The 281654-nt window shown below is 43.6% G+C and overlaps 5 protein-coding genes across 20 annotated transcripts; all 5 read right to left on the reverse strand.

The window, feature by feature from the left end:
- Window positions 1-7331: 7331 nt before the first annotated feature.
- Window positions 7332-55719, reverse strand: LOC104638896 (cytosolic phospholipase A2 beta-like). Its single transcript, XM_075754436.1, has 22 exons — window positions 55585-55719; window positions 53135-53226; window positions 34079-34151; window positions 32841-33017; window positions 32051-32187; window positions 31231-31362; window positions 29967-30025; window positions 28280-28322; window positions 27024-27087; window positions 26499-26626; window positions 26263-26373; window positions 25157-25194; window positions 24092-24227; window positions 22973-23109; window positions 22487-22709; window positions 21767-21884; window positions 19898-20035; window positions 18605-18709; window positions 17822-18007; window positions 14635-14801; window positions 13566-13752; window positions 7332-10219 (listed from the first exon to the last, which is right to left on the reverse strand). The coding sequence occupies exons 2-22, from the start codon at window positions 53165-53167 to the stop codon at window positions 9978-9980; spliced, it is 2634 nt and encodes an 877-aa protein (XP_075610551.1). The 5' UTR covers window positions 53168-53226; window positions 55585-55719; the 3' UTR covers window positions 7332-9977.
- A 6705-nt stretch (window positions 55720-62424) lies between these two features.
- LOC104638893 (acyl-coenzyme A thioesterase 1-like) lies at window positions 62425-74318 on the reverse strand. 2 transcript variants are annotated; one of them, XM_075754441.1, is made up of 4 exons: window positions 72791-74318; window positions 71223-71425; window positions 69366-69995; window positions 62425-62469 (listed from the first exon to the last, which is right to left on the reverse strand). In XM_075754441.1, exons 1-3 carry the CDS (start codon window positions 73242-73244, stop codon window positions 69393-69395), a joined length of 1260 nt encoding a protein of 419 aa, XP_075610556.1. In that variant the 5' UTR covers window positions 73245-74318; the 3' UTR covers window positions 62425-62469; window positions 69366-69392. The 2 variants fall into 2 exon arrangements, with proteins under 2 accessions (XP_075610556.1, XP_010305110.2); XM_010306808.2 differs by lacking the exon at window positions 62425-62469 and having other exon boundaries at window positions 68701-69995; window positions 72791-73461.
- Window positions 74319-74464: 146 nt separating this feature from the next.
- Window positions 74465-85332, reverse strand: JMJD7 (jumonji domain containing 7). 2 transcript variants are annotated; one of them, XM_075754443.1, is made up of 8 exons: window positions 85209-85332; window positions 84378-84531; window positions 83177-83430; window positions 82300-82356; window positions 81791-81886; window positions 78032-78108; window positions 76838-76931; window positions 74465-75100 (listed from the first exon to the last, which is right to left on the reverse strand). In XM_075754443.1, exons 1-8 carry the CDS (start codon window positions 85273-85275, stop codon window positions 75012-75014), a joined length of 888 nt encoding a protein of 295 aa, XP_075610558.1. In that variant the 5' UTR covers window positions 85276-85332; the 3' UTR covers window positions 74465-75011. The 2 variants fall into 2 exon arrangements, with proteins under 2 accessions (XP_075610558.1, XP_075610557.1); XM_075754442.1 differs by having other exon boundaries at window positions 76772-76931.
- An 822-nt stretch (window positions 85333-86154) lies between these two features.
- Window positions 86155-187842, reverse strand: MAPKBP1 (mitogen-activated protein kinase binding protein 1). 4 transcript variants are annotated; one of them, XM_075754433.1, is made up of 32 exons: window positions 187512-187842; window positions 186327-186665; window positions 156504-156595; window positions 133904-133966; window positions 133252-133309; window positions 129989-130159; window positions 126936-127073; window positions 125914-126096; window positions 125310-125327; window positions 124605-124765; window positions 122135-122324; window positions 120964-121110; window positions 119860-120044; window positions 119657-119748; window positions 119150-119275; window positions 117820-117890; window positions 117270-117391; window positions 116122-116197; window positions 114214-114325; window positions 113565-113628; window positions 110488-110613; window positions 104959-105107; window positions 104251-104300; window positions 103502-103738; window positions 102391-102560; window positions 100622-100767; window positions 99444-99614; window positions 98494-98572; window positions 96656-96966; window positions 94949-95860; window positions 91419-91504; window positions 86155-90472 (listed from the first exon to the last, which is right to left on the reverse strand). In XM_075754433.1, exons 2-32 carry the CDS (start codon window positions 186441-186443, stop codon window positions 90179-90181), a joined length of 4917 nt encoding a protein of 1638 aa, XP_075610548.1. In that variant the 5' UTR covers window positions 186444-186665; window positions 187512-187842; the 3' UTR covers window positions 86155-90178. The 4 variants fall into 4 exon arrangements, with proteins under 4 accessions (XP_075610548.1, XP_075610547.1, XP_075610549.1 ...); XM_075754432.1 differs by having other exon boundaries at window positions 186327-186670; XM_075754434.1 differs by lacking the exon at window positions 125310-125327 and having other exon boundaries at window positions 186327-186670; window positions 187512-187841.
- A 15896-nt stretch (window positions 187843-203738) lies between these two features.
- MGA (MAX dimerization protein MGA) lies at window positions 203739-269390 on the reverse strand. 11 transcript variants are annotated; one of them, XM_075754422.1, is made up of 25 exons: window positions 269058-269390; window positions 255410-256551; window positions 248319-249249; window positions 247883-247970; window positions 247647-247742; window positions 241842-241970; window positions 240368-240466; window positions 238934-239583; window positions 237960-238317; window positions 236750-236973; window positions 235697-235837; window positions 235204-235276; window positions 233298-233821; window positions 231527-231824; window positions 229185-229820; window positions 228285-228584; window positions 225183-226867; window positions 217123-217247; window positions 215688-215739; window positions 213810-213995; window positions 212997-213108; window positions 211199-211432; window positions 209954-210130; window positions 209363-209515; window positions 203739-208350 (listed from the first exon to the last, which is right to left on the reverse strand). In XM_075754422.1, exons 2-25 carry the CDS (start codon window positions 256471-256473, stop codon window positions 207050-207052), a joined length of 9636 nt encoding a protein of 3211 aa, XP_075610537.1. In that variant the 5' UTR covers window positions 256474-256551; window positions 269058-269390; the 3' UTR covers window positions 203739-207049. The 11 variants fall into 11 exon arrangements, 10 of the variants coding, with proteins under 10 accessions (XP_075610537.1, XP_075610539.1, XP_075610541.1 ...); XM_075754424.1 differs by lacking the exon at window positions 269058-269390 and adding an exon at window positions 267449-267468; XM_075754426.1 differs by lacking the exon at window positions 269058-269390 and adding an exon at window positions 259895-260008 and having other exon boundaries at window positions 236858-236973.
- Between the last annotated feature and the right edge of the window lie 12264 nt (window positions 269391-281654).

Raw genomic sequence — 281654 nt, forward strand, 5'->3', positions numbered from 1 at the left:
AATGTTCTGGATTATCACTTTGTCGTTCATGTGCTTGGAATGAAGTCCAGGAGGACTTGCTGCATGATCTCACCAGTGGCTGTGGTGAGGCTGATTGGCCTTGTATATAGTTTACCAGATCCTTTCTTACGTTAGACTGCATTCCATCATGACAGACCTCCTCCAGACACCATAATGCTTCACAGAGCAGCAGTCTCAGAGTCACCAGAGCCTGCTAGTACAGCACTTCACTGAACATCTAGCTTCTCTGAGTAGACCCTGATTTGTTGCTTCCCCAGTGTTGGATCTCCCAACTCCTTCCCTAACCATGCTGGTATGCAGAGTCCTGGGACCAGGCTTTACCTATGAGTACTGAGAATAAAAAAGAAAAAAAAGTATGGAATACTTCAGTCTTTTCCATACTGTCCATCACTATGTTTTTCTCCTCCATTTGTCTCCCTAGTGGCCCCACAGTTACTCTGAGCTTCTGTGTCATTGGTATCTATATGGTTGAAGAGCAAAGAGGAGCTAAATGAACTTTAGAAATTCCTGCAGCATCACAAATCTGGGCTCTGGACAGGGAGCAAAGGGTTCAGGAAAAAAGGTCTGGCCAGCTGTCTGGTGCCTCTGTCCCACGCAGGAGGCAATCTCCTGCCACTAATGCTCTTTGATTCCTCTTCATATGTCAGATAAGAAACTGGAATCTAAGTAGTGACCACTCTGAGGCTTTGTAGACTTGTACTGTGAGGTTCCCTTTTCGTTTTCCTGTTGGCCAGGCTGTTAGCCCCCAGGCTGCCTCAGCACAGCTCCCGGCAGTCAAAGCAGAGATAAGGAATTGGAACAAATTAGACAGAAAACTTGGGCAATAATGCTATGAAACTGCTGGATTAAGTGGCTAGGTATGTTGAACTGGATCTTTTCCTACAAGGGACTAGACAGAACCTTCTTGGATGGACGGATGTGTGCGCGCCCCTGCACATGACTGCAGACGTGTACTTGTGTGAGGAGACACTCATGTCCCAAACTCGCCATCTCAACATCCATGCTGTACTACTAGCTCCTTTTCAGTGGCTAAGACTGAGGACCAGCGTGTAAAGATGAGGCCTCCCCCACTAGGTCAGTGACCCCAGTTAAAGACGTCATAGAGCCTGATAGAATGGTGGAGAAACAAATGAAATAAAATGTCGTTAAAAACTTTTTTGCTGTGCAATAAGAACATGGCCTGCAGGAATTTTTCTGGACAAAATGGTCTCATTCCTTTCACAACACTTTGTTGCGTTGGAAACCAGATGGCAAATTAAAAGTATATACTGGGAGAGAGGAATGATCATCTAATCACAACGGAAGCAATTTGCAGAAAAGAATTTTCACCATTTTCAGAAACTGAGCTGTAACAATCCATGTGGCCAGAGCTGCAGGCCTGTGAAAGACGTCAGTATTTAAATTGTTTGAGCTTGATACTGACAAATGAGAGGCATTAGATGCTGTTAGGTCTGTACCTCGCTCCCAGGGCTCGGCAGTCACGCCAAACTGCATTACTGTGGTCTCAGATGAGATCAGACTAAGAATAACTGCAACCTGATCCCCAATCCCCACAGATGAAAGATAATTGCACCTAACGCTTTGTCTTGTCTTATGTTTTCATGCTCTGTTTTTGCCTTGAGGTGCTGATGTAAAGGGCCCATTGAATTGGCTGTGCGCAGTTAGGGCAGCTTTAGCGTGACAGTTTTGTTTGTAATGCTCTGAATGGCTCTCTGCAAAGTCACAGCAACTGAACGTAAGCAGTAACCTCACCCTATGATCCAATAAAAATCCCTCGGCAACCACCTGAACATCACTCCTGGGAAGAAGGCAAATAAGAGAGCAGTTATTTCCTAATAAAATGAACTTTTCAGGGTTTGCCAGATTCTTGCAGGGAAGATATTTAACCTTTCAAAAGTGATTCACACATTAAAAATGTGAAATGCCATGGGATTAAACTAGTGAGTGTCAGCTTGGCTTTCTGCACCTGCCAATGTATCAGTGCACTTTATGCTATTCCCCTGTAAATCATTTTCAACAATAGATAAAATAATAGAAATGATCATCAGCTGTGGGTGGGCTGTAATTTGGGTGGTTAGAAAGCATGACTTTACTAAGAAAAAGGTCACATTTGCAAAATTATTTTTGCTAAGCTACAAATAGACAATTTTCAAAGGTAGTTTCTGGAATTGTTTCAGAGGGGTTGCATCTACCACTATAATGGGCAAATAAGGAGGTAAACGTCTTTTTTTTGCCATTTGCCAGAGGGATGGGAGGGGGAGGGCTTGAAAAAAGTAGCTCATGAGATGGAAACCTGTCATTATTACATGTACGCGTTTATTGCACTGTTGCAAATGTTAATTGAAGAATGAGCGGCCTTTGGGTTTCCAGGCATCCGCACCCACAGGTAAGCTGGGGCTCACTAGTAATTATAGGGGCAATGCCTTAAAGCATTTTATATTGTAGTGTAGGTCTCTCAATGATTTTCCTAATAGGAGAGACGTAGTGGCCTGCTGATCCCAGCAGCAGGATTGCCCGGTCCTCATTGCTTTTACCAAGTCTGGCCTCCCAAAGCAGAAGCCTCATGTGCCGTGTGATCCCAAACGAGGACTCCATCCGCCTCCACACAGCTCGTGTTTCCTTATCCCCGTACACCCACATTTCGAGTCCCGTGTCCTCACCTGCACTGTGCAGTGCACTGAGGAGGCAGCTTAGGCGGCTCAAGCCATTGCTTCCCGCGAGGCATGAGCTGCCGTTGCTCAATAAGACTCTAATAACTGCCAGCAGTAACTGTTGAAAGTGTGGCTGTTAAGCTGGGATGCATGTGAGACATTTCGACATTGTTTATCCCAGAGAAGCTTTCCCAGCAGAAACCCCAAAGAGGCTGAGAGGAGATGCACACCGTGCTGCACAGCAGCAGCAGGAGGACCTCTGAAGAGCATAGTGTGCCCAAAGATAAAATTACCAGACTTATTTTGACCATATATCTTCTGACAGTGCTGGCTGCCAGGAATCAGCTAGGAACAAACTGAAGCAATGTCACATAGTTCTGTCTCAGGCACTGAGGTCAGTTTGGCTTTCCAGTCTTAACCTGATTGTGCTATGTGCTTGGATACTTAATTCGCTCCTTGTCCCTCCTGCAAATAACTCTTTTACCTTCAAGAACTGGTTTATATCATGCGAATGTAGATTCTATTTTCTGTTAACAATGTCATTACCATTATTAAAACTGCTGCTTCCATATGCCCATGGCTCTTCTAAGGCTCTGCCTGGATTTGTCACACTGCCATAGATGCTGGTCAGTAGTTTATCATGACATACGGTTACAGTTTTATGCTACTTGTAGTTCTCCTAGCAATTTAGTTGTGAATGCTTGAAGCAGAAAGCTAAAATCCTTGCCCAAAGTATCTTGCTGCCTGAAGAGAATATATTGGCTTTAGCATTAAGAAACTCAGTCACATGGGATGATACCTAAACTCTTCCACAGCAGGCCTATAATATGAAGCTGTGTGCTGTTTCTGGGAGGGAGGACCCTCGCCTACTCCATCTCTCTTCTGGTACCGAACAGTAAATTGTTCTAAGGTGTTGGGAAAACCCTTGCACCCTTAAATATGGGGCATCGTAGAGGTGCAATGGGTTAAATGTTTATAACACATTTCCAGAAGGGAACCAGTCCTGGGTTCCCACAAAAAGAAAATTCATGTTAACTGTTGTTCCAGGGAGGTAAAAGTCAGGAGATGCAGCTTTTCTTCTTCCAAGGACTCTGAGCAAGAGAAATGAAGAAGGAGATGCCAAGCAAGCATGTGTGTGTCCCCATAACCCCAAACAAAACCCTATCTGTCTGTCTGGCTGTCTACCTATATCTATCTATCTATCTATCTATCTATGTAATATAATTCAGTCTTTATGAATATCATGGTTTTCCCCAGAACATCTTTAAATGTCTTAAGCTTTACTGCTTCCCAAGGGAAGATGTGCAACCAGAGCAGCGAGCTCTGCTGACCACCCCGACACCCTGATTCCTGCCCAGGCCCAGCCCATGCGTGTCCCTGGAGGACTCCACCTGGCACAGGTCGGTCCTGGGGCACGTTACCAGCATTAGTCACTGCACAGCACCCAAACCAATTAAAAATGCTGATAGGGACAATTTAGCAGGATTGTTTGTACGCTGTAGGTTAGACAGGTTTGGTTGTTTTGGAAAGTGGAGGTTTTGACCTGAAATGAGTGTTATTCTTTCCTTACTTTTTGCCACCAGTTTGCCTATACACCAGAGCTGCTCAAGGTAATTTTTTCTTAAGATGTCCTGCCTGAATTTTGTTGGTGGCATGCTATGCCTGGAAATTGTTAGCAGTAAATTCCTCCTTTCTCTTCAAGAGGAGAAAAACGTAGTAATTAGTGTGGCTTTAGAACTGCAGCTCCTCCCCACAAGCAGAGGCGTGACTGCCAGGGCTTTCCGTGGGACAAGTCCAGGGCGGGAAGAACAGCACAGGGCACAGGGCTGCTGGTGGCTTTGTGTTTTCTTTTACTGTGCCTCAGCCTGGATATGTGAGAGGGTTCAGCTGGGATTCTCATCTCCATGCACTTTAAATCTTTATGCCTAAGAGGTATAATAATATAGGAAAGTGGCAGGCATGCAATTACAGCTGGGCATGCGGGGTTTTTTGTCCAGCGACCAAGCGCTCTCACATCTGGAGGTGCACCCCCTGCCATCGGCTTGTTTCAGTGAACAAGTTTCAGCCATGATTCTGAATTCGCTTGTTTTCACCAGTCAGGATGAAGCAGAGCAGAGCCAAAAGGGAAAGAAAGACATTCCTGGTGCACCTCAAAATAACATGCCGACGAGACTGTTCACCCGAGATACAGACTCAAGTCCTGCCATGCAGAACTTAGCCCAGGCTCCTGAGGCTAACGAAGGAGTGATCAGATGAACACTCCACCACGGGGTAGGGTCTGTTTCACCCCTTTTGGCTTAAATACCTAGCTCCTGGTGCAAGCATTTGGACTTTAGACTCCACTTGTTAAGATATGGTGCAACCATGAGGAAGAATATCTTTTTTTTCCCCTACTTATCTCTGTTTCTGAGCCAAAGAAAAGTTACGTAGCATGAAGTTGGGGAGAAAAGGCATTTTTTTTTCACCCAGACAGTGTAGTGGCTGGGGCTCTTCCCTGAGAAATGGAAGCTAAAGCTTCAAGTCCTTAACTCCTCTGGCAAGAACTTCAGCCTCAGTCCATTTTTTAGCCAGCCTGAAGCATGGTTCTTGCTCTTTGCTTGCAGTCTTCTGGTCTGCCTTGACTAATTTTCCAGTGGGAGGGAAGGAGGGTGCATAACACCAGGTTTATGTAAATACTTTATGGGTACATGCAACAGCTAGAGTTTACATTTGTGTTCTGACTGATTCGGGTCAGTCGCATCCAACAAGGTGATCTAATTTTTTTTTTTTTTTTTTTTTTTTTTGCTAGTCCAGGTCTCTCATCTGCTGTACCTCTGCTGGAGCCACTGCCTGTCACTAAAAATACAGCAAATGAAAGTCATGGAAAACTGGTGCATTTTCCTTTATTGCTGATAATTTTTAACTGTTTTTATGAAAAAAAAAAAAAACAACCACACCAAAACTTTCCCTTTTTTTTTAACTTAGGTATTTTAAACTCACCATTTAATTGATAACAGTAAACTTTGGTGAAAGGCACTTACATCAAATCACCAAGAGGCAAAACACAGCTGTGCCTTGGCTGTGGCTCAGTACAGCTGCCTTCCCACCCTGCCTTGTGCCATTCCACTGGAGAGGGTTTTACCACAGGAGGTAGATTTTCTTCTGCTTTTTTCTAGGCTATCAATGCCTTTGTAAACCAGAACATCTTCTTTCTGATTTTTTCCACCCAATCTTGAAACCAGTAAATGCCCTACAAAGTGCTCAGCAGGCATCTAGCATAAGTAGTGCTAATACAAATGGGAAAAATGTAGTCTTGTGTTTAGGCACATAAAGACTTTCATGGGTCTGGTGATCCTTTGCAATATTTTATTTTTAATTAATATATTATTAAATGGTTAAAAGACACAAGCAAGAAATTTCTATAAAGAGTAGCTAACAGTTATAAGAACAAACTTTTGTTTCTTTTGTGTTTGGCAGCAGACAGCAAGCTCTGTATTTGTGGGGGTTTTCCAGCAAAATGTTCACCTGAGAGCAGTGATCTGGGGTGCATTTCAGATGAGGTTTTTGCACGCATGCCTTCATCTTCAGTAGTTAAGCAAGCATAATGCCAGGACAGCAAGGCTCAGTTTATAAGCATGCCACGTGCCTTTTCACACGCACTTTTTCACAGTGAGACGAGAGAGACAGCTTTCTCCTCACAGCGCCTGCCTTGGTTTTCACGCGCTCCGCTCCCACAGCTGTGTGGCAGCATGTGGCACGAGGCCAGGCAAGACTGGGCACAAGGAACAAACATACAACCTTTGGGGAACAAACACACGACGTGTCAGCGGTCCATTCCCTTAGGCTCCATGTACACCCTAAAGGAAACCAGGACCAAGGAGCAGACCTGAGGGCAGGTCACTGATCAGCCGTACGTCCCTGCAGCTATGCTCTATTGTTTTCTGGGTTTCGCGCTGTGCAAATTAGCATGCTCTGATGCTTTGGGGGGGGGGGGAACAGCGTGTGCCAGCCACCGCTTCCCAACAAGCTGCATGGATAAGACTGTGCCAGGTGTGGGTCCCTCCACCCTGCGGAGTCCTCCAGCAGCCTTTGCCCTCGCAAATGCCCTCCAGGTCCTCCTGCCACACCGTCAGGCCAGCAACATACTCCCTCAATGTCATGCTACAAAAATAATCAAAACAAACAAACAAAATCCACTCTGATGGGCAGTGATACAGCCCTCACATAATTTCAAGCTCTGAAATGCAAAAATATATTTAAAAAACCCATTATTGTTTAAGGGGTACCACATGGGGCCTCAAGGAGATCAAGGAGCACAGGCTTGTCTGTGCCTCTGGGCTGCAAGATTAAACAGCAGTCCCCGGCCCCACTTTAAGTGTCGGCACAACCTTGAGTGACAGTTCCCCTGGCAAAGGGAGAGTCACACCGCCTTCCCAACTCTTTCCCTACCCACAGCCACCTCCTGCACTGAGGATATAACAGTCCCTCAGAAAAGTTATTTGCTGCTGACTGTGGGTTACCTGAAAACCCTGTGGGTTTTTTTTGGCTCTTCCACATTTTAGTGGGCATTTCTGTTTGCATTAGCAGCACTATGAATGCACCAAACAGGCCCCAGTTACCCATCTGTGGCGCATTTAGAGAGAGAGAAAGATGCGATTTTCTCAGCGTGGCTGAGCTGCCAAGGTTTGTGAGGGTTATGGATCACTCACTGTAGCCCATGAACGAAACAGGGACATCTTTTTGCAGCAGCAAAGTGTAAAAAATAGGTAGATGAGGTAAAACAGTGTTCCTATTTATGATTTGGATAAGTAAATGAAAGGCGATTACATAACATCATTGGTTGTCTTATTCCTGACGAATCTGCTGTATCTCAGCAGGGCTGCCAAGTCTTCCAGCTTCAGTTAGATACTGGTTTAGTGTTAAAAGAAATCCCAGTCTGTGGCGGAGAACACCAGTGTCCCTCACTGAACTGAGTCCTTTAACCTCTGCAGCAGAAAAGCTGCTATCTGCTGCTATTATTGGGACTCCCCACAACCTGTTCAGCCCCCAGCCCTCTCCTCCAGCTCAGCCCTTTGCACCTCCTGTGTAACAGCATAATGCTGGAAGATGTAAGCAATAATTTGACACCCCAAGGGCACCAATGCAGTGAGGGCACAGAGATGGGCAGCGCGATGGCGTCACTCACTCCTTGGCCATCCTTTCGGCTCCTGCTGCCCAGCCAGGGCGAGCAGGGGGTCAGACACCAACTGGCTGTGGGGCCAAGTGCCGGAGCCCAGGTGAATCAGGGTGAACCCAGCCATGGGACGTGGGAGCACGCAGCCTCTTCGCAGTCACGCTGGAATCAGTTCCTGTTCTGTGCAAGTGGGTTATAGGAGGGGTTTCTTTATAGGACCAGCCAGAGGAGCAGGAAAACAGTGCACGTGCGTGCACACAGCCACGTGTGCTTGTATGTGCATATACCTGCACCATGGCATACTGTGCCACGATGGGGTCTCCTATGCAAAGGTCACAGATCCTGCTGGTGGGACTCTCCCTTCTGAGATAACCCCTGCTGCCATCTCACCTTTCAACTCAAAATGGCTCTTTATTTTTTCTTGCAGACGGTATCCGATTAGTTCTTATCTTCTCATTGTCTGAATTCAGTTGCACAGTTGCATTCCAGCTGTTAAGACTCCTCAGGTTTTGCATGGGCTTCCTTAGCTCAGTAAACAAGCATTGTATAAGGAATATTGCTGAGGCTCATTCCTTGCTGTTCCTTGCAGCAGAAGCAGCATTTAGCAGATGCAGGGTTCAGGCAATGAAGCCTCTTGTAAATGCTCTCCCTCTGAGCTTGAACACTGTCTGGGTATACCAAAAAGGCAGATCTCTGTTTCTCTTTGTCATATTTTGGATTTCAAGTAAAACTAAGTCTAGATATCAAGTAAATTTCCAACACAGAAGAAATGTATAAGATTTTCCTTGGGGGACCCGATGAATGTGCTGTGTTTGAATTAAATAAGCCAGAAGCAAGTCCAAATCCTTCAGTGCTATGAAGTCTGGAAATTTCTCTGACTTCTGTGGAGCTCTGTTTTATATTGCTCACCATCTTTTCCTACCATCTTTTTAATAGAGTGGAGGGCTATAAAGATGTTCCAAGCCCCTAGTTCAAGGCAATGTCTTTCACTGCACTCCAAAGCAAATGAAAACCAGGTGTCATTTTTCCAAATATTTTCCGCTAGCAAGGAGGTGTGATAAAGAATTTCCTTTTTTTCATTTGTGCTCTATTTTAGTGTAGCACCTATTAAAAATACCTTACCTGTGATGTTAGGGATAGAAGACTGTGAAGGGAAAAAAAAAAAAAATTCCTCTGGGTGTGAAAATACAATGGCTATACACTCCATTAGTGAGTTATGTTATCTTACATTCAGTTTGCATACATAAGGAGCACCAGCTTATGTCTTGGTCATGATTATTAAATTAAATGTACTTGAGTCTATGGTAATTATTCCCCTCAAGTTTCTGGTATCAAAAGCTTGTTTCAGGCTCTTGACATTTTAATGCATAAAGGCACTACCCGTATAAATCAATATAATCACTCATGCCTTATGCAGAATTTTTCCTCCAGCCAATGCTCAAAAGAACCATACTCACTCCCTGAAGCTAATGTCCTCTCTCCTTGAAGTGTAACTGCCCTCCACATGGCAGTCTGGAGCAGTGTTTCTGTGCCAAACTCTTGCAGGGGAATGGAAAAAAGGAATAATTTCTAAATCAGCAAGGGGAACTGGCCAGACAGAGTGCAATTGTCCATGCTGCAGTTTGGCCGTTGTTCACAGATATATATGACTCTTTGGCCTGACGTCAAAGCTGAGCCCACCAATTCAGTGCAAATTCTAGTTGCTCAGCCTATCTGAAAATCTGGACATTACTGAATGCAAATGGCCAGGACTTGGTTTGTAACAAAGCATTGAAAAGACACTGACAATGGGCTCAGAATTGAGGGGACAAGCGCATACAAAGAACTATCACTCTCACCACCACCATATTCTATAACATCGGGGAGATCCTGGAAGGTTTCTGCTAACCAGGACCCTAATTTCTTAACGAGTAAGACCACAGTGTGAGGCTCTCGTGGTCTGAAAACTTGGGGGAAGGAGATTAAATAAACCCTCTTGAAAGCTAGGAACTTGAATAAGGCAAGATAAGAAATGTACAGGTTTCCTGAGTTTCCTGCAAATAATGAACACTGTGATGCGTTGTGATGTGATCGTGACATGTTACAATGTGACTGTGATGTGTTGTAAAGTGACTTGTCATAGCCTTCAGTGGGGAACAGTGCAAAAACCCAGCCTAGGCGTATCCAGCTCCAGAGTGGCTGGGGAGATTCCCAGTCCTGCTGCTTCTCCGTTCTACGGCACTCCGGATTGCCTGGAGGAGCAGGTCTTTGTTATTGAGGATGTTGTATTTGCTCAGGTTCACGAGTTTGTCAAAATTTTCAGAGGAGTAGATTAGCCTAATGAGGTAATAGGGTGAGCAGTTGTTCTCCAGATTTACTTTGCCTTCTTCCATCTCTGAGAGACAGCGCTTTACCCCTGCAGAGAAAGACAAAAGCCACCACAGTGAGCTGAATCTGGAGCACAAAACACAAGATGTTGGAGGGGACTGACCTACTTGCCAGAACCAGCTGTTAAAAACAGCCTCCAAGAAAGGCTGCACACATACCCCCCATGCCTTGAAAGAGCCATTCCTGGTCAGCTTTCCCAGCTGCTTCTCTGTCCCCCTCCTGCTAAAGCTCAGACCTGGAAATCCCATAGCAGAGGTGGCAGGAATCATTACCTTCCCCCTTGTCCTGCCCCTGCAGACAGTCATTCCTGGGCAGCATGCCTCTGGGTCCACATCCTTTCCCAAACCCTGTATGGCTGACTCTCAGACAAGCCACATGCCTGGAACACCTTCCAAACTCCATGATCAGACCTCGATTAGCATTGGCAAGAGCATATCTGCCAGCTAGAGCAAGTGGACAACCTAGTACATCCAAGGAGGCCCTGTGATGCTAACCAGGCAGGATTGCCTCTTGCAGAGTACAGAGGTGTGGAGGGAACAGGGCACCTCACATCACCCTCCCACCCTTCAGCTCCACTTCTCAGCCTCGGGTTAACCCAACCCCTTGGAGTTGCCAACATCCATCCTCCTCGTTAGGTCAATCTTTTTGCTTAAAAGGATACCCTAATTACCTCCACAAAAGACTTCAGCAGCATCATATTTATGCATCTACAAAATGTTTAGAGTTACACTTTTTCTCTATTTTTTTACCTGTCTCCTTGCAGTCTGAACCAAATACGCCCAAATCACAAATATATTGTAAGAAGATGACTGTCAGTGGGGCTGCAAACAGATGGCTGAGATATTCCCTATGATGTCTACCAGAACTGCATGAAAAAGACACAGGAACTTCACTTGAGACATATCAGGGTTTAGTCTAACCTAGTGGTTTCTGGACAGTGTGATCTCAGGGTGCTGGGCCCAGGCCGTCACTAGAAGTGGCTGGGTTAAAAATGCCCAAGTTTTGCTTCATTGAGCCTCCCAATATTCAGAGAGGCATACAATCTGTGCTATCCACATCCAGGTACAGCTGTGTATGTCTCAGGTACGCAAAAGCACAATCTGTGGTTGTATTGTAAATGAGCACTTCACAAGCCGATTCTCTCTTTTCCTGAATTTAAATAGTTAAAAGCAGGAAAAATAAATACCTACATTCCACAAGGTGTCTCTCAGCCATCTAGAAATTAAAAGCTCAACTGTTAAACTTGAAATCCACACAAGCAGGTTGCCAAGGACCCTTCTACCTCAACCACCCACATCAGTTGCTGGGTGTCAGCTTGATTGATGAATCACCGGCTGCTTGGAGACATGCAGGTGAGCGTCACGGCTCACAAATTTGTGCCTGGAGCACTGAGAAGGTGCAGCAGCTGCTTTGCTCTGCATAATCTCATCTATCTTTCAATCAGAGAGACTCTAAAACACCCACCTGTTTTACCTGTTAGCCACTGCTCAATGGCCGTATCTCACTGCACATTGCCATTTGGACTATCTCCAGTTTCCGCCTAGCAAGCCTAGTTCCCTCTACTGGGTACCTCCTATCTTCATCCGTAGAGTTTCTAAATGTGATTTTGATGGTGTAGCTGTTACTGCACATATTCTCTGAGCATTGGTGAACATCATAGCAGAAGAGGAGCTTCACTTAACTTGTTTTGTTACTGTTCATAACCTTCTCCAAATGTTCCCTCAGAGACATGCATTTTGCTGTGGTCCCAGAACCACAACATAATTTTGGGTAAAGGAATGCTCTGCCTGCTGTGTTGAGCAGGAGCAAGGGAGAGCAGAAGTTCCCCGTGGCCTGATAACTCAAAAAGTGGAAGTGCGAAATACTTCAGGGTTCATTGCTGTAAGAGCTCCAGCACAGAGGAAGGGCTGAGGCTGAGGAAGTCAGACAGCAGAGGCACCAACAAGGCACTGCCTATCTGATCATTGCAGAGTATCCCACAAGCTATTGAGAAGACCTAGTCAATACCGAGGCTCTCTTCTGCTAATGTGGCCTTTGCCACTTCACGCCTGCATTCACAGACAGCACCTGAGGGCAGACCCCACTGCCCAGGGCCTGCTGGGCCTCCACACAGAACAACCCAACTGCTCATGTCCCCACAGCGAAGCCATGTCTGTTGTTGATTTCCCTGGAGAAAGGGAGGAAGGATATGAGCTGTGTTACCTGGGAAACTTAGGGTCCTGCTCTCTGTTAATTATGTGCCCAGGGCTGCCAAACTTCTATGCAAAGCTCTTTAGCAGGTACAGGACAAGGCCGTTCTCTGTGCATAATACAGGCTTTCCCTTGTGCACACCACAGACTAGCGCAGCTGTTCTGGCAGCTCTTTCTGTTCATTGTCTTTTAGTAAAGGAAGTAACCTCCTTCTCACATAATGCTTGTACCAACACCATATAATGGCTAGGCCAAGGTAGGACCATCAGTAACTTTTATGCTTCTTACCCTTATGCCGACTAAACATTGCATCCCCTCCACCTCCTACTATTTATTTTTCTGAACATGCTCACAACAGAATTACTTGACCCAGCTGTTGGCGGCCATGTGCCTGTTGCTTCTGCTCTGACTCTAGGGCCACAAACATCGTTATTACTGCTGGAGACACTTGCTAAGTCTCCCCATCTAGATGGTGGTTGGCACAAAGGCATGAGAGCATAGGAGAAGCAACCACTGCCCAGCCTGCTTGCTTACTGCTAGGTCTTAAATTGACAGGGAGAAGGTGAGAGAAGAAGCAGTTGGCAGGTGTTCTTGGCTTCTTCCAGATCAAAGAAGCTTCTTTTCCCCACACCTTACCATTGCAAGTGCTGCCTTCTACAGTATGCCTTGCAGCGTGAGTTGTGGCTGAAAGCTTTGTTCCGTCCCATGTCTTGCCCAACATCGCTGAGTCTGCCGTGGTTTGCTAACCACAGTATGTGGAGGCTAATCCATGAGATCCATGAGACATGGATCTGCCTCAGCTACCTCTGCCGCATCATGGCTTACTGGATGAGAGATACAGTTGCACTGTGCACGTGGGGAACATAAACCCAGATTTGGTGAGAAGGTTAACATAACTAGGTTAACAGGAAAAGAGTTAACACCTCCTTCTTCCTCTGCCATGGTGGAAACTCATGTGATCTGAGCTGAATGCAGTTTCTTAAACCTGCATCTGCGTTCATAGCCCAATGGAAGAGGCAAATATACGTGTATGACCATGATGAGTAGGAGACAGAATGGTCTCACTCACACAAAAGCTGTGCCCGCACTTAAAATTATTGCTACAGAGGACAAATAACATCTGCTGTGGAAAGACAAATGGCCCGAACTCAACTAAAAAGTATAGTTTTGTTGACTGAACTTACCAGGCTCCTTGAATTCCTTAAAGGTGTCATTCACCAGAGGAAAATGGATTACTATGGGTGCTCTGGGGTCCTCTGCATCTGAAAACACGTAACATTCCTTTGGGTTCTTCTCTTCTTCTTTACTCAGCTCCACTTTGGGGAATGGAATTTTTTGTATCTTGCAATATTTGTATGTCATCTCTAATTGCTGTGGACACAGATTGTCATTGCTTTAAGGCACTAAGACAAGAATCAGGTTTTCTGAGGTATCATAGAAATACTGTGGCAACTTAATTCAGTCCCTAGAATCACTTTGCAATCAATGTGTACTCCAAAACAGCCACAGAGTAACTCTACTTTCTGCCACCACTCACCACAAGTCAAAAGATGCTTGTTACCACTCTACAATGCTTTTACAGCTAGAGGGAATGACCAAAAGCCACACTTAGAATTTTTCATGAGGACAGAGCAGAAGATACCAAGGTCACGTCTCCATCAACCAATTGTTACTGCAATTCCCTGAGGATCCTGGGAAGTGTATGCTGCATTCCACTACAGTGAAAAGAGCCTAACAGTTTCTATAGTTCTGGTCTTGAGGGAAGTGTCTTTCCTCCTCCAAGATATGGTGACTGGTTTGCTCTTGATTATATGGTCAAGACTTGGACAGCTGCTTACTTGGAAGCTTTAATAATACAAGTATCTGCATACTCTGTCCTGTTGATCAATCCCCATCCCTCCTCACCACAAAAAAACAAATAAAGGGAAGGGGGAATAATTTTCCTGAACACCCAGATGGACCTGCAGAAGCCCTGGAAGATGTGTTTAAAACTACATAAGTGTAGTACCTACAATACACTGATCAAGCCTCACTCAGTCCTCTCCTTCAGAATGCCAACAAACTCCACTGCTCACCTCACAAGCTAACCTTCCTAATGTGAGAATCACTTCCACACCTTTACCAATTAGTCATTTTTGGAGCAACTGGTCATTGTGTGATTTGAGCACCAGATATGAATTTGGCTATTAAACCTCACAGCTTCACAAGAAGATTTTTACCAGGGCTGCAAGGAGCAGAGCATGTTAATCTCACCTTGAACACATTCCCCAAACCATAATCCAGTGAGATAATGACATCAACATTCCTCTCTGGCTTGAAAAGTGCTGCACCACTGGTGTTGATGAAATAGCCAACATCTATCAGGCAAAGATATTTCTCCAGTGGTGTCAGATTGTTAGGGAAAGAGTCCAGCACAGTGTCTGAAAAACATTTTGAATATCATTAGTGGTGCACTGGTAGGAAAGGAGGAATCAGTAATTCTGTCTGTGCTACATGTTAAGGGCAGCTCCTTGGTTCCCCTCAAGACCAGGCTCACCTCCCTCCATAATGCGAGTCCACAAATGTGGCCTCAGGAGCACACCCTCCAAACTGAGCACATCTGGCCTGTTACCACACTCCCCCAGGCAAACTCACAAAGGCAGGCTGTGAGGCAGTCAGGCAGAGGACAAGTGAGACACAGACTCCACTGGCCTCACAGCTGCTCTGGGGATTGACTTTTCACAGAATACAGACTTTAGCCGATTTTTTTTTCCCCTAAGAAATGGGAAAAATGCAAACAACAGAAACAATTTCACAGTGTAGCAACAAATCTAACAAATGCATTGCTCTTTTTGTGCTATTGCATTTTTAGGATTAGCCTCTTCTCCTAGGGTGAAAAATCTGATTTCAACCTGCTTTCAGTGATCTCTTATATAAATTATCTTAGTCATGCTGAAAAAAAAAAAAAAAACAAAACCATGTCATGCACACAGCATCCCCTACCAACAGCTTAAAATACTGCTTGAATTAATTAAACCTCACATTAAGTCCAGAAGCAGCCAAAAGTGGATTACACCAACTGGCAAGTTGAGATCTAAAGCCAGCTTCTGGCAGCTAGACTCTTCTTTCTCTGCTACCAATCCCACCAGCCTGCCTTGTAGACTGTTGTTCCCCTGGTACCATTTCTAGACCCATGGAATAAGAAAGCTTTTGCCATGGTTTCAAATATCAAAATAGCATTTAAGAGAGTTCCTCAAGTTCACACAATGAGGTAGCAAAGCCCAGAGCAGACCCCTCGAGCCTTGAATCATTTGTGCTTAGGTACTTTAAGAAACTGTTGATCACAGAAATACTGCAGGTAAACTCCAATATTTCACTTCTTTCAATCTTCCCACCTCCTTGCCCTCATTCTGTAGCATTGATTTAAACTGTGCAGAATAACTCCAGCTTGTTCCATAGCCTGGAATGTTTGACAGCAGCTTGAAGTAATAACTCATGTTTTTTCCATTCCCTCACTGTCAGGGCTTTACAAAATTATTTGCTTATTTTAGCATTCATGGCTGTTGGGAATTCACGGATTCTGCTGTAATGAGAGACATTCACTTGCAGTCCCTCACAGAAGAAACAGTGTACTTTTTAGTTTTATTTGGCCTGGTGAATATTTTTAGTTGAAAGTCTGTTACGCTCATTTTCTTGTCACGGAGATGGAACTGTGCAGCATTTATTCATAGCTGAATACGTGAATTAGAAGTAGGCGTTTCCTTGGGAGAGTTTCTTCTTCCATCCCACACTCAAAAAGGGACTTTAAAGAAGCTCTGCCTCGGGAATTCCCTCAAAAGCATGAACTCTACTGTAAATGTTTTACACTAATTCCAGGCTATGAGTTCTCAAATTTCTCACCATGAAAATTAGGCTTTTCACATGGTATTTAAAGTCTTGTTTTAATGTGTCAGATAACTTGAGCTGCAGGGAAGCCTGTAAAACACAGCTATATTCTGGAGACTTCACCTACCACAAGACTATTGTTTCTGCTCACAGAGCTGCCATCTCCTCTTGCTCCTATTCTAGAGATGGCTCCAGACCCAGGTTTAGCTTGGTCTCATGCAGGCAGACAAAAGAGGATACAAAATCTGCTATTTCTTCCCACTTCAGACTTTCAGTTTCCCCTTTCCCACTCCAGACTTATTTTACTTTATTTGTAGAATATCTACGCTGACGTAATCTTTAGTGTCCCTATGCTCTCTTCCTCCAAGTCCTTCTTAAAATCTGCTTCTACCCATTTGTCTTTACAAAACTGCTAGTCAGAATATGTAAGGATTTTTTTTTTTTCCTTTTAACATTTACTGACTGACAATTTTATCCTTCATCCGCCTTCTTAAGTTAATCACTTGCTCCTCTCACCCACCCTTCTTATGCTACTTGCTTTCTCCTTCTCTCAGTTGTTTTCTTAGAGCAGACTTTTATGACATGGACCTTTTGCTTACTGAACGTTTTGAAAGCACTTAGCTCACTGTGAGCTCTGCCTTAATCCACAAAAAAATTCCACTGTCTCTTGCCATTGTCAGCAGACTTCATGTAGCAATGGCAGCAAGACAAAAAGTGTTGTAACTTGCATGAAACGGGAGAGAAAACACAAGTTGCCAAAGAGAAGGACTCAGAGGTGGCAGAGCACACTTGTTTTCTTGCTGAAGTCAGATTAACCTTAATAATGTGGGGTCCTCCCACTCTGCTACCTGCTCATGGAATAAATGAGGATGCTGGGATTTCAGGAAGGTTTGTGATGCACAAAACCTCAGCTCCATCACCTTGCTATCATTTCACAGATTGTTTCATAGATTTTGAGGTAAAATTGTTATGACTGTTTACTTTGGCTGCCTGCAGAGCACAGGCCCTACTAAACTGCTGTTCAATTTATACATCAAGTCTATGCATTCTGTTTGTTTAATATCTACAGTCTAAACCTATGTGGTTCTAATTTTCTGTTGTTGGATCTTGGTATTTCTGTTTCTGAGGGGTTAAAAAGAGGTTTCTGGGTGGATATATCATCAGGCAGAAATGCCACACATATGGACTGCCACGTGTTTGCAGCCAGTCCTTTCCTTCATCTGATCCACATAATAACCTGCTATTTTATGCTTCCGCCGTTACCTTTGTTTCTTGACCTCAAAAGAGTCTATGCTTTCTGAATCTTTAGACTACTGTACCTATGCAGAGTGACAAACTTCCTGTAGAAGAGCACGCTTTGACCCAAAATACAGATATCTTCAGGAGGTGAAAGAGTGGCTTATGGACTAGTTCATTTTAACCTGTTACCTAAAGAAACAGACACCATGAACATAGTTCCATCTCAGAAGATTTCCAAACCCTGAGAAAATATCTCTAAGTATGGTATTTCCAAAGTCTAAAAAAAAAAATCTGAGATGTTACCTGCACACTGCAGTTAACTCTTTGTTGCAGTTACCTTTCCATTCAATAAATTTTTTTTGATGGATATAATCCTCATGAAATTCTAAGCCTCTCAGGAAGTTATGAGACTTTCCCAGAAGTGGACGCTTGGTCATAATGTCCTGAAACATTTCATACAACTTCCCTGACAAACAAGATGGAGGCTCGATGGTAGTGACATCCTCCTCAGGGGAATGTTTTTCTGAAATAGAGAAGGAACTGTGAGAAAAAAACATCAGCAATCTGTTCTGCCAGGCACCTTCACTGGCTAGCTGCCCTTGCTGTCTTCCTGTGGGTCCCTCCCCTCCCTGTTGCCTTCAGTCTGCTTGAAAACATATGCACATGACCAATCCCATTTAAACAAAGAGATATTTGGTTTTGTTTAAAGCAAGCACAGCTTTTGCCTTTTACTCTTTCAAATGACACACTGGCTTTGTACTTTTGTCTACACCCAGGAGTCATTTAACAGGCCATGAGCAAATTTTAAATGAAAAACATTTGTAGCTAGCATCAAGTGTGCCTCTGGGTATAAAATAAAATAAAATAAAATAAAATAAAATAAAATAAAATAAAATAAAATAAAATAAAATAAAATAAAAAATCATCACATAGTGATCATTCTGATACAGGTGAAAATCATGCTGGGAGATCCACAGTGAGGCAACACAACATGCAGCAATTTAGGGAGAACATGTGAGAGATTATTCACAAACAGTAGCAAAAGTGTATCTTTTTTAATCCTCTCCTGAACAGGAAGCACTGTCTGGTCAAAAAAAAATACTGATTTTGAAACTCTTACCTATATCTACCATATCTTTGGCCCACCGTTCCCAGAATTCATTTGAATTTGAGGACCAGTACAAGCCATCCAGCAAATTCCTAGTAAAGATGTTTGTCCAAAGGCCTGCAAGTCAAACCACATAGGAAAAATCCTGCACCATCACATGTAACCACTGACAAATATACATGCTACATATTATTGGCTCAGGTGAACTGACCCTGTCATGACACAGGTTAAGCAGTAGGTCTCACAGAGTTCAACCATAATGGTGTCAGCACTTCAGTGCTCTTTCTTAAGAGATAACTACACACAGACCATTCATTGTAAGAGTACAGAGTAACAAAATCAGAGGTATCAGTCACCCAGACTATGGTTTTGAGTGTTTACTCTGTGCAGTTGTGAAAGAAAACAGGCTTTGGAAGCATGGTGAAGCCATATAAGCATAAGACCCTTCTTTCAACTGATTTATTCTTTAAATTGATCTAAGACACTTTTTTTTTTTCCTTTCAGGCATGCTTTGTTTCTATGGAGTTCAACTGGTCCAAGATTAAAATAGAATTGGCTCCATATGTGAGTCTGCTTTTGGAAAAGAAAGAACTATCCTTTGTCATAAGCCCCATGCCAGGTATTCACATGAGGAACAAATTCAATCTGTAGCAGACTTCACAGTGAGACAAATAGGATTTTTGTCTCCACTGGACCCTTGTTTTTGGTATCAAAAGCTGAAATTATGATAAGGATTTAAAATCTGCCTGGGGCAGATTTTTTTCTGATTAGCTGCTTTGCCCCTTTTCTTTGTCTTCAGAGGCAGACCAGCCAGTCAAAGCAGTTGTTGGAGGTTAAAAGGGCTTCCCTCCTTACGGACAGGGAAGATTAGTGACACCATTCTCAGCCCACAAAGCTCAGACGGTTCTGGCCTTTATGGGTTGCTCTAGATGAGTTATATTTTATTTTCAGCTCCTTCCAATTCTACCCCAGCAATGCATTGCCTAGAAAAATAGTTGATGAAGAGTTGATGACTGAAGATGAAGTTGACGAAGACGGGCTTATTATTTCCTCAACTTGCCTTCTCCACCTTCTTGTTTGGTTCAGAAAATGGGAAGGGGAATAATGCTGCAACTCTCCAAAATCTGCCTAGGTTAAAAGGGAGACCAGGAGGAAAGAAGCTTTACAAGGAGCAGACACGTACAAAAGGGGTAAAAAGCCCATTGAATCAACACCTACAGACCTGCTGCCAAGGTGTTGTACCAGTGGCTAGCTAGGCATGCTTTCTACCATGTTGTGCTTAACTACATGGCACAGCTAGGTCACCTTCCAGATAGCAGATCCGAGATTCTGGCAGCTTCTTCACTCGCCTTCCCATGAAGAACTCACTGTCAAAATATTCTGAACGAATGGAGGCTCCATATTTTGGTATCGTCACCTCATAAGGAGAGAACTCCGCCCACTCTGCAAAAGAATTGACACATGGCATATTTACCGTAATAAAAATAAGAAAACAAAACCTTTCCCTGAGGTAAAGCTATCCACAAGCTCCGTGGATCTTGCTTGTCTCACCAGGTCTGAGTAGCTTTGTACTGCAAACTACACTGTCTAGTTCCATACAAACTGAGATATAGTTTGCATAGAAAAGGAACGAGTTTTTTCACCTCAGAAAGAGTCTAGATTTATATTTCTATATAAAGATTCTGGGATCCCACTTGCCTCTCTAAATCAAAAGCATCCAATGTACAACATGCAAGTGTGATCCAACCTGCAAGGGATGACTGGCATGAAACCTCTACTAACTCAAACCTGTCAGTCTCCATGATATAGCAAAGCAGCCTGAAAACACATCAGCTCCAAACTAAAAAGGATCACAGTGTGGGCATGGCCATGCAGTTTCCTGTCTCAAGATGCCCTGTACATAGTGCAGTAGAACAGTAGCTGTAAACCTAACCAAATATAAGTATTAACTGGGTTTTCTTCTGGTTTCTGCTCATTTTAATACCTTTTGTTGAATGTAGCCTGTGTCTATTTAAAGGGTGTCATATCACAACCATCACAGCAATCATACTCCCCACTCCATTTTCATACCCTCATCAGTGTAGTATTTAGGGAAGTGACAATTACATTTCACAGCACCTCTACAAACTAAGGAACCATCGAAGCCATTTTATGGGTGTGGAACTGAGGCAGAAAAAGATCACATGATTTGTCCACACTCACTCACCATGTCTGTGGCAAAACTAGAACTTCAGCCCAGAACTTCAGAAATGCCTGAGGATGTTATCCAGCAGATCTGCTCTTTCTAGTCAACAGCCAGCAGTTCACAAAAAACCCAAGCATTTTGTTGAAAAGATGAATACTGAGTCAGGGCAGGCAACAGATGTATTCCCCTTTTATTCTACACACACACACACACACACACACTCCCTCCAAATTCTCTTTAGTCCTTACTCTTAAGAGCAGCCCTGAGGAGAAGGACTTGGGAGTGTTGGTTGATGAAAAGTTCAACATGAGCTGGCAATGCACACTTGCAGCCCAGAAAGCCAACCATGTCCTGCGCTGCATCAAAAATAGCGTGGCCAGCAGGCCAAAGGAGGTGATTCTGCCCCTCTACCCCACCTGGAGTACTGCGTCCAGCTCTGGGGTTCCCCGTACAAGAAAGACATAGACCTGTTGGAGCAAGTCCAGAGGAGGGCCATGAATATGATCAGAGGACTGGAGGACCTCTCCTCTCAAGACAGGCTGAGAGAGTTGGGATGGTTCAGCCTGGAGAAGAAAAGGCTCTGGGGAGACCTTACAGCAGCGTTCCAGTACCTGAAGGGGCCTACAGGAAAGCTGGAGAGGGACTGGTTGCAAGGGCATAGAGAGATAGGACAAGGGGTAATGGCCTTAAGCTGAAGGAGGGGAGATTTAGAGTAGATATTAGGAAGAAATTCTTTACTGTGAGGGTGGTGAGGCACTGGAACAGGATGCCCAGAGAAGCTGTGGATGCCCCCTCCCTGGAAGTGTCCAAGGCCAGGTTGGATGGGGTTTTGGGCAACGTGGTCTAGTGGAGGGTGTCCCTGGCCATGGCAGGGGGGTTGGAACTAGATGATCTTAAAGGTCCCTTCCAACCCAAGCCATTCTATGATTCTATGATTCTAAAATTCTATTATTCTAGTCAGAGTCAGAAGAAACTCCAGGAATACTTACCTCTAAATTTGAAAGTACTGAACTTTTCCTCTTTCACATTGAGGACTGCATAGAAAGGCAATGGGTTTTGTCCATGCTCCAATGCCTTGCGCTGGTCGGTGAGTTTGTACTTTCTTGGCTAATCAAAGAGATAAAAAAGTCACAGTAAACCTCTGGAAGAGCATAAGGCAAAACCACTGCGACAATCTACCTGAGTAGGGATAGACGACAGATGTTTTACAAGCCAGAGAAATCTGTGAGTCACATTTTCATAAGAGACCTCTTCTTTCACGTTCCTGCACTTTCCTTCCTGGTTGCCTTTCTGATACCTAGTAACTTCTTCATTAACATGTAAGTGCCTTGATTACCTGCATCCCACAGATCTTTACTAAGGCTGAGACTAATGTTCACATGAGGACGGATTACTCTAGCTCTTAAGTGTTCAACGAGAAACAGACTTTGAAAGACCTGATTTTTCAAGCGGTATTGCTCAGTTCTTTCTGAAAGTTTGCCTGCTGAAGTTGCTAGCTGTTGGGCACCCTAATACACAGGCACCTTCAAACCATTTAGCTACCCTGGAAAATCCTGGCTACAGGATCCTCTGTCATTGTTTACAAATCACACTGGGATGCCTCGGTCACTTTGGATTTGTTCCACACATTATGTCATGCCCTCAAAGAGTAGAGGTCTAAAGAAAAGGAGTGGATGTTTCCCAAATGTGTGGCAGGACCATATACATACCCGTTCATGTAAGAACATTTCCTGAACAAGTGACCACAGAGTTGTAAAAGATGAGACATGTCCTGCTTTTGCCCTTTCAGTGAGTTCCTTGTGATAATACTTCAGATGATCTATAGACATAAGGTTGAGCTTGCATTTTGTCACTTGTTCTTTTACTGCCTTAAGTGGCCCCTCCAGAGTCTTCTGTGACCAGTCGGCATGCTCATACAGGTCTGCTAGGGTCCTAAAGAACATAAATGTGAGAAAATCATCCATTTATTTGGATGATTTTGGAAAATTACTATATTTACCCAGCCACTTGCACCAAAGAAGAGAATCAACAAGCCTAAACTGAAGCTATGATCAAGAGCCAACAGTAATAGCTTTACCAGGGAATTACATTCACTTATTAACAATGTAAGACTTTGAAAGAGATGCATCTCTCTCACTGTGTGGAAATGTACTGTCACAACAATTCCAAATACAAATCTCATTTTCTATACGCACCATGTCGAGCCAGAAGCCCCGGTGAGATAGGTAACACAGTCCAACAGATTTAGCTTCTGAAGAGCTAAGAGGTGGCCAAACATAGCTGACATTGCTCTGAGACCTCCTCCTGTTGCCATAACAGCTATCACTGGGACCTGTTCAAAACATAAGTATTTTCTTCAAAAAGTTACTCACTTGCCTACTTGGAAAAGTCAAATTACATCTCTTATAATTTCCTCAGGAGACTTCATTGGAGGACAATGAAATTAAACCAACATTCAGCCAGTTTTTACCAGTACCTTCTTTAAATTAACCTCCAGATATTCAGTGGGTTCCCTTAACCCCAAAGTTTGGATGAGTTTGAATATGCAGTGATTTTAACCTTCCTTCCTCTCCTTGTTTTTTCTAATTGGAATTGCAATGATTACTAACAGATAATGAAATGATTTTATTATAAGTAACAAAAATTGTGATAAATGTAATTAAGAATGGATTCAAGGAAGTCCTGTGCAGAATTCAGAAAAAGAATATTAAACAAACAAAATTATTCTTTGGACAGCATCCATTCAACAGATATAATTCCAGCAAGAAAATAAATGTTCACTGAAAAACTCATGCTGGATCTTGGCAACAAGACATACTTCAGTTAGAGCTTGTTATAAAATGATCTTTCTCCACCCTAAAGGATTTTGACTTTTTTTGTGAAAAGTGTTCTGAAAATGAAAAAACATTACACTGGGACATTACAATGATTTCATAAATATGTGTGTGAGATGAATTTCAAATACTCGTGTTTTCCTACTTGTTTTTGGTTGTCTGTCTAGTCTGGTCTAACACAATGTATCAATGCCTCATACCTTGCTGACCCGCTGCATCACACTGTTGAAACAATAGCTTTGAAGAGTGGTATATTATGTCCTCAGGCATTTGACCCATTGAAAAGAATGGAGGCATGAATAGCTGAGCTGAAATTTTAGATGAGTATGGGGTATGTCACACTGAGAACTTCTGTTCTGCTGCCATTCAAATCAATGGGTTTGTCATCAACACACAAAAACTACTAGAAATTTTGTGGGGAGTTCTGCCAATCCTAATTCAATAGACCCACACCCCATGCTTGGATTCCAACTCACAGACCTCGTGTCCATGTAGTTCTCTTTCCAGATGAAGAACCCTTTTCAGGGCACTGGCAACCACTCTCTTCCTTTTTTGCAAGAATTCTTGCTCTTCTCGGCACAGATCATACCCTAAGCGCACATCTAGTTTATCTGTGCTGAAACAAACAAATCCAGAGGCACAGGATTGGTGTTTAAAATGTATATGGATCTATTTTCAGCAACTGTGGTCTACTAAATATCATAAAAAATCATGATTCTCTGTTCACATTTAGAGACAAAAGTGCAGCTTCCAGTTTCAAAGAAATCAGCTGCTTTGCTTCTATGTGTCTTTTTAATTTCTGTTGCAGTGTAAGATTTACAGCCAGCTAAGGACAGCAAATATGAAAAAAGAAAGGCTGCTTTGTGACTTTCAGTAGCTTTGTAAGCTGAATCCTTTCTATTTCTGCTTCATATAATTTCTGAGCAAAGGGTGACTTGAACCTAACAAGTTCTGTGATGGGGATTTGTACCACAGATTTATACAGAAACAGTACAATGAAAAAGATATTAAAATAATTTTGGTTTATTTGTTGTCTGTCTCATTATTTTACAGTGTAACATTTCATCTTCCCTAGCTTGTGCTTCTTTCTATTGATATCACCAGAGCCACAGATATATTTTCTTAAGAATATCTGCGTGGTTTGAGTAATGTATGGACTTTGGATGTTTTGCTTTTTGAAGTTCCCTTTTCCCTCTGTCTTCTTCCCACTTCTGTGTCCCTTTTGAAGCAGCCTCCAATCTCAGACTTTGGTTCTTTGACGCAAAGAACACTCAGTCACTGAGTTCCTCACTGTTTGAAACTCTCACAATTGTTTTTTTTTTGGTTGGTTGGTTTGGGTTTTTTGCATCTTGGCATGACTCCTTTGCCCCAAGGATATTTAACTTTGATCTATTGTGGTGACTCTTTAATGGTGACTTACTTAACTGTTGTTATATTTCACCCCTAATCTTGTGCATTCCTTGCATCTAAATAAAGGATACTCTGTTCTAGAATTCATAGTTCAAAGAGCAATAAAACCTTTAGAGAAAAAAACAGTCCTCTTACCAATCATTTAGTTGGAGGTACAACTGCAGTGGCACATTCTGTAAACAAAGAAATGAGAGCAGGAATATGAATGACTGCAAAAACCAGAAGTTTTGAAATCCAGATTTTCAGTGCCTCCTGGAATGCCCCACCACTACCACCCTGCATATAGTTTTTTGGAAAACTGTAGCAGGAAAGAGAAGGAAAGCAACTGAACACCAAACATATTCTACAGAGAAGGAAAAGATGCAGGAGGAGTCAAAATGGCTAGATGAGCGGGCTGTGAAACAGGATTTCTTCCTCACTGAATATGCCTCCATGAACCATCCTAACCCAGCAGCAGTATCATATTGCCACCCTCCTGTTCCTGAGGATGAACAACAGCAGCCAGGTAAAGACAGTGATAGAAGAGGAAATACAAGTCACCACATCCTTCCAAAAAGCTACCGGAGGTAAAAGAGAGTGCAAACAGAGGGGTGGGGAATCTCTAATGGTGAAACAGATACTCATTCTGCTTTCTCTTTATGGGAAAGGCTGCTGAGAAGTTCTCCTCTTCCTATTTTTGCCTCTCATTTGCTGCAAGGTCTGGGAAAGGATGTCTGGCTATTGTTAGCAGATTCATCTGGCCACACAGCAACTGCTTACCACTGCATTTAAAGCAGCTTAAGAGTTGTATCTCTCCACCAGTTACCATCATGACGGTACACATAGAAGAATGTGCCAGAATTGTTGTCTGAGGGTAAGATTCAGCTCATCTAACTTTAGCCATCTAAAATTTATGTATATAGATTGAAGTAACCACTCGGGCTTGATAAAGAGCGGTGGGGCATCCCAAAGCCTTGCAAGTGGGATTGATTATTGTCCTTTAACTGTGTAAGGACAGCAGAGGTTGGTCTGAAATGCATCTAAAACTGGCCAGGATGAACTCCCAATTATTGATTTTATTGATAGAAAATTGATATTTCTCTGAGAAATCTAACCTTTTTCACAGAAAACTTGTACTTGCACAAAATTCTCACTGAGACTTACTAATTTTTTTTGTTTTTTTTTTAAATGTTATGGTGTTAAATACTGAGGGTTACTCTACTCTTCTCTCCAAAAGATCATAGAAATGGTGAAGCACTTACATGTCTTACAGGAAGGGTTACTTTCACTTTATGTCCAACAGGGAGAAATTTCAGTGGTACTGTTAAGGTGTCACTTAAATTGTTATTGTCATCTTCCTTATCAGAAACTTTCTACAGAGAACAAAAAGCATGGTTTGATTTTTTTTTTATTCACAGAATAGAAATGATCAAGTTCTTTACTGTTTTGGCGCCACAAGCAAGCAGTATGAAGAGTGGTATTGTATAGTGCCCATTACCTGCAGCCTGACTTTTAGAACTGGCTCCCAAGCCTTCACGCAATGGAAGTAGAACGTATCTGTGTCCTCTGTAGTTTTCTGTGTTCTCTCATGAGATGCAAGCACCGTAAGCACAAGATTTTTACCCTCTAGTGAAAACAGATTTGTTTAGAGAATAATAATGCTGTTTGGGTAAAATAGCTAACAAAGCTGGCAAACTTTCTGCTGGAGTCATTCTCTGTGGTAACTCCTCCTACAGGAGACGTACTCTTGCCTTTACTCCATAGTTTGGAGTGCTCCCAGAGTCAGCACTCTCATAATTCCACCAGCAAAGTTTACTGTGTCCAAACTTGATAGCTTCAAGGAAAAGACACAGAGACCAGCGTTACAACTGGAGGCAGTTCAGGGACTTTCACTCACTACGTTTTATTGTCTTTAGAACATCCTAGTCGTCTCTGTATCCTAAAGTGCCTCCATCTGGGTCTGAATGGCTATGATATAGAGTTGATTTGGTCATGTCCTCTCTTCACAGAGAAATCGGCATACCTTTCAAATATTTCTTGCTTTCATTAATGTCCACTTGCACTTCCAAGCAGCAAACTTCACGGGACTGTAAAAGACAAGAGTGAAAAAGTATGACGATAGCAAATGCCACATCTTCAATAAATAATGAAACATCATGCAGACAGCCACTAGCTATAATATAGAGCCAACTAAACTGGTCTCAGTGCTGGAAGCAATCCAGCTGCACAAGAGCAAATTCAGAGCTCATTGCCCCAGGACAGTAGCCCAGTTACACTGCTTCAGAACTAACTTGTCCACACAGAGGTACGTTGCCATAGGTTGTTATACCCATTCAAGTTATCCCAAAATCAGGAATATCTGTAAAACACACTGTTGCCCAAACACAGCTACACATATATCTGATAATTATTTAGGAAGGGTGGGGGAAAACACGTGATGATGAGTTTCTGTGTATTGTGGCAATGATTAGTCTACAAGGCATCTTCTTGCTGGTCCTGATGTAGAGAGATCATGGATTTATTCCACCCTACCCTCTACCTGAGTCATTCCAGTTCACCTTTAATAACTCATGCCAGGACAGTTTTCCAAGCCATTTCAAGAACAACACATGCCAATCATTACAGCTCTTATGCCTCACACAGAAAATGAGGGGGAAAGAACAGAATATGTGTTATTCTGCCTCAGGGGTATTAAAGGCTAGCATCTGGAAATCATGCACAGGCTTGGAGTGGTTGGCATGAAGTACTTTGTACTCCTTAGCTGCTGGGCCAGCCCAAGGAGACAGGTAATGTACCACATGCTGACTAATACCAAAAGAGGACTCTATGTTTCAATGACTAAAATAACTCTTTATTAAAAGCCTCATTTCCCCAAAAGCTGTTACATTAGATAACCTTCCAGTCATGAGGACATTGAATACTTACTGTTGCCTTCTGCAGACTCATCCCTTCTATAACCTCTATTTTTCCTGCCGCACAAGTAGTTTTTACTTTGAACATCAACAAATATGGGGCAACACTAACAAACCACAGCTGGGCAAAATATTGACATCTGTAATACTGGAGGACTTCAAAAAACACAGCTTCTATTTTTGTATGGAGAGGGCAACAGTTAAGCCATAATGAATGGGAATCATCCCACATATTTCACTTTATAATGCTCTGATCTATCATGGTAGCTTCTTTTCCCTATATAAAATGTCAGATGTTTGGGGGGGAAGAGGAGAGAATCAAATGAAGGAAAAGTGACTCCAAGCTAAATTCGCATATGAACCTTACCACTAGGACATCATTGGTAATCAGGTGCTCCAGAGGGCCAGGACTGAAAAGATAGAATCAAAAAACCAAACAAAAGCTGTGTGAGTATCTGGTATTTTTTAAAAATAGTAGTTTTATGACCTTTCCTCCTTAAAATTGAATATAGTTATGTTAGTATCATAATTTGTTTTCTTAAAGGCACAATACATGATCACCTGCTAAGCATATGAACCAAAATGTAGTAGACAAACAAGAAGAAAGGCAGGAGAGCCCATAAAAATACCAATGCTTAAAACTATATGCTAAGATACAGCAGAACAAAGACATGTTGGTCTATGTGGAATCATGTCCTGCTATTAACAAATGACCGTATAACTTGGGGAAAGCAAAGGGTACTATTAATGTATTCTGCAAATACTTATTAGGAAAGACATTTCTGACTGTTCCAGATCATAATTTACAACTGATCACCAATGAACAACAAATAAGAATGAGCTCCCATCGTGCTATATGTATGGCTGGAAAATACAGAGGTAAGTCATAGAAAGTCTTTGTCCCAGACATTTTACCTTGTAAGACCTAGGTCTGTCACTGCATGGATGTAGTTATTTAATACCATGAGTAACCGACAGAGTCTACTAACAGCATCTCTCATTAAGGCCAATACTTCAATGGCACTATGTTATGCACATTCATAAGTGCTTTCATATACCTGAAAGGACCATTAAAGTTATGCAGTATGTAATCTTTGCCTTTCTGCAAAGTCCAGGTTATTGTACCAAGCACCACTTCCAGCCTTAAAACTTCTGTTTCAGCTGTAGAATGTATTTAAATGTAAATAACTAGGTTTGAGTTCCAAGGATGGAGAATCCCCCACATGTCTTGTAACTTGAACGGTGAAAAATGTTCCGCTTATTTCTAGCTGAATCTAGCCAGTCCAGTTTCCAAGCACTGCATCTCATTTTATCCTTTTTATATATCTGGCTGTGATTGCATGCCTAGAATAAGAAGCCCTATTTACAGTTCCTTCTTCTAATAGTGTAATTAGTCAGTTTTGACTAGACTGTATTCCTTTTTTTTTTTTTTTTTTTTGGGTAATGCTAAGCTCAAATATGCCAGAAAATATAGTTTAGGGTTTGTTTTTTCAACCAAACCTGTGATAGCGTTTAAAAGAGAGATCAAGTTTATCTTATGGGATTTGTTTTTCCTCCAGCCAGTGTTGATTACCACTTTGAGTGGGATGGTCTTAATTTTAGTATTTGTTGATTGTATGTTTTCTTGGTTTAACTAAGCTATCACCTAATGGGTGACTTTTCTAATATTGTCTACGTAACTCTATGTATACATCGTGATAATGATACAAGTTTTCTGATCTTTTAGAAACACCACAGTGATCTAGGCATTGTTCAATTAATACTAACAACTTGAAGAGCACCTCTGTTAAGTTTTACATGCATCTTGTGTGCAAGCTATCACATCGTGCCAATGTTAATACATTTCCACAATTGGGACATACCTGTCAAATAGAAGGTAAGATTTGTATAAAATACACTAAAAGACAGAATTAGCTGGGGAAGGTAAGGTAAAAAAAGTTTGAAACAGTAATATCTCAGCTCACTGCTGGGAGGAAGAGCTGGAAGAAGTTCTTCTCTGAGATATTATTACTCCCTGGCAGATCTATACCTTTCAGGGTTGGAATTTTACTCACATTCTTTCCATCCAGAATTCCACTTCCAAACTTTCCCATTTCTTAGTGCACCTCTCTTTCTAAAAAGAAAAGGGTAAAATAAATATGTATTATTGGTGGCTGCAAGAATTTGGCAGTATAGGCACATCTGAAAAGCACTTTACTTCCACAGCTGACATCTTTTCTGCTAATATTAGCAAAAAGCTATGTATTGCCTCTTTCCAATGCTGAGATTGCAATGGAAACCACAGGCTTGGGAAAGGCACGTAAGACTAATATTGTCCCATTGTGGGATGTGTAGAATTATACGTATTCCCAGAGATACAATCAGAGAGGGAAAGCTTGACTGAAACAGAAATGTAATGGCTTTCTGCAAAGATGGTGTGCAGGGTGGAAAGGCATTGAAGCCCAGGAACAAATGTGACTAACACCAGTGTCATTTCCATATACAAACCATTTAAATCACATTCGCACCGAATCCAGCAGGGATGAAGTAGGCAAGAGTACTCTGGTGGTTATTGAATCATTATATTTGCCAGAGACTCACCCACTGGCTGAGAAGTGCATGGAACCAGCCTGCAGAGTCGCTAGGAAGATCCATGTTAACAGCTTTCAGCATTTGGGAAGTAGCTGTTCTTTTGGGTATGGACTGTCTCCTTCCTGCAATGAGCATGTAGCAATACCTCAGCCACAGCTCAGACAAGTCCAGGAACTGTCACAGACCTACCCCAGCTTTGTTCTCTGGACAATTTTCATGGGCTCCTTAACAGAATACCAAAGATGTTAGCAGAACAGGCATGCCTTTACTATGGGCTAGAGAAATCTGAATCACTAAGAAGGAAACCCAGCGTGAACACCAACAGGAGAAGCCTGAAAGAGTCATTTAATTCAAGTGTCATGAAGACGTAAGTGGACTGTCTTGATGTTTTTAATAAGTTGCTATTTAAGAGGAAATATCCTCTAAGTGTGGCAAAAGTGGAATAAAGTCAAAAGTTAAGGAAGTTATTTATTTGGGTTATAAAAGATAAAAATTACTATTTACAGATGCTCCCTATTAACATATTTTGCCCCCACAGAGATGGTGGGCATGAGAGAGAGGCGGCTTCAGTTTCTGAATCTGTGAAAAGAGACGAATGAAATGACAAAAATCCAGCATAATGATATCTATTTTGATGAGATATTGATAATGATATATAAGGATATCTGTTTATGCAGACCACTTGACATGGAAGCCAATGTGGACAACGAGGTCTTGCCGATCTCTCCCTGTATGTTCAGTCCTTACCTCTGATTTCAAAGCAAACGTCTCACGGAGTATCTCCCCAGGTCTGATTCTACCAACATTAAAAAGAACTGTGAACTGCATGTCATCTTTGGTGAGTGGATCTTCATCACACACTGCCAATTCTAAAATGTTCTGGTAGTAGAAGAGAATAAATAAGAACTCTTACTGAGCTGCTATTACAGAAACAAAAAAATGTTTATAGACTTTTGCAGCTGCTTGACTAGCACAGTGGTAAGAATAAAGAAACATGTGCTTTCCTTTAGGAGTTTGCTAATGTGGAACACCATCATTAAACCCAACCTTGGGAAACTTATTATGAAACAGAAGACAAATACCTATAACAGAGTGCTCCCACTGTCCTGAGACAGAGAAGATGTCAGTGCTCTGCACCACACTGATAACCCACCTAACGAATATACTTACTCAGTTTCTTCATCCCCAAAGTTCTCTTAACGACACAGCTTAGGATAGGATTAAATTCACTGTCTATACCACAGCAACTCCTCTATCCTTCCCTTACAACCAGTGGAGGGAAAGCTCTTTCTAAATTAACAATCCAAAATAGCCCAGATGAAGCATGCTACAGCAGCACTTATTTCTCTCAGATGACAACAAAGGGAATCTGGACTAGCTCCGATGTAGGCATTTATATCACCGATGTCTATAACTAGCTGAGTAGAATACCACTCCATATCTCTGCTGTTTTGTGCTAACCTGTCAGTTGCAAATTTTCTTAAGTTATTTAGCACAGTTAATTGACAGGTTGTCAACTGAGGATTCCCAGCTATGCAAAATGATGAAATTTCTATTTTTTCACTACCTCAATTTCTCTCTGGATCCTAAAGTAGAAAGTCTCATTCCAGACAGGGTTGTCAGAATTCTTGATGGTTTTGGTCTGAAGCTTTCCATTTGAAGCAGATGGCAGCCACAAGCGCACATAGCAGTCTGATGCAGTCACTGCAGCAGAAAAAAAAAAAAAAAATCAAAAACTTGATGCCAATATTATAGATGAAAAGTAGGGCAAGGCCATGATTCTGGGGACCAATAAATAAAAGCACTTTTTAAAAAATAAGTAAAGAACCTATTAGTTGGAAGCAACCAAGGAAAATCATCTTGGTATAATATCTAATTCCTGGGTAAGTACAAATTGCAAATGTACACATGCATACACAAAGTACACTAAGAACCGTGTTTCCCATGTGAAGAGAAAGGTATAAAAGATCCCACCGACCATTCATCGGGTATATTCCCTACAATTTCAGGCAACTATGTTAAAAAAGTTTAACTGAAACTAGAGCTAGTTCTAAAAAGGGCTGTTAGGATGATTACAGGAAAGGAGAATGCATACTACAGAGAAGATCAGAGGAGACTGGCTTGCTCAGTCTAGCAACACAAACATGCGGAAGGGACGTGATGGCTCTCTAGAAGGGTTAGGTACTAGAGAAGATCTGTTGCAGCTAAAGGCCAGTGTGGGCCCAAGAACACGAGGGCATGAAGAAGTCGGAAATCTTCATCTCACTTCCAGCCTACATCTACTCCTTAGGGTTAGTGCAGTCAGTGCCTTGAGCAGCCGTCCTTTGGGAAGAGCCGGGGTGGGAAAGCGCATTTACTTTGTGAAGCTTGACAACGGTGTGAAAGGAAATCTCCAAGGTGATGTCTTTCAGAGCTGGAGTCTGGACTTGACTGAAGATGTCTACTGCAGCCCGAGATGCCTAAATACTTCAGACTGGTATCAAGCAGTGAATAACATTGCCCCACAAGGTTTTGGCAGGAAAGTGGAACTGTCCCTTCAATAGAGTAGATAGATAGAAGAGATCATTGAAACTCAGAAATACAGGCCTCGTCACACTACCACCTTTCTAGTGTCCACCTCTGGGTGTTGCTACGTGGCATTTGCCACAGGAGTACAGGAAGCCCTTCGACAGGCAGTTACTCAACCAACAGAGGATTCGCTCCCTCTGGTCTCCCTTGCATCCTTGGCCAAGGCTGTGCTCAGTCCTGCATGGTGTGATGAGAGTGGTCTCAGCTGTAACTCACTGAAAAGTGATACTTTTTTGGCTGAACATGTCTTTTTTCACTACAGGAATACACAGGCCAGAGGTTTCTAGAGTGCGAGAGAAGGCAGCTCAAGGTCTCTGTCCTGTCTGAGGAACCCAAGGGAGACATCTGTACAAATGGCAGCTGAATGGCTGGTCCATAGTACACCTTGACAAGGAGCCATAGGACGCTGTGAGGGTGAGACAATGAGTTAAAGAAACTTGAATACAGAAGTACACAGAAATGTCTGTTTTGTCTGCATGTTCAGCATGTGCTCAGGGCTGGATCTGCAGAGGCCCTCTTTAACCAGAAACTATCAATACAATGTAACGTGACTGGTCATCTGAGGACAGTAAATATGCCGAATGATACTGTATCTTAGAAGGCTTGAAATTCTCTAATTTACCTTTGATAATTGTGAATAATTGATACATTTCAATAAAAGGTCCCTAAATACGCGGACTGTGCAGCAAAATTCCAGTCCATTATATGATTTATACCAATTATGAACATCAAACCCAAACAACTCCGAGCAGATTTACAGGTTGCAGTGTCCTCACAAGCTCTACCTTCCTTTGTTGGCCTAGGAAATTCATCTGGGAGTCTCGGTTTTTATCAGTTCCCTGAAATGCAACAAGATATGTCCTCGAATCTAATGATACCTCAGGTAGTTGATTTAATTATAGCCCTGGTATTAGTACTTCTGTTGCTGTGCTTTATGTACGTTGCTCGTATACCTTTAGAACTTAGGAACATTGCTCACTGTGTAAACTCTGGAGGTGACTAAAACCACAATCAAAGCACAACTCACACAGGTCTCTTGACTTGATGTTCTTAGCTTGTATGATTCTTACAGAAAGCATGTGGATGGGGCAAAACTTCATCTGCAGAGAAAACAAATGCAATTAATTTTATCAGCTCAGAATACAAAAACACTGTATTTTGAACAGCACAAGGGGACAGCCTGTCCTTCTGTTTGTTTGAAGTGAGGAGACCACCCTGCAGTGGAAGTATACCAGGCTAAGATGAAACACCACACTGAAATACTGTATCTATTTGTCTAAATGAGAGCATCCTATTACACTGTAACAAATAATTTGACAATTTTATTTTGAAAGTTAGTACCATGATTAATATTCCTGACACTGAAATGATTAACTCGGGAGATACAAACAGCTGGGGAAGGAGGAACTTCTCTATAGGAGTCACTCACTATAGTTAATCTGAAATTCTTTTAAATGGGGTGGGAACTATTGGACATGTTTATTAGAGATGAGAACAGCCTTCATTCAGTTTCATTCGGTCTTCTTTAGAGGTAAATTACATTACATCAAATGGCTTCCATTTGAACTGTGAATTAGCAGCTTCAAATACAGACTTAATATTAAATTTTATGATGTCACTTTTAAAGTTACATCCTTTTTAAATTCAGATTAATATTCGAGTCACCCTGAGCTGAGAAACCCTGTTGTTAAACCTACAAAATCACAGATTACTCTGTCTCTTGGCCTCTTAATAATACACTTTCTGTATAAAAATGCAAGACACATTTGTTCTTGTGTGACAAGAACCATTTCTATTATTACACGACACTTGATCTTAGCCAAAAGGCTGAGAGGTGGCCTTCTTTTCCTCCAATTTCAAACTGACATATTTAAAACCTTCTTAGTTTAATGCATTATGGACATTACAGGTTCCAGTTGGGCCACTTCCATATTATTTCAGATGCCAACTGAAAGAATTTTACTTTAATTTTCCTGTGCAAATAGTTATTTAACATAGAAGTACCAACTGGAACACTCAGTCAGCATTCCTAGTGGGTTTCATTAACATGAAATATTGGATTATGCAGCCAATTACAGAGCTGACTGTTTTTAATTAATATGTTAATTCTGTGTTATTTTGTAATCAACTTCTCCCTTGCTCAACAGAAGCCCAAACCATTCTCAGAGTCTGCCTTCACTGGAGAAATGGATGTTGGTATACAATTTGCTTTGAACCTTTTGTGATGAAAATTTCCTAATTGCTTATAAAAACAGTGCATCTGCAGTTCATGATCAGAGTACTCTTATTTGTGATAGGTGTCATGTTTTCATTCTCTCCCACTAGAGCCAGAGAGCCTCACTCCTCCTCCCTTCCCCTTTCAACAGCAATCACTCCCCTTAAACATGTCAACATCTGCCTGCTGATGGAAACATCATCAAAGATGACTGTTCATTACTTCTGACTTGGTGCAGCTTAGTCCTTGTGTTGTTGCAGGGTAAAAGGTAAACAGGTTCAGATGGGTAAATGTGGCCATAATTAACCCTGTGTGTGGGCTGTGCAAATCCCCATGGAAAGCCAGAAGTCATCCCGCTCCCAAGACTGCAGTTACTCCAGCCTGTGATAACCATTCAGAATTGGGTTCATTCTTTCATCAGAAAAAGGCAGAGATTATTTTCTTCTACAATGGTCCAGAGCAGACTATTAGGGTCTGATTTGGGTGGTCTAAAATAACATCCTTGCCCAAAAGTGGTGGCACTCCAGAACACTCTTCTAGAAAAAATAATTATGGTTAAAGATACCATTTGCTATTTTCATAACATGAAATGCAACGTGTAATTTCATGATTACTGCAAATTGATAAGCACAGACACCATATGCAGGTCTTGCTCTTTTTAGTTCACTTCCTTGGGAGAACAATTATTTCCTGCATGGGCACACAGAGAGTAACAAAACCCCTCTGTAAATATCCAGAGTCAAAGGTAGCTTTCCCAGAAGCACATAATTCTATTTTTGGTGGAAAATTAGTAGTGCCACATTGAGGCCAATGACAGAGTGCAGGATTCAGCTACCTGTGTATATTTGCGTCCTAGACAATAAAAGTCAAGACCAATAAATAATAGCATGTCCAGAGTCCCAAAGAGTAGGGTAAAAAATGGAGAGGAAAACACCACCACCACCACAACTTCTTTTCACGTGATAGCATTTAGCACTAAGCTACATTTCTGTACTCTTAAAGCAAGTTTTGGGGGAGCCATTTCAGGACTAAAATACAGAAAAGTCAATAAACAGGAGATGAAACTAGCATGGCAGAATTTCCATAGCTGTGTCAAACCTTAACAAACTGAAAATTCACATCTGTTGCCAACATCTCATTGATTGTAATAATACACATTTGCTGACCTACTGTCTGGTTCCAGAGAATAGTCATATGCCAGTCAGCTTCAGGAGGACACATAATTCTGTTTACAGGCGGTTAGTCACTTCGAGGTTCATCCCAAAAAGACAACTTCGAGAGAACGAAATATTCACAAAGCTCATTAATAATGAGGAGCCGACCAAGATGGTCTTTGGATGGCAGTGAAAGAAGAAAAACCTACCAACAGCTCTTATTTTTTATTTCACTCCTTATTGCTCCTCCATGCTGCTCCTAGAACAAGATCTCATGGCTACCTTCACTAGAAAGTTATTCTTCTAGGGGATAGTTCCTATAAAGCCTGGCAATCTGGGAACCTCCTACCATCACCATCTTTCTTCTCTTCTCTTCTCTTCTCTTCTCTTCTCTTCTCTTCTCTTCTCTTCTCTTCTCTTCTCTTCTCTTCTCTTCTCTTCTCTTCTCTTCTCTTCTCTTCTCTTCTCTTCTCTTCTCTTCTCTTCTCTTCTCTTCTCTTCTCTTTTCTCTTTAAAAAAGTACTTCTTTTTTACATGTTGGAAGGCTGATTGGAATCTCAGCATTTCATTCCCCCTGCACCAAACCTAAGCAGTTCTCTGAGCAGTTATTACCACGGGATAACACCAAGTTATATGAAGTTTTATATGAGGAGCTTGCTCTCTGTCTTCTGTAAATAGCTGTAGGATTTATCACTCAGCTTTATCAATATCTTTCAGACATGAATAATTACTTCCTTTCACAGACTACTTTGTCTTTCTCCAGTGGTGTACTAGAAGCAGTACAATATCTTGTGTACAAGATCTCACACCAAATGTAATCATTGGGCATATTCTTACTATTTATTTTATCTTAGATACTGAAGATTTGGTTCAACTAAACTTGGCAATTTATCACATTAAGGTTAAAGCTATAAACTTATAAACTATAAAAAAGCTTCACGACAAGCCCAGTTCCAAAGCACTCTCTCCCACATAGATTCTTTAATATCTAATATGGGCTGAATTGATTGGCCCCTCCATCAGAGGAAATACTGCTAGCAATTTGCCTTTCCAAACAGCTGCCTATTTTCATTAAAATTAGAGGAATGCAAAGTTCTGGTGGGAAAAGTGACTGACAGACTGAAGAAACATGCAAAGCCAGGAGAGGGGATAGAAGGAGAGAGCATGACCATGCAAGCCTCATTTTTCTTGGGAATCACAGTCATCCGAAATCTTATCATTGAAAGTTGAACAGTTAGTGAGAAAATCTAATTTGCCTTACAAGCATTTACTGTAATTTTGTGTTATCACTGATGGATCGTTTCAAGAGTCATTGTGGATTTGGAATATTCTTATTCTATCAGTCACCTCTTCACATGTATGAGTGAGTCCCTCGGGGCTCTGTATTGACAGAATTTCTAAGCATTTTACCACATAAAAATTATTCGCAGTTCACACAATAAGACTGCTAAAGAGTGATTATTCTTGTCTGAGCAGAAGAAAAGACCCTGTTATGAATATCAAAAGCATTCCCAGCAAGTTGTAAATTAATATTGTCCATCACTTCTATGCCAATTTGGTAGCCTTCTTACACAGCAAGAAATTGACTGGGAGACTTTTAGTCGGTCTTCCTAGATAGTTCAAAGTATCCACACTCCACAAGTTTCTAAACAACTTTTGGATTTTTTTTAATATAAAAGAAAGAAGGAAAAAAAAAACCACAAATACAAAACAGAAAACCACTCTACTCTCATTTCCGTCTCTATTTACCAATTTACATGTACTGAAAAATGCATTTGCCTGACAGAATGGCAGAGCTACCTGAGATATTGAATGAATCTCCTTCCTTGGGAATAGAAGCTTTCTGACCTGGAGCCATGCTTGTACTCTAACCTTTTGCCTGTGTTGCCTGTTAACCAGGAGTATGTCTATACTCGTGGAATAGCAGTTGCAGCATTAGGATAAAATGCAAGAACTTTTGCTGTATTTGAGACCTTCTAGATAAAATTATACCTAAGCTATCTACTCATCTATCAGATTCAGAATTATCTTATTAAATACAACATTGATATTTAAAATTGATAGATAATATTTATATCTAAGATAAATAGATAGCTCTGGATCTAACAGGTAGATAGATCGGATACAAATTTTATCCAGAAAGTACATTAAATTTACAATCTATATTCTTTGTCCTAGGCACCCAATGTTTGAAAATTTTTAATCTATCATCTGAACTGCCTATTCAAGCTACTTATATTTTCCTGAATCTTTAACTTCACCTGTAAATATTACCATGGCACAAGTATAGTAAGTATTCTTTATTCTTAATGATTAATGATTTTCTATAAGCCATAATATGTAACATTGTTTCTCACTGTATTTAAAACCCATGAACGTCCATGTTTCTTTTATTTGCTGCAAAATTTTACATAGGGTTTGATACATAAAGAACGGTTAGCCTGTAAATAATTCACATCTTGCATTTCAGACACCGCGTCCATTACTTTTTAAAGATATATACGAGAAAATAACTCTCAGTGAAGAACTCTGTTGATTTATACTAAAAACTATCAGTTAAAATCTCTGAATGAAACTTACTATTAGAAAACTCGAGTCTGGACATGAAATACTTCTACTAGAATTGCAGATGCTGTAAACATTACATTGAAGATAGCTAAATCAGCCAAATAGCTCATTAGAACTCTCCCCTGCAGCTAAAGTAATATAAAGTATGCTTTGTTGCTAGAAAAAGCTGTTGGGTATTTTTTTTAGCTGGGGCAAGCAACGAACATGTGCTATCCTGAGAAAAGCATGCAGTAGGGCTAAAGCACTTTCATTTTACAGTGAGGTAAACTCAAGGCCAGCCCTCTCGTCCTTCCTGGTGTTCACTCCAGCATGTCATGATAAAAGAAAAGGGCCACGTTTTCCCCGTGTTTTCACTGAAGCTCGCTTACATATAAGTTACTGTGAGGTAAAAGGGGAAAACAGTAAATTTGCAAAGTTCAGGATGACCCTGCCGTATCGCACCAGCAGCAGTTTGTCCCTGCACCTCAGCAGATGCAAAGAGGAGGGAGCTTGCTCACGAGAACCGGAGCAGGGGGGTCCCAACGGCAAGGTGCCGGGCCACAGCAAAGCGCAGAGCTGCAATTCTCTTACCTTGGCGGGTGGGCTCCCCATGACACACAAGATGGCGACAGCAACAGAAAACCCAATTTGGGTAACAGACCTGTCAGCTGACAAACACGCTCACAGCTTGTTGTTGCTGCTGAAATAACCTGAAGGACACATATAATTTATACGGGCGCTGAGCTCCACCCTCTGCCTCCTCTGTGTGGAGAAGAGTCTGCCTATGTCTGAGAGGGAAAGATCTGCACTGTCAGGGGTGAGAGGAAAGTGGCACTTACCACATCTTTGCCTGTCACTTTAGTACCTCTCACAATTTGCTATTGCCCAAATATTGTCCTGCCAGGTTTTTTGGGTGGATTCTGCCGTGTTCAGAAAGCGTTCCTTCACTATCTTCCATCTATCTAGTCAGTAGCTGAATTTTCAGTAGCTTTTAAGTTCTTCCACAAAATAATCCAGAAGAAAAATCAAGGGAGGGGATAGCCAAATCTCACCTATTAAAATTTCTGGTGGGAGACCAACCCACTTCTGAATGGTCTTTTCAACTCTTCCTACAACAGGGGCTTGTTTTAATATATTATTGGGAATCTTCCTGCCAACCAGTAAATCAAGTCTCCTTACTTTGAAGTGCCTACTGGATGATTACCTGGCCAATGCAGAGATGCTGGTGAAGTTGAGATAAATATTGGTAGGGAAAGGGAAAGCTGCATACCTTCTGGGCTTTTTCCCTCTACACACTTCTTATAAGAAGAACATGACAACGTGACATCTCCCAATTGCCCGCCACCAAGCTTCACCACACAACCAGTGGACACCTTACACTGATGGAAACAGAGAGTGCCAAGAGTTAATTTTCATCAAATGGTAGTTATGAGTTTGAATTTTGGCCAGCGAAGGGAAAAAAATGAAATGTAACCACAACAATTGTTTAGGAAAATAGATTTACCTGAAACCTTTGGCTTTAGATTTTTCCTGAAACTCAAATGCACACTGTGGATCACCTTTAAACCACTTTTTAAAGCATTTTCCACCAAAAAAAAACCCAAAAAACCTGTCACCAATTCAAAAATCAGTCCTAGTCAGATGTTCCTGGGCTTATGCAAGTAACAACCAACAGCTCAAATTGACATTTCACAAAGACTGTGCTGTGGCTGGCAATGCAGCCACCACGCTGGACGCAGGCTTACCCAAGCAGCAGCATGAGAACTTAAGTGCTTAGTTAGGTTGCCATCTATGAAATACTAAAAAGAAAGATATCTCAAATAAAGGCCTGCTGTGTATGTGCAGCAAATCAAAGGGCAGTTACAAAACTCCCAGAAAAATAAACCAAACTCATTAGAAAGCAATCTGGAATTCAGAGCAATTAACCATGCAGGTCTTGCGCTCCTGCAGTAACATTGTTTTGACAGCCTCACTTGGGCATTTTTATAGGAGCAGCCAAGACTGCAGTGCAAGCATTCTTCTCCATGCCTCCTTGGACACAGCAAGGAGGCATGGAGCTGTAGCTTCCCATTTCCAGATATAAGAAAAAAATCAGAGAAAAGGGGAAAAAAGATCTTATTCAGAGTGGAGCTTTAGTTTTCCTCCTCTATATTGCTGTTGCAGCTTTGATCACAGTTTCTGCTGCTGTAGTGAACTGAGAGACCAAAATAGTAGGCTGACAAATTTACCTCCTGAAGGGAAGGCAAATGGAAAAACAGCCACAGAAAAATGAACTCCACTCAAAGAGGGGTATGTCTGCCTGGAAACGGAGCAACACATTAAAAACAGACCAGCTGCAGCAGGGAGACCCAGGTCTTAATGGAACAGGAAAGAAGAAAAAAAGCTCCCAGAATGTCTTCAAATCAAGGTGCAAAAGTTATTTTGGAGAGCTATGGAACTAATTTTTCCAATAGCCCCTCCAAGAAGTTAATGTTTCCAGTAAATCAGCATGGCCAAAATACATAAAACATTTTGTGTTGCTTGTCAACAAGCACACTGACAAGTACCACATCCATTTCCTCCTGGACATGAGGGAGATGGGCTACGTGATGTCAGGCCTTACTACAGACACGAAAAACGTACAGCATGGGGAAAGTAAGTCAAAGAAAGTCAACTGCATAAAGAAGGTAGGATAAAACTAAAAGGTTAAATCTGAAGCAAAGAGGGCACAGCACAATGCATTAGTGAACTAGCTAAATAGTAGGCAATATCTTCAAGGGGGTAAAGAAAGTCCTCCCCCTCCCCTTTTTAGAGGGAGGACATAGTCATGCCAGGCTTATACTAGTGGAGTTAGATTCAGAAAATATAACGCTGTATCTGCAGTTTCAGGTTGTAAAAGGCTGTTCAGGAGACAAAGGGAAGAGGGATCCTAGAAAGATTTTATGGGTTAATTAAGCTGGTCTCATTCCATTTATGACTGAATCTTATTTCTTTTCTGAATTAATGTTAAGAAAGTACTTGGAAATAAGTTATGAGGGAGGGGAAAAAGAGATAAAAAGACATATCGAATTACACTGAAGTTAAATTGCTTCATACGCTACCTGTTGGCATTCAGATAATGCACACAAGGGACTACGTGAAGCAGAATCAGAATGGAAGGAATGCAAGCCCATGCTGCTCCCAGTATGCAAGAAATAAAAATTAATTAATACAGTGTTCGGCTTCATGCAACTTACCCAGTGGGCTGCTCACTAACAGCCCCTTGCAAGAAGCTATTCATTTAGTGGAGTTCATTATTTACCCCAGCAATGACAACAGCACAGAAAAATTTCATACAAATGTATCTCAGCTTTGGTGTACAAAGAACTGCCCTCAGTGAAGCACTGTCTTCATAGCCCTTCCATGCTTGATCCTAACAGCTTCACAAGCAAAGATGGCAATTACTATAAATATAAATCTCCTCTGATTTTGTTTGAGAACATTTGTTTATTCATCTCACGAAAGCTGTGAAGTAGAGATAAGTGATGGATCTTCCTAGGGCTAGATGGAGGCACACCGCCAAGGAGATGGAGGTGGAAGACTCTGCAGCTTTGCGGAGACTTCTTGTTGTGCCAGACAATGACAATGGGACATGACAGTCACTTTCTCTTTGCCTCATAAATCAGTTCATGCCTTGTTCAGCTCAGTGGCTAGGTTAGAAAAATTATAGTAACCTGAGACAATAATTGTCTATAGTCAAATTCAAACCAAAAATTTTCAAAATGTTCTCAGAAATTGGGAAATAAGTAATTTTTTCCCTAGCTCATCCCCAAACCATTTTTTTTCATATTTGGGTTATTTAACCACTGTAAAAAATAATCCAAACAAAAAAAAATATTAAAATATATCTCCATTTTTCAATTCAACATTGCCATGTGAAACTAGAAGCTAGAAAGGTCAGATTTGGGGACCTTTCAAAACTGAAACATTTAATTTTGAAATAAGAGCTTTCTAATTTTTCACTGTTTCCCCTTGGCCCATTCTTTCTGAGCAAAACAACAGGGCTAATTTAAAATTATTTTACATCTCTGAATGCTTTCCAAACAACCATTTTCAGTACACCTGATATTAATCAGAACAAAATACCACGTTGTCTGTCTGAGCAGCAGTCAGGTGATAGCAGCATTTGTAAATGAACCATCCTTCTGGCTATCAAGATCTAAACCTGTTTCAGAAAAGTAAAAGGTGCTACACCCTCTTACCTATCTCCTGAGCCACTGCAGTCTTAAATAAAGATATCATACAGTAAAGCCAGTATCACTGGCTCTTTTTCCTGGCCAGACTAAGAGAGCTACTAATTTCCTTAGATACTTTGCAGGTGTGGTTGTAAATATGGCAAGATAGTGATCTTTGCAGCTTCAGGATGGGAGGAAGCTGCTTATTACTTATCCAGGGTATCTGAGGACTGGAGTGCCATCTTTCCAAGACACGTCAATGTAAAGCCACACGTTGAAACCCACTGTGTTTATGTTCAGAAATTGTTCTTTTATTTTAAACCAAGTGATTGCAGAGCATCTAATTGAAATAATTGAGTAAGATATTTCAATGTCATTCCACTCAAGCCAGTTTCTGAGACCTTTATCTTCAGATCTTATTCAAATAGTCTGACACTGATGTCAGTATGAAATTGCTTGAGTAAAGACCTCAGAAGAGTTAGGTAAGTATTACACTTCACCACTTGGCTGACAGGAAGACTTGACTTATGGTTATGGTATTTAGCTTCAAATTATCAAGAGAAGGGTTTCTTTCTCAGTTGCCACCAACCTCTTGTATTTGTTTTAGTAGTCACTTTTTTTAGAATCAAGACAGAAACTCTTGTTTTCTCCTATTGGTTTTCACTCTCTGTGATTGTAAGTTCTTTGGGGCAAGACCTACTAAGGAATTGTTTGCTACTGAATGTTATTATACTGGGTGAGAGTAATTAAAAAACAAAGGTTACTGTGATTGTATGACACACATAGCAGCATTTCCTTTCTAACCCTGTTGCTGCGTCAAATCCTCTTTCAGCCCTGTATGTGATTTTATCCAAGGTTCTACCTTTACCTGAGCACAGATGTTGGCTCAGAAAGGGAAAAAAGATATACAAGGATTTATTTCAAATAATATGCAAGTCATTAAGGTTCGATTCATTCATTTCTGGAAGTAACTTATCCTCTACATAGCCCTCCAAAATTAACAAGACTAAAGACAGTAGTGGCAGGTATCCTCACTGGGTTATTCTGCAGGTTAGTATAGTTAATGGGTAGGCTTTTTAAGTAAAGCTAACATCAGCCAACCTATGTCCTAGCTTAAGTAATCTGGAAGACTTTAGTGACGTGTAAATGTAAGAAAACCACTCATCTGAGCATAGAGACAGGGCAAAGAGACAGCCAATTCAGGGTGAACTGAATACATCCAAGTATATCACCAGTAGATTTGGAAACACCTGCAAAGTATGCATTTGCAGCAGGCATACTGATCACAAAGTGAATAGTGGCACAGAATCCTTGGTCTTAAAAATATCTGAGGGTGAAGTTCCATATTGCAGCAAAACTCACCTAAGAGCTAGTTGTCACTAAAAGAGGAGGTCTTGCTCCCATCCCGGTCCCAAACTTAGAGAGTTCTGCCCCCACCCCACAGTACTGGCTCTGGCACTCTTCTGGCCAAATGCTAAGGTCATGTGAGGAGCTGAAGCAATAGAAAATGACTCTCTTTCTGAGGAATTTCCAGGACTGGAATTCCTTCTTTAGTGGCATGTAGTTGTCACCTCAGCCTACAGAACACACAAACTCCCCTTGAGCTTGGTAGTGGGAATCTGACCATGGGTAAATAGCATTGTCCTTAAAAGCTGCTTAAAGCATCAAAATTCATAGGGCAATGAATATTAGAGGTGGAAAAGACATAAGACAATTCAGTGCACATCCCTGTGAGTGGATCATTACAATTCATTGACCCCAGTACCAGAAAGTCATGGGGCTTTTCACTACTTCTTTACTGGTTCTTCTAAGGTTACTGCAAGGTTGAATTTTTCCATTCATTCACTAATGGTCAACACTGTATTTTTTTTTTATTATTATTTATTTATTTTTACATACAAAATCTCTAGACATCAACCACGCTATGGGAACAATTTAAAACAGAATAACCAGAGTTTGAGTTAGCCATTAGAGCTATTATGAGTTACGAGCCTTGCAAGCTTATTTAGAGCAATTAAGAACCGTGTGACTCACTCCTGGTAGATTATGACTTGTGACAGCAGAAGACAACTTCAGGGGCTCTACAGAGTCATGAGGGTACAAAAGGTCCTTCTGCATTGATACTTACAGAACAAAATTCTGCTGAGAAAATTTTCTTGTTTGTGTCTGTTCTTTTAGTCCATTTGTACCATTCCTGTGACAAAAAGAAGTCAGAAAGTTTTCCTAATAGTGCAACTGGGAATTCACCTTGCTGAGAGCACTCTCAGCTTTATTCCAGCAGTATGAAAGCAGCTTTCTGTCACCTGCTCCCCTGAACCGAGTGTAGAAGGCAGACAAGTGTGCGCAGAGAGCCTGGCACTTGAAACACACTGAGCGTTTCAGCTGGTCTCAGGAAAGCTACTCTAACCTGTGCCAAGGCAGAGTCATCCATGGAGCCTGATCCTATCTCTGAATGTCTCCATGCATATTCGGTCTGGTTTAATTCTTCTGTTTCAGTAGAACATAAAACATAACACTTGACTGCAAATTTAAATGCTTTCATTCTAGAAGAAAACTGATTTTTCACAGGCTCAGATCTTTTTTTAACCTCTTAATTCATGTAATACCTAGGGACTTCTGAAGCTCCTACAATTTTTGTACAATGCTTCTTGAAACCTGAGAACCCAGAATAGAAACTCATACCAAAGCTAATAGAAATTTATAGCCTTCAGCATCTCAATGAACTAGGGTGGTTTTAACCTTAGGCCTCCAACATTCATGGTTTATGTGGCACGTGAGACATGATATGGCCAACAAGCCAGAAAATTTTTGTGTAGGTCATGAGAGGCATTGAGTATGTTCGGAGTGGAGCATTAAAATAAGTTATCTAATCTACACTGTCTCCTTTGACAGAGGATCCAGATCTATATGCCAAAGGTCCAAAATTAGGTCTCCCGGGCCTAGCCAGGGAGAGTCCGGGCTGGAGGAGATGCACTCAGTCAGAGCCTCTAGCTTCCAGGGGTAGAGATCTGATGGAAGACTAGATTTCAGATGGTGACCTCTCCCGTAAATACCTACAGGAATCAGGCCTCACCCACAGCCTGCCAATGCAGCGGAGCACAAACCAGTAATGGTGCCTTCTCTGCAACATGTGCAATTTGTACTCTGCAATCTCTCCCCATGCAATAGATATGTTGCAAAGTGGCAGAGACCCTTGTCTTGTATGATTCAAATCCACTAATTGTTGGTCTTCCCTACTGTATACTCACACACATACTGAATGCATTTGTCAGCCAAGTACTAGCAAGCAAGCTGTGAACCACAAAAAGGTAAAATGTCCTGTGACTTGCTCACACCAGTGCTGGGAACTGGAATGTTCATCCCACAGAGGAAATCACATTGGCACACCTCCCCTCACCCTTGCCAAAAAGGTTTCACTCACATCTATAAGGAAGATTGTGAAACATTTCTGGGCTGATGTTCACATGCCAGGACCCTGCCTACATAGCTGTTTTGCTACCACATGGGAGGGTAGTCAGTCCCCTGGGCAGGTGAGCAGCTTCAAAGCTAAGAGATCTAGGAAGCTGGAAGCAAAGGAATTGGCCAACAGCTGAAGGACATCTAATGGGCAACTCATTCAACTGCTGACCAGCCCAGGGGGTAGCCCCGGGTAACTGGGAGCAGCCAGCAGTGTCATGGCATCACAGAATGGTGGGTAGCCAGTGGAACAGGCCAGGTGGGTCCACAAGGTTTATGACAGCATGACAACTTTCCAAGCAGGTTTCCATGAAGCTGGAGAACCAGCCAACCCAGCAATACAGAATCCAATCGACATTTTCAAAAGGAGAAGTGTTGCATCAGAAAACTTATGATCGGGTCTATTCATCAGACATCACTTCCTCACATACGCTAAAACTGTGAATGGGAAGTACCTGACTGCTGTAAACACACCTCATATTTCTTCCTCCTCCTCAGACTTGATACACAAACAGCTGACAACATGGACAGATATGTGGAGCACGGAATGCCTTGTGCAACAACTGCATGCTCTTGCTTGCAGGAAAAAGAGGAGAGAGGAAATGAGAATTAAAATGGTAATGTACCCCCTCCTCCATTTGAATACTCCTTGGCTCTGTCATAAATTCTCTGCACGTCTTAGGCAAGTTAGCGAACAATTTGTAGTGTGAAAGGAAAGCAGCAACAGCCAGTTCACCTGAGATCAGGGAAACTGGAGCAACTCAGAAGAAAGACAAACTAGAAATGAAAAGAAAAATTATCATGATTCTGTTGTTATAGAATATCACTGGCCCTTCCTCCAAATAATAACCATTTGAAAAGATCCCTTTTAGACACCTTCCATTTATGAACCCAAACACTGTATACTGACACTGTCAATGTTCAGAGAAATTTAGTGTATTCCCCACTACGTGTCTGTATCATGGGAGACGACATTTTACACATGGTCCAGAAAGCATCAAAATATCCAGCAGCCATAGCATGGGTCAGAAATGTGTCTCACCCTCTGAATTCATACTTGAAGATGCTTCTGGTTCCACATAGGACATTGTCTAACCTTATGTGGCTCTGAATCAAATTAAATGAATGGTTGTATTACATTATTACAGATGCAGCTAAATGCTGTTCACTAGTCCCCATCAAACATCCTTCAACTCTGTGTGGAACAAGCTGGGAGTCAGAAAGTTAATTAATAGTTTCACTCAGCACCAGGGACAGTCTGTAAGAAGTAGTGAGCAGGGCAGCTTAATTTTCATTCAATATACTCATATATTAGGAAGTCCATATTAATAACTTCAACAGAATATATTAAGGTATCCATTGCAAAACCAAGAAACAAAGATACTGTAAAGCTATTTGATGGTTTCCTAAATGAGAACAGATCTTAATAGCTGTCTACTAACAATCCCTTTTATACCTAACATTTTGAAAGAACGGTACAGATGCACCCATGCCAATCCATTTCAGCCTCTAGAGACAGGAACAGCTATTTGATTTCTTAATTCTAGTTCTGGTTGTGAACATTCGAGCTTCACTTCCTTCCTTCTGACACATGCAGTCATCACCATTACGCAGTCTGTCTGTGTCAGGACAGTGTCTAACACAAAACATACTGACAACAGAGCATCTTGGGGGGGTCTTACCGCTACCTGCATAGTGCCGAGCACGAGTAAAATCCTCATCTCTTACACTACTCCTCTCGTCCCTCACCACTCCAGATTACTGAGGGGAGCTAGTAAAAATTCAGCCAGTCAAAAACCAACCCACAGGAAAAATTCTGAAAGTTCAAGGTTGTCTGTTTGCTGTTGGAAAAAAGATGTGCTGAAAAGATTCAGAGACATCTTCCTGATCTGCAGCTACTGGTAATTCATTTGCAGGTTTTGTGGTTAGACAATACCAGCTTTTCTGCTATTCATTCACATGCATTTAAAAAGCCGAAAGCTTTGATCCTCTCAGACACTTGCACATGTTCCTCTCGGGAACAGCCTAACTGATACTAATAGGATAATTCACAGTTAAAGTGCCACCTCAGGTGCGCAAGTGTTTGATGAATTGGAGCACAACCAAACAACAGACAAAGGAATATGAACAAAACCTTAGCCTGGTCCCCCCTCTCTGCTCCCCATGAAAACCAAACATATCACATTTTATTCATAGGTTAATTATTGTTTAACTCCTGTCCTTTTACTTCTATTTTCTCATTTGTGTTGGTGTTTGCGTTGGTGTTCATGTAATCTATTTAGATTGCAGGTTTTTTCCTGAGCAAGGTCTACAGCTTATCTGGGAACTTTATCACTTTTAGCAAAATGGGGCTCACTTCTCTGTTGACTTTTTGCAGTGCCACACTAGCATAAATGACAATACATTCTATTTCTAATCCTTGAATCCTGTGTTATAGCTAAAATATGTATTTTCCCACCTACACCTTCCTTTCACATTGTGACCCCTAACTTTCCTCAGCCTCCACACATTTCCCTCCCACATGATAGCTAAATTTAAATCAAGACTGGATGATTGTCTTTTATGTGTAGCTCGATCAGACATTAGGAACTTGATTCAAGAATTGCTGAGAAAAAAATGCATGCGTTGTGAAGTTCAGACTAAATAACCATAGCTGGCCTTAACTTGAAAAAAAAAAATCTCTTTTTCTTCCATGCATCAAGTTTTTCTTTACATCTCAAACATATATTAGGAACCTGTAGTTATGTTAGTATGGATGTTGACTAATATCCATAGGCAGTGATGGTCTACGTGCTTCATAAAAAAGGTTCACAATGAAGAGACAAGCTGTTCCCATTACTTCAAGGAGACTCGCTCTGTAGTCTAATAGTGTTAGAAACTAAACGCCCTTGGCACTGATATATAGTGTACCTCTTCCAACAAATATGGAGTAACAGAGCTTCCCAGAAAATAATTGCACAGGACAATATATAAAAACTTTCTCAGAAGGAGCCTTGGTTCCAGGGCCTGGGGTTCATAAAACCACAAGGGGAAGAAACACACCCTTCCCCTTCTTCACACCTTTCTTCCCTGAGCAAACACTCTGAAGGCAGTTCCTGGAGACAAATCTTGAGGGATTTCCTCAGCCAGTTTCCATTTCTTATTTGTATTCCTATAGTAGATGTACCAGGTCTTCATTTGCATCTCACCTGTGTCAGTGGGTTTAAGCATTTCCTGTTTATAGTTTATATAACATCAAGGCAGCAGTGCCATTAGGATAATTATAGTTATGATAGAACTCTCTTGCACACTACCAAGAGACATTTTGTGTCTAGATAATGAGGTCAGCGATTTCCAAGATTTGCGGAACAAGGACAAATTGTTTTGGCAAGGTGGCTGATTTACTCCCAAGTTCGCCTGTACCACCTTCTCCTACTGCAGACTCCATCTGCTTTTCTGCATTATTGTTCAACACTACTTTCTGCTTCAGGCTCTTCTTCCCCCAGGATGAACCGTATCATGTTTTATCCTCTGTCACCACTAGCACAGAGCCCAATGGAGAATTCTTCCAGTTAAGGTAATTACAGAAGCAATGGTGAGAGGGAAAGGGGAGGAATCATAGGCCAAAATAATATTCAAGTAAGTGCTCCTAAATAAACACCACTGAACATATTCTAAGCTGTTGTTACATTGCAAGTAACAAGAGAAAACACAACTTAATCTGCTACTCACAAATGTGTTCTGGTCTTCCAAACCCACCCTGGATGCTGTTGCTGTCTCTTCAAGGGAGTCACATACTCCAAGGGCATCCCTGCTCTACTCTAGCCTGTGAGATCTGACAGTCCAGGTTTTATTTAGCACTTAGTCTCATGTCACATTCAAGGCCAGACTAACACAGCCATTGTTGATAAACCACTGCACCATACTGAGGCACCAGAATTTTCACAGAGCCATGCTTTGTATTTAACTCTAAATATGACTTGACCATGCACTTAAATTGAAGATGTGGCCATCAAAGCAGGTATATTACAAGTGAACTCCTGGCCCAAACAAAATCAGTAGCAAAACTCTCAGTAAGAAATGTGCATCCTAAAGCAGCTCTATCACTCTCAGCAGCTATGCAAAGAGTAAGCTTCGTAGAAAGCAGAGCGGCTAACAGGAAAAGCATTGCAACTACCTAATGTCCTAGCAATCAAAACAAAGCACCTTGCACTCTACGTGGTTGGTAAGTCATTGCCAGACATTTATCCTTTCTATAAAATCTTAATCTAACCTACGCAGACTATCAGGATGTTAGCATAAGGCCTGCTACTCCAGGCTCCCTTACCATTTCCCAGAAGACACAGTGCACACCAACACTTATTACTGCATGAGATTTTGCAGTCTCTTAATATGCCTTAAGCCAAATATCATCTTCTTGGCTAAGGTTCCTACTGCATCTGTACACAACTGTTTCTCTCAGTGTTGCTATAGCTGTACATTATGACACTCCTTAAACACCCAATACATCAGCTTTTGGCACAGCTCTCTTGAGCAGGTGTGCTGTGCAAAGCATTCTTCAGGACTAGCAGGGATTAAATGGCATTTTGTGGGTCCCAGGAGCTGCAATGTATATTGCTCTGAGCTCCGTAAGGCCAAGGCCAAGTTTCCTCTGCTCAGCAGACCCAAAGGATGTTGCGCATTCGGATATACAAAGATAGAAGGAGAAGAGAAGAAGGACTATGACTAAAGCGTAGGATGAGTCCAGCACCACCGAATTTTTAAATGGCTGACTCGCAACTATTTAAGATAAAGCTTTCCACATAAGCACGCTCCCAAACGCAGACATCTGGAAAACAAGCGCTTCTGAGCTAAAAACATTTCTGAGGTATTCCAAGAAGGTACAAGAAGCTGGGAAACAGATGCTTTGTATAAAATATCTTCCTAAAACACTCCTACAGCGAAGCTTCTGTGACCTTGCCATTTTTGCTGAAGCTTCTCCTTAGATAATATCACATGGCCGGGATACTTTGAAAACTTGGAATTGCTAAAGGCTTTATGGCTAGGGGTTTTGCTGCCCTTAAGACACAGTGACACCATGTGGCCAATTGGTTAGCCCGGAAACGACATGCTAATGCAAAGGGCAGCGTACGATTTTCTCATTTTTCTTTTGCTGTATTAAATTTTGCTTAGGGATGCTCAGATGCAACTATATTGACTGGTAAGAGTAAACTTGGATAGAACAATTGTCATCTGAGCAGGTAGATAAAACTAAAGCCAATGACCATTTGGGATTTCAGCACATGTTCAACAGTCTGACATTTGCAAAAGTGTCCTCTGAAAACACAGCTGTAAGTTCAGCAAGTAAATACCCATAAGCACAGTTTGCACATGTGCCAAAACGTCATATTCATTTGGTAGAAGCAAGCAACTGGTAGAACTATGATTCTGTGTTATTCTCAAAAAAAAGCGCACCTGGAATGTGAAATTTTGAAAATGGATAGATTTTTGCCTTGCTCTCATGGCTTGTTTTCCTTCCACGTATATGCAGATACCTCCATTTATTTTTACAGACATTCTTGAGGAAAGTATTTAAATTCGCAAGTGGGAATATTGCTGCTAGAAATGTTGTCAGTAGTTGTTACCACTCTGCGTTATAGAATATGGTGATTGATGTGATGAATCACCTCTCCCCAGCACAGCGCTTTTTTTTCCAAATCAAGTACTGCACATTCAAAAGGTACAGCCTATGAAGAATAGTAAGAATGGGCAGATTTCTTTGAATGACAGCCACAGAGACAGGCAGGCAAACAGGCAGATGAAAACTGAATACAGATTACTTATATATCCCTCAAACAGAAAGGGAATAATGCATTAAATAAGCTCTTCACAGAGAATATATTCAGTACTACTATATACTCAGTATTACTATAAAAAAATTAATGTTCAGTAAGAAATGTGTATTTTGAGGTAGGGTTCAGAATATCTTGCTCTCAAGAGCAGAATAGAAGGGAAAATATAACAAACGTGACTCTCAGTTGCATAGGCTTTGCAGAGTCAATGTTCCATAAATGTTGGGGGGTTTTATTGATTAGTTAGGTAACATGCTGGTGTAATTTTTTGTTCAGTATTGAACTCCGGGTGAGCAATTTATTTCAATGCTGTCACAATGCATCTGAACTTAAATAGGTTAGTTTTTGAGAAGTGATATAACAGGATTTTCACTTACATACATAATAGTTTCACCTATACACACTGGAGTTTAGCACTTGGGAAGCACCAGCTAGTTAGACACAGGTCTTCGTGATTGTTCAAAATAGGAGTTTGAGTTGAGGAAGATTAATGACCTGATCCTGCAAATTTTGTCACCCTGACTAGTGAGATTATGCTGCCATCTTGTGACCTGTAAATTTTACTTTGCTACAGTGACATCAATTTTCCCTCTAGACTTGGAGGACATTGTACATGTCTCCCTGGGATACCGGTGCAATGACCGTGCTTTGAACAGCTGAGCTGCCTTTTATATTCAGACCCATGTTTTCTCTCCTTAGCTTTCTTACCTGTGACTCACAGGCTGCACCCTTCAATGTCATTGTCGTTGCTAATGGAAGTGCTGTTCATGGACCAGCCTGGGTAGGGACTGGAGGCAGCCCTGGGGGGGGGGGTGTGTGTGTGTGAATCCCATAGTTTAAAGGAGTAGGGTTTTGTAATAAAGGCTACAGAATGTCCCCCTGTCTGACGGAATCATCCATACGGGAAAGCAAAACACACACTTAGCCAGCATTTGAATATGACACTATACACTGAAAAAAGACATATTCTTTACAGCTGGGAAAGAGAGTGATTATAAATGATCATACAGTTTTGCACATTGATGATAAAATTTTCCTCTCCATCTTCACAAGTGTAAAGCTTGTATATTTATGGTACAATTTTTCTTGCTTGAAAAAAACCCTGTGTTATGATTGGCTGTATTCTGAATCTAAACCAGGTTGCTCCATCTGGTCAAATTAAATAAAACAGCTGTATGTCAAACTGATTATGCTGTTCCCTTGAAACAATACAGACTTCGGTTGCAGTGACTGCTTGCCTATCATTTTAGAATACTTGGAAAAAGCTTAGTACGGCTACAATCACACACACCCCAGCCCTCCGTTCCTTCCTTATACTGTATGGGCTGCCATCAGTGTTCACTCCCAAGGCACTTCAGAAGAGAGGACATAGAATCAAACCTTGAAATGCCGACAATCTGAAATGCACGTGCAAGGAAGGAAGAGGGACATACCAGGTACAAGCAGGCTTGAGAGCTCTGAGCTAACAAGGCAGCTGCTCTGAGCTCAGATACATGTTTGGGAGAGCCCACAGAAGGCATGCATAGCTAAAAGGTTCCCTCAACACACCCGACTGGAGACAAATCATCAGTCCTTCTTCACTACCAAAGCCCCAACCACCATTACACACCCAAATTATTTAAGTAGTTTCTCTCTAATCTTTTTATGCCAAAGTAAACCAAAGCATCCTGCATTTAGACACTGATTAGAGTTTCCAGGACATAGTGTGTTTTCTTCAGGATATGGCACAGCAGAATGAGGGATCCCAGCTAGCAACTGAAGGTTATGTTTGCCTGTTCCCTGGTTTTGAGGAGGCTAATTGCATTGCATTGATTCTATAAATGGAACCTCAAATCTTGTGACAGTGGAGACTTTATACTTTCTTAGAATACGAAAATATTCAGGGAAATACACAGCCAGCTGAATCATCTCTGTGAGACTTAGCAGTATATTTCAACAATCACAATAATAACTATTACTGCTGTGGCAGTGCAAAGCTCCGGGCAGATTTACAGCTAATCCATTTGCAAAGTTAAGTCAAGAAAAAAAAAAAGAAGAGTGTGAAGTCATGTGGTTACAGTCCCTCAGTGAGTCTGTGATGATAGGCATAGACCTTCCTTACAATCAATATTTGTTCCTTCAGAGGACAAGGAAGACGTCTCAACTTTCTTTCTTTCTTTCCAGCATTCCTGACAGCGAAGCAATTCGTCAAGGGAGATATTTGTATAGGCACATCAGGAGGAGAGTCCTTGACACTGTGCTGCAAGTTAGCAGTGACCCATCTGACGTGGCACGGCCAGGTGCAGGAGAGACGCCACAGCTTGCACAGTTGATGTGCCTGAGATCCAGGAGAATGTAAGGGTAAGGGGCAATTGCAAAAGTCTAAACCTACTGTGTGAGGTCCAGCTGGGGCAGCTGGGTCTGCTGAAAAGGCTCAGAAAGGACGTGTTCCTGCAACTGTAAATGCTTTTTACTCTGGAGAGCCACTTTCTGATCCTCTCCTCAGAGCTGGAAGTGAATTCCAGTTCTCACAACTAACTGCTACACCTCCTTTGCAAAAACATAATACTCTATTTGAGCAAGCAGTAGAATAAATAAATCATCTCTTACCAAAGCTTGTCTTTAATATGCTGTATCCCAGTGAAAGAATGGAGTTCATTCTTTTCCCCTCCTTTCCAGCAAGCACCAACTCATATAATGAAATACGCAGCATCAACTGGACATTATTTCAAGAAGCTAAAAGCAGATCTTGATGACTATCAGGGGAACAAATATTCCTTTCAGCTGCACATACCCGGAGCTGATATACTCCTATATATATAAGTATAAATATGCTTCTACTGCTCTTTGCCTGTCCCCTTATCTTTCATTACTGTCTCTTACAGCCAACTTCTTCCACAGCCAAGAAAGTATTTAATCTTTCTGCTGGGTTTGGATGATGTGTGTTCTTGTGCAAAAGGTCAGCTGAAGACAATGTACCAGTGAAACTCCAGAGCAGCCTTCAGACTACAACCAGAATAGAGTTTCAATGGCAAACATTCATTACACCTAATCTCTGCACAGAGAAATGCTCTAGGCCCAGTCCTTAAGCCCCCACTGCTCTATTACTGACTTCATAACTACCCAGTAAATCATGATTCTAGAAAATGGAAAGAGGAAAAATGAATCTCTATACGCACTCAGCATTCATTTCTGTAAGATGCTGATCACTCTGGAACCAATCTAATATTTGTGGATATGTAAAATCCCATTGATTTCAGTTGGAAGCCTTTCAGGATGTGTGACATCTGATCTCATTAGTCTCATGGTCAAAAATCCTGGAGACAGTGTTCAGGACTCCACCTGGTAAGCTGAAACAAGAAGTCTTTAGAGCAGACAGATACTACTACAGAGACCCTTCCTTTCACTTTTGAAAGCTGAAGGTATTCTGTTGTCAGAAAACCTTTATGAATCCAGACTCATGTTCAGGGATTGCTGCTGTTTTTAGTGTGATGGTAGTTAGCCAAGGATACATTGGACATCCATAATTGGCAAGGACACATCCTCTCTCTCAGGCAAACTTAATCCACATATGAAAATACAGTCACATGTTAATGATAAAGGTAAGAAAGGGTCCTATTTTCCTGCAGGAATCCTTGCAATGGCAGCGTTGGCATATCCATATTCTTAAAGCACAGCTCCAGACTTACAGATATTTTATTTTTAGGTAAAACCCACCTCCACAACAAGAGTTTGAGCCGGGCCTACCATTTCTTCCTCATTTCACAAGGTACCATAAGCACTAAGTGAGCCCTCTGCCATGAAGCAAATATCATCTTTAAATCTTTCTAATATATAATCTCCTCTCTGTTACAGTAACACACCAGGCTCTTCCTTCTCTGATACAGTCTGCCTCCAGAATGTATTCAGGTTGCAGCAGCAATCCAAACTCACCAAGACCTAAAGTCGTTACTCTTCAGTGTTAACTGAAGTAGTTTGAGAGCCTGCTAATTGGACTAAAGCGGGAGTGGTGATAATACCCTTCCTTTCAACCTACTTCATCACAATAATCTAATCATCTGTATTATAATAAGAGATAGAGAACTCATTTTACAAACTTTGTCAACAATGAGAGCTTAAAATAAAGCTGGCATTCTTCTTGTGAGAGACATGAGGAAAGAAAGAAAAGCAGAATTCAGAAAACCTAGCAGAGTGAAACAGGCTAAAGTAGGAGGAGAATAAAACAAAGGACCAAGGACAAAGGAGCGATAAACAGCAGATGCTCAGACCTCTAGCTGCCCTGGGGGCCACAGCAGAAGAGCATGGTGGTTTGGTCTGTGGCCCTTCCCTGAAAGTGGAGGTAGGTACACGCTGTGCCCGCTGTTTCTGCTGTGCCTGCAGGAAGTTAGAGCTGAGGGTGCTGCAGAATTGCCAGCCAAGCAATGTCATGAGATCTGAGCTCATCAAAGCACCTCTTGTTTCAGTGAAACATTTTTTAGATGATGAATGGCTTTTGAGAAACCAGACCTTTTATTTTCTTTTTTCTCTTTTTCTGCTGAAAAGTCTGTTTGGAGGTACGTGACATGATAGTATCACTTTCAGAGGCATGAAAAGATTGCAAACATGCTTAAACACGCCTTCAGTTTTTAAACTTCTTTAATGAAAACCTAAAACACATGAAGAAAAATCTCACAGAGATAAAAGCATTTCTGATTGTCTCCACGTGGGATATCGCACAGGAGAACTGGAGACCGCAGCAAGGAGGAACCATCCAGACAGACCACAGATATTCATCTGCTCCCAGAAGAACTACATTTCTTATACTAAGCCACCTTCCAGCTAGAACCTCCTTGACGCTGTGATCTGTGGATGTGGTGACCCACAGAAGAATCACTCCCTATTTTTTATGTGCAGCAGGAGGCTCTGTCTTCCAGGAACACCACCTCATAAGGAGAATTTTGCACCATTCTACAGACAGAATAACAGGAAAGCAGCTGAGACGTGCATGGGCATTAGTCAAGTCATGACTGTATGTACAATGATTTAGCCTGAACAGCTGGCTAGGAGGTCATAGAAGAAATGTATTTTACTATGTGAGTGCTAGATGAAATGACTCTGTTGCCAAACTTGGCTCAGAGCTGGAACAGCCGCAGAGCATACATAGGATTTATGAGACTAACCTCTGGATTCCTTCCCGAGCCCAGGAAATTGCATTCCTTTGAGGTCTGGACTGATGTTCATTGATAATGCAAAATTATGCTCTTCTGCAGGGAGAAGAAAAACAAAGCAGAAGCACTGGAAAGCCAAATAACCTTATGTGGAGAACTGAAAGGAATGAAGAAGGATAATAAATTGCTCTTTTAAAAATTCTACTCTCCTTTCAACACAGAGGAAGGGAGAACTTGCACATGCAAAGGACAGGGAGCAAATGATGAATCCATGTTCTCAAAAATTCAAGCTATTTTTCTTAAATTTGTGAATTGAAAGGTAGAGTGCTATTACCTGCCTCAGCCCATTATCACCCTGTGTGTGGTGTCTATTATATGGCTAATCAGGCAGACACAAATGATGAAAATACCCAGAAAGCAAATGGGCAAGCAGAAAATGAAGCAGAGAGAGAAGACAGCTCTGGCCTGAGTATCACTGAACTCCCTCTGCTTAGGAACTAGTAGGCACTAGCACCTTCCAGGATCAAAGATTTCTCTCAGACCCCAGAAGATGAAGAGGTCATCTAAGGGCATGAATGGGGTTGGATTTTTACCAAGATTTCAAAACTTATTGGTCTAATGTGGAATAAAAATCAAGAGTTTTTTCTGAACCCACCATAACCACCCATGTACCAATAATCAACAAACTGTTGATCAAAAGAATAGGCTGGGAAGTGTGAAAACCTAATCAAGCACAGCTGAGGCATGAGTCAGCCTCCCATGGAGAGCCCCAACTTTTAGTTTAATGGCTATTTCAAGGAGACTTTTACCACCTTTCTTTAAGAGGATAAACCAGAGTTATGCAACTAAGTGCTAATCTTGGAGAATTTTATTTTTTTTTTAAAATACCTTTCTTACCTCAGGACTCTCTAGCAGTTAGAGAACAAAGGACCATGCTATTTTCACGTCTGATTAGTGACTGAAAAATCTGAGCGGAATCAACACAAAATGAAGTAGGTAGAATTTGTTCCTTGATTTCTTCATCATCGACCTCAAAGTGAGAGATCTTGAGAAATTTTCTATAACCTGTCATTAGAGCTTCAGTGATGGAAAGCAGTTATTACCTCTTCATGAAAGCATTAGTTGTCAGCATCCCAAGACAATAACTGTACTAATAATAACTGATTGCAAAACCACTTAGTTAGGAAAGTATACAAAATACAGATTCCAGTTACTTGTTTCTAAGTAGGTATTGTGTCCTGTAGTAGCCAGTGATACTGTCATTCATTGCCTTAAAGAGAAAAATGGATTCACCTTGTGGCTGAGCAATTGGCATCTTGTAACCATGCTTATTCTACTAATCCCAGAGCAGGCGGCGGTTACGTACGCTCCTCTCTGGCACTGCACAGCGATTCCAACCATCTGGCTGGGCCCTGGGCCATCTCGCTTTCACTTGCATATGTATGTCTTCTAGCAGAAGGAGATTTCTGCTGGGGACCCTACATTCTACAAAAAACATACATGTAATTACAAAACAGATTTTTTTAAATCTTCTGGTTTTCCTTTTCTTTCCACTGTTCATTCCACCCCTCCTTTCCAACACACATTTATATGCACCCATACCCCTCCACATACACTCACATACTTCTTTTTATGAAGAGGAGAAGTTTAAGAATCAATACCCCTTGAATGCACTGTTTTCTTTCTTTTCTTTAGAAATGTGCAATTCATATCTCTATTTTAGTTGATTTATTATTTTGCCTAGCCGAGTTATGATTTTGATTTTGGGTATTGCACATACTGAAATTCCACTGCATGTACTAGACTGGAGTGAAATATTTCTACATATTTTCCCATCATAAAGTAGAAACTAGTAAAAAACCCACTTGTGAGACAGTAGCAGGCAAAAGGGCTTGTAATGGATCACTTCTAAAAAGCCACCATGTCTAGGCTGCACAATATTTTCTTCCACAGAGCTGAAGGATGATGATAAAATGCTGATGATAAGAAGTATTGGAAATCATTTGCAAGAGTGTAAGACACAATAAATCAGTGACTTCAAGCTGAAGGCATTGACCTTTCACTGTTCACAAGAACTATGAACAAACCTCTGAAGTAACTGAGATTGAGAAGGATAAGTCTTAAAGGAGCTGTGACGGGAATATTACCATGGCAATCATAATCAATTTTTTATGGTCACATTTTAACAAAATTACTGTCATGGTGAGTTTTATTTTAAAAGGAAAAAACCTTATGCCTGATAAAATCTAGGCGTGTTTGAAATAACTACCTTCCCTTTTCGATGGGGATGCTCCTGACTTGCGCCCGACAAATCAAATGCACAGATTGTTCTGCAGGATACTCTTTTGCCATTCCTCCTTCCATTTTTTTATAAGGCAATGGGACTCATTTATAGGGAGACTTGGACAGCTATATCTAGTCTGATGAGAGGGGCAGAAATAAGCAAGTACTCAAAATGAAGCATGTCAGAAGTCAGTTTCACATCCAGTTTTCGCAAGCATCACCTTTTTGCACTGTTCCAGGACAAGCTGACTAAAACTGCACTGTGGCAGGGTTTCATATGGCCATTAGAAATCTCATCACTTCAAAGCAAGGGTTGGGTTTTGCTCTGTAGCAACGTGCATACGCCACCACTGGCAGCTTTGGATGGAAGGTGTGTTGTGGGTGACATATACAGGTTCATACATTGCCACTTGCCAACTGCTTCTCCCGGGTTTGTAAATCTTCAGTGGGGAACCACAAACAGCACAACATAAAAGTAAGAACTGGTGTCTCCACAGGAGCTACAGTTCTTTTTTGTTAATCAACAAACCGCTTCCACCACTTAGCTGTACTTTGACTTGTACCTACAGTACTCACAGTATTCACTCATTAAAACCATCCTAAAAATATCTTTAGGATCCCCAAGGGGTCCATGGAATTATTTGCCTGCTAGGTTCAAGGGTAGCAACTTTTCAAAACTCTACCAGTTCCTCTCAGACTGGAATCTGTTTCTCAAAAAAAAAAAAAAAAAAAAAAAAAAAATCAGTTCCAGTGTGTACTTTCTTCTTCTAAGAGAGGAATCTTTCCTGAACACCTGTCTCAACAGAACTGACTGGAACTGTGTCATTCACGCCTGGTTCAATTTATCCCTCAGTTTCCATGAAAGATGATGCTCAAGGCATGTACACATTCCAGAAGAGAGGAGGAGATTCCCTCCTGAGGTATTTGTACATGTGCTAAAGGAAGTCATAGGTTCCTGTACCTGTTCTGACTGTGGATATAATGCATGAGTGGTGTACATAATTTAAAAGGATAAACAAACATTTGTTTAATGCTTCATGGACCAGCCTTTCTATTTCAGGCAAATGCACTAAAGAGAACATCAATATGCCATTTCTTAGAACCTCAAAAAATTAGAAAGAGCCCTCAAGCTCATCTCATCCCAACATCTGATCAAAGCAGGACTAACTTCCAAAGTTCAATCATGTTGCTCTTCTTTTTTTTAGTCAAAAATGTTCATAGACAGTGAACAACCTCTTTGGGCACCTCTTTTAGTGTTTAACCATTCTCACTGTGAAGGATTTTTTTTTGACTGTTGTTTCCCAGTTTTCCCATGTTGCAAATTGTGACCACTACGTGTTGTCCTTGCACTATGTATTTCCTGCTAGTAGAATAGAGCATGCTCTGTCTGTATCACTTTTTTAGTTGGAACATAATTTTTTTTCTTCAATAGTGTCTCAGCTGATGTCAGTGGATTAATTAGTTGAACTTTCTCTCACTGTCTGACTGTTTTGCCTACCTGCAGATCCAAGGTAACCCACAAACTGAATGAAGTAGCTCTCTAAGCACCCTCCTCACCAGAACAGCTGTGAGTGTTTACCAGCCACCATGTCTCTAGCATGCAAATTATTGTATAAAAGATGATCAGGTATTCAGCAGGAATCTCTAGGGTACCTGACCTTTCTTATTTAAAGTCTTGAACACTGTCACAATAATCAATTACCAATACACACTCCAGCACAGCCTGTGTCATATGTTTGTTTATAAGCATGGAACCATAAGCAGGATTTTAACCTTGATCCTGAACTTGACAGGGAAGGGTAGCGTGTGATTGTGTTCTTGAGTTATAATCCATCCTATAGAAAATAGTCTGGAAGGTTACAAAGGCTACTAGAATAACAAAAGGCTTCAGATGGCTTTATAGTGTTAACATCTCATACTATGAACACAAATATCCACCATAAAGTTGCAGCCAGATATAATTTGATAGATAGACCACAAAACAATTTTTTTAAATTGCATCTGCATAAATCATAAGAAAGGAGACCACGGGAGGATGTGGAGTTATTAAGAACAACAGTCCAATTGAGAGAAGAATCCCCCCCATATGAATTGCTACTTACAAACTTTTCTTGCAAGAAAAAAATGCCCTTAACATCAAACAAGGGCCTTCCAAACATGCGTTTCACTGGAAAGTAACATCGTCGTGCCCCACTTTCCAACAGACAGTGCACGCTCCACTGGAACATCCCCAGAGCTAAAGCAGCATGCTCTCTCTCCAGTCCTTTGGCAGCAGCCCAGAGCTGCATGCCGGGGATTTAAGGGAGGGTTTATTGAGAGTTGGTGCCTACTTGTAACAATCAGGTCTCAAGTGTCAAGTGAGAAAGATATATTAAAAAAAAAAAATTTTTTTTCTTCCTTTAGGCATTGCTACTTCTGTCATAAGGAAGGGGAATGCCGTAAGAGCTGCAGGGCTATGGGCCTGCATGGAAAGACCCATGGCTCGCTCCTGACTTTTACATGCTACATGATCTCCGTACAGTTCAGCAGCTCCTCACCCATTTTGATGCCCAAGACTGAAGAAGATTATTCCTCTTGTGCATACTTCATCTGGAAATTCCTGCCTCCAAGAATATCAGCATCATGCATGTTACCCTGGAAAGAAGAAAGGCACATAGATTAAATCCCCGATGTAATTGATGGACGATATATGAATGTTTTCACATTAGAAACAGATGAGAGTTTCCCTTTTACACAGCCACAGTCTGCTGAGCTTTTTGAGGTTATGTTCAAAGAGAGGTTAACACTCATTCACAGTGTGTTCTATCTAGGTAAGGAAAATCTCCTAACCCACACAAGAAGCAAATGACGGGGTGTCTTAGAGAAAATCTTTTCCTCTGCTTTGCTCATGTTTGCTTTCTTTTCTATTCGCTGCATGATTACTGCATTTTCTAACCGCTCATGATTACTGCACACGAGCAAGCCCTATTTTCTCCTTCTCATTTGCTATATAATCTATTGTTTTGCAGTAAAGTGTGGAATTTAGGAACAAGTAGGCAGGGGACATGTGCCAGAGCATGAACACAGGGAGGCGGCTGGAGTGCACCTTGTTTGGACTTCGTAAATGACTCCCAGAAATCTGAAATAGGACTCCATTACAAGACTAACCAAATTCATGTTAAAAGACTGATTTCTCTGCTTCAGCCCAGCACACCATCTAGCCCAGTATCCTGGCTCTGCCAATGGCCAGAAGATGTCCACAGCAGAATGCAAGAGTAGGACAAATCTGTTGTGGTAATTCTCCAGAATGCTCTTCCAGGCTCTTGCCATTTGTGGTTCTGGGACTCTGAAAGGCAGAGGTAGTGTCTTTGAATCTAGCTAACCTTGATGGATTCTTCTTGCATACTTTTGTCCAATGCTTTTCTATTCAGTACCTTGAATACATAGAATGGCGGGTCATTCTGGAGTGGGCTTGTTTGTGTGGTATTGATCAGGGTGGAGCCCATTCTCATCAACAAAGATGCTTTGAAGACCAATGGGAAACATGGCTGACATGGTTGAAGCAAAGGACGAATATATTTTATCTATTTGCAGTTTTAAATGTAGTATTAGCAATATTCTGTCAGCAGCACAAAGGATCAGTACCGTAGATCAATATTGATGTCACACTCAGTGCCTCCAGGGAACTGATGACTGGTCAGCAAGCCAAATGCTCCAGCTCATAGGGTCATTCTCAAGCCACTGCTAATGCTTGAATTTTTAGGCTCAGCATCCAAAATTCGTGAACAAATGCAACTTAATCAGTGTACGTATTTATCAATGTAACATCAACCAAATCTGCGTAGGAGATTCTCACCAAGAATTGCATCAGATTGAAAGATTTGCCCTTTCATCTCACTCCAAGCCAAACTGCATCACTTTTACTTAAATACATCACTATGCACAAATTGCACTGTTACCTGTGTATTTCCCTGATGTCACACAGGGAGTAACCTCCAAATCACAGATGTCTCCCATTTTTCAAGATCTATGACCAGAAATTGAAAGTGGAGCAGGCTGGGTTTGAACAAGAACACTCTTCAGATCCCTGTGTTCTGTTAGCATGATGCTAATGGCTTTTCCCAGTGTTTTGTTCCTGCTCAGTCATAGCAGTTGGCCTATTTAGCCAACACTTGGCTCTGTACCCAGTCTTGGCTGTTTTGTGACCTACCAGCTCCTTTACACACAAACTAGCTGATTGTTGCAGGTGTTAGTTTTAACCAAACACAACCAAAGCAATATCATGTGCATTCCTTTCGGTAACAGGAAACTCAACTCGAAATGAACAGCATGGAAACAAAAGTCACCTCCAAACTCCCTTGGTATAATTCTACAAAACTAAACTAGACCAAACCCACTAAACTAGACACTTAAACTAACAAAAAAAATACTTCAATTAAACCATTAGCCCAGTCTGAATGACCCATCTGAATGGCATATCACTCTCCTAATCTCCCTTTTTGCTACTGAGGTGCCACACGTGGTACACCTTTCCAGTGTTCTTTACATACAAAACATGCTGAATACAATCATTAGCCACTATAAATGTGCTGCAGCATGTCCCATTCTCAGTGCTAGTAGCAGAGCATCCCTGTAGTTTTACAGCTCTTAGACTGGCAGAGATGTTTCATTGTACACAATCTACCACTGCAAAGTTGTACTTCTGACCAACCTAAAGGTAGTTTGCCAGAAACAAGACCAGTTTGAGGTCATTTCTCAACAACACAATATGATCTGGTCTTCACCAGTCGAAGCATCATGGTTCCTCACTGCCAGTGTTGCCATATGGCCTTCTGGCTTTGGCCGTATATATTGCTGAGCGCGCTCCCCCTTCACCAGCAGATCATGTAAAGCATCAGAGTGACCTGGAATTGGAATGATCCATGTCATGGCCAGTGGGACAGGAGCAAGACTGTCCAAAAAAGGTAGAGAAAAAAGAGAAAGCAGATATTATGCCCTCAGGTGAGGGTAGGGATGGCCACAGAAAGAACAAGATTGCTAGGAGGCATGAAAGTGCACCAAGTTGCCCCTGCACATTGCCAACCTAACTGGAGCCTAGGAGGTCTCAGCTTTACAGGGAGTGGTATGCAGACACACCAGGGAAGCAGTAAGTGCCGGTCTGTTTCAGCAACTGGATGTGATATTTCTACCCAAAAGTACAGGCCACTGCCCTCTTTCCCTTCCACTACAACAGTAGTGATGTTGTCGTGTATCAAAATAGTCTTTCCGCATCAAAAAGACACCTCTTTTATCTAAAATGGTCCAAAGATGGGAAGATGGATGGAGCCAAAGCACTGTGCAGCCAGCACCTAGGTTAGAAAAATTAAACCACTTTGAGTTAGTGCTTAGTGTTTGAGAACATCAGACCGACACTGCCCAGGGAAGGACTCCTGCAGATGGCACCGGCTTATTGATTCAAAACTCTCTTACTGAATTCATAGCATATTAGAATGATGGCAGTGCATTTGAACTTTCTCTTCTAATTGAAGGCAGATATATGCACATCTTAATCATGTTCTGCTCCTATGCTGGACATCACATCTCCCTTGAACTGTCTGTCCAGCTTGTCTCCTATCTGATACTCGTATTTCGCTAATTTCTCTTCACCTTACTCTTTCAGGACCAGATCCATTGTAAACAAGGGCAGCACACAATGAATCACCAAGCATTCACTTTACTGAATATAAATACAGATTACAATTTAGAATCAGCTGGACTAGTTATTACAAACATAACTAAAAGCTCTGCTAGAGTTAATCGGTTATCTTGATTGGGCATGAGGCCACACTGACCCTGAAAGGCAGGATACTGCTCACCCCTGCTTCCCCTGATAACACCATGCACGTTCCTGCTACTTCCTTCTCTGATCCAACTGAACGCTTTAATCTTCTTTTGTGGGGTTTTGTCCTACAGGATTAGCTCTCAGTGAGATCAGCAAGTGGGAGAAAAGCATGACTGTCCCTTTGGGCAGCAAGGTATTCTTAGAACAGGTAAACTGGAGCATGAAACCACACCTTTCATTAAAGTGACTTTAATATAGACATAAATTTACAGTCTAAACACAAGATGTTAAATGTTCTGTGGCTTAAGTCACGGAAAAGATACCAGCCTAAATTAACAGAATGCAACTAATACATTTTTCTCTAAGTGTCATCTAGAGTCAGAGCTCAGGCATTTTTAGGTTTAATGTAAATTTTGCATAGACAATTTTTTAAGACTCTGAAAAACAGTGAGCTTTAGCATTTCTAATTTTTGTCCTGGACAATGACAAATGGCAGTGGTATTTTGCAGGAAATGCTGCAAAGAGAGTTAGTTCATTGGAAGCATTCATTTTCCTTCTAATTTTTCCTTTCTTTCCAAACGTCAAACTAAGCATCACTTTCTCTGCACTTATTACTACATTTGGCTCAGATTCCATTTCTGAATGACACGTACGGAGCACTAAAAAGTGCAGACTAGCGATTTTTTCTGAAATGGTAGAATTATACATTTCTTACCAAAATACTAATATAACAAGAATTTTTACCATTTTTATCATTAAATGTTGTTCTTATCCCACAGCTTGAGATCTTTCAGTTTAAGCTAGTCCTTTGATGTCCTATTTTAGCTGAAGCACTTTTCAATTACAAGTAGATTACAAGAACAGCTTTCCCCATCTAATTTTTTCTTATTTTATCTGTTGTGCTTGGTATAGGCTCTCTTTTGCAGCTAAAGGCCAATTATCTTTAAATAATAACTTTCACATTGTTCTTGAATAATGTTGTCTGTACTCTGTAAGCCTGGAGAAACTGTATAAAGCACCCTGACTTTACAAGCTGCAATTAGTAGAATTTTTGCCACTAGCTTCGAAAAAAATGTGATCTTAGATGATTTGTCTAAATCATCTCTTCAGCAGAAGAAATGTTAAGTAGTCAAAGTCTTCAGCAATATGCTTAAGAACAGGCACAAGCATCGAAGTTAGGCCATTTCAAATTATTATATATTAGGCTCTTTCCAGTTTCCAGTTGCTATTTCCTGAAGATAAGTTTCAAACTTGAGTTTAATTTTAAAAGGCCAGCTGATTTAAAAACAATGCCCAGTGCAGCGGAGTTGGCTGGCATATTTTACTGTTTGTATGTGGCACAGAGCTGCTCAGCTAAATCAGCTTTTCCAGTCTTTCTTGCCAGCTGCCACCCAAGTGATAAATAAAGGGCTTTTCACTGGGTAGCAAAGCTGTCATTCTAGAGCAACAAAACAAAGACATCCTATGTGCTATTGTCATTGATGGAGTCACCAGTCAGCTCCCTTCATCATCTCATTTCAACGCTGTTTTCCTTGAACCTGATTGCTGAATGTGACAACGTAACAGACTGTATGAAAGCATCGCTGACCACATTGTTGATTTACTGAGGGAAAGTATTTTTCCTTGTAATGGTAGTTTCCTATAGATAAAGAAAATGTATTTTTTCAGAGGCTCACAATTTTGTAATTCAAAGTGTAGATCTGTAAACTGCCCGTTGAAGGCTGAGAAAGTTTGTCTTCCCCTCAGAAGGGATTAAAATAGATGTGAGTTATCCCACAGGTTGGAGAACACCACAGTATACTGCATAAGCCTCACTGCGTTCAGTAAAAACAAAAGAATGAAATCACTCGTACCACAGAGAAACTCAGCCTTGTGCCCTGAGACTGAGACAAATGTGGATGGGCAACCCAGGGTTTTTTGACTGCTTCAATAAAATAGAAAAATGAGGGGAAAGAAAATGTCTCTTATTCAGATTGAACTGCTTAAATGTGTTTGACTTCCCTTGTTGCTACACATTGCTCTTCTGCCAGGTCCTGCCCACTCAGTAACATATGGAACAACCACAGTCCATGCAGGACATAGACACATAGGGGACAATCAGAAATGAAGACAAGGTAATAGCAGAAATTTGATGGGTGACCAGTACAGGTGAGCAGGAGCAAGACCTCCCCACTCTAACTGCTCACACCATGAACTAAGTGGTACCCACCTACCAATTTGAGGAAGGGCTGGGAAAGTAACTGATGGGGCACACTCTGCATCGGATGTATTGCATGACACAGTCTACAGCCCTCTGAGGCCCAACGTGTTCATTTTGAGTAGCCATTGCTCCCTGAAGCAAGAAAACTGAGGGCATGGTTCTGCCCTCAGCAGGATTCAGGTTCCTGCAGGGCTCATGTCTCAGCAGGAATTGGAAACCAGGGACGACTCCTCTCTCAAAGGCAAGATTTTGCTTCCTCAGTGAAAGGCAGAGACCTGAGCTCCTGCTTGCTTCTGTGATCAGAATGGGAGCCTTGACCGCTCCAGGAGGCAAAATTTGCTCAGTTGATGCCATTTGATATCTGGAAAAATGCCAAGAAACAGCAAGCTGCTGTTTGCCACTATCGCACAAATGCTCGAGGTAGATCGCAGCCATCCTTGGCAGGTTTGGACCTCAGTAAAGGGTGAGATCATGCACATTATCCCCAGAAGGCAAGGTCAGTCCTCTCTGAAGAGTGGCATTTCCTAGCTGTCGCTGAGCCCACAGCTGTCTGCTATAGTGGCAAGACCACTGAGACAGCCCACTCCACAGGGCTCCTGGGAACTCAGCAGCAGCAGTGGTTTTCTCCCTTCCCAAAACAGGGATAAACTGACTTTCAACATTCAAAAGCAGGTATTTAGCACATCTATATCACCCCCATCTTGAGCACTGTGCAGACCCCCACTGCAAACTCCACCACTCCTCTCATCCACAGGAGGTAAGGACTTCTGTATATAAACTCTTCAGCCAGGCAAAGCGACAGCTTGTGACCACACAAGGATTGCTGCCTATGTATTTATAGGAATAAAGACAGTCGAAGGCTTCATTCAGATAATTTCAAGTAAACTATGCATACACAGATACACATTGTATTTATTGAGTAGTGCAGTGGAAACTTTACCCTGAAAATAACTTGTCTGGAGTTAGAAGGAGATAAAACCAGTGTAACCTGGGTAAGATTCACTTCTGGTTTTTGAGGTATCAGAAAAAAATGTTATCGCTGCACTTCAGAATAAGTCAGAAGAGTGCTTCCTGACTTAGTTGAGATCAGAACTGCCGCAACCTTTTTACTAAGAAATGTGAGAAAATCATATACCAAGAGGAAAGGTGAATGTACTAAAGTGTTGTCCAAAGAAAGTGCTGTTTACAGCTAGGTTAGTTAAAGGTTCAAGACTAAACAATTCAATGGAAAACTCTTCCTAGGAGAGTAAGAGGAGATGGTTGGAGATTGAGGGCAAAGATAGCTCAGTACAAATGCAATCTGCATGACAGGATGCTGGGTTTTTGTCAGATGACTACAGCACACAAGCAGATCAGATGATGAAAATCTACAGTGCAGCTGGGGCCAGAAGACAACTAAAATTCAATTAAAAAATGGAAAATTATTTGAGGAATGAAAATAAACAACTATGCAACAGTGGGGCTTAGAGGAAGGCAGGCCAGGAAACTTTCAATGAGTTTCCAAGATTCAATGAGAGCTGAAATACCAACCCTGGTCAGCATCTTTGACAGCTTCTACTACAGCTTGCTCTTAGGGATGTCTGAGTCCATCAAGTGTTTCCAGAAAAAGGCCTGTATCCTGTGCCATGCATCTTCCTGGGCTTTGGCATGATCCCTCCATTGCCCTCCCCAATGCACAAACACCCCAAGTACTTTGTGGATGGAAGCCTGGCACAGAGGCAAGTATGGTGGCTCCAAGAGGTGTCCTGCTCCAGAATAGAAGCAAAACTCCACTTCCCGTCCATATCGCTGAAGGCGCTGAACAGCATCCTGGCAATAGAGGTCACTTTTCCAGTTCATGTCATCCAGCCCCGACAGGAAGAGGAACTTGGCCAAGGACCTCTCCATTGGAATGCGACAATCCCAAGTTGCTGGGTCCCTGTGATCATCTAGGATATCTGAAAAATCTACTAGGCCAGACTCATCACTGGTCTTCATCCTCCCCAAATCATATGGGTGGGGAGGAACAATGAAGCCATCCCCCTGCAGGGGAATGAAAGAATTAAAACCACTTCCAGATATGCTGACAGCTGCCTTGATGCCTGGTAGAAATGTGGCCATGGAAAGGGCTAGATCAGCTCCTTTGGACAAGCCCAAAACGCCAATCCCAGTATCTTTCACCTGAAACACAGAAACAACCATTATCAACTACTTCTCATTTCCTGGGCTGACATAACATCTCCAGTTCTGCTTCCTCACTCCTCACCCAAATAAGACCACCCATATTTTATCCTTCCCTCTCTATTTAGGTTACATCACTCCCATATCTATCCCTTCGCTGAGCCTCCACAAGAATGACTATGAATTCTACAGCTCCTCAACATTTCTCCTTCTGTAACAATTTTTCTTCCTGGTGACCTCTATATACAAACGCCTCTTTGCTCCCTCCAAATCCTGGCTCCACACTTGCTTTCAGTATTTTATCTTTTACTGCTCCTATCTCCAAACACTCTCGATCTTCTCTCCCTTGTCTTGGAACACATAAGGTTCATTACACCTGAGGCAGAGTAAGCCAAACAACTGTTTAAATCAACTTATTTATAGTGAAGGCTCTTCACACCAAATTCATTTTGTAATGTGTGCCTTGTAAGGTACTCTGGAAGTTTTAGAGCTCTATGAGGAACAAGACAAACAAGCAAGGCTGTATTCTGCTCTCACACTGGCTACATTTCTGGTGTCCACGTGCTCGAAAACATAAATAACTTTGTGAAATGAATACCACGTTAAGTAGCATTCCATTAAAAGTTTAAATGCTACTTGATTTCTCTTGGTCTCTTTTAAGTATGACGATATATTGCTATAAATTGTCCTTTTCACTCCAAATACTTGTTCAAGTACAGCCTCAGTTTCTTAAGACATGGCACACTTTCCAGAGCTACAACTGTAAGGGATTCTGTTGTTAGTGTTTTATTACTGTCTCTAAAACTGTCTTCAGTTTTTATTACTGAAACTTACTCAGAATCAAAAGGCTTTAACATTTCAGAAATAGTAGAAAAAGGTCAATGGAATTTTTTTGTTTCTAAAATCTTGACAGATGCAAAAGTAGGGAAAAAATGAAGCAGTGTTATGCTTCTAGTCCAGAAACTGTTTTGATTTAATCTTACACAAACACTGGTTTGCACAACACACTATGGACTGTCATAAGATGCTGTGCAAAACCAGCTATCCAACTACTTGCAAAATTAGAGTTGAGGCGCATGCTTTTTTCCATCTCTCGGTCATGCTGTCTTTCAGACAATGCTGTCTCCTTCTAACATCTCAGAAACATAGTTGCATTCAGTGACATACAGAATGGAGAAAATTGGAAAATAGTTTCCAACAGGATGACCGTCATAATTTGTCTCTTACCTGCTGCTGCTTCCGTAAAAAGTTTACAGCTTCCTCAAAATAGCTCAGTTCAAGAACCTCTGGCATAGCAGGGAGATCTTCAAAGGCCATGTAAGCAAGAGCCAGAGTCACGAAGCCTCTGCTAGCCAGAAGACTTGCTCTGTATTCAACAAGACCTCCTCCAGATCCATACAAATCAATAAGTCCAGGGAATGGACCAGGTCCTGCAATGAAAGGGGCGGTGTGTGTGGGTGTGTGTGTATATATACATACACACACACTCAAAGAGATAAGTTTCTACAGCTTCAGTAGTATCCCCACCCCCCAGCCCCCAGCACATATCAGGACAGTAGATATCAAAAGGAAATCATCCTTTGAAGCTTTCCATGGAGGTTCTCATTCTCAGGCACACACACAATCACTGTGAGGACACCCATTTGGATATTTCTTCTCCCTCTTAGGAACTCACTGCAGGAAGTTCATCTGTTGGGCATCCTTCTCTGACTATGAATTTCAGCTGAAATTGGCCTAGATGTTCTCAGGCCATTGGGGACTGATGAACAAACAGTATTGCTGCATGAGCTGCGCTTCTTTAAGGAACTGTGCTAGCAGGTTTTCCAGGGAGGGAATACTCAAGTTATGAAATGCACCCACAAATGCCAGCACTGACCTACGCCAATTCAGGCTTCAGTCTGATCTGGGTAACTACCCCTGGGCTTCTCAGTGTTCCTCCTGCAGCCACAGGACATTCCTTTTCCTGCTGCTGCTCTGCCCATTCTTACAGCAGACTTCCCTTACAAGATTTGGTGTCACAGCAGCTGCAGGGCACTTTTTATTCATTACAGAGCAAAACATTCATGTTTAAGTATTGCCCAAGGAACATACACAGTTTGGGGCTGAAAGCAGCTTTACACAGGATCCAATCTCGGCACAGCCTCCGTACAGAGCTGTGGAATATGACACCTGTTTAATTAAAGACCTTGCTTTTCTCATTTGGCTCCCATCTTCCTAAGTATCCCACACAGTCAAGGTGCTCAACCAGGCAGGGACTTCTTTCTTTGGCTTTTTCTTAGCCAGAGAGGGACACAGAGAGACAAGTCCAGAGCCTGCAGGAAGATCCGTGGCAGCTGTTGGAGCAGCCTAGGCTGGCTGTAACCCAAGTTCAATGGTCCCACCACACCTCATCATTCCTCGCTCCACGGCTGGAGCCGTCACACCTCACAGCTCTGCCGAAGACCAGGGGCCTCTTTGTCCTGTCAGCTAAACAGAAGAGCTAAGAAATAAACACTTCCCCCCAGAGCTCTCACTGCAAGAGAGGACCTGAACCCCCTCCACTAGAGCAAACAGGCCATGCCTCGTGTTACCACCACTGTCGCTCTCCCTGCACCCCCCTGCCTCGGCGCTTGACCGCCTGGGCAATGCCTGCTCCTCCTTGCTCTGCTATGGGGATCCAAGTAGCTGGACCAAGCAAGGCTGAGGCAACCATTAGCTGAGGCTTTGCTCTATGTTGCCAAGTGCATCCATGGGCCATGGGGCACAATACATGGTGTAAGTCACTCCTGGAAAACCAGAACGGAATTAAAACTCACCAGGAGGGAGGAAGAGGGTTGCCTTCAGATGACCTTCTCTGACCGAAATCCTCTTCACCCCCTCTCCTAAAAACCATCGTTCATTGGTGCATTTTCCCAGCAAGCGGCTCATGTCCCCATGGCCTTCATACACTTCCAAGTCCACACAGAAAGGGGTCAGGACATTCCTCTTTGCCAGCCGCTTATAGGGCGCTTTAGACTTCAGAGACCACAGCAGCCCCATCGGCTCCACTCCCAAATAGCTGCCCCCCAGCGCTGGGGAGCGGCTGAGGTCAAGCTCTCCACTGCTCCCAGCTCTGTAGTGAGCATGGGCTTGGAAAAGCTCCCCGCTCTCGTCCACCAGGCTGGCTCGGAGGGTGACCGCCTGCTGCGGCAGGAGACCCGCCACACGGACCTGCACGGGGTCATCGAACAGACACCTGGGGGAAGGCAGGACCGTCACCTGTACCGCCATCCCAGCTCTGCTGGTGGGGAGAGGAGCTGCCCTTTTTTGTGGCGAAACACAGGCTGGGTGAAAGAGGAAAGTAAGGAGCCTGTCGCTTCGCAAGCTTCAAATCTCTGCCCAAAGTCCAGGAGGAACAACCGTGACTGCTTCCTCCAGCAAGCAAGCACGGGCTGCTGGGAGATGTAGTTCAGAGCACGCCTCCCTCCAGACACTCTGCTCAGAGGTGGTACAGTAACACCGTCCGCTTGCATAAACACAAGCTGTCATTTGTTCCTGGCGTTCGGTTTTACTTTTGATTACAGAGACTAAATTAAACACACCAAAGTGACAAAAAGAGATATTCAAATCACTTTTCCCCTGACTGTGGGAAAGTTCAGATTCAACTGCAGAACTGGCTTGGGTGCCTTTGCCAAGGCACAGTGAACACAAACTGGAAAGACTGAAGTAGCATGACTTCGTAATCTAGCTGTGAAACAAAGCCTGCCCTTAATCTCTCTTGAGTTTTCAGCAATTTTTGGACAAACACCACAAGGTAAAATGATGCTTTATGCTTTAACTATGTTTCCTTAAAAAACAAAAGAAACAGACAAAGTAAAAGAATGATCTTTTTTCTTCACAGTAATCAATCTTGTCTAAAAGGTATCTGTATTTTCCTAATTAATACATGGCAAATAAATTTTTCCCCCATATCGCTACTGTTTCTAAGGAACTGTTTGAAGATTTGATGATAAATCACAACTTTTGGTTTTCATAAACAACAATGCTACATTTTTGCAATGTCTGCCTATTTAATAGCCTTCTAGTCCTACCCTGTGGGTCTCAGACACGAGTAGTCTTATCCTGTTCTGTGGAAATACAAATGGGAATTAAGGCTGCAGAAATAGGCTCCTGGTTCACACAACTCATCTGACCATATGTTGTTAGGCAGCAATTAATGGCAAAGGAATGACGCAATCAATGAACCTACAAGCTGCAGAATCACATGTCATGCCACGAGACCACAGGTGATGTGCAGATTGACTGTAGATCTGGCAAAGCAACTCTAAAATCTCCACTCAGGCTGTAGGAGAATGCAGCTACATTTAAATGCAATGGTGGAAAGAAATAAAAACCAGCAATAAAAACATGTAGCTTAACATGGAAAATAGCCAGCATGCTAGGAGGACTTTTGCATGTCCTCCTAGATGTCCTCCACCCATCACATCATTTGAAAAAGAAGTACAGAAATAAGCTTTTAAACGGACCTTTTATTGCAGAAGTTGTAATTTCTCACCATCAAAACACCACAGCCATTGAACTTAGTGAATTACAACTGGACAGGACTTTTGCCTTAAGCGGAATGCGCATGTTGGACTGACACACAGGTGGGTGGCAGAACAGATTCTTCCCTGTCTGATTGGGTTGTTACGAAAACAATCTCTAGATCTGAACTGTCATGGCTTCTGCTTTGGGATTTCCAAAACCTGGATTGCCTCCCTTCAAATTTTATTTTGCTCACCGTCACTGAGGCAACATGCAAAGACCTAAAAATGCTATTATCAAACCTTCTACTTACAAGCCAAAAAATCTGGCCAATTGATCTAGACTCTGTAATCAAGCAAAATAGCCATGATCTGTTTGACAGACGTTGTTGAGTCAGATGTTGTTGAGTCAGACGTTGTTGAATCAGACGTTATCAGTTCTTTTCACTTGAATCATGTTTGTACTCCAGCCACAGATGCTGATGACTGTATCACATCAGAGAGACAGATCACAAGCTCAAGTCTCCCATCTCTGCTATAACACTTTCAGGGTTTTTGTGAGGCAATCTAGTAGTTGATAATAGCTGTACTTAAGGTCATATTCCATGTCATACCAATAATTCACTGAGGAGACAAGAAAAAGCAAAAACATTTCTAAGGCTAGATTGTAATGATTTACAAACATGTTCATAGACTGTTTTCCACAGTTCAGCTAGTACAGGCTTTTTCTTATTACTGACTGAACTTTGAAATGAGCAAATCTTTGACTACAGCCAAAAATAATGTAAGCAAACATGAGAGCTCTTTAACAGTGCTGCCAATGCAACTCTGTCTTAACCCAAACCAGCTCCTCTTCAGACTCTATACTGGGGATTCCTTGGAGCAGAAGCTGGCAAAATGTTTAGGAACACAAAATCTATGCTTCTATTTAGACAAAAAAATACCAAATACACTGCAAAGTTTAATATCTGGATAGGAATATCTCTTCCTCTGAGTGTGTAAAGGATGGCAAATTCACCATGACTTCAAAACATTCATCAATTAGATAGCACTTTAATTCTGCTTCTCATTTCCTTTTAGTACACCTCTCCTAGAAAAAATAAGCCAAGCAGTATAATATTGTACCAACAGTTCTTGGAGGAGGATATACTCTCTCTTCAGACATTTACTGGACCAGACCCAGAGAATACTGATTTTTCAAGTGTATACAGACTGTAGTGCAGTTACCAGACTAAAGGCCAAATAAACTCATCACTTCTTTAACATTTCTGCTAGACAGAGAAAAAGAGGGTGGCCGGGGACTTGCAACTGGAAACAACTCTTTCCAAAAAATCTTTAAGGACTGATGCAGCAGTACTGGGAAAAGAGATTCAAAAATACTGCTTTTCTTGTAGCTTGTCTTTTTATCACAGTATCACAAATATTGAGAAAAAAAAAGGGGGGGGGGGCTTGCAATATTTGCAGTGTTGCACAAATACTAATATTATGTTGTTCAAAATACTCTATTTACTCTTTCTGGGCAGACAGGATTATTCCAGGTAAAGAACAGCAAAAAACTCTTCCTCAACTCTTGCAAAACTTACAGGATATAATGATAATACTTTGCACCACCCCCAGCCCTCCACCTGCACCAAATGGGCAACGCTTGAAATTCTAGAACTCTCTTCGGGAAGGATAAAAAATAGAGAGAGATGGTGATAAATCCTACAAAGAAAGAGATGACAAGACTTTTGATAAGCACAGGGGAACAGTAACACAAGCATAGGCTTATTAGCAAGGTAGGAGACTAGGTTGGAGCAGATTCCAGCTCACATGACAACACAGTATCTTCCACATTGTGTCTATATCCAAGCCTAAAACTCATACACTTTCTAGTTTCCTTTTCTTCTCCCACATCCTTTTTAGCTGATGTGATAACTGCACACACAACACACACTTTATTTGTGAAAGGTATGCAGATGACCAATTTGCAGTTAGCAGGCTAGGCAGACAAACTGCTTAGCTCTGTGTTAGAAGCTGGATCATGATCACTGAATTAACTATCCTTCTCCAGACTTGATGACTAGAAAGATCTTTCTTCTGTTGCATCCCTACTACTTCTCAACGATGCTATGAAATATTAGCAAAAGAGACTGCAAGACCCTGTGGCATCTGCTGAGATAGCTATTTCCTCCTGAGGGGAGGTAGATTATCTCACAGGGACCTTTGGTCCCCGTTATGCTTTGCTGTAGCTGTTTCGCTCTAGCTGCACACCCGCAACAGTTCAAAAACATATCTGGAAAGACTGTATTTTACCTGCTATACAGCCATGAGATTGCTGAACGTGATGGAACCAGAGAGAAGGAAGGTATAACATCTCACCAGCTTTCACTGTACACTGCAAAGGTTTTGCCTGAGCATACTCTGGATACTGTTCCAGATTCGGGTTCAATGGGTCCAGGGGGATCCAGGGCACCTAAAAGCAAAAGAGTACATATATGGTACTGACCCTGGCAAAAAATTCCAGCAAGCTTCCAGAAAAACAACTGATAACCAAACTTACTAGGTTACAAAACATGTATTTTGCCTAGCAAAACATGTACAGCTACACAGATTTCCACACTCAACTGGGAATAGGTCAAGGATGCAAAAAATTTGCTCCTTCAGTAAAGCATTTCTAATTAGGAAAAAGGTACTAAATGTCAGCCATGAAATTTCAGTCTCGTGGCGTACTTTCAAAACACCTCCAGCCCCTTAAGTCACTTGTTCCTCCTACATTCAGTACATGAGTATTTTATCTGTACCACTCTTTTTAGAAATTCCTTTCTTCTTCTAAAGCTCTCTGGTCTAATTTTATTCCCAGCAGTTAAAGCCTCCCCTTCCTGCTGGGAAATCCCTCTTGCCTGCATTCATTTCTTCTGTGCTCTACAGAATTATAAACCTCAGCACTCCACCGTACTGCGTTACAGGAATGCTCCCACAAGATTACATGTGCACTGCTCTAGAAACAGAGAAAAAGCCGTACCCCGAGTTCAGCTGTAGCATTTGTCACACATTACAGAGGCGAAAGGAGAGAGATTAGATGCAAAAGGCTACGGACTTATTGTTCGTTGCCTCCAGATCTATACATTTTAATCAAATAAATATTGCTACTACTAAGGAAACACAATTTATTCATTGAGACAGATACGTTTTATTGCACTGGGTGATACTCCTGTAGAGTAAAATCTAGCCCTGAGTACAGAGCCAAAAGAAAGTGAATGCAGAAGAGTCTATTTCAGCCTTAATGAAATCAGTTCCTTTACTGTTGATTCATTTAAAAGTCCTGTACAGGATCTGTTTAAGTTTGGTGCAAGGCAGACAGTTTATGACATCAATGGTTTCAGGTGTGCAGTAAAAATCTTTTCTGGAAGTTGGGGATCTTTTGCGAATAGTAAAATACAAGTGAAATATCTGGGCATTCTGTTTCCAGTAATGAAAGATTTCTAAATATCAATCAATGTGCTCAGTTTGAGGGCTCAGCAGTGTCCAAAATTATCTTTGCTGTATTGGCTGTGTTCTTTATATACTTTTTACCTTATCTGCATTCTTCTCATCCACAATTTCAAATGAGCCGTCTTCTGATACTTGGTATGTTGCTGGCTGATAGAGCTCTGGAACCACAGAAAGAATTAAATGACACAACTCAGAGTAGTACTTAGAGAAACTAATGGCAGGCCATGTCACACTTTCACCAAGTAAAAGAAAAATTAAGACACGACCTATTTCAACTTACTGTCCTCGCTGTCCTTCCCTTTGTCCATTTCAATTTTTATCCGATTTCTTATTTTTTTATATTTTTTGAAGTCAGTCTGAATACTGAACTGCCTTCCTGTTTGGAATTACAACCTTCATTCTTCACAGGATTTATTCTCCTCAAAACCCATTTTTCTCCTGGTCCTATTTTGTTCCAGTAACTGTCTCGTTTCCCTTTCAGGAGTCATAAATGCATCCCTGACTTACACATCATTCTATATTCTGGCATTTCTTCTTAGGTCAGTCTAGCAAGATAGCACTCACAAGAGTTATTAGTGACTTGCAGCCAGCCTTTCACTTCTAATTTTATCTGATAGGGCTCATCAACTGCTTCAGATATGGCAGGTTGCTTTTCTTTCATTGCTTCAGCACATGTGGTTTTCCAAGACCTCCCTTGAGAAAGCTTCTCTCCTTTAACCTGATATTCAAAAAGATGGAGTCATCTTTTTACTACACACTATAAAATGTAAGCATTATCTCTGTTCCATGCTTTAACAGTAACTTGTTTTACAAAGTATGACTAATATGACATATATGTATTTCATACATTCATAGAATCATAGAATGCTTTGGGTTGGAAGGGACCTTAAAGATCATCTAGTTCCAACCCTCCTGCCACGGACAGAGACACCCTCCACCGGACCAGGTTGCCCACAGCCCCATCCAACCTGGCCTTGAACACTTCCAGGGAGGGGGCATCCAAAGCTTCTCTGGGCAACCTGTTCCAGTGCCTCACCACCCTCACAGTAAAGAATTTTTTCCTAATATCTACTCTAAAGCTACCCTCTTTCAGTTTAAAACCATTACCCCTTGTCTTATCACTCCATACCCTTGTAACCAGTCTCTCTCCAGCTTTCCTGTAGGCCCCTTCAGATACTGGAAGGCTGCTGTAAGGTCTCCCCAGAGCTTTCTCTTCTCCAGGCTGAACAACCCCAACTCTCTCAGCCTGTCTTCATAGGAGAGATGCTCCAGCCCTCTGATCATCGTCATGGCCCTCCTCTGGACTCACTCCAACAGCTCCATGTCCTTCTTGTACTGGGGACCCCAGAGCTGGACGCAGTACTCCAGGTGGGGTCTCACAAGAGCAGACTAGAGGGGCAGAATCACCTCCCTCGACCTGCTGGTCATGCTTCTTTTGATGTGCAGCCCAGGATACAGTTGGCTTTCTGGGCTGCAAGAGCACATTGCCGGCTCATGTTGAGCCTCTTGTCCACCAACATCCCCAAGTCCTTCTCCTCAGGGCTGCTCTCAATCCATTCTCCATCCAGCCTGCACTTGGCCTTGTTGAACATCACGCAGTTCGCACAGGCTCACCTCTCAAGTCTGTCAAGGTCCCTCTCAATGGCATCCCTTCCCTCCAGCATGTCGACCGCATCACACAGCTTGGCATTGTCAGCAAACTTGCTGAGGGTGTACTCCATCCCACTGTCCATGTCGCTGACAAAGATGCTGAACAGCGCCAGTCTCGAACCTGATCTTCTCCTACAGTGGGTGGTTCTTCATTCTCCCAGTCCCTGCCTTTGCCTTCTGTGACCTGGGCAATGTGGCTAGAGCACTTGCTGGTGAAGACTGAAGCAAAAAAGTCATTGAGTACCTCGGCCTTCTCCATATCCCAGGTAATCAGGTCTCACGTTTCCTTCTGGAGAGGACCCACATTTTCCCTAGTCTTCCTTTTATCACTGATGTACCTATCAAAAGCTTTTCTGGTTGCCCTTGATGTTCCTGGACAGATTTAATTCTATCAGGGCTTTAGCTTTCCTAACCTGATCTCTGGCTGCTTGGATAGTTTCTCTGTATTCCTCCCAGGCTACTTGCCCTGGCTTCCACCCTCTGTAGGCTTCTTTTTGCATTTGAGTTTGCCTAGGAGCTCATTGGTCATCCATGCAGGCCTCCGGGTGTTTTTTGCCTGACTACTTCTTTGTTGGGATGCATCGCTTCTGAGCTTGGAGGAGGTGATCCTTGAATACTAGCCAGCGGTCTTGGGCCCCTGTTCCTTCCAGGGCTTTTTCCCCATGGTACTCTACCAAGCAGGTCCCTGAACAGGCCAGAGTCTGCTCTCCTGAAGTCCAGGGTAATGAGTTTGCTGTGCACCTTCCTTGCTGCCCTGAGGATCTTGAACTCCACCATTTCATGGTCACTGCAGCCAAGGCTGCCCTGGAGCTTCACATTCCCCACCAGCCCTTCCTTGTTGGTGAGAATAAGGTCCAGCATGGCACCTCTCCTCGTTGGCTCCACTGTCACTTGGAGAAGGAAGTTATCATCAATGCATTCCAGGAATCTCATGGATTGCTTATGCCCTGCTGTGTTGTCTCTCCAACAGCTGTCGGGGTGGGTGAAGTCCTCCATGAGGACCAGGGCTTATGAATGTGAGGCTGCTCCTATCTGCCTATAGAGGGTCGCATCTGCTTGGTCTCCCTGGTCAGGTGGCCTGTAGCAGACGCCCCACTACAGTGTGCCCTGTCCCTGCCCTCCCTTTAATCTTGACCCATAAGCTCTCCATTGGCTCCTCATCCATCCCCAGGTGGAGCTCCATGCATTCCAGCTGGTCATTGACACAGAGGGTGACACCCCCTCCTCGTCTCCCCTATCTGTCCTTCCTAAAGAGCCTATATCCTTCCATCCCAACACCCCAGTCATATGAGCCATTCCACCACGTCTCTGTGATGCCAATGAGATCACAGCCCTGCAGGCATACGCGCGTCTCCAGCTCCTCTTGTTTGTTCCCCATGCTACGTACATTTGCATAGATGCATCTAAGTTGGGCCCCGATGAAGCTGGCTGACTGGAGCAGCTGGAGTTCCTTTGTGCTGCACCTCAGGTGCTCTCCTGCTGACCTGTGGTCCTTCTCCCAGCTCTGGGCATCTATTGCTGGCACTGGCATCAAACTGGTAGGAGTGGAATGGATTGAGGTGCCCTTCCCCCAGCAACTTTAAAGCCCTCTTCACCAGCTTGGCAAGCCTGTGACCGAAGATACTCTTGCCCTGCTTGGACAGATGGACCCCATCAGCTCCCAGTAGAATAGGTTTCTCAAAGCGAGTCCCATGGTCTAAGTAGCTGAACCCCTGGCCACAGAAAATGGGCAATGTGAAGTAATGCTGCCACAACAATCTCTTTTTTTCATTTCTCCAGTTTTCAGAGATTCAGTTAGGAACTTGAATATTTCATTAAACTACAACTTATTCTTCAGCTTCCTGGCTTTTTTCCTAGAGAAAAGAATGAGCAGGCAGAATCCAAACCTGTTAAACATCAGAGATGACATGCTACAATACTGACAAGATACTTGAATAATTTAAATATTCTAAAGCTGAAGAGAATGCCATGACTATCAATGAACCTATCACTTTACAGGACTGGAAAACCCAACCTTAGAATAATATTTGTATTACAAACTACCTGCAGCATGAAATAGAAGAGATATTTGTTCACACTGGAAAGGGTAACAACATCAAAATGTTAACTCTGCTTCTTTTTTCATATCTTTCAATATTTTAGTCTCTTCTCCTTCCAACCTCCAGGGATACTGCATAGTAAATTATGTACCATATGGGATGAAGGGACGGTCACTCGGTGGATGCAGTAGAAAATGTTTCTCTCCAGATATCACACAGTACAAGTTCTCATAATGATCTTTATGTACTAGGATTGAGGAAAAAAGAGATGTGGAGAAAGAGAGAAAATCAGTGTTATTTCCTTCTCTACATCAGAAACTATAGTAAACTGAAAGCGTCAGCTTGTCCTCTTATCATCTGGCTGCTTCCTCCTCTTGCAGCCAGTGGGAGTGGAAAGTACCAATATAATGTTGTAGCAAATGTATTCAACGAAGCAAATTGTCAGTACTTTGCCTGACACAATGCCAGATAGATGCACCCAGAAACACAGCAGCAAGAGGCTGCAGAAGTGCAGGAGAAAGAAGGCAAAAAAAGTACGTTAAAGTAGAACTGCCTTGTCCGAGAAAACACACAGTCCTGCTGAGCCACTAACTCAAAACAAGCCCACTTGAACCTCTGCTGAAAGCACACAGAAAACGTACAGCGCCACACAATACGTACAAGATGTCACAGCAGTCGATTCCCCAAGCCAGAAATTCACAGCATCAGGCTTCTTCCCTGTATGGTTAGGGAATAGAGACATGTTGCCAATGAAAAAAGAATTGTCACGTTTAAAAGCATTTCAAATAATTTTCTGCCAGTTCTGCCAAATTCTAACCTTTAACTTCCTTCAGAACTATGACAGGTTTCATTACAAATAGCAGTCTGTGAGCAACAGCAGCCACCTTCTATGCTGGAAGCCACTGTAGTGCCGATCAGACTTCATGACGTAGTATCATCCATCCCCAAATCGATGGTTACAACCCTTTGTTTCCACATTCTGAATCCCTAAGACTTAGCTCACAGAGAAATTGCAGCACATCTACGTACAGTTCAAAAAGATGGTGAGATCACAGTAAATCATTTTCATTGACTTTTTAAGGGAAGACATGCTGTAAAATAGAAACTGACTGAAACAGAACGTTTAACTAGAAACAAAACATCTGTAATTTTACAAAAGGGGGTGGGGGCTGTGTGTTGTTTTGCTTGTTTGTTACACTAGCTTTGGTAGCAACAGCATGAATCCATATCAAAACATGATTCTGAATCAGAGAAAAGCCACTATATGAAAAGAAATGCTATATGGTGCTGTCACCACAGTGTTTCAGTTGTGATGGTCCCAAATCACAACTGAGATACTGATTCTGGAGTAACCCAAACCCAAAACCTAGATTACTCTATTATTAAATATTTTACCACTTCTGCTTCCTAAGGGGATGAAACCAAACTAAGCTCTGGCATCCAGAACCAGAAACAAACATTCACCATGTACCTAGCATGATTGTTTCAAAGCTCTGTACAAAATATTTACTGAATACAGAAGAAATAGAAGGTTTACCAAGTGCCTCGCTCATCCATGGTATGTCAGGCTGCACATCACAGACAAGTTCAGGGAACTCCTCAATGAGGTTTGAACACTGCTTCTGCACATAGAATATGTTGGGAGAGGTCACTTTCTTCTCCACAATGTCCAAAAAGTCCATGAAAGGCATTTGGCGCTCCTCTGGCATGACAAAACGGTCCTGAAACACTGCATCTGCATAACCATTTGGTGTTACTGCCACGCTCACTACCTTGGGGCCTATTACCTCCCTGCAAAATAAATCAAAGGTTTATAGCCAGACCTGCAATTGGCCCATATATTGCACACTGGTTACTTTAAAAAGAACGTATTTCATGGGCAGCAAAAATAAGAAGCCTGGCTTTCCATGGATGGGTGTCTCTAGACTAGATTTTCTACTGTCAGATAAGGACTCTGCCATTCTGCTCCAATTGCTGCCTGTGGTCAAGACAATCGTATTATCTTTAGCCTCTCTAAATTCTCTTGCGTCTAACAGGTGAGTTCACAAAGGAGCTCCCTTTTCTTCTGTGCAGGCTGAGGGCCCTCTTCAGCGACTTCTTTTCATCAATCATGGACAAGCTTGATATTCTTGGGACCACTCAACCCAGCCAAATCTGGGCAGCTGTATGGTCAACAGCAATCGAGGAGGGAGAAAGGATGAACAGAGACTGATAGACACACACATCATGTGGTTAACAGCCCTTATTTCTGTGAGAAACTTAATTTTAAACCCATAGATTTTAGGCCTAACCAGAAATCCCACCTCAAAAAAGAACTTTAAAAAACCTATATCAGTCATTGTTAAAACGCTTATCATTTGTGGTTTGTTTTTTTTAAAAAACAAAGTGTACTCAGTCACAAACAAGTCAGTCTGTTCTAAGAGTGCTACAGCCCCACTCCAACTGGGAGGCTATGGGGTGGAGCACTGGCCGGAGCACAGCAATGGGACTGGGTTTCCATAGCCTGGGCTGGCTGGCTGCACAGCCACAGCACCCCCCCTTCACACTGCATCGGAACTGGTCAGGACGGCATCTTTGCAGGAACAAACGTACACACGAGTTTGGCAGGGCTTAACACCATTGTACAGAAGCACAGGAATCTGAGCTAATCTTAAGGATAAAAACAAAGATTAACCAAGGGCCTTTTACTGAGGTCAACTGAAGTTGGCCATCAGTCCTGCTCCAAAGCTCCTTCATACCTGAGGTACGCTGAGGTCCATTTCTTCAGAGCCGGCCAGTGGCTGATGGCATTCTGAATTATACAAGGTTTATTCGGACTCACCCATTCTCGATAAAACTCCAGTGGGGACGGAGGCCTATCAAGATAGGGTACATCCTCCATCCACCCCAGCTCTGTCCAGGAAAATGAGAAACAGTTTTACTCAGTGTCCTGAGAGCAGCACCTGCTGCTAGCACACTAACTGGCTCCAAAGCCCACACCACAGGTGCTCAGCTGAAAGCAAGCCGATCCCCATGGGCTCCAGAAACGGCTCAGTTAAAACCCAGAGGCTGTCAGGGAGGGTTTCAGTGCCAGATGGGTACCTCAGGCCCTCGCCCAGCCACTCACCTGCTGTCAGTCACAGCTACTGCCATGGGTGGCCACACCGTGGGCCCACAGGAGGTGCACCTCTTATACAGAGATGATACCACACAAAGATTTTTGGAAGCTGGCATAGTGCTTTGTTTCGCTATTTTATAAATAAGAAAATAACCTAAAAGGGCCATTTTCTCACGTTTCGTTTTCTTTTTGCAGGGGCCTTTCATGCTCCATCTTCACCTTGGAAACATTAGGCTGCAAACAGAGCAGGTGCATGGACGCTCCAGTTCAACCCACGCAGGTGCCATTTGCGGCTGCTGCGGCCCAGCCGGGGCGCCGAGGCGGCCCCAAACCGAATTGTTCTTCCCATCCGGCGGGCTGGGGCCCACGGAGAGAGCCAGCGCCCGGCCCAGGCCCAGGCCCCAGCGCCCGCCCCCCCGCGGCCCCCCCCCCCCCCCCCCCCCCCCGGCCCGGCCCTCTTTCCCCCGCTCACCGCGGGCCTCCCGCGGGAAGGCGGCCAGGCAGCCCCTGACGGCCCGCAGAGCCGCGCCCTCCGCCATGCCCGCGCCACCGCCCCACGGACGGGCCCCAGCCCGGCCCCGGAGGAGGAGGAGGAGGAGCCGCTCTCCTCCTCCCGCCTTCCCTTCCTCCCTCCCTCCCCCGCCGCGGCCTCCCTTTCTGCCCACCCTCCCTACCCCCGAAAATGAAATCCCGAGTGGGTCGCGCAGCTCGACAGCAGCTCGGTAACAAATGATCACATTTTTATTGAAACAGTTTAAGACACGGAGTACAAATGAATACAGAGTTAAAAACAGCTCCCGAGGGGAGCCTTACAGTGCAAAAAAAACCCAACAAACGATTTTTATTATTTTTGTCCAAATAATTAAAAAAAAAAAAAAAGGACATTTTAAAGGATTATTTTACCTAAAGCCAGAAGTATAAAAACACACATTTATAAATAAAGCAAGAGGGATTTTGTTTGTTTGTTTTTGATTTTTTTTTTTTTTTTAAAGGGGTGAAGGAAAAGGGTAGTGGTGGAGAACACGGGTAAAGAGTTGCCTGCCTGGTGCCTCGGCACACGTAGGACACGCGGAGCAGACATGGCTTATTCCTAACGCTGCTGCCCAAGCATCTCCCCACCGACACTTTACAGTGGGGTACCCATATGAACACAGTCCCAGCTGCCCCCAGTTATTTACACACACGATCTGAAATATGGGACACGCCGGTCTCATCCAGAGGAAGAAGCACCTGCTCATGCCGGGGCTGCTAGAAGACCTGTCTATTATTTGAATGAGGTTTCTGTCATTTAGTATCCTGGATGCTGCACATCCAACAGGGTAGGAGTGGGGGGAGACACCATATACATGCATGAATTTACCAATGGTGTTTAAATACCTGTACTTCATTTTTTCTTATATATAATTATATACATATTCTTTCTTTTAAAAAAATTAAGTTCGTATGTTTCTACTCCCAGAAACTTCTCTGAGTCACGATGAAGTCTGCAAAAGGGGGGACTGGGGAGGGGGTTGATGTAAGGCCTGCCCCAACCATCGCCTGGGAGGTCCCATGGAAAGGAGAGGACAACCTGAGAGAGGAGGTGGAAGAAACGCAGTCTCCCATACACACGGTTCCTGGGTGCTACCGAGGGATGGGAGGAGGAAGGCGTTAACCCTGCCTGCAGCAGGAAACACAACTGAAAGAGTTTGCTGCCCTCTCAGGTTGCAGCCCTTCCCACTACACCAGTTCAGAGGGCCCAAGAATCAACCAAGGGGTCCCACAGGCAAAAGTAATGCTATTTACAAAATGGAGGGGAAACACCCCAAAACCCAACTATTCTCATTTTGACTAGGAATGTTGGGTTGGAGGGGACAAAATGTATGTAAAGAGGATAGGTAGGTCCAAATAATTTTTTCAGACTTTATGTTAAATAACTTGTCTTAATACAGCTATCTGGTCATGGCTATGCTAACACCCACACAAACCAGTAAGAGGGATAGACTCACATTTATTACCTCCTCCCACAAGCCTCTCCACTTCCCAGGCAGTTACCATTCAGCATTTCTCTCCCTGGCCCAATGAACGGCCTGTGGTGAAACATATTCACAAGGTGCAACAAAATGTAACACATTTATGCTCTCTTTGTTCTGTAAACTAGAATTTTAAGGATTTCCTACTGCCAGCAATAGGAAGTTAGCAGGGAAGAATCAGTTGGATCAGTCTCAAATTTTAAAGAGCAACACTACCTCCTCACCCCTCTCAGCAACAAACTTGTGGCACCAGCATCGCCTTTACTGGGCTTCCACTACTCAATTTGTAACATCCAAGCCTTGGGCAAACAGGTTACAACTTTGCTGTTTAGGAAAAAACAGTTGCTTAGAGGACAGCAAGCGAAGAAACAAGAGGCCCAATAGGACATACTTCAAAACAAACCCTTTCCGATTCATTCTTCAATTACAGATCATCATCTCAGTCCTAAATCTACTTCCCTGAACCCTTTCTGTACTAAATCTTTCACAGGTATTGGCCAAATGGTGTTCCTCAGGCCCAGACCATCTCTACCTCTACTCTCTTTTCCTGAGTGTCCTACACACACTATTCTAATTTGTTTTAAACTACACAACCATCCTCCAGCTGATCTACTTGCCTGACACTTCTCTTACTGTCATTCCGATCAGATTTTCCCTCTGGTTTCCTGTATGCAGCCGTGACCCCAAGCAAAATCCATTCCAGGAAGCAAAGCCCACTCCAATCAGCCCCAAAATCAGATTTGCTTCACACAACTCATTCCCAAGGAGCTTTATTTCGTATCTCTATGCCAGCTTCACTGGTTGTTGCTCTTTACCTTAACAGGAATTTGCATTCTCGCCACTGGCTCTTCTGCATCATCTCTGACCCTTTTTGTCACTACCTCAAAGTTTAAATAATAAAATGGAATAAAATTGCACAGGGAAGTAATATAAAGGACCCTCAAACCGTTATCGCCAGTACCAAAAGATACCTGGGTTGAAGGGACTGCTATTTTACCTGAGTGTCTTGTGGCCCCAGTACAGCAAGAAATTTCCTGTATACTAGGACATATGTTCACAGTCTGAAAGTGGAGGAACTAATTGTCTCAAAAGCAAGCTTGACCCACACTAACTCCATCAGAGATCCAACGTGACTGTCATCATATGTTCCACTCGCAGCATCTCCAGCACGCCTTTTCACTCAAGGAAACTGCCAGAAATTTCCTCTCTGGTTTTCAACTTGCCTGCCTCTGCAAAACCTGTCTGTGCAAGAGAAGCTGCCCGTGAGACCAAGCACACCAGCTGATTCAGCACAGTGCAATGCTGAGTCAGGACTAGAAAATAACATTTTTAAAGTTTCAGTACAAGCCCACGGAAGGAAAGATTAGCAAAGATGCCTGAAACCTGATTAGGCAGATTTAAATTACAGGCAGAAGTGGGTGGAAAGCTCTCAAAGTGCTCCCCATACCGCCAAGTCCCGAAGCACTCGGCAGTGGTGATCAGCCAGCAAATCTGTTATGGGGAGAGCGACAACTGCAGATTATTCAGCCCTGGAGTTATTCAGAAGAAACAGGTCATCCTACACCAGTCTGGCCAGCCCAGTAGAAAAAAGGCTGCACTGCAGATGTCCAGTCACAGAAAGACGAGAAGTCGACAGACCACATTTCCAAGTGCCACAGGGTTTCAGAGAGATGACAGCCAGGACAGTAAAATGAAAGAAAATGGCTTCAAGCCTGTAACCTGTGGAACCAGGTGATGCAGTCTGTCCTCCTTCGAGTGACTTCCACAGATGCTAGCATTCTCTCTCCCATTGAAAGCTTGTTGCTTGCATTAGTTTTATAAACTGGGATTACACTGCTCTGCCTTAAAATACAAGGCAGACTGGAGATGGAGGAAGAAATAAAGCATTTTGTGTATCTGTCCCTGTCATGGAAAGGAGTGGGAATAAGGGGGAAGGTGCTGAAGAATTTCATTGGTTTGAAAATTTTTTTTCTTAGCTTATCATTGACCAAAAAAAAAAAAAATCACTGGATAGTTTTAAGCCACTACAAACACAAGTTAGCATGGGCTTAGAGAAGCTCCACAGGGTGAGAGAGTATTGCACACACAAATGCAAGAAGGAAAGATTTTCTGTTTCTCAGACAAGAAATTAATGAAAAGCAAAGAGGCTGGGGCAGGGGAAATGGTGGTAACTGCATCCCAAAATATCTTGTTCAAAGGTTTTGGGAAACCATCTTCTGTGGGTAGTTGAAATAGCTTTACAAAGTAAGAGAATCTTAGCTGTCTTGGGATGTAATTATTCTGTTTTCCTGGAAAAGCAGGAATAAAACATTTTTGCTATCACAGTGAAATGAACAAATGACATGGGTGAGCCGTTGCACTGAAGATCTCTCAAATCCAGAGTCACACTGTAAGAGATGGAAACCAGCTTTTCCATGTCACTTCTCAACAAATAAATCATCACCCCAAATTCCCCAGTCATGATAACATCAAAGTCAATATCCAATTCCTAATCATGAAAGGCAGCTGAAACAAACTTTCATATTTGTATCTAAATTCCACTTTTAAAATGTCTGCAGAAAACCCAGTCTGAAGTATCAATATAATGTCAAATTTCAGATTAAAAATACCACTACCGAATTCATTAAGTAATCTCCAAAGTATGGTCCAAGGGTTGCAGAGCCTTCCCCCAGAGGCGAATACAGATAAAAATTCAGTGTGGGGGCTGTCTTGAAACAAGAGAAAAGCAGACAGGGTTGTCATGACAACAGTAACATTACTCCAGGTAACAAAACTAAAGCAGGAAAAGAAAGAACAGCAAGACAAGATTTGAGCAGAAAACAGTTCATTAATTGCACAGACACTCCAGCCTGTCGCCCTGTCGGGGGTTTATAATACAGAGATTGTTTCTCGCTGGGATATGGCAAAGGGATTAACAGTTTTTGTTAAAGGACAAAGATAACAGCCACAAACGTGACATAGAGCAACAGTCAGAAAAATAAATTAATAAATAAACCCATAAAAAGTCTGCTTCTTGATTCTCATGAAGCCTTGGAGAGGAAGGGATTGGCTTCACTCGGACTCCTTTGTTTTTAGTCAGCAGTTCAGAATTTCTTGGATAAACTGGATTTTCTTTGTTTCTTTAGGTGACAAACATCCTGACCTCCTGGCTATGAAGAAATTTCAAGGCAATTTCTCCAAACTCCTCTTTCAAGACTTTGTCTAGAGACAGAAAGTTGAAGACCATTGGGGAAAAAAGTATTAAAATTGTGGCCAGCACATTGCTGAGAATTAGAGCAAGTAAGTTGCAGGGGCCTGAGGAAATCAATTTATAAATGTCTCCCCACCAGCCCCAGACCAGTGCGATGATAGCATCAATCTGAAGCTCTCTCTGTGGTCCTCTTCTTGGGATTATCTCTGTGTATTCATGAACACCTGAAAAACACCCCTCTTAGAGTTTTTTGTCCATGCGTCGTTCCACAGCTTGTAGCAATAGCTCTGAGTACTGTTCCAGCAAAGCTAGCGTCTGCTCATCTCCCAAACTCTTGGGACTTGGTAAACTGGCACCACATCCCTCATTCAGTGGGCTAGTGGTGTCTTGTGGCTTCGCCAGTACCTCCTTAACCTTCGGAAACTCTTCCTCATCCTTCAGAGAGTCCAATTCTTTCTTCATTGAGGAGAATGTTTCTGTCAGGAGGCCTGCTATTTTATCTTTGTCAGTAGAAGACTCTGTATCATTTAACACCTGAAAATAGAGAGGGAAAATTAAAAAAAGAAAGAACAGAGCACCAAGTAAGCAGTTTCAGCCCTTGAGGGAAGTGAAGCCATGAAGATTTGCAGACCCTTCAAGTGTCTTTTTCTTCAACATTTGAAACTGCCAATTTAGTCATATAGCAGGGCATGCATCCAATCCACACAAAATCCAGAGGCATTAGGCCAGAGATGGGAAGCACATTTTTGGGTAGTGTGACCCTTATGCTATGTTTCCCAGCTGCAGCACAGGGCCACCATCTCCTTTTCTTCCTGTCTGCCAGAGGCAGCTGGTCACAGGAACAGAGCAAGGTCGGAGAGCTAATGCTAAGGCCACAGCTGCAGAGGACCACATGGCAGAAACTCACAGTGGAAGTTTCGTGCTTGCTACAGAGGACTTGACAGATCAGTGCTAAGCAATAAAAGAAAGAGCTGTTATATTGCTCTGCGTGTAACTCTGGTCTGGCAGTGAGAGGGACAGGGCGAGTGGTTGCATGTTCCCTCTCACAGCTGGATTCCCATGGTATCTCACATTTGCTAATCCTTTTCCCAGGCATCAAAGACAGAGAACAGATGGGGATAATAAAACTTAAAGCTCCCATAGTATTTCCTATCTCTGAAGCACTGTATAAATATTAACTAATTCCCTAATACCCTTTTGAAAAAGAGCGTGCTGTTATCTTCAGTTTACAGATAGGCTAAACAGACTGAAAAGTTAATTGATTTGCTCAGAGTACCATAGCAAGCCATTGGAAAATCCAAAAGTTGGAAATGAGGAGTTCCTGCCTCCTTAGTTCAAGCTTTAGGTGCAGCGGACAACCAGGCAACTTGCGTCACTGAACACCCAGTCAAGAGAACGCCTTAAGCCAGCAAGCACATACATTCAATGCTCACAGACTATAAAGCCTGCTGTCACAGAACCCACATCTGAGGTCACTCACCATGCGGTAAAGATGAATGGCTTTGCGCATGCTGTCCTGGAGCTCGGATACCACGTGCTCACACTGCTCTACGCTGATGCACGATTCTGAAGGGGGGGGGAAATAAAAATGCAAACTAAGGCACAGACAAACTCCAATATCCATGATCTCACAGTTGGGTAAGAAAACATTTTTTTAAATATATATTTGAAAGATCATGTGCATACACTTCTCATTCAATTTTTAGAGCCAATCATTAAACACATAAGTTCTACATGAGTTTTTCTTCATACTATCTAGAGATGCTACTTGTTTCAAACATTCCTGTTTTTCCAGTCTTTAGCCTCTCCAAAGTCAACAATGGTTTTTCTCAGATCACACATCCTTGTTACAAGTCAAGGATAGTCACAGATTACCCATGCCATTCTCAACTATAATTAAAGTCAAGTTTGAATGAAGGATTCCAGTGGCAAAAGGGACCGACGTGAGAAGCCTGTAATTTAGCTTCCACCTATTCAGCAATCTACATACTCCCCCTCATGTACTTTTTTGCACAGTGTAAAACTAAACACTGAGGATGAAGGATTACACTGAATTATTACAGCATTCTCTAGTGAGGACTTAGGTCCAGAGCAGTGTTGACAAACAAACTCAATCACAGCAGAATCACATTTCTGAGCAACCCAGGATATGCACTGCTGATACACCGTAATTAAAAAATGAAAAATATAAGCAAGCAACTAAAGAACATCATTCTCTGCCTGCCCCCACCAGATATTATCTCCAAAGCATCAGAGTTGAAGGCCTGTAATGCTTTATAAAATAAATGCTTTCATGAGTTAGACATAAACCATGAACAAAAACATAGACACACACACAATCTGTAGTTATCTTCAGTTTACAAAGGCCTGGACAAAAGCCATTCAACTTCCTTTAGTTACCTAAAAACAAAACTTGGTCACATTAGCACTATTATTTCTGCACTTCTAAGAACATCAACTTTGAACAGGCTGGAGGGGACCTTATCTAATTTTATGAATACATTTAGATGATGTATAAACAAATACAGCTAGAAAAACATCTATTTATACATAAACAAACACAACTAGAAGAACAAAGGGGGATGAACAAATCCTTCCATGCGCATTTTTCATTTCCAGATTACCCAACCTGGTAGAGTTTGAGCACAGTGGGCTTCAGTGCAGTCCAAGACTCTTGCCTTTTCTTTTTTTTTTTTTGTTTTTTTTTTTTTTTGTTGTTGTTGTTTGTTTTTTGTTTTTGTTTTTTATCTTTTTTTTCCTGCTCCCCTCCTCCCCTCTTTTTGTTTTAAACCCAGCTGTTCCTTCTCATGATCATTTCTGGATTTCTCCTCTGATCATGCTTTTTACACTGGTCTCCAGCTGTGTGAGCTGCCAGTCTGGAGAAAGGTGACAAACATAACATAAATGCTTGAGTAACAGGCATTTTCTGCCTCTCAGGTGTGCAGAGCAGAGCTCTTCAGAAACCAGCAGAGAATATTAAACACAGCAACAGCATTAAGCACATCTACAGCTTTTTAACTGTAAATGTCAAAATGCTTAAACAAAAACAATTAAGTCTCTTTATTTGCAGCTGTTATACAGGCAGGAAAATGGAAGGACAAAAAAATTAAGTGGAAACCCAAAGTCACAGAGCAAGTCAGAAGCAGAATGGGTCTCTGTTAACCCTAATCTAAACTGCTACACTATGATCCACAGAAGCCACAGTAAATTGTTCAGAGCAATAGCCTACTTGGATCTAAACAGCTTTTCCAGCATCTACCACTAAAAATTTGGGAAACGTGGTCTGCAAGAAGTTGAAGGCTGACAGCTGTCTTTTGAAAAAAAAAAAAAAAAAATCGGGGATCCACTGTGCTAAATCATCCTAACTCACTAAAAGATGCTGTTAAATATTCTGTCAGGGCATGCTATGTATTGGGAGCTGCTTTAAAAAAAAAAAAAAAGAAAATAATCACTGGTGAAAAAAAAAATTGCTTTTTTTCTGCACTATCTGCTAATTTGCAAAGATTCCTTACAACTGACCAAAAATCATGTGATATATAGCTTGATTCCCAAGTCTAGAAGAGAAAACTCAGCCTAAAGACTACAGGCAACTGGACTGTTACTTCTCTTCTGTAGAATGGGACTCCACAGCTCCAGTCTGCATCTGCTGTTGGAAGAAACCTCACCCTTGTGGGGGTAGGGTCTGAAAGTTTCAGATGCACTTGCTGTTCTACAGAGCAGCTACCCTATGGTTTGATCCCTCTAGAAGTGCAAAAAGAAAAATAATAGTGCATTAAAACCAGATTATCCCTCTGCTATGCTTTGGTGCAGAGATACTGTGCTTAATCACTGCAATGGAGTAGAGGTGGAGCAGCCTGGCAGCGCAGAAAGTAATGGATCACAGGATTACAGAGGTGTCCCTTCTCAGATATGAATAAGAACAACATAGCAAAAGAGATTAAAAACTGTGCACTGTATAGCCCCCTGAAGGTGTAAGGTATCAGTGGTTAACATTCAGCTTCCTGCTGCAAAACTCAGTCGAGTCTTTCAGGAAGGCATATTTCCTTTCAGGTTGTGACACAAAAGAAAAACCTCTGGAGGTTTTAGTCCCACAGCAGATGCTGTGGGACTAAACTGTGTCTTCTCTGCCACTGGAGGTTTTCTGCCTCGGAGGGCAGGATTTTTGCTTCAGTTTGAAGTTACCTGCTAGTTTTCATTTGATTGAAGTACCTTAAATCAGGGCCTGTAACAGATCCAAGAGCTGTTTTCAGCAGGTAAAACAGTTTCCCACCTCGTACCTTTATCTCTAAGCTAGAGATAATTCAAAAATTAACTCATGTTCTTTTATGCTCAAACCCAAAGGCTAGGCCTGCACATGCACTGCACACCCAGTTTGCAGACATGTCCTCAGAGCAGAGTGATAGCAGCACAGAGACTTTCTTGCTCTCACAGGCAGCTACAGCAAGGAACTCACCTTGCTCAAGCCTTATCTCATGAGAGAAAACTGTATGCAAACCCTTCTGGACCCTGCGCACTTGCACATTAACAAAGTAAAGCCTGAGCTGCCTGGCATACTTTCATTATCTGTGCTTGCTAGGTTCAGCTAGTACGTGTTGGCCTGCACCTTCATCTGCTGGTCAGACATGCTTTGAGAAGGGCATGGAGGATGTAATCTACACACTTCATGGGGATTCCCAGCATGTCAGCTTTTAGCATTGACCAGAAAGAGGTTTGAGCCCCTACAGGTAACTGTACGGCTAAAAACATGAGAATGCTGAGGTCTACAAAACATTCAGCTAAAAAGGACCTTCAGACATAAGACCCAGAGGAAATGGAAATTAAAGACTGAAAAAAAGATGTCAGGTTGAAGAAGTGTCTCACCATTGAGGGGATGGCTTATGGAACGAGACAGGTGCAGACAGGACGAGACAGGCCAGAAGCTGGACGTAAAGAAATGTGATGGGATCGTGAGGCGGTTCACAAAGACAGGAGACAGAAGGGGGAAGATAAGAGATGGGTATCCATGCACACCTGAGACCTGTGCTGAGGCAGTTATAGATGTAGGAGACCTTGGCCTGATGGGGTCTAGTGGGCAAAGTCCAGGCTGCTTGTCTAGTACACAGGCGATGCCAGCGATCCTCTCCCTGCACCTGGGCAGCGTGCCCTCAGGAGACGTTAGGTGCCGGCCCTCTGACAACTCCCTCAGTTTTGGATTGGTGACCCCTGGCTCATCCTGGCAACCTGTCCTTGAGACTGGACTCTCCACTGGGCTCTCCTTAGCAAGTCCTGTGGGGATCTCTCTACCAGGAACCAGAGACCCAGCAGTTTGATTCTCCCTCTTGGAGGCTCGGACCTCAGGAAAAGAGGGTTTCTTTTTACAGGCCCCGGCAGGTGACTGCGGAGACTGTGGCTCAAGCAGGGTTTTTGTTTTGGTAGTGGGTGAGAAGGAGGCCAGTGTGGGTCTATCAGGCAACGGCTTGGGAATGTCAAGAATCAGATGTGCTCGGTTTGATGATGCTAACTTGCTGTGGAAGGACTTGGGAGATGAGCAGTTTACAACTGGCTGAAGCGCTGGCTTCACTGGAACATTTTCTTTCACCGGTAGCTTAATCTTCTCAGCATCTGCTGTGGAACTAAACTGTGTCTTCTCTGCCACTGGAGGGCTAGTCCTCCCATCAGTCAACATTTCGGTGGAGTAACCAAGGTACAGATTTTCCCCTACAGATATGCTCCTTGACATCTTAGCCCGGAAGCTGGTTGTGGGGTTCATGTAGGACTTTGGTTTTGCAGCCCTGACATCTTTGGCCAGCAGAGCACCAGATCCATCCATCTTCAACATATTGGCTGATAACACCCTGCAATTGTTAGGTCTGGGATCCTTCTCAACCACCAAAAGAGTCTGAGGACGCTGCCTGGCAGAGGATATCACTCCAGGACCCTTATCTGTGAAAATTAAACAGACAAACATACCAAAAATAGACAAGAGCCTGCAGTGAATTCCAAAATCGGAAAGTAACAGAGCTGCTCCAGCCTATGTGCCTCAGCTCAGCCCCTGGGAGAGGTCTACAGAACCACTACTTCAGGTTAATATCGCCAAGCCTCAACAGCTTGCTTTCTGGCCCATCCCTCATCCTGCTTACACACTGCTGCTTACCTGATGAGAGAGACCTGTTCTTAAAGTGTATGGCCAGAAATCCTCAGACCACTGTGACCGTTAAGGGAGAGGCCAGAGGAAGCAGGCAAAAACTGGCATACAATGTTGCAGTGATAAGGTTTATTTTTTTTTTTTTTTAAACAAACTGAGTGCTTATTGATGGTTCACCAGTTGACTGTTTTTTCAAAACTAGAGTTCTTTCACACAGAGTGTACGGATACAGTAAGCTCTCTCTTACTGTCTCCTCCTTCCCTCTTTCTGTCCTCCTCACTCTGGGGAGCTTCAGTGTTGGCCTGGAGCAACCACCCACAGCAAGAGAGAATTTCTTTGCAAATAGTTCATTTCACCCTTGGCGTTGGTCCTCCCACAGCTGCCAGACAAATATCAGAGACCGATAATTAGGAGACCAGCATCTGCATTATAAACTAAAAATATTTTCCCTTCACAGGCTAAGAGTCAGAAGACGTGCAAAGCCTGTAGCTCAGAATGCAGAAAGTCATAAGCTTAATTTAAATCTCCGCTCAAGGTCAAATCTCCCCATTTCATTCTTGGGTTTATACCATCATTCCAACCTGTGTCCTTACCCTCATGAACGAGGTCGTGAACTGATTGCGCCTTTCTCATCACTGCATTCACAGGGCCTTCTGGAAAGGATGCAATAACCCGTCCAGGAGCCATACCAACTCTGCTGGCCTCCAAAGCTGATCTGCGTTTTTTCTGGACATAAACAGCCCGATTTAAATTTACACTCTCCAGGAGCTGGCTGTTCTCCAATGCATCACCAGGATGGCTGCCGCCATTTTTGAACAGGTCTGGCGTAAACCGATTGGTCTGGGTTGGTGGCTCAATGGGCTTTGAATCCAGTATCAGATTTGACGACGAGAGTGACAATCGTCTAGAGAACATGATAAAGAAGTCTCAGTTAAAACTAGTAGGTATGTTGCCCTGGACAAACAGGTACACGCATTAAGCCAGTTTCTCTGGGATAAAGAGCTCTTCGCTATCTGGATTTTTTTTAAGACAAAAATGCCCTAGGCTGTTACCACTTCATTCTACTCATCCCTGGAAGGACTGGTCTTCAGGCATTTGACCTTAGGCTGCATGATCACAAATAGCATTGGGTCATTGTTTCCAGGGAGGACACTCTAAAAGGTGAAGGCAAAAGAGAAGGAAAAATTCCAGGCAAGAGGGAAGACTGGGCAAAGTCAGGTCAGGTCTTTGCTCTCAGCTCACCTTACTAAGTGAAATCTCTTCAATTCTAGGCTATCCTAAGAGAAAGTAATTATACTTTCCTAACATTATGAAAGCATAATTACTAGGAAAGTTGGTCAGTATCTTCAAGAGGAAAACTTAATTTCCTCTTCCTCTCCACTTCAGACAAGCACAGTGCGCTTACTTCGGAAAGGAGGCAACTTTCAATCTGGCGTGTTTGAACAGCTGAACAGATTAAAAGCCCAGAGGTTTTCATAGCCTAAAACTACCTCACTTGTTAGATCTCTAGAGTGTCACCATTGCATCTCTCCAGAAGCTTACACAATAGCTAACCATTGGCTTTCTTCCCAAACATACAGTTCCAACGCAAGACAAAGAGGCACTCCTGACAGCAGCAACAGCAGCCCAATACAGCAGTGACAAAAAAAATTTCTCTAACATGGTGAATCTAGACACAGCTGGTGAACCATAGATGTACCCAAATCTGCTCAGTCCTATACAATGAAATTAATCTGAGCTGAGATTTTAGGCTGTCATTTTAGAGGAATACAGAATTATTTGTTTGTTTTAAACATTTATGAACCCAAATCAACAAAAGTATTTACCCTATTTTTTGTTTATTTCTTTGTTTGTTTTGTTGGGATTTATTTTTTAAACAACCAGGGAAACAGCTTGGAGAGGCCTTTTGGGGTGCTTTAGGGTTGAGGGGTTTTTTGAGGACTAATATGGAGCTTTGTATGAGACACCAGAGCACCCTATGAAGGCTGAGAAACAAAGCTGAGTAAGAAAGGACTGTAAAACAAAGGAAAAGTTGACAAGCCTACTTTCATTGTCCAAGCTGAATGAAATGCAAAAGAACAAACAGAGCATAAACAGTGAAGAGTAAATTAGATGATTAGTGATTCCTCCAGCTCAATCAAGGCATTAATCATTAAACAACTAAGCACATTGTTGAAAGACAAAAAAGAATAAAATAACAGCATTGCTTTAGGGAAAAAAAAAATAGAACAGCTAAAGTGACACAGGATGGTCTGTCCAAATCATAGGTGTCTGCAACCAGCCTGCCAGGTGCTATGCTAACACTTTGCTGTGCCTAGGCACACCAGGGCCAGGAGTTTGCTCAACTATTTTGACCCAGGGCCTAGCACAAGACCTACTCACACTAGTAAAAACAGACAGAAACAAACACTCAAAAGAAGCAGAGCCATACCTGAGAGCCGGGGACTGGGAAAGAAAGCGAGAGGAAATGCTGAGATTTTCAGTTCTTTCCAGATTTCTACAAGAGCCACCTAAAAGTTTTGTTTAAAAGGGAGAGAAAAAGGGAGCAGTTTAGTCACAGAACAAACATTCTGGCACATGCATTTTATTATCACAGAGACTATCAAATGTTCCCCCATATACAAGGGGATTTTTTGAGCTAAAACCACAGAGAATGAAATAATTTCATTGCCTTTGCCATTTCTGTTCTACTTAGATTACTCTGCGTTAAACTGCTACTCTCCCTAAGGGTACGCCTCCTCCTTCTTTGCTTCCCTTTGTGTCCTATCCTGCCTGCAGGACTGTGAGGCACTGGCATCAAGCAGAAAACAAACCAATCAAAGGAGGAAAAAAAAGAAAAAAATCCAGACAACTCACATAGCTATCGCTGCTTGCAACCATTATCAATTCTAAAAAGATACGCTTTGTTCTGGAGTTGGTCGATAAAGACTAACCAGCTCCTTTGCCACTCTGATGTCTCTTATTCTCTCCCTCCACCCAGCATTTCAGCATTTTCTTTTGTGACATTTGTTATGCCTCGGTATACCACTAGAGGCCACTACATGTCACCTATTGGGGGGGGGGGGAGGCGGTGTGAACACACAGTTAATACCTTCATATACGACAGGAAAAACTAGCCTGGGAAGAAGAGAACAGCTCTTCAGGATTCCAGGGACAACATTTAACCCGAACTGATACAGACCCCAGTCTCATTCACACAAATTTACACGCAAACTGAGGGAGTCAACAGATGTCACTTCTTTAGGCCTCCCTATTTTTGCCCCCTCATACACACACACACTCTCACAAAAGCCCAGCAGAACTTGTAGCCTGGTTTGGTTTATACAGGGGACAAATCTGAAGTGACCTCACAAGGTCCCCCCACCGAGCAGAGAGCTGTACCTTTTCCATCAGTGCTGCCCAGGGTCCCAAAATGCTGCTTGAGGAACTTTTCCTGATCAGGTATCTGGGAGATTTCTCCCTCCGGCATGCTAGCACCCACGTCTTCCTCTCCTTCCTCTCCCTCCAGGTCTGAGATGCCGTCCACACTTAGGGGTTCAGTGCTTTCAGAATCTGGGAAAAGGCAAAAAAACCCAATGCTGTAATAGCATAGTCACAGTAACATTAGCCAGATTGAAAAAAAATATCAGCAAAAACGCCAAATTGAACCTAGAATGTTAAAGCAAAAGCCGGTCAGCAGTGAGTGTAATTCTCTAATCTATCATATCCCACACACAGCACAGCCTATGGGATAATCAATACCAAATCTGCTTCCTCACCTAGCAAGGTAAAAGGAAGCCAAAGGCGCACAGGGAAAGCACGCTTTAACCAACTGTCCTGGTTTCGGCTGGGATAGAGTTAAATTTTCTTACTAGCAGCTGGTATAGTGCTGTGCTTTGGATTTAGGATGAGAATAGTGTTGATAACACACTAATATTTTAATTGTTGCCAAGCAGTCAAGAGCTTTGCAGCTTCTCATACTAGCCTGCCAATGAGAAGGTGGGGGTTGCCCAGGAAGCTGGGAGGGGACACAGCCCCCCCCAGCTGACCCAAACTGGTCAAAGGGATACTCCATACCATATGACATCATGCTCCGTATATAACTGGGGAAGTCAGCTGGGAGGCACATGGCTCAGGAGCTAGCTGAGCATCGGTTCTGAGTTGTGAGCAGTTGTGTTGTGCATTACCTGTTTTGTATATTCTTATTATTCTTTTCCTTTTCTGTCCTATTAAACTGTCTTTATCTCAACCCACGAGTTTTACCTTTTACTTTTTGATTCTCCCTCCCATCCCACTGGGGTGGAGGCAGTGAGTGAACGGCTGTGTGGCTGTTTTAGCTGCCTGCCGGGTTGAACCATGACACTGCTTCTACAGCGGCTTCACTGAAGCGCCTGTTCAAATGTGCCTGAATCATGCAATACTAGCAAGACTACTTGGAGTCTGACCTCAGCTCAGCTCATGAAGAGGACCAGGTACTAGAGATCAGGATAGCAACTGATAAATATGGCACAGAACCACTCCAGCAAGTTTCTGCAGTGTTCCACATCACATATAAATACATTTATGTCTTTGCATCTTACCTTCATTTGGATGGTCTGGGCTGGACAGACGACTGCTGCTGTAATCTACAGAGCAGGCACTGTCAGGACTGTGTTTGTCTGGACATCCATTACTGTGATAACCTCTACTTAGCTTCCCATGGGGTAATGCTTTTACCTGGAACTCACTACAAGAGAGACAGGAAAGACACAGCACTAGAAGAGATATTTGTTTTACATGTAAAGAAGCACATTCTAACTTTAATAAGGCCTTACCTGTGTTAGTAACACCTCTGATTACAAAAGTAAGGCTTTAAAGAGAAAAAGAAGTTGATTTCTCTCATCATTACACAGTATATTTTTGCATTTCATTAAGCTTGGACAGTGAAGTCTCAAGGGGACTGTCTGACTTTCTGGGCGTTGTCAGTTTCCCACGATTACCAGGTACCAGCACAGCACTGCCGTGCCTTGATTTCCACTACAGGCAAGGAACGAATGTAGAGGTCTACATAATGAAAAAGGGACTAAAACCAGGTCTATATACCTGCATGATAGAAACTCCAGTTTGCCATAGATTTGAGCCCTAATATACTATTTTTTCCATGTTTATGACCTGCTTCTTTGGGCAACTTCCGTGTTGCAAACCAGAGAAGATTCTAGGTTTGAGCAAGACTAATCTACTGAAGAACATCATACAAAAATACAGTATTGTAGGACAGGGATCCTGATTTCTGTTGTGATTTCACAAGTCTTATTTTGTCAAACACCACCAGCACTGTTCTTTTGCCTGATGCTTTAGGATTTCAGTTTTCTACTTTATGAAATACTTTGGTTTCAGATGTTTTCCAATGCAAGGTAGGATGCAGAAGTCACTCAATGGAACCGAATGGCAATTACCCCTGGCAGTTTGGAAACTTTATATACTTTGAGATGTGTCCAGTCTGCATCTAGCATCACCAGAGTGCCTCCCTTTCTTACATGATGGAGCATGGGTCTGCTCTTGTCCAAATGTTATCATAATAAAATTGAAAATGCAAATAAAGAGAAATTGGGAGAAACCTAGCAGCTTCAACTGCAAAAATCTTTGCATGCATTCTTGCATAAAGCCTGCCTAAAGTTATCAGCCCACTCTTTATAACAGAGCAGGAGGAGACAGAGGAAATTAAGCAGCTATTAGCATCAGGTTAAGAGGGCAAGGGAAGAATAAAATTCAGGGAAGGAAAAAAATGGAGCACAGAATGAAACAGAAAATTGAGATAAAACAAAAACAGAAGAAACAGCAGAGGAAGGAAAAAGGTCTCTGCTGTCTCCAGTGTCCTTTTCAATTCCATCCATTTCATACAAACAATTCCATTTCCCACAAAAGGGTCATCACATCCTACATTTGTTAAATTCTTGCCCAATTAGGTTTGAAATTCTCATAAATAATAGTGTCCTGTCATTTCTCCTGGGCAGACATTTCACTGCCACGTATAAGTCACTGTTGGGTGGTTTTCCAGCTTCCAAGTTTTCTCTTGTTTATTTCAACCCACATAAGGGAGAAAGCAAAAAGGCTGCTCACAAGTTGTTTATTCAACAAGAAAAAAACTTGGAGGAGGCTGCTAATGTGCAGTTTCCTCAGAGGAAAGATTATTTTAATGGTGCCTTCTCAGTTTCAGATTCCTTTAGCATCAGGCTGGCATAAAACTCTCAACTAGACATGCCTGGCATCAATCAGGCAGTAAGTCAACTCACCCAAGTTACCACACAAGCTGCAAGCAAACTAAACCAGAAATGCCTAAGCCATGCACAGCAGAGAGCTTATTTTTAACCTGCTAGGGTCTGTGGGATGGATTTCATCTTGCTCAGGGTAGATTACACACTCCTCACTCTCAGAAGGTTCCAGCTCCTGAGAGAAAATCCCATCTTCACAAGACACAAGCCGAATCACTTTGGGTCTTACACAAGACCGGTTATCTTGGAGAGGTACTGAGCTGCCAACCTGGTTTAAAAAGAGAGAAAACTAGATATTACCACTGTTTTTCCTTAAGTCAGCAAGTACTGTACAGAGCTAGAAAGTATGCATTACAGCACAGAATATGATCAGAAATCTGAGATCAGAAAACACAGCACTCCTATGTCTTTCCCGTTTCTTATTTACTAAACTCGACAGACTGCTGCTGTTTGCAATCCCTTAAAATTCTCTGGTAAAATACTGGACTTTCCATCTCTCTTTGACCACACATCAGGAACATAAGCCACGTGGCAGCAGGTTCTTCCATTACCTTTTACAGACTGATCAGACATAGTTCAGAGAAGTCTGTGGGCCACAGCTGAAAAACACTGATGTACTGCATGCAGCAAGCCCAATCCTCTTCTCAGTCATGCAGTTATAAAGGAAGGAAAAACTCTAATGGAGTTAGGCACCAGGACAGATTGCTACTGGAAAACAGGCATTAGCTTTCTGAGGTATGAATACACATTACTTGCTGTGACCCATCGATAGGAAGATTAATGACAACTTAATAATCTAGCACAGCCCACAACTAAGGGCATCATATGAGCCACATTTCAGTGGCTACTTGAGTCAAGAAACTGCATTCCAGCAGAGTGAGCTAAAAGGTAATTAGGTGCACATCTGTAATTCTGAGGTCAGCCTCTCAGCTTCTTTTTGCCATAAATAACCAAAGAGCTGAAAGAAAACACGAGGTCTTCCCTGTCATTGGAAAGAAACCTTGATCTGACATGGGGTCTGTGATTAGATAGCAGAGTCACATGTTGCAGGACTACTAACTACAAAACAGGTTTCTCAGAAGGCATTTAGAGCCATGTCTAAACATATAAAGAATGGCATCAGGTAGTAAACAAACATAGGTGATGATAAACAGAGGCAGGACAGATGCACTCAGAGTAGATTCACCTCCTGAGTAGTACTGCCCTTACTTTGTTGATGAGCACAGGAAGATCTGCCTGCTCTTCTCTCTCGTCCCCATTGCTGTTTTGAGACAGCGAGTCTCGACTTGGAGAACGGGAAACAGAGAAAGACTCCAACTGACGCAGGTCAAGCATGGATTTCACAGTCATTTCTATGTTGCTGGTGGGCTGGGACCAGCGCCCACGTTGCCGGGGCATCTTGCTCATTGGTGCCTCTGAGCGCTGGATTGCTGCTATCTCTTTGGCCTGAAGGAAAATGAAAGACAGACAGTCTTAGAAGCTGAGTTCTGCTGATGGAAAAACAAGAGAGAAAACACAAGACCCACAGAAAAACACAATTATGTCCATCTCCATAAAAGTCCCAAAGCTTTCTGTGAGACAGCTTAAAATTCCTCCCTTAATCATAAAGCATCAAGTAAAGACGATACACTTGTTGCTCCTTCTTGTGTAACTGAACATTTAAATGCCTCGCTTGGATCCAAGTGTACGATCAGCTTCAGCATCACATGAGATTCAGACCAGAAATGAAGGGGCATCTGATGGAAAGATACTGATGTAAAAATCCCAAGTGAAACTGCCTCTTAAACTAGGCTCTATTTTGCCACCCTCAAGTCATTCTTCACAGACAGGTTTCTCAATGGTTTCCCACCGCAGCTGCACCTTTCCCACCAGTGTGACTAAAGCTTTTAATCGCCACAGGAATTTCTTTTCCAATTTCCCTATAACAAGAAATACAATTTGAAGGTTTAGCAACTCACCCTCCTCATTTCCCAATGGGAAAGGCTTCTTGAGAGGGAAAGGTCTGGATCTGGAAAGGGGAAAAGATATATACCTAGTTGACATCCTTGGCCAGCTGTCCAGCTTTTAAAAGACCTCTTACCTCATAATTCCTCCAAGGCAGCATTCCTGTACCTTTTGAACCAGCACATCACTGCCAACATATGCTTTTCCATAGACTACCAAATTGTTGTATCAAAATTTTAACGGAGATGTACTGTTTTATCTAAGATTTTCACTGACTCAGCATACCCATTGCAGAACACTTGCCGCAGTGCAGTGGCCCACCAAAACACCCTGCTCCAATACTCTACAGCATCTGTGGTAAAAATACCTCAAATTAGTAATGGTAATCTCTACTGGAAGTAGATTTGGCTTCTGTAGACTTCCAATAGCTTGCAGACCCAAGCCCAGGACACTAATTTCAAAATTTGTTTGGCCAGTTGAAACTAGCAAGAAACTTGGCAATTTAACAACTGAATTTCTAATCAGCAAACTCTGAAATGTACCTCTCTTCAGATGCAGGAATGAGCAGCTCCAGATTACCCATCGATGTTGATCCATCTGTTTCTGCCTTGGTCTTTCTGCCCACATCTTGATATCCCTAAGCCAGCGTCTCTTATTTTGTCACCCCTTCACATTCATGCCATTTTTCCCCACCTCTGCCCATGTCCCCCTCGCATTTATACCTGAGTCTCTCTCAGTGTTGCAGTTGGACTGAAGATGGAAAGACTGCAGCCCACGTAGCTCATCTTCATCATTCCCTTCATCTTCACCATCCTTGTCACTGTCTGATGAGAGTGCAGGCACAGAGGACAGGGCAGAGATGGACTCATGTCTGGGAGGCAGGAATTAGAAGGAGTATTATGGTCTATCTCAAGAACTGCCCACCATTTCAATCCCTACATCAGGCAGTTCTCCACCTTATCTCCATCCACACTCAGCAAGCTGCCTCAACTCTTGCTCTAGCAAAACCCATCTCTGAGAAACAGGGCAAGTTAAACCCTGCACAAAGGTGCACAGAGCCTGCCACAGCAATTGTCTCATCTGTGCAGAAGGATGACAGAAATCACAACAGAAGTAAACGACTCTAAGAAAGTCAAGTGGAATGAAACCTGGCCTTCCATTTCAGACCCCACCAATTCATAAGGCCAAGACGGTACAGCATATTTGAAAAGCAAATATTTTTCCCACCCTTAAGCATTTCCTCTCTGGAACTGTTTTGCACATCAGAAATGTCATAGAGATACTTCCTGTTTGACAGCAATTGGGTATATGGCAAATTACCACATAAGAGACAGGTTCATACCAAGGATTGCACCATGCAGAACTTGAAGGCACAGCCCACATACCGTAAGGGCACCGTGCTGCCTTTTTTAGCTTTCAGGCACAAGGAATAATGTAAAACATATTTTGGGCAGATCTTTAATCAAAGTAGATCAGACAAGTGCTCCCACACAGACCTCAGAGGCAGTCCCAGCACAGAATCCCCCAATACCAATCAAGGATACTTACCAACCCCAAATTCTACCTTCCCACTTTCTTCTCCTCTTCCCCTTCCTCCCCTCACCACTTCGGTCAACAAAACCAAATGAACTAACCCACTTTGGACAATAATCGAACAAATGAAGAATCCCTAACAAATAAATTTGAGTAGTGTGCTCCACAGCCTTGAACTAGAGTGCCAAACTCATCATTAGTGACATTTATAGGATATCACTGGTGGGTGTTGAGTGCCAAGCATTATTCATGAAATAAAAATAGCTCATCCACCAAATACAGAGCAGCCTGGCGAGGGACCAACTTCTCCTGTAGCTGACAGATAGCAGGCAGCATTGAAACATGGTAAGAGGAGTTGAAGCATTTTAATCTTTTCTCTTCCTGTATAGCGGCAGAACATTAATTTCCACTGCTCAGTGGCTGAGCAATAACTACCCAACCCTTTTGGATGAGCTTTGAGGTGTTTGGGCAAAAAGAAGAGTGAAACTGACTGAAGTCTGCAGAGTTCTCCAGTGAAACAGTTTCATGTTGGCTGTCCTCATCAACTTTTGACATTTGAGTTTGTCAGTGTCTTCGTCTTTTATACTGTCTCCTTGTGTGTCCATCTTGTCACTCTCAGGTTCCTGTGTCTAAGCAGGGGAATCCCAACAAATTTCAAGTACCACAGTATGTTTGAGGTTATGTCAAGTTTCATCCTATGAGGTACATTACATCTTGTTCATACTTAGATGGAAGTCAGAGTAATGTAGGGTGAGGTTTCAAGCATGGGAGCTGCTTTCAAATAGGCACCACACGAGAGCATTTTTGAAAGCAAAGGAGTAAGACTTCTGGGTTTTGCTGAATTCCTGCTGAGAGCAGGATCAGCCAAACCCCAAGAAGCATCATTATACCAGAAAGAATGTTTCAGGGTAGCTGTTCCAGACTAGCATGTACAGCCATGTCCAATTCTCATGATACATGTGACTCAGAGCAAAGATTTTAATTGTCCTTGCTCTTGTCTTCTTCCTTTGCTGAGGAATTATCCCATTCTGGTACTATGCCTGGGTCTTGTTCTGCGTGGATGGGCAGAGCCAACTGCACTTCAGTTCCTAGTTTCTGAAGGGTCTGCCAGTACAGGGTCAATGGCAGGGAAGGACCTTCAGTTAGAAGGTCTTCAGGACACACATATAGACTTAAAAGTGCCATATATCTTTAATGGGGTTCTAGTATTTAGACATTTGATATAAGGTACTCTGTATTCTTTTGCATGTCCTGAATTCAACCCTTCTTTCTTTTCTTAAAGCAAAACAGACAAGAATGGCAACTATTCATTTCAAGAGGTATGTTGCCAGCATTCCCACTCTGATCATGTGCTACTTAAACCCTGAGCTTTAGGGGCATATTTATGAAACTGTAACATCCTGTGTGGCAGGGATCACTAGCAGATGCCTCCCCTGCCCAAATGCCTAAGAGTTTTAAAAAGAAAGTTACCCTGCTTTTCTGCACAGAAGGATCACAGTGCTGCTGACTTCAAGAGTTTCCCTGGTGTTATAATTGCAGTAGTTCAGCGCAGACTCAGGCACCACTTCTGATCTGGCATCAAAAACCTGCCCCGTTCCGAGCCCTGGAAACCACACAGCTTTCCTGGACTGGACCAAAGCCTCACTGAGAATTTCATAAGGAGTTCTTGTTTCCAAATATATCTGATGGCACACAGTACAGTATACATGTATCAGTTTTAGACAATTTAATTTAGATAATATTTATATCGCCTGCTATTTATACTAGACCTTCAATGAAAGTCACAGAAAAAGCGACTTTCAAAATTAAAATTAAAAAATATAAATGCTCAGCTAAAAACATGGCCATATGCCCTGCAAACATTCCACAGTAAAATCAATTTAAAACTTCCCTTCCAAAAAAATTGAGACAAGCTTTTCTAAACAATAAATACATACTTGGATCAAAATCAAACCCCTATTAAAAGGCCTTTACACGATTCCATCTCTGAAAATATAAATGCCTCAAAACCAAAATGTACCAGCAATATCATCTGAGTACAAGTTCTATCATCCCAAACAATCAAAGCTTCTCATGTTCAGCAGATGAGAGAAAAGCACACATCTGCGATTATCACAACCAGAAGCTGAACCGAAAGGCTCTCAGGGGCACTCTGGAGAACTGTAGGTCATACAGGTCAGATGAGTTCCAAAATAATCCAATGTCTCATAAAGGCAAGTCAGAGAAATCCTTCAGGGGAGAAACTTTAGTCTCTCTAGAAGTTTTGGAGGGACTGAAAAGGCTGGGACTTTTCAGTTTGGACAGAAGGTTGGATTAAGAGAGGTTCTGACAAAGGTTTACAAAACCATGGGGACTACGGATAGCTGGATGCAAAACGATAGTTCATCAAAGTTCACAATATTCAGAAGCAGGGAGCTTTCAACGAATTTAGCAGGAATGTGGTTTAACAGAGACAAAATAAGTCCTTCTTTCCACAGAGAGCAGTGAACTCCTGAAACTTGTCACCAAAGGAGGTTGCAGAGGCAGACGAGTTCAAAAAGGATTTATACAAACTCAGGGGACAATGGGTCCATGACCAAATACTAAAGGGAACAGGTAGAGACGTATCTCCTAACATCCCTGATATAACGATTAAGCACGAGGCAAACGGACCACAAAGGTTCACATAGCAAGGCTCACACCGTGTCTCACTAAATAGCATCTTCCATTGCCCCTGTTAACAGGAGAATACTGGGCTTCTGGAGCACTGGTTTGACCCAGAAAGGCATCTTCTGTGTGTTTATACTCCAGATGTTATTCACCTGGGCCAAATCTGCCCTGCCAGTTGCAGCTGGATAGAGGCAGCACTGTCCTGTATTGGAAATCTTCAGCTCCCCACTGCCTCCTCAGCTCAGTTTTGTTTCCCCAGTATAATTTTGATTATTCATCCTGTCATACCCTCATACTACCGAACTAGCAGAATGCATTACTTCCCCCACCAAATTCTACCAATACTGTTCTAGAGAAAATCTAGTAGAACAAATGACATATCACCAGGCAGGGAGCTTTCTTATACTACTGTGAATCCTTTTGAGACAACAGTTTTACACCACAAGGTGCAAGCCAACTCTCCACTGCAACCTACAAAGACAGACTTTGGAAACACAACCAGAACAGGTACAGGGCATCTAGAAAACCAATCTTACTCAAGTTCATTATTTTCCTTCTCCCACCTCAGTAATGCTGGTCCAATAGGCTCGTCCTCCATATTCAGTCCCAATCCAAAATGCTCTGGAGCTATGCCTTTGCTGATCTCCAGTGACCACAGCGGTCGATCAAAACTGAAAACAAGCTTTCAAAGCTGACCAAACAAGTAGATTCCAGGCTTGCAAAGAGGTTACCAAACAAGTTTAATAAAGTGCTGGGCTTGGCGTGGCACTAACACCGCCCTTCAGCAAGCGTCTGTGACGGAAACAAGTATCACCTCATGCGGAAGAGGACTGGGATTATCTGTCACAGGCTGAGCTTCAGTAGGGTAAGGCTGCAGCTGCTGGAATAATGGAGAGACTGCTATAAAAAGCACATTGCTTGACAGCTCCAGAATTCTGGCTAGAAAAAAAGCTTCCTGTGTTCTCCCAGCATCATTACCAAAAGCACTTATTACACCAGACTCATTTCAAGAATGAGCAGATCAAGACTTTCCCAAATGAAACTATGCAGACAGACTTGTTTCAACATTACTTGGTCCCAAAGGGAGTGGGAAGGTCCTTGTGATACTCCACACAACAACCAGTGTAGTAAGTCCTCCAATGCTTTGGCACTTTTACATCCAGAACTCAATTTGTAGTCATGTGAAGGAGGAACATTGTGGGTCATGGAATCAAGAAAATCAGCGCTTATCCTTTTTTCCTCACTTTGATTCTCTATCAGCTTCATCAGGACTCTCTCCTGCATTGCTTACAGTCAAATTAGTCTCAGCTACTTACTATGGAGAAAGCAAATACAGTACACTAATAATCCATAATCCCCTGACACTCTTGTTCCGTTCAAAAACAGGGTCCGTGTTTAAGCACCACTTTTTACAGAAAGGTTACCATATAACTTTAGATCTATTCAATTCGTAGACTGTGGTAGTTTGTTTTTAGGTATGTTGTTTACTGAGCAAAAAATAATAATATGATTTAGCTGCCAAGAACTTTTCCCATGGAAATTATTTTTATATTTATTATTTATATTATAATTAGGTGATGTTCTGCAAAGCCTCTGGAAAATAGTTAACAAAGAAACAACACAACTGGAAGGACTCTCTCACAATTATGACCAACATGGCAAACTCATATAGCTCACAGACATACTTCAATACTAGCACTGCAGAAAACAGCCTTTAAACTGCATTCAGCCTGGACCCAGAGAACTTTCTTCGTGAAGGAGCAAGCCTTCCCTGGTGGGATGCTGTGTACCAGCCCCAGTACTGCTAGGTAAACTGCTTATTAAAGTTTCTGACCACATCATTAAACTAAATTAAGACACAAGGGGCATTGCACACACATTGCAATCAGTGAAGCAACACTAAGTAAATCTGTCTGGAAGATCACAGTCAGGCTTCTATATCTACTTCTGCTATCTTCATTTCTATCAGTGAAGATAGGAGAAACCTTACAGTTGAATCCCAGTGCCACATTTCTTTTCTCATTAAACCCTACAAAGTCAGCCACCTCTTCTCAGTCTACTCTGCTCACCTCATGAGTCCAGCTGTCTTGTGCGGAGGAGACTTTTCTGCCTGCTTCCCTCTCTGCTTCATGTCAGACAGTCGCTGCCGCATGTTGATGGTCATCTCTGAGCTCAGACGCCAGATGAAGATACAGCTAAAAGAAGCAAAGGTGAGGCTGGAGTCAAGTCTCAGTTCAGTTTATTGGTATTATCAGTTCCTACTGCAGAGGCAAACAAGAGCCCTTCTGTCTGGGGCGGGGGGGGGAGACACGCACAGAAACAGCTTCACAGAAACTCAATCCCATCACAAGCCTCATGACAAAAAGGTAAAACCTGCCTGACAAAAACTCCCTGTGGGCGAGAGCAACTGCAAAGATATTTACACAGACTCACCTCCAATCCTATTCCTTTGTTTGACTATCTCAACAGCTGCTGAAGAAAAATGCCATTAACAAGCCCTCCCATGGTCAGCAGGTTAAGAGGAGCCTACAGATGTTCTTTGCATCTTCTAACAGCAGCTAAGCTGCAGCCTCTGATTGCAACTACCCCCACAGGCCAGGCCTTCCTAATGCCCACCATCCCATGGAGTCTCTGTGGTGTAATAATGGTTAAGCTTATGTGGCAGTACTTTTTACAGTCAGGGTACTCCTATTATTTTACTTGGACTCCCTCCAGGAAACTTCTAAGAAATTTGATTAAATTTGGTCAATGGATTCAAAAGCGTTTAAGAGAGGGAAACAAGTTGTGTCATCTCATTGGTCTCATTTTCTTCAGAAATCTGGCTAAAGATAACAATAATAAAAAAATCCTCATCACATTAGAGAATACTGTATCTCATCTTCAGCTACTAGAAAGTACAATGACCAGCATTTTCTTTGAAATTTAACCTCAGTGCTAACTAATTCTTTTCATCTCACCCATCTTTCCTGTCTAGCTTGGTAAACTTGCATTGATGTAGAAACAGAGGTGGTGCTTTTACTATCATTTATAAAATCCTTCGCACTATTTTGGAATCCAAAGAGGATTTAATCAAGTTCTTCAAGACCCATCAGTGCCACCATAGCCATGGGTACTCCAATTCACCACGGAGTTTTCAACAAGGGGCTTTGCCCTCTTCTTTGCTAGTTCGTAAAAATTTATTTGCTCTGCCATTTTGAACAATGGCCATGAACTTTGGTCTCCTGGACCCGAGGCAAGTGCCAAAAGCACCAGGATCTTGAATGCCTGTACCTTCTCCATTTTTTTCTTCTCATGAAGAGACATTTTAAAAGGTTTTATATCCATGTCACACGAAAAGAAAACAGAAACCCCACTTTGGAGTCTGTGGAGATTTTAACGAAAAATTAAAAATTCCCTCCTTGCCCCCAGTGCCGCTCCCTTTGCAACAAAGCTCAGCAACATCGCTCCCAGCTACTGAAGTCACACACTGACACAGACGCTTCCCATCAACAGCGAACTCGCTGTCATCCTCCCTCCTCAGCTTTTCAACCAGGAGAAAGTAGTGAGGCACTGCATCTGGGAACTATGGCAACCCGGGGCAGGCAGCTGCTTCCCTTCAAGCAGCAGCTCTCAAACGTAACAGCAACCCTAATCCGCTGCGGAGAAAATACTGAAAAGCAGGAAACAAAATTCAGAAAGCAAATCTGGCTTGTTCATTTATCCCACCCCCACAGCTATCAAACCTAGGGATAAGCAGCAAACAGTATGAACTTGTAAATACATCAGCATTCAACATAAAGCTCTGCAGAAGTATGCTCCCACCTACCCCTTTTACTGCTTTGTCTTTTCTTGCAGTACTTTTCTCACATGGGTCTCCCAGTCCTCGTGCCCTTCTCCATGTCCATTTCTCTTTCTATTCTCAGTTTTAGCCTTTGCACATGCTGCTATGTGGGAACAGACTGTTTTCCCTGTCCTCCTTTGAAAAACATGCTTTCTCATCTCCCTACAGCAAAGTTCTTCATGAATCCTTTCCTCATTTCTCATCCACCTCCTCCATACCCTTAGCGAAGAACATGACCATTTCGCTCATGGAAATGGTCAACGAGGGAACATTACACTAAATCACAAGACCTCAAACCTTCCATGTTTCTGGAATTTATCAACAAAAGGACTGTCTCTTCTGCAACTTTTCCCCTAATGTATTTACACACATGAAAGGTAAAGAAAGAGGAAAACCAAATATACTTTTTATTGAAAGACAGAAATAAGCAACTGATGCAATTTAAGGTGATATATTGTATGTTCTGTAACAACTCACCCTCTAAAACTCTTTTTCCAGTTCAATTGTGTTTTATTAATAGAAAAGAGAAAGAAAGAGAGAGAATCGGGGTTGCTCTGGCCTTGAAATAGCACTCCAGGAACCATCTTTCCTAAAGGAAAAGTTTTATTCGGTTCAGCTGATTTAAGCATTCACTGATTCCAGAAGTAGTAGGTCCACTCACCTCTACAAACCTCCTATTAGACATGCATTCTCCTTTTCCCCTTGGGCTCAGTCCGGTGACTACTTAAAGCTTTTGGTGAGCTGATTTAGCTCACTAAATCAGCTGAAAACTCAGCTGGGAGGGGGGTGCTGATGTAGTGACCTGAATCAGCTTAATGAGGAGTCAGTCGCATCACAGCTGACATAGGGTAACAGGGAAGAGGAGCACAGGGACATGAGCAAAGAGTGGGGCCAGGCCTATCCCTATTGCTGCTAGACAGGGCCATTCACCTGGTGAAACCTCACCAAAAGGAGCACTGTAAGACAAAGTTTTGGCACCACTGGTCAGAATATCACAAGCTGCATTACATTACAGACCTGAAGGCTGGTAAGCAAACAGGCCAGGTCCCTGTCTCCTTTCCAGCAGGGAATAGTACCTACGCTCAGAAAACCACAAGGGAAGCACTTCACATGGGCATCTGATTCCATGGAAGGATACTATAAGTTCTGTGAGCTTTGCCAACAGCACACATTTAGGATTCAGAATGCTTTGGGGTTTCTTTGGAATTCATAAAACATCTCTCATTTAAAAAAAAAAAAAAAAAATTCTACATTCCTTCAGGACAAACTTTAAATCCAACGTGAGATGGCACGAGCTGATATCACAAACAAGCAAACCCCTCTTACCTGTCACCAGAAACAGAAATCAGATGTTTGCAGTCATTACTGAATTTCATTCCAGTTACAATCTCTGTGTGAAATAAAGCACAAGAAAAAAAAAAATTCCCTGAATTATTCCAATAGGCAGAAGAGATCATCGGCCAAATATCTGTGCTCAACAACCCAAATTCTGATTAAAGCCAACACATTTCACAGATCAATATGCCTCAATTACCATAAAAACTTAACAAAGAATCTAGGCTTGACGTAGAAAGGGTATCCCACAGCAAAATAAGCACGAAGACTGAAGTCTCTTTTTGCCTATAATAGAATAGCCCCTGCATGAGCTGAGGGTATATCATAATGAAACTTAATATACACTGACAAAACATAGACTACCTTATATTAGAAAACCATGTAAATAAACACATGGCCTGACAGGCATGCGTGTGCTTGTGTTTTGCAATGCAAAACGAGGTCTGAAATGAAATTGCAATGAAATAAGCTATTACAACTTCATCCAACCATAACCTACTCCAAAAAAGCCATTGGGTAAACTTTGGTGGTGAGGAACCTTCAGAAAGCTTTGACCAGTATCAGACCCTACTATGCAGTCATCAGCACAAAAAAAAAAAAAAAAAAAAAAAAGGCATTTCTAGAAGTTTACGTGCCTTACCGGAATGTCCATACATGGTTGCAACACACTCGCCAGAATAAAAATCAAAGATGGAGAGGTTCTTGTCAGAACAACTGGTTGCAATATAAAGACCAGAGGGATCTGTTTGCACCTGGTTTATAAGATAAGAAAAGTGCAAAGATCTGGTGAGAACATGCCTTCAAACTGCATGAAAATGGTCCAGAATACCCAAGATAGTCATAGTAGTTAAAAGAATAAAATGCAAGTAGCTTCAACAGGACTCCAGTTGAGTACCAAGCTATCCAGCATCCCAGGACAAATCTCCAACCTGACTAAACTGTTAAAACTATCTCCAACCTAATGAGAGCCTAAAGGCACTTTCATTAAATACCTTCATGACTGTGAAGGCACCACCACCCATGAACAGACTTATACCTCTCTCTCCTACGTCCTTTTAACCGCTGGGGTCTTACTTTCTTCTATCTTAAGATCAAAACAAAACCCCCCCCACACACACACAAGACAAAACACACACACATCCTCACTCCTTGCCCACCCCCCCACCCAAAAAAAAGAAAAAAAAAACATAGCTGGCAGAGTTAAGTGAAATATTAAAAAGACTCCAATCTTGAGGAAAGAAACCAAAAACAAAACAAAACAAAAAAAAGAACTCAACACTGCAGAGAAATTGTCTTTGATAATGATGCTGTCAAATCTCCAGCATTTGCAACTCTTGGTTTTGGGTTATTTTTTTTTTCATATACAGCCATTTGTTGCTTTATCTTGAATCAAATATGAAACTCCCTCCAAATGCCTCACTAGGTCTAAAGCAGCACTACACAGCAAATACAGCTACTGTCACCAAATATCCTGCTTTGTCCTTTGTAGAACTTTAAGGAACTGAGAGTGAAAATGTCCAGGTTTTGAGGGAGATATGGTATTCAAATAATGGTAACTTTTTTTGGTTATGTTTATTTTGTTGCTCTATCTTTTGCTTCGCACGTCGCAGTTTAGGTTCTACTTGTTAAACTGCAATGTATATTATGATCTCAGAACAACATGCCAAGAAATTTTAAATACCAGAGACAACCATAATCCCTTGGTTACATAATTGTCCTAAAAATGCACAAAGCAACATTGAAAATAATTGAGATTCCCCACTTGAGCTACACATGAAAAAAACCAAAACCATAAAGGATATTAAAAACAAGAAATCCAGCTCCCAGCAACACTTCATGGGCTGTGGTTTGAGAAAGATATAATCAAGCACCTGAGCTTACTAGCAACAAAGCGTAGCATCAATTTTTCATTATCATTACTCTGGCTTATAAAAAAACCTCTGTAGGAGTTACACTAGGGAAAGGGAAAGAGAACTTAAGCAGTACTGGGCCTGTCCAACACTCCAAAACCCAAAGAATATGGGCTTTTCAGGGCAGATGCTACTGAATTTCATCAACTCATGAGTTCAACTTGTATTTCCTTCTGAAAACCACAAATTTCTCAAACTCTGATCAACAGGCAGCTCCACCTTAAAATCCTAACAAAAACAGCCAGGAAAGCCAGAATGAGCTCTCTGGAGCAGAAAGTAAAGAATTAAAGTAAACGGACTAAATCATCTCCTGACATCGGTGCAGTTCTACTTGCTTTTACAGCATGGGCCTGTGCCTCACTTCAGAAACAGGACAGAGAGTGAAGTTATACATCAATGTCAGCTTCATTGACTCTTTTCCTGTTTGAGCTTGATTGAACCCAAATACATTACCAGCCCTTAAGGATCGAGGTAGGAGGAAACAGCAGCAGGATAAGGGACAACATATAGAGCAAGGAAAAATAAAAAAAGTTACTGTGTTCAGATTTGCATCTCTTTTTCTTAGCCCTGAGCTGCATTTGGAAAAGAGAGCAGGACAAAAAGGAAAAGGGAAGAAAGAAAGAAAAAAAACAGCTTACTTTGATGAGGGTGCCATCTTCACCCTGGGAACCCTTGTAAAGCTTCTTCTGCTTCCCACTGCTTATGTTGAAAACCCTGAGGGGGACATAAGACAACATCGCTCATTTTGCCCAGGCACTGTTCTGTGGCTCTTGTCACCAGGATCCTCTTCTCTTTCTGCTCCTCATTCCACATGAGATACAGGGAACAGGGCCAAGCCACAGGAAGTGGAGAAGTGACCTCTAAGAACTATAACCACCAATCATTTAAATTATTGGGAAACAACCTCAAAAGTAATGCAGAGGCCCAAGACTGGATGATATGATATCAAGCAGATCATCTGAATTAAAATTGAGGCTTGATACTGAAGCCAATAATCAAAAACAAGTATAGTATCATGGCACTAAAGGAGAAGTCAAATAGGAGGGAGAAAATCTTGCCATACCTTGTAGTGGCTAATGGTTATGTAGCAAGAATGGCTCTTAATAAGCTTCAGACAATCCACCCTGCTACAAAAATACCTGTGGCTCCTTCATACTAAAGGAAAAGGTTCAGAGAGCAAGATCCTTTATATGCATTAGAATATAAAACCAAATGACATTTAGCAGTGGTATTTAGCTGTGACCAAAACTCTCAGCATCTCACCCAGATAAAACAGGAGGAGACACACAACTACAGAGAGTCTCCTTTGCTTTGAAGATAGCAAACAGATTGAAGAAATGGATAAAAAGGGAGCAGAGAACAGATTCCACTTGTCCAAAGGCAGTCACACCTAGCCCAGTTTTAGGTTCCTACAGTCCCAGCTATTCCACAGGACCTTACAGTTTCTCACCAGACATTCAAAAGCAAAAATTACCACAGCACAGAAGTTCTTGCCCACAGCTCAATGATGTGCCAAGGAAGGCACACTTGCTCTCCCAGTAGAATGACTTTGCTCTGCAGAGCAACTCAGTAAGAAGCTGAGTCCCATGGGCATTTGCACATCTCCACAACTTTTTATCAGCATGGGGAAAGGCAGAGTTCAACCTCACAGAGTGTGAAGTGAGGCCTCAGATCTGCCTGAAAAGGCTGTGTCAAAAAACGTAGAGCAACAACGATGGAGATGGGGCTGCCTTGGCCAACTCATTCATGACTGCAAAAATATTTTCAAGACAAGAAGTAAACTCACCTGATGTTACGATCTTGGCATCCAATAGCCGCGTATTTCCAGCTGGGGTCCACATCCATGTCATACAGAGTGGTCTTCCTAACAATGTGATGTGTTCGGGTAAACTGAACCCCTTCTCCTGTCTAAGCATGTGGGTAAAGACTGTGTTAAATCAAGTAGTTAACCCATTATTAAAAACTTCTAAATACGGATGAGTCCTCTCAGAGCCAGCACAAACCAACCCTTCTCTCTAACCAGGTCTGCTGGGAGCAGCTGGGACTGGAGGCACAGTGAACGCCTCTCTCCAGCCCATACTCTCTTACCACTCCTCACTATAGCCCTGGCAGCAAAGGAAAAGCAGATATCCTAACAGTTCTCTACTTTGCATCTTGCTGAGAGAGGTCAGGCTGGGAGCAGCTGCATGCTTCACAGAACTAGTTCTCCAAATGTAATCTCTTGCACTAAGTCAGTGGGAGACACTGAGGCTGAAATAGCAACAAGCTCATGCAGAAACTCTGATATCATTCTTTAAAGTAGCTCCTTTGTGCACAAAAAGCTGTAATAAGGTTACCTTCTGCGCAGTGCGGAAATAGATGCTCTTGTCTGCCCCACAGCTTATCATTCGCACTTTCCCATCATTGGCTGGAACAAAAAGGCAGGAGTCGATCAAAAGACAAACACAGATAGAAGGTGGAGGAAATGTTTGTTTATACGACTGCTCATTTTTTCCAGTCCTGATTAGCTAAGACTGACTTCTACCCAAGCAGCAACATGCTGCAGCAAAACAGAAGCATGTTCTCCGGGACAGCATTTGTTAATGCTCAGCGTGTGAGGCCTTAATACAGTATCTGTTTACACAACAGATTAGGATGTAATTCTGTCTTCTCCCCCAACAGTATGCTCACAGGCTCATTCCTCTGCTATGAAGCTTCAGCAAGATCCCTGCCATTCATTTGGGAGCAAATTTCAAGCTGACATTCTCATCCTTGAATCCCAACTGAGCTACACTGCAGCAGCACTGCAGCCACACCTGTGCCTGACCATGTACCCTACTGATCCAGATCCTGACCCGTGGATTCAGCTTTCTGATTTGAACTCGAACCTGCCTTGCTGCTATGGGCTTGCCTGGCAGGCACTGAACTGTGGCCAACCCTGCTCACTGTCTCCAGATTGATCCTGACCTTGAATTGCTGACCTGTCTTATTGCTATGGATTTGTCTGGTGATATGGACTAGTTACTGTCACTGGACTTGATCTGTTCCACCTTGTTCAGGTACTGTGGGCCTTTCCCACTGCCAGCGAGGCCACTACCTCTGCCTGCCTTTGTGCCACCCGTGGCTACTGGCTGCCCTTCCCCTGCAGAAGGGCCAACCCTTGCTCCGCAACAGCAGCGCCACAGTGATGGCTTTGACCATCAGCAGTAACTGAGTGCTGGGGATGCAATGTACTCTGTTACCAAGAAGGCAAAGTCTTAAGCTGGTTTGCAATGATAAATTTACTTGTGATTAGTTAATCCAAAAACATTTTTGTGGGTTTTGGGGTTTTTCTGGAGGATGACTGTTCCACAGTTCTCCTCACTAAGAACAGCATGCAGCCATCTGACGTCAAAGGGAGTAAATCATTACCGAAAACAGCTTTCCAAAGAAATGCTGAGGACTTCAACTAGGAGAGGTTTTTTGAGTGGGGAAGAAGGAGAGGGGAGAAAAAATAAAGGGAAAAGGCAGCAAGTATCATCAAATATCACGTTGCGTTAGGACTGCAGCTACAGAAGATGACAAAAAAGCAGCTGCAGTTTAAGCCTGGCCTAACCCAGTGTTTAAGCAGTTAAAATTACTTTACAGACACAATGGGCTATCAGCAGTGCTCAAATCCAGCTCTGGAGGGAGGCCATGGTTCTCTACCTGCAAACTTCACAGCAGTGATGGAAGAAGAATGTTCATCCAGGGTCTGCTGCAGGCTGTAGTCCTTTCCAGCATCCAAGACATGAATCAATCTATCCCGACTGGCTGAGGCCAAGAGCTTTAAGCCTGTCAGAAAGTTAAAAAGAGGGCAAGACCATTACTCAAAAGTCATTGGCTCGTCTAGTCGCCATTTTAAAACAGCTTCGCAAGTCATCTTAGGGACAAGATAACTAGCTAACTGCATGGATGGACACAAAGGAATGCCCCTGGATTTCACACTATAATAACAGACATAGCAAGTTTTAATCTCAACCTGCAAAATTCCAAGGAAAAGTATGAGGAAAAAAAGCCTTTTTCAAAGTCTGGCTCTACTGGCCCAATGTTCAAGCCTGCTCTGAAATCCAGGAGTAGCTCACCACTGAAAGTTCTGACATACCATGGCTGGACATTATGACTTGCTCAACACTACATTCATATGCAAAAGGGAAGCAGCTCAATTGCATTTACCTGTGTCAGGTTTGGAGTACTCCAGACATAGGATCTCGGAGTCATGGGCTTCCACCTTTAGCATTTCCCTCAGAGACTGCAACTCATATATCCTAAGACACAACATGGCTGATTTCAGTACATTTAATAAAATTAGCAAGCCCTGGTTTTGGTTCTCATGCCTGCCCAGCCCGCATCCTGCACAAGAAGCCCTACAGGATTACCTGAGAGTGCCTATCCTGTCCCCCGAGGCCAGGTGCTCCCCACTGGGACTCACACAGACAGTGCGTATCCCCACCTTCGTATCCATCACTTGTGCATCAGCTTTGTCTGCACTGCCTCCTGAGTTGTAATCAGTGTCCAGAAGTACCTGAGTGTTGTCATCTACATAGATGATTTTCATCAAGTCCTGGGGACACAATATACCCAGAATTATTAACTAGTTACAAAATATTAAAGGAAAGCATTTACCTTATAAACTGGGCTCCTGGCCAACATATACACTTCGTTGGTAGTAATGCTGTAATTGCTGGGATCTTTTAGCTAGGAGGAAGGACTCAGCCCATTCATATCACAGGGTGAAAATTTTACAGCTGTCTCATCATCACCCTTTGCAAAAGATTCCCCTTCAAGCTAGAAACTAAGGGCATCTCCCGCACAACAGACAAGCTCTGGGATTAGTGATTACAGTGTAGTAGGGGACACTGCAGGAAACTGAAAGACTTCTAGGAATCATCCTAGTCAGCCCATGCCTTTTGAGAACTCTCTGACAGAAAAAACCAGGAGCTTTTTCCACCATGAGCAGATTGCTGAGAACAGGCAGGTCAGGGCTGCTGTGCCCACGGATCTTCCAACACAACTGAAAACAGAAGCAAATGTCCATAAGCAATCACTGTTCTATATGAGTATCCTCCCTCTTCTATAGAGGAAGTGAGTGTAAACTGTTTCTCACTCAATTCTCCCAAACCTCTGCCTCATTTAATGCACCTTTTCCAAACAAATCTTAAAGTGGTTACAGATCAGAGAGATGGAGAAAGAGAAACAGCTCTCCCGAAGCATATGGCATGAGCCATTTTGGAAGAGACTCAGCTTGACAAATCCTTAGGTAGTTTTCGGAAACAGCAACAGTCCCCAGGACCATTTCAGACAAACTGTCTTCCCACTTGATACTCCCTTCATCTTTCTTCAGGTTCATACATTTTACCAGACTTATGCTCTGCTTACAGAGAAGCTTGTGTTGATTTAGGGATCCAAAGAAGTTGGGAATAACTGTGCATGAGGAAGAGCAACCCGAAGGGCAAGGAGGTGATCAAAACCTGGGATCTTACATTGCTGAGGATGTTGCGGTGCAGGGCTGTGCCATGAATGTTGGAGCTCTCAGTGTTCCACAGACGAATGGTGTTGTCAGAGGAGCAGGTGATGAAGGAACCAGGGGGGAGGCATGACTGATTGTTGTCCTTCACCTCCGGATACATCTAAGGGCAGGTAAAATCAAGCCCTGAATGTGATTGCCTGGCACCTGGCATCCTAGACACTGGTAGCAAGTTTCAAAATAAAATGAGACAAAAGGGCTGTCCTCTCTGTTTTTTAAAGATGAGAGCCAGCCAGTTCTCCTAATGAAAACCCGTTTGTAGACCAGAGCTTCATATTCACTTCAAACAAATGCTCACTGAGCTTGCCTGAATGTAGAACCTCTCCTTAAGAAGCGAGTAACGAGCCAGCATCCTTTGTTTCATATAGTTCAAAGAGAGAACCTCAAAGACCACACAACAATGATCATGCAACAACAGCCTTGCACTGTTGTTTGCAACTTTCAACTACTACTGTTGATTTATAACCCAGAAGGAAAGGGTGAGATGCAATTAATAAATAATAACAAAAAGGGTCTTCAACCTCTTCCCACTTTCTTTCTACTTCCCCCTTTCCTGACCACTGTTGGACATATTTCAACAAATTAAGAATTACATTGTTTCCTATACCTCCTTTCCTTCCCTCTGAGGGAAAGCCAGCTAGACAGAGTGGAAGATGACAGCCACTTGAGAGGCAAATTCCAGATGTCCTCGTAAATAGCTTAAGAAAGATCAGAGTTGAGGTCTTATAACTTGTTTCCTTTCTTTGCCTTTGGAGCACTTGCTCACCACAGACTTCAAACAATTTATTTGAGGTGAGCAGTAAACTCTTGTGCATTTTGTGAAAGGAAACCCTGCATTCAGCTTTCTCCAGTTCTGCTCCTTTTCCCACCTCTCAGCTTTTAATGGTGAGATTTTTTTTTTCCAGCAACATACTGCACCTAACTCATTTGGTCAGCCATTGCAATGCAGCTGAGGAACTGTTCCCAGCTTCAACTCAGGCCCCATAGTAACCACACTAACCAAATGAGGAAATCTGAGTCAATTCTTTCTCTCTGCAGTAAGTGTTTGCATTCAAATTTGGCAGCTCCTCAGATGACTTCCTCAGCTGCAACTTGCAATCCAACACTTGTGTCTGCAGACAACATACCTCAATGTTCCACACGCAGGAAGAGTGGTACAACGCGGAGTACACCTTGCCCACTTTCTTCGGGTCTTTGACATCCCACACGTACAGGCTGTGATCATTGTATACGCAGGAAAGCCACTGGTTAGTGGGGTCAAAGGTCAAGGCAATTGTGTCTGGATACTTCGCATCAGCCATACCAGAGAAAAGACGACTGCACAAAGAGAGAACAACAGTCTGGTTAACTTGCGCTTTCTTGGAGTCAGAGGAAAGAGGTGAAGCCTGAGAGCTCAAATTCTCCACAGGGCACCGACGAGGTGAACAATACACTGTGGCATATATAGGTAGAGAGAGTAGCAGGCTGGGAAGACCTGTCTCCTCAACCACCAGAGTCCCAAAAGAAGCCTGAAAGTCCCATGGCAAAAGTAATTCTCCTTGCCATCCAACCTAGAGTCCCACTGCAGAGAAGTGACTGACTTTCCCTGAAGAAGGACCACACAGGACACTTGATCATCACTGGAAATCATCATCATTTACTCCTGCATAACCAGGTGGTAAAATCCAAGTCAATCTCAAAACAAAGGGGAGGGAGGATCATTTTTTGGTGGGTACTATATTTTGTTTACTGATTGCAGGAATTGCTCCTGTGTGTGACCAAGAAGAAGAGTACTGCGATCAAAAGGCAGGAGCACACCAGCACAAGGGACAAAGGAATGTTTCATTTCAGCGGCCACTTGCCTGACATGCTTCCCTTCCACCCCTGCCCCACACACAGGCCAGCTTGGTGCTGCTTGCACCAGCCCAGGAGACGGGCAACTGCAGATGGGTACAGTCCTTTCTAGACAGGCAAGCTCTCTGATGCAAACTTAGAAACAGAGGAATTCTGCAGAAAAAGGAAACACCCCTTTCCCCAGATTAGGCCAAGATCATGCCATGTGAACCCTTTATCTGCTCTACAGGAGTCCTCTGTTAAGTCCTGCTGCCATGCACGTAAAGAAGGAGCTCCTCTCTTGACCTGAGGTGAACACAGCCATCCCACAATGCTGTTAATGGTATCAATCAAGGTAATTATAGCTAGAGTGCCAGGGTGTTGAGAGCAGGTAATTTAAAAGGACTGATGGAGATGCAGGGATGAGGGCCAAAGCGCATGTAGCACACAAGACAATTGGAGCCCTGCTTCTGCAAGTGCAAAGCTTTGAGGGCTAAAAGAGCGCAGCCTAGATCCTATCAAAAAATTGAGTCATTGCTACAGTTGTGGGTAGTTCATTGCAGGCAACTGGCATCCCACAGAGAGACTCTGGTATGCACGGGAATATAAGGAGTCCTGTGTTTTCAAGCTTCTTTGGAAGTTATAAAAAAAAAAAAATTGTTGTTAAGACTGTAATCAGCACTACGAATGCATGTTTAAGAGTCACATGAATATTTCTGCTTGACTGATGCATGAGAGCAGCAGAGAGTATTTTTAAAGGGTCCATGTATACAATTGCTTGACTTTAGCACTGCCAGACTGGTAACATTTTAAATTGAGAGAGTTCCTTTTCCAGCTCTTTTACTGGAATATCATTATCTCCTATTGATCTTCTGGAGGAGGAGTATACAGTGCACTGTTTGAACCTTTACCTCAAGTTCCCAAGAAAAGTTTAGAGAAAACCTGTTGAGACACAAAGAAAAGAAAAAAAAAAAAACAAACAAGAAAAAACCCTATATATCTGTAGACGTGGGAACTCCAGATATCCAGTGGAATGACAGCTGGATATCTGGATTCTTACACCTTTAGATTTCTTTTCCCATTAGTGACAGAAGTGAGAGAAGGCCACAGAATAAGATTGGGAAAGCCTCCAACCAGGATTGGCAAACAGCAACACGTGAAGGGTTTTCTCTAGTATAAGTCTCTGCAAGCTGGCAGAGAGAATTGTACAGAAATCACATTACCCATCTCAGAAGGTGAGAAATAGAGAGCCAAGGCAGAAGATGCTGGACCAAGGTAGGAAAACAAGACAACAGAAAGCACAAAATTGAGGGAGAAGAAAGACTACAGACAATAGTAGGAGATTTAGGACTACAAAAGACTGCAAGGCAGCCTTTGAAAAAGTGCCCCATGAGAGCCTAGGCATCTCTTAGCAATATCATTACATTGCTACAGAGGAGAGTCTTCAGCCCTTACCAGTGATGAGCAAAGGATGTGCCATGGTACAGGAACAAGTGAAGTGTGCCACAGCATCCCGTGCCCTCTGCCTGCTTGCTTATATGTCAAATGGCCACCAGACCCGAGCCATCCCAGGCAGATGAGGAGCAAGGTATGCTTTGTAGCCCAGCAACCAGCTTTGGGCTGTAGCCCAGCCACGCAAGGCAAGGCTGCAACAACTCAGGGAGATCTGCGACAGGCTGCCAATTTAAATCCCTAAAAAGAGCACACTCCAGATGGCAAAGGTCTGGGGAACAGTTCTAACCCCCACAAGCCTCCCTTGCTCCCTTCCGCCCTTCTCCACAGTACCTGGCCTCAGTCACGCTCGCAATGTCCGTTCCCAGGAAGTGCGGCTTCGGCAGCGTGGTGACAAAGTGAAGGTTCAGAGGGTTAAAAATCCGCACGGTGCCATCAGCGCAGCCACAGAAGATGTAGTCGTGATTCACAGAGATGCAGTTTGCCACAGTGGTCTGAAGAGGACACAGTACACAAGAAGGTGAATAAGCAATGTGCTTTCACTTCAAAGGTCACCAGACACACAACAGGGAGAACAGTGAATTGACAGACAAAGGAGTCATGGTCAGAAGAGCTGAAGTGAAGTGAAGTCAAGCCCTGGGAGTAAGGAAAAGCCTAAAAATCCAGTTTTCCTCTCTGAGGAGCTTCCCAGCCAAGGTCCAATGCAGATTCCAAGTGGTTATGGAAAAAGCCCAGTTCCTCTGGGTGGGAGGTCACTGTGGTGGGAGATCAGTAGAGCTCCACATTTGCTCCAGCTGAGTCTTACTCTGAACACTGGTTTTTTGTTCCTCTGGTGACATTCAGCACCACTGGCAGGCAAGCAGCACCTCACCCTGTACTAGCACACTAACACATTACCTGTCACAAGGGGATCAGAAAAGAAAAAAAATGGATTTTCTTCCCCCTCCCACTGGGATCTGTACAAATGACAGAAAATGGTACAAAATGGAGTGTGGTGATAAAGGGATGAGTTCAATGCAAAACTTTTTGCCAACTTACTGTGAAGCTGTCTGTATTCTGAGCGAGAGTGAAAGGCAGATTTTAGAAAGGAAAGGAAAGAAAAGTATTTCACTTGAGTGAAAGTGTGGGAAGATTTTTCCCTTGATTTTAATACACTGGATCCTTTCAGGTGGGGATCTTGCATTCAATTGAAAGGAAAATAAGCTCAATCAAATTCTTAACTATGGGCCAATCTGGTGGTTTAGAAGAACTAGCACCTTGGGAACCTGCATTCGAGATGTGCAAGCGAAGTAAGACATTGCAGAGTGCGTAGAAATCAGAATTCTTCTAAAACTCCTACTTGTCCAGGCCAAGTCAGGAGGGACAACACAGGAGTTGCCAAAGCTACATAAGGACACTGCTTTGCCAGAAGGGCAGTAGCTGTAACACTGAGGCTTGAGAATGAAAGAGCCTCAATGATTAATAAAATGCCCTTGCCAAGAAGCAATGCTATTTTTTGCCTGGCCTTCCAGAGTAAATCACAAAGTGGCAGAAGCCCTATGACTTTCACTGCTGGTGGTCCCCCAAGTGCCCTTATTATTTGTTGTTCCTGCTCTGTTTCAGCAGGCACAAATATTGCAGGACAAGAGGATGTAAAACTCACCCTCAGCTCCACCCACTTGTCTAGCAGCCTTTTTTCATTGAATTCACAGAGCAGGCCTGAGGATGTGATACAGAAGGTGCTGTCAGCTTTTTTGCCCCTTCCACATGCCACGTCCGCAAAGAAATTGTTCCTCAGTTCTCCAAGCAATCCCGAGCGACCTAGCAAGGGGACTGTGGCATTAACCTACCAATAAAAAACAGTTTGTTAGAAACAGAATGAGGCACTCCAGGCAGACAGACGTTTCTTAAACGTCAACCCTTGAGTGCTGAAGTGCCTCAAAGAAAAAGCGCTGCAAACAGCCTACAAGGAGAGGTAGTGACACATTTTAAACGCTGCAGACCCGTGGTTCCATAGTGTATTGAGACCATCAGTATTAGCATGTCAGTTGAACAGAACACCATTAGTGCCACCAAAACTGTACATCCAAACATATGACCCAGAGACAGCAGATCAATCACAGGAAAAATAACCCTTCCATGGCCAATCTGTGATTTATACCAAATGCCAAAGCAGAGTTCAAGCATGAAATAGGGACATCTGTTCATGAGCATGCAGAAAAATAATCATATGTGGATTCTGTCCCCTAGAGAGGACTAAAACAGTTAAAAGTTTAAACACTTCAGTTGACACTTCAAAATAAGACTCACAACCTTTTGAGATGTTTGTACCAACATCAAACAGCTCTCCCCACCTCTGTGCTCCAAGTTGTTCAATGACTGCAGCTCTTTTCTGGGTTTTTTTGTTCTTCAGTATATGTGACTACTAAAGAACGAGCATGCTCCTATACAAGTCCAGGGACCATGCTCCATACCTCAGCGCAGGACAAGACACGTTTTTGGTGCCTTTTAGTGCTACCAGCCCATGGGGAGACAGACTTGAGAACCACGGGTGCAGGGCTATCCTTGAATCCCAGCAAAATCAAAGAATTCCCACCTCCCACGGCTCGCTGGGGCAAAATCCACCCTGCCGTAGGATGGAAATGCTCGTTCACAGCTTGGCCTTGATGCAATTTCTCTTCTCACCTTGGAGGTTTTGCTGTCATCCAGGTACCAGAACTTGATGTGTCGATTTCCAGCAGTGACAAAGTAACTGCAGTCCTCTGAGAATGACACAGCTGTCACTTTACTTGAGACTTTGTTGGCTGCCACTACAATGTTTTTCTGGAAACATAATTGTTTAGATAGTTTAATTTCTTTGCTCAGAAGCAAAGGAAACTCATTTCAATTACAGGCACATATCCAGTACAAATGCTGCAGCAGGGAAAAACGAGGCCCAAACTATTCCCCTGAATACAACCTCCCCAGCATTAGCTGGGAGCACTGATTTGGCAGATAGTACAATTCACATTTACATTCAATTCCACTTCCACATTGACTGGGCTCTAGAATAAATCAGCAGGCACTAGTGCCTGCAGGAACTTGCTGTCTGAGCCATGACAAACATGTTGGTTTCACAATCACCAGGAGCTCAGAGTAAACCCATTTCCCTTTCTAAACAGCAAAAGCACGCTTAGGCCAGCACAAGGAGGAGCTTTCTCAGCCTCCAGGCAGCAATGAGGGCAAGACACTCAAGATGGGGAAACAGGTATTTTCCGCAGGGAAAACAATACTGGTTCCTCCATAAATTCTCTCTTCTCTTTAAAGACATGATGAAAAACCCAAAACACAAAAAGACCATGCCGTACTGGAAGAGACAAAGTAAAATCTGCTACACTTCAAATGTGCACCTCAAAACAACAAAGAGCTTGTGAAAGGAGGAAAAACATGGCAGGGGCAGAACACAGGAACAGACACTGCCCAAGCAGAACAATCAGATGGCAGGAGCTCCCTGCCCACAATACCAGTGCTTAGTTTTCCTCCTGCTGCCTTTCCCCAGGGACTGGCAGAAGTGAGAATAAAAAAGTTTTCCCCTTTGCCTGTGGTGTGTTTTCAACCATGCAGCACACGGTTGACAACACTTTTTATTCTTGCTCTGTTTCCTTTACCCTTTCTTTTAGGGACTTGGCTGCTCCCAGTCTTCCCAACTCAACACCCTCAGCACACAAACCGTGTCACGCTGAGGGCCCCATCAGACAGCATGCTGACAGAACTGAGGAAACCGGCAATAGAGGAGTCTAGGCTGCTACACCGTCACCACGGAGCACCCCCCAACCCAGACTGGGGGAAAAGCAAGAGGGATAGCCAGTAACATAACTTCTTTCAAGACAGCACACAGAGAAAGGCTTAGGACCCCTGAAGACCTCAACATCTGGATTGTTGCTGTGGTCTTTCTTTAGGGAAGCAAGGGAACCCTACAGACAACCGGGGGTTTTCTTTTCCATCACAATCAAATGACTAAGTCTCCAAGCCAGGAAAAACAGGGAAATCAAAGCAGCAGCACAGTGGATAGAAGAAGGGTTGTGGTTAGAAGTGCAGGAAAGTGCTTCAGGAGATCTGTTTTCACATCCTGGTCTCTTATTCTTCTTTGACTTTGGTCAGGTAAAGTCTCTCTAGTTTTGGTACCCAGCCTGCAAAAAAAAGGCTAGCTGGACCTTCCAATAGTCACAGTCTGGAGCATGTGCTTAAAGTGAGTGTTCTTCAGTGCAGAAGAGTGAGATAGTCCTTACCTTACAAGCTCTCATGCACGTAATTATAAATAGGATCACAGTGAACAGAAAAACCTGCATAAGTAAGGGAAAACAAAGCTACTTCTACTGTCCCACACAAGCCATGCATTATGACCATCCCCAAGTCACTACTTTCATTTGTATAACTAGAAAGAATCAAAAGGCTGAGCACTCCGTTTTCAACACTGACATACACATTTATGTTTTATCACTATTCAGTTCAGCTATACAAAAAGATAGCATGGTCAAACTTCAGCTCATGCAGGAGAGAACTAACAGTGAGATCTTAAATTACAGCACAGGAAATGTGATGAAGAGAGTAACAGACTAAATGAGCACAGACTTACAAGCTGCAAGAGAAGAGAAGGCTCCAGGGAGACCTTACAGCAGCCTTCCAGTACTTAAAAGGGGCCTACAGGAAAGATGGGGAGGGACTCTTTATCAGGGAGTGTAGTGATAGGATGAGCAGTAATGGTTTTAAACTGAAAAAGGGTAGCTTTAGAGCAGATATTAGGAAGACATTCTTTACTGTGAGGGTGGTGAGGCACTGGAACAGGTTGCCCAGAGAGGTTGCGGAAGCCCCCTCCCTGGAAGTGTTCAAGGCCAGGTTGGATGGAGCTTTGGGCAACCTGGTCTAGTGAGGGGCGTCCCTGCCCATGGCAGGGGGGGTTGGAACTAGACGATCTTTAAGGTCCCTTCCAACCCAAACCATTCTATGATCATGTGAGATTTCACAGATGCTTTGAAGGATTTTTGTAAATTGCATCTCTTTTAGAGAAGGTTACAGCACCTGAAGAGGTAGCAGGAGCTGAGTAAGTTTGAGCATTTATTAATACAGAATACTCCAAGCCTACTGACAATAAATGTTTCTTTTTTAATATACAAACAGCACACACATGTTTTCTAGAGGATAAGACATGGGCTTTGTTTTCACAGAGTGCTGCCCCAATCCAGTGGCAGACAAGAGTGGCTTTCACCTACAGTGACTTCTCTATGTTCCGTTTCTCAATCATCAAGGATGGGATCAGAATATCACATGTTCTGACACAACAAAACCAAAACAAGCCAAGAGCATCCACTATACCACAAAAGAAATCCCTGGCTGATAAGTTTCCTTCCTCAACCTCATAAATTAGTTTTTAATAAGCATCTAAAAAAGTGCAAGGCTTTGACAAGGTTTTGAAGTCCAAGCTTTTCTGGCTGGACAGCAAGATGTCACACGTCTACAAGCATAAAGAATATCCCTTCACTGAAATGACTCAGACCTTCCCTAAGGGACGACAGCACTCTCTCATGTCCAAACTTGTCTGTGTCTATGAATGTCAACAAGCAAACAGCAACAACAGAATTAAAAAAAAAAAAAAAAAAAAGCAGAAAGCAAGATGGAACTGAAATAGTTTACAGTCAGACTCTCCACTCTTTTTAATTTAACAACGCCCTGTAGTCCACCCAATCTCCTAGAGAACTTACCTTCCATGACCACACGTTGACAATCATGTCATGCTGGTACCCCACTGAAACAATGTACTTGGAGCTGGGGGAGAAGGCCACACAGGCCACGCCGTACTTGTGTTCCTGGAGCTCAGCCACCTGGGTTCGCTCAGCCACATCCCATACCCGAACTGCTGGCATGTGTCCGCTCTGGAGGGGACAAGAACAGGCACAGAACAGGAAACATAACCCCCAAGGGCACTTCTGACAGATTCAAGCACGTAAATGTGTGGATGCTTGGAAAAAGATGTCTAGATGGTGCATTCACAATAGGGTTAGAGGTTCCTTCGATTCTTTAAAGACCAGGTTGAGACTGATAACCTAAGGAGTATATGCATTTCAACAGGTATCTGAAAGAATTAATACAATCTCCTCTGCTTTAATCCTTTTCTTATGCTACTCACAAAACAGAGACTAGAACAATACTTTTGATGCACATCCCTGATCTTTGCAATAAGAACTCACAACCAGCTCACGAAAAGGATTATAATAGATCATATCTCTGCACTCAGAGAACCAAAAGGCCCTTGCATCCTCTGCTCCTAACACAATGTGGACATCCAAGAGCTCAAGCCAAGTCATACCACACAAAAACATGACATGACAGTTGTGATAGCTATCACACCATTTGAGGGAGGCCTCTGGGAGACTAGTCATCATTTCTGTCACAAAGGTAACGCACAGATGCATGCTGCCTGAAAGAGTATGGGCAGGGTAGCATCAGAGGAAAAGACATTGAGGGAACAGAGCCTCCGGTTTTACACTTGTTCTTCAGAGAAACAGAAGGTCATAGGCTTCAGAAATGCCAATTCAGCACCTTCTGCTAGACAATTCTATTCTTTTGTTTAATTATTTGTTATTAAACCAAAATAAAACAAGGTGCAGAAGATGAGCTGAAATGCTGGCCAAAAACATGCCTGATGGGAAAATACTACTCAAGAGCCTGTTCACGATTCCACATCAAAGTCTGTCAAAACAGAAGCTTGCGAGATAACATATCCATGGCAACATGGCAAAATGGTACCTTTTCTGATCAGTTTTAAGTAAGTAAGTCATTTGATTGTGTGGGAGAGGCAATTTTGATCACAAGGAGAAGTCAAAGCTTTAAAAACTCAGAATTGTGCATGTTTTAACTGTCTTGTTCAAAAGCTTTGCCAAGCAACTGCTTGTGACCTGGAAAAACGCTGTGGTCAGATTTTACTGTAGTCGGTACAGTTCTCCCTCCTGCAAGGCAGAGCTCAGGTCTCAAGGTGGCTGGCAAGATGTTACAATGAGCTGAATCAGCTGCTCTTCAAAGCAATTGCTGTACTTCAACACACACATACATGTCCATGTACGCACATACACATATATATTTCCCAACACCTTAGCTTACACCCCAAGACCTTAACAAATTGAATTTGTATTTCATCATTTAAGAAATTCTCACCAAAAGTAAGCTCTGTGTGATCCCCATGGATGAGGAATCTGTGCCTCCATGGGGAGAAAGAATAAAAAAAAATTTAAAAAGAAAGAAAAAACCCATCCATTTGCTTCTGGATTTGAAATACATAAAAGACATTTAACATGTATGGCAGCCAAGGACTAATCTCCATGCTCTCCATCCTGAAAAGCCAGTCGTGCAGAAAATTAAGGTGTTACTAGGCAGAATTAGCATGAGGCTGCTAAAAGTGAGCTTGACAAAGTGAACTCAGAAAGCATTTCCCTATGGGACAGAGGTTAAACTAAGATGAGACTGCTGACACCGGCAGGGGACACTGCTACACTAAGTAATAACTCAAAGGTCAGACACATGGGAGGATACCAAAACGAGAAATGGTTTTACAACAGGGCAAGAGGAGACATGTTTTGCAACAAGGCAAAAAAAAAAAGCTTTCGAGTATAACTGGAAAGGCTTTTTTTTTTTTTTTAATCCTAACTTGCCATTTACCCCAATGAAGTTTCAAACTGAAAAGTTGAGTTGTTAGTACAAAAAAATACCCACTTCATTTTTCACCACTTTTCCTACCCCACATGAAAAGAACAGAGCACTAGAGAGTAAAAAAAAAAAAAAAAAGGAGAGAGAGAGAGAAAGAAAAGAAAAGAAGGCACCAGAATCATCAGAACTGAACACTAGGGAGAAAAAAAAATATACATATTGTATATATTATAATTTTAATATAAAAAAGTTTTTATTACATTAAGACTTCTAGAGTGTAAGGAGGCACTAAAACAAATTACAGCTATAAAACCTCATGCTTTCACTAAAAAGTTAATAACAACAACAATCTCTGATGTTCTGACAGAAAATTTGTGCTTAGGTTTTCTATGTCAAGGTAGCCTCCATCCCAAAACATTGCTGTTTCTATCCTTGGCCTGATCCAGGCCCAGCTTGGGAGCCTCCCAGTGACATGACAGCTGCTATCGCGGTGGTTGCACTAGGGACCTCTGGAGCGAACAGCCTCCACCTTGTCAGCTCCGACACAGAGCTGTGACATACTTTTGTTTTCTGTGGCTGAGGCTCAGGAGGGGACCCGTTTCACACATGCGCCCTCCCCACATCTTACAGAGGCACAGAGACTAGTGGTAAATCACCATTAATCACACACCAGAGCAAACTGAGGCCAACCATATGGGGGACACTCAGCATTTCTGTGGATTTCTAACATCCAGCAATTCCAGCCTCATGACACAGCCTGTGTCTCAAACTTCTAACACAGAACAGACACACAGTACACTCATCCTTATTCTCCCCCTTGGGCATGTTTGGAAGGAGGAAGCAATTGTCGCCCTTATCCAAATGCACAATGCCAAACCACAGGCACCAGCATCTTCTGTCGCTATTCCTAAAGCTCCATTCCACATGCACTTTTCATTTTTTCCACGACGCTGTTACTGGCTTCAGTTACTTCCTGAAATCCTAAAGGGACAATGCTAAACTCAGACCAAGATAAAGGACCATCCAAGTATTCTTCACTGAGTAGAGCCATGCTGCGTGTCCTTCCACTTATTTTCACTCTACCTTTGGCTGACAGACGCCACCCCAGAAGAGCCAGTCTCCAAGCTGACGAGAGACAACACACTGAAAAACTGCCGGCAGTAGCACCCAAAGCCACCCATAACCCAGTAGGTCCACCCAGAGAGGCAACACTGAAATAGATTTGTCTGTGTCAAGGCAGCTCACTCACTTGTTTCTTCTAAAACTCTCTGACCAGCTTCAAAATGGGATGGACAAGGTGTGCCCTCTCTCCTCTCACACTTACCTCTCCTGTAACCAAATATTTTCCATCTGGAGAGAAAGCAAGTGCTGTAATTGTTTTCCTAAAACAGAGAAAATGACACTAAGAAACATTTCCAACATGTGATTTCATTTCAATACGTCATGATTGGGGAGTAGGTTGGGACGAACTGGAAAGAGGCTAAAAACACACATAATAGCCTGAAACAATGGTTCTGCTTTACCAGAGGTCTAACACTTGGGCAGCAGGGAATCCCCACGGCAAGTCTCAAGCAGCGTGCCTACAGCACCGGAAAAGCTCCAAAAGTCAAGGTTCATCCTTGTGCCTTTATTCCAGATGCAGGACCACATCCTAGTCCTGGCTTCAATAATAAGGTCAGAGTTTCAAGTGGAGAAAAAAAAAAAAATCAAGTATTGTGGAGTTCTAGTAAGATCTCCCTCTTGTCATGCCTCTTAGCAGTTCCTCATGGGACAATGTTTGAGATGGTGCCTCATCAGCAATAGCTCCTCACATTAGAAGGAGCTGGAATTAAACTGGCAGGCAGCCTCTCCCCAAGGCAGCTCTCACTGATGGGATTTATCCTGGAGCAACAGCAGCTCCTGCATTTCATTCAAGCCATAAAAACTTTGAAATTCACCTCCCACAGAAAGCAAGCCCAGCTTAAAGTTTCACTCACCTGGAACTGTTTAGAATATGGTGTTGCTTGTTTTTTCTAGGGTTGAACAGCACAACAACACACCTAGATGGAGGAAACAGAAGAACAAAAAGAGTTGACATGACCATGTGTATAAATAAAACCAAACAGCTATCCCTGCTGGCAGAGCAGCAGCAAAAGCAGCCCCAAAAAGCTGTTCATCCCCTAACCTCACAAACTGAGCTGGGATTAACCAGAAATCACAAAGGAAAAGAGCAGCCCAGAGGAGGATTACAATGTTGAGGAGTACCATGTGCTAGTACCATAAATAATTACCTTTCTAGTATCTAGGAGCCCTGAGTCTCTGATTGCTCAAGCTGGACGGAAAGGTTAACCGTGAAAGTTTGTGCAACGGCCCTAATGGATTATGTGCCCTGCCATAAGTGGCCCTATGTACTGGGCACCAAACCAGCATGCCTAGACCAGAGTAAGAAGGTCAGGAAGAAGGAAAGAAGGGATCTTTCAGAAAAGCTCTCAGGGGCAGGAGGAGAGGAACAGGGAAGGGAAGAGAAAGTAGAGGGGCTGAATTTCTGTGCCTGGCCATAACACTAGACAGGAGAGAAACTGTTGAGTATAGCACAAGAAATGGCTGACCAGTTGAGAAGTGAGACATATGATACCACAAACTATTGACCCAAGGGACATATCTGAATAAACAACTTGCTCAGAGGCCTTGCAGAAATCTCTCAGCAAGATGAACTGCAAAAGCAAGCAGTAGTAAACACCTGGTAAGCAATATAATCATCTCCATTGTGAGCCAAAAAGTCGCTGACTGGGAGGGAAGGAGAAGAGGCTCTACTTCCCTACTCCCCTTCCCATAGCGCACATTGCCTTGGTGCCCCAGCCCACCACGACCAGCCTGGGGCAGCCCCAGGTACTGAAGCCTTCCCCATGCTCCACAAACACCCTACACGCAATTTTTAATGCATGGCCCTCCCAAAAGTGTAACTGTTAAGTGAATAAAAGGAGGTAGAACAGCAATTGCTCTGATGACGTTGCGCCCCATCTCTCACTTCACCTCCAAAATGGAAATTGTGGGTTTTGCCTGTCCCTCTGCTAGTACATGCTGCCAGTGCTTGGACAGTCCCAGGTCCACCTTCACTGCAGGATGCCCCTGCTCCACTGTCAGCAGCCCTCGCCATGCTGGGGACTTCACTCACATCACCATCGCGCTGGGGCTTGCCCGCAATGTGTGACAGGCTACAGACGTCAATCCGGGGGAGAAACACGCAGGAGAAGTATTGCCCAGCAGCAGGCAGGGCTAGCAGTGCTGCAGACACAGTTTAGGGTTGACAGGGACCTGCGATGTCCCTGGCATCTTCTGGCCTAGCCCAAGCAGCTGACCTTTCCCTTGGTCTGACCGGGCTACCCTGCCAGAAGCAGTGTAAATTTTGAAATGGAAAAGAAAGCAGAAAGGAGGACTGAGGCACCAAGACTTTGAGCTCAGAGTCCTTGGCTGAAGCTGTCACGCTCCATTAAGATTGCTAGCTCAAAGCAGACACAGTCAGAGGGTACCAAAGCTTTAACCTCCAAAGCACCAACCATTCACAAGATATGCCCCCCCCCTCCCCCCGCATTTAGACTACTCTACTACTCTCCACCCATGCCATTCCACCTACTCTTCTCCACTCATGCCCTACCCTGAAGGCCAAGGCAGTAACGGCAGCAAACTTTCTTGATAGTTAAGCCAAACAGCCATGGTTGGAGAGGTAATCTTGTGGAAGAACAGGGAAAGTGTAAACAAGCAGTTTGTTCAGACCAGGATTGGTCCTTCTGCACTTTTTACCCCAGGGAACCAATCTGCAGAGTTTCAAGTCAAAGCTATGCTATATATTTCTGAGGGATTAGTGTAAAGAAGCAGGTGGTTTGTGATCCATTAACAAGTCAGGGGAGGTTAAGCCTCACAAATCATGAGATATGAAATAGGAAGTTAGCAGATGTGAAAATCTATCTAATCCCAAGCCTCTGGCTAATCAGAAAAGCAAAGCAAAGCCCCGTTACGTGGAGTTGGATAGGGTTAATGGACCAAAATCCTGCTGAGTTATGACAGGGATGAATTGTGCTCAAAATAAGCTTAAAAAAAACAGAAAGAATAAAGGAAAGACACAAAATCCTGGCAAAGACTTTCCTATGCAGCTCTTAAATTTAAGTTTCTGCTTTATTGTGAGTAACTGCAGGAAAAAAAGGATTTCAGAGAAGCAAACACAGTCTAAAAACACAGGAAAGATGCAAAATACAAACCATGGTCTTCAAACCAGGCAAGCAAACAAACCACTTCCTAGTCTAGTGAACCACAAAGGTACAGGGCTTTGCCATTATTAACTTACATGACAGAGCCTTTGGCCACTTAGAAGAATGAATTTTAACTTAGTTGCACTCCGGAGCGGGCTGTCTGCTGGCAGGCTTCCCCCCTTTCCCAGCCCTCGGCCAAGTCCAGAGCCCACCGTGAAGGTAAGAGCCACCTAGCTCACACACCAAGGCAAACTGACAAACTGCTCCAAGAGCTTCCAGTGCCAGAGCTGCCATCACAAACGTGGATATTTTAAATTTGTCTTAAGACAACCTGATGCTTGATTCACTGAGTCTGACCCATAATTAATAAATTATATCGGGGGAGGGAAATAAATCACAGTATCTCCTTATTGATCAGCATGCATTAATTTATGCCACAAAAAGGTAATTTTAACTCATAGACTCAGTGAAACAAGATTGCACATGGTTATGTTGAGTTGTAAGCTAATAACTAACATAACTTGCAAATTGGTTATGATCTTTTATGCTAATAAAGTCATTTAGCCAGGACAAACTAGTCTTCTAAACTTACTTTCTTAAATTAGCTGCTACCCAACAAAAACTACCCCACTGCTATGCTGTCCCACGCTGATTTTCCACCATCACTTTCCTGTCTGCCATACAGAAGGGCAATGAAGGCTCCAGGCAACTCCAAGGACACCTTACTCATCGAAATGGCAGGCCACAAACCACAAATCTTACAGCAGGACACAGATACTGTTCTGGGAGTCAGGAGCACTTGACTTTGAAAACTGGCTCCCTCTCAGACTGCTTGGGAAGGTTTCTAGTCCACTCCATCCTAGAGAGCACATCTCAACGAGCAGAAATTAACCATTTCTAGTACTTTAATCTCTTCTGAGTGTTCGGGGTGGCCTCAGTTGCCTGCTCACTCACAGCATAGCTCAGTGTGGCCACAGAGCAGCTCCTCCACCCCACGCAGCCAGCAGTTCTTCAGCAGAATCTGCAGTGGGTCCCCAAACCAGGTAGCTCAGAGCCCATTAGTACTCTGAGCGGGCTCTGTTTCAGCAAAGGAAATTGGTCTAGCAAAATAAAGGGAATGGAGACACTGAATGGTCAGATGGCTGACCCACCTACTCCATGCTGCCTCCAAGTCCAGTGAGGCTACCAAGCCCTCAGGAGACTCAAAGTATCTACCCCTTTCTGTTTATGCTGGCTTTAATCTTACAGCAGTTAAAATAATAAAAATAATTACCATGGAAAATTAATTGCATACAAGAGCATACACCCATCTATCCATTCTCTACCTTTGTCTGCTCGTTTAAAAGATTGTATTCAGCACTTTACAGCCAGAGGGATGGAAAGAATGCAAGGGAAGAGAGTGCTGATCTTTTTGTTGCTAGCTTCCAACTGCGGATCTAGAACAAGCAAAGTACTTCAAACCTGCACTTCTACAATGGTCACATCACCTCTTCTACCCACCCCACCCCTTTCCCAGACTGAAGCTTTCAAAACAAATTCAAGTTCTCAAGACACTTTTGTCTGAAGAGACCTTTTTAAACGCTAGTGCCAACATGCAAACTAAGACTAGCTCCAAAAGCATCTCAAAGGGGACCTACAGAGAGAATCACTGACCCTGGCACACACCAGCTGTTTAGAAGGTCAACATTGTTAGCACCCTTGTTTCAGCACAAACTCGACGTCCTCTGCAGCTGTGAGCAGCGCTTGATGACCACAGCACCTTTTTAATCCACAAGTATATTCTGATTTCCAAGACGTTTATAGAAACTATTCACTGCTGTATGGATTACTGCTGTACAAACCATCTATCAGACAGCTGAGATCAAGTGTCCTGTTTGTGTGCTGGTTCCTGCAGAGGCCATTGGCAATGGATTACATATTTAAAGGTGCTATTTCTAGGTCTACAATGCCAGTCCACAACTTTCAAGTACACCTTCCTGATGCAAGCAGCTTTTAAAAACAACTTGGCTGTGGAATCTCTCCCAGTTCTCCTCGTTCCTGTAGAACATTCAGGTAACCTCAAACACAAGGGAAGGACAGAATCAGCTCTCACAGCTATGTCAAAGGTTTTTGCAGGCAACCTGAGCTCTTTCCATCAGGGAGCCCATTTGGGTCAGCCAACAAGAAAGTGGTGAAAAGTTCCTTGCAGAGCTTTCCAAACCTCCATGAAGGCACAGCCCTATCTTACACGTGCACAACTGTGCACCACGTATGCAGACAAAAAGCAGGTGTTGTTTCAAAGCCAGGGGGAAGGGGGAAAGGGAGTGTCAGAGCAGTTTCCATTGACTCCAACAAGAGGAAAAAAAAAAACAAAATAGAAAAATGAACCAATTTCCCTAAGCTAAATATAGGAGCAGGAATGGAGTGGAATTGGACGTCAGTATCACATTTACACCAAGTATCAGACTCACTAAGTCAGCAGCAGTGGGTCACTCCCTGCAGCCTTTTCTCTAGTGGCTTCACTCCTGCTCTTCCCAAAATCCTAGCTCCTGACCATTTTACTCTTCTCACTGTCTTCCTGTTTCCCCACACATCCCTCTAGTCTCAGCTGCCTTCCCCCTGCCACCTCCTTCCTCACCCTTCTTCAGCAAGCTAATAAAATACAGATCTCTGCAGAAGCCAGTTTCCCTCTCTCCTTTCTCTGCAGGCCACACTCCCCTCCAGGGGGCTTGGGAAAATCAAAAGCCTGTGATGGCATTCCTTTCCAAGTTATCCATCAATTCAGCATTGCCCTATCTTGTGGCAGACATGATGGAAGGCAGAGCTCATGGGTTGAGTCCTTCTCGGGTCAAGTCCTCCTCTCCTAAATGCATGCAGCCTATGCTATAAAGAGGATGCTGTATGACAGAAAGAAAACTCCATTGAGACGTCAAAACAAACGTTGGCTTTCTTTTTTTTCCCCACAATATATTCCTTTCATGCTGCTGCAAGAATAATGAAAAGAGCAAACAGTCCCATCCCTTCAACATCAGTCCATTTCTCAATTTCTGGCTCATACTCTGGTCTCTTCCCCTCACCCAAAGCTATTCAAATGAGAGCGCAATAGCTTCCTACGCACTAAATGCATGAAAAAGAAAAAAAAAAAAGACATTGATAAGAACAAAATCTTTTTTACGCTGCACTGGTTGCCAAGGGAAGCTTGATCAGAGTGAAGTAGTGTCTACAAAAGCTGGTGTTAATTTTCTGTGTGGCAACTCTTCCTGCCAAAAAGCTTCTTTAATTCACAGCCAGTACTGGGAGTGGGTTAACAGTGATGAGAAAGGACGTGCATGCTGACTATGTAACTGAATAGGTATTTTCATGCAAGCTATATTAATTAAATGCACGCTGAGTAGAAAGATGTATCTGTTGAGAGGTTAAGATCTGGGTGTTACTGCCTGAGCAGAAAAGCCCTCGGAGCTTCCTGCACCAATCCATAACCAAGAAGATTGGAAAGGTGGGAGCCTGACAGATGGAGCTAAATTCATGCTTCAGAAACCAGCACAGGCTAACGAAAAGCCACGAATACTGAACAAGAAACCCACTGTGAAAAAGAGAGTGATACATTTAGAGTGTTGCTAGATTAATAGTGTAGGAATTTCTGATTGGCAACCAGAGACACATTTGTTCTGTTTAAAAGGCTGAGTGGCACCCCAAATCTGCAAGAGTGTGAGCTCAAACACAGCACAGAACAGGCTCTGCTCCAAAAACCACAAGAACCACCAGGCCAAACTAAAGTCCAACATCATGCCTCCAAAGGCCCAGGGAAGAACAGTGTGGCTTTTAAGATACTTGTCCAGACTACTCTCCCAGCCTCCAGAAACTTGACATCCAGAGATACCTTAAGCCAGTGGACACTCATGTACAAGAAGAGGGAGAGCAGCACAGTAAATTGAGACTACAAGAAGGCAGAGCAGAAATCACTGGGTTTATAGAATTTATAGGGATAATCCTCAAATGGACAAGGGCGCTCTCTGCTCCCCCCACCATTTCAGCCTACTGAATTCACACCACCCATTGCACTGACTGATAGGGCAGATGTGTCCAGTACGAGGGAACACAAGATGAAGGAGCCCAAGAGCCTCTGTCTCTGCCCGGTCATTTGCTTTGCACAGCCCCAGGATAGTGCTCTGATTAGTCTCCTCAGCTGAGGTGACAGCTCACTTCCCATTCAACCTTCAGTGGACTGAGACAGAAGAGCAAATACTACATCTCCAAATACGGGAGCCTCAAAATGCTCACCACCTCTGGAAAAAACCCACCAGTGCCTATGTGGTCTGATGACATCCAGGAAAACAGGCAACTTGCTCTTGCCACCACCTGGCAAGGATGCTGCCCATCACCATGATCTGCTGCTGCTAGCGTGGTTTGTGCCTGTCTACATGTACAGGGTGCAGATGAGGGGACAGGGCTGAGTGCCCAAGAAGTTTCTCCTCAGCTCCTGCCCTGCACCGGGCCAACACAAACTCCTCCCGTGCATGGCCAACAGCTTCCAGCTCTCAACAGCCCCTTTACACCTGTCAGACTATATCTGTAAAACAACAAGCTGCATCTCTGACCTCAAGCTGCAGATGGCAGAGAACAGATGCACAGATCTGAAGAGACATGCAAAACACTTTATAAAGATGGTAAAAAAAAACCCAACACGTAAATGGATTAAAAGATCCAATAAGGAGCAGAGATTGTGACTGCGGACTGACCAATCTAGACCTCTCTTCTTGCATACAAATAGACACCACTGAATTTTGAGCTTTGCCAGGAACACAGAGGAGAAACTCTGCAGGAGTCCTCCTGCCTGCCTCCTAGCAGAGCAAGGGCACTGCCTGCCCACAAGGACTGGCTGCAGTGATTTCTAGCAGGTCCAGCTGATCTTACTGCAATGTATCCTCACCCCCCCGGCACCAGCCCACAGGGAAAACTCCATCTTAGTATGGAAACCTCCAACGTTAGGTTATTTCAAAGTCTCTTTGTAAGGGGGCAGAGCAGAAGAGGAGGAGGAAGAGTTTTAAAGCCAGCAGCCCTTCTGACACTGGGCAAACATAAGGTATAGTGATGATTCAGAAAAACAAACTCAGACTCCACACTTCACACAAAATAGATGCGGGGACAGAAGACAGCCCAGGTCCTGTCTCCCGCCGGGTAAGTTGTACGCAACTCCACAGCAGCCACGCTGGAGCCAGAGATGCAGCAGTAGTGCCCTCAGGAGAGGGACGGCTTTTCACCAAGCTGCACAATAAGAAGGCACCTTTTCTGGAAGACAAAGAGCTAAGCCAGACAGAGATTGTGAAAGACCTGGGCAAGAAGAACATGTGGGAAAAGCAGAGGGGAGAAACGAGCTCAGAGGAAAACCACAGAATTTAAACCAGCTTACCAATTGGGAATCATTACAGTTGCACGGAAGATGAAAATTATTCCAGTTAATTGTTATGGCTCATGGCTGCCTAGTCACCAGTGATTCAGCAGGAACTTCACCTTCAAAACATCCCAATTCCCTTTGACACTCCAAAGCCAAGAAAGGAAAAAAAAAAACCTCAAGGATGAGAAACCAGGGATAAAACCCTGCCCCAGCAGAACTGGGGACAGGCCATCTCCCTGCCTTGCAGAATATGACATCTCTCTTCCAGCCTGCAGCAAATGTTGGTGGAACAATGAAGCCATGCAAAGCGCCAACTGCACATATGCATCCGGAATTGCCTGTCAGCTTGCATGTCTGAAAGCTTCAAAGGACATAAGGCTCTGAAGACAAACGCATGTGCACACATACACACACATGTATATATACAGACACATGCACACATATGGCTCATGGCTGACTATGGCACACACACATACAAAGAATCCACATTTCTCCCCACCTCTCTCCAAAACCACTCACTTCCCTAGGGGCAGGGAAGCAATGCCAGCAATACACCTACATGAAGCATTAAATCAACTGGGCTGGGAGTAGGAGTTGCAAAGCTGTGTTTTATTTCAGCACTCTTGGCAAACACCCACTGAACACTGCAAATGAGCAGCAGCCCCGGGGGCTAGAGCAATGGGCAACTGATGATAGGAAGGCTGGAGGAATAAAAGGATCACTGAGACAGTTCATGACAAGAAAATGTGCTGATCAGAGAGGAGAGACTGAGAAGCAGTAGAAAATGGAGCCCTGAGCAGAACCTGGCTGGTCCCAGGTGCAACCAAGAGGGATGAAACAAACAGCCAGAGCACGGCTGAAAACCCAGAGAGCTCTGCATCAAGGCAGGGAATGCAATTTTTTTCCAGGATGGATGCTACGGAATCACACCATGCTATGTTAATTCTTGAGAAAGGACTTGTCTCCATATGCTGAGGCCTCCTCCAAAGTTACGGCTATCACAGGCACATCAACAAGTAGAAGAGAACAAGTCTCCGTCCTGACAGACCAGCCAAGACACCTGCTTCGGGGATCTTGCTCCCCAGTTGTGCTCCACCCCTCCACTTGCTCTCAAGAGCCAGTTCCTCTTCGATCAGCGTCTGGCTGACAGCCCCAGATTTGCCATTCTCAGCAAAAGGCTGTAAGCTTTGTACCGAGTCTGAAATGCCTCGGGCTTCCCGGGCTTGCTTGCTCTGAACTTTTCTTGACCTGCCTGTAGCTGTTTTACTTAGTTGAGCTGTGACAGCAATTTCTCTAACTGACCAGGTGTCTATGGTGAATATGTTTTACTGCTGTTTATCTTTGTGTGATACAACCATAGTTTTATATAAATAACAGTAACAAGCAGTTATTTTATGTAGACTGAGCTATTTACAACTAACAGGATGATGTAGTGGAGAGAAATGCAGGCATGGTATGATAGCAGAGGCCTTGAGAAATGGAGATGCGGGATGCAGTGCAGAGGAGTACAGGCATGGGATGATAAGAGATGAGGCACATGCTCAGCAGCACACACCCCATGGCTGCGAACAACTCACCCACGGTCTATTAAAAAAAACCGGACCTGGAGCTGAACAAAACAGGTTTTAGGGGTAACAAACATGCATGAAAGGCACCATACGTAGTGAATTCGGAAGCATCGTGGAGCTGCAGACCAACTAGGAAATGGAAAGGTGTGAAAGTGTGTTAGCAAACATATAAAAAATGACTCAGGCAGACCCCAGAGTGAGGAATAATGCAGCAACTTCCATATCATAGTCCTCCCAATGAAGGGCTACAACAGCTGAAGATTTACGGTGTTACCCTGCAACAACTGACTAAGATCCAGAGGAGCAACACAAGGCTAAGCATAACACCAGGAAAAACAAATAGAGACAAAGAAATGTGTTACAGTTTTAGTTGCATTAACACAATTACTGAGGCTTTTTCTATATAGAATTATTCTAATGCATTATTATTCTTTGCTTTACTGTGAAATGATTCTTGAATTAGAGTGTTAAGAATTCAATGATACTTACAATAAATTCTTGCCTCTTTTTATTTATACACACACAGAGCCCCTATATAAAAGGAGTCCTTCCTCTCCCCATAAACAAAACTGAGTGTAACAAAGTCCAAGGGCAGTGCCTCAGAGAAAAGAAAATGCACAGATCTAGGGGATGAGGAAGCAATGAAAGACAAGTTGAAGAAAAAAAAAAGAAAAAAAGATTTTAAAACCCCAGGCAAATAGCAGTTCAGAGGGAAAGGCAAGAAAGAGATAAAGAGAACCAAAGTTTACAATAAAATTCCTGCAGAATAATCAAATCTGCCATCAAGCACTGAGCAAATTCAGCTCTCCAGCCCAATGGTACAACGAGAGAAGATGGGAGCTCTCTCCGAAGGCACCCTGCTGGGAGCAAGCAGCTCCCTGCAGAGATGTGCAGACCCAGCTGGGCTTACAACGGGAACATCTGGCTCTACACTTCAGTTCTGCACCAACTTCTCTGCAAGAAAGAGAAGCCAAAAAGCCTCAAAAGCTGAATAAGTGTCTTCCTTTAAAATCTAGTCCCAAAGGAAAAACACACCCCATTTGCAAGCAATTGGCCAACACCTCTGTTTCTAGCAGCAAGCACAGCCAGAGTATTCCCTCATTGTGATTGAGCAGCTCAGGAGCAGGGAGAAAGATCCATACATCCAACTAATCATCTGGGGCAGCCAAACATGACAGCTCATGGCAGATGTCTCAAGGCTTTGTTTTACCATGAGCAAGCAGTGTAGTCAATATTAAAGCGGCATCAATCAAAGGAGAAAACAGAAAGTAATACAATTCAACTCTGTCATCTAATTAACCTTCAGAAAGAAGCAGACTAAGGCAGGTCTGTCCCTTCCCTGGGGAGGATGGCCATGCAGGGCATAATGCACTGGGCAGTCCCCTCCGGTGCCCATCAACCCGGCATGGATCTCTCCTGCGTTCAAGAGCAGATGAAAAAAGCTCCCACTGCAGCAGAGAAAGTGGAGCAGCTTTTCCCCTTGAATGCTTCAGTAAGCATAAGCCTTGCCACATCTCTCTAAGAGTGTCAAAGACAAAAAAAAAAAAAAACAACAAACCAAACCAAACCCAAACCTGCTTCTTCGAAAGCATGGAGTTAAAGAATCACCCACTTAAATGGTCAGCTGTTTTCGGCTTCTCTAGGCATGGGCAAAGCTCACAGCTGCCTCGGGCACCAGGCTGCCAGGGTCAGCAAAAAGGCAAAAAAAGGCTCCTGCCAGCCCTGCCTATTCGGAGCCCTATGAGGTCAGGCTGGTGAATGCTGAAAGAAGGGGCAGGGAGTGCCAGCTTCTCCCCACAGCTGCTGGTGGTGCCACAACCCAGGGGAGCCTGCCACAGCTCCCGGGCCCAAATGCCCAGAGCTCTCGCCAGCTCCCTCCTACAGCCCCACCACTTCTCAGAGCGGGAACAGCTCAGACGTTGCAACACTGTCAAAATTCAATTCTGCCTATGTTATCGTTTCAGGAGCCTTGTGACAGCTCTGGCTTTAATGGAAGATGAACATTTACCTCTGTTTTTCCATTATTTCACCATAATATAGAGCATTTTACGTGCACAAAAATTTTTCTTCAGAGACACTAATGAGCACAGTTGTCAAGAGATCTGAAAAGACAGCTTTCCTGGAAGGAGAAGCAATCACGATAAAACCCAGTTTTGCTTTCTCATATATCTACATCTCTCATCATAGAGAAACACAGCCAGGTTAGAGTCCAAGACTGAGAAGCATTACATCAGCATTGCAAAAGTGTAGCAACTGACACTGAAGGCAAAGAAGTGGCTGGTATCAGCTCTGTCGGTCCTTGACTGCCAGCCGAAAGAACCACGTTCAGGAGCACAACGGGCCAGCGCATGTGTGCGCGTGTTGCAGCACACGGCTTCCAGCGCAGGGCACGGCTTCCAGCGCCAGCCTCGCAGGCAGAGCCAAGTCCTACATCTGGTTCCTAAGCAATAGTCAGGGCACTTCTGGGCATACTTACAATAAACAAAACACACTGCTTCTTGGTGCTTCTTAGCTATCCTAATGTGATGCTCTTTCACCTTTAACTTGTTGCCTTTCTGACACCGAGTGAAACTGGAGACCATCTACAGTGCCAGATCTTCCAGGAAGAGGAAAAGGACCGACTCCCTGTTGTTCACACCTGGTGATGGGATATGTCCTTTGGACTGTATGTACTTCTTTCAAGTTAAACTCTATGATTTGTGCCAAGGTTGCCAGGAGACACAGCGCCTGTTTTGAGATTCTTAGAAAGGGTGGAGCTCAGTCGAGGCGGCTGGTATCTCATTTTCATCCCAGACTTTGCTATTTAGTCCCCATTCCCCCCCCCCCCCCAGCTCTTATGCAAGCTCAGGACTTGGCTCACGAACAAGTCATGTTGCTGCACCAAGGTGCTGGTTGCTAGGAGGTATAACTGCTGGAGAGATACAGAGCAGGTAGAGAAGACAGCAGGTTGCTACCTGCAGGCTCTTGGGCACTCCTGCTCTATGCCATCCCCCTCCTTTCTCAGGCAATGGGCAAACCTCAGGGGGTTGCAGAGCATCAAGCGGAAAAAAGGCCTACATGTTCCAAAATAGCCAAGGCAGAATGAGCTTTGCAACCGCTCCTCTTTCCTATTCGACTAGTATGTAGCAGCTTTCCAAACCTGTCAAAGCTTCCCACTTGCAGAGCTCTACCAGAGTGTTTAGCTCTGTTATTAAATAAAGCAGACATGTTTTTTCTCTCACTTCAATTTCTTTGCACATAAACTACAAGTGACCCTCACCATGGGACTGCTTTTTATTTTCTGCCCTTTTTTTTTTTTTTTTTTTTTTGAAAGACGGTGACCTCCCTTTAGTTCACATGCTGGTAAATGAGATCAAAGCACAAAGTAATCAATTAACCTTCTACATAGGATTATTTCTAGCTTGCCTCCCAATTTAAAAATCAAATGCAGCTGGTATAGTGAAAGACTGAGGACAGTCAGCATTTCCCTTAATAAGGCAGGTTAAAGTCAGATATGACCAATATAATCATTTAAACAGCAACTGTTGTAGCTATGCTGACAGGCATGGTAACACTCTTCCATTGAAGGAACTGGAATATTTGCCCTGGAACTAGGATGGAAGCAGTAACAAGCACGTATTATATAGTTCTCCTTAATATGGTTTGTCAGGCAACCCAAACAGCAGCAAACTCGCACTACTCCTCCAAGAAGCCCTACCCTTCCCTGCTCACAGCCTCAGGAATCCAGCACAGGGAAGCTTCAAGGGCAGTTAAGTGCTTTTTCTTTGTCACAAGAATTTTCACTGCAGCCTTGCAAAGATAAAAAACATTCCCACTTCCCTGCTCTCACTTTCTTCATCACTAATATTTTTGGCAACAGCAAGAATCCACACTCTAATATAAACTTTCTTGAGGGCTCAGCTAATACTTCTGGACCCTCAACACACACTACACAGGCGGTGCCTGGACCTGCCGCACCAGTTGTGTGAGGCAGTGCAGGACTGAAGGTCCCTAACTAGATTTGCCCTACCCACACTACCAAACTTTATTTATGGCTCACTCACACCACCTCAGCATCACACACGGAAAGAAACCCCACCTCCTCTCCAGGATTCCCATCACTGGAGGTAAGAGCACATTTACGCTGCCTACACACACACTGCAGGCAAGAAGCCTTCCTTGGCCCAGAATAAGGGTCCCACGATTCATTATTACACTAAAAACCACCCCCACCTTCATTGTCAGTTAAGCACAAAAGATGCTTATAGTTAACACAATTTTGTGCCACGCTGTGGTACTGAAGGGTCAGAGTTCAAAAGTATATTGTATGGAAGAGGAGAGGGGCGGAACAAGAAAAGTTTTTACTTCTTTCTTTGAAGTAATAAAAATTTGCATGTAAAAATGCTCTGATGTTCCATACAAAATGCAAAACGCACCACTGAAGAGATGCCTATGCAACCTCCATCCAACTTCCTTCTACAAAACCATTCCGAGAGCATTTCTTTCCACCACCGCCCCATTCTGCTCTCCTTTCTCTGCTGAGAGCCAGGCTTGCTCAGCACTTGGAGCAGGTACAAAGAAGGGCACAGAGGCAGTGGAGTCAACAGCATCGGGTGTTCCTTGCCTTATGTCCTTAATTTTCTGTGCATATCCCTACCACAACGTCACCTGAGCTCAAGTCCTATGCGTGGAACCAGCTGTGGGATGTTCAGCAGGAGCAGCACGCTGCAGAGGCTCTTAAGCAGCACAACATATCTTTGTAGACTCTACTGCCTTGAGGGCTGGCTAGTGTGTGATGGTGGGAAAAGAGTGTCCAAACTAGCAAGGGTAAGGACTGCTGTACAGGAAAGCACTTTTTAAGTAATCTTCCTTTTTTTTTTTTTTTTTAAAGTCATCTGTTTAATACCCAGCTCCTATTATCTACAGCTCGATAAGGGAGAAAATAGAAAACTGTTATTTTTAGATAAAGGTGCAAGCTGGGAGAAGCAAAGTGATTTTCTCTACCATCCAGTCCCGTGGTAGTGGTAGACTAAAAATAGAGAAAAAAAAGTCTGTGTTGTCCATGCCCTACAATACCTTGCCTCTTCCCCATTGCTGACTTTTTTCAGAAAAGTCTTCCTGTCCGTCAGACAAACTCTCACTATCATCCCAAATACAGAACAACATACAGAATAAATACAGAACAACATACCTCTGGTGAGACCCCACCTGGAGTACTGCATCCAGCTCTGGAGTCCTCAGAATGGGAAACACACGGAGCTGTTGGAGTGGGTCAAGAAGAGGGCCACAAATATGCTCAGAGGGCTGGAGCACCTCTCCTCTGAAGACAGGCTGAGAGAATTGGGGTTGTTCAGCCTGGAGAAGACAAGGCTCTGGGGAGATCTTACGGTGGCCTTTCAGTACTTAAAGGGGGCTTATAAGAAAGATGGGGACAGACTTCTTAACAGGGCCTGTTGTGATAGGACAAGGGGTAATAGTTTTAAACTAAAAGAAGGTAGATTTAGATTAGATATTAGGAAGAAGTTTTTTTACAATGAAGGTGGTGAAACACTGAACAGGTTGCCCAGAGAGGTGGTAGATGCCCCATCCTTGGAAACAATCAAGGTCAGGTTGGATGGGGCTCTGAACCACCTGATCTAGTTGAAGATGTCCCTGCTCATTGCAGGGGGTTGGATTAGATGATCTTTAAAGGTCCCTTCAAACCCTATTCTATGATTCTATTATTTTCCTGCCCCCAATCATGCAATTTTGAAGGTGGGGAGGGGAAGGAGGATTAGAGTTACCAGCTGATCTCTGAACTGAACCTAGTTTTCTGCTCAACTCAAAGCAAGGTTGCTCATAGGCAATTTGTTCTGGGGAAGGACATCTGCTCCCACTCATACACTCCCTCTCTCCACAGAATTCCTGGTGAACAAATTTGTGAAACGTTTCCCAAAATGCTTCACTGCAACTGGACCATTCTCTTGAAAAATTCTCAATTCAATCTAAATTTCAAAAACCATCTAGCAATCTAAACAGGTCAAGGCTTCCTGTTGCAGCTTTTAGGGGTTTACTTGGGGGTTTTTGGTTTGGGGCTTTGTTTGTTTGTTAAAACAGCAGCAAACTCTGCTACCAATGGTCCCCAGACTTCAACTTCGATTCATCCCTGAGCCTAGAGAGCAGGTACTGCCTGTCAACGGGGTGGGTCCTCCCACTGGAAGGGCTGCAAGAGGAAGCACAGATTGCTGTTCCTCACTTGGGGGGTTTCTATAGTGACACCCAGATGCAGCAGCACACGCCTACGCTGAGCACAGCTGCAGAGTCCAGCCCTTTCCTGGTGCCTGACAGAAAGGAGGAAGCACAGAAGCATGGATGAGCACAGGTTCAGCCCAGATAGGATGGGGGGTACGAAGGAAGCATTTTGGGTTCATATCACATGGCTTCTGTGGGAAGACAGGGGATAAACAGGCATGTTGGTACCTGGTGGCTTGAGGGAGCATGCCCTCCCTCAAGCAGTAAGTATCAGACTTACTGCTGCTGCCAGATCCTCAAATAGTAACTGTGGGACAAAGTGTCACATTTCATTTCTATTTGTCCCAAGGCTGTAGCAGCTGGCTACAGAACAGCAGCCCACTCCCTCGTAACTGGAAGGCTGAATTAGCACATGGCACTCTGGAGAAGTAAGCAGAAGCTCTGCGTACATCAAAACAGCAGCTTGTCTCAAAGGGAGCTGGCAATGCCAAACATCAGCACTGCCCTGACTAGTTTTTCCAATACCAAGCGCGACACAAAGTCACACAGGGACGGAAGCCAAACATCCCACAAGACTCCCACTGTCCACCACAACCTACTCCACTGCTGGCAAAGATGGCATTAACCACCTCCCCAGCCAGCAGCTAAGCGCTCAGAGTCAAGGGCTCACACTCCTAACACCTCCCCTTCAGCAGTCTGACAATACTCCGATGATGCAGTCTTCAGCACACGCAGCACAGACAGCAGCACTTTTGGCACCCTCTGGTTTAGTAAGAAGCTTTTCTGCCCTGCTGTTTGGAGGTTTTATCCTATTTTTCTCCCTCTTCTGCTGGGCAACAGGTTTGCTGCAGGTCTGGAGCTCTGCAGCTGTATCATTATTTAAGATTCTACCAAATGTTACATCCTCAATTGTTTGTCACAGGTAAAGATTTTAAATTAATTAGACATGACATCAACAGCCCCCCACACACACAGGCCTGGGGGCTGGCTGATGGAAACTGCCTGGAAGTCAATTTGACAGGCTTGATTCCATTCTGCTAAGGACTTAAACCAGGGGAGTTTGCCTGCAGCTCCAGGTGATCACTAGTACTGCTTTGTTTGCTTCTTCATCTCCTCATCTGCCAAACCAAGTGAGATTACAACCATTCAGCAAATAACTCTACTTTTTCGGTGCAGTTTTATTACAGAGACGTGAATTCAATGTGGAAGAGTCTCCAGCACTCACATAAAGAGAGACCAATCAAAAACCAATGTAGAAATTCTTGTCTAGTTGCATGGGCATGTAGAAACAGCTCAAACGAGGAAGACTGCTCCTACTCATTAGCAGGGTCTTTTCCATCTGAAGTGCCATGATGGGCATTCAGGACTGGACACAGCTGCTACCTAGATGGGAAGAGGACAATTGCTCCAGGACTGCATGATTGTTACCTGTGAATCTCACAAGCCAGCAGCAAGAGAGCAGAGGAGAGGCCATAGCCCCCTTAAATCCACCTCTGCAAATTAAAATATCAAAGTTAGGATTCTTTGGCCTGAGAATAAAGCTCTGCTGCAAAGGCGATCTCCATTCTCTTGTCCCAAGTGCAAAGAGTTTGCTCACTTGCCAGAAACTAAGACTGCATTAGCCTTACTCAGCCCACCCTCCCTATCTAATCTACATTAACAAAAGCAAGGAGTGAACAGAAGTATTTTATACTTCAGGTCTTCATGTCTCAGTGCAAACATGCTCCTTTCTCTTAAATCTCCCCATCTTAAGTACCCACTGAAGAGTTCAAAGTACTCCTGCTTCTTTCTGAGACATCTGCTATTGCTGGGGAAGGAAAGGGAGGGAAGGGTTTGGCTACTTGTCATCATCTTTTTGGACACTTTCAGGACACTGAAACCTGGTGCTGTTCCTTCTTGGCACAGAAAAAAAAGGTTTGGTTTGGTTGTAATGGCCCAATTCAAACCCAGCTGCAGTCACAGCTCTTCGATTCAAATTGTGTTTAACAATCTCAATGAAGGAGACTTTCTTATCTTCCTCTCTGGGTCCACTACCACAATTGTGCCAGCTGGAAAATCTCCCCAGATGGCATGTACAAGCACAGAAGCCTCACAGGAGAAATGCATTACCAACAGTCCAGATTCCTGGGAGAGGTCTAGCCCTTGAAAGGCAACTGTCTCATTTTAAAGATGACAAAGCAAACTGTCTCTGGTGTGTCCAAAGATGCTGAAATTTGCTTTGAACTATAGATAAGAACTTCTTTTCATTTTAGGATAGGTTTCTACAGTCTTTACAACACTGCAGGATTCTCCTTTGGAAAAGGACATACAAAGAAGGCCCAGAAATTCTCCTTCAGAGGTTTGGGTAAAGTAAACTTGAAGGAGCCAGCAACCAGCAGACCTCGATTTATCTACTGGCAACTACAGCAGTTTGAGTATTTCAATGTCCCTGTACCCATTCAAGCTGCATTTGGGATACAGCCCAATAGCATTAGCACTTATGCTAGGGAAAAATTAGGGAAGAACTGTACCTGCACAGAGCAGTAGAGCTTTGCACAAACTGCACATGTACCAAAAGGTACACTGGATCTATAAAGTGGATTCCTTCTGTGTACCTACAGCTTTCTAAAGGCAACTACCATTGTGGTATCCAAGCAAAGTGATCAGTTAGTTAAGAAAAACATGCTCTGAAATAAGGCAGGAATATTTGTCATCTTACAAATTAGGATTTCATTGTCCATGTAGCCTCCAATTCTATCCTGGCCACAATGGTCATAAGTCTTGAAAGGATCCCAGTTCAGAACAGCATTTTGCCTCATTCACCGGCCGTCATCTACTAGATCTGCCTCTCAATTCATTCCTGTAACCCACTGACCAAAACCTTCCACTTTAAAGAGGAAAGAAAGAGCAAGGCAACGTCATGCATGGTAAAGTTATGCAATGTTTATCCTAAATGTTATTCTTCCATTGTGGGTTATATGCAGCTTAAGGTAAAGGGAAATTGTTCTAAGCGGATAGTTTATAATGTTGTGCAGTAATCTATCTATATAATGACGGAAAATGATGATTAAACTTTCCAAGAGACTCCACATGTGGATGGGCTGGAAACCACTTAGCCTTACAGCCTATCTACTGGAACTGGAAAGAGATATTTGGGAGCAAACCAACAACCACTTCTGGAAAATAAAAATCCTCGCTCTCTCAGCTTCCAGTGGGATTTACCACTCAATTGTGTGAGGCAGCTCCACACGTGCTGAGCAGACTCCTGGCTGGATTAAAACCAATTCACTCATTTCTCACCGTGCTCCTCCCCTTCCTCCCTTTGCTGTGACACAGACCATGGTCACTGCCCTGCCTGTGCGGGACCTGACACTTCCCTCCCTGGATCCGGGGACAGGGAGCCAGGAGAAGTATGACTCGGAAGGGCTGATGGAGTTAAGAGGCTTCCACTCAGTACAGCAAACTAGCCAAGGACAAGGGCTAGAACAAGGGGAGACACAGTGGCTCGATTCTGCTGCAGCAGAGGTTGGCACACGAGAGGCTGCTGCACTGACATACAACATGCACAGCAGCAGCAAAATAAAGTTTGACCCAGACAGCTGTGCAGTATTCTCACACACCATTCACTTTCGAATATTAGTTGTCCTATCTCAAAAAAACATCCTTCAAGGTGATAAAGCTAAAGCAAGAACAAGTCTAGTTCTTTAACAAGACCTTGTGGCAAAAAGCAGCAGGAGAAAAGACTTAATATCTTCATCTTAACTTTGATCACATAGGTCCTTCTTTCATTATCGCTCCCTTCCTATGTACAAAGGTGATTCATTCTGAAATGGTACAGAATATAGGGGCATCCAAATCATTTGTTCAGCAAATGTACCGTGCACACACAGAGCTAGCCAGGGGCCTGTGTCTGTACTGGCTACAGCAATTTCTGAGAGAAACCCAAAGAAACTAATTTCACTATATCTCAGAGAGGATTCACTACGTTAAATTTGAGTCTGCCTTTAGCAGGAGTTGCTATATTTAAAGAGCCATGTTAGAGCTGAAGGGGAAGGAAGAATACGCATGCAAGCTGAGACCCATCAACTCATTACATGTGCTATGTATCAAATACCAGTTTCCCCAGCAAGGAACACCAATGTGAAAAATCGCTGAATTCTATCAGAGTGGCTAGGAATTCACAAGCAGAGCTAGAGAGAGGCTTAAGCTTGCCAGAACATAACAGAATAGTGTTTAAAAGACATTGCACACTGAACAGTACGAAGCACAACTTTCCTGCTCCTATGGAAGAAAAAGCACAGGCTGCTCTCTCAAGCAGACAAGTGCCTCACATGAAGACAAGGTTCCAAACCAGCTATTATGACCAACTGATAGCCCAGGAAAGAAGAATAAAGAGAAGCAAAATAAATCAGTCAGTTACACAAACCTACAAGGCTTAAAAAAACACAGCAAACACAACCCCAAAACAGATAAGCTGACTCAAGCTATCTGAGCAGCTGGTCTAGAATTTAAATGGATTGACATTTTCCCCCCTCCTCTTTTTTTTTTTCTTTTTTAATGGTAGTCATCCTCAGAGAATTTTCTTAGCTTTGTTTCCCTTCTTGTTTCCAGGAAACAGAACCTCAACTAGCTACTGCAAAAAAAAGTGAATACACCAAAATGAGAGACGGGCAAGGAAAATGCAAAGGGGGGGGGGGGGGAAACAACTGAAAGAAAAGGAGGACAAAGCATCAGTCCTGCCAGAAGAAGTAAAAAAATTCAGTACCTTTCTGTTCCCCTCGCTCCTCCCACAAGACCAACTTTGTAACTCACTGCACGACCCTAGCAGAGATCAAATTTAGCAACTTTGGGTTTATTTCACTTGCCAGCACAAGAACAGGCGAGTGCAGGCAGCGGCTCTAAGACCTTCGAAAAGGAAGTGATTTTCTCTCCTATGTTGTCTTATCTCCTAAGACAACAGCCTTATATACAAGTAGTGGCCTAGAATATCTGCAGCACTCAGTGCCTTTAGCCTTTATGGCAGACATGAAGAAAAAGCCTCCTATTAAACAAGCATCCCACCAAAACAATACCAGGGTCAGCAAAGCTGCTGTCACACACTGCCAGTGCAAAAGCCTCATTAGGGCCAAAGAAGAGAAAGGGTAAAAGGTTCAAAAGCCAGTGAGAAGGAAATAAAGTAATAATGTAACACTCAGCTCTTTGGCACCACTGTGGAGTTGGAACAAGCTTGGGTTGCATTCAGGAGATTCAGAAACTCCAGGAAAGAGAAAATCCAGAAAATCAATTGTATTTAAAAAAAAAAAACAAATTTACTTCAGCCAAACCAGACACCAAAGTTAAGATTCTGCTAAAGAATGCCAAAGCTTCTCATGTACAAGTCCTCATTCACATATGCATTCATATGCCTGGTGTGGATGAAGTCAGGATGCCTGTGGCAACTGTTTTGATCTCAACCAAATTAATCTAGGTATGTTGAAAGTGTTCTTAGGAAAATACAGAGTTGTTACATAAATTCAGCTTTTAGGGGTAGGACAGACTGGAGGAGCAAAGCATCTGCCTGTCAGGATTGCAAAACCTCAGTAGATGAGTAGAGGGCTGAGGAAATCACTGAAGTACCTGGAGCACAGCTGAAGGTGACCAAGTTGCATGGACAGGTCATGAACCAACTGTGCATGAGCCATACCCAGTCTGCTACATCAGCCTCATGTAAGAAGCTTCCACACTGAGTAAATTCAAACAGAAACAAAATAAAGCAAATGTATCAGAAATGCCAGGATTCTTGCAAATCAAGAGAAATTCACTGGAAATGAGAATGGGGAAAAAAACCACACAAAACCCAACAACAAAGTGAACTTGCATCAACTTAGTAAGGTCTGCACCAGTACCCCTCTCACATTTTGACTCCTTAACTAATGCTAGTTTTGTCAGAGATTGTCTTGACTGCAGCAAATCACAACAGCATCACAGAACCGTGGCACAAGAGCAGCAAGTCATACAAGCCATTAAACTGTTACAACACACAGCTGGTATATTCCATAGGTTTCCTGCCCAGGCCATGAGATGCTACCACCACCAAGTAGGAACAGGATTCCCCTGTAAAGCCCTAAGGAACCACATAACCTTTTAATTACCCAAAATAATCCCCAGGTGTCCTCATGCTTGATTAAATGAACATTAGGCACGCACAAGCTCATCAGAGGACATTGTTATTAACAAAACTAATCTATCTTTGGCTATGCAAGAGCCCAAAACATCTGTTTACTGCACTTGTTTTCTTCTCTATCTCCTTCCCTCTTCAAGCACGAACATATTCAGTGTCAGAAAAGATACAGAGGAAGAGGTAGCACACACTGGAATATATTTGCCTGGCTCCAAACAGTTCAAGCATAAAGGATGCTGTCAAGCACAGATGTGGATCTCAAACTGCCTGCAGTTTAACAGACTGCCCACTGACAGAAAAAGAGGGAAAAGGCAGAAATTAAAACACATGAAATTCCATTTGAACACAAAGGAAAAAGAAAAGGGAAAAAAAAAAGTCCACTTTGTTGTTGTTGTTGTTACTGTGAGAGTAGTCAAACACTGGAACAGGCTGCCCAGAGAGGTTGTGGACTCTCCATCTTTGAAGATATTCAAAAGCTGCCTGGCCACGGTCCTGGGCAACCTGCTTTAGGTGACTCTGCTCAAGCATGAGAGTTGCTCTAGATGATCTCAAGAGGTTGCTCCCAACCACAATTCCATGGTTCTATGAACTAGGATATTGCCAGAATGGGCAAAAATTTCTAGCCGGTTTTATTGACCCCATCTCTCATTTTGGCCACAAACACAGAATCCTTAAGTGTTGCTATCTTGTTTCTTGTACACTTGAAAATGTCATCTATAATTGTTGTGGAAGTTCCTTTCTCCTAATTCCAGCTTTCATGTCTTAAGACTATGCCTATGCAACGCCACTTGGAGATACTGCCCTTCCTCTTCTCCTTTAACTTGCTGACCAGCAGAATAAACTAGCCTGGAGGAAGAGCTGAGCCCATATCAACTTCTGCAATCCCTCCTTTGCCAATTATACTAACAGTGCTGAGTCTCATCATTCTCTGGTGTTAAAAGACTGAAGAATGGTAAATAGCCTCCCTATACAAGACCATAGCAGAAACACCCTGAATCTTTATGTTGGTATATCAGTCCTGGTTTATCTTAGCTTTGAAGAATGCAGTTAGTGACTCACCCTGCTGGATAAGCAACGAGGCCGGTTCTGGGGTCGCAGGCTAATCCTCTGCCTCCCGACACAGTTATCCCCAACACCTTCTCCAAAGTCACCTAGTGCATATGAAAAAGAAAAAAAAAAAAAAAAAAAGTAGTATTATGAAATATGAGTGCAGCTCAAATGGACCCATACACAGATGCTGATGGTCTGGTTCACAATGGCACTGAGAAGAATCACAGCTCCTAAAAATTCACTGACAGGCACTCAGGTACAGAAGCAACCCTGCTTAGTTTCCAACAGTAATATACTGCTGGGGTACAGAGGAGTTATCAATCCACTGATTACTTCGTCTATGCCAGAGCATTGTGAAGACAGAGGATTGCAAGCAGCAGATAGTACTGCGATGCACGTTCACTGCCCACTGATTCCCATCCTCCCAGCAAGAGCAGCAAACCACTTTCTCCAGAGCTCTTTCCCAAAATTTGTTTCCAGGTTGACCTGTTCTCTTAATCTCCTCCATCCAGTGGAGATTCAGCCTGGTCCCAGCCCCATATTCCTAGGAACTGAACAGTCAACTTTTCCCACAGTGCTTGAATTGGAAATCACATTTAGTGGACCAGGGCATCCCTCCCCAGGAATCTCAAGAGACAGAACAGCTTACATGACTGGGTTCACAAGCCCAAATAAGAGACAGTAATCCAAAATGCTTGCTTTCCCCCCGAGCAAAGATCTCAACTATTTTTAGAAAAGAAAAGAAATGCAACTGGGAAGAGCTACTTGAAAGATAAAAAGACTTATAGCCAGCCCTCTGTGGCAAGAAGCTGGGAAAAGCAAAAACAGAAGGGGGAATGAGGGGGACAGACAAACACAACAATATGTTGGGGAGCACTCCCTGGCAGAGAAAGCATCAGAATTTAGCAATTACCCCAAAGCAAAAGGTTGCGGTGGGATTACACTGCACAAAATCTGGTCTGTAGCATGAAAGGCTCAAGCTCTGAGTACAAACCAGTTCTCAGCCCTGGAGTTGTTTTGACTGACACAAAATTATTCTCTTTCTTTTACATTTGCACAGCTTAATTTTATTTATTATATATTTGATGCATACATTCCTCCTCAGCATTGCTGTCCCTACCAAACTCACAGATTTTACTGGGTCATGGTCTTCCGGTTTTAATTATCATCATCTAAGTTACATTTGGTTAAGGCTTAAGGGCATGGACGCGGCATAAGAAGTTACTATTGTAATAATTACTACTGTCTTTAATAGCTGCCCTGAAGACGAACATCTTGTATTTATACCAACCTGGTGCACAAAAGGCAGGGGCAGGGCAGGTTCCCCACGCCACCCTGACCACACAGCTTACCAGACCTGAGGAGTTCAGCTGTAGGGTGAAGAAACAAGGTCTCACTGAGCTCATGGCCCAGCTTACGAGAGATGGTGACAAAAGTAACCCCCCCACAGAGAACCACCTTGCTTCAACAGGTAAAGCAGGGCTGAGGTGCCACCACTTGAAGTGAGTTGTCCATGCTTAGGTAGTTCAAATCTGGCCTGCCTTCAAACCAGTGACATGGAAAGTAGAAGATTTCATATTCCAGTCTCTGGAACAACTTGGTCTTTTTTTCCCTTTTAGTAATAATATACCCCAGATACTTTGAGATGGTATGAGAGAACACCAAATTGTCCCCTTCCCTTGCAAAATGAGTATCTCTGGAAACATGGCTTTTATAAAACTCTACTAGATTTTTTTGTTAAGTATGAGAACATATAATTAAAAATGCATTTACAAATCCACCGGTAAAGAAAGGAAATAGTTCTGTTCCAACTTAATGTTGGAACAAAAGTATTGGTTGGGGGGAAGAATGAGGGAGGCTAAAAGGATATCTATTCTTCCAGGCTCATTACAATACTTCAAAACACATTTATTTTTAAAGCAGCCTCAGAGATGCACAGAAAGAAGAACCCAGTGCTTCTACTGCTGAGATTCCAGCCCATACCAGTTCCCAACCCATCAAACTAAGAGAGGTTTAAATTCCTATAGAAACCGCATTCTTGACAGCGAAGGAGGAAGTGGAAGAGACATGTGCCATTCAAGTGCTCCAATCTAGATAAGGCACCAATTACTTGATGTTGTCAGCAAACATCAATTTAGCAATGCTGTACTTACACTGCTCAGCACAGGCTTTAGCTCAGGCTGGCTGTAATTGCAACTATCCTACAAGGCACTACTTGACCTTGGCTATGCAGCTATTCAGCAGCGATTCAGCAACCTACTTTCACCAACAGGTACATTTTTGCTGTGCGAGGATGTATATTAAGCCTCTCAGTGTGCAGTCTTAGGCCACTGCTGAGCTGATCTTACAGCTGCCTGCTCTGGAGGGGACAGTTCCTTCCTCCTTCATCCCACTCATCCCAATGACACCCCCCACCGTTTCCCTTGCACCAGCACTGGCATGGTAACTGCCTGCCCAGCAGGTCAAACCAGCAGAAAACCATGTTGTAGTTTTTGTTTTCTGTTTGCCAGCCTGGGGAAGCCACAGGGAGCTCAAAGCTAGGGAAAAGAAAAAAAAAAAACTGTCCCCTTTCACTGGCAACTACACATCAATCCAGCTGTACCTCCAAAATCCACTCTGTACTTGGTCACGTGGAAAAATCTGTCCCCTCCTAGTCTTTAAGAGGGAGAGAAACTGAGCAAGAGCACTAACTGATTCATCTTGGCACTCTCACCCCACCAACAGCAAAATGTCACACTTGCTCCAGTTTCCCCTCTCACCATGGGGTCTGTGGAGGCCACATGCTGCTCTGCCAAGAGACTATTTGAGGGAATGCTAGGAGGTGGAAAGTCTACCTTTTTCCTAGGAGTAGGTCAGTCTTTGGGTCCAATTATTCTACTGCCAGGGAGCATCTTCTGGCCTCCAACAGATGACTCATTCCATTAGAAAAATGCAACAACTATCAAGGTGATAACACTGATATTGATAGACCTAGTGCGACAGAAATAGATACCCGTGTCCAGAGACTCATAACTAACTTTCTGAAAAAGACTCCCCCTTTTTTGCTCCTAGCTATAGTTTTAAAACCTTCCTAATGTAAGGAATCTGAAAGACAATCCCATGAGCATATCCAGTGGATGCTCTTACAACACCTCCTAGAGTATTAAAAACCACTTGCTTCGAACAGGAGTACAAGCAAATTTAAAATTTGGTCTTATGACACTTGTGAGTTCCACTCCCACCACCCCACCCACAATACACCACAGCTTTATCCCCACGACCAATTTCCAGACTACATGACATAAGAGCAAGTCACTTGTCACAAAACTTGACAGAAGAATGAAAAATATTTCAGAGATAAAAAACAATCAGCAACAACACAGTACAAATTGGATTCCTCTCAACTTGCCAGCTAAAACAAAGAAATTTATTAATATAGTTAATTAGGGCAGGACTACACCAACTTTAACTTCCTAATCTGGAATTAAGAATTGTCAGCAAAGGGCAAATTTGCAGATACAGGTCTGCCATTATCCCACCTCTGAATTTCCGACTTACACCAAGGTAGGAACCCACTTCCTCATGTGGCAAGCGCAGTCTCCCAGTCTTATACAGCCATAACCACTGCCATTCATACAAGTCTCCCAGGTAGTACTCCAGCACATCCCAATCAGAAATAAAGTCCCTGGCACACCTTTCCAAGTCTGATCTGAGCTAACCACAGGACCTGGAGAGCCCCCCTGCAGATCTGAGACACCATGTTCGTTACCAGTAGCTCCTGTGTTGGCCCAATTTGCTTCCCACAGTCATCAGACATGTCACTGCTCGCTCAGGCCTTCACAGGCAATCAATGGGCCACCTCATCACACTCATCCAAGCCTGGAAACAACTGCAAGATTAAACCTGTCATTTTGTGTGCCTAAATTAGAGGCGCAGAGAGGAGGCTGGCTATCCACATTTGTTACTTCATCCCGACACTTCTATTAATAGTGTTCGGCACTTTCAGTCAAGGTTCTCTACGTGATTTGCAAGTGTTATTAAATTGATCCACATGCAACATGCTTCTGCAACTCACTTTGCATTGCCCCTATGGTACCTGTAACCACCCCACCTCCATTCCTTTAAGGTCAACTTTTTGTCAAATTTGGAGGCTCAATACACACTCTTAGGCACGAAAACCAGAATCAGCTGTGCAGCTAACACCTGTCTTGCAAAACCTGATATTCACCCATTTTATAAGCTTAAATCTAAATTTGGCTGCTCAGAGTTGCACAAACATGTAAAGAAATTTTAGTGCCTAAGCAGATCACTTACCCTGTTCCTTCCATGTCAGATTCCAAGTTCATCAGATAGTTCCCACACCTGGTAGGACCAGATCAGTAGAGTCCTGAATTGTAGGACTCGAGGTACTGACAGGTATTCACGGCAGCCAGGGAGAGGGGCCTTGCCGCAGCCCAATCCCACCTGGAAGCTAAAGGGCACACCTGAGAGCAGCCCTTGCTTTGCTCGGGCATGGTCCCGGGCAGCACAAGGGGAAAGCCCATACTTGTGTGACAAAGCCATGCCACCTCTGCCTTACTACTGAGGTGCAGATAATCCTTTCAGAAAGCCTGGCCTAAACAGCCCTGGCCAGTCTTGTTTGTCTTTTCAGGAAACAAGATGCATGACCAGCTGCTCCCAAGCTCTCAGAGCGTGAGTTTTATACTTGTGCAAGCTCTTTCTGTTGTTTTGAGGAAGGTACCACAAGCAATTGTTTCCACATGCTCAAAGGACAACACAGAAATCCTTGAAGGATCATCCCAACTTCTGCCCCCTGCAAACACTCTTCTCCTTCCCATCATTTGCAACCCTTTGGGACTGTCTACACTGTAAAAGCCACGCAGGAGGTACAGGAGGCAAACACTGTGGCCTGCACATGTAGGCAGCACGCTGTTACCAGGGTAGTAATAATTTCCACCAAAGTGAGTGCTGAAGGGGACAATCTAGTGACAGTCCTGCCTGACCTGAGCTCATAGGCACCCTCCCTCCAGTGGCACTGTTTTACTGCTGAGCCGTCACTGCTGGGAAGGAGCTCCTATGTCTATGCCTGCTTCCCCACCAACAGACTTCTGCAGTCTGGCTGCACCTTAAAGAAAGAAAGGAAAAGAAAATGTCAAGGGAAAGCCATTTGAATACCAGGCATCCCTTAAAGAGTTTCAACTGTAGGCTGAATGATACTGCTACTCATCCCATCACCCTCCCCAGGTCAGTAAAAGACTAAGCAGGAGTTAAGTAGTATTTCAGCCCCTCTTCCCTATACTCATATGCTCGAGAAAGTAAAGAGTTTTCTGACTCGATCACCTCACCTCCTGCCTTCTAATACTATCCATGTTCTCTTCTCGGTCCAAAAACTCATTGTTCTCTATAAACGCAATTTATTTAAGCATGGAAATAAAGAAGCAAAGCATTTGAGAGAATACACACAACTCTCCAGTGCTCAAAAAGACCACTGAGGAGAGAAAACTGGTGCTACTGCACAGGGCTGACCATATGTCCCAGTACCTACAGCATTAGGCAGGAGGCTACAGCCTGGGAAAACCATGTCCAGCAAGCAGATGTGTCTGTTCCAGACTTCATGAGATTGGCCATCGTGGACCAGACAGTATCTAGCCCTGGTTCCTCTTTCCATTTGCAGCCATAAATGAAGGAGAAAAGTCAGGAAGAGCAGTATCATAAATGAATGTATGGATAAAGTTTACAAGCAGGGAAAGTAAATTTGATTCTTTCTCACCTTGTATCAATCTCCCAGTCTCAAAACAGGTATTCTCAGGTTTTAATCTATTCCAGTAGAGTCCTCTACCATGAACTTATCCACCAGGTCTTTAAAAGCTTGGCATTCTTTTGGCAAGGAACTCCAACAGTCTGGTACATTTTCAAGAACCACCACCTTTCATTGCTTGTTTTAAACCTGACTTCTATTAGCTTCATTTGATGTGCCTTAGTTCTTGTATGGGAAGAGAGAGTGAATAGTCAATCCCACCTACCATCTTTAGGTGGCTCATGATTTTGTTAGGAGCTATGCTATCACCCCTAAGTCATCTGTGTTCCAAGTACAAGTGTCTTCACTTACTCAATTTATGGCTCTCCTGAAAGCCATTTCATATCCTTGATCAGCTCTGATCCTCTTCTGTGAGCCACATTCCAGGTCCACTATATACTTCCTGAGTTGGAAGAGGAAACACCACAACTACATACAGCTTTCAAAGTGTGGTCACAGCAAGTGTTTACAGAATAGAATAGCATAGCCTTCTGTTTTGTTCTCTGGGTTTTTTTTTTCTCATTAATACCTTACACTCGATCTGCCTTGCTGACACCTAAGATCATTTACAGACAGCAGTAAAGAGGTCATTCTGCTCAACCAAGTCACGGGTAAGAACTGCTGCTGCTTTGCACTTGGAAACTCATCCCCCATTCTCTCCTCTCTGCTCCCCTATGGAAAGGGAAATTCTATTCTTGAATCATCAGTTTGATTTCAACTTCCCCTTTCCTCTTCATGCCTTTGTGAGCACTTATTCATGAACAAGAGCATCCTCAGAGGGAGTTCTTGCAGCACAATTATTCCATTCCACTCCAGAATGACTACTTCAATAAATGTCCACGTGCAGACAAGTTGTATTTTAAAAGCCTTCCCATGGGCCTGTGTATAACACAGTTAACGTCTGAATCCATTTAATTAAGTAGCGGCATCAAGTCAGCATGAAAAGACAACATCCATCAGAGTTCATCTATCATCTGCTGCACAATGTGCCTGCCCTCATCCCTCTCCTGCCTGAACGTAGGCATATTAATAATGTATGTGCAAAGGCACGCCTTCCTGAGAAAGTGGTGGACACAGAAATCCCAGAGGGACATAACCCATGGGGGTTCCTCTGGAAAGCCTTCCCTAGCACATCAAGTAATCAGTTACCATCTTGTCTGAGGAGTGGCTACATAATCATCTGTTCTTTTGCCTTAAAAAAAAAAAATATAAAAATTATTTTAGGGCTCGACTTGAGACCCCAATACTCTTCAGTCCTGGCAATACAGTGACACAGGGAGTTCCAAAATCAAGCCCAAGTTTCACAACAGGACTGTGCTTTTCACATCCATGTCCCTATATTCTGCTCCCAGAGTTTTCCGCACCACCGCACACACTCCAACATGTTTTCTGTGCTGCAACACAGCAAAGTCGGATCAATGCACTCTGGCACCCAATACGTGAAAATGCATCGTAGCTGTACATTGTCAGTGTCAGCATTTAAGTAGTCGTCTATTTCTTACATAAGTGAAATTCGATACAGAGCACCAAATCTCACAGCTGGCCCTGTTTGTACATCTCTCCTGCCGCCCCTGAGCCCCGCCGCAAAAAAGCACGTTTAACCTCCAGGGACCAGCACACACGTTGTAGGCTCTAATCCACCGTCTGAACACACTGTCTGATCTCCTCTTACTGCTGCAGAAAAACAAAGGTTTGAAGTTTTACATTTAGCTCTGCTGTGCTTCGTTTGGCACATTAAACACAGAACACTAATTACAGTATACTATTCTACTTAAGGGGCTGTCAGCATTTCCACTGCAAAGCCTTTATTTCAGGGCTTTATAACACAGCTGTGAAATATTCATTTTGCACTTGAGTTTGACATGCAAAGATCTGGCTTTGGCCCAGGTTCCTCTGCCTGTTTGTTTTTTCAGGACTTGGGGTTTTTGTTGTTGGTCTGGCAGGGGAGGGCTGAAGATGGGTGGATGGAATTAACTGCAGGGGATGTTTGACTTACAAGAGCACACAAACAACAAAACCACTCAGCTCCACAGTTGGTTACTGTCCCTCACCTACCCAACGCCTCCCCCTGTTTTTGTATGTGCACACAGAATATGCACTTTTTAATTTATTTTTTTTTAAAGAGGCTTTTCTATTCCCTCCTTCCTCTCCAGCCTGAACCTTCTGTCCCTCAGCATCCAGTGCTAGCAAAGAGTACTGTCTAGACAAGCCTGGAGACTGAAAATATTCCATCTGCAAAAGCAACAGTAGTAAACCAAGCTCCAACACACGACCAATTCAGAACATCTCTGGCTTGACCGAGCAGTTTCCGTGTGTCTTGCAGTAAGCCTCACAAGCCTTGCTCACTGCCACCATTGCAGGCTCATACCAATTGCCTAACTGACCCTCTAGGCCAAGACCATCAAATTGGTTTCATGCAATCCACTGCACAGACTTGTTGCAACATTTCAAGGTGTTTCCAGCTTGAAACGCTCAATTTGAAGTGGCATTCATGGGGTGAAAGGATTCAGAGCTATATCTGACCACTGAACAAGTCCTCACATTTTAATCCATTAAAAAACAAAACAAAAAAAAACCCCAAAACAAACAAAAAAACCCCAAAAACCAAACACCTGATCAGAACATCATCATCTACAACAAGCAGTTGCCAATTCTAGGCAATTCGATTTCAAGATAACCACTTTAAGAACATCAGGGAACAATCTCCCACAACACAAATGATGAATGACACACCTTGGCCTTCTACCTTCGGTAGAAACCGACTTACCCAAAGGTTTTGAATCGCTGAGTTACGGGAAGCTTTACATTACATTTGTAAACCTGCACAAAAGCAGAGATGGGATGTTCTGAGGGGAAGTGTTCTGATGAAAATGCTGAGCCTCAGCTCTAATGGTTCTGCCAGGTGTCACTACAATGGTTGCACAGGGGTGTGCACACATTTATTAAAAATGATCCAGGCAGTTGAGAGAACAAGGAATAAAACAGGGACGGAGGTGGAAGAAAGGGAACATAAGCAACCCAGGGTCTCTGCAGGCTGTCTTTCCACACGTGCCTGCACACAGCGTGCGTGCGTTTGTCCATCTCTCCACACAGCCTCTCTCGCCTGCTCTCCCCTCCTGGCCTCCCCACCGTGCTGGCTGCTTTCAGTCCGATTCCAGCTGTCAGGACTGCATTCCTGACCCATCAGCCCCAGCTGTCAGGGGCTACGTGCTGAATCTGCACTCTGCCTTCTTCTTCCATGCACCTGGAGTAAGGCAGTCCCAGGGAGGCCATAAATACCATTGCATAGCCCCAGGGAAGTGGGTGGGAGGCTATTAAAAGTACCTCTACCAGGAACCACAGTGAGGGAACTCAGAACTGACAGCAGCACACATCTGCAAGTGTCCCTATGGCCTGCAAAAGAGGATACATAGAGGGTTAATCTCCTACCAGCTTCTGCAGCATGACCTAGCCATCGTTAAATAATTACCTTCTGTTTCTTCACTTAACAACAGCCTGATCCCCTAATTTTCTCTTCCACACCCCCACACCAAGGTCCAATTTCTTCTAAAATACTGCAGGGATGAGGAGAGGCACGTGTAACCTTATCAACCCTTGCTAAAGACGTGGCAAGCAGCAACTTCTCCTCATTCTCCCATTCAGCCATCATTCTCACCGTAAATGTGGCCCCGACTCTGATTTTCATAAGATTTCACAAAACCTTCAGAATATCTGCGTTTCAGAGATACAAATGTGGTAAAGGGACAAGGGGTGGAGTGTGTGTAAATTGTCCACCTTTGTCGGTGTCGTGATGATGCTATTTTGACTTTGGTGTGGGGAATTCTTTTTGTTGATGTAAGCAAAGTTTGTGAAGATTGTGTGATGAATGTATATTTTAAAAAAGAATAAGCAACATCAAACAGGCTACAGGTTTGCTGGCATGTAAAGAGTCAATCCTGATGTATTTCAGACTAAGCATCTGCACATGGAGTCAATCGGACCAGCTCCACAGGCAGGCAAGTGCTACGGGACACAACAGAGAGATGTCTCCTGTGTGGGCAGGCTTCAAAGAAGCCATTCCTGGAACTCTCGGGACCTGGAATTGTGCAGAATCACTTTTTCAAAAGGAACAGCTTTTTCCAATTTGCGAATGTGCATTACTTTTTCATAAGGAAAGAGAGCAGGCAAGATACCAGACTTTACGTAGGGGGTGCTTTTGCCCTCCCACACAGGCAATTTGTCCAGTGATTTTTTTTCTTCATAGTAGAAAAAAGAACGAATTCACCTTCCACTGCACAGAGAACTGTCTGTAAGAGGATTAGGTACAAGTGAGGACTTGCAACGTTCCCCCATCAATCTGTCCGAATAGTGGAGATCAAAGGAAGCAACTTCTGACTTTCTGGCAGTGTTAAATACTGGTCTCCTCCAAATCCACACACAGGGCCTGAATATAGGCAAAGAAAGTCCTTCAGTGAGAAGAAGGGAAAAAAAAGTAAATACAGTTCCCTTGGGCAGCATTTCAGTTACTCATATAAGGGTTTGAAATCAAGCAGGAACAAACGGTTCTCTCAGCGTAAGGGTCACTGTTTATCATTGTTAATCATCACTTCCCAGATAGGAAAGACTCTTTCCCCTCTGTTTCACCCAGGCTTTAGCACTCACAAGAAGTAAGAGACAAGAACAAGGAAAAGAGCCAAACAGGGATGCAGGCACAGGCTGGCAAGGCTGCTCCCTCTGCAGCTCTGCCAAAGTCCCTCCCCACAGCCAGCCCCGGCCCCGAGCTGGGCCTGCTCCTAAATACAAATAGCCAATGGTTAAAAGTCCACAGCTTTGTGTCAGAGATGGGCATCCACTCCAAGGAAACCATGGCAGCTCTGCATAACTCCTGACTCTGGAGAAGTCAAACACACAGGCCATAACATGCTGCTTCTAATACTGGTACCGCCGTGGCAAGGAACTCTGTCCTAAATCACCTCCTGCTGAACTCTATAAACAACGCATACGTTCAAACTAAACTTGGACACAGGGAAGACAGACCGAAAGAGAGGGTGCAGAAAGCCTTCCCCACAGTTAACCCTGCCAAGGGGAGCCAGAGAAGGAAAGCCACATCTCAGCGCTTCAAGAAAAGCATCACGTTACAATCCCCTTCCCCTTTCATTTCTTCTCACTGGGGCTTATTTTCGGTACAAACAGATCAGTGCCCTGTTTGACAAGGTTTGGGAGGAGAACTTGGTTATTGACCTTGTGTTCAAGAGTAGAAACGCACAAGCTAGAGCTGTGCAGGGTAAAGAAAAGCCTTTTGATCAGCCTGCTTGATGTGACACCATTCACTGGTGATTTCCTTATTCACGCATAACGCCCCATGCCAAATGAATCTATTTTTATCCTTCACCACTGATTTGCACAGCAGTTCTGTCCTAAAAGTCACGGGCTGCCACTTCTAAATTGCATCTCTAGATCTCGTCCCTACCTACCCAGCCTTCATTGCCACAAAGCCAACCATATAGATTTTTTGGAGAAGGAAACAGCTATAAGTAGTGTATTTGAGTCCCCAGGAAACATTTAAAGAGACTTTCTGTGTAAAAGCCTTGCCTTTCTATGCCCAGATTCCTTATACAGAGCAGGTGTCTGTCCCCTCCGCAGGAGGTCAGAGAGCTGATCTCTCCCGGTGCCTGAAGGCTTCTGCCTATAACACCTGAACCACTCAGGACTAGACACCTTGTCCTCCCACACATGCATTTCCCTGAGACTGCAGTGGTACTATGGGAGAAAGTACATACTTGCATCCTCAGGGGATTAGAAAATGGTTTTGTTGTAAGCCGATTTAAATTATATTTTTTAAAAAAACCCACTTATCAGCAATTTAAAAGATGCTAAGTTTGGAATAAATGCAACAGGAAAGACGCAGTGCGAGTACACAGCATTTATCATACAGATAACATCCCTACAGAAAGAGGCAGGTGGTAAAGAGATTAGTATTCGGTCTTTCCCTAAATATTGTTTAGACTATCTATTATTTGTTTCACAGTACTTGCAAGAAGTCCCAATGAACATGAAGGCCTCCTGTGCTTACAGCAGGTAGCAACATGTACTCTCACACAGCTTGCAGTCTATAACCAGATATAAGAGGACTGGATGGCAAAAAACCCCAGAAGCACTGAAGTAAAATGTCTTGATTATGGTCATGCAACAAATTAGCAGCAGAGCTGGGAATAACCTCACCTCCCTCCCAAATTCCAGCAGCTATCTACTGTATGGACCATGCCGCATCATTGCTGTATCTCACTCCTGCTTGAGGCTGAGGACAACATTTTTAAAGAATGCTTAAAAATTAATCAAAGGAAAAGACAAGAGATTTCTTTTTTTCCCCAAACCAATCAGATATACAGAAGGAGCCACACAAGCTTCCTGCCCACCCCCAGTCGCCACTCACCACCTAGCTCTCAGCAATCCCTTCCTGTACTCCCTGCCCTCTGCCCTGAGGAATAAGCTTCTTACAGAAGAGCGTTTATCATCATCTGCCCTTCGTGAATCCTAGAATTAAGGAGCTCTTCACATCTGCCAGTCAACATGCATATTGAATACCCAAGAGATTTCTCCTGTCAGCCAGAAAGGAGACTATGTCCTCCAGGAGAAGAGATACATACAAACACGGGCCAAAGACTGAGAAAACAAACTTCATGGAACAGCACAAGCACTGATTTCCATTGTCTCCTCAACAACCCTGCTGCTGCCACCACCTCCTGTTCCAGTACAGCTGGACAGTCCTTCATGGGTAATGCAGTGTCCCCATCGCTGCACCTGCTGCTCAGCCACCGCACAGACAACTCCGGCAAACCACATGTGCTCACTCAGGTACGCACAGCAGGGCCATCTTTTTGCTTCAAAGACACAAACTGGTACTATAGGTGAAACCATCATGATTCACAGTCACGGCTATCTCACATTCAGAACTCCGTTTAGTCTTTCCAGTTAAAATTACTTCCACGTTTTATGACCTAGACCCAGCACCACAAAGACCTGAATAACTCCCCCTGCAAGTCAGCAGCAAGAAACACCATGGTCTCTCTCTTACACACACACACAGAGGAAACCACCACTAGACAATAAACCACACAGAGAGACAAAGGGTTATAAAGATAACTTCAAAGCAATTCTAAACAAACTCATTAAAACATTCATTCAGCCCACTTTCCTTCTCCACATACTTTGCCCTTAAATCACTTCTTCCTGTGATTTTTTTTTCCCAAGGACCTTTTCAGTTTCTTTTCCTGAAGGAAACACAGTCTGTAAACGAGGTGCACAAAAGTCCAACATAAGCTGACCTATTTGAGGAGGTCGTCAAAGGTGACTTAACAAAAAGAAAAAGGGAGCAGGCTGCCATCTAAGTGACTTAAAATCCTGAAACAGGGGGAGCAACACTGGAAAAGCAGGTCTCCTCTAGCCTACATTTAGGCTCAGCAGCATGGGTAACTGGCAGAATTACCAAGTGTGAGAACCGAGGAAGTAAAACCACACTGAGAGGAAGCAATTTTTATCCACAAGCTTAAAAATCCCTTTAGTTTTGTTACCACTTAGCTCCTGCCATACTTCAAGAAAGCAAACAATTACAACTACTACCATTTCTTTACTGCTTGTTTAGAAATTTATAAAGCCCTAGATCCAGGCACACAACCAGCTCCTGTTCCTTCAACACTTCACAAAGTACTTCTGTTTTCACATATTTAGTTCTTAGCAAAAAATTGCTGCTGCAAAAAGCAGAACACACAAAAAAAAAAAGATTACAGAGCTCCAGTTTTCAGCAAAGAGTCAATGCTCCTAATGCATGATTTTCCGGTCGATAGTTTTACACGCATTCACCTACTCAGAAGCATTTAGCAGAATCTGTAAGAAATAACTTCAAGCGACACATGTAGTTCAGAAATACCTGAACTACCAGCTCTAAATACATTTCTACAGTTTAAACAAAGGATATAAGAAGCAGACAAACACTTGAAGGGCAAACAGTAAGACTGAACAGCAACGCAATGCTTAAGAGACAGAACACTCGTGTTGACTGTCATTTGTACTGAACCACTATGCTAACCCTGCTCAAGCTGTATTTCATGTCTTCCAGCAAAAAGATAGTTATAAAGCTTCCATGTCCACTCCTTGCTGTGGTGCACCGGCAGCTAAGGTAGTGGGCAACAGCTGGATATGAGCTTTACTCTCATCCCTGCGCAGGAACTGGCCCCTGCATGAAGCCAGGCTGCAATTCCCATCACCAACGAGAGAAGAGGTGTTGGATGAAATGGAGTTGATTGCCTGTCAGAGTTAGAAGAATGCAGCTGATGATTTGGAGTCTTAAAAAAAAAAAATAATATATATATATATATTGCAGAAAGAAATGGTTGTAGAGAATTGTTCATGGGACACTGAACCCTGAAAATGTTCCCACCTGCCCACAATCTTGCCTCTCTTCTTCTAACTGTATCAGGCTGTTTAAGAAATTATATTACTTCTACCTGCAAATCTTGCCTCTCTTACATCCTTGGAACATCAGAGGTTGATACCCGCAATAAAGCACTTTGGAGACAATATTGTGCAAGGATCTGTTTACAAATTAGCCAAAGACAAACAAGCACTTAGAGTTTAAAGATGGAATTAACACCAGCCACAAGTAAAGACTAAAACTGGCTGTTCAGTGCTTATCAGCACTTTCTGCTATTTCTATAGAGGTTACTTCCTACATTTCTTTTGGGTGAGATAAAAATCTATTAGTGACAGAAAGGACCACAGAAATTGGCACAATCTGCTACGGCAGCCATGCTGACCGAGCAAAGACTTGTACTAAAAAATCTTGTACAAAGAACCAGGAAGGTACTTAAAAATTGCAGAAGTCGTTTTGCTTACAAGCACTGCCTGGGAGAAGTCCTATGCACACTCGCATGGTTCAAAGGATGACAGCAGCACCTGTGAAGCACAGCCACACAGTGATGTCACTTCAAAATACTGCCCCCTACAATATGTCACAACATAACGACCAAGGCAACTAGAAGCACTGCACATACCCAGACTACTTGTCTAACAGGTACAGGACAGAAACATCTGCCAGAAGGAATTCAGTAAAACTCACCAGCAGTTTTGGAGTCACAGGAACCCAACAGACTGTCACAGACCAAGCCCCATAGCTTTGGGGGACCAGGTCGCTGCAAACCGAACACTGTGGGATTTCTGACAGATGTTCCACCACAAGAGAAAAGAGCTGGGCAACCATCAAGCAGGAAGCCAACGCTCCAGACCCAAGCATCTTGTGCTTTATGCTCTTCCCAGAAGCCCAGCCATATGGCATTTTGTTGTCACCTTCCCCAGCTTTTTCCACTGAAGATGGAGCACTGGGAAGTCTTCTTGAATCAGTTCTAATGGAGGGAAGCCCTGGTGCTACCCCTTTCTCCTATTTTTACCAACAACATTACTACAACAGTTCAAACATACTTTATATATAGCTCTGTGGCTTTTTTCCAGGCAGAAGTAACTCAATGCTGGTGTACATATGTTTAGACCACAGCAATTGGAAAGAATGTCCCATAAACACTGTTAACTCTGCTGCTCCACTGTGACCAGAACAGGCTCTAACACTGAGGAAATACAAGCCGTGTCAGGAAAATAAAATAAAAAAAATCATCCACCCAGAAGCTGAGCAAGCCACTCGCCATCTGCACAGCACTCACAGACTTCCACTGTAGCCCCAAAAGATTTATAGCTGTAAGTTAACAGCCAGCTCTTGTCAAGATATAGTGTCTGACTGCCAAGAGACCACATAAAGGTGACCAGGGTGTGTGCCAGCCTAAGGGCAGACATGCAATACACAGAGCATCTGCCAGTATCCACTTGCATTTTAAACTAGTCTTATAAACTTAAGGACTGGACAAACAGAAATTGGCACAACTCTATTTGCAAACCCTGCTTGTACTGAAAATATTGGTAGCGCTACCATATTTTAATGACTCTAACTTTAGTCCAATACCCATTAAACTCATGCATTGAAAAGACAAGAAGGCCAAGGTGCAGGAGCCACAGATGAACATTCAAAGTGTGCTTCCCCCAGCGCTGTGTGCATGGGCCCCAGTGACACAGATGGCAGAGGTGCCTGCTATAAACCCAGGGGATGCTGATCCCAGTGGCTAGGTTTTAGCATGACCGCAGGGCAGCCAAACCCCAGGCAGCAGCCCACAGGGAGACACAGTGTCTGTTGCATTCCCTCTCCTAAAGGAGGGTGCTCCTGCTACCACATGTAGACAACCACCAGGTGATAGCTACCATGCCTTTCACTAGACTGTCCCTCCCATGGGTTGCAAAGACAGCTCTGCCAATCTTCCCAGAATACACTGAAACAACCTTTATATCACATTTTTCTCTGCAACAACTAAATGCTACACAAAAATAAGTGTTTAAAAAAAAAAAAAAAAAAAACCCCAACCAAAACTCTTGCCTTTTCTTATGTCTGAATCCAATGGCATTGGACTCTACAGAGAAGGAAAACATAATCAACACTTCAGAAGTATTTAAAAAGGCACTTCATCCTTGTTCATGCGGCATAGAAAAGCTAATAACCAACATCTCATGCCTCTCCAGAGACAGAGCTCTCTTGTTCTGGGGTATAAATAATCTAGCTTTATCCTTGTATAAACGTGTTCGTAACTTCAGGGATGAAACTGTCCTTCTTGAACATGTCGGGTCAGCACCTTGCTTGGATCAGAGGAAGCTCTGTCAGGAAGCCTCTAACTGGCGAAAAGAGGGGAAAACAAGTCCACACTTTGGGGGTGGTGATGGGAGTACATAAGAAAAAAGGAATTTCTCTGGTTAACTGTTCATTTGGGGGGTGGAAAACAGGGAAAGAGAAACAGTCTCTGGACTGGTTAGCAACATGCCCAGGGAATATGGATTAATGGACAAAGTGAGTTGGTCAAAACAACATGATAAAGACAACTGCATGATATACATATAAGGCATGCGTACACATACAGCTATGTGCATGAAATGAATCATCATACATAGACTCTGATCTCGCAATCAGCCACAGAGGCACTTATCTTTACATCCATTGCGTGAAATGGAACTGCACATGCTTGTACTACCTCACATAAAATTAAGCACATGCTTAAGTATCCACAGGAACGGTGCCAGAGTTTGCACTGTTCTCTTTTAAATCCTTCAAGGTCATCAGGACGGTAAAAACGTTACATGAAGAGGTGTGCAAGACTTTGTGTATGTTACAGCTGTAACACTATACCAGTGTCACTTTATAAGCAGGGGGAAAAGAGTGGGTTGTAAGTTACTGTACTGACAGGCACACTAAGAAAAGTAACATACACTCAATCAGAACAGAGTATGTTCTTCCTATTAAACACACACACGCGCAGAAAAATAGAAACATGTTCATACCATCATCCAACCAGGCCCCATCATTTAAGTATGTTCTACAACACAAAATCCTGCTTGGCAGCTGTTTACAGTACTTTCCTTTCTGGGGATCTGAGAAAAGCATCCAAATTAAATCACAGTAGAGAATGGGAGGGCAGCACATGGGACAGAACCCAGGCAGCAGACCTGGAAGTAAATCCCTCTTCCACAGGGATGGCCACAACACGTAGGCAACATTGCCTCTGCTGCTCAGAGACAAGACCCTCTGCCCGATCAAGGGAAATCACCTGCTTTGACATTTTATAATGGATTTTGCTTCTAAGCCCTTCCTTCTGCCCTAGCTGCTTCCGCAGCTTACGTAGATCAGTGATGATTACCGTTCTGCCAGCTCCTCAGCATGAGAGCTCCCCAACTCAACTAACCCCAAATGCTACCAAACATGCTTCAGGCCCGCAGCTCCCTTCCCCACAGCCCAGGGCAGGAATGCCAGCTCCTCTCTGCCTGGAGAATTACAGTATTGTTTATACAGCCTCCTCCCCTCCTCAGCCAGGGCTGCTGGCTAAGGCGGACCGGGTTGCTCCTCCCTGTATAACAGGCCCTAAGTGCCAGAAAAAAATACCAGGAGAAAGAAAGCGTTTCTGCTGCTTGCCAACAAACCTTTAGGCAGTAGGTGATGAGTGTTTCCAATTGTTTTAAATCTCTGGAAAGCACTGACAGCAAAACTAAATGCCTTATTGCAGCAAGCACTCTCATCTTCCCACTGGAACATACAGGGCTCTCCACAGCAAGCAGTATTTCTCCAAGCCCCGGTGACCTCAGGTGCCAGGTGCCCTGTAAAACTCTTTTCTTTCACTAAAGAAAGAGGCAGATTTTCCCAAACTAACGAGACAATTCAGTTCCCTCTGCAGAGATGCAGAGCCGGAAGCTGCCCACTGCCATCTCATGCAACCATATCCTCTACCACAGATGACAGTGTTATTACCCAGGGCAACCTGGTGCTCTCTTCCAGCCTTGCTGGTCAGCCTGGAACTTTGGTCACCAGAGCTCCACCACAAAGGATCAGACACTGTCTGGAAACACAGACTACGAGCATATTATATAGGGTTTGTCTAGACTGGAAGCTCGGTTTGCCTGTTTTTTTTCCAAAAGCTGTGCTTAAATTAACCGGCATGGGCTTACCCAAGGGTGCAGTCCCTGGGAAGAGCATCGGGAGCGCGGTGCCCAGAGGAGCCCTTCCAAACTCGGCAGCCGCCCGCTGCCAGGGGGTAAATACAGCGCCGCGCACATGGCGCGCCGCGGCCGCCCGGGGCGGGGCCAGGACACACACCCCCCCGAAGCGCCCCGCCCCCATTGGCTGGGTGGCGTCTCCATGGCGACGGGTGGCAGCAGGCACAGCCCCTCCCGCGGGAGCCGGCCCGGCCGCAGACAGACCCACCCGAGAGGGAGGCGGGCGAGGGAGCTGGGTGGGCTCCGCCGCGGCTACAGCGGCCCGGGGGGAGAAGCGAGGGCAGAGGGCGCAGGGCCACGCCGCGAAGCTGCCAGCAAGCTGCGAGCGGGCACGCCAGGCCGTGCAACTGCAGCCTGGTCCTGCGTCGCCCACCGGCTCTCGCCTTGCGGGAGGCCATAAATCAGCCCACTGGCCATTTTATTAACGGGCGTGTTTACATTCAGACGCTCCTGGGCAGGGATGTTCATTCCAGGGACGTGGAGCAGCTCCCATGCACAGCAGAGATAGTCCAGGCACTGCATCTTCTCCCCCACCGCTGTGCTCTGTTTTCCACCAATGGCTCCATCAAAGAAAAAGTATTTATCACAGGTCTCAGATATCAAAAAGCTTATTTGCAACCCCACTACAGGAAGCGAGCCAAGAACTTTGCAAAGCAAGCATCTACAAGCCACCCACCACAACGGTGATGCAGGAGACCTGCTCTTTCAGAAGTTACAGCCAGAAGCACAGCCTAAGCAGACAGCAGCGAGGAAGCTGAAGGAAGCTGCCTCTAGCCCAGAGTACCCTCCCCTCATCCTCCCCCAGCACCAATTATTCGCACCACTGATTGCGTGTAAAATACATCTCAACAGCTTAGCTCGGGAAGCCTGCAGAGACATGCAGTGCAAACCGTGGATTATCAGGGAGGAAGATTATCCTCCTGGTGCAGGAGAAGGTGGAATCCCAATTCCAGCCTCAAAAGCCGCTCAGGCTTTTAGAAACAACTACGTCCATCGAGGCCCACCGCACACTCATCATAAATATTTGTTAATGCATTTCATTAAGAGCGTTTTATGTCATCTTGTCCCCATTCCCCTTCACCACCACTCCCATAGCGGGGTGCAGGGCACAGGGTAGGCAACCACCCTCCAGCTGGCCCTCACGGTTGGGCACGATACACAGAACCATTTTTGAAGCCTGTCTGGCCATGATTCGGTCCAAAAAAACCAGGTGGGTTGGGACCAGATGGGCTTAAACAAACGAAGCAGATCCCAAATTTGTCAGTTCCAGTTTACAGCCAGCAATGCTTTCGGACCCAGCTGCTCAAGAAGGATGACACCCCAAAGCAGGTTTGAAACAACTGCGCTTGGGACCACTATATCTAGTTCAAAACTGGGAGATAAGCCAAACACAAGGAGTTACGCAGCTGTTTTAAAGCCCTGGATGCTGGGACACTTTGCAGTAAGTGGATAAGCATCCTGTCTGGTTTACATTGAGGGAAAAAGAGGCTCAGAGACAGTCTGAAGAGCAGAGCACAGGACCCAAAACCATTAACTGCATTAAAAAAAAAAAATACATAGCTCTGTTTCAAGGTTCACTCTACCGTTACACATTTCAGAAGCACAGAAGCATTGGTTAGGAGCATCAAAAGCATCACTCTTAGCCCAGACAAAGCTCTTGCAGAAAAGACACTAATATTGATGCAATGTAACTGGCAAAAAGAAGTCCTCTTACTGGTATAGCCTGTTTCTTTGAGGGACAGGATCATTGAATAGACTCTTTTTATGCTGTGTCACCATTAAAACAGCTTCTTGCGGAAGCTCAGCTTGCAAATTGTTTTCAGCACAGGCAAGTGCTTGGCCAAGCACACCCTTACACTCATGCCCACTCTGGATACCTCCAACACCATCCCCTTACGGTCCAGGTCACGGCCCCATGGCATGGCCAGGGCTGAAGCACAGAGCACAGCAAGTTCTGAGCACCGAGAGCAGTCACCAAAGGAGGAGGCAGGTCTTGCACACACTCCTTTCACCCTCAGTCCTATTCAATGGTTCAGCAACTCCAGCATCTAGATTGCCTTAGGGACTGTCTAATGAACTCAAGCTCCTTTGGTGCAAAGTCCTGGGCTGAGCAATGGTGGTTTGGTTGTTTTGGGGTTTTTTTTGCAAATGAAAGCATCCCTAGTACAAACAAGACTTCAAAGGCAAGCAGCCCCTTATGTGCTACTCAAAGGTGAGCAACCAATTTCAAAGCCCTTGGGAGAGCTCAAAGGCTACCACTGTTAAGCACAGTAGACATAGCTAACACTTCAGTACTGGCACTTCAAACAACTGCCCTATGCTGGGCCTGCCTGTCGACAGGGAAGGGTTTCTGAACAGGCAGCACTGTTTTTCACACTGCCTGCTTGGAAGAAAAACAGGAGCAGAGAGCTTTACATGTCTGTATCCTTGAATCCATTGACACTGCCACAAAGTTGCTCTCTCCTTCTTTCAGAAACTCCTCCATCTGCCTGCTCTCAAGCCATTTGTTAACGTTGTGACTGCTACTATGCAACCCTCAATAATCTACTTTGTTCCTGAGAAAGGAGTCTGCCTGGATCAACGATGGGGGAAGTTTCAACCTAACCATGCAAAGTGTTTGGGAGATGCAGAAATTAAAGAACCATCACTGTAAGGAAGGAATGTCATTGTTCAAATTCCACCAGGTAAGAAATCTCATGTTAGTTGTTAAATCACATTAGCCTTCTTGACCAATTGTGAATTTTAATACTGTATTTGGGAGAACAAGCGGGACTGGCTTTTATTGCTATTGGCTTGGAAACTCTGAATACACCAGCAGTTCATAGACTTTTCTATAGTACTATTTTCAATCAGTTTCCCCACAGTAACTAACAACAGTACTGGTCTCCTGGGACACTAGCAAAATTACAAGGCATACTGGGGTTTCCACAGTTCTAATTCATATGGTGCTTAATCTGCTTGAGCCTATTGGAAAGTCATCGTCACCAGAGCTACTGAAATCATTAGTGACAATGGAACCAAGTCAGCATTTACAACAGCACAGTTTGGGGACCTTTAAGCAAATAATCCTAAATGAACACACAGCCCTCACATGTGAGAGGTGAGAAACATCCCTGGTAATCTGCAAGAGGCTGGGCTTTGAAGCTAAAGCTAAGATTTGGCCTCAGAGGATCAGGATTCAATATCTAGGTCTGCCTCAGACTTCCTGTGGGAGTCTGGAGCCATGTCTGTATAGGAAAAGCATGTCCCATTCCCTCCACACCTTTTTTTTTTTTTTAAAAAAAAAAAAAAAAAAAAAAAAAAAAAAAAAAAGCCTGAAGCTCCTCTGGGCTGGGTCTACTTTATCACAGGTCTGTCCAATACTCACCAAAGCAAGGTAGAGATGGGATGCTCCTGCAGTTTGTGATCATACATATACTAGCAGCAACTCACCTTTGCACTAATATTTTTGAAGACAGATCACATGGCACAGATCCACTGCTGGTTACAACAGCCACAGGCCTCAGCTGTATTTTCCTTGCACAACAGGCAGACATGCTCAGGGCAAGGCTAAGCAGCGCTGTGGTGATTGGAAATAGTGGGAGGTTTTTCTGAATTGCAGTAGCCACCCCATTGAGTTGGTGGGTACAGCCTCAGCAGAGCCCGCAGGGTTTCAGGTACAGGCACCAGCCCACATCTGGAGCTGGAAACCAGAGCAGAGAGCACACTGCAACCGTGCTACGCACATACAGGAGCCCTCAGAAACTTCCAGCTCTACAGAGGCATGTACATCAGACACAAACAGAAGCCTGAAGTGACTGAAACTGGGCTTGGTGCTAGTTAGTTTTTCAGACCTGGGATCACTCGGTACTAATATCAGGGCTCCATTCTGCTAAACACTGTTTGAGCATCACGTAAGCACTACTCCCTGCCCCAAATATCAAGACCTTTTAAAAAAGCCAAAGACTACTTAGTACATGGTGTTTGCTCTCACTCTCACAGAGAAAACTGTACCAAGGCTAATCGAGCAACTTCTCCCTAAGACCTGATCAACAGGAAGCAAAGTATCTACTCAAATTTGCCAGGCCAACAAAATGCTGACCACCACTTTCTCAGCTGGAAATAGAGGCAATGCCCTGCAGTTGCTTTCTACCAGACACAGAGGAGAGTCAAATAACATACAAGTCATTTTACAGGCACTTGCAGACCCTTGATGATACAAAAGCAGATAGTGGTTCAACCTGGCCTGACTCCCAACCAGCACTTCAACTGTTCTGCTCTCCAGAAATGAATGAGGTGATACACCACAGGTAGTATCAAGCACACAGCTAGTGAAACAGATGGTACACTTTGGAGGAGATCTCTTTCCACTGTGTCTGTGGATGCCTTTCTCTACCAGTCCTCCCTGCACCACAGTGAACAACAGTTCTGACCAGCGAGCAGCAAACGTACCATCTGCAACACTGACCAGCCCTGACCTCTGCCATCTTACCGTTCCATCCAGGTCTTTGGCAAAACACTACACGCTTCACAGCCCACTGCAGAAAAACAGCCCACAAGCAAAAGGGGGTCGTTGGTCTATATGTATATGGTTTATCCAGCACAGCAAGGACATGGTAAAACCTGCTTATGAGTCTCTCCAGCCAAGTTAGCTAAGTCCCACTTGCCTTCTCAGAATAGTCAGCTCATCTGAAGGAGGTGAAGAACATGCAAGGCAAGAAAGACCATCCAGGTAAGCAGCATATGACTACCTGGAGGAAGCAAGAACCATTTAAATCCACGAGGCAAATGACCTGGTTTGTGTTATTTATGCTGACGGCACCCCAGCTGTTAACACGTCATCACTCTCTCCCTGCCATGGAGAGGTCTTCCTGCTGTCTTTCACAGTAAAGACAGGAAATTATTCAGGGGTGGATAGAAGGGCGGATCTTTCCAGCAATCTTGTCCCAAGATTGGCAAGAAGGATCACAATGGTTCATGGATACAGTTGCAGGCTGTACAAAACCAAACATGTTGAACTGCTATATGCTTTTATATCCACCTTACTTCAAGAACCAAAAACAATTGGTACTGCAGTCCACCAGCAAAAAAACTTTGGCTTTGATATGCCCTGTGTCTAAAGTCACATTTAACACTCATGTTCGTCACCAATTCAGGCCAGGAGAGCTAGCCAAATCACCCTGTAATTTCCAGACACAGCATAACATTTGTAGAGCAAAGAATGGACCAAGGAAAACCTGTGTGTAAAGTTGTTAACTAACACAGGGTCATCTTGAGGACCATGTATTTGAGGATGGAGTAGAGGGGACCAGAGCGGCCCAGTAGGGAAGGATTCAGCCCCTGAGCCATGACACTCTCAGTTGCTCCACTGACTCTATCCACAGATACAGGCATGCCACTGAAATGCAGGTCTGGCTATGGAGAAGCTAACCAGCCTTTGTCCTCTGCTTTAAGGGACACTGTTATAAGCCTGACTAGAGACACACGTGAAATCCCCTCTATCTCTGGACAGCAGCCCCTAAGCTGTTGAAGCAATTGGGTGTGTTTAGACTGAGCAGTGCAGAGCTGTGAGAGAGATCCTTAGCTATCAACTGGGGTCAAGCAACATTCATGGATGCTGAAGCAGAACAAGCGCAGCAGCAGAAGGCCAGACAAAGGTTAGATACAGCTTCTCAGCTGTGCCACTGGCCACACTGGTCCCAGAGCTGGTGCGCTGAGCACTGCTCAGACTCCAGTGGAGTAGAGAAGGGGAATAGGACAATACTGCGCTGAATAGCTCCTCAAAAGCACCATCATTATGTAAAAGACTGTGGTGGCCTGACCCTGGCTGGAGGCCAGGTGCCCACCACAGCTGCTCTATCACTGCCCTCCTCAGCTGGACAGGGTTGAGATAAGGACAGGGAAAGATCACTCACCAACTACCATCACGGGCGAAACAGACTCAACTCAGGGAAGATAATTTATTACCAATCAAATCAGATTTGAGTACTGAGAAATAAAATCAAATCTTAATAACTCCTGCTCCCACCCCTCCCTTCTTCCTGGGCTCAACTTTACTCCTGAATTCTCTCCCTCCTCCCCCCACCAGCAGCACAGGGAGAGAGGGAATGGGGGTTGTGGTCAGTTCATCACACGTTGCCTCTGCTGCTCCTTCCTCCTCAGGAGGAGGACTCCTCACACTCTTCCCCTGCTCCAGCGTGGGTCACCTACGGGGTCACAAGTCCTGCCAGCAAACCTGCTCCAGCATCGGCTCCTCTTTCCACAAGGCCACAGGTCCTGCCAGGAACCTGCTCCAGCATGGACTTCCCATGGGGTCACGGCCTCCTTTGGATGTCTCCACCTGCTCTCGTGTAGGGTCCTCCATGGGCTGCAGCTGGATATCTGCTCCACATCAACCTCCATGGGCTGCAGGGGGACAGCCTGCCTCACCATGGTCTTCTCCATGGGCTGCAGGGGAATCTCTGCTCCAGTGCCTGGAGCACCTCCTCCCTCTCCTTCTTCACTGACCTTGGTGTCTGCAGAGTTGTTCCTCTCACATCTTCTCACTTCTCTCTCCAGCTGCAATTGCTCTTGGTGTTTTTTTCCCCCCTTCTTAAACATGTCATCACAGAAGTGCTACCACCATCGCTGACAGGCTTGGCCTTGGCCAGCAGTGGGTCCATCTTGGAGCCAGCTGGCATTGGCTCTATTGGACATGGGGGAAGTTTCTAGCTGCTTCTCACAGAAACCACCCCTGTAGCCCTCCCACTACCAAAACCTTGCCATGCAAACCCAGTACAAAGACCCTTCCAAATCCTGCCAAAACAAAAGCTTATGACAGCATCAGACAGGCTGCTCTCTACCTCACCCACACAGTCAGGCTGCTCAACCGTGCATCCAGCTCCCTGGGAAATGCTGCCCACGAGGAACCCAGCAGGCTCTGCTGCTGCAGGACCAAGTTGTTCCCAAAGACTTACAAAGAATCCCACTCCACAACAAGCCTCAGCTGCACCTTAAATGATTTAATAAGAGGTGATGACTTTTGAAGCATTTATATCAGTGAATCAAACTTATGTGTTTTTTGATTCTGTTCCAGTTCAGGATCAGCAATTCTCAGCTGATCCGGCTAAGACCAGTAGTGGTCTAAACTGATTCGTGTTGGAAGCTACAATATTTTCAAACAAAAAAGACTGTGTACTGAAGGCAGGAAGCTACAGCCAGGCCAGAAACATTACTCCACTCTCCTGTGTCCAGGAGAGCTTGTGGTCCTAGCCAAGCCCTGCAATTTCTCAGGGGATTGAGGAGCTGGAGAGTTGTGCTGGGAATGCAAGGGGCATGACAAGGCATGAGGGGGCTCAAGCTTCCATGGATCTGTTTCCTTCTTAAATCTGCGTCTGCTCACCAGAAGGACACAGAGGTATGCATGTGTGTTTCTGCCGCCCTAACCAGGGAGGTACCATCAGGCTGATAGGAGCCCAGAGGCTGGCAGTAAGAACAGACCATGCCTCACCAAAGGAGGACAGGAAACCCTGTCGCACTAGGAGCAACTTAATCAGTGCTCATTTTCAGAACAAAAGCTCTCAAAAAGGTTTTGCAGAGCCATCCAGTCCAATGTGGAGCAGGAACAGGCGCTCCAGCTGCACATGCTCGCACGACACTTGGTGGAGGGGAGACCACAATACAACAATCCCTGTGCTGAATGACTTCCTGCTGGGGAACGTCAGGTTTGAGTCAAAGCGCTCTTTGAAACTGGCAACTTGAAATATTTCTGGCTTAGAAAAAACAGGAGAGATCAAAGAAAGAAGCAGCAAATTCCAAATGCATTTCTTTGACTCCCTAACTTACTGGTTTAGGGAAAAGCCTGTAGCAGGTTTTGTAGCAATTTGTTTCTACATTGACATTCATAGTCTGCTTTGACTGAGGATACCCACACCCCCCCAAAATAGGTACAGAGACATCAGTTACAAAGATGCTTGTAGTTACAAGAGTAGAGCTTAACAATATGAACAGGAACTGTACCTGCTCAGGTACGTTACTTCTGTGAGCAGAGAGAGATTTGTGTAGCCAAGTTGCAGGGTACTAGAGCAACCAGGGCACTTTAGCAATGGGAGATGGCTCAACCCTTGGCTTCCCAACTGTCCCACTAGTGACACTCATGCAGGGTGATCAATGCTGCTTCAAAGGCACTCGGTGCCCAGCTTTTAACTTCATGTCTCTACTGGAATCACAAGCATAGTGACCAGATGCATGGCTGGCTTTCTGGTAAGGCTAGTAGTAATCCTCTAGAAATTGAACACAGGCCAACCAACTTATCTGAGGAAATTTTAGCTTCCAGCCGCCAGACTGACATGTTAAAATCGCAGCAATCAACAGGCCTAGACTTAAGTCACTGTACTCTATATTGGTTCAACACAAAAAACAGATCTCAAGAGAACAGGAAAAGTGGATTCAAGCCATGAAGAGCAGAAGACACACACACAAAAAAAAACCAGTCTAAGCACAGAGCTAGTCACACAGCAACAAAAAATCAAGAATCCCACCAAACAAAAGTTGTTTTCAAAAAGCAGCAGCAAAACCAAACACTACATCCAATTTGTCAACAAGCATTACTTAAAGAGCTCCTGTTCCTTCCCCTTATTTTATTTATTTATATTTTAAACATCCATAATTATGTATTGGTTCCTTAGTTTTACTCCTGCAGAGATCTCCTGGGGCTGCACAGTAAAACCATGCATTAATTATAGGCAAGAAATAAGCCCTAATAGAAGTCACAAAACAAGTTCTCTCTTGTACAGCTCCAAAGTAACACATTGCACGTCCTGCACAGCCCTCATGCAAAATATCTGTAGTTACCCACACTCCCTCTTCCAGAGCAATGCACAAACAGGTCTCTGCGGGGCCAGCCTCCCACAGCCTGCCCACGGCCAGCCCAGCCTTACATGGCTGCTTCACTGAAAGGAGCCAGTTTTCACAGGGTTTCTCTTCAGCATGACGAACTGCCCAAGGGGTCTGTCCCTAACCACTGAGAAAGCCTGGTAGGCCTCACACTGCCAAAGAATTGTTTAGGAAAGAGCAGGGACACTTTCCACTGGAGGGGAAAATCACAGCTCATGGAAGTTAAGGCAGTGCCACTGAGGGTGCTTGTCCATCTTAAATGGAGCAGCTGGTTGCAATAAAAGCTTGAGGGACTCAGAGGAATGACAGAGCTGTTGAGGGCTTGCTCTTCACCTACATCTGCACATACAAAGCACAATATCACCTTTCAGGCATTAATCTAAGGCAACAGTCCTGCTCCATCCTATGTAACCAAGCAGTGTTCAGCAGAGATGACCAGCCAAAGCTACCAGCTTCATAGGCTCTTCCATACTTCCATGTAACTAGTGTCACACGCATCTCTTGGAGCAGTCATTTCTCAAAACGTCCAAAAGACAAAGATGCCTGAAAAAACCCTCCCTGCAGGTCAGCAAAGATCCTTCAGAAGCAATGTGTATGATACTCAACTTCAGTCCCAAGGGATTTACCCTCACACCAAATAGCAGACTGAGAGCATCTGTTTCCTGCTGTTTTAGAAAAGTAGAGCTGCTTCTCACCTTGGAAGGCAAAGGAGCACACGCATAGCAGAGGGAGCATCTCCACAGATATCCAACATATGTTCGAAGGGGCTCACTCCTTTTTTGCCTTGCCCACTCCAGCTGTCCCACTGAAGGCAGGCCATAACTCATTTGAGGGAAACTCAGAGCAGATCGCTTTAGGAGACGAACACTGGCACCTAACTGCTCATCATGACAAATTCCTTCTACCAGCAAACTTCCCAGCAGTTCCTTTGCATCTCACTGATTAACTGCTCTTACTAATAAGATACAGAAAATCCAGCCCTCAAATCCTAATATAATGGTGTGGAATAAATCCATTATATCCCCAGGGGATTAGACAGCCTTGGCTGCACACTGGGAGACAGCACAAGGGATACAATGGAGCTCTTCCAAAAGGTATGTGCCAGGAGGAAAAAAAAAAAAAAAAACCAAACACCAAAACAGGTACCAGAGAAGACCCGGGATATGTAGCAGCAGATCCCGTCTCTGGAAAGGAGTGTGCAGACCTTAGCTTCTGTTCACAGAGCCAGAATCCAATGCCCACTGTACATGGTGGGACAGGTGGCTTTTGGCTCTTTTGTCAGAGGTCTCTACAAAATACAAATCAACAAACTGCTCTTCAGCAACAGCTACAAAGCACGTTTCACTGGCAGTTGCCACACTGCATTAAATGCAGCACATGCATGCACATACACGCACTGAGGTCATGCACAAACACCAAGGACTCCTCTAGACAACTTTGGGAAAGCTGAGCAGGTTTTTCTTTTTTGGCAAGAGAAGAATATTGTGTTCCTTGGTACTAAACAGCTGTCTCAGGGGACCTCTGACCTGAACTAGAGTTCTGAGAACAGGATCTCATGCTGGGGACAGGGCATTTAGGTAAAGTGTCATTTATTTCCCCTGAAGTTTTACACACACTCTTCACTCCAACAGATAAATTTTGAAGCACTAATGTTTTGAGACAAATGAATGTACTTTGCAGTCATGGATTACAAGCATTTCTTATTTATTAGTGAGTCTTCACAAGGTAGGAGGGATTAAGCTTTCTATTTATGGAGAGAGCAAGCTATGCAAAGGCTGAGTGATTTGCCCAGGGTTACAAGTGAATCAGTGGCAGGGACAGAATGAGGTGCCCTGACTCAGAGGCGCCTGCTGTCAGCACAGGGCAATGCCACCCAGCTCCTGTTGTCCCTGCAGCCGGGGTTAAAGTCATCCTCCTCTCCTCATGACACCAGTCAATTTCCAGTGAGTGACTGTCTGTTATGAATTCTCCACAATACCAAGAAGAATAACAGATTTTTCAGGTAGAAGGAATTATACTCCAGGCAAGTCATCCCCAAGGGAAGGGGGTCTGAGGCACACAGAGGAGGAACACAGAGAAAAGTGCATCCAGGCCTGTGGAACACCTGAACAGTTACCTCCAAGAGACGTCTCGCATCTTCCATCTTTCAGACCATCCTACCCTTCCCCACATGTTCACAGAACACTCCTTTGCGTGGCTGAGAGCAACTGCTTACACAGAACAGGCCTTTGTGTATCGTTAGCTGCTGGTAACACAGGTTAGCAGTTGGAAACATGGAGGAAGAGACAGCATTATATTTCTTCTGTCAGTCAAATGTAACAATGCCACAGTGTGGGAAATCCCAAGTGTGTTCTGATACAGACTGGGAACATACCACACAAGCAAAAAGAGTGTGTTTCAGAAGAGAGACCCAGGTTTTAGCAAGGATCTGCAGCACAGTAAAGATCCCAACTAAAAGACACGACTACAGTCACGTATCAGTTGCTCTGCATCACTCTACAGTTACACCAGGTCTCCCAAAGCAGTATTGTTAGTGCAGACGGGACCTTAGGCAACAAAGTTAAAGCACGCTGGCCGCACCACGCAGCACTCACCTTGCTGCCTATATCTTCACGCTTGTTCCCAGGCTTGCTTCTCCTCAGCTTAATGGAAGGAGAGCGAAGTAGATTTTTGATCCGACTTGTTATTGTAGACCCTTCGACCGACATCATCTCCAGGTGCCAAGAGGGTATTCACCCCACACACAAACCGTGCCTGGGGAATGAACCCAGGTTTGAGGCGGAAATACCAACGTGCTCAGCTTTGCTTACACTCGTTCACATATCTCTCAGCGATTCTGCTCGGGAACTCCGCTCCTGTTACACTGCAAAGCTATTCACAGAGGCTGGCAGACTTTCCTTTTGCAGATTCCAGAGGATCAAATCAGCAGTAATCTAAACTGAAAGATGCACCCGTAGGTCAATACAACATTCGCAATAAATTCTAGCCTCGTTCTTTGCAAGAAATGCCAAATTCAAGAGTTTATGATAAGGGTGGGTGCGGTATTACTTATTCTCAGAGGCTTCCACAAGAATTATCATCCTTTTAGCATCAATTAGCACATCTAGACCAATTCCCAGATCCAAAAAATTTACATGTTTTACACTTCAGTATCATCTTTTGACAATGACAAAAATTCCCACCATTGGAGTCCATTAGCAGGGTCCATCCAGCCCCTTGCTTTTGTACTACACATCCATTCCACCTTAGGCTTCCCAGTCTGGAAAGCCCAGCGCCGTACTTGATTGTTAAACGCCAAGTCGCAGAAGCACACCGAGAATAAACCCGAGGGAGTTTTTAACTCTCACAAATTTAGCTTTGCTTTAAGTACACACATATACGCAGTGGGTGATGTCCGATAATAAAGGCATATAACATTTCACATCCCCGCACCCTCTATTTATAAAGGGGATCGAGGAGGAACTGTAACTGCTGCCAACGATTACAGACCCCCGGCCAAATCCTTCACCTTTCCCGAAGCCCCGGAGGTGGCCGGAGGAAAGGGGGGAAAGAGGGCTCCAAAGCCTGCAGTAAATTATCCTCCCGGCTTCCGTGCAAAACGGGGGCGGGGGGAAGAGAGAGCGAGAAAGAGAGAAGGGGAAAGAGAGGAGAGGAAGAGAGACACGTCCAAGTCAGCACAACCGCCAGCCCCTCTCCTTGCGGCGGCAGCACCGCAGGCTGAGGGGACGCGTTTCTTCCACACACCCCCAGCCTAACCCGCCGGCTTAAACCTCTCCTACCTGGTGCCCAGGAACGGCTCTGCCGGGGAGGCCGGCGACCACGGTGCCCCGCAGCGCCTGCCCATGCAGCCGGCCTCCCCCGAGGAGGGGCCGCGGAGCGGGCCGCCCCCGCGGGCGGGGCGGGGGCCGTTCCCTCAGAGGCGGCTGCGGCAGCGAGGGGGCGGCTCCAGAGTCTCAGGCCTCGGCCAGAAGCGGGGGGTCGCGGCCGCCCGCCGGGCCCCGCGCCGGCCCCGACAGCTCAGGGGCGAGCGCCCGCCCAGCCGCCCCCTCCCCGGCGGCCGCAGCGCCGCCCGCCCGCATCCCCGGGCCGGCCGCCCGGCCCCGCTACGGCGGCCCGCGCGGGTCAAAACGCGGCGCGGAGCGGGGGGGGCGGCGGACGGATACGGGACGGCGCGGAAAGCTGGCGGAGGGATCAGGGTTGCTCGGTTGCCGTTACCGGGCTTTTGGGTAGGGGTTGGCGCTGGGCGGGCTCTGGCGCTCCATGGTGGGGGGAGCGAAGTGCGTCTCCCACCCAAGAGGCAAGTGGGACCGGAGGGAGGCAAGGACATGTAGAGATCGCTGCTGTGACTGCCGCTTCTCGGGCCCTCGTTGTGTCCCCCCGCCACCGTCCCCGTGTCTGGGGGCGATTTGCTGTTGCTGGGAGTGTCCTGCTGGCTGGTCTGCCCCGGGGCCGCTGGTGGGCCGCGTCTGGCTTGTTACCACAGCCTGCCTGTGCTGTCAGGACCCCTCTGGGGAAGCGACGGGGCAGGGGGCTGTGGGACTGTGTGGCCCTGCCACTCTGGGGTGGGAGAGGGACAGGGGGTGCCAGCCTGCGCCCGCCTGCTGTGGGATAGCCGGGTAGGCCTTGCACACACACAGCGTTGCTGTGACACCCGCGGGGTCTTGGGGCCTTCTTGAGGACAGCGGTGCCTAGGGTGCTTCTGGAAAGATGTGGGTCCTGCGTTTCACTGTGGAGGTGGAAATACAAAAGCGACCGCCTTACCTTAGGGTAGCCAGACTTGGCTGATACGCATCTTCTAACACGGTACATCTGGTGTTGGGATTTACAACGGTCGCAGAGCTAGCTGGTGTGGAGGCTGCCAGCAAAGCCAAACCCATGGCAGCTGGGCTGGCTGTTACTGGATGACCATGGGACTCCACAGCAACTGGTCTGTTCCCACCTAAGAAGAGGTCCTGGAGGTCCTTCTCCCTTCAGCTCTCCAAAGTTTTTGCTAGGAGTCTGGCAGCCCATTGTCACATCAAGATGCAGGGATGGAGCCCATGGATCAGAAATGTGGAAGCTTGTGTGCTGGTGACAGCCTAGAAGCAAACGTAGAATCATTTAGGTTGGAAAAGACCTTTAAGATCATTGAGTCCAACCATAAACCTAACACTGCCAAGTCCACCTCGTGTTTTAGCTTAGCACCGAGAAAACTGAACAGTCGCATAGTGTAGATGAAATCATACACATTTTTCCCTTTCCGATGAAATACTAAAGAATTTTATAAGCACACAACAAAACATACACCAGGCCAGTAAGAAGGTTTTGCCCTGGAGCTGCCTAATAGCTGCTCCCCATGGAAGGGTTCAGAAGCCCCTACACTAATTCTTGTCCTTCCCAAACAGGGACAGACAGCATCCCTACCATGCCATGACAGGTACTAATTGCATGAGAGGAGGTGGGGAGGCAGATTTCACAGGCCACCGAGCCTGAATTGCTACCAAAGGACGTATGGTTAGGACGGAGTCTTAAGTTCAAAGAGACTGTACATGTCCATACTGGCCTAACCACCTCCACACCAAAGCCCCAAAGGGGAGAAAGGAAACCAGCATTTCTTAGGGTGGAAAAATCCTGCTAGCACCCCGTTCCTTAACATGCTCTGCCTTTTATTGCAGTCTGTCCTTGGAGCATCTTTCTGACTCCCTGTTTCCTACATGGGTGCCCTCCTCACTTTCCCATCTTTGGTGACTGTCCCATCTTCAGTGACACATGCAAAGCCAGAGTATTCACAGCAATTGCAGATGATCATTCCAAAAATACAGTCCATGAAAATTTGCCAAAGTTCAGGCACAGATTTACTATGACGGAAGATCTACATGGGCCATTGTCTTCCTCTTAGCGGTGCACATTGTGGCCAGCACACTGCCACTGTCACGGCTGGTGATTATGTGAACCTGCGCTGCCTGAATTTCCAGAAAAGGTGGTTTGCATTCAAAGTGGGATTCTGAGCAGGCACAAGCTCTTGCAGGATTAGGATCTTAAGGCTTGACTGGTCCGAAACCTGTGTATATTGATGGAAACAGCCAGAGGCATAAGATAACACAGGACATCTTTCTACCCTCTGTCAGCTCCAGTCATGCCATAGCAACCTGCAGGAAGTGAGTTTAAAATGTCAGTTTCTAACCTTTGTTAGGCTTTAGGTTTGATACACAGATGCCATAGAGAAATCCATACTTGTTGCTATGTCAAAAAGTCACAAGGTTCCAGGAACCAGGGCTTTCAGAAAGATACCAAATGTTGTGAGGTTTACAATAAAACTGCAAGAGTTGGTAATTCACAGTTATTTTAAAATTGAAAGTAATTTAAGTCCACAGGAGCTAGGAAAGTATCATAGCCTTCAGCCCCAGATATGGCCTGCAACCCAAGAGGTGGCACATAAGAAAAGGATTCTTCTAGAAAATATGAATGTTGTCCATTCCTACTGACTCTATTGTCCTGTTGCTGAATAACAGTGCCCAGTTGCTAAGGGTGAGGAGAAATTCATGAAGGAAACCAGAGCTGCTGCTGCAAAAATAAAATCCCTGCTCTATGAAGATTTACACGTGTGCTTAGTTTTATCTAGACTGGTGTCAATTCTAGTGAGTGGAACTACTCACACTGGACATGGAGTTAAAAATGTGTAGCAGCCTGTACAGGACTGGGACGTGGCATTGACCAGGGAAGAAAAAGAAAAAAAAGTAGTTGATGATAGTTCTTAAAATTTCTGCTGTTCAACAGTAAAACATCAGAGTCATCACATTTGGGAGAAACATGCATGCATTTGAGAAAGAACTGAGGGATGTCTTTGAAAACAAGGGACAGCTGAGATATTTGCTTGGGAGACGCTGTTTAAATGCAACTAGCATTGTTCCTCTTTTGTTGAAAGCTGAGCGCAGCATAATGTGATTTGTGATTACAATTCTTTGTGTCTGTGAAGCGACTGAAGAGACAGGCTAACTCTGAAACATCAGTGGACTTCTAAATTCAGTGAAAAGGAACTGGGACAGGGAATGGATGTTTCTGATTTTTTGAATAAAGCGTACTACCTTTTTAGTTATTTTTTAAGCAGGATGAAATGTCACAGAGTTTCTTCAGTTCATCCTAAAAAGAAGGATCTTGCCAGTGATTTTTAAAGAAACTTTTTCTAAAGTTTTAATACAAACCCTTGCTCTTTTTCTCTTTGATCCTATTAATACAAAAGGAAAACAAGCAGGAATCACCAGCTTCCTCTAGGCATTGCAGTACAAGTCTTACCACACACCTATTTCATCATTAGAAGGGCCCAATTTTCCAACTGTAATATCAAACTTATGAAAGGTTAGTGCAAAACACTTGCACTGACTCTACAACTACTATAGCTTTAGCTTGGGTGAAACTGGAGTAGACAATGCTAACCTGCATGGCTTCTGTTCTCCCAATCCCATCCTTCAATAAATACCAAATAACTTGAAATGAGAAATAAACTTCTACTTTTCATCCAGTAGCATGTCTAGAAGCAACGGGTAAAGCTGTTGCTCCATGACACGCCTCCTTATGCTGCTCTTGCTCACGATGTCCAAAATAAGCTGTCCCACAGTAGCAGTCAAGCTGGTAATCTGCTGGCCGGTCATTCACTGCTTCCCCTGTCGAAGCTCATCAAAGGTATGCATGTGTGGTTTGTGATGGTGCATGTGCTTCTCTCTGTGCTCACACACCCCACCGATTCCTGCTGTTCCTTTTGTTGTGCCACTGCTGTCTTCTCTCTATCGCTCACCATTTTATAGATTGCCTTTACTTCAGAACAAGGCTTGTCTTTTACAATATGTTCCTGTAGGGCCCATCTCCACAGGGCAGTACCTTGCCTGAGATCAGTTAATGATAACCGAAGGCAGCAGGATTTTCAGCTTCATGCTAGAAGTCATGAGCTCTTCCTTGCCAGAAAGGACAATGTACCATGAATAAATTTTGTCATTTTTCCTTTGGCATTTGCAGCATTTGGTCTTGAATGATGTGTTCTTAAAGTAGTCTTCTGAAGGATGCCATAAATAATGAGAGAGAACAGATGTCTCAATAAATTAAATGCTGTATTTTTAAGCATAAGGTAATAAAGTATCTGAAAATGTTTTTTCTCTGTTGCAGAAATCCTCTATGCTTTTCTAAGAAATAGCATCTTGCAAATAATCCCATACTCCTCCTGTAGAGCTCCAAGCAAAAGGAACATTTTAGAGGTGATTTTAAACGAAATTATTTTCCTAGTCAAAAAATATCATGACAAAAAAGAGCATGTAAAAGAAGACGAGCCCTCTCAGTGTTATATTAAAACCTTTCCTTTAACTTGTTCTCCTTACACACAAAGCTCTTCTCACCACCTGCAGCCAGGCAGGGAGCATGAGGTGACTCTCCAGCCAGCAGTACTGACGTGATGAGGGCAGCCATCGTCCCATCACCGTATCTGCTGAGTGCTGCGCAAGCACTGTGCGACGGTGACAGCAAGGTGCTCCGTGCCTCTGAACCCTCAATGTGTTGATACCACACTGCCGCCATGCCCCAGGATGGTTGCTTGACCAGCTTGGTTTTACCATTTTTGTATTCATTTCTTAGTCAGAGAAACAGATCTGAGAAAGGATTTCCTTTTTTTTCAGACACTGACATGCCAGAACTGACCTGCTTTCCTGGTACTAGAGGGAGCTCCAAACTGGAAGTTGTGGCAGCCAGCATGAGCAATTGAGGCCAGCTCAGAGACCAGGTGAGTTAGTCAGGGATCAGCGTCACACTCACGCAGATTCATAGCTTCCAGACAGCTTAGAGCATGGGTTGAACCTGCTCATGTGTATCTGCAAAAATAGTGGGGACAGACGTTTTGCTCCACACTCTCATTGCCACTTTCCTGAGCAGCTTTCAGTCCAAGTGAAGAGCAGAGAACACATATTTCCCCACAAACTTTGAAACCCTGTGGAAGAAGAGCATTCAGTCTTCTTCTGTAAGAGTTGTCTACCCTTCTGCCTCCAAAGGACCATGGTGCTGCTTTCCAGTTAGGTTAATGGCTATCATTTTAGCCTTACAGGATGTTGATTCAGCAAGGTCATAATGCCTTTTTCCACCTGTTGACTTGTTAGAACAGTGAACGGCAGGCACTCAGGTGGGGAGAAAGGGTGAAGGAGGAAAGATAAGCAGCTTTTGTCTGGTCCAGAATAAAAATAACTATATGAGAAGCTGGATGGGTAGAGGGCAAGAGAAGAAAAGCAGCTACCGTGCAGTATATAGAGGACATTTTACATTTCATTCTTCTCCAACTACGAAAATTACTGCAAGCTTAGTAATAAATTCATTATTAAACTCTTGATTAGATATGAGTTTGCCCTGGCTAAATGCACCGAGGATTCTTCGCAGGACACACAAAGGTCTCCAAAGCTCAATGTACAGCACGTCAGGTGATGAAGCCCAACCAGAGTTAGTTGGTTTTGTTGACTTGTTTTCCCCCAGTGAGCTTTGTCCCTTCCTCTCTCTCCCTTATTGCCACAGTGCCACAGCTACAATGGATAAGCAGAATGAGTTTCTGGAAATTGTTTCCAACCAAAGCCTGGGTCTTTTTATCAGGCTCCTGGTACCTCACTTGAAATGTTTAGATTCCAGCCAGCAGTTACACAGGATCTTTTCTTCATGTGTTCCCATGGAAAAGTCGTGTAGACATCTATGGTTCATAATGCATCCAGGGAGACTATCCTTATATCACAGATCCCAGCTGAGCTTTAAAAAAAGACAAATATACATGCATGAATGGTATTCAGCTGGCTGCCAGAAAATTGTGCTGATAAAGAGAAACCAGGGGGAGTGTGAACAAAATGCCCTCATTTAAAACTATTTTTAACATAATTAGCGATGTGTGTACATGTGTCTGTCCAGCTGTCAAATTGAGGCCATGTTCTGACTCACCTGGTGCCTGAGGCATGTGCGCATCCGGTGTGCAGCAATATATGCTTCCAAGCTTGCTGTGAGGTGGCAGATGTGATTGATTAAAAAAAAATCTGGGCCAGCTGATTTAAGCCTGGAGGAATGGCTGTAGGACTTTCCACAGCCACCTCGGGCAGCACGTGCTGTGAACGCTCCTCACGAGAGCCTCAGCGCTTGGATGCTGCGGGGGCAGACAAGCTTGCCAAGGCACTGTGGGGGCAGCACCTCCCCAAGGGTGATGCTGCAGCCCCAGCTAATTCTGTTCCAGCTTCTCAGCTAGCACAGCACTATGTGTGAACAGTTATCTCCACTAGCTGTGGCCTGGCCCACAAGTATGTGTGCTAGCCAGCTTGTGAAGGGAGGTAAATCGTGTTACAACCCTATTAAATTTTTGCCAGAAGCAGGACCTGTGTTGTTCATTTTTCAGTGGCAGGGCATCAGAACACCATGCGGTAGCTTCTGAACGTAAACACGTTGTGCTTCCTGGTGTCTACAGGGAGGCTATGAGACAGAACAAGCAGCAAGTACTGAGGCAAAACTCAGCCCGGATGCTGTCTGGGTCCTGTAAACTCCCAGCCATAACAGCTTTGGCTGGTCACATAAGCCATGACATGTTACCCAGGCTAATCCACGGGGGTTTCTTTAAGCTTAGATCTAACTGAGTCTTGTCCAATTTACACGCAGGACCAAATGGTTTGACAGTCTCAAAAGCCCTCAGTGGAACTGCAATCCTGCATGAACTCAGTCTGTTTTAGAGAGTAGGACCTTCGATGTGGTAGAGACAAGAAGAGCGGTATGCAGATAGGAGAGGGCTGTCTCTCACGGACTGGCCAGGCGCCAGGGCTGGCAGGCACACAGATTGGATGTTGGATACAGACGTCCCTACTTGCAAGGAGAGTCCAGAGCTGAAAACCACATGATAGGAAAGCATTTGACTGAGCTGGTACTTAAATAAGGGATGCCAAATCCTTGTTCCCTTTTGTAGGAGTTATTTGTGTTCCATTGTTCTCCTTAATTACTGCTCTCTGGAAATGTGAAGCACAGGATGAACTTACTGTTGAACTCTGTGAGGAATGCTAAAGGTTTCCCTTAGAGCAGTCACTTTATACCTTTCCCAGTTTTGGGCCCGTAATCATTTTGCAGTGAGTGGAGATGCAGACACCTACACCCTTCAGCCTGTTGGCAGTAGGTTTAGGGGGTTTGTGAAAGGTAGTGGAGAATAGCTACCTTCCACAAACATCTTTAAAGTACTCACAAGGGCTCACTGAGCAGAGGTTGAAAGCTGCTGCGTTGCTGCTCTAAGATCACCCAAGGGCCTGTTTCCTGTAGAAAGGTTGGACTGGGTTGAGTTATATTGGGTCAGGTTAGGTTAGAGAGAGCTCCTTACCGTTACAGGTGCAGAAAGGGATCACGAGATACGTTTTCCAGCATGTGTCTAAGCAACTACTTGTCCTCCCTCTGGTAGCATAAGCAAGAGCGTACAAACGACACCATTTCCACTCCAGGACTGTTCTGCATGGAAAGCAGGGGGCTGTTATTTTCCAGGTCTGCCCTGAGGCTTGGGGAAGAAGTCTTGCAGCTTCCTGCGGGGCTAAACGTCACATGGGAACGATGCCTCTGCATCACTTGGCTGATGTCTCCCTGGATGTTCTTACGTGCTTAGGCCAGCTCTGTGTAGACTGCATGGACGGCACTCAGCGCACAGGCTGGCCCTGGCCCAGGGACCTGAAAGGAGAGAAGCGTGCAAACCCCTCCCGTGCTGAGCTGTGCGTTCCCCACCGCCTGCTGCCCAACCTCCCTCTCCCTCCCCAAGATTATGTAGGTCACTGTTGACATTTTCCTCTGAGCCCCTTCTGCTCCTCTTTTACCACTTTGTTCGCAATTAGCCTGTACTTCTGTAATTGACCTAAATAAGCCTGTTTGTTTCATTCTCCTTCATCCCATGCCTTATGTTTCCAGAGAGCAGTAATTAAGGAGAACAATGTAGCATGAATATCTTCTGCAAGCCTAAAGCAGGCAGTAGCCTGGCTGGAGTTAGTCTTGCTCTTGGTGATCCTCAGCAAGCTCAGCAGTGTAAACCAGAACTCAGCCAGCTGTGGGGTTTGCCCTGAGAAGACGACGGCATGACAGATCTTACAGCTTGAATGTGCTGTACGGCTGGCTTGCCTCCACAGATGCCTTGTATTACTGCTACCGTTAGCAAAATTACAGAACTACAGCAAAACTGTAAGCAAGCAAAAATCAAAGTCCCTCTGATGTCAAAGTGTTATATTGCAAGCCATGAATTCCACCATTTATATCAGTTTTCACAGCTGCTCACTACATCTCCTGCGATCACGCTTAGCATATTGATGATGTTCTAAATTTCCTCTCATGTCACAACCCTGCCTTCCCTGTTAGGGCTCAAGTACGAATGTTGGAAAATCAAATGCAATGGAGCATGCAAGTTATCTCTCTCTCTCTCTCTCTCTTATGTTGTTGAGCAACTTAGCTGGCCAGGTTTCAAGCACTGCCTCTTGCCTCAGTTTCCCCATCTGTTCTCATGAAGTCCTGCCTGGGGGGTAACATCTCATGATTGTTCCCTTTACTTGCTCTGTTTTTTGCCTTTCCCATCCTTAAAAACAAAAAGCAAACATCAAACCAAAACCTTGCAATCGTGTTTTTTGTAAAACTTCCTGCTGTGTCCCAAACCCTCCTGTAGTAATGTTCTGCTGCTTCCCACTGGGGTGCCCACCTCTGTGTCCCCCTCCGGCAGGCAGGGCTGCTTCAGGATTTGTACAGTGGGTTGGTATAGAGCCTATATGGGAAGGCTTAGCACTGTGGCATCCCTGAGCACCGAGTTCCATCCTCTTACCTCAGAGATGCTGAAATAAGGCACAAGGGCTGAAACTCAAACTACATTTCATGCTGTTTGGCAAGCAAATACCAGAAATGCCGGCACTGCTTCTATTTGTGTTTTTCCAGACCCGTTGCTGGTACCCTGCCCAGCCCTACCTGGAAGTACATGTAGTTTATGTCAGTCCCTTTGCGTGTGCTTGGTTCTCTAGAGAGGCTCTCTGAGATGACTTTGGTAGGTACCCGAGGCAAAGCACAACTCCGTCCCAGAGGAGACTGCCAGAAAGCAGAGAGACAGTATGGAGATAGGCACAACAACAACAACAACAAAAAAGCTGTGGCACTTGGCTGTGGAGCTGGGGTTTTCAAATAAGCCTAAATTTGGTACCTGACTCCAACTCCATTTCCTTGGAAAGTAAGGCAACAAATTACCATAAACTCCTTTTAAAATCCCCGTCAATTCAACCCCTGGCTCCTTGACACAGACTTTGAGACCCAGGTTTCTCGCTTCCTCTGTAACATACCTTGGCTTGCAGAATTCACCATGCAGAATGAAATTTGACCTTTCCACTCCCCATGGCAACCATAATTCAATTATACAGGACAAACCTTGGACAGCAGTTGCCCTCAGGACATGGCATACTAAATATGATACAAGCAGGAGAAGAGTGAAACACAAAACTCATGAAAACAATCCTGTCAGAAGAGAGTTGGCAAGTGGGTACCCTTCAGGACAAGGACACACACAAACACAGGCGCTCTCTCCTTTCTTTAGGCCAGTGCACTTTATATAGATGACAACAAATAGGAAGGACTGGGATTAACAGCAACATTTACGTGCTTGTAAGTCTATCCGAAGAGCAGTCAAGTGCACGTTTAACTTGAATGTACGGATGCGTTTGTTCCCATTGCTAATGAACAAATACTGTTCTGACTAGGGATGCTTTCCTAAAGCAGTGCCAATGTAGGCAGAAAACAAACGTCAAATACAAGAAAACACAGCCAGTTAGTCATTTGGCAAGATGACTGACCGAAAGAGAGGGAAATATGAAAGTATAGCCAGATCTTAAGTTCACAGGAGAAACTCTTCAGATGTCATGGTGATGAGCATGGCATCACAAACGTCAGCAGATATGAGAACGCAAGATAGTGATGTGGCCTGCGCTACTTTGCTCATGAGCAATGAAGTGAGGTGTAACAACCCTGCAGACAAAGACATCAAAGTGGGAGGGAAATTCCTCTTCTGAATAGACTCAAGGTGGTGAAAAGTAGAGAGCACTGTGAATAAATGTGAAAGACAGGGCAAACCCAAAATATTATTCCCAGAATGACTGGAATTAGGAAGGCTAGAAAGCTGGTAGCAACAGCCTAGAAACACATCCCAGGGAGGTGGCACCATCTCCATCCCTTGGGTCCTGGCTGGAGAAAGCCCTGAGCAACCTGGTTTGATCTCATAGCTGACCCTGCCCTGAGCAGGAGGCTGGACTACGGATCTCCAGAGATCCCTTCCCACCTGAATTTTCCAATGATCCTAGGAATGCCTACAATTTGGTGTACAGATAAGGCAACTACTGACATTGCCATGACAACAAACTGGGTTTATGCTGGTGGTACAGCTTCCTGCAAAAAGGAGAGTGCATGCTTCCTTGAGAGAAACGTTCACAAAAAATAGTAAGATTTATAGCACTGGACTCATTCAAGCTTTACTTTCAATCTGATGAAAGAATTAATAGGTTATCAGCTTGTTACACAGTTCATTTCTGCTTCTGTTTCTATTTTTTTTCTAAGATAGAGGGGAGAAAATTACATGCAATCTTGCAAAAAGAAGATAATTACATCCTCCCCCTTGGGGAGACAACCAAAATGGCTTCAGCTAATGCTCCCAGCGCTGGGGGGAAGGCAGTCAGTCAGCAGCCTGGGCCGGCTGCATGTGGCTCATCAGCCAACCCAGTACTGTAAAACATATTCCTTCAATATTTACCCTGTCGTCTCCCTAAGTAAAAACACATGAAGCAAAATGCTGCCAACCCTTTGCTCAAATACTGCAAACGAAATTGCAACTGCAGTAATTGGGAGTTGAAAACAGGCAAATTCTAGGCAGCAGCGCTTCTGCGGCACCATGTCACCCACCCAGCGAGGGGCCTGGGGGAGCCCATCACCCACCCGGGTTCGTGACTCGTGGGAGGAACGCTGCTGCAGCTCTGCGTCCAGCCACAGTGAGGGCTCTGCTCTCTGCCCTGCCCGCCTTGCGCCCGGGTGCCGGCTGCGCACAGAGCAGCTCCGGAGGCGGCGGAGTGCTCGGTTTCCCGCACGCTTTCCACTTGCGCTGCCTGAGCCAAGGATCCGGCCCCTTGGGACCCACCTTCAGCCAGGAATAACTTCTGGCTTGAGGCAATTTTAGTAGATCACCAAAGCTGCTGGCTTTTCCCTTTGGCAGTTGTGCCTCTCTTCCTCGCCCTATGAAAATCAAGTTTTCTTTCAAACATGAATGTGCCCCTTGTAAGCTGATCTGCAATATAATTATTTTCTCCCTTGCTCAGCAAAGTTTGTGAAACTGGACATTTTCCCCGTCAAAGCCAGACAATGAGGCCTTGTCTATGCTCGAGCACGGTAGTAAACAATTCCCACTGTGGCTGCCATCAGTTCAGCTTGCCTGATGGGAGCCATTTATTAAAATTTCTTCCTGGAGGCTAAGCCTCCTGGTTCAAGTTGATTGCCCCATATGTCAGAGCCACAAAACATTTGTGGGGTGAGATTCTGCAGGAAGACATTTGTCTTTTTTTCTTTTTTTTTTTGCCATGGACGCTCAAAAGCTGAGGAAGCAAATTTAAAGCTTTGCAATGTGGTCACGAGCTGAAAGGCTGCTGGAGCCATTTTTTAAAACCAAAGAGTCATTGTAACCTAGAAGTGAGAGCACTGGTTGAGGAGGAGGAATTAATCATTACTGTTGCAAAAGATTTTCTGTCATGCTTTTCCAGCCAGTCACCTTAACGCAAGTTATAACACTATCACATCAGATCTACATCGTTAAAAAAAAGTATCGAGATAACCAGAGCAGGAAATCCTATCTGCTGTGTTATCCATCTCGCATGTGGAAACGTTCACGTATGTTTGAACTTTGCTGAAGCTTGGCCCATCCAAATTTATCCAGCCCTGTAACCTGTCCCAGGCCCTCATCAGGCCCCACCACCGCCTCCCACATGCCCCAAACTCAGCAAAGCCCTGCCAAGCCAGCCACTGCCCCTCGCCCCACATCTGCGGGGTGCATTCTGCGGGGGCTCCCCACCAGCCTCCCACCCACCCCAGCATCTTGCTCCCACACAGGGCTGCCTGGGCAGGAGGGACCTTGTCTGGGTCCTGCTGCCTTTACAAGGCTGAGCATACAAAATGTGGCTCCAGCCAGGCGCCAAAGGGACACTAATGGTTTATCGAATCATGTTTTACTCCAGCTGCATAACATCATTTTACAGTAAAGTTCAGGTCCAGAATGTCTCAAGAAACTTTAGCTAACGCATTTTCAAAGCTCGGCGCTGCCAGTACCTCAGGCTTAGGCAGGGATGGCCAATGCTGTCTAACAGAGAGCTGTGCCCCCACGCATAAAGTGCCAAGGGCTTATGGCTGAGGGCAGTGCAGCTTCATCCATGCCAAGCAACAAGCCACTCCTGCAGGAAGAGGAATCTTTAGCTGCTGTTTACCCAAACAGCTCTGGGCTTCATTTGATATCAAAAGAAACCAGATACCTGATCACCGTTGGATTTGTCCTTCAGGAGAAAAACAACTCGGCAAGGAATTCCAGGATCCCTTCAAAAATTTTATCATTGTTTTAGGACACCTCAGGGTGGAAGATGTTGCATGAATAAAAGAGCACAACTGGTAAGCCCTCAGTCATGCAGAGGGCAGGGCGAGCCGAAGGGAAGCAGGAGGGAGCAAACTTCTGCCAAACTACCCTGTCACCTCCAGCACAGACCCTCCCTTCTCCTCTTACTGCTGCAGGAAATCCTGGCCGGGTGTTGAACTGGAGGCTACAGCGACACGTGCTGCTGCAACAGCCCTTCTCAGTCCTTAGGAGGAACAACGGTGTGCCGCCCTAAAAACACCGGTAAAGTTGTTACTATCCTGCTAATGGACTTCTCATTAATCAGAACAATCAAGTAGCTGCAAATCTAACCAGTCTTGATCATATTTTGAGGCTGCAGAAGGTGCAGAAGGGCGGTCAGCCACCCAGTCCCCACAGGCCAAAACCACATTGTGCTATTACAGAATCCAGTGAGCTTTTGTCATGCATTCACCCTCTCATTTAGTTGTTTGTGTAGAATGGATCCAGCACAGTTTAAAACCAAACTCTGGCCCTTTTTTTAAAGCTTATTGGTTATAACTAGGGTTATTTTACATCTTTTACTAATAACTATCACAGATGACTGGATCCCAAAGTCCAGGGATCCAAAACCCATTTTCCAGGTCCTTTGGCACCTCAGCGGTGTGAAGTATTTTACATCCTTGCAGGGCTTGGGAGCTTCAGCTACTAACTTAAGCTGTGCAGACCCCTGCCAGCCCACAGACCTTACCTGAAAGCTTTGTGCCCGTACAGCCCCGCACGAGGGAGAAACCGGGGCAGAGCCACAGACCTCGGGGTTCTCGCTGCACGGCGGCGGACGCAGCCCTGCCCCAGCAGGGCCTCTGGCCTTGGCCAGAGAGGAACAGCCCAGGAAGAGCCGAGGAGCCAGGCAAGTTGTTCCATAAAGCTGTTGTCTAAGGAGTTAATTGCAACTGAAAGCCACTAAAAATGGCATACGGCTTATGTTTGTGTATCTTTTTTTAGCTGCTGTTTAATTGCCTGGTTTTAGCCCCTGAGGCTCAGCAGGCTGTGGCGTTTGCGAGGGGCACCTCTCCGTGTCAGGCAGGAGAACGACGGAGGCCCCGAGGTCAGTCAGGAGCCAGGAGACCCGGGGCACACCAGAGAAAAGAAAGTCAAACCCACAGAAAAGCCCTTCTCCTCTCCTCAGACCTGGTCCCAACAGGCCGGCACAAGAGAGAGCGAGCCCTGCTCTCAGAGCACTGCAGCCCTCCCGCTCACACCCACGTAGCCTGCGACCCAGGGCAGAGTGGCACAGCTGCCCTCACCAACCCCCTCGCCAGGGTGGTGGTGATACACCCCCCTATCTCACACAGACATGGGTCCTGGTCCAGGTGGTGCTTCCCTCACGCTGAGGGCCGAGGGAAGGCTGCAAAGGCGGTGTGTTAGAAAGTCACCACTGGGTTCCAGCTTTGACTTCCAGCATCTGCTTTTCACCGGAACACCATGGCCAATAGCTGTAACCTCAAGGAACCACAGTCCTGTACACAGGCAGTCCTACAAAAACCAGGGAACCCTCGCGAGAGCAAGACGAACCAGGTAAGTGAATGCTCTGAAAGTGAGGGGAGTTGTGTGCTTGTGCTTTGTACCACTGGAACCCTGCAGCCAGCAAGGGGCTGTGAGACAGCAGCCTCGCTAAAACGGGAGGGCAGGGGCATTCATGTACTGGGGGTCGGACGCTCCAGGCTGGTAGGGCGGATTACTGACAGATGTAACCCTACGTCCTGGAGGCCTTGCTGGCACAGGGACGTGCTGATGAGCACATGGGAGTTGTGCGGCTGCAGCCTGGGGCAAAGGGCTTCCCAGCTGCTTGAAATGCTGCACAGGCTGTTGATGCAGCAGCCTGCGAGGCCAGGCCGCAGCTTTCCTCTTCGTCAGAAAAGAATCTCAGACAAGTGCAGACTCCGAATCCTTCCAGGGGTAGAATTCTGTTTCAAAATGAAGAGAGCGGACTTCCAAAAGAGCCGTCACCTGTCATGGGCCTGCAACTGCCAAGAGATCCAAGACAGACAACAAAAGTGCCGGCTGAGGCAACACAAAATTGAAATGCACGGGAATAACCCAGTATACAGTGGTGTAATGACGCCTTCTTGGTCTGTAGCAGCAGTTAAAAGGGCAAATAGGTGATGCACTGAGCTTAGGTCATCACAAATAGCGTCACAATTCCTCCACTACTATGACCCAAAATGACAGTAATTAATTTAGATTCCATCCATTGCTAATTATGGACTAACTGGTCCTCTGCACATTTTTGGGTTGCATTTATGGACTTGAATTTAGCCTTAAATCAGTTATTGCAAAAGCTCCCCGTAACTTTTCATTGTCAACTGAGCTTATTTGTACCATCATCTGTGTTTCCAAGAACACAATGATTATGCTGGAAAACACAGGTCCCCAGCACAGATCATCATGGGACTCTGCTGATACATTCTTTCCATTGCAAGCCTGACTGGATATACTTTACGCTCATCTTCCTTCCTATTCCAAGAAGTAACGTTACCCCTTAAAATAAAGAATCATGGGATGAGGCCTTGCTCAAAGATTTCATCAAAAGTTTTCAAAAATACATTACCTGACTGCATCACCCATTTTTATTCATTCTCTCCTGTGAGATCTGATCTTCCTCTTGAAAAAAAAAAAATACTCTGCAACATGTCTTCCCCAGACCATCACTTACTGTCATACTTAATTGCTCTCTTCACTGTATTTTCTTTTCTCAGGTCTCTAAGTCAAACTTGCTCATTTGTAGACATTTACTACTTAAAAAACCCCCACAAAAACATTTAGCAAATGTGTTATCTTCCATTTAATGGATATGGAAGTGATAGACGGTGAATTGTTATAGGCATTTTATCTATTTCTTCTAAAAAAGCATCTCCTCTGACAGATTTTCAGCCCTGTTCCCATAAAGGCAGCTGTGTTGTGCAGCTTCTCTAAAGGACACAGATAGAAAGGATTAACCGGGCTGGGGGAGGGAGAGTGGAGAGTGATTTTATGTGGACAATCTTCAACTGTTGCGTTTTTTTTCCTTTTTATGCCATGACTGAATGTTAACCCCATTGGCTTCCTGCTCAAGATGCATTTTGGTGAAAATAAAGCCCCTTTGGTACTTTTTCTGCATTTAGCAAGTCAAAAATGCCCTTTTACAACCAATAACATTTCCTGCATATTGCGCAAAACTAAAGAGAGAAACCTCCTCAGAGTTGTCCGATGACTTGAACCAAACCCCAGATGTATGCACTGCCCAAACTTCTGCCTCAGAGCGTACGTGTGTGCCATTTGCTCGGGTCTAACGCCATGTGTCCCCAGCAGCAAGCCACCACGTCATTTCCGCTCCCTCTCCCTCCCTGCAATAAACTTGCAAAGCCAGTTTCTAGTTGACCTCGATTGGTTTATTTTAGTTTTACACTTTGTCCCTCACATACAGTTATTTAAGAGTCCTGTACTGTTAGATTTCTACAAAAATATCAATTTTTCAAAAGCAGAAAAGAGGGAAAGATATATTTTAATATATAAAAGGAAAAAAGCTAAATCTGACATTTCATTATATTCTTAAAAACATTCCAGTCTATTTACAGATGTGTAAAAAACAAAGAAAATCTCCAGGTCTCTTGGTCTAGTGAGAACGTGCGCCTCGCAGGGGTTTCCTTCGTTCTCCTGATTCTAACATCTTTTCATTACGTGTCATATTCTTGCATTATTGCCTCAAAAGACAGCACGTATAATTTTTAAAAGGTTTGTTCCAAACCAATGGAAGCTTGATGAAAGAGCAATAAAGAGAGAGTCAGCATTTAAATTCATAGCAAAATATTATGCTGCAGACATGAGATGGTTGAACAAGGAGAGCAGAAATGAAGAGCATTTGGAACATGCTTTGTTGCCTGGTAGAACCCACCACAGATCCTTCTTGGAACTGCACCGACTACCGCTTTTTGCAGCCAGATTTGGGGTCTGTTCTTAGTTAATTTAGCAATCATGTCCAGGAACGAAAACTTTTTTGCTGTCATCTTTACACAGTACATTTTTATTGCAGTAAAATTCCTTACTGCCCGGTGCCAAACAGTAAATACATCCATCCAGGCATTTTCCATTACCTTGATAATGGACAAAACACCCTCAAAAGTACAGCGTTTATTTTAGATAATATCTGAGTGGTTTTCATGTTGCAGCTTTCTCTGTCCCACAGAAGTGTGCAAAACACACATACTTTTAAAAAGTATTTGGGTATGATTAGCATGCAATTCTGTAATTAAAATTAGCCATTTGGAACCATAAAAGGATGAGGTGCAGAAAGAAAGGTCGGTGATTAGGAATTTGAAAGGAATCACAGCACAGTTCCGGTTGCTGTTTCATGCGTAGGAGGAATGAAATCTATTGGCAAAACTAACTGCCGTAGGTAAAAAAATAAGCAGCTTCAGCCTATTAGAAATGCTCAGAACCAGATTCCCAGGTAAATAAATTTAAGTCTGATGTAGTGCTACTAAACCAATTTAGTTACTCCAGATTTCCACTGGCTTAAAATAAGGTTAAAATGCTTTAATAATAAGCAACGTATGTCTAGATACTTATTCATACTGTAAATTCCCTTTTCTAAGGCAATCAGGGACAACTGTTAAGATCCCGCATGACTCTCACGCTGACCTATACTCTCTTTTCCAAATCACTAACACAGGACTTGTATCAAATATTGAAGTAGTAAATATGCAAAAGGCAATAGTTTTACGTAACTGCTTTAAAATACACCATTTAGAATGGCCAGGTGAAGAACTTTTTTTATGTAGGCTCTGGAGTAACTTTATGCATAACGAGCTTGAAGGGCTTCTCTCCTCTGCAGCATAACATAAAATCATAAAAAAGATGAGGAAACACCCAAGGTACATGTATCCCTTGGTGGATCTAACCTAGCCACAGATCCAGAAGATGCAGCTTACTGAACAGGGCGTACAGTTGAACCATGTACAAACACTGCTCCCTAAATGCGGAAGAATGTAGCTCTCAACACCTGCACAACCTCAGTGCTGGGGAGAGGAAATCCCTGCATTACTGCGTCACCAAAGATGGGGAATGGGGGGGGGGCAGGAATCCCTGCTGCTGCTGCTGCTACAGGGGATTACATTCCTAAACATAAAGCAAAATGCACCGCCGATTTCTGTTATCATTTTCGTGGCAATGTTTTTTACCTTTTTGGAGCAGTTAAGAAGCCCCTCAAGCACACCATAGCTCCTATTTACAAACTTGATAGGAAAAGATTGTGTATACACTCATTAACAAATCATCTCTCCTAGGCTGAAAATTTCATTTGTCAAGAAAACTATGAAAACAAAAAACTGTGTACAAAAATATAAATATCTTTACAGTCTGTAGGCCCTTCACATCCAAGAGCTGAACAGTGAAGAGTATCTACAGGTTATTGAGTAAGCAGTGGCAGAGAAGAATAAAAAATACATCTTGTGATTCAATACTGCCCTATTTCCCTGGTAATGAGCATTTTTGTTGACTTTTTTGTTTGTTTTTGCTATACACAGCTTGTGCAAATGCAGTGAGAAACCTCTGAGTACCTTTCCTGAATTTATAAAGAAATGGAAGGTTTGGAAAGATATACACATATTTTCATATATACATTCACATATACAACTCGCTCATTTATGCTAAGCTACAACAGTCCTGAAAGCGTTCTGTATTTTTATGAAGCAACACTTCCTATTACCATTCCTAGCCACCAAATACATCTCGAAGAATGACAGGAGGAAAGAAAACAAGAACTGGGAAAACACTCAAGCTACTTCAGCAATGTATTTAAACACGTAGCAATAGGGTGCCCAAATTTCTTTCTACTAATTTTTTCTTCCAGATGCCCTAAGCATCAAAGGAAAGAGTATTTGTATAGGGGCAGGAGGCAAAAGTGAGGGTTTTTTTAGTAGTTTTGTTAAAGTTAACCCACTGTCCTACTTCTAATTACACTGGGAAATACAATTTTCTTCCCCATGTAGTGAGAGTTACAGATGTTTATTAAAATCTTCTGTGCATAAGCTCCTAAAAAGAGTTTCTGCCAGAGATCTATCTAGCACCAAAGAACAAAAACTTTTCACTTCAGCCCTCTGCAACAGTCTCACAGATTTCCCTTCCGCTGCTCTAGGTGACAAGTTTGAAAGTAATCGCAATCTCATCTCTGCACATTCATCATATTCTGCAAACATTAAAAACAGCAAATGTGAACAATCCCATTTCTGCATAGATAATTTGCCTGGTACAAAACCAAGTAATCCAGATTTTTTTCCCCAGTAAGACAGTTGCCTTCCTACCGGGGGGGGGGGTGGGGGGGTGGGGTGGGGGTGGGGGGAAGAAATCTCTTTCAATAGCCTAGGTTTCTCAGTCTGACAAACTATTTCTGTGAAGGACTCAATTTTAGAAGGATACCATGTGCCCAGCAATGGTTATAGATCATCTTCCTTGGCTTGTGATGGGGAAGAACAACCAGAATATAACAGTGAGGTAAAAATATGTCAACATGCTTAAAGTTTCATAGCACTTATTTCTCAATTTGGGGCCTGCCCTCAGATGAAGAGAGTGCTGCTGTCAAACGGAAAATAAGCATTGCAGACAAGGGAGGTTGCTGAACTCCGACACTGGTTCACACTGCTCTGGATCTCCATTCCAGTCTCTGATAAAAAATATATGCATTTATTTGCCAGCAGAATTGGAAGGCAAGGTCCCAGTAGTATTCAGTTTCGTAACCACAGGTGCTAACGTGGGCATCACTTTGTTATCTTGTCCTTCTTGAACGGTTACAGGTAATGAAGTTTTTACCCCACTGGGTGCCAGTTTTGCAACTACAGGTGCCAACAAGGGCATCACTTTATTACTCTGCCCTTCTGAGTCCACTGGCAGACTTGCCACTTTTAAGCCAAGCGGTGCCAGCTTGGGCATGGGCCTCCACAAAGTGTCAGCATTACTCGCTTCTGGATTAGTCTTCATCTGCAAAACTGGTGGAGTCACATTAGTGGTCTCTGCCAAGGTCGTTACGGTTTTGCCATTCCCACCACTGGTTACAGACAGATTGGGAAGTGGATCCTTCATTTCAGCACCTATTACTATCTTTAAAACGTCTGCTTCAGATGAAGGCTCCCCAGAGTTCTTGTCCCCATCAGTAAGGTCATCATCTTCCAGGTGAAGCAGGAGAGGGCTCATAGAGCCACCACCCTCGGGAACTTCAGAAAGATCCTTAAAACCGCCTCCCAAATGGCCAAACTGAAAGGAAGACCCATCTGCAGCAGTGAGATCACTGGCAGTTCCCCGATGAGCTTTTGCATCTTCACGAGAGAAATCTGAGTTGAGAGCGCTGGGCAGTTCTGACATAGCTGAAGCATCATCATTCAACTGCTGATTGAGGAAGGCAATCTCATTGAGCAATGAAGTGAGGGTTTCATCCGTGTCATCACTCTCCTCAATGCTGCTCAGTAACTCACTTGCATCCAGTTCAGCTTCCTCCATTGCAGACGCCACTTTCCTCAATTCCATTTCTATCCTGGAATCTTTGATCTGCAGCTTGCGGAACGGGAATTCTTTAGATCTTAATCTCTCCCCTCCAGGATCACCATCTTTCCTCCTGGCTTGGCTCCCTGCAAACTCACCAATGCAGAGCTTTTTGCTGAAGGACTCTGGAGGTTCCTTTGTACACGATACGTTCTGGAGCTGTGGAAAGCCATCTTTATTTTCAAAGAAAACTTTTTTGGGACCTGTGGTATTTCTTCCGTCTCCACCACTGTCTCCAGGACATGGTTTGGCTTTTTCTTCTGAAAGGATGCTATCACTCTTCCTACTTTCAAGGGGTGCTACAACCAAGGATTTCTCAGAAGCCTGAGTACTTGCAGCTGTCGTTATACTAGAATTTTTGCTTCTGTTCAGGTTTAGACTCATGCTTCCCTCAGCAGCCAGGGATGTCACATTAACAATCTTTGGCATCATGAATGAATCTTCACTTTCTGCAAAACCAAACAAAGCAGCACCTATCAGGATCCATTCTAACTGCAAGATAATTCGTAATTAAATATAATTGGCTCACTTTCAGGTCTTCCTCAAGTAAGCTGCTATTCAAAATTTAAACTGCTTATACAGTTTTGGTCAAGTGAAGCCTTAAAACATGAATAGCTTAACTTTCAACTTGTAGAAAAAGAGCAAGCTCCACATCTATTATCCCAGAACCACTTGCCTGGTCCCTTCCTTCAGCAGGCCAGCACAAAGGCAAGTAAGTAACTGTAATGCTTACAGTTCTGATGGTGGTGCACAAAGGAAACAGAACGTTTCTGCATGCTTCACTTTTACGCTCACATTTTGCAATACTGTTTTTGTGCACAATACTACAGAAGCATTTCAGGGACTACACAATTATTTCCTTTTTGCCTCCAAGCAGTTTCCTATTTATAGCACTCAGATTTTTCCTCAACCCCAAATATGAACATTCCTTTTTCATTATGACCAACTGACTACAATGAAGCAGAGCGTGAGGAGTGGCTTGCTTTAACACAACAGACGGCAAGCAGCACACTATTGGCAGGAACCACCCCAAGTCTAGACCTGAGGTACAGCACTCAGTCTTGAAAAAGGTCTCTCCAATGGGCAGCAGAGCCGGCAGAGTATGCCAAGGGCCTGCATGTAACAGGCAAACATTTTCAACAGCCCCCCCCCCCATCACTTTGCACTGCAACTTCCCCAGCAGGATGCATTACATCACAGACACCTTCCAGTCCCCACTTACTCTGATTTTGCTGAGGGCAAGGAGGATCAGTGAGGTGAAGGAGAGTTAAAAAGCTCTCATCTATAATCCCGTAGAGGCCCATCTAAACTGTTCAAAACATTTAATGGTGATTTTCTTTGAATACCCAGACAATAATACCTATCATTACTTCTTAGTGAGAAAACAATTTGCCTTCATTTTTGCAAGGGTAACGTTCCCATCATGCAAACAAAAAGATCCATAAAAAACAAAGAGCCTACCTGAATGGGGTTCTGTAGCTGATACTACTGTGGAGGGCACTGGGTTTCCAGCAACAGTTGACAGTGTAATGGGAATGGTAGAGTTAGTAAGGATTCCTTTTACTTGGACAGGAACTGTTGATCCTGGCAGCTGAATCATCACAGAAGCAATACCTTCTCCAAGAAAAGGGGAAGGGGGGGTGAGGTGGAAACAAGAGCTTTTCAGATACTCAGTTAAGTCTGGAAAATAAAGAGCCTTGCACTTCTAGGCAAGACTTTACACTGTAAATACCATCTGAAAGTGATAAAAAATAAAAACATAGGGAAAATTTCTTAATCACCTAACCAATTTATGCTTTCCTAATTTGAGAATAGCAAAAAATTTAACCAATTTTACTTACCTGTTGATAAACTGATAGTTTGAGTTAATTATACCAAATCTCTCTGATCAGTCAAGTCCCACCTCAGTCAGTTAAGTTGTAAAAAAAAAAAAAAAAAATCCACCCAAAAAAATTAAAGCAAAAGTTAAATAACATGTTATTTTGTAAGCTGCTATGCACATCTATGAACAGCATCATACTGATGTTCATTGACATTCTCCCATGATCATACCTGGCTGTGCTGTCATGGCAGTATTGACAGCTTGAGGTTTTAATTCAGCCTGCAATAGTGTGGAAGGAACAGCTGCTACCTGCCCTCGTACCAACGGGCTCTTCAGTGTAAGCACCTGCCCCTGTGGGGTCATCACTAGGCTTGCAGCAGTTAGGGTAAGAGAAGATGAGGTGTCCTCTGTAAAAAAGAAAGATGTAAATCCGTCATTTATTCTAGCATAGAGCCCTTGATGGCAAATGCTATCCTGCGATCCAGTGTTAAGTACAGTTGTGGAACAAACTCCAGCTAGGAGGTTTACAAGCCCTAGATTAGAAAGCTGCTACAGAAGCCATGCAGACTCCAGAAACCTCACCTACTCAGCTAGAGCCAGTACTATCTCCCTGCGCGGTGTAACAATCCTAACTCTCCAGAGTGGCATCCTCGTCAAGTGTTAGAGCAGCCTTGCTGAAATTACAAAGAGGACTTGTTCAGTCCAAATAAAGAAAGGAAGTTCTCTCACCACATCCAAATCCTGATGCCAGACTTCCCCAGGACTGGACAAAAATGAAGCTTGGGAAACCAGAATGACCGGTTTTTTATAAAAGCCCAAGACTACTTCAAGTAAGGTCTATTCATTATTACCAAAATAAGAAACAAACATCACCAGATCCTTAAAGAGTTTTATAGTGGTACTACCATGAAAGTTTGGATTTCTGCCATTCTTTTGTTCCCTCCTACATTTATGGTGCAAAAGTCCCCACAAACACCAAATACTTCTTTACAAGTTCTCAAGTCAAAAACAATTCTCAAGTGTCTGATAATTCTGTCATTTAAGAGCCAGTATTCCACAATCTTGACAGCTAGCTCGTTCGAGGGAGGGTTTTTAATAAACTGAATCTATTCTAGTAACTCCAGTGTTCTGGGGGCTGAGCTTCAGGTTTTGAGTCAGCAAAACAAGAACCACCTTTGACTCTCGGAAATTATTGCAAGATTGCAGTGAAACTCCCTGAGACTGAAGGACAACTTAATAGGGATTTACTTCCTATCATTCTGAACCTCCAAAGTCACGTTCACTGGAAGACCTCAGCAGTGCTGGTCTCACCCTTACTGAAAACAAATGGTTTCCACACCTATTGGAGGGACGCTTCCTGGTCCTATACTCAATTCTGCATCAAGAAAGAAGTTGCCTGCACAAGCAGGCTAGCACTTTGCCCTCCCATGGGGTGCTGCTTCAATGTCTGTCTCCCCTTTATGCTTTCAGCCTACCTGTGGCACGGACTCCTTTTCTGGCAAGTATCAATGGCTTGCCTCTTCTATTTGTCATTGCCATTTGGGCCAGCTCTCTGGAGGGAGCAGAAGATCCTTCTTGCTGTGTGCTAGCAGTTGAGGTTACAACAGTTTCCTCTGGCTCAGCTTGTTTCTTCTTTTTTTGTGCTTCAACTGCTTTTTGTTTGGCGTAAATATATTCTAGCTTCTTCAGGACAACCTCTTCTGTCTTCCCTACAGAAAAATTATCACCGAGTCAACCTATCTTCAAACTCTCCAAAACTAAAGAGCTGAAGACAGAACTAAAAATCTATTAAGTTGACACCATTCAACTACTGTACAATAGATAACCACCACCCCCACCAAGAAAATAGCATACTTAATAACAGAGGGAAGTAATTACCTATTTATGCCAAGATAATTTTTTTTTCTTCAGAAACATCCATACATTTTAGAATTTATCTGCAACTTTGATGAGCAGGAATTGGCTTGGACAAGCACTAGCTCTTGCTGAACAAGTACCATTTGAGAATATCCACAGCTGTAAAAAAACCCTCACATCTCTCCTAATGATGAATGTATGAGACTACCAGACAAAAATGTTACCTTTACCTCATATGAAATTGCTTGGACTAATGGACTCTGTTACTCAAATGACATTTGGATCTAAACTCACATACAGTTTACCATTGATGTGAAAATTATAACCTTGAACAAACACAAAGATATTATAAATAATTTGTTTTCTGCAGAAGGACACAATTTAACATGATCAAAGTTGAAAAAACTATACTGGATCGTTTTCTGCTTAGCATTTATGTTCTAACATGACGATCTATCTTTAATTAAGTCTATATTTAACTAACTCTACTGAGAGAGATTTTTTTCCTCATCAGTTTTGAGGTACTTCACTAGGAATGCAAAAGATCAGAAAATTACTTTGTGAAGTTATTTGCTTTCATTCCCTGCCCAAAAGGCCTGTCATACATTTCTGGATTAAGATGAGGGTTCAATAAAAAACTTTTTTTTTTTTTTTTTTTTTAACCAAGTACCTCAAATGTGTATTTATGTGAATCTGTTAATGCACAAGATTTAAGTATCTCTCATTTCTACTTTACAGGTAGTCTTCTGTTTTTATTCCCAGACGATAACAAGATTACAAGAATAATTTAACATTTTGTTTGTTCACACACATTTTGGCAGCTGCTGAACATGTGTCCTACAGCTCCAAATGAGACAGACATGGTAAATACAACACGGTTTTGTCTTGAAATGCCTAGATGAGTAGCAGCTCAGAATATACTGCAACTTTGTTCTATGGACAGAGCTGCCTTCTTTTAGACACTACTAGCACTAGTTCTCAGAAAAGCAGGACAAAGATAGTTATTTGCAAAGTTGACCAAAGGAGTCAGAGATTTTGGCAGTGATCAAAGACAGCTGGGTACACTTGTGAAGCACTGAGCAGAAAAGCCGTTTCAGGAGGCGACTCGTGACAGAACGAAGTAACTCCCCCCCACTAAAGCCTACCCAATGCACAAGAACCCAAGCCCATGGCTTGTGGCACAGAGCTCATTCTACACTTTCCTTAGGTATAAAGGAAAACAAAAGCAGTTCTTATCAGCACAATGAGTGTATCACTGAGTCAGAGCTGAGCAGGTCTTCGTTTGGCGTCAAGAGTCTAAATTTTATGTGAACTAATGACTCACCTGGATCCACAGAGGATTACTCCACTCACTCCCACTCTTAAAAGCCTTTTCTTTCATTATTCCAGCTAGTCTGTACCCAAAACCAGTCTCACCTGAAAGCGTGGATACTTTTCGAATCAAACCATCTTGTTTGCGCGTCAGTAAGTTCTTCTGTCCAATAAGTTTATCTGCCTGATCAGTCAATCCTTGGATTTCTTCATAGGCCTAGAAAAGCATCAAGGAACTGATTTATAAACCAACAATGCGCAAAATAATAATTTTCCTTCCCAGAAACCTTCACAAAATTTATTTAGACATTTTCATCATCTTGAGAAACTAAGACTCAGAGGAAGCATGTGAAGCACCATGTAACGCCACCTGTTCTCTAAATGCAAGCTGAAAAGTGATAAACATCTTGTTCGTCCTTCCTCCAAAGTTATTTTAAAGAAAAAAACCCCAACTTTTATCCCACAATTTCAAGGTATAGCTCATAAGCATAATTATGTATCTACAACTTATGTTTTGTTTCCTGTCATTTACATTGTTACAATTAAGTTTTTAATGTCAGTATAGTGCTTAATGCAATGCTATCTTCTCCTGCATTAAAAAAAGTAAGTCTTCAATGTATTTCAAAATTGCCTGCTGTACATAGTAAACTGCTAAGGATTAAGACATAATCTTCATGGTTAAATTCACAAAGAATACAACAAGGAGAAGATTATCTGAAAACATGCATCTGTATCATCAAGATTAAGCTGTCAGGAATACAGATTCTTTCAGATATTGTTTTATTCTAGAGAGTCCTGTAAAGGTGACAGAAGTTCTCTATTCACACTATCACTGGGACTCACTCAGAGTTCATACGAGCTTAACACTCTGTCCAGATCAAATGCTTCTCCTCCTCACTTAAGCTTTGAAATACTTACTTGCTTGAGAATGTAGCATTTGGAGACTTTGGGAAGGTTGTGTAACCCCAGAGCTCTCTTCAACTTTTCAAAGAGATCTCTCATTTCATTGCGTCGCCGGCGTTCATTTGCTGTGTGTGTCTGGCGGTAATGAGCAAAGGCTTCTGCCTCAGTCTTCAGCTTTCTGTTCCAGAATCGATGTTTCCGCTGGAGAAGTAACCGTATTGACCAGTTTAAATAAAAAAGAGGAAATGTAATGGCAAACAATGTTCAAAGGCATGCCTGATTTACAAGGTTTCTACAGACACCTGAAGATTTCATGTCACGCTATTCTGCTATTATGTCCTCATCAAAGTTCAGTGTCAGAAGCACAGGCAATAAGCACGAAATGCTGCTCAACAAGAAATGACCAAAACAATCACATCAACCCTACTAAAGGAAAAGATCATGAGCAGTCCCTTCTATTCATAAGCTTTTATTTTTTGCAATACAAGGCTACTTAGGTAAACCACAGGATTACAGCAAAATCACGCATGTTTGAGCCAAATTTTTCTTTTGTTTGTCAAAAAAGTCTACTAATGAATGAAACAACCACATCAAATATGGAACGCTTGAATTTTTCCCTGGAGTTAAACTAGCTTGATTTCTATTTTGTTTCATGGGTACATACAGGTTGGGGCCAAGAGACATTGTAGGTAAGAATGCAAAAGACAGCATTGAAACTTATCACCCCAGACATCTACCAATAAACAAAAAGTGTTGAAGACAGGCTCTGACTTGAATTTGCTTAAATTTCCAAAAAGGTTGACAGGCAATAAACATAATTACCAATCTCTACAGATTTGAAGGTTTGTTATTTCATCATTACTCTTAACAGGTTTTGTACAATTACACTATTTATTTCATGATGAAGTAATGCTTAAAAAGTAGTATTAACGTATTTTTTACATCATTTTAGGTCTGCTCCAAATCCCAGTGAATCAGTGGAAAGACTCCTCAGGTCTAGTGATACTATTCTGAGCGTGCTGGCCTTAGGAGGAATCTGAAGACTGTTTCCTGAAACCTGGCTCTTGACATCCACTTTGCCCTTGCAGGCAGACTGAGCACAGTAAGGCTGCAACTACATCTGCTCCAGTGTTGGGCATTAGGTTCCTTTCAGGGAAGGGCCTCACACCGTAACTTCCAAGGGCAGAGAGAAGAATGTATTGAGAAGACGAGGCAGGCCGAACATCCTGGAACCCACTTCCCTCTCAGGAAAAGCATACGTACCAGTCTGCTCTCATGTGTAAGACATATACCAGGCTCACGTCCCACCCCGCCCCAGCAGGTAGCTCTAGATCTGACATCAAGTACATCACAGATAGTTATCATGGACAGTTAGTGAAACTGGCTTCAAAGCCACCCTAAAATATAGCATAAGCTTCAGAAAGATTGCAGTGAGTTTTGGTTTGAAAGGATTCTGCGTTATCTTTAACTTGCCTAAATACATATTAAACTATTGTTTTCAGAAAGTCTTTGCCCAGTGCTGTGCCTATATAATCCTAACATACGGTCTTCTCCAACACATGAAAACATTTCTCAGTTGTCCATTATTTTGTGTGTGCTGTAAAAATTATTTATGCCAAGAACACAAAACCTAAGCGAACGTACTAATAAAAGGCAGATATTCCTCCTGTACATAAAGCTGAATCTGAAACCCACTGGTGCCTGCAGCAGTCCTTTTTCTTTAATGAGATTTGGACTGAGCCCCTTCCCCCCCATATACACATTTGGTTTCTTGCATTTAATCATAAATATATGGAAGGTAGATAAATCGCATTAAGAGTTGCCCTTGAGATGAAAGTTTATCTTTAAAATGGAGGTGTGATACCAAAAGGAAAGAGGAGAGCAAACATATACCTTCGTAGGTTTTTCTGATAATTTTTCATCCGAAGAATTACGAGCATGGTATCTGGAAGAAAGGTAAAAAGTTTTTCCCAACACTACTCATCTCATGCACTCTATCCTCATTAACTACATTCCAACAGGCTAGAATGGCTCATTTTTATCCCCTGAAATTAACTCTTCCTTGTTAAACTACATGAAAGCAGGATACTGTTGAGCTTTCTCAAGGAAGTGAACTCTACCTACAATGCCATCATCCTGGAAAAAACTCAGCTGTTCTGAAAGCTGTAAAATTATCCCATAGCGCAATACACAAACTATTTCACTATAAATTCGGCCTGTGACTGCTAGCTGCAGAAAGTATTTTTTATTAATTATGCTTTGGTTCTTTTTTGAAAAAAAAAAAAGAAAAAAACACCCCCAAACCAACAAACCACAGATTCAATACAGATGGCAGAGCAATCCCTCCCCCACCGAGAACAGCCAACCCAAATCCTACATTTATTACTATCCTAATATGTAACAACAGCTTTCTCATATCTTGGGAGCTTCAAGAAAACAAAAGAACAATACACATTTGAAATAATTATTTTTTACAAAATATGACATCTGTTTTTCTCTCTCACTGAAAGATCTTCACAATTTTATAGCAAAATCATCATCTAAGGATAAAAGTTAAGCTCTATCTTTGAAGGAAAAAACCCCAGAAACTATCTGGGAGGTATATAATATCAAAGTTTCTACAAAAAAAAATTCTTCAAACAAAAAGAACTAAGGATGCAACATTCCCCATTCTTTTGTTTGGTGCAACTGAGAAAGAGCCATGACCATCTTTACATATCTCAAGTAAACCACGTTTTCACTTTGCATTTTGTTGTTATAAATGTAAGGGCAGCAACGATAACAAAAAACAAACAAAAAAACCACAGAACACAAAAAAAAGCAGCCAAGCTATCCAACCAGATGGCAGACTATCTGTAAATAAGAAAATACTTTCTTCACTTGGGCAATGGGCCCAAAGACAAAGCTTTCATTTACAGGATTAGGGATTAAGCCAATGACTGCTCCTGCCTAAAAATAACAAGTCCACCAGCAAGAATAAACAAAGCTTGCAAAATCACATTTAAAACAAAGATGACCCTGCTCATATTCAGTTTGCAGGAAGGGAGGCAATTCACTCATAATAATTTTGCATTACAAGACACACAATCTCATGAACAAATTCATTAGAAGGGAGGGGAAAAAAACAAAAAAGGCTAAGACACCTCAAATCTACTCTTAGTTCTGACAGCCCCCTCCTCACAGACACTGGGAAGCACCAGTGCTCAGGAAGACCTGACACGAGCCTTGCTTTACCTTACCATCACATTAAACCTGCTGTTTAATGAGTTCGTTCAACGCCAGCTCATCAATAAAATATAACACTGTAGTGCTCTCCAAGGATGCTTACTTCTGCTTGGAAGGTCGGATATTAGCAGCTGTGGCCTTCAGACGGGCAATGTTAATCTTCTCTGAAAGCTCCTCCACGGTCTCAATGTCCACCTGCTCGTCATCCTCACTGTATTCACACGCATCCTGGAACAGTTTTTGTTTTGTTTTTTAAAATGAGTATCTACTTAGCAATAGAGCTCAGGCCAAAACAGTTTCACTTCAGTCTCAAAAGAGATTACATTAGAACATTAAGAATCATTAAAGAATCAACATCTCCAGCTACACTGGACAATAAACAGTGCTGTGCAGGTGGTTATTTTAACTGTCACCTCGAGGAATTCCTCCCACTAGCAACTCTGCAAAATGAATTTTGGTAAGGGCAAAACCCATCTCTGTCATTTATGCTTTTACTATGGGTGAGATTAAAAGCTTTCACAGGGCAGAGCTTTCCTGCCTCCATTTTCAAATAAGATTAAACTGCCTTTACAACCCACTACTGTAGACTCTTGCTAACTAACATTTTTTTTTGACACAAATTGAGATAGTTATCACCTTGGTAATGGTGTCTCATACCTAAGATAGCAACAGTCAGAACATTGTACAACCAGGCTTCTTTGGGTCATATAGCAAACTGCTTGCATGATGAAGAGTATGGTTTTGGCTCTTTCCAAAACGCTGCCCAATAATTATTTTAACTATTTATTAAATTCTGAAGAGTACTTTTTCTCCATGTTTGCCTGACCAAGAAACCTTGCTACCATCTGTGAAGATAAGAGAGAACAACTGTAGTGCTGTAGCAACTACAAGAGTTAAATATCAATCTTCTGGCCATTTGTAATATCAGGTGATTCCCCTCCCTCCCCCAACAAAACAAGCCTTATTCAAGCAATTTTTTGTACTACTGTTTTTATTGACGATTTTATAATATAATCTTTGGTCTGCTTACAGAATGCAGAACTCTTTCTCCTCCTTAAGTAAGAAAAAGTAATTATACTTCCATTCTGTACTCTATTTCACCCAGTTCCCTGAACTAACCCAATCTTGTCCTCCTCCTGTTCTTCTCTTCTGTCCTTCCTTCCTTCTCTTTGTCCTTTTCTTTCTTTTTGAGGAGCTGCAATCTCCTTCTCTGAACTGAATACTTACCTGAAATTGATGCAAACAGTTAATCACAAAACACGCTAAGTGCAGAACAGGAAAATAAAGCAATGTGCGATACTGGATCAGTAAGTGGCCTCTAATAAATGCTTTTCATGGTACTGATTATTTAAAATTGTCTGCAACTCACACTGCTGTTTTAAGAAACTCTGATTAGAAAGGAGAAAGTGTTGCACTTACTCATCTGACCACAGATTAGGCTATATACAGCACTATAATGAAAACAAACAGCAGCAGCCTAAATTACTACACAAGCATAACTAACAAGTGGTTAGGAATACACATTTCCAACCATCAGTCATGAAATTTACACCTGCGAAATTTTCAACTACGATAGTTTAAAGGGACTCAATTTATAACCAGACAGTAAATCTTAGCTGATAATTTCCTTCTGACAGAGAAGCAGGATCTCTAATAACCTAATGTTTGATGTAGTATTTGGCTTCTTCATACTGACTAAACACAACCTTTTCTAAATCAAAAAAAGACCACCACCACAACCCCAAAACCCACAACTCGCAGCAGGGCTATCTAAAATTCAAAGAACCACATAAAAATTGCCACCTTAGTTACTGATACCACAGAGCGACCACCATTGTGCATCATACTGCCACATAAAATTATCACTATTTTTTAAACCTTGTGTAATACATCATCTCCCATGGCTGTGTGTTTGAGGCTACAGAAAACTGAAAACAGAATCAGTATGAAAAATTCAGCAAGTTTGCCCTCCTTTACTAAAGGCTACACTGGGGATATAACCTTTGTAAACTACAGCAATGTAAACTTTGTAACAATGTAGCCTTTAGTAAAGGATACAGTGCATATATGCATGTGTATACATATATGAAGAAGGGCATATACAGATAAAAAGTATATATATAGTACATGTATTTTAGTGTCTACAAACACACACGCACGCAATATAGCCTGAGGAATCTTCCGGTCTTAAGAAGAATGAAATCACATAGCATCTTCCCCCCACAAAACCACTCTCAAATATTCCCAAGTCTTCCATCACCTTCCATTCATGTCATGAGGGGTCCTACGAAGTGTGGGTAGTATAGATTCTGTGTAGAAAGAGGTATAAACTTATAAACTACCGACTTGCAAGGAAGCTGATTCCTCCTCCTGTACTATGAAGTATCAAGATATTAGTCTGAAACAGAGAAAAGCGAAGGTCAGGTTATCAGCTATAGCTGCTAGATCTGAACAGAAAAGTATCCTTACTTCTGCAAGTTGCCATGTACACTCCCACGTTATCTACTATCTCTATGCTTGTAAAATGTCTTTTGAAAAACAAAGAGAAAAGCAAGGAGAGTGACCTTAGATGAGAAATTACTAGCCTTAGAGAACAATCTCACTCTTTATTTCAAAGATGTTTTTAATATGCATTGACTTTAAAGACACTATTCTTCTCTGCCCAGGGAAGCAGCTCTGATCTCTGGTGAATTCTGTATTTGGAAAGGAGATAAATAAGTTATTCTACTAACTAACTTCTGGGGTTTCTTGCAGCTTTCTTTTGGAGCAGCTATGAATCTGTATTATGCCATGACAGTTCTTGTTTTGAGTATAAAGAACAGCATGCAGGTAAAACAAATTCTCATCTGACTTTGAAAGTATGGTACTGGCACTGGCAGGAACTTAAGGAAGTACTGTTTCTGTCTCTGCATGAAAGCCCATAAAATCCTTATTTGTTCCATCTTGTAAATATTCTCCCACAAAGCAAGACTCATTAGCGTTGGGACCAGGTACAGCACAGAGAAAATTAACTGTCATTACCAAGGAAGCAGTACATCACTTTGAACCTGACAGGCTGGTCAGGAGCTACATGTCACCACTGGTCCCCAAGACAGCAGGAGAATGAAAATGAGGACATACCAGGTCCCCGAGACCTTGGTGAGGTGGAATCAAACACTGCTTGCAGTCTAGATCCAGACCACACAGGCAGGGGCTACGGAAACTGTGACCAAGTTAAGACTACGTTGCATTTCAGCACAGGTATTTCAGCAACTTTCAAACACTGCCTGTGAACAGTACACAGCTTTGCTTCCCATTGAGTGGTGCTATATGCTTACAGAAACTTAAGAAATCTTAAGTTCTACTATATAAAATCTCACTTGAAGAATATTATTTATGCCAACAGCCAGCAATTGTTCAACAACTCCTCCTCACGCTTGCTTTACTTGTTACAGACTTTGTCAAGATCCAGTTTTAATGAACAGAAGCAACCTTTTGGATGCATTTTTTTATCAAGTCATTTTGTTCTTAAGACATCAGATACATCCGAGTTGCCTTCAAGTCAATTCTGTAGCTTCCCCATTGAGAAGCAGAGACTGACCCATTTGCACAAGGTCACAGAAAGGCAGGAAAATCAAAAACACAACTGAAGATTTCTAAATCCTCTAGAAGTCCTTAACTGCTATGCCAGAGTTCAGAGTGAACTAGAGGATGTACTAGAGGACCCAGAGTGCTGAAATTCCAAGAATTCTTCTTCAGCTGAGGAGAACATAAGCTTGAATCTGAAATTCAAGTCCACTAACTGGTAAGAGTAGAGGGAAGGGAAAGCAAAAGAAAAGAAGTTGGAAGATATCAAAATTACACCATCTCCCCAGACGCAGACCTTTTGTTGAGCTACAACAGGTGATGTAAATGTAGCATAGCTGCTTCCACAGCCTTTTTTTAATCCTCCCCAGGGCCTGATTAGAGAAGGAAAAGCATCGTAAAGCCAGAAGAAAACCTGGCTGAACAAAAATTATTTAAACAAAGATACTATTTAAATTACAGAACTACTGAATAGATAAATGCCATTATGTTGAAAATATTACATGCGCAACAGGTATAGGGTTATGTAATTTTAATAGGTCGCATCTTTATGACAACATAGTTGTATGTCATTATACATAAAGCACTTCTCATTGTTGCCTGCTCTCCTGGTTCATCCAGAAAGGCTCCTTGATGCTGGAAGCCTGATATTTTCTCTCATTCTTCTGTTTTATATGGTATCACTGCTGTGATTCTACATGCAAAAGATGCACACTGTTTTTCTTCAGTCTAAAAGTACAGTCTAAACTACATTTGGACATCACTACACTGCAGGGAAGGGGGACATGCAGGGTAGTTCAAAAGATGCTACAATCCAGAGAGTATGTGTCGGGGGGAAACCCAGGAAATTAGCTTTCTGTAGAAACACTATCACGGTAAAGCTTTTGAGTGCTAGCAAGTTACAGTGGGCTAACCTAAGGATTGGTAACAACTATCCAGCTAGAGGTGTTCACATGGTAGAACATTCTACATGCTAGCATACTAGAAAAATGGTATTTAATATCTGAGACGTGGCATCTTTTTCATGAAAGATGAGGGAAAAAATGGAAGTAAAAACTCTGCACTGCCCACCAAGAACTTCACATCTCTAAGTTTACAAATCCTGAATGTGGACATATGTGAACAAAAGCCATTACTTTTTTCATCCTTTCATCTAACAAAGGGAAAAATGCTTCAGGACAGTAAATCTTTCCTCTCTACCTCTGACTTCCAAACAGGTAAAACAGCACAATCGTGTCCACTGAAGCTCTGCCATAAGAATTGCTTTTCTGATGCAAGTACTGCCAACCCGTCATAGGCTGAACCCTATTAATAGCTTAGTGTGACTTCCTGTTGGCGCAAAACTTTTAAAATATTTGTGGAAGCCCTACCTTTCCAACATCAGTCTTTCCACAGGTCCTGTAGTTACAAAACTTCTAAATGCCTTTGGGCTTGTAAGAGTAAAATACCTTAAGGAATGGAAACACAAGAGGAACAATCCTGCACTACAACACATTCCGAAGTTGCTACAGAAATGTCAGCGCTTTTCCCTCTCGACATTTCAACACCTGTCTCGAAGCACTCTCCTCTTACTTCTACTATCTGTCCATTCCTGGCAGCCTACACCCCTATTGCTGGTTCCTGAAGAGCAAACTGCCTGACAGCAGAGGGTCTTCAGTGACAGTGCTGAGAAAGGAGGAGGGTAGATGGCAACGGATGTCATTAGATATTACCCAAGCAAATGCCTCATTTCTGGATCTGCCTTCTATGCTACAATGTCTGCAGATTTCACACATGGCCTGTACCAAATGCTCAGAACATGCAAGAGATTGTTAGAACTTACATCATCCACAAAATATGTCACTTGCACTTTTTATTAAACTTACGATGTTGTAATAATTCATAATAGCTCCTTACCATTTTAATGTTCAGGTCACAGAAAAAAATATTGAAAAATATGTTTTAACAACATTTAAAATAAATAACTTGCCAGAGATGGAAACTATGTTTGGACTACTAAGTTAAATGGGACCACAGAACTCTATCTGTAGCATTAAAATACTAGAACAACCCATGGTTTTGGCTTAAGCTAACAAGCACTCATGTGAACAATTCACAGACACGGTCTGTGACTTAGCCCAGGCCAAGCAGTCATTCTCAACAGGAATTTTGTGTGCAGTCATCATGCCTGGGAGACCAAGCGTTTAACATCATGCTCCAGACCATCGCACTTGAATTTGTTCAGACAACAGGTTCTGATAATGATTAGTTTGCTTATATAGATATTCTCAGAAGGTTTTATTCATATCACCAAACCCAAGACAATCAACTCTAAGGTTCTCTTGATGCAATTCATGGTAGGAAATGCAAAAGGGCAAAGATACCATCTTGGGAAGCTTCTCTCTTTTTGTTGAGTAGAAGAGTAGTCTACAAGAGCCCCTTAAGTCAAGTACACAAAGTTAGCACAAGGAAAGAAGATCATCTGAAAGAGCATCAATGTATAAAATTAAGAAGAACGTAGTCATTGCTGCAATGAGAACCAGTGTGGGGAATGCACTAAAAAAGAAACAGTAATAGCTACTGCAGGTAATTAGCAATCATCCTGACTCTCACTGGAGTTTTCTGGGGGTTTTAATGGCTGCTTCCTGAGTAATTAAAACCAGTCCATATTCCAAACTAGTAGTGAAAGAGTTGTCATTAGCATTTCCACTAAACAAAAGTATCAGTGGACATGCGCATACACCTCGCTTCTATGTATTCACTAACTAAATGAAACAGATAAACTTCCTCTAGTAGTCTATTTATATGATCTGACTTCGTCCAGTCTGACAAACAATATCAGTGCAGCCTGTCTGGGAAGCACTATGCTGAGAAAAGAGTACATCCCAGTGAAAACTAACAAAGACTTACATATTTAGATTTAAAGCTGAATTCTCCGTTAGGCATTGACATGCTAACTTAACTTGCAGGCAGCAGACCAAGAACTCATCCAAATTCCAGACAGGTTTTTACAGTCCTCTGAGATCTCATTCCTCAGCCTTACTGCTCTAGAACCAAAGCTAGCTTATTCATGTTTGTGTGAGTTTATGGAGAAGATATACCCTTTTATGGCTTACCAAACCATATTAGTCAAAACCTGCATAGTAAGTTTCTTCCAAAACAAACATTTCTCATAATCTCTGATAATTATTTTTTTGTTTTACCATTCTTTTGCAGGACAAAAGAAAATACATCTTTAAAACATCAACCCTGATAACAGGCCACTCTGTGACCTAGACATTATATTACCCCTTGGCTTACCAACAGATTCCTAAGACTACCTTGTCTGTAAAGTTTAATCGTGCATCAGGCACAAATTAACCATGGTTCTCAAAACTTAATGATAACTCTGCTGAAGTTCTTGAAGGATACACAGGAGTTATCAAACTGTCATTGTCCGACTCAAGACAAGACAGCAACAGCTCAGCTTTCAGCTTGAAAGAACTTCCAAAAATTACATCTACTTTCAGTTTCCTCACCTTCATGCAGCTGAATCCTATCATCTTGCCTGAGAATAGCAAACTGGAATATGAACCAATTACAGTCGATTTTTCTGGAAGTTAAATAGATTCTCTAAAAGCCAGAGTCACTGACTTAATTGAGTTAAGTCTGGATAGGGTTAGAAGAAAAAGAAGTCTAATTTGGTTTTCAACTGCTAGAGGACTACATTAACACAAAAGGGCTAAAAAACCTATATACTTTCAAATCCCTGAAGACACTAACGGAATCTCTCATATATTGTTAATTTGTTTGTTCTTCAATTCTTCTCCAGTTAACTTTTCTCTTTCCACTTTTATCTCATCCCAAAACAGCTACCTTATTTCTTACGTCCATTTGACTAACTCACAAAACTACAACTTCATAAATTTTAAGTTAACTGCCCTGTTTCTTAAGTCACATACTGATACACAAAAAGTACATCAAGGAGTTACACATGGGCTTATTTAATTTTTGGGTGAAACTTGATGGAAATGAGCACTAAAATCTAAACATATCTTAACTATACTAACCACTGTGTTTTACCCTTATTCTGTGACTTCCAGAGCAATTTGTTTTCTATCAAATATGGAATGACAGCTTTCACGTACTACTTAAATGTATTACTAAATTTCAAGAGGAATGTAAGGAGAGACTCAAATATTCCTTCCAGAAATAATGTTAACTGAGGGCTACAAAAATTAAGTAGAAAGAAACAGCTTAAAATAACAGAAATACTGGACTGGCTACTACATTTTAGGATCGTAAGTCACATTACAAGGATCCAAGATGCTTGAGTAAATACTGGAGGAGGACAACATGCAGTGGTTCTATTATAGCTTGATCAATATAACTCGCATTATTTGAAAAATGGACAATTTCTAAAAGGCCGCTACAATGCTATCTATTACAAAAAGCATGCAACTAAGAAGAAATAAAAGGCATTTCCAGTTGGAATCCCAATCTAGACTTTCTAAAGAAACTGAAGTCCAGAACACAAACATTATATTGTGTTTTTCAAATCCAGGGGTTGTGACACATTAGTTGGTCAACTAAAAAAAAAAAAAAAAACCACAAACCCTTCATAAATAGTTAAATGCTTACCACTTTTTCCACATCTACTTCCTCTTCACTTGGGAAATCAGAAGCACCATCTAGCATCTCATCGGCGGAATCATCAGTTTTTTCATCCTCTTCATCCTCCTCATCGTCTTCCTCTTCTTCCTCTTCCATATCATCAGAAGTTATATCAATAGTGGGCATGTAACCCTTTTTGTGATGCCCAGCTTCCTGTGACTTCTGTTCTGGTGTCAGGAAATCACTTTTCTCAGATGACGCAGCTTTGTTATTGGCCTCGCTTTTATTTTCTAAAGTCGGTACAATACTAGATATTTTGCTCCAAGAACTGTTGACGTGCGTTACAATATCATGACCTCTTTTCATTTCTTCCTGACAATCAAAAGCATCTTGTTCTTTGTTGTTGCTGCCTTCCTGCCTAGCTGTGTTTCCTTTGCCTTCCTTAGTATTGACTGTATGCTCTTCTCCTGAAGTATTACCCTGCTCTTTTACAGAACTGATCTCAGACTTGTTTTCTTTTTTCTCTCTTTTGCCTTCTGCTTCTGTAGAGCCCTTCCTTTCTGTATCTGGCTGCACAGCATCACCTTGGCATTCTTGTTTGTTCTGAGACAGTTCAGTCCCTCTCTGTTCCTTCTTATTCTCCAGCTGTCTATCTTGCTCTTGTTGACTCTGTGACCGCCCAGAACTTGCCTTGTTGTCCTCTTCCATCTGCGTCCGTGCATCTCCTTCCTGCTCTTTTACTGGTTTCTCTTTCTTTTCAGCACGTATTTGTTCCTTCCCATGGTTCTTCAACTGTGCAATCTCCTGATTCTCAAGACATGTATTACCCAGAGGAGCAATTGCAGACTGATCTGACGACCTACAAACAGTTTCAGAGTTGGTTGAAACAGCCTCCGCTACAGCTTCAGAACTGACAGAATCCTCTTTCGCCTCAGAGGCTCCTTTTTCTTCCTCATCATTTGGCTTCTCACTGATGTATGAATGGTCAGATGATATGACATCTGCAGAAACATCATGCTGAGAAGAGCAGCTATCATCACAGGAACTCTCTAGCACCTTCGAGTCCTTCTCCACCATCTCTAACGTAGCAGAATTTCTATCAGGTGCGACTGTGCCAGATGCTGACTCTTCAACATCATTTGACTGGTTAAGTGATAACTCATTTTCTTCTTGTTTCCCATCTGACACTGTGACCTCGGACTCTATAACTTCAATGTCATCTGAGCGCGAAGCACTTCCATTCTCCTTCTGCTGAGCAGCACCTGAGTCCTCTTTCTTGCATATTTTCCTGTAATCCTTCTTCATCTGAAGAGATGCAAAATGGTGAAGAATGGAGTTTGGCACAGTCTTCTGTCCTGGGAGCTGAAGTAAAGCAAAACTACCAGATTGTAAAGGTATGAGATTAGCAGTGGTAGCTGGAAGACCACCTGAACTGCAGGTTATTTTAGACTCGGAAGCTGTTTGATTTGTCACACTGCTAGCAGCAGGAGGAGAGATCCTCAGAGTCAGTGTGCCTGCCTGTGACACAAAACTTGTTACTGAAGGAAGAAGAGAAGATGCTTGAGTGGCTAGGTTAGATGTAGGGGATAACTTGGGTACTGCAGTTTGTACACCTGAATTGGTGGCAGGAGAAGTGGAACACACAGAAGTGGGAGACACAGGTGACTCAGGAGGCTTTGAAGGTGCAGGCAACCGGATTCCTACAACAGATCCTGTGAGGAAAACAAAACATTAACTAATACTTCCTCAAAGCAATTTTTTTCTTTTAGCATTTGATGCTGTACTAGAAGTAGCCAGCATTCTCAAGGATGGCAATATAATCAGGTATTTAACCAAAAGTTCTCAGTGAAAGAGCTACATAAATTACTACATAAAGACATACAAACTGTTGAAATTTTATATGGAACATCCCAATAAAACACATGAGGTGGCTACTCTAAAACTAATAGATTTAATGCTAAGTTCTAGCATTATGCTTTTTAATCAAAAAAGACAGTACATTTAAAGTCCTCTGCATTTTACTTTCCCCTTAATTGGAAAACAGGAAAACGAGGATTTTTGTAAAAAAGACTATTTAATTTACAAATCCTTTCCTTCCCTCAGAAAAAGACTTCCACAGAGAAAAACTATGACAAGATTACACGATTATATCACAATCTTTTTCATCTTAATAAACTGCAACATTTCAGAAGTCTGTGAAACAAGGAGGAAAAATACCACCGCTGGCAACTAGTTTCTCTTGTACAGCAAAGCCCCAAACCAGAAAGGAATTCAATGAACTTTCTGACTGATTGTACTACACCTCATGCTCAAACCTCAACTAAGGCACAGGATTATTTTCTCTTCTCCCCACAATTTTGTCATCTACTGTGCTTGCTTCCGACTCTCTCTTTTCAATACCACTCTGCCTCCCTCTCCTCGAGATGCTTCTTTATAAAGGGAGAACAGAAGAAAAATTCTATTGAAAAGTAAACACGCGTATTTTGCTTAGAAACATGTTTTATTTACAAACATGTACATCAGTATGCTCAACAACCATCCTACCTATTTTCTGTCAGATACCTGCAATTTCCAACCCTGTCTTCAACTATGCACTAGAGAAACAGCTGAAAAATGAAACTAATTTTTCTTCTCACACTCTAAGGAGGAAAAAAACCAGCAGTTTTGTACTGCGGTGATCTGAATATTTGCCATAAAAGCACTAACAAACCTGCAAACCACACAAAAACAGAGCAGCACACTCAATGAGACACAGATAACAGCTCATTCTTTTTAATTCCAACAAGAATTATTTTTGAATCACCAGATCAACAGAATTTCTTTTAAAGTTCTGAGAGTACAATGGACATGGCTCCATTGCCACACACAGAGGCCCTTTTACTTGCTGCATAGAACTCCCAAATTTTGGTGACTTAGCTGTTAACTGCACTTTCTGTATTTCAGATACATGGTATTTAAGTTGCAGCACATCTGAATAATTAGAGTATGTTCTTCAACTATTCATGCAGAACCAAATTAGACTCTGTTCAATTAGTTCCAGCAGGGGAAAGGAGCATCACAGAGACATTTATTATGCTAATTTCTGGGTAACACACTGGTCACTCAAGAAAGCAATAGTGGACTTTGTACCTGGATTGTGGAGCATCACTGGCTGCACACTAGGCTGGGCACCTGCAGCTCGAAACTGATGCAGAGGGACAAGCTGAATTATCTGCCCATTAGGATGTCTGAACAGGTTTACACCACCAGGGCTCCTGAGAGGCTGAAGGATCATCCTCTGTCTCTGAGCAAGCTGTGTGTTGTTTAGCGGTCGCACAGTGGGAGATGTCTGATGCACTGGAATCAGCAACAATCGAGGTCCTACGTGTTTGTCTGTTCCAGGAGACATCTTCTGGGGAGTCTTGCTTATAGCTTGTGGAGTAGCATCTTCTGAAACATTTTTAAAGTTATATAAAAATCTTACATAAAAGATTACGAGAACAGTCTACAAATCAGGCACTATCCTTAATGAAAACAAGCACAAATATTTTGTAAACAACTGGATCTCTTTAAATTTGTTTGAAAGAATTTTTTTTCTCTTTTTATTCACACAACACATCCAGAACAAACCAGGCCAGAACAGTCTTTTTCATGCAGTTCCATCGATATTTCTCCACAATGACTCAGAAGACTTCCATGTTAACAGCAAGAGAGTAATTCCATACCTACTTCTTGGACTCCATGCCAACCATGAAATTCTAGCAGTCATAGCGATAATTGTGCTATACATTTCTATAGGTCAAGAAACGATGTGAGAGTTCCAGCTCATTTCATAGCAGTTTTTTTTTTTCCTCCTCTACCAGCTCAGACTGGACTAAAACAAGCAACTTCAGAGATTACATTTCTTATCCTATTTTGGAAAGACGGGTGAGGCAAGTGAATCTATATTTAAATTGGGTTCTACAGTTGCAGACTGTATTCCAGCTATGAAGGAGGCAGAATTAAAAAAAGAAGTGTTCACAGTAATAGCCCAAAGCACCCAAGCCTTACCTCTTTTGGGATTCAATGAAGGACTTGAATTAACTCCTGATAGTATAACTGGAACAGAGCCAGCAGAGGAAGTTGGTGTGGTCACCACAGATGTGGCTGTTGCAGTTGTTGTTAGTACAACTGTAGAAGTGGATGTTGTGACAAGAGGACAAGTAACAGTTGGTGGTGTTACTACAGTTTTAGGGAATGAGGTGGTTGCTACTGGTGCAACAATCCCTGTTGCTTTTGTTATGTTCACAGTGGCAATAGGAGTGGTGGATGAGGGAGTAGTACAGGTGTTGATTCCAGGTGTTGCAGGAGCAGCTGTGACTGTAATTGCAGGGGGAGAGCAGGCAGGTTCAGTAGCTCTTGTTTGGGTAGGAGTGGTCACAGTAGATGCTGTCACACTGGTACTTTCCACAGTAACTGCAGAAGTGGTGGTGGCTGTAGTGACCGCAGGAGAGACTGTGCATTGAGCTGGAGATGGCCTTGAGGGAACCACGGGAGCAACAACCATTACTGGCGTAGGCTTGATACTGAACTTCTGTGGCCCCGACAGAGGCTGGCGTGTGCTCGCTCCAGGAATCTTCTGCTGTAGAGCTCCGGCTTTGTTCATCACAAACTGTGTGAACACACCACCAGGTGAGGGTCGGGCAGCTGCAAATAAAAACTTGCAGGTCAAAATTTTAATAGATTTCCTCTTTGCCTTTCATGAGGCACTAGAATTGTAATTTTGGCATAAATGTGAGCTTCCATTTTCTTTATACCTTGTAATTAAATTGAAACCTTTATGGCAGTCCTGAACATGCCTTACATATTAGAAATATGTCTGCTTTATTCCACTTCTATAGCTTTTTGTTGCATTTCTTCCTGGCCACACAAAAGAATCAGGTCTTGAATCTCAGTTCTTTATCATGAAACTATGAACAGACAATTCTAATTACAGTAACAGGAAAACAAACATCTAAGTGAAATAACAGGCTCAAACTATTTTCTAAACACCAAATTCTTCCTCTAACACCTTGTGTGATCTTCCTCTTTTCACTGCTTCTTGGTTTCCATCCCCATTCTACTGTATCCATATCTTACACCACCATGGGAGAAGGGGGCAGGAGGGAGATCAAGGTTGCCCTGTCCCCTTCTCGTTGCAGTGACATTCATGCACCCGAGGACTGCATGGGACAAACTTAACCAATGGGAAGCAATCACTATTGGGAAGATCCTTTCCCTCATCCCTTGCTCTCCAAAGGATCAGATACTGCATCTACATCACTCCAGAAGCCTACAGATGAGTACGACAGCATAGAGATTATGGAGCAAGCCCAACTTACATATTGTAGTTATTTATGCATATAGCATTTTTAACCCAGAATATGCCAGAACGCTTAAATCATATATGTAACAGTCACTTCATCCATCAATGAAATGCAGCCAGCTCTTTAATATTGCATAAACACACAGAACAAGAGGTTTTATTACACTACAAGAAAAACAACACACCCATTTACATGGCAATGAAAATTTAGGCAGAAAGAAACAAAACAATCAATCAGAAATTAAAGTTTTGCCAGGACACAGGTAACATCCTTTTCTCTTGCAAAGCTTCTTCAGATCTTTAAACATGTGGGAGTATGTGGATGGGCACTAGATATTTTAATTTTTTTTTTTTTTTTTTAAACTCAAGCAAAATGTAATAGTTATATTTAACCTCCTCTCTTGCCATGCTGGTGTAACCATTTCAGTACCAGCTCAGACACAAGTACCACATGCTTCTTCTGATACTCAAAGTGCTAAGTCCAACCCTGTTTAGCTTGTGAAATCCAATGAGATTACAGGCCAGTGTGGTTATTGGCTGCACACCTGTTGTTTCACTATTCCAGATTTGGACCATCTTGTCTTTCACTGCTGCTTCACGCATCTTTGGTGGTCACAAGAATTCCAATTGTAACTGCAACATCATCAGAAAAGCTAACAGCGAAGAACCACAGATTAGAGTGATCCTTTACCCATTTTAAGTTAAACCGATGTTTGATGAAAAGCAATTAAAAATCACAGTAAGGAAACTCTTGAAACAAAAACCCAAGCTTAACATTCAGCGTGTCTCCATCCACTCTTCCTTGTCTCTTGAAAATATGCCCTAGTAGCATTAATAAAATAACTAGTAGTCAACATCTGTAATCTTATTCTGAAGTCAAAATATAACTTTCTGCTTTAAAGAGGTTATTTATTGCAGAGGCAGTTTAGGTAGGCAATGCAGCCAAAGGCAGCATGCACTGTTGCACAGAAATCAACAGCAATGCTGTACACTCACTTTGTACTTCAGCTTCAGGCAATTTAAAACACAGTAATAAGTTCCAACCTACCTATCTGTCTCTGTGCTGGGACATGGGTTTTCAGAGTCGTCACAGTGGGGGTTGAAGTAGTGCTGGTGGAAGATGTAGTTTTGGGAGTTGATGTTGTGGGCACCTGGACTGATGGTGTCCCAGAAGCAGCTGCTTTAGCACTGGATGCTACCTTGGAGATCACAGTACTGAGGGTTGAAATATCAAGTACTGTGGGTCGCAGCCTGCCTGTGATATAAGCTGCTAGCCGATTGGCAGGATGTAATGCCCCCATCTGTCCCAAAAGCAGTTTGGCCTGAGGATACCTTTTATCATTAACCTGAAAAAAGTGGAAAAGGGAAATTTTGTGAAAAGAATGCTAATTCACCACCTCTGGAGAGGCGTTTCACTCCATGGGACTTCCAAGTGTCCTTTTCAAAAGACATTGCAATTCAGAATGGGCATTCCTGATTTCCTTACTGCCCAGGAGAACTTCAAACAATTCTGTTATATATTTATAATGCAGATTTTAGATGCTACTCAGACTCTCACATAGGACCAGAGTCCAAAGGAGCATGTGAAATCACTGAAATTAGACAGAGTGAAGCTAGCACTTATTTTTCCTGTTCCTTACTTAAGCTACAGTCCTGAATAAAAATGGGTTCCCAAACTTGAGGACAATTTTGGATAAAATTCTCAAACCTAATTAACACCTAGCATCACAGAAGAAAGAATATTTATGTCACATACATTGGGACAAAACTCTGAAGAGCTTGTAAAAGCTTTATCAGCTTTTTTTCTTATCCGTACTATCGTTTGATACTGTAATTAAGGTATGATTAGCTGACTACAAATTCAGAGTTGTAGTGGTAACTGACTGCATGGGAAAGAAGAAACAACATCTTTCTGAATGTCAGGCTTTATGCCTACTGGTCAATGGGAAGTTTTGGTAGTGTTGCATTTTACTTTCAGGTTGTTTGATAAAACCTTCTAAAAGCCAAAAATATTTAACACACTACTAAATAAAGTCCTGACTCTTTTTATTGACCAACTTTTAATAAAAGTAAGAAATCTCTCCCTTTATTTTTTCTCCTCTCCACTAGCTCCTCTTTGTGAGGGTGCCTTATCTGCAAAGTGTCAGGAAAATAAATTTTACTCTTATTTTCTAATTCATATGCCTTCTCTGAAAGTGATGTTACTATAACCATAAATATCTTTGATTGAAAAAGATCTTCATCCTAGCCCTACAGTTCCTACCACCAATTCATAATACCAAGTTAGCAGCATGAATCTGCAGGGAAAGGACTTACTTTGAATTTGTGATTATGAAGTATCTTGATGAACAACATATGTTCTGCAAAGGTGATACAACTACTTATTACTACAGTAAGCTGTAGCAAAAACCAATTTAATGTTTAAAGTTTCATTTTAAAGTTTTGTCCCAGTGTACACTTCCTCAGAAAGTATTCTTTGTGGCCTCTAACGGCCATTCATTTAAAAGTATTATCTGTCAAATGCATCTGCAGGGAGTTTTCCAAAGCACCAAAGAGATCTTGAGAGAGATTCCATACTTGGGCCACCAAGACCCTAATGGCCAAAAGGACAAGCTAAACCATCAGATTTCTTGTTACTGAATCAATCTTGAATGGGACAAGCTTATGGAGAGGCAGGAATGCCATCAGATACTAAGAATCCTTGTCTGGACAGGCAAAAGACTAGGTAGACAAATTAAAGAGTGTTCTCCCCTTCAAGGACTTCTGGGATATTGGATGAAACTGAATCTAATCTCCACAGTAAAGGCAGAGGGACCCACCTGAATCAAGCCTGAGGGGTTCATATTAGCTTTGCGTTTGTAGACGACCAGCTTTCCCGCAGGAGAAACCCTTGCATAAAAAGGCAAGCCTTTGCCCCCATGCAACTTCTCCTGCAGTTTGTCCAATGTGTCTGCCCGCAAGAACTTTAGATTTTCTGGGTTTTTGCGTGATGGCACTCCGCTATCAGGAGTCTCCAAGACAGGTATCTCAGGCTTCTCGTCCTTGTCCTGGTAGGACGGCACTGAAATTTTCACTCTGGAAGAGTAGACAGAAGGGTGGTTCTTCTCATCCTGGGCCTTGTGTTCCGAAGCCAATTCAATTATGAAGCTACCCGCTTTGAGGCACTGTGGCGCGTTACTGTTGATATGCTGTGATAAGATGGTCAAGATCTTATTGTGATCTTCCTCCCAGTTGCAGTCAGAGATAATCTCGATAAGTTTGGTTGGTCCACCTGGAGTGGTGTGATGAACATAGGAGGTGGAGGAAGAGTCCCCCTCACTACGGGAAGACCACCAGCTTTTCTCTGAGAAAGAATTGAAACAGGTTTCTGCAATACTATGGCATTGTAATCACCTGGATATTCAAACAGTTTTATTCTGCCCACACCTCCACCCTTGTCTCAGCTGCAGGGCAACAACAAGTAAAAGAACTGTTCAAAGCATCACTTCCCCTTGCAGAGCTTCACAAGCAAGCAAAAACTCAACGCAAAACTAATGTAACTATTTCTCACAGTTCATTCCCTGCAGCCGTATCATCTCAGGTTGCATCCCATTGCATCACAAGCTAAACAGCTGGGTTGTTTCAGTACATGGATGAAAGATCTCCAAGCAACACCAACATGCAGTAGAAAGCATCGCTGGTTATTCAAGAGATGGCACTTTTCTCTTGGAGCCAGAAAAGGACCAGTGTCCTATAATGGCATGAGGGGCAAACATGCCGCTAGTAGAACTGTCTTTTGCAGATGATGTGTAACAGAAGCACGACCTTTTGTTGTCATCAGAGATCCAACGTCACTTTTTGCAAAAACTTTTTGTGAGGATGTTGAGCCCTGTGTCCTGGCCATGTTAATTTCACCTACCAATTCACCAGCATTTTCAACTAGTTATATCATTTTTCCATTCCCATCCTTAAATGTAGAGTGCGCTGTTGTATATGTTAAACAGTGAAAAAATTCAGCTCTAAAAGGCAGATATATTTCATTAGTGTATGACACGATGCCTCTAGTATATGTCTCATTTTAAAGTTCATAACATGATTTGGGCCACTTCAGAAGGAGAACACAGATGTCTAGCCTACTTTATGAACTCAAACCTAGTATATATCATGTAGCAAAACTTCAATTCAACCTTTCAACTTGAACTAAAAGAACTCAACATCAAACAACTCCAAATAAAGCATAGGCGCCTCCTTGTCCTATACGGTTCTAAGTGGAGAACACAAGGATCCCATCCTCGCAGTACCACTTGGATATTTATTAATTCTTCAGTAACTACAAAGTAAGGAAAAAAGGGGGGGGGAACAACCACCCAGACAAACCACGAACAATGATTTTCATTCCTTCCCAAGTACCTAATTATCAATCTTGAAGATCAATCTGCTGTGTAATATTAATCTTTTATTGCTAAACAAGCTACTGTAATTCTGGTTATTTTAACCTTACAGCAACAACAAGTACTGGATATTTACCCTGCTGTATCTCCCATGTGACACACACACAGCTGCTTAAGAAACAGGAAACTGTAAGCACATTGTAAGATTTTTATTGACAACTGTAATAACTCCCCCAGCAAATGGACTTTTGTTTCATCAATAGCTGCAACTTAAAAAAAAAAAGCCAACACAAAAAAATCCACAGTAATGTGGAATTACCAAGAGGTTGAATTATACTCAAGACTTGGCTCTTACCTCCTGATTTTTCAGTGTCTCTGTCTATCTCACAGGTTGCTTTCTCAGGAGACTGAAGCTCTGGTTCATGCTCCTGTGGGAGAAAAGAAATGCAAGAAACATATTCATCCTTTGTATCTCTCTTCCATACTAAAAATCACATCACAAAATAAACTAGTTCATCATACTGTCACCTCAAGTCATAAAACATATGCTAACTTTGACAATGTCACAATTTTCATCTTAGAACAGCTCTTTTAACAATGAACATTTAAGCCTTACATGATAATTCCTTGGCAGCCAGGAATTTTGACAGATAAGACAATTTCTATCTTAGTAACAAGGTAAGTCTACCAGCACTGCTAGGTGATTTAGGCTCCAGGCTCCACAGCCCTATCAAATGTAAGTCAAGCCCTCATGTCGCGTAGGAGTTTCTGGGGAAAAAAAATACTTCAACATTTTCAGTATTTCTGCCTGTTCTATGATACATGCTAGTTACAGTGTGACTTCTTACCTTTATACTAGAACTCTGTGAATCACTTTTGTCTTTTTGTTGCTTTTTCTCCTCCTTCCTGCGTTCATATACTCGGACCCTTGCACAAGTCATCATACTTTCAAAGTACAAGTAGACAGGATCCTTGTCTTCCTCTCGAATCTCCCAAACAAAACAAAACAAAAGATGTTAGATTCATGAAACAGATTTGCTTTCTAACAACACTTAAACATTAATGCTTCAATAGTAAATGTCAAAAGAAAGGTCTACCATTTAAAGCTGAATCTGCCATCTTAGTATCACATAGCCCAGTCTACATCTCGCTTCCAAATTACATATTCAAGGTGGCGGGGGGGGGGGGGGGGGGGGGGGGGGGGGGGGGGCGGAATGGAACACCACCACCCCCAAAAACCCAAACCTGTTCAGATACTCTTCTAAGTGGGGAAGTGAGTCCCAAGTGTCATGCATTGTTTAACATTATCTGGTATCATTAAATAGCACCTCTAGTATGTTTGTTCCTCAGACATTACTAGACTCAACTCTACTTCTGTTCTTCCTCTACTGCTGCTGTTGCTTTTGTAAGATACTAAAGTGAGGGGAGAGGCAAAGGCAGATTCTTCCAACATTGACAGTGAAATCTCAAACAAGAATAAAGACTCCAGAACTACGGTGAACTCTGTGTGTCTGTAACCCTTTTTTTTTTTCCCAAGTAAATCAATAATTAGATAGGCTACATTATCAGCTAATAACTTATACAAACAGGAGCAGTAATCATTTTGCCAGAAATAGCATATATTATTGATTTTTTTTTAAATGAGGCTATTAGCGAATCATAATCACCTTTCACCATCTGCACATTGCTACAGTAAATTCTCTAAAGATGACGGACACAGTTAAAGCTTTATATGCAGTCAATTCATCCTAACTTATCAACATATCTATGGGCAGTGAAACTTAGGCTCTCATCTCAAATTTAACCTAAAATGGCCTAGCACAGAAACTTTTAGTAGTGTTTGGTTTAATTTTCAATACAAAGGGGAAAAAAGAAAAAAAGCATCTCTTTTCCTTTCTTACCACTGGATTGGGTTTAGGAGTATACACTCTGCCTTGTTTCATTCCACTGGAAGATCTATGCTTACTAGAAAGCACGACTTCATGGTTAGGCTGTACTGTAGACTTAACTGGTTCAATAACAGATGGTGTTGGGATGTAAATTGGCTCTGGATCTATTTCACCTTCTACTTTCACCCACAACGGACAATTCCTAATAGGCTGTTCTGGCTCTGAGTCACAGATAGCTGAAAAAAGGAGGAATAACAAAACCAACTTATTTATAAATAAATGAAGCACCATCTAACACAGCAGTAACATACATTTTCATTTCAGCCCAAGGTCTAGCCATGCAGGAATCACTAGTTCATACTGTCAGAAAATATTACTGGTTTATTTTCTTGGCTCAAATTCTAGCCAAAAGTGACTGGGATTTGTCCACAAGAAAGAGGAAATGAAAATTAAAATTATTCTACACTAATCATTGTTTCTTACTTGTACTATGATAGCAGATACAGAAAAACACTGAAGAATTAGTGATCTTCATTGATGCTATATACTGAAAAAATTACAAAACATCCCAAAAACCCTAGACTTTATACCACAGCTCTACAGAAGAATTCATTTATTCCAGTGGAACACCAGGTAACGCTGTGTTTGGTTTATAGCTATTGTTAAAAGTACTACTAGCAAGAAACAGAAAGTATAAATTCAATTTCTACCCATTTGGTCTTCTGAGCATACCTTAGGCCAGATGTGAAACTACTGTAAATCACTATATTTCCACTGAAGTCAATGAACTATGCGGCTATACACAGCAATTGAAAATACAGCTCTAGATACTCACTTGATAAGAGGGAAAGAAAGCAGCACTATGACAGTGAAGATAACGAACAGTGATAGCACTAATTATCTCATATCCTTAGTCTTTAAAGGTATTCGGAGAGTTGAGCAAAAGTTTAAATTATCAAAAAGAAACTCCAGCTATTTGATCACAATAAACAACTAAGTAGTGCACAAATTGTTGATCAGATAAGTAAGAGTAAATAAAAAAGGGAAAAAAAGGTTATTTCCTGCTTGCCTGCTATACAAAAGCAGATGTTGCAGACATCTCTTGGAATTTATTCCCAATTTCTGGATTTAGAAATGGCATCACTACTACGTCCTAATAAAAATGCCCACCCAGATAGGTGGTTTCTGCAAAGCTGTATCACTTCTACCCAGCAATACTCACTGTATTCCACCCTTTTTCTCTTCTTCTTATCTTTCTGCTTCAGTTCATCTTCCTCCCCATCACCCTCTTCTTCCATATCTTCATCCTCTTGCTGTTCTTCTTGTGTTCCATAGAACACAAGATTTCCACGAACAGCCTTTTTCATTATTTTCTTATGTTTTGATCCTCCCTTCACCAGCAACACTCTTCTCTTCAAGCAAGTACAACCAAACATACAGTCTGGCCTGCGGCAGTGGGTAGGCTGACGTTTCTCCAGTGCTAAACTGGCACATATGCAACCCAGTCGACAGAAATCATTATTGCAAGGAGGTGCTCGTCGTCTTATTATTTTGTGGATAGGTTTGTTTTTGAGAGAAGCCTAAGAAAAGTTTTAAAGAAGCATACACTTCAAATTTTAGTCAGAGGAAATTTTAGTTACATTAAATCAATCATATGCAAAATTGCTATTCGAAGTTCATTTAGAATAACCCCTCCAACTACATGGTTTACATTTACACTGAAAAAAACCAGAACAGAGGAGAGTTTGCATTTGAAGTCTTCTGAGAGGCAATTTGAGACAGCTAAACCATCTTGGTAACAAGTAGAATGTGAAAAAAGCAAAAGAGGTTACCATGTGACAACCAAGTTACAGGATCAGGATATTTTTGCAGTGACCAACAGTGACAAAGGGTAAGAAAATGCAGTTACTGAACAGAAATTAGTATTAACCAAGATTTTTTACAGTAAAAATTTGAGCTAACTCAAATTATTAATGATTCATATCAACACACTATTATCACAATTAGTTTTTTCACATACTGCTAATTCAGCACTTCTCAGCTTTCACTGTAAATACTACACGAAAAAGGAACATTATTTGTCATGCTCCTTAGCAGCTTCAGTCTTATTTTCTGCATCTATATATGCAACATCAGTAAGTGCACAGATTTGGAAAAGCAACAGTACAGAAAGGAAATTAATTATTACAGATCTACCTGAGCTGTAAGCAGGGTTGCCAGAGAGATGTCTGCTCGTTCTTCTGTAATATAGGTCCGTGGCTTGCCATCCCAGAGAGCACAGTCTTCCAAGTCCATTAACTTCACTTGAGATTTAGACAAACCTGGTGGACGAGCTGCTTGATGCTGTTGTGGTGCTTGGCGCAAATTAATCTGTTTTGGAAGTATGTTTTCATCCAGAGCTGGCACCATGAAACTATCTGCTTGGTTAGTCACACTGCTATTTGAGACAGACTTAGAAGCCTTTTCCCCTGATGCTGAAGAGTTCTGTTTTTGCTTTCCAGAAAAAGGTGAAGGCAGTATAGGCTTGTAAGATGATTTTACTCTACTGTTTGTAGATGTTTGTCTGTTTTGATTCCTTGTCTTCCTAGAGGTAGATGACAGAGGAACAGGCTTGAATGTATAAGATGTTGATGGAATTATGGTGGACTGCTTCTTTAAAACACTGTCGAGTGTTCGCACATAGCTAGTGCTCTTAGTGGGAAGCTGATATACCACAGGAGAAGTGGGAGTGCTAGAAGAGAACCCCATACTTGTTTCCATCAACTTCCCTTCATTTTCCAGGTACTCATCCAGCTTGTCACTACAGAATGCTGAGCGATTCTTCAAGGAACCTTCTGAACTGCCACCTAAATAAATAAAGAGTACTTTAACATGCTCCTGGGAAAACATACTGACAAATCTTATAATAATACCTCTCTCAAAAAATATTTACAATTCTTTTAGGAGAGTACAACGCAGGCATGCCAAATCCACTCTGAAACACAACCAGCTGTCTGAACAACTGTTTTGGTGGAGATTTTATGTGTGTATTTGTTCACAAAAGCAAAAAGCCTTCCACAAGCAGTGCTTCTACGCAACTTGCTTCGTTTGCCCTGATCATCTAGCCTACCTGGTACACCACAACATATCCGGAATACCCCAACACAACAGTGTACAAAAGCACAGAAGTTACAATATTCTATAATTTTTAATCGGAAGTAAAAATTGGCAAATTGCCAAATATCCATTTCTGCCTGAGGCTGGGCAAAGTGATCAAATATGTAAGGAATATCTACTCTAACTGGAGTTAAAAATACACCAATATAAATGAGAATTACTCTAATTCATTAGGGTCCCTGCAGCAACAGAATTCTGGAATTACCATACTTCCAAGTAAACTCAAAACTGACAAACAAAACCAAAACTATTACAGCTTTGATCTTCACTCGAACCTTCTGTGTAGAACAGAATACATATTTTTATCTTAGACTACATTTCTCTCTTCCCTCATAAAACTCCATTCTGTTGTAAAAAAAAAAAAGTCTCTCATTAAGATACACACAATTACCAAATTGCAAGATCTATGGAAGGTTAAGAACACACATTGGAAATACATACACTGATCTCTTTTTCCTTTTTTTTTTTTTTTACCTTCATTTCTAGAAGCACCATGAAGCTTCCCTCGCCAGCCTTTGATTTTTGTGAAATCATTTGTCTTCCCTGTCCTGGAAACAAAAGGAAATCCAGTATCTGGAAAAGAAGAAAGCTAGCTTCAGTTTATGAGCCAAGCTTGACTGTATCAATGTCCTAGCAAACTCCGCTTATTCATTTTCAGGGATAGATGAACAGCACTCAACAAAGCCAAGCTTCCTGTAGAGTTCTGCTGTATGGCCATGCACCTGCTATCCCATACAAAAGTTGTATTCTCCTGTATTTTCAGTTTTAGTCTCCTTAGCAACAGTGCAAGCAGTTGATTCCAAAATTCAAATGGGCAAATCAGCTAGTTAGTAGGCTAAAATGCAACAGGTAGGTTTTGAGCTGATACTACAACCTCTCTCAGCAAGGAAAGTAATTTGAGTCTCTCCCCTCAATTGAGCCAATGACTTTTATAAGACCTGTAGAAACTTCATTTAATGTTTCCTATTCTGTCAAATTCAGCTGAGTATCAATTAGGGGTAGAAACAGGGAATAACCATAAAAGGCAAACAGTAACATCTCTGTCAAGTTATCCATCAGCTCTGGGAGCTAAGTTGGAATGTAAAAATACTAATAGGAATCTGTGTAGCTGTTTTACATATTGCTAGGCTAGAAATAACTGCATTTGACACTGAGCTGACCAAAGTCTTCTGAATCGAATCTGCCTCTTTTGCAGTGTAAACAAAGCTGAGATACAATGTCTGCCTCTTTACCAGCTCCCCAAAGCAGTACATTAAGACAGACATAGTAATCAGAATATTCAAGTCGGAGAAAAAAGTTAAGTAGGAAAAAGAAAAGCACCTCTATACTTTTTCCAACCAATTTATTATTAAAAACAGTATCTACCAACAGTATTGGAATCATATATAGTCACATTATAATGAGAAATGCACTTGTTTGGATACCAAGTTTTAAAAAGCACAATCAGTCAGCACTTCTGTAATAAATATTTGTTATGAAGCTTTAGGTTCCCTCCCAAATGGCACCTCAAGCTCTTCTTCTGGGAAGTTCTGATACTTAGCTCTATGAAACACAAATTTTTCTGTTTTGCATGTGAGCAACATCAGAGAAATGTAGATTGCTTAGGCTTTTTCTGAGCAATTTGAGAGTAGTTAATGTGTGGATTTACATTTAGAAAATCCAGTTCCAATCGACAAAACATGCCAGTATAAAATAAGCCAGACAGATACTATTACTAGATCACAACCACCACAGAAACAGAAGGTTAAAGACAATCTGGCCAGAATTACACAGGACTCTTTGGCGAGTGACCGCATAATGATTTAAGGAAGTTCTCACATTTTGTCATTTTAATACGACTTTAATCTCTTTAAGATATCAAGTTCAACTAAACGGCCATTCCCTCCTTCTGTTAATTGATAATAAAAAGGTAATACTTGAGATTTCAGCAAATTCATATTCTACTGACCTGGCGAATTGGGATTGGTTCCTGGATAGCTCCACAAAGAGTAATTTGAGTAGGAAAGTGGAAGCTGCACCCCCAAGTATTTCAAGTCAATGCTCATTGTTGGGTCCACAGAATTCAACTTCAGTCCCACTACAAGAGGCAAGTATCAGTAAACATCTTAATGCAGAAAGATGTTAGGAAAAAGAAAGTCAAGATATTGACTAAAAAATAAACCTTTAAGATATATGTAGGTTTTTATAGCATTTACCCACCATTTCAAGAGGCCTGAAAAAGAGCATTAGCAATGACAACTGCTACTTATACTGGATTTGCAACAGGTATGTAATAAAGACTATTTTAGGGAATTAGAAATCAAGGAAAAAAGGAATTACTTTTCATAGTTTTCTTGATTACTACTTAAGTTTCCACAGAAATTTATTAACCAAAGTGCTGTAACACTTCTCACTATAAAAGTTTCTGGTTTTTGAAGAAGTTAGCACCTTTTACATCCTATTGCCTGAACCCAACTCAACTATTTGACATTTCATATCACTACATAAATTATCAATCCTGCCAATGGTACTTACACATCCCCTTCTCTACCAAAAGCTATTCTTGTGCAAGAACATGTATCACACACTTCAGTTTCAACCAGCAATAAGAGACAAGAGCAAACCACATTTTAATTCTGAGGAAGTGTGTGTGTGTTTGGAAATTATGACATAAAGTTGTATGCTTGGCACTTGGCAATAAAACACTTTTTTTTTTTTTTTATTACACAGGAGGGAAATGGCTATAAAGAAATTAAACAATCCATGTTGTTGATGCCACCACAAATGCTTAACTGCCTGTAACATCTTCCTCTATCCAGACCCCCAAAATACTCAAATTGAAAAACGTGACTTGGTCAAAAAAGCTGTCTTTATCCATGGCAAAACAATTGTAGATACAGAAATGCTGAGGGGAAAAAAAAAAAAAGAAGCTAGTAAACTTAGTGCCTTTTTCATAAAATATTGTTACACTGAATTCAAAAAATGACTGTTGTCAATCAAATTCAGCTCACAGTGTGGAGTTGAGAACATTTATTTTGTTTTTAGCTAGTATTTTGTTAGAAACCTACAAATGTTGCTCCTGTTGCCAACAAGTCTGAAATTCATATATTAAATATGTGAGTTTTGAAATTCAAAATGTATGACCTGACAAGGCTCAGGACACATCAAGTAGTATTTGCATGTACAGTAGAAACCTTGTGTTGGTGTTACACATCTATGTTCATAAGCAGCAACCGAGTTATGTGATTACTGACAGCCTGAAAACAATCGACATAGAACAAATCTCAGACCTGCTTGCTTAAACAGATATCATTATCAAAGACAGCCTAGTGAGACATAATTTTTGAATCTACATAGGGAAAATGAGCAGCAAGTAAATCCAGCATTTTGTATAAAAACACGTCAACAGCCAAATGTCAAGATGCCATCCATTTCTCTTCAAACTCAATTTAAAATAAAAAAGCACACAGTTTATTTTTCTTGACACTCCATTTGAATTATTCTGTCATCTTCAAAACAAGCCTAGCTTTGTTTAACACTCAAATCAAAATAAGAACATCACCCATACACAAAATAAATTATTTCAGTTTAAGATCATGAAATAAAAACCACCCAGATAAAAACGAGAGGATGACTCCAGCAACGGCAACATGGAATGAACACAGACAGCCTAAAGAGAACAAATGGTAACAGTAAATACATGTCTATACAGACATCACTATATGTGACACATGAACTATCATTTTCATTCATTTCCATCATCCTCAGAATTGCTAAATATCAGTGTCATGGTTTAGGCCCAGCGGGCAGCTGAGCGCCATGTGGCCTCTGGCTCACCCCTCCCCCAGCATGATGGGGAGGAGAAGTATAACAAAAGGCTTGGGTCGAGATAAGGACAGGGAGAGATCACTCACTAATTATCCTCACAGATAAAACAGCAAAACAGACTGAACTTAGAGAGGGAATTCATCTAATTTATTACTAAGCAAAACAGAGTAGAGGAATGAGAAATAAAGCCAAATCTTAAAACACCTCCCCCCACCCCTCCCATCTTCCCGGGCTCAACTTCACTCCCGGCTTCAACCTCCGCCCCCCCAGCGGCACAGGGGGACGGGGAATGGGGGTTATGGTCAGTTCATCACGCGGTGTTTCTGCCGCTTCTTCATCCTCAGGGGGAGGACTGCTCCAACATGGAGTCTCTCCCACGGGTTACAGTACTTCACAAACTGCTCCAGCGTGGGTCTCTCCCATGGGGTGCAGACCTTCAGGAGCAAACTGCTCCAGCGTGGGTCCCCCACGGGGTCACAAGTCCTGCCAGCAAACCTGCCCTGGTGTGGGCTCCCCTCTCCATGGGTCCACCAGTCTGGCCAGGAACTTGCTCCAGCCTGGGCTTCCCACGGGGCCACAGCCTCCTTCAGGTGCCTCCACCTGCTCCAGCATGGGGTCCTCCACAGGCTGCAGGTGGAACTGCTACGCCCCCTCATCCTCCCTCCATGGGCTGCAGGGGGACAGCCTGCTTCACCATGGTCTTCACCATGGGCTGCAGGGGAATCTTGCTCCGGCGCCTGGAGCACCTCCTCCCCCTCCTTCTGCACTGACCTTGGTGTCTGCAAAGTTTCTTACATCTTCTTACTCCTCCCTCCAGTTGCAAAAGCTCTCCCCAACTGTTTTGTTTTCCTTCTTAAATATGTTATCACAGAGGCGCTGATTGGCTTGGCCTTGGCCAGCGGCGGGTCCGTCTTGTAGCCGGCTGGCATTGGCTCTATCAGACACAGGGGAAGCTTCTAGCAGCTTCTCACAGAAGCCACCCCTATAGCCCCCCCGCTACCAAAACCTTGCCACACCAACCCAACACAATCAGTTGCTGTAATCAAATAGTAGCAAATGAAGAACCATCTCCTTCAGAACTTTCTCCTCTCTATCAGATGCAGCTGCTAAATCTGAAATACGATGCTTGACAATAGTGCCTTTAACTTTCAGGAATATAGTAAGGGATTCAAATTAGCTGAGATAGAAGAAGCATCCCATAGCACTCCAGTAGCTTTCTTTATATGCTTACATTGAATTCCCTTCTTTCTAAAGCATCTTCCCGCAGTCCTAGTGTCTGTAAGATCTAGATAGCCTCGATCACCATTTTCTTACCTTCCCAAGTCAACAGTAATTGTGGGGTTCAGTTACAGCTCCAACACATCATCAGTGAATCTCAAAAAGAAACTTAAGCTTCTCAACTACACTGTCTAAAACCAAAAGCAGACTTAACATCATTATGCCCATTTCCCATACTGCAGTGAGGACAAGAAAGCCAGTAAGCTTCTACAAAATAGCTGAAAGCACATTTAGAAACATGCACTTCACATCTTCCAGACAAAAGGGAGCCATATCTCTTTGCCTGTTCTGTAGTAGACGACAAGGAAGTATTGGTCATGATCTGTGGCCAAGACATTTTGGAGAACAAGTATCAGAATCAAGAAGGCTAATAAGGCTGCACCAAGCTACAGGATGCTATTTAGAATCAGTATGTATGGGAAAAGATAAAGTCCTTAAGTTTGGCCTAGAGGCACTCCTCAGCCGCCGCCTTATATCTTATTGATGATATTGTGAAGAGAGAGAGAGGAAGAAGAAAAACTCCAACAATCCCTCTCTCCTTTAACATCATGTTTGTTCCCTGATCCCAAGTCTGCAATGGAAGGCAATAGATCTGTAACATTCTGGAAAGTAAAGGTAATCTGAATAAAGATTGATCCCAGTTCACATGCAGCAGCTGAAGTCTAACAACAAAAGTATACGTATTGTAATTCACTTCACAGCCTGATCAAAGTACATCTGTATCTATCTCTAGTAATGTTCTTGCTGTGAATAGTCTTCACATAACTTCTTTTCTCTCTAAAAACTAGACAGGTGAGAGTCATTCTCTTCATTGCTGAATTACAATTTCGCCACTTAAACAGGCTCAGCAGATTACCATCCAACACTGGAAATGACAGTCACAAGCATTCAATGAAGTCAAAATTCTTCAGATCTCTTTTTCTTAGCCTGATGCTTCACTTTTCTTGTCCATTTTGTAGTATCTGTGAACTGCTCAGCACCCTTCAGAAGGTAACACACACCTCACCACCGCTCATTTAGAAGCTGGAGGAAAAGCATGTGGGTTTTACATGCTTCCAGTTGCAGGAAAATCTTGCGTAAAACAGCCCTCGCTAGCGTTGTGGTTGCAAATATACCATAATTTTATTATACTTCTATTGGGTAAAGATAACATCTAGGAAGCCCACAATGTAATCCTAAAAAGTCTTAACATTGCTGTAACATTTGCTTAGTGCTGTATCTAGCACGGCCAGCAGCTGACCACAAAAGGGACTTTACCACCATTTTTGAAATATGACAACATACACAGACCTGTGAGGGCAGGTTGGCCAGTGAGGCCATTAGAAAACAGGGCTGCCTGTTTCTGGAATCATAGGAAGGGAAAACTGTGTTTAGACATCCATGATACAACTGTCAATGCTGATGCTATACCACCGAGGTACAACCTAGCTGGAGACAGGTTATCTTGTTTCATTCCCACCGCATCCAGGACAGAGCTCTAAGAGCTACTACCCTTCCTATGACCACTTTGCAAAGGTCAAAGACAGGAATGTCAGCTCAACACTAGCAAGATTGAAAGGCATCCCTTTAAATGGCTGCGAAAAACGACAGGCTAGTTCTCATCACATTCCATGCATAAACCATTCAAGATAATCCAGGGTTCTTCACAGTAGAAGCTCTGTGAAGACCCAAAATAACCAGTATCAGAGTCAAGATCAGTATTTGGAGTCTCAAATACTCACTACAGCATCAGTGTTTGAAATCTGTTAGAAAAATTCAGGGCCAGAACCTCAAGAGCATGAGGTATGACACTTCCATTCAGATCAATTTCTTCATCATCTGCTCTGATGCCCACGTTCATGCCATCAGTCTCAGGACTACTACTATTACTGAACGCTTTCAACATCATCAATAGAGAGAATATTAAGTTCTGCTGTGTTGATCCTTGACTTTCTTCCATCTGACCTCAGGCTAACACTGTATATGAAAGAAAGATCACAAGCTAGAAGTACCTTGCTTGGCTCTCTTACATGGCTTATGAACCTGGATCTACAGTGACTCAAAGAAATACAGACTCAAACATAGTAAATGTAGTCCAACTTAAGTCTTTCTAGATCTCTAGCTCCTCTACTAGCAGGAAATAGCTATTTTCTGTAGAGGAGTAAAATCAACTTCATCTACACCCTACAAGGATTAGCTTATTACAGAACAGGCACTGCCTGAAGTCTGAAAGGCTCAGCATCTTCTGCAAGAGGTATATAATGACATGCAGCCTCTTGCTCTGCTGTTGTATTAATCTTTTCAGAAATCAGGATTCATCTTTTGCCTCCTTCACCTCTTCTAGTTTGCAACATGAATGTGTGAAAACAAAAACATCTTTATTGTCTGGCTGAAACTACTTTTGGAAGGTCTACAAAAAAAAAAGGGTCAGACGCCACAGATTCTCTCTCATTGCCACAAGTGACAAGAGGGAAACCGACAGTTTCACCCAAATTTGCTTTCATACTCTCACATTTGTACATACACACCTGTACACTTTCCTGCATTGGGAAAAAAAAAATTACCAAAATCAGATCTCAGCTGCATTGGGCACACACAATATTACATCCAGTAGGAAATTATCAACTCAGTATGATTAAGTAACATTAATATACAACCAGATGCAACAATATGTACACTGCCCACTTACCTTCCTGAAGGCTAGGATGTATTACTTGCTTATGCCTCAAGGTCTTCAGCTCTTCCATCAATTCCTTTTCCAGTACTTGTATTCTTGCTTGACAATCTACTCAAAAAAAAAAAAAAAAAAGAACATATAAAAACATTTACCATGCAAAAAATTGACTTAAATGATTAATTTCCCAGTGTGTCTTTACAAATTCCCTTATTGCAGTGAATAGCCTTTTACATAATAGAAAAATGTACCTGGATCATTTGTAGTCAACAAGGGAGTCTGAAGATTCTGTGACTCTTCTCCTCCAGCTCTATCAACAGTGTGAATGTCAAGAGCTTCCTACATACATAAAGAGCTTTGAATAAGATACCTTAAAACACTGCCTTAGATGCAAACTAGGCCACATCAAAATATCACTGAAATACTCAAAACATGAGATTGTTTAATAGAACAAGTATGCATTCTTTTATACAGAACTCTAGATCCCACTATTTCTCCCCAAGTCACTAAGACGTAAGAAAATGTTATGATTAACACAGGGACAAGATAACAACAGATTTGGAAAGAGGCCATCAATCTCAAACCTCAGTTTAAAAGAAAATATACCTTCAGCTTATAAATACAAAGGGCTTAAAAATTAGACATTAGAAAAGGTTTTGAATTGTAAACAAAACAGTTGGGTTTTACCTTTGATGCAAAGGACACAAAGAGGACTCCATCAACATCTTCAAGGTCCGGCTTAACATCTGGAAGGATGCTCCCAGGCCCCAGAGAGGTGTTCTTGCTTGTTATTACAGTTTTCCCTATACCTTTAGGTGGTCGACCAGCCTTGGAAATTTTGAGTTTCCGTGGCCTTCCTCTTTTAGTTGTAACCGATGACAGGGTGTTTTGATTGCTACCAGAGCCTTTCAAGGACATAGGGTTCTTCAGTATGCCAGGCCTTTTTCTTCCACAGATCTCTCTAGCTGAAAAGTGACAACTTACTGAGCCCCTGAGATTAAAATTAGGTGATTTAGATAGAGCCCACTGGGCCTCTCTGATTGAAGAGTATTTCTGTGACATTTTACTCCCAGGAGATTGTTTTTTCATAACTAATTCCTCAGCTACTGTGGCTGTGCCTGAGCAAGAGCCTTTGTGATTTTCAAAACACACAGGCAAAGAATCCAGTATTGTACTCAAAGGGGATTTATCCTTCTTGCAAGAGGAAAGCATGGTCTGTGGCAGCTCAGATATCTTCACTGTGCTCTTTGTGACTGCACAAGGTTCCAAATAGACCACGGGCATCTTCCCACTGTCCAGTTTTAACATTTTTGCTTTGGCAACACCTGAAGGACTGGTTAGCACACGCTTCCTGGACCTGAATTCTCCATCAATTCCATCTGTTTCACTGCGCCTCATCAGGTGTTTTTGTAGAATGGGATCATCATCATCAGTGTTGGAATACTCATCAGTTTCTTCATCTGTGTCTTCCTGTTTCACACTTACTCCTTGTGTGCAAATACTTGACTCGTAGTCGTAGTCATCTACCGGTTCTTCTTTAATGACTACATTAAAGTGTCCATTTGGGTCCAATGGGGATGCCACACGGGAACTGCTTTCGTAACTGCTAGCAATGGGACTGGGATGGGAGGGAGGGGACAAAAACAAAACACAACACAAGAACTTCATCAAATCTCTTTCCTTCACCAAAATTCCATCATCTCCTTGGTTACATATTATACAAAACTTCCAAAATGCTCCAAGACAAGTCTGCTAAGCTATCACTTACAAGCCTGCATTTGTAGAAGTAAGCACTCAAAAAAAAAAAAAAAAAGCCACCATTAAAACCAATCCAACTTCTTATCTGAAGGCAGCAGCACAATTTCCCTCCCTAGTAATATCTGGGTAACATTTGCACTTTTTCCTATTTGAGGCTCAGCATGAACTCATGCTAAGCTATCCTGTTTTAAACGCTTAGAAGAGGCCTTAGTTTGCTGTGTATCTCATTAAGTCACCATACTAAAGTCATTATGCTTGCAAATAAGAAGCCAAGTGAGAGCTCAATGAACTCGAGTTTACATGATTTAACTAAAATCTTAGTTAATTTATCCTGAAGCCACATATAAATCCAACTGTTGTTCGAACGCTTACAGAATGTTAATATCCGATTGAATTATACTCCATCTTCAAAGTCTGAGTATTAACCTAACCAGAATGCGACATATCACACATTTGATACTGAAGACTAGCAGTGCAGCCCAATGATGGGCTTCTCTGAGAGAAAGACACATTAGTCAAAAAATTGCAGTCAGCAGCTTTAAGAGCACCAGAAGCTGGGTCCTCGTCACAAGAGGAAACAGCTATGAAACCAGAAACTCATATCCACAATGAAACTCATAATAGTCAGAAATTATTTACTAAACATATCAGATAGTATTCCAATACTCCCTTTATATATATTTTGCAAGATACTATAACCAATTTTCATTATGTTTTATTATTATTCAAATTGTTAACCTTATGTTATTAAAATGTTAATGTGTTAATATTAGTTAATGCTAACATAATTTCAAATATAACAACATAATTTTAACAACATTATATCTAAAGGGAATATTGCTTTATATATTGTGTATATGTGTGTGTATTTTATTATCTATCTCCCCCCTTTAAAGAATGACTATGCTCAGTCGAACCCCCAGTTGGAATTGAGGGAGAGGAAGATGTGGAGGAAGAGGCTGCTTCCACCTTGTGTAGACTGAGGACATACTTAAGGGAGAAAAGCTGGGACACACAAGAGTCACAGCACGGAGTTGGGAGTCTCCACCTCATGAAGAAAGACTGCAGTGTTAAAACAAAGAGCAAACAGTCAAGAAACAGATTTATATATTTACATAGAACATTCCTAAGAACAAGACAGAACCTATCTAGAAAACCTACTGCAATTCAGAAGGACACCAAGTAAACAGAATTAAAAGCTTGAATCAAAAACCTGCTTTGTGAGGGAAGAGCAGGCAGGAGGAAAGGGGCATACCAGTTGTGTTTTGTCTGCTGTCTTCTCTAGCCAATGAGGTTCCTATTAGAAAGTTTCTAGCTTTCATTTAATTAAGAATGTCAAATCTAAGATGAAAAAAGTCTTTGTAAGATTAAAAAGCCTTTCTTCTTCAGTGAGTTTACTGGGAAATAATTTCTAGGACAATCCACTTATACGTTATGGGCAACTCAAAATCACGTCACATTACAGCTAGAGGTTGATTCAGTACAGCAGATCCACAATTAAAGTCAATGTCATAAAGAAGATCTATGTCATCCACTCCTCTATCTTAAAATTCTCTAAAACAGAGAGACAAAAAACCCTAATAAATTTGCTGGCCAGGAATAAATTTCTCATCTGAGTTCTACAGTTCCCAGTTGGAAGCCCAGTGAAGTCTGGACTTCTCTAGCCATTTTCCTTTATCTATTCCAAGATACATACTCAAGCTAAGGATTACTTTTCTATCAGGGGATCTGGACAGTATCCAAAACAAAGATGAACTATGTAAAAGATCACATATACCTAAGAATAATTTTAATCATGAGTTCTTAGTGCATTTTGGAAATAAAGGACTATTTTCTTTATACAAGGTCTAAAGGTAGTATGTTGGGTTGTTGTTTTTTTTTTCTTCTGTGGCCTGACAGTATGCTTAGTTTCATCAGGTGTATTGTAAAGAAAATAAATGTTTAATTTGAGTTGTAGACACTTCTATAGGAATGCTTATGCCTGGAACCACTCAGATGTCAGGGACATGGAGGGAAACACAAGCAAACTTTACTGGTTCTTACGTCTAACAGGCTAATGTACCTTTCTCCCTTCCAAGGTCTTCTGAATTTCCTGCTTCAAAAATACAAATACCCTGGGATTTTTAATGCTCCAATACTCTTGGTTTTCTAATTTCGTTTTTTTGTTTAGTGTCACAGTTTTCTTCCCTCCTTGCCTTCCTTTTGAAAGAGGAAGGGAAGTAATCATCCTTCAAACCTCAGCCACAGATTGCTAGATTAATTCCAAAAGAAATCAGATATATTTTTCCATGGTATATTTTAAAATTATCTACCTAAAAAAATATTCCATATAGCTCAGTACTTCCAATAAATTAACAGCTAAATGGGTTTTAATTTGGCAAAACGCAAGAAAGCGATTTCTCTGCTTTTACTGTTTTATTGTGAGGTTACCAAATACATTGCTTGGGGTATAAAGAAGTTTGCTTAAATATGAGCATTGTTCCATATCACACAAAGAAAGAAACAGTTAAGACATTATTTCACCATTTTTACCTGATCTCAGATTAAGCTGAGCATTTTTTGAGGATAAACTTGCATGATTCATCTTCCCATAGAATATAGGAAGAGAAGTTTCTGTGACTGCTTATGTTGCACATAACTTCACAAACTATGGACCAAATGAAATTACTTCAGTGGTAAAAGGCAACTACGTTTGAAAAGTTGATAATTGCATCTGAACTTAAAAATCTAGAAAAATGCTGCTCAGCATTTTGTGCAAATACTTGATCTTCTCATACATGCACACACATGGGTGATACCCCACTCCTGTCACCATCTGGCTTATGGTTGCAATATGCAGAGTAAAATAACATTTGTGTCAAGAAATTTCATTTTTACAGCAGGGCTTAAAAATGTCAGAAAAATTAAGCATTGGTGGGAAATACGTAACGCACTACAGCACTAGAAATTGCACTTCCTTCAGTGAGCAATATCAGCAAGGCAGCATGTGCTGGTTTTGGCTGGGATAATTTTCTTCACAGTAGCTAGTACAGGGCTATGTTTTGGATTTGTGCTGAAAACAGTGTTGATAATGTTTTAGTTGCTGCTGAGCAGTGCTTACACAGAGCCAAGGCCTCTTCTGCTTCTCACACCACCATGCCAAGAAGCAGGCTGGGGGTGCACAAGGACTTGGGAGGGGACACAGCTGGACAGCTGACCCCACCTGACCAAAGGGACATTCCATACCATATGGCATCTTGCTCAGCAATAAAAGCTGGGGGAAGAAGAAGGAAGGGGGGGACATTCGAAGTTACAGCATTTGTCTTCCCAAGTCACCATTACGCATGATGGAGCCCTGCTTTCCTGGACATGGCTGAACACCTGCCTGCCTATGGGAAGTGGTGAATGAATTCCTTGTCTTGCTTTGCTTGTGCGCACGGCTTTTGCTTTACTTACTAAACCGTCTTTATCTTAACCCACAAGTTTTCTCACTTTCACTCTTCTGATTCTCTTCCCCATCACACTGTGGGGGGGAGTGAGTGAGCGGCTGTGCGGTGCTTAGCTGCTGGCCGGGGTTAAACCACGACAGCAGTTCACTGACTCTCACCCAAACCTAAACTCAGCAGAAATCACTACCCTGCATGAAAGCAAGATAGTGCCTATCAGCTACTAGTAATAGCTTGCCTATGACCAAAAAAAATTGTTCAGTCTTCAGTAATATGTAAATATTATTCTGTGCAGTTTGATAAAGAAAAATGCCACTCACTCAACACTGTCCTTGAAAGGCTGACATATTTATGAACGGATCGCAACTGCACAGCATGAAAACATTGTGAGCAGATCTGAAGGAAAAAGGAGAACTAATGTTCTGAAAAAACTGCAGCACATAAAAAGACAGTTCTGTCGTTTCTTGGACGGGATCAATTTTCCTCTTTCCAAGTACAGACTCTGACTTTTTTCACATAGATTACAAAAACATAAAACAAAAAGTTGGCCAATGCTTGAAGGTAGTTCTAGGACTGTGGTAACATTTATTCATCAAATGATAGATGCTTCCAAGCCCAGAATAGAGAGAACTCCTTTACAGTCTTTCCCTGTCTGTGCAGTTTTCAGCACATTTCAAAGATAAACTGGTCTTGGAAGTGAAACCAGGGAAGGCATCTTACATGCTTTAGACCAAAAGAAATTAAGTCTGCCAATTTGTATCATGTGTTCTTGAGTCCTTAAAAGAATGGTTTTTCTTCCCTGGTAAAGAAGGGAACCAAAAAAACCCAAGCTGTCCAAGTCAAACAGTTCTCCAAATTATTTGCTTCAATGATCCTCTTCAGCAAACAAAATTATCAAAATTTTGACTTTTTTCAACCACAGCTGACCCCAATGAGAAAAAAAAAAGTCAAAAAAAAATTTTGAACACAAAATAAACCTTTCTGTAACTATTCTCAGAGTTTTACTGTTTTATTTCCAATATGCAACGTTATCTAAATACCTCTCCATACTGTATTCTTAGGAACTAAAGAAAGCCCATCCTCTCTGAAATCAGTGTACTTTCAGTGTTTAAGACATGTTTCTCTAGAATTTTCAACAATGTTTTTGGAGAATACAAGACAACTAGAAAATGTTCTTCTTCCTAATACACTGACACTGGAAAATACTGCAAAAGAAAGGTTAGGGCACTCTAGATTCCAAAACAATTCTATTATTCTTAAGAATTATTATAACTCGATGAAGTCTCAAAGAATGGAGAACTTTGTCATTTCAAGTTTTTCAGTTACTTAAAAGGCAAGGAGATGCTTTATGTAAGGAAAAAAACCACAATTGAGCAAAACCTCTGTCCTCTCTAAAACACACTGCAGTAGTACAATAATACAGCCTTTGAAATAAACTGTATAATTATGTCATAAATACCACATTTTTTCCCCTCTAAGAACTGACCTCTAACTACACTATTAATATCATCCTGATATCCTGCAGTTGAATAATTTCTTGCTGTACTGACCTACAGAAGGCACTAAATCTTTGGCAGATTAAGTCTGGTATTCACAGACAGACATGAAGAAACATGGCAGGAGAGCAACATTTTTTTTTTTTTTTAATCACTTCAAGTTGAAAGTATTTCTAGCATCTCTTGACACAGATTAAATATTCACCACATCTGCTCTATTTTATTGCTTAGATTTTGGAAACTAAGTGCAGTAAAATAATAGGTTTCAACAGGCTTGCTTTACCAACATGAATACTTAGCAGCTAGCAGGTTCCATACTATAGGTAGGCTCTCAATATACACTAGATTGCTTTACTACTGTTTGTGTGATATGAACAGAATGGTTCAAAAAGTCAATACTGGGTAAGTAGGTAGACATAAAATTACCACAGAGTAAATTAAGGTCTGAACAGTGTATCAGTTATTCTGAAGTACTTTCCTAGGTGCAGATTCTCTTACCTCACAGCAAACATGAGGCAACTGACTATCAACAGGCAGGCTACCTCACATTACTTTGTGGAACAAAATAATTCACACAAGCAGTTATTGACAAAACAGTGGTGTGTTGCCAGTTACAACGGCCTCATAGCAATCCCTACACATACTCAACCTAAATACCCAATACACAGGACGCATCCTCACCCATCCGCTAATGAAAATTGAAGATACAGAAACAGCATGCCGCTGTGGTAAGCAACCCTAAAAAGAAAGGCAATGTTTTGATGACTGCAATGTGCTTTGTTTAGAACTCTGGAAAAATAGATTTAGTCTTTTAAAACACCAAGAGAGTTAAGAAAAATCCCTCAACACTTCTTTACAAAGGGAGTTAAAGCAACATAGGAAAAGATACTGAACTCCTCAGACACCTTAGCAAGTCCAGATTGATACATAACTGTTTAAGCAAAGAAGTTAAGCTTTTAGTAATGATACTAAGTGTTCTGCTATTTCAGGTCAAGCAAACTTTAGCTATAAATCTGTATACTGAGCATCCTATTATTTAATATTTTACCAAATACCCTACTCAACTCGTATTTGTGCTAAAAATAGAATATTAACCCACCTTTCAGAGACTTCTTGTTTTAGCTTTGGCATATCACCCGAAGACAGGTCAGTGTCCAGGAAACCCAGGAAGTCCCTTTCTGCATTAAAGGACACTTTTTCTAGATCAAGGTCTGATGGGTTTTGACCAATGAATGAAGAATCTAAACTTCTCTGATGCAAATCTAATGCATCAACTTCAGCAGGGCGACCACGAATGCTAGCAGCAGTAAAAACATCACCTCCTTCAAATTCTAAGTTACTGTTTTGTTTCACATCACGTTGAGGTCGACTATTCAACCCATCATCTCTGAATCCTTTAGCAAAAGGATTGTAATCTATTTTCAGCTGGGTAATTTGGATGTTCTGGTAGGCTGTAACTGCAAAGAACTCTGTCTGTGGAAAGGTAAACGTATGGACATCAGGGCCATTGAGCTGAATGACTTCTGTGGCTTTGTCTGCAGGCACCAAGTGAAGCCGTGGCAGATAACGGTGCATAGAATGCAAGATTATATGACCCTCCTGGTCCAGGGTATTGTTGGTAAGTTTGAGTTTGTAAAAGGATACTGGCTGGTGCATCCAGTACTGGCCAGTGGAAGGGGATTCTGGATGAATAAACACTCGTCCGAGAACATGTGGTTCTGCCTTCCCACTGGGTTCCCACCAACGGCCATTCCATTTGTAGCGGTGATTGTCCACAGGGGATATGTCCATGACTAGGATGTACTTCTGACTGACATCCAGACCTGTAATCCAGTATCGGCAGTACGGGAACATGCGCCTCCCCTGCTTTGTCAGAATCATCTCTGTGTTGCGATGGTAGAATTCATTCCACATACTGTTGTTATCTAGGGTGACGGTAATGCCCCCTGAGACACAGTCAGCTGGAAGGCAGGTCTTGACCTTAGATTTTATTGGAGTTGATACACTGCTGGCAAGAGCACAAGCATCACGGTTTGCTACTAGGATTCCTTGGTCAGCTTTACCGTTTCCCTGCTGTTGTTTCAAGATGACAAAAAAAGCAGGTGCTGCACCAGACACAGTCCCACCATCCCGGCTACCCAAGACAATCTGCTGTTTCTCCATGATAAGCACTCTTACAAGGTCTCAAATCAAATGCAAATTCTACACGGTTCTGATAGTCTTCTATGTGCGTTCACCATTCTGGAAAAAAAGAAAACCCAGTTTAAATTATTCAAATATAGCCTAAGAAAGTAATTAAGTCTCATGAGAAATCCTTTTTGTAACCGTTCTCTACATTAAAAACTTAAAAGATAATCAGTACTATAAAATCGAGAACAATTAGGATGTATCAAACCAAGGTTGCCTCTGTGTATATATTTCAAAGTGCTCTTTGTTCTGATACTGCCTCAACTCTTCAGATCATTTGCTTAACAAACAGCATTTGGCAACACCTGCAGAAGTTTTCAGAAGAGCAAGTGGCACATCTCTGACACAAAGGCAGAAGTCATTTACTCTTGCCAGAAAGAAAGAGTTCCCAGAGGTCCAAAATTTCTCAAAAATGAAAAAGGGGAAAAAAAAGGGAAAGAAAAAAAAAAAGAAGAAAAAAGTTAAAAACATTTTCCCAAAATTTCTTCATTAAAAAAGACCAGGTTTGTGTGGTTGTGATTTCTTTCCTCTCTTCCCCCCACCCCCAGCCCAACCCCACGAACTTCTAAACATCTGTCCAAGGCCGAGACAAAGAATAGAAGAGAAAAAAAATAGTTCAAACAGATAAGCTTGGGGGAAAGACAGACAAACTAACCCTTGAAAAGGCCATGCAGCTAAGATTAAATGGATGACTGTGAAGCACCAAGCAACCTTAGCTACCTTTATCTTCTAAATTATGGAAATAATTCAAATAGAAAAAGAAAACAGTTGTACTCTTATGGTTAGTCTAATCACCATTTAGGGAACTAAAAAAAGTTACTTTTTATCTGCATATACACAATTCCACTTTTGTGTGTCTAACTCACCGTTAAATATGTCAACACTCTAACAAAAGATCATAAACAACTTCATTTTTCAAACAGTCTGTACATTTCTCAATGTGAAAAACTGAAGCAAGTCCTTCTGGTAACTCAAAAGAATGCCATTCCCGCATTCAGATGTTTATATTTTGATCCTTATTTTATATATATATATATATGTCTAGTTGGTGCACCATCACCAGGAGTTAGCTGCTTGAAAACAATAGTATTTCTTTGCAGAGAATTAACTCAAATTCATGAGGTTTAAGTGAACTGGGTATTCAATAAGACATACTCATTTTGTTAGGACTGGGTTACTGTGGGAGGAAACACTCCTCTGTGCAAACCAGCTGCCACATGCATGTGGGAAATGACCTCAAAGCTCAGGAGGCAGGCATTTTATCCTCCATGATAAATGTTCTTGACACCTAGGAAATATGAAAGACCTGCTTCCACCCTTTAGACTTTGCACTTTAAAACTTCAGGTAAAAGTTAAATTGGAGGGGAAAAGGAAAAAAAAAAAACAACAAACAAAGCCAAAACTGTTCTCCACAGGTTCTGAGACCTGAGAAGTTTCAAGATCTGGTTTTCAGTTTTACTTTGAGAAGGAAACACCTCCCCAGAAACACACCCACTCAGGACTGCTTAATAAAGAGTCTAGAACACAAAATGAATTAGCAGTTCAAAGTCAGCTTCATATTTTCTATTTTAAGAATGTTGACCTGATTTTTCAACAGAGCACATCTTAAGTTCCAGCAACACAAAAAGCTATCCCCCAAAAAAGCTTTTTCATGTTCATCTATAAAAACGCAATAGAAATATAAATCTCCATTAAAAATCAAATATGTTGGAGTAGGGAGAAAGAAATCACATCCTAAGTTGTGTGTCATTTTCCACCAACTCACCCTCTCTACGTACACATACGTGTTTATATGTATATTGAACATACAATCATAAAGTGAGTTCACATTAATGCTGTGCGGTATACCTCAAAGTTGTATTAACTCATGAAGGAAATAAAACAGATTTGAAATCACTTTCATAGTCTAAGATATGCAGAAAGCCTGAAACTTTACATTTACTTGAAGTAGACCTTACACGTGCCAGAAATAAATTCAAAAAAGCTGAACAATCGTGCACTCAGCAAAAATTCCATGTGTACAAAGCGCTACTGAATCACAGTTTCTGTTTTCCAACACTTAAAGTTCTTAGATTGCACTGTTGTAGTTATTTCTACCATAAGCACCGATCACAGTATCAAGTCAAAAATGTGTGTGGTTACAATGTGATTATGTGCAATTACAGTAGCCAAAAGCTACATTAGTTCAGCACTAACACAGACTATTACAAGAACAATTCTGCACATTTTAATACACTTGGTTGTATGCACTAGCCTATTTTATTATAGCATGAAGCTTCTAATCCAGTATTTAAAGGAAAATGTGTGTTTTCGTGGAAGCTGAAGTTCTAATCAGCTTCAGATATTTCACTTCTCTACCCATATGCAGACCTTATATTTTAGAAGCAACGTCTAACTAGACAGTAGTGGCCAAAAGTACTCAAAGTTGCACTGAGATACGCTAAAAGCGGGACGATAATCCTGTGAAAAAAGCCGTCTCAGGAAAACCAAAACCAAACAAAAACCCTACCAGAAACCCCAGACACATCGACCTGCAAACAAGACCACGATTTATATACACAATGCTCACAGGCACGGAATTCTGCACGGGCTTCTCGTGCTGAAGGGCAAGCACCGTTAGGCACTGCGAGCCGATGACGACATCTCGCTGCCCGCGTGAGAAAGGCCACCACGCAGCGGAGGGGAGCTGCGGAGCGCGAGACCCACGGCACAGCCCACCAACCGCCGCCGCGTTGCCGACGGGAGCCCAGCGCCGGGTCCAATGGCAGCAAGCGCTGAACGCGCGGCGCTGCCGTTCAACACCGCCGCAGCGGTGCCGCCCGCCTCTCCGGGCGCCCGGAGGGGCGGCCCCGGCCCGGCAGGCTGCGCCCGATGCAGCGAGAGCCGAGCGCCCCGCCCGGGACAGGTGGCGTCACGGCCACAGGCCGAGCGGCGCACTTGTCGCTTTTAATGCCCCCCCCCCGCCCCAACCCGCCGGACGGCCCCCAACCGGAAGCCTCAGGATACGGGCAGGCAGCCGCCGCCACCACCGGGAGCCGCCCGGGCCTTTCCAGGAGCGGCGGGGGCCGGAACCGCCGCCTGCGGTGGCTGGCGGAGGGTAGCGGGACCGGCGCACGTGGGGAAGCCGCGCCGCTCTTCGCCGGGACCCAGCCCGGCCCTGCCCGACGCGGCGCCTCCGGCGCTCCCGAGGCGGCCCGGCCCCCAAGCGGCGCCTCGCGTCGCGGCCCGGGAGCGGCCCGCGGGCCCGGGCCCCGTCGCCTCGTGGCTACGCCTGGTGTTAATTTTCGCAGTTGGGGCGGCAGGCGGGAGGGCGGGGGGAGGCGCGGGGAATTCACGCGCGGCGCGGCCGGCACCAGGAGCCGGTGCCCCCAGCGCGCCCCAGCCCCCCAGTAGTTACCGTGCGGCGAGGCGAGGGGCCTCCCACTTCCTTTCTCCTCACGCGGACCGTGTGTCCGCCAGCTAGGGACAACGTGCGTGCGCACCGCCGTGACGTCACCGCGCCGCAGCGTGCGCAGGCGCGCCGCCAACTCGCGCCCCCCTCCCTCCCGCCTGCCCGTCACGTGCCCGCGCCGCGCGCGGGGCCCGGCGCTCGGCCCGGCTCCGCGCCGCGCAGCGCCGCGCGCGGGGAAGCTTCTCGAACGGGCGCGGGCGCGGCGCTCCGCCGCGCTCAACGCCGCAGCGCCGGCAGCCGCCGCCGCCTTCGAAGCCCCGCGGGGCTCCGAGCGGCAGCGCGGCCACCGCGGCCCCGCCCCCCCCCCGCCGCGAGCGGGCGAGGCGCCCGGCCGCACCGCTCCCCCCCCCCCCCCGGCGGAGAGGCCCGGCCCCGCCTCAGGTCACGGGTCTGGCCCGGGGCCCGCCGGCGCTGGGGACGCCTCCCGCGTTGGCACACGACGGCCGAGGGGCGGCGCCGGCGCGATGCGCGTCCGCCGGCCGCCCGGGCCGGGCAGAATCGGCGAGCGCCGCGCCGCACCCCGGGCCGGCCCCCTCCTGAGCCCTGCCGGTCGCCGGGCTCCTCCGCGGCCTGCGCGCCACAGCGCACCGGGAGCGTTAAGGAAGCCTCCCCTGCGGGCAGGCCGGGGAGGCCCCGCGCCGCCATCCCCAGGGCAGAGGCTGCCTCCTCCCTCGCCGCTTTCTGGGGAAAACGCCACCTTTCTCCTCTGCAAAGGCAACGCGCAGCGCATCTCCCAGTCGCCGCTTAGGAGAGCGGACGCCGAGGCACAGACGCGGGTACCCACGCCTCCCTGGAGAAAACGTCACTGGAGGAGGTAACACTAAAGCCGGGGTCAGCGTGAGTCTCCATCCCTCTGCGCACTTTTTCACTGACCTGCCAAAGCTCAAGTCAGACTTTGACTCTACCGCAGAAGCGCCCCGTGACTTCCAGACGGCTAACAGAGTTGTCAGACCGTGCCCCAGATTAACCACGTACAAGGCCTGGCATCCCGTGTGGCGTTAGGCAAACTGGTTAACAAACAAAACCTGGCTGAGCAGTCTAGGCATAACCTAACAGAGTCTTCCCACCCTCAGCACCTAACCACACCACCCCTAGACTCACAGTCCGTCACATACGTCAAGGAAGTTACATTTTGTAAACCAGGCACTTGTGAGAATAAGCCCACTAAAACAGAATTCCAAATGTTATGGGAATTCACACCAAAATGCAGTATGGCTGCAGGCAAACACCTCCATGAAGACTACTACCTCTCTTTTTTCCATTTTTAAGACACTTGAAAAACATGCATCCAGTTACATACGCAGCTCTGTAGGAGAAGACCATGGAGTATTTTTTGCCTTTTAACTAGAAGGATGAACTCAGGGTGAAAAAAACCCGAGGATTAAACAGCTTTGCTCTACAGAGAAACTGCTTAACTACATTCTTTCATATTTGCAGAATTTTGTAAGATTGTGATTTACATACTTGCAGTAGTTTATAAAGGAGAGGTATGGACAGAGGCTAAAGTAAAGCTTTAGCCCCATTGTTCTGGGTTTGGCTGGGATAGTTAATTTCCTTCATAGTATCTAATATGGAACTGATTTGGATTTCTGCTGGAAACTGTCGATAGCACATGGATGTTTTGGTTGCTGCTGAGCAGTGCTTACACAGAGCCAAGGCCTCTTCTGCTTCTCACACCACCATGCCAAGAAGCAGGCTGGGGGTGCACAAGGACTTGGGAGGGGACACAGCTGGACAGCTGACCCCACCTGACCAAAGGGACATTCCATACCATATGGCATCTTGCTCAGCAATAAAAGCTGGGGGAAGAAGAAGGAAGGGGGGGACGTTCGAAGTTACAGCATTTGTCTTCCCAAGTCACCGTTACGCATGATGGAGCCCTGCTTTCCTGGACATGGCTGAACACCTGCCTGCCTATGGGAAGTGGTGAATGAATTCCTTGTCTTGCTTTGCTTGTGCGCACGGCTTTTGCTTTACTTACTAAACCGTCTTTATCTTAACCCACAAGTTTTCTCACTTTCACTCTTCTGATTCTCTTCTCTATCCCACTGAGGGGGGGGAGGTGGGAGGGGAAAGCGAGCAGCTCTGTGATGCTTAGATGCCGGCCAGGCTTAAACCATGACATCCATATACTAGATAAGGCTGGCACAGTGGAAGAGAAACACGCCAAGTGCCAGCAACAGCACATTTGGAGAGAAAGAAACATTCAGAAGAATCAGAAGATTAAAAAAAAAAAAATCACAAAGAGATGGTATTCTTTTTGTTAAGGGTCATGTTCAGCCATTCTCTAAAACAACCGGGGTTCTCTCTTGGAAGTTTCTAAAATACCTTTGCACAAGAAAAAGCCAAGGCTAACAGCCAAGTGCTTTCACATTTCATGTAGCAAATGGGAAATAAAGGGAAGGAAGGCATCAAGAACGCATTCCAGTTTAGCTATAAACCCAGGTTGGGAGGTGCAGCTTGACAAAGGACCTGGGGGACCAGGGGAGTGCCACCCGCTCTGCATGTGTCTGCACAGCTGTGTCTCTCTACAGGGCAAGGTCATGCGGGGCAGAGGGTGTTGGACATCAGAGAACCAGGGTAGTCCCAGCCAGCCAAGAGAGACAGCATGTGCCAGCACCTGGAGCAGGGCTGTGGCCTCGGGGGGGGGAGGGGGGCAAGACTTAAGTGTCCAGAAGCCAGCAACTGGGGAGACTGGGATCCGGGAACTGAACTGAGTGTCTAAACCCAGCTGCTGGAGGGAATCTACCTTGTACATATATACACACACACTCTCACTAGCAGACCTCCATCCTACTCAGATAGGGAGGGGAGCAGTATAAGGCTGTTGCTGCTGCTGTGTTCCTGTATCTGCCTGATCTATGTGGCCAGACATGTATACATGTGTATGTCATGTATACGTGTGTTCTCTGTGCTTGTGCCTACCAGGAATACATTTTCAGCCTTACTACTGGTTATACCTGGGGGCACAGAGCTGCAGCAGCCTCAAGCTGTTGGATCCAGCAAAGCATTTTTCCATTAACAAATTCAACCAGAAATAATTACACCAATTAAAAAAACTAAGCCACATTGTCCAAGATTGATCAGGAATAGTCATTTTATACCTACAGCAATCACATATTAGGTATAGTAGTCATCAAGTTTTCGGGTCACAGGATACATTAACACTATTTTGTATCAAGCAATATGTTTCTGAGCAGTGACAATACAGAAATAAGGCTTTTTTTTTTTTTTTAAGAGGGCCATTTGTATGACTAAGAGCAGCCACACAGAACTGAATAGCAGACAATGGCATGTTCATGGCCTGCAAGCCACATGTTCCAGTGATGATAAGAGAAGCAACACCAGAGGCTGTTGACACCACCAGGAATTTTGCTACCATTTTATCTAATGCAGGTAGAAATCCTTGCCTGCATCAAAAGGAGAATGTCTAGTTTATCAAGAGAACAGATTCACCACCAGAAGTCACAGCAGTACCCACTGATTCCCACCAGCTTAAGTAACCCGGTTCCAAGCAGCTTATAGTCGACGAGAAACAGGAGTACTGCAATAAAGAACTACGTCCCATTTAGATCAGTACAAACACCAGTTTTAAGGCCTTGCTTGTGCTAAACGCCAATTGGCGGTGTAGAAATTAACTGGTTTGCACCAACTGAATGCTGCCCTCCGTGATCAGAGGGAGCTACCTCATACTAACAAGTAATGTGATGGTTGTATTTGAAATGCTGAAGTTCACTACCAAGTGCCCTCTTCCCCAGAATGCTTCTTTCAGACACATTCCCTGCTTTGCAGCACCTTGGAAGCATGAACTACACTCTTTACAAACTGTATTTCAGTATCCAGTAAATCACATTCCTTATTTCAGTAATGCCTAGAAGCATAAAGCGCCATTTCAAGCCTACACACTACAAGTAACAGAGCCTGTAATTTTTACCACCCAGCAGTCCAGAGATTGCCAGTCACAGCCGTAGCAAAAAAAGGTGTGTTCTTCAGCCACTCTTACTTGTCACCTGCCTCCAAAAAAAGGATTCAGGAAAGATTCAGTAACACATCACGAGCTGGAGGGTCACAAGGCCCAGGCTTTGCTAAAGATCTGTATGTGGGAGAGCAACATATGTTGCAGATGTAGTTAAGCAGAATGTAACAGTTGCCAACCTGTGGAAAACATAAAAGTGGTGCCGATTACATTTTCCCTTAGCAACCCCTTTTTCAGTGGGAATACAAAGATCTCTGCCGGACAAGTAGATACACGACAGGACATTTCCACCATGCAGAAGAGTTGGAAAGGGTCTACTACTGGAGAATAAAGGAAGCTTTCAGCTCTCAAATTCACTATCTAAAAATGAGCACCACCTGAAACTAGATTTACTAGGTGAAAACAACAGCTATCAAAACCAACTGTGCCAATGTAACACACCCACAGCTGCAGTCAACCAGCAGAGCCTAGGCTACAAGTTTATTACTAACTGCCACCAGGTAGCCCTGACAACCATACAAGTCCCAAATTTTGGCCATTTAAAAAAAATTAATAAAGACCTGAAAAATCTACTCACGTTATAGGCCAAAGTGTTGTGCAATGTACACACTAGAAGGGTTAAAATACAAAACCACGCTTTCTTTAGCCAATGTTTTGCTTCTTTGGAGAATGATTAACACAGTAGCACCTCACAAGAAAGTCTTAATTCTGAAACTCTGGGTTGGATTAAACCGCCTACAGAAAGGTATCTAGTCTCATTTTCTATACCATAACCAGCCCCACTGGCCTCCAACTGCTTCTCTGGAAGAGCAGTGGCCTCCCAGAGTTGAATGTTTGTTCTACACAGAGGTCTCTATTTAAACTTGCAGCATCTGTGACAGCTCCAGACCTCTGTCCTTAGGCAACAGAATCCCAGCCCAGATCTACTTTAAAAAAAAGTTTACATAATTTTAATTATGATAGATCAGTAGCTTAAATTCTTCCTTTAGCTACAGTGAGGAAGTATAATCCAGTGTCAGAAGATTAAAGGTGTACATGGTGACAGAATCTAGCTAAAAAGTGTGAGATTAAAAAAAATTATTGCAAAAAACTGGACTGTTGCGGGGGGGGGGGGGGGGGAAGAGTAAGAAATCTGCTTTTCTAGATTTAGGTTTTCTTGCTGATGCAAACGTGCTAAAACGCATGCTCCAGCCGCACACAGAATGCGCTACCCCCACAGCAAGTATGACACAACTCATGCACCATCAGATTTCAGTCCAGAGCATTACTTTATACTAAAACCAAAATCACTAAACGCTCAGAGCCCTGACTACTGCAGGATGAATAGGTGGTAGTTCAGGAAGTGTTTCATCAACTGTCAGCTACACCCCTGCAAAAGCAACAGCTTCTAGCGGCAGCACAGGACAAACACTTGTGGGGGAGGAGGAGGAGGGAAATACCTGCTTCACCTCTACAATACTATTTCTGTGCCACAAGAGTCCAAACTTTCAGTCCCCCATAAAGTTGGTGCTCTGTTTAACAGCATTAATCCTGCAACACAGAGCGCACAATATTCTCCATCTCTCAAGACTTACCAGAACTGCTGGGAAATACAGAAATCTTCCCAAGCACTGAAGATTGCAAAATGGAAACACACAATCCATTTATATAAAGTATGAACCACCGAGTGAGAAGGCAGGGAGAAAAGCCAGTGTTCACTACAAATAATTGCTTTTTTTAAATCTCTATACAATATGTTATTATTTCAACATTTAAAATAATGGTTTTTGCATTACTTTCCATATTTTATCAGAAAGCCATGGATATGCCCACTACTCATACATTCAATGATTGCTGTATTTTTTTTATATACTATTATTTCAACTACTGAAAATTACAAAATAAAAGAATAAAGCAATGTTTCATGCTTTTTGCCATGCAACACTGGCAGAAACAAGCCATAATCAGCAGGAATAACACTGTTTTGATGAATTTCAGTCCCTGTATGGCCATCATGAGGAACACTTATAAAATACATGATTCTTCAGCTGGGGATCTTGTCCACATCACAGAAAAAAAAAAAAAAAGAGCAAAAAATAAGAAAATTCGGCAAAACAAGTCAGGCAAGTAAAAAAGCCCACATCTGAGCTCAGGACTATCCTACTCGTTCAGCTGTTGTCTTACAGCAATACTCATTGCTACAGAGCCACCAATGGCTCATCAAGTTAGAACTGCCAGGGAACCTCTACTTCCCTTTTAAATTATGGTCAAAAGGAGAGCAACAGCAATTAAAGTACCACTGTTGGTGATGGTTCCACGTTTATATCCATCTTCATTACTGACTTACCCTGTGGTCAGGCAGACCACACCATACTAGCAGAAAGCACTGTACTGCATGAGTTACCAAAACAGCACAATGCCATCATCATAAGTATTTGTTTAACAGTAATTAGGTCACGATCTTGTCATTCTACAAATTGGCTTTTCCTGAAGATAGGGGCTGTAGCAATGAATGCAAACATTTTTATTGTAGATAGGTTTTATCTGGCTCCCACATTCATTTTCTGTCTTATGCTGTTCACATCCCTTACTGCCTTTCTGGTTTGGGCTTGATTAAAAAAAAAAAAAAAGGTACTTTTTTCTGGTTGCTTTCTTCTCATGACAAGCCTTCATCATTCTTCTCACCCATATTCTCACTGCATTCTTCCTTATACAGTTCAGAAAGATATATCAAAGATGTATTATAGGTACTAAACTAGCCAGAATCCAACAGTGAAAGCACATTCCATCTTCCTGTGGAGAGAGAAGAGCAACTCCACCACCATCATTCAATTCTTTGGTCTAAAGTCAACCAGTATTAAAAAAAAACAACAAACAAACAAACAAACCCCCCAACCCAACAACACACACACACACTAAAAAAAAAACCAACACACCACACCCTTAAATATGGAAGAACAAGACATCAAGTAAGCCTTGCTGGTGTCACAGCTAATGGCACTGTTTCTGATGGGCATATCATGGCTGAATTTTTTAGTAGATCCTTTGGTGTCTATGAAACAGCAAACAGGACAACAGCCTCTTCTTAGATGACAGCTCTTTCTCACTTCTCAAGGAAGAGATCTATTTCATTGTGTTTGTAAAAAGAACCTCTTGGACTTCCCATTCCTTAGGAAATCAGGTGCTAAAAATCCAACATACACAACCACATACTTTAGAAGTGATCTAGTTGATTTGACTGTAAATGAAGCAGTGGCATAAGCTCAAAGAGAAAGAATTTCAAGTTTTTGGTTTTGTTTTTTTTCTGGCAGATGACCAGACATGTTTATTCACAAGTGGGACTAACACTGGTTTCCTCCAGTTGCATGTTTCCGTCCCATGGCAGGCACAACTGCATCAACACTGAGCAAACAGTAGGTGAGGTGAACAGGCAGCTGCTGCCAGACGGAATATGTAAGTGAATGAATGCTCTCCATCTCTGCCAGATCTAAGAATTATGCTTTTTGCCCCCCACATCAACACACGCACACATACAAAACACTCACCCACAGAAATATTTTTCAAGCAGAATCAATTTCCCATGCTGGTTCTCAATACAGACTCACAAGGAACTGTGCCTGAGGGCACTGAAAGGGTGCTGCAGCCACAGAGCCAGCGGCTGCATCGGCAAAACACCTTAAAGTGGCAAGACGAATTCATCGGCTTGCCCTCCTCTTTACGCAACCTTCGGCTTTCAAAGTCTGTAGCGACTTCAAATCTTCAGGGCTTTAGCCCACTCCATCAAAGTGCGATTAAAGCCGACCCATGAGCTTGGATGCAAGTAAGGCAGCGTGACTGCCTTTGACATCTTAAGAATCTAAGCAAAAAAACTCAAACCACGTTATTGGAAACCACTCATCTAACTAGGTTGGATGAAATAACTGCTAACCCTCATGCTTACCAACTACAGACTGAGCTCACCTTACCATTTTTTAAACTGCTTATCAACTAACGCGGTACCTAAGGCCACCAACAACCGCTGAACCCACCACCGGCACCGCATCACCCTTCCAGGAAAGCACCGTTGTTTACTTATTCGGCTCCCCCCACCGGGACCGGCAACTACAACCCCGGCCGGCTGAGCGCGCAATCCCGCCACACGAAGCCGCCTCCTGCGCCACGCTGGCGCGTCCTCGGCTCGGCGGCGCTCGGCCTCAGCCGGAGGAAAGCTGGAAGATACCAGAATAACGGCGGGCGGGCTGCGCCAGGCAGCCGAGCCCCCGGTAAACGAGCGCTGGCAGGGCACGGCGGCGGGGGGGGGGGGGGGGGGGCACTGCCCCCGTCCGGCACCAACGGCCGCCTCACGCGACGTGCCGAGGCACACGCGCGCCGCCGCGGGCCAGCAGCCGCCCTCAGGCCGCTCCGCCGAGCCGCTCCGCTCCGCCTCCGGCGCGCCGGGCTGAGGGGCCCCGCAGCCACCTCCCCACCCCCCAGCCCACTCCACCCCCATCAGCCACCCTTCCGTGGCGCCGAGTAGCCAGCGGGGCGGGCGCGTCCCCTGGCACCAGGGCAGGTCCCCGGGAAAGGCTCTCCCGCCGGGGCGGGGCGGGGCGAGGCGCGGCACGGGCAGCCCAGCCCCGTCTCACGGGTGGCGCCGGCCACGCCCCCGCCGGGGGACGGTCCCCAGGAGCGCTATGGCTCTGGGAGGCGGCAGCTGCTCGGGGCCGGGCCTCACCCGACCCTTCCCGGCCAGGCAGCCCGGATGCGGAGCCGCGGGGCTGCTCGGTCCCTTTAACCTTCCCCCCTCCCCCCCCCCCCGCGCGTCAGGTGACCGCCAGCTACTCCCCGCCCCCCAGCCCTCCATCCGCCCGCCCGCGACCCCGGACGAAACAGCGCGGGGGCGAGCGAGGGCAGCCAGCTCGCCGGCCCGCCGCTCCCCGCCACAGCCGCCCAGGGAGCCCGCAACCCCCTCGCCTCAAACGCGGCCCTCCCGGCCGAAGGGGAGGGAGCGCGCACGTGTGATTGGGCCGCCGCGTTCACGTGACGCGCACACCTCACGCCACCTCCTCGAATAAAACTTCAAAACCGGGGTGGGGGGGGGGAAAGAGGAACGGGGAGGGGGGGGAGGGAGAGAGGGGAACGGCGAGCAGCGCCCCGGGAGCGACCGGCTCCTACCTGCCTCCCGCCGCCGGCTCCACGCGGCACGGGGCACCGAGCAACGCCCCGACCCACGCGCCCCGCTCGCGGCTCCTACGGCCTTCGCCTGCCACGCGCAACCTCCTGCCGTCTTCATTGGCTACAGCAGCCCATCACGTGGGCCGCTCCCGTTTTTGCTGCCCACTTCCTCTCGCTTCTCTCTCTTCCCCCCCCCCTCCACCCCCGGCGGCGGGGCCGCCCCCCACAAGGCGGGTACCGGAGCGGCCTGTCCGGGAGGCGGGGGGGACGCAGCCGGCGGCGGCCGCGATAAAGCAGCTTCGCGACGCCCGGCCAGCTGCGCGCTACCGATTGGCCGAGCCAGTCTGCCGACGCAGTTCCGTTCCCCTCCGCCGGGCCACCCCACGCCCTTCCTGCCCCTCCCCCGCCCTTGCGCGAGGGAAACACGCCGCTCGCGCGTGGGCCGCACGGGTGCGCGTTCGCCGTTGGCGGCCGGTCGGTCAGTCAGTCGGTCGGTCAGTCAGTCAGTCAGTCAGCCAGCCTGCCTGCCTGCCTGCCTGCCTGCCTTCCCCGGGCCGGTCTCGCTGCCGCGGGGGGCTCGGCTTCGCGGTCCCCGCCGGCGCCTCCCGTGGGCGCTCTCCTACCGCGGCTGTGGCGCAGGGGGCCGCTGCCGCCTGGACCGGCGCCGGCTTCCCGGGGCCTCCTGTGGAGGCCCCGGGAAGCCGGCGCCGGTCCGGGCGGTGCCTTCAGGCGAACCGCGGGTGGGCCCGGTTGCAGCAGCCGGTACCTCCGCGGCCTCGTCTGTCCTCCATCCTTCTGCCCAGCGGCGTTTGTAAAGAGCAATAAAAAGGAGTTCCCTTGGACCGGGGTGCAATGTTGGGATGCTAATTCGAGCTACAATCAAACGCCCGCGGCGCAATGTCATTAAACGCGATTCATAAACATTTCTATACCTTTTTCAACGTTGCTTGCTACAAAACCTCTGTACCCGGCAGGACTCCCGGGGGTTAGCGTGTTTGTTGAGCATCCGCAGAGCTGCAATCATACCAATTACTGAGGTCGCGGGGAGCTACCCGTGGTTATTTATAAGCTGAAAGAGTTTAACCAATAAAGGCTTGTACGGTCCTTCAGCACGGGGACGCGTTCAATAATGGCTCTAAATATAACAGCCCTGCGCGACTTAGACAAAAGGTGATTCTGGAGATTACCATCCAGAAAGTCTGTATTCGGTCCAGAGTAAAATAATGACACAAACGGTGAAAAAAAAAATAAATAAACAAACCCCCAACGAGCTATAGGCAGCATGGGCACATACAGCTAGGTGAGGCTGGATGACCTCGATGGCGATTGTAACCCAGAGAGTACAGTAACTGTGTCAATGAAAAAGGTGAAGGCAGCTTGCACATTCTTGAAAAAATAATTTCAAGTTGACTTGGGTATAGGCAGATCACATGTAATGGAAATTAATTAAAAATGTAAACAAAAGGTGATGGTAAACAGCACCGTCACGTAGCCCTGGGCTAAAACTTCTGTGATGGAGGTCTTGGCCTCAAAAGCTGCTCAGTGATGGCAGAAATCAGCATTCCCCGGGCGTGGTAACATCACTGAGAATTTGTGACAGTACTGCTTAAGAGTTCACGAGGAATGTAAAAAGGGAGCTGTCTAATTTGGCATAGATTTATACTTTTATTAAATTTAACTTCCTTTTGAATAGATACTGACCTCCAGTAGAATGGAGTGGTTGGTTCCCAGATCGCCGAGAAGCTCAAAAATATCTTCTCTTGCCTATTGGATAAATATTTTTGAGGAATCGATACGCAAAGGTTACAAACATATTAACCAGCGCAGAACCTAAACCTTTGGTGGGCTTTTGCAATCTTGCAGCCAAAGTTTGGAAGCGTTTGGGTGCTGATTATGCACTGGAGGGTTTAGGTCTTGTCTTTTTGGAGTTGATGAGCAGATCAAGGGATGGCCAAGTTTCAACCGCTTCTTTGAAATTCCCACTACTATAACAGATGTGGTGCCCAATTCCCAGCTGCAAGATGCATTTTAGTTAACAGGTCAAGCAGAGGAAACGTCACGCAAATTAAATTTACCATTTGACATTAAACATAATGATGTTGCAAACCCAGGAAAGAATACAGAAGTAATGCAAAGGCAATCAAAGATGCTGAGGCTCTGGGCAAATGAAAGATAACACACGCAGGGAAGTAGGTTGTTGATATTTATTTCTCAGGGGAAAAAGACATTTTGACTGTAGCATTTTTAAAGGAAACCTGATGGTGTTTGCGAGCATCAAAGAAATGAGCCAACACTGTGATACAGCTAAAAAAAAAAAAAAAAAAAAGTGTTGTTTCAGTCTCTAAGTGCAAACACTATCCTTTAGCTGAGAGATCTCACGACTGCTCTGCTGAAGAAGTTCCTCTGCAAGTCAGACTTGGAAATCTTAATTTTGAAAATGTGCATGTAATTTGAAGCAGAGATGCCCAAATAAGGTGGTGAGGTTTTTGGAGAAAAATTCTTTGCTGCTCATTCCCCCTACTTTTTTTTTTACCTACGAATAATCTTCTCTTTGCTGACTAATCAGTTTGGTTTATTTTGAAACCTAAGTATTGGGAAGCTAGAGTTCATTAGAGATTCATGGAGCTTAAATAAGTGTGAAAAATAATATTCTTCCTCTCTCACTCCTTTCTTTTCTGAATCAAACCTTTAAAAGGGGAAAGTGGGGGAAGAGCAGTACCTGTTCTTTCAGGGGCGTGCTTGCCTGAGGACCACGCTGCTCTTCCACATCGTCGGCTCACCCAGAGGCTCCCACTCACTATCCCACTTCTCTCTGTTGGCTCCCCTGTTCACAAGACGTTCACTGTGAGTCCCCTCCCCTTCACTCTAAATCAAACCCCGACTTTTTCAGCTCTTCCATTCCCACCCGTCCCAGTCAGAGTGATAAAATGGGGCTGTAAATCCATTAGGAGAGTTCCCACTGAGGAACATATTTAGGAAATAAAGGCATATGCTTATGAAAACTGAGTAGAAACAGGCACATCCTTATAGGAAGAAATTATACAGGTTTTGAGTGGGCTGAGCTCGTGGGAGGAAGGAAGTGTGATACAAAGAGAAAGGCGGCGCTAAATCTGGTCTGTGCCTAAGGCTGGCATTTTATTGCCAGCCTCATTACCTGGTGTGTTTATTCCTGATGACTGCAGAATTCAAACCTCGATAAACAATTTTTGTTCTGCCATTAATAATATCCATTTATAATTAGTCATAATGCAAAAATAATTACATTTAAACAACAATAATTACATTTAACAACAACCACCATCCTTATGTTTGAAGTATGTTATTTAAATGCTTTAATCAATCACTCAAAGACTGCAAAATGTCAGAACTAAGGATGCAACTTCCTGGGCACTGGATGAGTCAGGATCATAAGAAGAAAATAATGCGTGAATATTTCATGAAATCAGCATTACGCACATGGGAGCCAGATAAAGATTGCCGAGATAATTGTGAGGCTGGCATTTACTAGCTTTCTAGTGTCGATTTTGCATCCCAAATAAGGACTTTCTTATCTGAATAGATGGAAAGGATTCATTGACGGTGGTTGCTTTCTAAGAGTTCCTTAATGTTGTTTTTCTTGGGCAAAGTTTTGAAAAAGATCAGTTGTCTTGGTTACACTTGGACCGCTGCTGTTGTGCATCATCATCACGACTTAAGCCTGAACCTTCCCTTTATACCTGTCACCAGAGCTGCAGAGGTAGCAGTGTGATTGCACAGTGAAAAAAGGCTCTTCCTTCCAAAGTCTGAGGCCAGGGATCAGCTGCTGGAACTGGAGAGGGAAGGTTAGGAGGAAGGCAGGTCCTGATTTTCTTAAATAGTTCTGCAAGGGGAAACAGCAGGCAAAGTGGAAGGCTTGTCACCCCGTCACTAGCTTTATTGTCATTTTTGTTTCACAGATGTAATAAAGCCCACCAAGAGCACACTTGAGGTCTCCAGACTGCTTCCCTGAGTAGCTTTCCTTCTTACGTCTTCCTGACCAGTCGGTGGTGGTGAAGACACGTCTCTCTCTGGACACGCATGAGAGTCTGCACCACTGAGTCTGAGCTCCTGCCTTCTCTTTTACAGAAGACTGCAAGATGACCGAATCCTCTTCTCCACAGGGGTCTTCCTGTCCCAGCTGTCCTCCACAGGGACCAGGGACAGTCACAACCTCTGAACTCCCCCATACTGGCTTGGGCAGACTGTTGCCCTACCCAGCCCAAAGAAGGCAGGGCCAAAACAGGACTGCAGGGCGGAAACAGGACTGCAGGGCAGTCCCTCAGCCTCCGCCTTTGTACAGAGAGGAGATGTGCCGCAGCACCCAAAGGAGGTGAGCTGCTGGCTGTGGCACGTCTCTGTGCAGTTTGCTCCTGGCACGGTGTTTATTTAAGGCAGAAACCTCCTGGGAACACATCTGTGTTGAGATGCTTGGACTTGGCTTGCTTGCTGTGGGCCAGTTCCTACCGGGCACAAGCTACCTTTGGGACCTGGCTGCAGACCATCGCTCCCTGAGGGAACAGCAAACCGCCCTCCCAGCGCTGCTCTTCCAGCCTTACTCTTTCTCCCAGCCGCTTTATCCACCGGAGATTTGGCGGCCATAAGCCTCCCCGGGCCAGGTCTTTTTTCCTCCCCTCTCCCCTTCTGGAGGGACCGCAGCCCAACACACCCTTCCCTGCCCGCACGGCTCCAGCCCACCGGCCCCCGGCGCCAGGCCTTGTGCTGCCCCTTCCCTACCGCGATGGGCGACTCCGGGAGCGAGGGGTTAAACCTTCCTCCCACCGAACCTGCGAGGAGGGAGGATGCGGGCGCAGCTCCCCGAGGGCAGATCGCTATCGCGACAGCGTAAATCCTTTTAATAAATGGGGGCAGGGGGGCGAGGGATAAACCTTTCCTGAAATGCACTGTGGAGGGCATTGAGCAGCCGGGAGGAGCTCCAGGTTGGTTCCCCAGCCCCGGTGTCCCGGGAGCCCCCCCCCGCCCCCCGCGGGACGGCGGCCGGCGTTGTGCGCGGCCGCTCACGGCTCCAGCGCGGCCCGGGGTTTGTCCGTGCTCCGTGCACACACAGAGCCCCTCGCCGGGGCACACCGACGCCGGGAGGACCCGAACGCTGGCCGCTCTTGATGCCGACGAGCGGGGAGCTGAAAGCACCCGCAACTGTAAGCACCAGCCCAAAAGCAGCTGCGGGTTTTGAGGCACCTGATTTCAGCGCCCCAGCTGACCTTCCTGTAAGTGCCAAAGCCGCTGGCTTCTAGAATTATTTCAAGTTGGAAGTGCTGATGATTTCTCAGACATGTGAAGCCAGTAGCTCTCATGCTGCAATATCCTCACTTAAAGCAGGTTTGAGAGCCCCAAATGATATTAAAGATCTAAATGGCTCTAAAAGACAGACTGTATACTTGCCCTGCAGCCTCTTCATCCTGCCTTACGCTGGTGTGAGGAGACATGAAGCAGGCACAGCTCGTCCCTCCTGCAAGGGCCAGAGCTCGGCCCCCACAGCCCAGGCTGCCGCCCACCAGCTCGCTGGGGCCAAGGCTTTGGGGAGGCGTCCCCCGGGGGTAACATGGAGGAAGGAAAAGGGAAAGAGAAGAGAAGGGGAGAGAGAAGGGGCAGGTGCCAGGGCCTGTGGCACCGCGCTGGGAGGAAGCAGTGGGGGCACCAAGTTTGCTGGATGGGTTGGAAACCATCTTCAGACTGTTGCGGGCTATCTAGAGGCTCCAGCACATTTGCAAAATTTTTGCCCTCCCCTGTCTCCCAGCCTCAGCAGTGCTGCCCTGGCTGAGCTAAGCAGCAGGATGGGCAATTTTGCCACCCGAAGCAACTCGCTGCCCTAAGCAGCATGTGCCTGCTTGGTTGCCACCTCAGAGGCTGACGCAAAGGAAAACTAAAGCTCCTGAAGCAGGCACGTAACCCAGAGACCAGCTCAGACACCCGGCAGCAGAGCACCAGCCCTCACTGTCTCACCTGAGACAAGAAAACTTGCTCGAAAGCTACAACTGCATCGGTGAGTAATGCAGCCAGAGCGTATTCACAGACCAAAAAAGTTGGCACTAGAAACACCCTGCTTGTGCTGTACCCATGTGGGACAGGGATGGTTGTTTCAGTCCAGCTCCTCTCTGGGCTTGGGAACCGGCAGCCCTTGGGCAGCCCACGAGCTGTAGGTGCATTCCCACAGCCCATCTCCCAGTGCAGTTTTGGCTAAAACTCCCCAATGTGTGGTGAGGAGGGACCGTCAGGACATTCACTATGAAAGCAGCATCCTTATCCAAAGCAAGGACACGCTAAGGTGTTCGCACGTTGTGTATTTCACTGAAATGCATCCAGAGGAATTACAAAGTGGCACAGACAAGGCAACCATCAAATACACAAAGCACTTTCTCCACAGATGCTGCCGGTAAACAACATAACCATATCCCAAAACTGCATAAGCATCCTAGGGAGCAAACATGCAGCAAAATCTGCACAGACTGAGAGCTGGCACTTGTTGAAGATGTTTCTGCATCTCTCCCAAGCCTGTTTCGCTGTTGGATTCACAGGGGAACTCACCAACAGTACATCCAGAAATCTCGTCAGGTTTCGCACATCAAATGTTGATGCAAAGCAAAATTACTAGTTTGGGGCCAAATTCTCATTTCAGTTGCTTTCTGTAGTTTTGCAGGACTCAATAGGTGTAACTGAGTAGAACTAAAAGTCTGGCCAAGAAAATCTCCCAATACTCAGACCGTGTGGAGCCAGAGACCAGAATTTTCCCTCACTCAGTGATCTGCTACTCCCTCTTGACAGCTGAATCATGTTAAAATATATATTCAGAAACATAAGCAGGATTACTCTTCACCATTCAGCAGCAAGCCCACTAAGCAGAGTAGAGCACCGAGACTGGCCGGGGGAGCACACCTGCCACCCCAGAGCCCCAGGACAGTTCAGTGGGGTGGCGGGAAAGGCCTTGAGTCAGTCAGCAAGGTGAAGGATCCAGCCGGGCACATATGGCATCCTCGTGGGTGGAAATGCTGCCGGGGCTCAGGGTCTGCCATCCATGCTGGGGCTGCCTCAAGCTGGGCAGGATGGCGGCTCTCCGCCCGAGTCGGGGCAGGGACATAACGGAGAACGTGGCCAAGGCGAGGTGTTTAAATTGTTTGTGTTTGCAGGATGCAAAATAGGATTTTGTGGCTGGGCAGGCAGGAGGGCAGGCTGGAAGGAGAGCTGTGGGGGAAAACAGGACCTTCTGGCAAATGGTGAAGGGTTTCCCCTATAGACCTGTAGGTCATTAAATGAATGTCTTCAGCTTCATTGCGGAAGAGCCCATGTTCAACCACCTTTATGGGCCCATTTCTGAGAAATGTAAACAATGAAAGGTGAGGGATTTTAAAAACCAGGGCAAAGTCTGCTGCGAGCGGAGTCCCCAGAGCTGCTCCGATGCCTGCTGCCAGAGAGGAGGCCGGTGTTTCTGCGAGACAAACATCGGGCTGCAGAGGACAAAAAGTCCCTGACAGGCACATTATCCCACTGCTGCCCTCTCTGAGCTTTCCCAGCTCTCTGCTGAAGGAGCTGATGCCAGCTTCCTGGCCATCCCTCTGCAGCTGGCCCTGGGCAGAAAACTGAATGGGATCCCCAACATCCTCAGGGTAAAACCTTGCCCACTTCAGGCTGTCCCGGGGCTTTTCTGTGCACCTCAGGAGGGGTCCCACCACCAGTGCCTGCACAGCCAGCTCAAAGCCTGTTTCCAGCATCCTCCCTGCAAGCAACAGCTCAAGTGGGAAGAAACCAGACACTCACCATTGTCTGTGGGTTCATCTGCACCAAGGGAAAGGTGTGTTGTGCCCTTCCACCATACCTGGTGAAAACAAGGCAGTGCCTTGCTTCCACCTGTGATAGCAGGTCCAGGAAAAGAGAGTTGTGGGGAGACAGAGATACACCTCACCCTGCTGATGTATGGGAAGACCACAGAAAGCCTTGTCTTCTTTAGGATTTTACCCCCATTTGCACTAATGTTGAGCTAAGAACATTTTCTTTATTTGCCATGCTCAGTGTGAGTGATGCTCTGTTGCTCAGACCATTTGTAAGATGTTTACTGAGAAAATAAATCCATTAATTTTTTCTCATGAAAGTTTAGAGCCTTCCTGGAACAAAGGCAAGTGCAGATTTTCTGCATTCACAGATTTCTGATGCCAATAAAAATTAGTCTAGAAACAGGCAAGCTGTAAAGCACGATGTTGAACTCTTGCCAGCCTTGTGACGGCATCATCCCATGAGCTTCCGTGAACTGCTGCGCATTGCCCCTGCTGTGGCATCGGGGCTCAGCGGTGCTAAATAACGCTTCAGCGGCTGAACAGGCATGAGGAGGAAAACCGAGGTCGTCCCAGGAAATCATCTTCGTCCAGGAGAGGTCAGGGCATGGTATAAAGGCAGGCTGCGTGCATTTTCAGATTACAGGCTACATCCTTCTCTCAGTTGTGTTATTTTCATGCCAGGGACTGCGCCCCCCCCGCCAATGATCCCAGTGCCTTTCTCACTGATTTACACCAGTATCAGCAATGGGCAATTCAGGCCCCTGGGGCAGGAGGCCTCTGGGATAAGGTCTGCTTCACTGAAACAACAATGGTTGAATGCGAGAGCCTAAATCCCCAAATAAAGTCCCCGTGGGCCAACAGTTGTGTTCAGTTACGACACTGCAGCCCCCTCCCTACAGCTTTACAGAGCTCAGCAGCCTGGCAGTATTTCCCAGAGGATATTGAGAGAGAAAAAGGAGAAATATCAAGCCATATTATTTTCCGCTATAAATAGGTTCAGATCCTCTCATTTGGATCCTTGCCTGATGATGCCTGCAGAAAAAGTTGGCAGGGCAGCAGCCCTGAGCAATTTCAGTGCTGACCCAGAGAGATTTGATCAATAGGTGGAAAATATGGGAAATATTTCATGCAGCGAGCCCAATCGTTGCCTCAGGTACAGCCCGGCATATCAGCTTCAATGAAAGTGCCTTGGCGTAATTGGGAGTGTTGGCAGACAAGCTGGAGTGAATCAGACGGGGGGGAGGCAGTGTGAGAAGTCACCGGCTGTTTTCTCTGCCAGAGATTTCCACCCCCACAGCAGCGCTGGTAGAAACATGTGCCTGTGCTTCATCTTCTTCTGTGCATCGTCTGCTTGTCTTCGCTACCTTCAGCAGCGCCGGTGCCACCAGCCCCGGCTGCTGGGATCCCTAATTCCAGCAAAGGGGGAGCCAATAAGTACTGGGGAGATGGGTCTTAAACTGCCCCAGCTGTCTGCTGAGCAGATGCCAACCCTTGCAGTCGGGATTTAACACAGCTTTGTTTAGTACCGGGAGTTCTGGCAACAGCTAAGTGCCTGCTCCATTCTGGGCACAGTTGGGGTCCTCCGAGTAACCCCCAGTTCTGCATCTCCCTTTGCCCTTACATCCTGCGCCTTGGGTACAAGGTTCACGGGCACTGAAGGGTTTGTTAAAGCACAGTCCCTCCTCGTACGCCCAGCCACAAGTCTGCAAAATATTTCTGCTCCTGCTTCAATTTGTGTATCTTTGTGCAAGAGGAGGGATAATGTTGACAAATAATACCAGGAAATGTATTAATTAGGCCTGAACCTTACCTGATGTTAGTGGAGCCATGCTGCTTTACGTCATCTAGTAATGTGAACCTTGGGGTTTTTCAGCTTCTTTTAAGGTAATTTAATAAGAAGAAACAAGGAGAGGCAGCAGCGAGTGACCAAAGGGCTCCCTGCTCCAGCTAACTCCCGCACCGCAAAAGCCAAACTGGCTGTTGCAGGAGCGATCATTGGCAGAGCAGAAGCAAAGAGGTGGCAGCAGTCTCCCACGCAGCTCGGGTAATGACAGGGTAGCACCCAGGATCGTTGTCTTATATATTAACTAAGAAAGCACCGACCTTCTGAATTTGCTGCACTAATTGCCACGTTGCAGTGTACAGAGCGTGGTTCTCTCCAGTGCCCCACCAATGCTCTCAGCTCCCCCTTTTTGTCACCTTTACTGGCACTGTGTTTATCAGCATGTAGTGCAATATCTTGTATTCCCAATTAGATCGTTTATGCATGCAAACCCTCTTTCCTCTTCACAAATTCTTGCTCCCTCACTCATCAGTCTGGCAAGAGCCAGCTCCTCTATAGACTCTTCTGGAAACTAGTCCAGTCTGGTTAGATCCCTACTGAACTCAACAAAGCTTAAATCAACAAGTGCCGTCCATTTCCTGAGGTCAAACATTTCTTTCAGTTCTATTTTAAGGCACTGAAAAGAAACTGGAGGAAACAAAAGCTGTTTAGATACTTTCTAAGCTGCGGCTGGTGGCTCATCGGAGCGCCCGCCTGGAAAGCTGGGCTCGCTGGGAGCCAGAAACCATGCAGCTGAAATATCCGGCTCCTAATTTCCAGCCTATTGTCAAACGTGACCAAGAGATGTTCCGTTTTCCCAGCCTAACCGCATCTGGGAATGACTTGGCTTGGTCTGCCTCGAGCTGGAGGATCCACAGAGTAATTAGTAAGCGAGGAGTCGATCATCTCTGTTTTGTCACTAGACCTCAGTTCAGTGACTGAGGTCTGATTCATACTGACGTCGAGTTCCTTTTATCTGACAGAGCAAATGCAATCAAAAACCATGTCCGTCAGTCTTTTCTGTTCTTGGACTAAGTAATTGATTTTTAGCTCGGTTTCCCATGGTAACAAGGCTTTCTGATCACCGGCTGCACGTGTTGTCCCTAATAGCTTTTGAATCCACTGCTTCAATTCAGCCAAATGTGATGGCAAGATTGAGGTCTGAAGGATAATTAAGTTCCTACAAGTTTTCTGAAAACGGGCTGTGTGTGGCAGACCCTATTAGTGCCACATCGGTACCTTCACTGCAGATGGAAATTCAACGACTTCATATTGGACACCAGAGACTCCACCAAGGGGAAAGCTCTTCCAAGTACCTTAACTAGGGGCAAGCCTCACCTGGGGCTTGCAGTCACCAGTGGGATGCAAATCGACAGGAGACCAGGTTTCCTTCGCTCCCTGTGTTCGTAGGGAGCGCAATGGGTGTTCAGTAACAAATCAGTATAAAATTAGGACTGTGTGCCATGGTCCCTCAGAGAAATCCCTGGTAAAAAATATGGGAATTTGCAAAAAACTGGCATTTTTTGCCATTAGGGAAAAATGAATACTGCCAGCAAAACAGAACATAAATCAGGAAAATATATATGTGCAAATATTGTTCCTTTCTCTGGTCAGTAAGGCTCAAACTTTTACTCAAAATTAATTGCATTTGACTTGAGGGAGGGTTTTTACTGAGTCAAGACTGCAAGACTTCCCTCCAAGTCCAAGGGCTTGAAGGAAGGTGGCAGGTCCCAGGGTAGCTTTGCATTAGCTCCGAGGTATATCCAGGGCACCGCAGGCTCCGGCTGAGCCGTCAGCCTCAGGCACGCTGCTCCCCACGCCGTGCAAGTATTGGATGGGGCTGGAGCACCCCCGTATCTGCAGGCTGAGCTGGCAGTGCAGCCCATGCTCTAGGTCCCCTCATCAGCCCTGGCACCAGAGCTGCCTGGGGCATCTCTCCTCATGCCTTACCTACCCCTGCACGGCACAGACAGCGCTGCGAGCTTCTGCTGTGCCCACATTAGGCACCGTGGGGTCACGCTGCCTCACAACTGAGCTGGTAACTGCCCTGAGGCAGCATTACAAAGGAGGAGACCCTGTTCCATCCTCAGGGAGATGCGGATGGAGGAGGAGTGTGGTCCAGCTTACTGGTTGGTGTGGGACAGAAGTCGCTTCGGCAGAGAGGGGCAGTGTCCCTCGGCTGTCCCACCAGAGGGAATGGGCAAGGGTGATGCTGCTTGGGAGGACAGGAGGGCTGCGCTGTTGTACTGGGGCAGTGGAAAAAAAGGGTGTTTGTGGGGGAAGCGTTTGGTTTAGTTAGGAAACCAGTGTGGCAAGCTGGTGCCTAAATCTGTTAGGCTAAAGCTTCCCTGGGGTCAGGGTCACAGTGCTGTTGCCAAGCGGACGCAGAGCCAGGCCAGCTGCGTACAGCCTCATCACAATTGAAGAGCAACACGCTGCAGGGTGCACGGGCTGGACCAGAGCATCTCATCCTTCACCAAAGCACAAAGCCAGCCCCCACCTCAGACCCCTACCTGGTCCCAGCTGGGGCAATGCCCTCTCTGTTCCAGGATCTCATATATAAAATTCCCCATCTCTGCTTTCTGGCTCCCTTGTTTGCTGTCTTCACAGCTCATCCCATCTGTCCCCATTTTAAAATCTTCTTCCCTCCCTCTCTTCTCACAAGCTCTTCTTCTGGTGTCACTTCTCCCACTCACAACACAGCCTCATTTGTACCTGGTCTGACCAGGCTTGCGTGCAAAAGGATTAGATCATCACTTGAAGCAGATCCAAGGGATATCACTGGGCAATGGAACCTTAAAATATTAACTAAATCAGCCACTTCACACTTCGGAAGTCATTTTTCCTGCATTGCAGATGGGGGGTGAGCACTCGTACCGTTTACCATTGCTCTTCCTGTGTGAGCTGGCAGGCAGAGGGCGTGCAACGTGCTGTTTGCCGATGAAGAATAAAAGCGCGAGGTACACCTTTTCT

The sequence above is a fragment of the Balearica regulorum genome, chromosome 5 (assembly GCF_011004875.1).
Source record: "Balearica regulorum gibbericeps isolate bBalReg1 chromosome 5, bBalReg1.pri, whole genome shotgun sequence".
Lineage (NCBI taxonomy): Eukaryota > Metazoa > Chordata > Aves > Gruiformes > Gruidae > Balearica > Balearica regulorum.

What these genes read in the sequence shown, in the direction of transcription:
- JMJD7 (XM_075754442.1), bottom strand. Translation starts at nt 85,275, where the DNA reads ATGGCGGAGGGCGCGGCTCTGCGGGCCGTCAGGGGCTGCCTGGCCGCC. An exon ending in ATGAGAAGAATGCAGATAAG is followed by an intron (nt 76,932 to 78,031) that starts GTAAAAAGTATA and finishes TTTTGCTTTTAG; the next exon opens with GTGCCCTGGATCCCCCTGGA. An exon ending in ATCTCATGGCTGTATAGCAG is followed by an intron (nt 75,101 to 76,771) that starts GTAAAATACAGT and finishes TTGTCTCCTCAG; the next exon opens with TGAATTATTGGTATGACATG.
- LOC104638893 (XM_075754441.1), bottom strand. Translation starts at nt 73,244, where the DNA reads ATGGCGGTACAGGTGACGGTCCTGCCTTCCCCCAGGTGTCTGTTCGAT. An exon ending in AACCCTCTTCCTCCCTCCTG is followed by an intron (nt 71,426 to 72,790) that starts GTGAGTTTTAAT and finishes CTTTCATTGCAG; the next exon opens with GACCTGGTCCATTCCCTGGA. An exon ending in TTTTACGGAAGCAGCAGCAG is followed by an intron (nt 69,996 to 71,222) that starts GTAAGAGACAAA and finishes TCTGTGTTTCAG; the next exon opens with GTGAAAGATACTGGGATTGG.
- LOC104638896 (XM_075754436.1), bottom strand. Translation starts at nt 53,167, where the DNA reads ATGACATTGAAGGGTGCAGCCTGTGAGTCACAG. An exon ending in TCGGATCTGCTATCTGGAAG is followed by an intron (nt 18,710 to 19,897) that starts GTGACCTAGCTG and finishes TTTGACTTGCAG; the next exon opens with GCCTTTGGACAAACATCTTT. An exon ending in TAAGGAATTCAAGGAGCCTG is followed by an intron (nt 10,220 to 13,565) that starts GTAAGTTCAGTC and finishes CTTTCTCTGCAG; the next exon opens with GGGTAAAGCGCTGTCTCTCA.
- MAPKBP1 (XM_075754433.1), bottom strand. Translation starts at nt 186,443, where the DNA reads ATGATGTCGGTCGAAGGGTCTACAATAACAAGTCGGATCAAAAATCTA. An exon ending in CTCGTTGCTTATCCAGCAGG is followed by an intron (nt 133,967 to 156,503) that starts GTGAGTCACTAA and finishes TCCTCCATCTAG; the next exon opens with GTGTGTTGTTGTGCTGTTCA. An exon ending in GTACTCCAAACCTGACACAG is followed by an intron (nt 119,276 to 119,656) that starts GTAAATGCAATT and finishes ACTTTCTGACAG; the next exon opens with GCTTAAAGCTCTTGGCCTCA.
- MGA (XM_075754422.1), bottom strand. Translation starts at nt 256,473, where the DNA reads ATGGAGAAACAGCAGATTGTCTTGGGTAGCCGGGATGGTGGGACTGTG. An exon ending in CACAGAGTTCTAGTATAAAG is followed by an intron (nt 235,277 to 235,696) that starts GTAAGAAGTCAC and finishes TTTCTCCCACAG; the next exon opens with GAGCATGAACCAGAGCTTCA. An exon ending in AGCTACAGAACCCCATTCAG is followed by an intron (nt 208,351 to 209,362) that starts GTAGGCTCTTTG and finishes TTGGTTTTGCAG; the next exon opens with AAAGTGAAGATTCATTCATG.